This window comes from Manis pentadactyla, chromosome 14 (genome assembly GCF_030020395.1).
Source record: "Manis pentadactyla isolate mManPen7 chromosome 14, mManPen7.hap1, whole genome shotgun sequence".
NCBI lineage: Eukaryota > Metazoa > Chordata > Mammalia > Pholidota > Manidae > Manis > Manis pentadactyla.
The window spans coordinates 33,544,077-33,832,434 of NC_080032.1; the positions used below are offsets into that span (position 1 = coordinate 33,544,077).

The window sequence follows — 288,358 nt, forward strand, 5'->3', positions numbered from 1 at the left end:
TGTTGTACCATCCTTGCATCCCTGGGATGAATCCCACTTGGTCATGGTGTATGATCCTTTTGATGTATTTTTGAATTCGGTTTGCTAATATTTTGTTGAGTATTTTTGCATCTACGTTCATTAGGGATATTGGTCTGTAGTTTTCTTTTTTGGTGGGGTCTTTGCCTGGTTTTGGTATTAGGGTGATGTTAGCTTCATAGAATGAGTTTGGGAGTATCCCCTTCTCTTCTATTTCTTGGAAAACTTTAAGGAGAATGGGTATTATGTCTTCCCTGTATGTCTGATAGAATTCCGACATAAATCCATCTGGCCCGGGGGCTTTGTTCTTTGGTAGTTTTTTGATTACCGCTTCAATTTCGTTGTGGTAATTGGTCTGTTTAGATTTTCTGTTTCTTTCTGGGTCAGTCTTGGAAGGTTGTATTTTTCTAGGAAGTTGTCCATTTCTCCTAGGTTTCCCAGCTTATTAGCATATAGGTTTTCATAGTATTCTCTAATAATTCTTTGTATTTCTGTGGGGTCCGTCAGGATTTTTCCTTTCTCGTTTCTGATACTGTTGATTTGTGTTGATTCTCTTTTCCTCTTAATAAGTCTGGCTAGAGGCTTATCTATTTTGTTTATTTTCTCGAAGAACCAGCTCTTGGTTTCATTGATTTTTGCTATTGTTTTATTCTTCTCAATTTTATTTATTTCTTCTCTGATCTTTATTATGTCCCTCCTTCTGCTGACCTTAGGCCTCATCTGTTCTTCTTTTTCCAATTTCGATAATTGTGACATTAGACCATTCATTTGGGATTGCTCTTCCTTTTTTAAATATGCTTGGATTGCTATATACTTTCCTCTTAAGACTGCTTTTGCTGTGTCCCACAGAAGTTGGGGCTTAGTGTTGTTGTTGTCATTTGTTTCCATATATTGCTGGACCTCCATTTTGATTTGGTCATTGATCCATTGATTATTTAGGAGCGTGTTGTTAAGCCTCCATGTGTTTGTGAGCCTCTTTGCTTTCTTTGTACAGTTTATTTCTAGTTTTATGCCTTTGTGGTCTGAAAAGTTGGTTGGTAGGATTTCAATCTTTTGGAATTTTCTGAGGCTCTTTTTGTGGCCTAGTATGTGGTCTATTCTGGAGAATGTTTCATGTGCAATTGAGAAGAATGTATATCCTGTTGCTTTTGGATGAAGAGTTCTATAGATGTCTATTAGGTCCATCTGCTCTACTGTGTTGTTCAGTGCTTCCGTGTCCTTACTTATTTTCTGCCCGGTGGATCTATCCTTTTGAGTGAGTGGTGTGTTGAAGTCTCCTAGAATGAATGCATTGCAGTCTATTTCCCCCTTTAGTTCTGTTAGTATTTGTTTCACATATTCTGGTGCTCCTGTGTTGGGTGCATATATATTTAGAATGATTATATCCTCTTGTTGAACTGATCCCTTTATCATTATGTAGTGTCCTTCTTTATCTCTTGTTACTTTTTTGTTTTGAAGTCTACTTTGTCTGATATTAGTACTGCAACCCCTGCTTTCTTCTCGCTGTTGTTTGCCTGAAATATGTTTTTCCATCCCTTGACTTTTAGTCTGTACCTGTCTTTGGGTTTGAGGTGAGTTTCTTGTAAGCAGCATATAGATGGGTCTTGGTTTTTTATCCATTCTATTACTCTGTGTCTTTTGATTTGTGCATTCAGTCCATTAACATTTAGGGTGACCATTGAAAGATAAATACTTATTGCCATTGCAGCCTTTAAATTCGTGGTTACCAAAGGTTCAAGGTTAGCCTCTTTAGTATCTTACTGCCTAACTTAGCTCGCTTATTGAGCTTTTATATACACTGTCTAGAGATTCTTTTCTTCCCTCCCTTCTTATTCCTCCTCCTCAATTCTTCATACGTTGGGTGTTTTATGCTGTGCTCTTTCTAGGAGTGCTCCCATCTAGTGCAGTCCCTGTAAGATGTTCTGTAGAGGTGGTTTGTGGGAAGCAAATTCCCTCAGCTTTTGCTTGTCTGGGAATTGTTTAATCCCACCATCATATTTGAATGATAGTCATGCTGGATACAGTATCCTTGGTTCAAGGCCCTTCTGTTTCATTGCATTTAATATATCATGCCATTCTCTTCTGGTCTGTAGGGTTTCTGTCAAGAAGTCTGATGTTAGCCTGATGGGTTTTCCTTTATAGGTGACCTTTTTCTCTCTAGCTGCCTTTAAAACTCTTTCCTTGTCTTTGATCTTTGCCATTTTAATTATTATGTGTCTTGGTGTTGTCCTCCTTGGATCCTTTCTGTTGGGGTTTCTGTGTATTTCCGTGGCCTGTTCCATTATTTCCTCCTTCAGTTTGGGGAAGTTTTCAGCAATTATTTCTTCCAAGATACTTTCCATCCCTTTTCCTCTCTCTTATTCTTCTGGTACCCCTATAATACAGACATTATTCCTTTTGTATTGGTCACACAGTTCTCTTAATATTGTTTCATTCCTGGAGATCCTTTTATCTCTCTCTATGTCAGCTTCTATGCGTTCCTGTTCTCTGGTTTCTATTCTATCAATGGCCTCTTGCATCCTATCCATTCTTCTTATAAACTCTTCCAGATTTTGTTTCATTTCTGCGATCTCCTTTCTGGCATCTGTGATCTCCCTCCGTACTTCATCCCATATCTCTTGCGTATTTGTCTGCATCTCTGTCAGCATGTTTATGATTCTTATTTTGAATTCTTTTTCAGGAAGACTGGTTAGGTCTGTCTTCTTCTCTGGTGTTGTCTCTGTGATCTTTGTCTGCCTGTAGTTTTGCCTTTTCATGGTGATAGGAATAGTTTGCAGAGCTGGGACGAGTGACAGCTGGAAGGTCTTCCTTTCTTGTTGGTTTGTGGCCCTCCTCTCCTGGGAGAACAGCGACCTCTAGTAGCTTGTGCTGGGCAGGTGCGCGCAGACAGGGCTTCTGCTTCCTGCCCGGCTGCTATGGAGTTAATCTCCGCTGTTGCTGTGGGCGTGGCCTGGCTCGGGCAGCTACTCCAAAATGGTGGAGTCGCGTTGGAGCAGGAGCTGCTGGGAGGCTATTTATCTCTGTAAGGGGCCTCCCTGCTCCCTGCAGCCCAGGGTATTAGGGTGCCCAGAGATCCCCGGATTCTCTACCTCTGGATTAAGTGTCTTGCCCTGCCGTTTTAAGACTTCCAAAGAGCACCCGCCGAAACAAAAAAAAAAATAAAAATAAATTTTTAAATTAAAAAAAAAAAAAAATTTCCTCTCGTTTTTCTTTATTCTCTGGTGCCAGCCTCAGGCATCTGCTCACCGGTCTTTCTTCCCTGTTTCCCTAGTATTGGGGTCCCTATCCCTTTAAGACTTCCAAAAAGCGCTTGCCAAAACAAAACAGAAAAAAAAAAATGGCCGCTCACTTTTCTTATGTCCTCCGGTGCCAGGCCTCCAGTACCTGCTCACTGTTCTTGCTGCCCTGTTTCCCTAGTATCCAGGGCCCCCCGCACACGCACTGTGTCTGCGCTCTGGCCCGGATGGCTGGGGCTGGGTGTTCGGCAGTCCTGGGCTCCGTCTCCCTCCCGCTCTGCCTACTCTTCTCCTGCAGTGAGGTGGGGGGAGGGTCGCTCGGGTCCCGCCGGGCCGGGGTTTGTATCTTACCCCCTTTATGAGGCACTGGGTTCTCACACGTGTGGATTTGGTCTGGATGTTGTCCTGTGTCCTCTGGTCTTTATTCTAGGAAGATTTGTCTTTGTTATATTTTCATAGATATATGTGGTTTTGGGAGGAGATTTCCGCTGCTCTACTCAAGCTGCCATCTTGGCTCCACCTCTGTCCATTTGATTTTTCTACTAGATATGCCATCTGGGTATTGTTAACCTTTTTAGCAAAAGGGAATGGTATAGGAAAGTATAGTAATACTATAAGAATGTGAACAGACTAGAAATCCCACTAAATTTTGTCTATGGATTTCACATGAAAAGTGTGTGAGAAGTGGATGAGGAGCCCTTATTGTTTGTAACTCTGTGAATTGCTACCATTTTGTATCTAAGAACACTCCTTCCTCAAGGTAAACAAATTTACTGTAGTTTAGGATAAATAAAAGAGAAGAGATAAAGAGCTTACATGATTCTCAATGATTAAGATTGCAAAGTTGTTCTACTTAGGTTTACCCCAAACGTTGAATGTTAGCTTATTGACCAAAGGAGAAAAACAAAAAAATATGATTTAGTTTCATCATCCATTCAAGAGGAAAGGCCACAAATATGAAAAAAAATGCATGTAATTTTTTTTCATTATTTGGGGAAGCCTTTTCTAACTAAACTCTGATTTTAAGTGTTTCAAGTTATATTGTTCTTTAATATCATCTGTACAAATATCACCTACAAAAAACTTTTCTAGGCTGCAGAGAGGGAAGATTAAGCAAGGCCTGAAATTCTTTGATTGCTTTTCAAAATGAAAACAGTCTCATGTTGTGGCAAGATCCTCACTTGGCTAGCAGAGTTGGGGACAGGAGAGTAGCCAGTTTCTGTAAAAACCTAAAATTTCTAGGAAAGTTAACTTAGAAATTTAAAGAATGAACAATCCCGAGGAGAGAGGGAGTGATGATCAGGGGAGATTGAGTGGCAGCAGCAATGAGAAGGCCCAGGGAACGGTGACAACTGGGGGCTTCTGTGCTATCCTTCATCAGTTCTAAAAGATCTAGATGAAGAGGAAGTTTGCATTTTGGCTTTACTGAAGCTTTTTTTCCATCTTCTTGGGAAATGAAGGTTCCTTGTTTTAATGTCTTGGCAAAGCTGGATGATGGGCCCCTGCTCCAAATCCTGTAAGGGGAGATCACAACCTTCCCTCCAAAAGAGCCTTTGTTACTTTGCTTCTCTGGATCAGCTCAGTTCCAGGGGGAAATTTCATGAAGGAGTTAGTCCCTACATGATTCCACAGGTGGCTTCCCCAAATCTCCACTGCAATCATGAGAACTTTACTGACTTCATATAAGCCAGTCCCAGGGCACAGAGAGGAAGTAACTGCCCTCCCCAGAACTTGACTTCTCTTTGGTCTACTCTTGGCTTATGATTCCAATCTGGGAGGATGTTTGAGGGTGAGGGACAGATGGTGTAGAAAGATTCTCAGGTTGACAAGGTAAAGGACACAAATGCATTGACCTTACTTTCCCCTGAAACTCCACTAACATGAAAGTAAGGGAATAAACATGTGGACAAGGTAGAGGGATGCAGGTGTGCAATATGAGCATAGTGAGCAGACAGCAGCCCATTTAAGATGTTAGTTCAATTAATTTTGGAAGCTGAAAGGAATATGGACAAGTGACAACCTGACAGAACTTGAAATGTGCAAGGGGATAGCTTTTAGGAAGCAAGTTGATTCATGTCACAGGACCATGGAAAGGCTCAGAAATTGGAGGTCCCAGCTACCTCGGAAGGTGGAGTACAAGGCTGGTGTGTTGGGTGCAGGGGCATAGAGAAGGGTGGAAAGCTTGTTCAAGGAGCAGTTAGACTCATCATATTATTCTCCAAATCCATACCCCCGGGTAACAGCTCCTCCATAACTCAGGACTACGAGGTTTACTTTCTGTGAGCTGCAGTTGTGGATCATGTGGTCATTAGGCTTAGTTCATATGTGATCACAGTGCCCAGCTGAAAGCAAGTAGATGAGAACCTCCACCCACTTTCTGTGCTGAGGCCACCAGGCTAACCTCCTCAGGCAGGAGGGTAGGTGATTCCTCAGCCCAAGGGCCACAGCTATGGGGAATGACATTAGGGCATCTTAATAAAAAATTGAATTAACTTCTTACCACTCTACCTTCAAAACCACCTGTCAATTTTCCTTAATCATAGACTGTCTTCATTTTTAGTAACTCACTTGCAAAGTTGGGCAGCCATGCATCAAGGGGAAGTTTAAGGTAGACGATTCATGAATTAGTGGTAGGTGCATAAAAAATGAAGCAAAACAAACAAACAAAAATCTGTAAAGGTTAGTTTCAAAAATGAAAAATACAGATTGGTCCAGCCACTGTGGAAGGCAGTATGCAGGTTCCTCAAAAGACTAAAAATGACCATATGACCCAGCAACCTTACTTCTGGGAATTCACCCAAAGAAAATAAAATAATTGATTTGAAATGATATATGCACCCCATATTTATTGCCTCATTATTTACAGTAGCCAAGACATGGAAGCAATCTAAGTGTCTACCAATCAAAGAATGGACAAAGAAGATGTGGTACATATACACAATGGAATATGACTCAGCTATGAAAAAAAGAAAGAAATCTTGCCATGTGCAATAACATGGATGGACCTAGGGGGTTTTATACTAAATGAAATAAACCAGGCATAGAAAGACAAATACCATATGATTTCGCTTATATGGGGAATCTATAAAACTGAAACAAATGAACAAAACAGAAGTGAACTCATAGAAAAGAGACTGGTGGTTGCCATGGAGGAGGGGGTCGCATAGGTGAAGTGGATAAAGAGGCACAAAATACCTGTTAGGGTATAAATTAGCCACAGGGATGAAAGCACAGCAGAGAGAATATAGTCAATAGTTCTGTAACATCTTTCTATGTCGACAGATAGTAACTACACTAGTTGGGGTGAGTATTTAATAATGTAGATAACTGTGAAATTACTATGTTGAATATTTGAAACCAATATAATACTGTATATCAACTGTACTTTAATAAAAAATAAAAACAGTGCAGGTCAAAGTAATGAAAAAAGAACACAGTTGTTCAGACACAAAAATATCAAATAGTTATAACTAAATAAATATTAATAGTCATGACAATAACTACTAAATACTAATCAAGCTAAAATTTGTGACATTACCCCAGGGGGTTGCTGGAGAAGGGAAAGACTTTGTAATCACTATAAGAGAGGTAAGGGGTCATTTTCTTTAGCACAAAGTTTACAGGTAATAGACACTGTTTTAAAACTCAAGAAATAACTATATGAGTGTTTAGATGGACTGACTTAACTGTGCTTGACACAGAATTCTGTTTTCAAGGTCAAGCCAATTTAAAATCTAAGTTGACTTTGACTATGTGTATTCCTGATAGGGGTCTCCACAGTCCTGATTATTTTATGTGGATTTGAAAAATGTTATTTTTTCTGATTATAAAAATCATAGCTTTATTTACTAATTACTATGTGCCATTTTCTGTAGTATGTGTCTAAGTTTATTGTGTCAGATAACCCTTAGAAGAGCCAGTGACCGAGCTATTATTGCTGCTTCATTTTACAGACGATAACACTGAGTCTCAGAGAGTGAGCATAACTCCCTCCAGTTGGTATTGAGATGATACTACCTAGAGAGGTATGGAAGCAATTTCCAAAAGAAATAGGAAACCAAATTTAAAATGTCTGCCTCTAAGAGAGGGAATTAGGAATGGAGAGGGGGAGTGTATCTGTAATCATTGCTGTACAATTCACCCTATAACTTAGAGGCTTAAGCAAACAAACATTTTTGTCTTGATTCTTCAGTTTGGGCAGGATGATGGGAATAACTGCTCTTTGTACCATCAGCAGGGATGGCTTTACTGGGGGGGTCAGAGGATTTACTGTTGTGACACATTTTGGAAAATGTTGGAAAGTGGAAATATTAGAAAGAAGGGAAAATTCCGGAAAGGGCATTTATGTTTGTGCTGTTTGTTGTATGTATTTATTTGCATGTAAATAGCAATATTTCAGTCAATAGCTGACTTTTCGAAGTGGGACTGCAATGGCAAGCTTTGACCACCACATTCCAGGGCTTATGCTAGCCTAGCCTGTCCTAGACAACCCCACCCTTGAATTCCTGTGATGTTAGAACTCACAACTATAAAAGGTTTGCAACTGTTGTAGATAAATAAAGAACGCATGTGAAATTGAAGATCAGAGCCAAATGCAGCCAGGTTCCTTGTTCACCTTTTGATGATACATCCAGACAGGTGCTAGCAGAGCTGAGACTATGAACATCAATCAGTGGACTCATAGCTGAGCCCCCAGGATCCCTGACACCAGCATGTCATATACATGAGATGCTGCAGCTGTCAGAATATCTGGTGCTTGAAGTGGCTTTCCGTGATTTCTCACTGATTGACAGGGCTCTTCGAGCTGCCTTGGGGTTTTGTTACCATCTGGTGTTGTTCCATATCCCTTATCTTCTGAGTGTTTTACGATTAACTAGTTAAACTTCAGAGAAGCAGCGCAGACAGGAGCAAGTAGCAATACTTCCTTTGAACTAGAGATTGAGATGTACTGAGGCACTGGGAAGCCAGATGACTCATACCAGATCATAATGTCAGAGTCTCATACCGGGTCATGTGTTCATTTATGAGTTCACATTACTGTACGATTTTATGTGCTGCGTATTAAGTTAAATATTGAACTTAGAGGAAGATATAAGGCAAAAGCCTGCCCTTGTGGAGCTCTGTAGGGAAGCCCCCCTGCCACCGACTTGCCCTACTGTTCTATGAGGACAGCTGTCTGCCGCTTCACCCCAGATGTGTCTGGCCTTGAGAAACCTGAAAATACAGCGTGTTGTACCCATGAGTAAGGAGCTAGATAAGGGCCTTGAGGGCCAGACACCCGGCCATGAAGGCCACACGCATGCGCATTTTCAATACTTACGTAACCATGACTTAGCACTATAGCAGTATAAAAAGTACAGCTTTATGTAGAATCAAGTAGCCTCTTTTGAGCATCCTCCATGATGACTACTGCCGCCTTCTTTGCTCTTTGCATCACCCCAAAACCTCAACAGCAACCCTCAGACCCCGACAAACTCCCAGGATTATACAGGACACACATAAACACTCAAAACACTGGAGGAGGGAGGCATGTAAAAAGCACAGTGAAAATCCGTGGGAGCTTGCAACACAGGATCTGAGCAGGTGACGTCTGCCTTCAGTTTTCAAACGTGAGTGTGAATTTGCCCTGATGGAGGCTGTGCATGTTTGCATGGGATGGAAAGGGGAGAAGGAGAAGCAGCTTCTGGTATCCAGAATATTTAGAAAGCATTGTCCAAAACAGCACAGGGACATGACACAACACTTATTCATGTTGTACATTGCTTGGACCAAAATGTACATTCCTGTTCTGTGTTGCTGGGCAATATATCAATTCGAATTTACATTTTTTGAATGACATGGGTTAGACCAGAGTCTTCTCAAAGCATTTAGAGAATGAAAGCACTAAATAAAAAGGACTATTAAGAATGCTTATGTCACCTTTAAGAGACATGATAAACTATTTGCTGAAAAATTCATCCTGAGCAACAATGAGCTGAGAAAGCTCAGTGCTAAGAGGGACAGAGCTAAAGGATCTAGTGATGGACTATACTAGGCTTCTGCTCTTCAGGCAGGACTGTGTTGGGGGAGCCTCTGAACAGCTGAAAGTTAAAAGGAAAGTGGAGATGACCGAGTACTCCTCAATCATTGGCCCCTTGCTGAAAGGGCAGCTGGCTTGCTCTGGCCTACAAACAATCGAACATACAATCAATCTGTTCCTCATATGAGCAGATCAATGCCTGCGGGCCCACTGCTGAATCCCTAATCTCAGTAGCCCTTGCCTGCTCCCTCCACTCACGTTCCTCTTGGTCCACTGGAGTCCAGACAGGTGCCACCTCTCCATCACTGCCCTCAGCTTCCCCAGCTTACCTGCTCACTGATCCACTGTATCTGTGATCCACTGTCACGTAAGAAACTGTCCTGAACTTGGTGAACTAAAACCAAAGGTAATACCTGTCACTGTTCTGCAGGTCAGGAATTGAGCAGGGCTCAGCCTGGGAGTTGTTTTGTTCCCTGCCACGCCGATTGCCTCGCTCAGGTGGCTGCAATCAGCTAACGTTGGATGGATCTGGAAGGCCCCGTCTCGTCATTCGGTCCCCCTCAGGCATCTCTAATCATCCTGGGGTGGCCCTACTGCATGGAGGCTAGACTCCAAAAGAGAAGCAGAAGCTGCCTGTCCTCTGAAGGCCACTTGGCATTCCTTTCATTCTAGATTCTATGGATCCAAGAAAGGCAACTGTAGCCTCTACCCCTCAATGAAAGGACTGGCATTTGCCTACAAGGATGGGAGGATGTGTTGGCAATGCTCTGGAGACTCTCTACTACACACATGCGCGCCGAGCATTCTGCTCTCCGGGATCGCACAAGGTGTGCTTCCAAACAAATTATAAACCTTTTTTCTCAGACTGTATCCAGGGCTAATTTTTTCACACTGTATTAGTTTCCTGGGGATACCATGCAATGGGTGGCTTAAATACAATGTGCATTTATTCTCTCATAGGTCTGGAAGCTGTCAGTTAGTCCTCAATGAGTGTTAGTAGGAGTGGTTCCTTCTGAGGAAGAACGTGGTGAGACCCTCTGAGCTTGGGAGGTCACTGGCCATCCTCGGCTCTGCTTTGGTGGCACAGCGTCACTGCTCTGTCTTCACGTGGCTTTTGCCCCGTGGCTCTGTGTTCAAATATCCTTCTTGTAAGACACCAGTCATATTGGATTAGGGCCCTCCCCAATGAGCTCATCTTAACTTGATTACATTTTCAAAGACTCTGTTTTCAAATAAGGTCCTATTTGGAGGTATCAGGAGTTGGGATTTCAACATATCTTTAGGGGACCTGATTCGACCCCTCACACACATCATGAGGGGTCAAACATCCACAACGACTGAGGTTAAACACTGTCTGCTACCACCATGTCCAACATTCTGAAACTCTTAACTTACTCTTGAGGGTCTTCATAGTGGTGTCTCAATTTACGTTTCACAGCTTCTAGCATGGTGCTGAGCAAGTGACAAACACCCATTGAATCTAGTCAATTTTGGTAAAGTGACTGCCTGTCTATGTGTAACAAGACAAATGGAATCACCCCCCCATCAATCGTCCTGTACAAATACACACAGATATGCTTACAATTGTCTGACAAAGATCACAGAGGTCCAGGTTCAAAAGTATATGATAAATTTTACATGTTTTAATTTATCTCAAGTTAGAGATTTTTATTTTAATCTGAAATTAGTCTCTTTCATATTCTGAGGGCTCAGATTGAATTATATGTGACTGTTTTATTTTCTGTACATTTTGTATGTTACAGAATTTCTCAAATGAGCATACACTACCTCCACAATAAAGAGGAAAAAAAAGAACTTTTGAGAACGTTTATACATTTCCCCTTCATTGTGGAGGTAGAGTATATTCATTTGAGAAAGTTTGTAATGTAAAAAATATATAGAAAAAAGAACAATCACACATAATTTATTTCAAATACCTAAGTGCCACCTAATTTAACCATTGGGACATTTCCTTCCAGTCTAAGATCACATACACAGTGTTTTCATTTTTGTTTTCTGTACAGCTATAATAGATTGGACCAGGGGCCGACAAACGACAGACTGCAGACCAAATCTGGCCCACCACCTACTTTTGTAAATAAAATTTTATTGGAACACAGCAGCACCACTTGTTTATATATTGCCTATGTCTGTTTTCGTGCTAAAATGGCGGAGTTGAATATTGTGACAAAAATTATCCCACAGAGCTTAAAATATTTATGAACTAGTCCTTTCAGGAAACATTTGCTGACACCGGAACTAAAATGTAAGTTCCATCAGAAGAGAGTCCAGAAGTCTGTTTCATTCATCACTGTTTCCTGAAGTCTTTACATGTGTCTGACATGTCATAGGTGATGATACATAATTGCCAACTGCTTCCTGCTGCACTGAAAATCTTGACCCCATTTCTCACTTAGCTGGGTGTGCTAGAGTGAACCTTCTTTCCACCCCCAATGCCCCAGGCCCACAGAAAGGGGGTACTTTATCTGGGGCATTTTCCCCAGCCTGCCTTACATGAAATTCACCTGTCTCTTCTATCCTGGTATCTCACCCAGATGTCTTGTCCAGATCTTGCCATGTTTCCCACCGCCGACACAAATTGTATTGCATTATTAGTAATTAGAATTGTAATCACCCTTGGGATCCCAAAAGTCATCGACAAGGCCAGGGTTAGGCCACTGGTATTTGAGGGAGTAAACATAAGCATCGTTGGCCCTTGAGCAACACTGGTTTGAACTAACTGACTGTACAGGCCCACTTACATATGGTTTGTTTTCAGTAAATACTGTCAGTACTGTAAATGTATTTTCATTATGATTTTCTTAATGTTTTCTTTTCTCTAGCTCACTTTGTTGTAAGAATACAGTAGAGAACATATATACATGATATGTGTTAACCTGCAGTTTATTTATTGGTAAGGCTTCTGACCAACAGTAGGTTCCTAGTAATTAACTTTAAGGGGGAATTAAACATTATATATGGATTTTGACCGGGCAGGGGGCTGGCACCCCTAACCCCCGCATTGTTCGAAAGTTGCTGAGTTGCCTATATTGCCTTTATTTTGAGCCTCTTTCAGACACTGGCCTGTCCCCCTGAGCCCCTCAGCATCCCCTTGCCTCCCTGTGCTCACTTCCTCGTCCCTCAAGGCTGCATGCTGGTCCCCCCTGAGATTCTCTGCCTGAGGGCGATTTCCCAGCCAGCAGAGTGCACTCCACTTTTGGGAGTGAGTGCTGGCAAAAGCAGGACCATCATTAAGGGCTCTGGGAAATACCCGCAGCTCCTTGCTCTGGGGGGATGCATGCAGTGTCCGGCCTGCCCTCCCTCAGAGTCCCGGGCAGAAATGAGGTCTGGCTCCCATAGGAGTTGGTAACCCCACTTAACAACATACCCGCTGTGGCTTCCCTCTCTTCCCTGCCCTCTGCCCTGCTCTCTTACCTGTTTCCCAGCTCACATCCAACTCTTAACTATTCGCCCCCGAGTCCTCGTTCTCCTGTCTGATTTGGGAAGAATCCAAATCAAGCAGCAGTTGTCAGCACAGCCGGACAACAGACCCTCGCTTCTCAGAAGACCCGCTCCCTCCCATTCTCATCAGCCTTGGTTGTGCTGTCTTTCTTCTCTCTTGAGGCTGTGGTTCCCTGATATGGGACTGACACCCACTTGTTACTTATTGATTTAATACTAATGTCAACAGAAATATTTGTGGTAGATGTCATTTGTGAAAAGTTTTCCTGTGCCAGATAATGTGTGAGTACTTTATTCATATTAATGTCCTAATCATTCTGTAAGCTCTGAAAAGCATCCCATTATTATCCTTGCTTTAGAGAAAAGGAGGAGAAAGCTGTGGTTTGGTGGAGGTAAGTGATGGAATGGGCTGCCTCAGCCACCCCTCTGTGCTCACCAGGCGTTCCCCCTGCCTTGCACAGTAAATGGGAGTTGTGGATGGAGAGGGAGAGATGTGGCAGTGACAAGCCCTTCAACCAAATTTTTCTGTCTTGTCAGTAGCGGGTGTTTGGGACTCTTTGTAGCCAAGAGAATGTAGTGGGTTTGGGAGCACTTTTCTGTACACTGGCATCTGATCATCTCCCTGTGCGGTTGCCCCCAGGGATAGTGGGGAAGGTGCCTCTCCCTATGCCTCCCCTCTTGTGGAAGTTCACAGGCTGTACAACGACCCCATGTGGCAGGGACTCAAGAAAGCACCTCTCGCCTAGAGAAGACCAGAAAGAGTAGCCAGGGCACTTGGGGTCCAGTTCTGGCATCACCTTCAAGCAGCTTTTTGATAGTGAGTAAATTACATGATCTTTCTGGGGTTTCCTGTCGTTGTCAGTCAAGGGAGCTGGGGGAGCTGGTCCTCCACCACTTCATGACTGTGAGGCCACACCCCTCCTCACCCCCACCCATGGGGAGAAGCACTGCTTTTCCGCCTTTCTATAGGCAATTAGACACACCTGTGTGACTTTTTCTTCCTTCTGGACTTTTCTGCATTCCTTGACATAGTTTCATATAAGCTGCAACCTATGACTTCCTAGAATATTATTGTTTAAAATACAGTGTTCCAATTATTGCAAATTATCTGTGGCTCCCTGATCAAGGCTTTCACTTCTATGTATCTTTGTTACAACATTTTTTTAAAACAATGACCTTAATTGTTACATGTATGAGCCTCTTCCCTTGACTGTGCTTGAAATCAAAGGTTGGGTCCAGTCATCACCCTTTGTTCAGAGCTTATACATACCTTGTGTCTAGTATAAATCAGTACATGCTCATTGAATTCCATTTAGGAACTTCACTGTGTCCTTTTCACACCATATTATAAGTCGTCAAGCTCCTTTTCCTGAAGTGCAGAAAATGCCACCGCTGTGGCCACCTCCTAAAGCAAGCCCCCATCCTCACTATTGTATTGACTGCAAAAAAAAAAAAGATTAATGCATCCTAGTTTAAGAGGTAAGAGCTTCTTCTGTTAAAGGTTCTGAGTGGCAAAACGTCAGAGGATTAAGATGACAATTCCAATAGACCTGGGATTGAATCCAGGCTCTAAATTGCTTGTCCGATATACTCTCTGAACCTGAACTTCCTCATGGCCAAATGGGAATAATGATTGCTACTGCAGAGGATGACTGGAAGGATTAAGTTCAATGCTTTCTAGCAGTGCTTAGCACCATGGCTGGTGCATAATAATTGCCCAATAGGTGGCACTTACTATATGGCCACTGTTATTACCACTGAATACAATTCCAAAGGGCGCATCGCCACCTGCAGTGGCTGTCTCAGTAACTAAACGGAGGCTAGAGCACTGTCTGGCTCACAACAAGGGCTCTGCGCCCTTAGAGCCATAAAGACAGTGTGCATTTCAGATTCGTTCTGATTGAGAGACGGGAAGAAGGAATCAAATTTAAAAAAAACATCAGGATAGAAAGTTGGTTTGTTCAAGTTCCCAAAGAGCCTCCGTGTTATCTTGTTGGTTCAGGAAATGCAATTAGTTTGCCCAAGCAGATTTCATTATCTTTGTTTGTTTTGATTGACATGGAGAAATGGGAAGGAAAAAGAGAGAGAGAGAGAGAGAGGGAGAGAGCTAGGTAACCGTCCTGCAGCCTGTGCTGCGCAGGATGAACATTTACAAATGCAGCAACAGCTACATTGCCATGAATCTTGCTCTGTGCCAAATATAGCAGAATCAACAGTAGGCACTGGTGCACACACACGCAGGGTACTTCTTACTACATCTTATTTGACAGGGAGGATAAAAAGAAAGAACTCCAGAGCATCAAAGACATGAACAGCTTCATCTAAGAACTCAGGGATAAAATGGAAATTTCAATTTTTAGTGAAAGACTTGTTTGTTCAGCCTCACAAAGTTCATTTTTCTCCCTGACTGATCCCATTTTCAGATAGAATCATCACATGTCCAAATGCAATTGCCTAAATTGAATACATGTGACTCACAGCCATGTTTACATAGTATTCTTTCAGCTCTGGAGACCAAGCTAGTGATTTTGTCATCATCACAGGGACCCAGCCAGTTTCCCTCACACATCCAGGGCTCATTTGTTTCCATTAAGAAATAAAACGATGACCCCCCGAGCCACTGCTGCACAGCAAGGAGAAGGCACAAAGCTGTAAAGACCTGGGGAAAATGGCTCATAGGCTTTTCAGAACTAAGGGTTTTTCTGAGTCTCATCGACCTGAACTATCCCTGTTTCTTCTTTCTCTCACAGTTATTTTGCACACTGATGTCAGAGTAATTTCCCTAAAGCACAGTTCAGAGCTGGCACTGCCCGGGCGAGAATTACTCCCACAGCATTTTGATTCTCAAGAAGTGATTTGTAGAGAAGGTAGCATCTGAACTGGTTCCCACAGGATTGGTGGGGTTTCTATCTCCTGGTGGAGATAATTCAGGGGAAGGGAAGCAGCATGAACAGACACAGAAGGCAGGGAGCAGCAAATGACTCTGTATGGTTGAAGTATAACATCTCTCTGGTAAACCCAATGCAGCAATGCAACAGATTTACCTCTGGAGGTCCTCGGATTAGATCAGATTAGAGACAGATAGATGATAGATATAGATAGATGATAGATAGATAGGTAGATAGATAGATAGATTGATAGATGATAGATGATAGATAGATAGATAGATTGATAGATAGATGATAGATAGATAGATGATAGTAGATTTAAAGAGGGGGTCATCAAGAGAAGGAGGAAGGGAGAGAGAGAGATAGAATAAAAGAATAATAATACATTTAAAAAGAGGACCGTGCACACAAGTCCAAGATCATGAAGAACATCTCAGATTACTGGGATACTCACTGCATTTTAATCTGTCTTCTACAAGGAAGACAGGTATTTATGGTTATTGGAAACTTTGACTCTTAATGGAAAGTACAACATTCCCTGCATGATTTCCTTCCATGTTTTCTAGCCTACCTTTATAACTGCTACAAAGGTGACAAAGAGCGGGAAAAGTTTTGAACACAATGTAAGATATTATTTGTTGTATATGAATCTCAACCATGTATTAGGGTGCCTGTCCAGGTTCTGTCAAACAGTTTTCTGCTGTCACTCTGAACCTACTCCTCTCTAAAACTCTGTCCGTAATCGCCCCTCAGCACCCACCTGCTCTAACCCCTGCCCGATGCTTCAACTCCATTCATCTCTTACACATCTCCCTCAGCCAGCTTAGCCACCTCCATGTGGCCTTCCCCAAGCTGCTGAAACAAAGTCCTGAGTCAGAGTCCTTCCCGCTTTAGCCTCTTCCCTGGAGATGGATTTTCCGAGACTTGACACCCTTGCTCTCTCCCTTCATTCAGCTGTCTCAGTGAGGTCTCCCGAGGTGGTCTTCCCCGATCACACTGGCAAAGGCAGCCCCCATCGCTCTCTGCCACATGGCTATCAATTATCAATATAACTTTATCTCTGCATCTCTTGTTGACTCTTTTGTCTACATGTTTATTATCGATTTTGTAGATAATGGTAACTGATTGCAAAGCTTAATAGAACAGCAAAACTTTAACTTAGCATCCAAACATGGAAGAGCCGAGGTGGAAGACAGCGCTGACACCAAGACGTCCTCTAAGACGGCATCAGTCAGGATAGCATGATAATGTTGGTAGACCAGATGTACAGACCACTGAATCAGAGCATCATGCCTGATGACAGACACACATACATAGTCAAGTGTGGATACTCTGGGAGAGCACAGCTCCTCCCTCCTGAAGAGTGAGCTGAGCACAGCAACTTCCTCCAAAAGGTGCAGAAACAGGAAAACAAGCAAAAAACAAGTAACTACAAACCTTCCTCAGTATCAGCAGGGATAAGCTGTACTGATAAGTCGTATGCTTGGAGGATGTGATTAAAATGGTGCTCAGCTTTGTGGTCTCCTCCTCAGACCCATAACCTTAGTCCAGTTATTAGGAAGGCATCAAACCATCAGGTACCATTTGAGGGACATTTTACAAAAATGTGGGAGTATCAATCTTCAAAAGTGTGAAGGTCCCCAAAAGCAAGGCAAGTCTGAGAGACTCCCACCACCCCAAGGAGTCTCAGGAGACAGAGTGGCTAAATTTAACGTGGCCTCCCTGATGGGGTCCTGGAGCAGAAATGGGCAGGCAAAACCTGAGGAAACATGAATAAAATATGGGCTTTAGAATATATCAATACTACTTCATTATGTGACAAATGTCCCATATTGATATAAGATATTAACAATGGGGGAAACTGTGTGATGTTTATAAGAACTCTGTATTATTTTTGTGTAATTTTCTGTAAATCTAAAATTGTTCCTAAATAAAATTCCATTTAAAAAAGAGCAAACTCTTCAGTGTCTCCCTTTGGGGAATCAATAGGAACATAAGAATAATAAGAGCTTTAAAAAATCCTCCAAAAATCAACCAGCCAACCAACGACTGAGGGCATTAGCACCACCCAGGGGATTAGGATTTTCTCTGATGTTCAGTCCTTGGCTCCACGATGTGTTTCTGAACCACATGCTCCAGCACATCAGGTTGCTGGTTTTCCCAGAAGGTTTTCATGCATGCCACTCTTTACTACCTCCAGGTCTTTATGCAGGTTATGTCTTATACCTAGAATGGCCTCCCCACTGCCAGTGAAAAGTCAAACTCTACCCATATCTTCAGACCCTCTAACAAGGCTGCATCATCTTCCATCATCGTGTCCTTGATCCCCCCACACAATCTTCCTGAGTAGGAATAAAGCTCTTACCCTCACAGTAACTACAAACCTTTCTCATAGTACCTCCCACATCTCATGACTTGTTGTCTTATTTCTTCCAGTGCCTTTTCTATCACCACAAAGTGTGATCTTGATTGCAGGACCCGTGACTGTTTCACTTGTGTGTTCTCTTACATCCCCTGCACAAAGCAGAGGGCTGCTCATGGGGTAGATAGTCAATAGATCACCTGCTTGATTTATAAAGGAAAAAGCATGCTTCCATATTAGATTATACAGACATTGTCAACGGTATCTTAATTTCTAACCATGCAGGATAGATGGACCCCATGAGATTAATTTTACACGAGCAAGGAGATTGATGTCAAAGGAGAAAAAAAAATCAACCTGGGCTTCCCCTCTGTTTCTGACACATGTATTTTCTTGGGCCTCTGGGCCTCAGAGTCTCCCCTGCAAGCTTTGATGCATCACTTCATCACTAATGAAGACCTTCAAACTCTTCTTGTTCACGTATCCGGCTTCCCTTGAAAGATCTGAACAAATGTCAATTGCTTCCTGTTCCAGTTCATCACTCAAGAGGCCTGACAGCATCCGATTACAATAAATGCCACCACGGCACCCAGCCTCTTAACGCCCGTGCTCTCTCCTTCTTGGCTCACAGCCCACGCTAACCCCGCTTTGATGATGTGCATACGACAGAGTCTGTTGAACAGATGCAATCACAAGCCACCCTCCATTTAACAGGCAATCAATTTAACTGATATGGTGTCCTTTTGGCAAGGTGTTTATGTACTTATAACTGCTCTTGACTGCATGTAAAATTCTTTATTGAATTGATCTGTTTTTCTACATGTGCTGTGGTAATGTTTCTTGTCCCACAAATCAAGTTTTAAAACAATGCCTCATTATTTATCTAAATCAAATTAAGCTTAATTCTGAGCCTGTACTGCCCTGGGTGATAAGCAATTCAAACTCAATCATGTTTGAGGACCCCCTTTTCTGGGAATGCAAAAAATCTTATGTTGCACTGCAATGAGATGGGGTCGGGAATAGGTGTTCTCAGAGATATTCATTATGATTGTCACTTAAATGCTCCTAATTTGAAATCAGGAGTTACCTCAAAGATGGGGGGATTTCCCCTGCTTCTTGTCAAATGGTCATCTTTTGAAGCAATTCTCATGGCTTCTTAGAAACAGGTGCATAATATGTGGGGCTCAGTGCAGAGAAGAAAATTCAGGGCTTGTTCAAATTTAATAAGAATTTTGGGGGGATGAGAGCAGAGCTTTAAACTAAGTTTAGGCCCTTTGAAGTGGGTGGCTCGGAGAAGATGCGCAGATGACATGCCTACGAAGCCTGCCCTGCTCTTTATGTTGGAAGCCTGGGTCATCCTTTCTGGCCACCTTCTCAGAGTTCCCATGAGGCTGGCTCTCTAGAGAAACAGGTCCTTGTTAATTACAGGCTCCACAAAACCCAGCTTTCCTAGGCCTAGGAATTTCCCTTCATTCCGGTTAATCCCACAGCCCGCCCACTCTTTAAACCTCGGTCTGCTTTCCCCCTGGACCATCCAGGGCTTTGTCTTCTTGAACACAAATCCTCTTATACCTTGCCTGGGAGCTGAGGGAGTTGTGCTCCTCTGGGACGCAGCTGCTCAGAGTGAGGTCTGGCAGGCAAGCACCACCTGGGAGCTCGTGAGAAATGCAGTCTTGCACCCCACTAGACCTGCTGAATCAGAGTCAGCATTTTTCCAGGTCTCCAACTCTAGGACTCAAGGCATTACTAATTCTTGGGATAGAGAGCAGGGAGTCAGGAAAGAGAACTGGTTCTTGTTTTCACTCGAACACTAAAAAAACATACTGAGGAAATATCCTGTCTCATACTGGTAGCTAATGCGTTAATTAACCACAGAACTGAGCCCTTGCTGTAGGGCAGGAGGTAGCAACTCAAAAGCTTCTGGAAGCCAGGCAGGTAACCTAAATGAGGGACTCTGGGTCGGGTGAGGTGGTGGGGATGGTGGGCTGGAGCAGGTGGGGGAAATGTGGTCTGCTGCAGTTGCTGTGGTGAAGTGCATGGGTCCAGGGTGCTGTCCACACGCTCATGAGAAGGTGGGCATTTGGATGACTTGAAACCTTCAGCAACTGATGCAAATTTTGAAAACACCTTAATGACCAAACAAAGCACATTTTAAGACACATTTAGGTGGCAGTGTGATCATTCATGTAGAGCTTTGTAATAGATGGTTTGGGATAGACATTTGGAAGGCAGGCTATTATAGAAGAGTGATGTCTCTACCACTCATGGTAATCTTAAGTAGACTACATGACATTGTTTTTCTTTGTTTTTTTTTCTCATTCATAAAACCTCACCCAAACTATGGTCACAAATTAGAAGAGATGGCGTGTGAATGCAGTAGAGCTCTGGGTTTCCTAGATAAGCGTCTGTGGATTGTTACAGAGTCGTCTGCAATCACCCCTTCCTGTATCCGTACTCCATGCAGTGTGACTGCAGTTCATCCCATCAGGAAGTGAGAACTGTTTCTCCTTTCCTTGGGTCAGGTCTGGCCTTATACTTTGCCTGGGATCATGGAATGTGGTGGAAGTGGTGTTGCCAGTTCTGAGCCTTGCTTCTTTCTCTCTTGGAAGCCCCTGGCCATGAGAATAAGCAGCAGAGCCTGTTGAAGGCTGAGAGAACACATGGAGCCATTAGCCAAGGCTGTCCTGCCCCATCCAGCCCCAGTCAACCTATAGCATGTGTTTATATGCATGTTAGACCATCAGCAGCCTACAGAGTTCCTGCGTTGTTCTGCCTTTCCCATCTTTGTGTGTGTGTGTGTGTGTGTGTGTGAGCACGTGCACCTTTATGTTTTAACCCATTCTCTTATCTGTCTTTGAGTTCACCAATTCTGTTTTCTTCTAAACATCCCTTTCTATCCATCCTATAGTTCTGTTATAGGTATTATATATTTTTCAAAATGTCTACTTGATTATTTTTTTGTAGATTCCAAATCTCAATTGAAATTCTTCATCTTTTCAGCTGTTTAAAAAAATCTATTTTCTCAAACTTATTTTTGATAGTCACTTTAAACTTCCCCCGTTACTCCTAAACCTTATTTATCTTTGTGTTTGCTTCTATTACCTGATAATTCTTTTTTTTTTTCATTCTCCTTGCATGTCTTTTAATTTTTCATTTAAGTTGGGCATTGTGAATAAAAAATAATGTAGAGGCTTATGATCATGTTACTTTTTTCCACAGAAGGAAAAACAATGAACTAAATTCCTTTTAGAATGAATAAATGCTAAGACAGAAACTAAAACATATGAATTCTAATCTGGACACTCTATGAGCTTTCAAAATTGCCTTCAGGGGCCTCTGCTAACACTAAATGCTCTCTACAGTCCTGTTAGGTGCAAGAATTTACAATTCAATGACTTCTTACTGATATAATGGTGTACAAAAATCTTGTGTTTAAGTTTAATAATATGTTCCTGAGATAATAAGGAAGCTGGAGCCCAAAACATCTACTGACTTGCCTGGAGCCATAGAAATTACTGAGGGCTTTCAAATCTGCTTTTGTAGTGGACATGTGGGTGTATCAATAAAATTACTCAGGATGCTGAAGAAGCATCTTTACTTTAGACTATTTTAAACATGGTTAATTCACTTCTTCAGTTAGCCCACAGTGTCGGTGTCCACAGAGCAAACATTATTTGCAGCAGTAATAAAAATAGAGATGAAATGTTAATTGAATTCAACCAAACACAAAGGTACCAACAGTACCCAAACGCCCAAAATGTTCTGAGAAATACAATTTTACTCATCTTAGCAAATAGTAAATAGCAACACACACACACACACACACACACACACACACACACACACACACACAATTTTTTTCTATGAACATAGCTCTAGTTCAGCTCTTTTGCTGAGAAAGTCATACACTCAAATGGCAGCCAGTATCCATGTGACTGTGTGAAGAAACACTTCTTCTAAGACAGGAGAAAAATAAAGCACTGCCGGTACTCACAGATGAAGTGACTATCAAATCTCCAAATTACATCTTTTATACACTATAATATTTACAGGAAGAATGAAGGGTATCTTTTCAGTTACAAAGACTCACCAAACTCTGAGTTAAAACAGCGAAATGAAAACAAAGAACAACAAAACACCATTTCCTATGTGTCTTAAAATAATGCTTACTTTCAAATGTCAAGCTTTCAGGTAGATACACAATATGTTTTGTGAATAATCAGGTATTTAGCCATCTCTTGGTTGTGAAAGCATTGTTTTTATCTTTATTTCATATTTGATATTGCAAGCTCCTATGTAAATATGCCCTTTCCATTTTTCGCTCTCTTCTTCCTAGAATTAACCATGAGCTTGAATTTAATATTACTCACAGGCATATTTTTTTGCCATTTTAAATTATACCTTATCCACATTCCTAAACCCTACATAGCATTATTTTGAATGTTTTAAAATTTATATAACTATCATATTATAAATATTTCTCTATTATTTATCATAAATTTATGATTTTGAGATTTTTCCACTTGGATATATGCCACTCTAGTTCATTTGCTTTTACTCTCGATTAAAAAATCTTATTTTATTCTATGAATGTATTAACTTATCCATTCTTCTTGTTGTAGGCATTTAGGTTGACTTCAATTTGTCTCTTTTAAAATGCTGCCATTTATCATTCTTGTAAGCGTGTTCTTGTTTTCCTGCACCAAGTGTACTCTTGGGTATTTTTCTACAAGTGGAATTGTTGATGCTGGATATGCTTCTTTTCAATTTTACTAGATAGAATGTTGCTTTCTTTTCCAAAGTGTTTGTACCAATTTATTACCTGTCCCCACCCCCCAGTTGTGGATAAGAGCTCCAGTTGCTTCATGTTCTCACCTAATATTTATTGTTGCCAGACTTGTTAATTTTTGCTTATGTGATTGGGAGAAAAATTGTATGTGGAATTTTAAATCTGTCATTTCCCTGATCACTAGTGATACCGAGTCTTTATTTAAATATGTTTATTGACCATTAAGTTTACTCTCCTGGGAACTGTTGATTGTTCTATTATGTTCTCTATTTTTCTATCTGGCTGTGTGTATTTTTTATTCATTTGTAACTATTCTTTGTGTACTTTAAATAATTATAATATCTTCTTGTCAATAGCTTTTCTTTTCACCTTGCCATGGTGACATTTCTTTAGAGGAGTTTTAAATTTCATGGTAACCAAAATTTATCAATAACTGCTTTTCCTTGTGATTTTTGTGTCTTCTCTAAAACAAATCAATACATGCCCTGAGGACATGAAAATGTTCTTCTGTAGTTTCTCCCGACACATTATACCTTTGTATTTCATATTTAGGATCTTTTTCAGCTTTACTGAGGTATAATTGACAAGCAGTAAGCTCTTTTAAGTGTACTGCATGATGATTTGATATATGTATATATTGCAAAAGGATTCCTCTCAACATTTCCACCACCTGACTTATTAAGGATTTTCATACACTTCAGTGTTGTTTCTGGGTACTTTATAAGATAAAAATCTCATTTTATTTTTTTTCACAGGGATTACATATTATCTCATTCCAATTATTGGATAAAGTGTTTTCCTACAGTGTACATTGCATTGTTTTCATTTGTGGATGTGTCTATTTCCAGGCTCTTTGTTTTATTCATGTGGATATATGAGTTTATTGGTGTGTTCACACCACGCAACCTTAACTGTATAGCTTCATAAGATGTCTTGATACTTGATAGGACAACATCCTCACCTTGTTCATTAATATTCACTTGATGTTCTTGGTGTTTGCTATTCCATATGAACTTTAAGGGTACCCTTTTAAATTCCTTAAAATTGTGTTGAAATTTTAGGTAGAATTGGTTTCAACTCATAGTTTAACATGTGAAGAACTGATATATTAGACCAGCTGTAACAAAATACCACATACTGGGTAGTGAAAACAACAGTTTCTGGAGGTGGCTTAAAGTCTAAGTTCAAGATGTTGATAGGTTTTATATCTTCTGCTACGATCACACACACACACAGACATTGTTGTGTTGCATTTGCTAATATTTTATTCTGTATTTTTGCATCTGTTTTCATGAATGAGTTGGACCTATGATTTAACTGTCTTATTCTGTCCTTGCTTTGTTCAGATTTCATGTTTAACAGGTGCATACACTGTTTTGAGGATGGCCTTTAAAACAAAATCCCTGGAAGAATGTCTATAAGATTGCTTAGTGGGACTCACCTGTAAACATCTCTGGGCTGAGTGTGTGGGATTTGGAATATCTTTAACTAAACTATAAATTATTTCATGTTGGTTATTATCCAGGTTTTGTTTTCATTTTTCAGTCTTTTTGGTAATCAGTATATTGCAGGTATTTTAGCTATTCCTCAAATTTGTTGGCATCCAGTTGTTCTGAGTGCTGACACTTTATTTTTGATTTATACCATGCCTGGAGTAATATGCCCCATTTTTCCTTTCTAATGTTACTTTTTCACTCTTTTTTAAATCATTAACCCCATCAGAATAATGACACTTTTATTAGTCTTTTCCCTCACTTTTCTTTATTCTAAGTGTCAGGAGGGACCCACTGTCCACCAAAGACTGTATTTCTTCTCCCATATTTTAGACATCTGCCTGCCAAGTGGCCTCCTCACCAGAGGTGCATTTCCAGGTGCTCCTCTCAGTGAAGTGCCCCCCACGGGATGCGTCCATCCCAGCATGAACAGAGGGGTGTGTCCTTCTCACCCTCCCTACCCACTGGTTGCATGCAGACAGAAGGGTGAGTCCGCCAGCTGGAAGGGCTCTCGCTCCTGTGGTGTGATGGCGGTGGGCATGTGCCTCTTAGATATCTCCTTGGGCAATGAGACTGACCAAAGACCCCAGCCGAGGGGCTCTGAAAACTGCCACTGTCCTCATACCAAACCTGCTGTCACTCGTGCCGCTCAAAGACAGTCACTGAGCTCAGCACAGATGCTAAGGTGGGCCATTCCTGAGAGATGTGGGTCTCCTCCGACAATGACTTTGGCTTGAGGCCTCCCATGGACCTTGAACTGTGCTGAATTCTAGGACTTCTGCCCCCAGGAATTCCTCCCCACCTAACCTCCCTCGTCCGCAGGGGCAGACTTGCATCATGGCCCAGTGACTCTGCCGGCCTCCTCCAGCTCCCTCCACATTTCTCCTCACCAAAATTTTCTCCTAAGTCTCTAAAAAGCCTAATCCCATCTTGGCATCTACTTTTTGGAGGAACTGGACAAGTGGCACCGAGTGGTAATTGATAACGGGCAGCAAGATGGGGTTCAGGACCGGCAAAGAAGTGGCCCTCCTGAGCTCCTTGGTGCAGAGTTCGGCTGCTAAATACTGCACTGGAGGCAATGGGAAAAGTGTTCTTGTGCAGGCATGTCCTTGCAGGTGTGAAGATCAAGCAGGTGTGGAAGATATGAGAACAATGCCCACAACCATTAGGGTTATGCTAAGTCATATCAACACTCCACAGAGGGCCAGTGAAAACTAAAGGCCATTAACAAACAGTTAGATGTCCAGGGTGAGAGCCAGAGGGCCCCTTTGGGAGCTTACAAGAGGCTTCTAACTTCTGCAGTGGAAGCAAAGAGCACAGCTAAGATCTAATGGGATGTCAGAGCCCCAGACACTTGAAAGGCTCAGCTGGGAAGGTCTGCAATGCTGAAATCAGGGCCTTGGTTGAGAAAACATGGACTCCAAGACATGGAATGGGGACATCTTGAAAACTGTCCCAGGGGATGTGGGCTGTGCAGGTTCCTCCGAAAGTTCCAAGTCTGCAGAGGAGGCTCTGCCACAGTGTTGGGCTGGAAGACGCTGGAAGCCCCTCTGCCCCTCAGCAGAGGCCTTCTCTTCCTCTCCCTGCCCGCAGGCTGGTATTAGGGTTCCTCCCTTATGAACTGAATGGACAATTGCAGGGCCTGATAAGGGAGGCTGAGATTAATAAAGGAAGAACAGTGAGAATTAGAGAACATGGACCAGCAGGTCCCAGGGGAGAACCCCTGAGATTAGATTTTGAGGATACTTGATCCTAGGAGCTAGAATATCGTACTTTCTCAGGACGTGGGGTTGAATGTTCTGGCAAGGAGCCTGGAGTTAGGGGCACACTCCATTAGAATGGCTCTTAGGGTCCTAAAGAAAGCAATGGTAGGTCTGAGAGTGGAACAGCCCAAGCCTTCCTGACAGATGGGCAAGGACTGACAAGGGCGAGGGAACTGGGCTCACTGTCCGAAGGTCCACCAGAAGTGTCTCTTTCATAGGAGGGCCCAGAGGACACATTCATCAAGATCATCAGAGATATGGTGAGGAGGATGCCAGCATCTCTAAGATCAGTGGTGGCCCCCTCTGAAAGCCAGGCAGATGGTAGGAGAGGTGGTCACAAAGCTGGCACCCTAATATTCATGAAATTATGGCACCCCAAAGTGAGGGTGTTAGGGGGTCATGCTTTGCCACCATAAGCTCGGTGCCAGTTCCTGCAGGTAAACTCATAGAAGCATCCAAAACGTTTGGCCTGCAGGGAGTTGTAGAGATGACCAAAGGAGCACAGTGTCCTTTGGAGCAAAGCAGACAGGCAGACAGCGCCTACCACCCAAAAGGCAAGAATGGAGGAGCAGAAGGCTGAGGTGGATGTCCCAATAAAGAGCTCTATCAGTAATGCTGCTTTTTATGAACTCTAAAGAAGGAAGACTAGGTTTTTGCAAATCTCCCATATTCTATCTGTCCTTGAAAGTGGTGTACCTTCTAAAAGAGAGCAAACCCCAAGGCCTTGAGTAGTCCCTTTTTTAACACTCAGAGAATTATCCCCAGCACTCTCTGAGTCTTGAATTACCCAGATGGATTTGTTTCTTAACATCATGACCTAACACATTCTACATAGGCCTTGATGTCTCTTAATATTTCAGGGATCCCAGTGCGCATCCAGTCCAAATTTCACTGGTTGGTCTTTCTAAACATAAGAAATCCTGAAAACCTATTCCCTACCCCTCACCCCACTTATTGAATGTTCCCAAATATCACAAGCGATCAGACTCAAGCACACAGCACCGAGGTGGAAACTGCACTGCTAGATGCTTAGACAGGGCTTCCTACCTGAAGTCCCACCCTGGTCTTAAAGCTCTCAGGTGAAGGAGGGGTCCTTGTCTCTGCTTGGAGATGATCAGGTAGCGAGTCAATGATTAAGCAGTTTGTCTGAGGGGAGCAGACAGGCTGTGGTCTGGAAGAGGGGCCCAGTGTAGTCGTGAGAAAGGCACAGGCATGGAGAGAGGAAACTGTCTATTAGGAGACTGAGAAAGCAAAGAAAAAGTTTTCAGAAGAAATACTCTAGCGTCACCTCCATATTATACACAGGACTTGAAATTTTGCCTTGATCCAAAGCCTGAATGTGTTTTATGAAACCCAGCCACCCACCACAGGCCTGACAGCAGGCAGCAGGCGGCACGGCCAGAGGGGCGGCAGTCTGAGACCCACAGGCTCTGGGCGCTGTGTGGGCTGAATCCCCCCCTAAGTATGTTGAAGTCCTCACCCTAGTACCTGTGAATGTGACCCTATTTGGAAATGGGGTCTTTGAGATGTAACCAAGGTAAGATGAGGCCATCAGAATGGACCCTAACCCATGATGGCAGGTGTCCTCGTAAGAAGAGGAAAAAGATGCAGACACAGAGGCAAAGACATGAATAGCTGTCATGGGAAGAAGACAGAGACAGAGACTGGAGTCATGCTGCCACAGGTAAAGGACACCTGGGCCTGTCAGAACCTGAAAAAAATGAGGAAGGAGCCTTCCCAAGAGGCTTTGGAGTGAACATGATCCTACTAACACCTTGATTTTGGGCTCCTAGCTTCTCACCTGGTGCAAGAATATATTTTTGTTATTTTAAGCCACCTGGTTTGTGATAATTCGTTGTAGAAGCCATAGGAAACAAACACAGGAGGAGGAGGGAAAAAAAGAGACCTGTGCATGTTCTGAATGCCTGGAGCATCTGGGTCCTCTGCTTTGTGACTGATCACCCCATAAGAAATGACGCCCACACGCTTGCTGGCCTCGCCGTGGTGTGTCCACTGCTGCTGGGGGTGTGGCGCAGGCACACACATATGTTGAGTAGGCTGAGACAAATCCTGCATTCTTGAATTTTCCAGGGTGGATATGCCTGTGCAATCAAGAACAAGGCATGCTGAAGCCCTAGTGGAGACTAATGGAGGCTGAGGGAGGAGGTGGCAAGCCCCTTTCCTGAATGAATTAGGGGACAGCAAGGTCAGAAGAGGAGAGTCGGTGATGGATTCCTCCGGGAAGGCACTCTTTGGTGGCATACGAGAACACTGAAAATATCCACTAAACATGCAAAGGGTTCCAGGAAGTACCTTCATAATGAGAATTTAGGGGGATTTTTCAGGCCAATGTGGCAGCCTCTTGTTCCCTCAGAATCATATGCAAGGGTGCACTAAAAAATGGCTTATGCTCTATAAATGAACCCAGGGAGCCAATATGGCATTTTATGTTCTATTTCCAAATGCAGAATGTGGACTGTGGGCAGTTGAGGGACACACATGAATCAGTGTGTGTCTGTGTGTGTGTGTGTGTGTGTGAGGTGTGCATGTGCTAGGATTCAACCTCTAGACTGTCAGCGGGTAAAGGATGCTTTCTCTACGCTGCACAGCCGGCATAGCAGTACGTGGCTATGAAGGAGTAATAGATGGCTATTGATGGATAATACAGATTGTATGTACATGTGTGTATAAAAATATCCTAAGACAGTGTCCGATCACAGTAAGAGTTTGAACAACTAGAGGCCCCTGTGTTCTCTTTGCCTCTTCTACCAGCCTTCCGTTTTGAGCTTTACATTTTTGCATAAAGAAAGGAAATAGATACATCATAGTCCTCTGCTACAGTGTGGGTCCCACCCCCAGGTAAAGTGAGCCCCCTGAGCCTGGGAAACCTGTAGTGAGGATGACCTATAGGCACAGTAAAGCCATAAATCATAAAACGATCGTCCAGCATATTCAGCTGCAAGTGTTTTCATCTACTCCCTTTTAAACAACTCTCTTAATGGCACCTCCCTCTTTCTTCCTTCAGAAATCATTTCATTGTATAATTGCACTTGCATCAAGTGAAATTTTCTTAATGTCCAATTGCAATTGCTTCTTTTTCTAGTCTCAGGCCATTGCTCTCTATTACATTACTATTAAGCACCTTAAGAAGCTCCTTTCTCTTTTGAAAAGGATGAAATTGGCTTGCGCATTTCATTTGAAAATGTGGCCTTATTCTTATAGACCAAAAATTTAAAGCACTTGAAAAAGACAGGTGTTCACCCTCTTTCTTGACAACAGAGGTGATATTCCTGCTACTGAGTTTTTCATTGGCTCAGAAACAATTTATATGACTGATGCAAATGACCCAGGCTGTACTATGTGCATGGTGTTTCTTCAAGCACCCCTGAAGTGGAAAGGTAAGTCCATTTATGTTCCTTCAAGGAGATGTGAGCCCTGCATTAGCAGAGGCATTTTATGCAAAAGTGTGGAGTTCAGCACAGAGAGGTGCTTCTGACTTAGTTGCTCAAGAACCCAGAATGAGCTGCAAATTCTATACAGAAGAGAAATGGAGCTGGAGATAGGGAGTCTTATGATAGCATTATGGCAATGCAAATAGTGGTGGTTTCAAAGCTATTCATAGTCAAAGCTTTTGGGGTGCAGAGGGAACAATATGGCCCTACATTCCCCCCACATTTAATGAGATCTATCATTTTGGGACATTCTTATGGGGGAGCTGGATCTTTTAGCAAGAAACATGATTCAGAAATTCACAATAAGCTGCCCTCTTGAATTCCAGGACCTCCAAATCTGTGCCTTCTCCCTCCCCACCCTTGCATGCCGTGCCCCTTACCCTGTATATACCAGTCACAGAGAGAGGGAGGCCAGTGAGCATTCAAAACACAACTCTTCCCCAACAGAATGGTCTGGGCCTGTGCATGTCTGCACAGCCATCATCCTGAAAGCTTGCTGGGTTTGTTTCTTGACTGCAAGTCAAATCCAGTTTCAGGGTTCACCCCTCTACAGATTTACATCTTCTCTTGTTTGCTCAATATCTGACCTCTTCCATATCCTTCTGGGCTGATGTTGAGAGTAAAATGGAATAAAGCAGTAATGCAAAACAGATAAAATAACAAATAGAAACATCAAAGCATTTCCTGAGCTTCTGCAGTCAGGAGTTGGTTAATATTATCTTAGAGAATGCAGCCTCATGCCCAGGAGAAGTAGGTCTTTGTGAGGACATCAGTCAGGAAATGATTTTCCTCTACAGAAGAGTAGTGATGCCTCTCCCCCACCATGTGTGCGATGCCGAGAGAAGCAGAGAACCCAACTCAGAGTGAGAAGCTGTTGCCACTGATGACACTTAATAGTGGCAAATATTTCGGTCAAAAAGACTAGAGGTTGCAAAACCGCACAATATTGAACTTGAAACAAACACTAAAGCGTCAAACTATTGGAAAATAATCTCCAAGCCCTAAAAAGAAAACAACTCTCTTAGTAAAGAGGGTTTGGGACAAAATAACATGGCAAGAAGCAAAGATTGCTGGTCTTGTTTAGAAGATGTAGCATCTATAGGGTACAGAAAACAAAAAAAATTTTCTGAGCCATAGTAGATAAGTGTTCTTACCATTTTTTTAAAACAGAGTAAAATGAAGACTGAGCTGAAGTTGGGGACTGCATAAGGGGGGCTGCCAGTTATCCAGCACAATATATTTAATATTGATACACAGTGAAATCTCTGTCAACTTAAGGTTGGAGTAACTATGCCTTGGGATATAGCTTAAGACAGGACACTTACATGCAGAAGTTTCTGTCCAAGAGGGAAAAGTAAGATATATATACACCCCTAAAACTCTGCTATGCTTGCAATAGAGTTGCTAAGTGGTAAGAGCTAGAACTCATTCCTGACTTAGCCCAACAATGCTAATGGGAGATTTACCTCAGCACCAAATCTTACCTATTCTGTGTTCTTCCATTTCTGAATGAAAAGCCTTTTCAAGCCTAACCCATCTTACTTTTTGAGACCCATGACTCTTAATGAACCATGGCTGAGATCACATTACCTTTCATTTAAAAATCTTCAGAACCTCCTGGCTGTCTGCTCACTCTTTCCCAGGCTTTCAGAGTCATGCAGACCAGGTCCACGGTGGATTCCAAACACATCCCCTGTTCCTCTCTTTCATCTGGTCACCTCCTACTCCAAACAACCCGAATAGTAATCTTCATGTTTTCCTGTGTTTCTTTTTCATTTTTCCAGACATTTCTCTTGGCTGCAGTTGTGACTCACCACCCACTCCCATGTCTGCATGCCAACTCCCATCCTGCCAACACGGCCCAGCCAGAAGCCACTGGCTCTTCTTGAAAAATCCCACTTTATGAGTATTTTTCACATGAGATCCATTGAATAATTTCCTATATTTTTAGTTATTAATATGCAGGTATAATTTATTCTAAAGACTCCTAAGCTTGCTAAAAGCAGGGACTCCACAGACTGTGGCACAATGTCTTGAAATTAGGAACTATGCAATGAAGGCTCATTGAGTAAATGAGAGCTACCATCACTCTTGCCCTCTTTCATGCTCACATAGAAGTGTGCCAGATCATGAGAGATACCTGTACCTATACATCTATATGACTAGTACTATAATCTTAGATATACCAAGTCCTTCAACATTAAGAATTTAAAAAAACAAAGCCAGGAATATTGGCACTATGGCATTGCCTCGTTTGTGGAGGATATAGTGCACACTCGAGTGGTTACTGAAGGAGATCATAATTAGAAGTAGGGTTTTGATATTACATCTTGTTATATAGTATGATTTCTATGGAAATAAGAGAACTCTATTTGCACTCTTTTTTTAGGACTCCCTGATATAACTTTTTAAAAGAATATGCAGAACTCTAGCATTAATCTTTTGCTATAGTCTGTGACAAAAGGAATTATGTTCAAATAAGTTGGAGAAACTATGCACAGTAGGCCTCCTTCTTGGAAATTCATAATATAAAATGATATATTAAAGGTTTCCAGAAATCAGAAAGTTTTTAAAAAGATTGCTTAGCCTTCATTAACCTTGTCTCCCAATTACAACTGTCCTTGGAACCATCCTTTTCACATAACGACTCTGAGTATCCCCAGGAAAGAGAGTTCCAGAGGTAATATTTCAGAAACGCCTATCCTCAGATATTACTTGGATGCCAAACCGAAACAATTTGTTTTAACCCTGCCTTTAGGGTGAGGTATTTACAATGATTTCATTTTGGTTTGTAAATGATGAAGATGCCCGTTGTGATACGTGCCAGGGCACAGGTGGGAAGGGCCTGAAGCTCTGTGCATGCATGTACCTGTGCTTACAGGATGCAGGTGACGGGAGGATGGGAAGGGGAAAGCATCCCATCACACTCTGGCTGCTGGTAGAAGTGGAAGAGAGTCTAAACATGTGCCTGTTAGATCTCGTAGCCTCTCTGCGGCAGCATTCTTTCTTACCTGGCTTTCACGTTCCTGTCAGAAGCTGCTGTGGCTCATGGGTACCCCACTTATTTTGTTATGATGATTTACAACTTTATTCTAAATCCTCCAACCACACTTAAAATTGATTACATAATCCCATTTCCATAATGTTATATAACACACTCTCCTAACACACCCCACATCCTGTGGAACTATATTAAAACAATAATTATGGCTGAAACTCATTGGTATATTAGTTAGAACAATCAATTCCAACTATCAAAGAATAACCAGATGTATGATAAAGCTTACTAGAATGAATCTAAGTGCTTGAAATTTATTTGTACTGACTGTGCCTGGTGCCACATAATTGGGATGTAATCAAGGATGCAATAAACGTTTGCTGAATAAGTGAGTGTATTAGTTACTCTTGTTCCCTTTCACACTCACACAGAGGTAGGGAAGATCATTAGGGATGACTATATGTACGTATGTATGTACAGAAGTATGTGTCCATATATCTCAGCTTATTAACTGAGTACTATGTAGTTACAAAATGTGATTGTGATAAAATTATCAGCCAACATGAAAAAAATGGAATGTTCTGGCAATATAAATCCTATATTCACTAATCTCTCTATATACCCATCTCAAATACTCTAATGTAAAAGACAGTAAACAAAACATAGGATTTGGAATAACATAATGTTGGATATCAATATTTAGTGAAGGTAGAGAACAAGGTTCAGCCTGAAGTGCTATGCACAAGGATTTATGCAATCAAGTCAAATGTCTACATGGGAAAGAATGTGACACACATTTGCACAAGTGTGGCCAAGGAAGACCTGTCTTTACCACTAGCATGAAGCATGTTTCAGACCCATGAGGAAGAAGACTCAGCACTAGGAATCCTTAAAGAAAAGGGAAAAGTTTCTCGGAATTCTCTGAAAAGGAGATAAAAATTCAAACTCCTGTTTGGGACCACCGCCAAGCTCAGAGGGCTAAGTGGAGACTGTATTTCAAAAATGAATCTGTGTTGGTCAGCCCCTCCTTCCATTAGGAGAAGGTATTCATTAGGCAAACACATGGCTCCTCCTCAGCTGTTGGTTTAGAAGCTACTTAACCCATTGGTTTAATGGCTCCATAATGAAAAAAAGCAACATCCTATTTTTCTCTAAGATTTTTAATGTTAGGGCTTATCTACAATGAAGCAATCAGTAGACTTGGGAAAACGGGACAGACTTCACAAGGAATGAAACTACTGTGCGTATGTGTAAAAGTTCCTGGTTAAGGGAGAAAGAAAATGATAGTATAAAATTAAGAAATGGAGGTGGAGCCAAGATGGCGGCATGAGTAGAACAGCGGAAATCTCCTCCCAAAACCACATATACTTATGAAAATATAACAAAGACAACTCTTCCTAGAATAAAGACCAGAGGACACAGGACAATATCCAGACCACATCTGCACCTGAGAGAACCCAGCGCCTCGCGAAGGGGGTAAGATACAAGCCCCGGACCGGCGGGAGCCGAGCGCCCCTCCCCCCAGCTCCCGGCGGGAGAAGAGCAGGCAGAGCGGGAGGGAGACGGAGCCCAGGGCTGCCGAACACCCAGCCCCAGCCATCCGGGCCAGAGTGCAGGGCCCTGGATACTAGGAAAACAGGGCAGCAAGAACAGTGAGCAGTTACCAGAGGCCTGGCGCCGGAGGACATAAGAAAAGAAAGTGGCCATTTTTTTGTTGTTGTTTTGTTGAGGTGAGTGCTTTTTGGAAGTCTTAAAGGGACAGGGACACCAATACTAGGGAAACAGGGCAGCAAGACCGGCGAGTGGGTATCGGAGGCTGGCGCCGGAGAATAAAGAAAAACGAGCGGCCATTTTTTATTTTTTTAATTAAAAAAAAATTTTTTTTATTTAATTTTTTTTTTTTTGTGGTTGTTGTTTTGTTCTGGCAGGTGCTTTTTGGAAGTCTTAAAGGGGCAGGGCGGGACACTTAGTCCAGAGGTAGGGAATCCGGGGATCTCTGGGCACCCTAATACCCTGGGCTGCAGGGAGCACGGAGGCCCCTTACTGAGATAAATAGCCTCCCTGCCGCTCCCCCTCCAAAGTGACTCCACCACTTTGGAGCAGAGGCCCGAGCCAGGCCACGCCCACAGCAACAGCGGAGATAAACTCCATAGCAGCCGGGCAGAAAGCAGAAGCCCTGTCTGCGCGCAGCTACCCAGCACAAGCCACTAGAGGCCGCTGTTCTCCCAGGAGAGGAGGGCCACAAACCAACAAGAAGGGAAGTTCTTCCAGCCGTCACTCGTCCCAGCTCTGCAAACTATTCCTATCACCATGAAAAGACAAAAATACAGGCAAACCAAGATAACAGAGACACCAGAGAAGGAGACAGACCTAACCAGTCTTCCTGACAAATAATTCAAAATAAAAATCATAAACATGCTGACAGAGATGCAGAGAAATATGCAAGAGAAATGGGATGAAGTCTGGAGGGAGATCACAGATGCCAGAAAGGAGATTACAGAAATGAAACAAACTCTGGAAAGATTTATAAGCAGAATGGATAAGATGCAAGAGGCCATTGAAGGAATAGAAACCAGAGAACAGGAACGCATAGAAGCTGACATAGAGAGAGATAAAAGGATCTCCAGGAATGAAACAATATTAAGAGAACTGTGTGACCAATCCAAAAGGAACAATATCTGTATTATAGGGGTACCAGAAGAAGAAGAGAGAGGAAAAGGGATGGAAAGTATCTTGGAAGAAATAATTGCTGAAAACTTCCCCAAACTGGGGGAGGAAATAATCGAACAGACCACGGAAATACACAGAACCCCCAATAGAAAGGATCCAAGGAGGACAACACCAAGACACATAATAATTAAAATGGCAAAGATCAAGGACAAGGAAAGAGTTTTAAAGGCAGCTAGAGAGAAAAAAGTCACCTATAAAGGAAAACCCATCAGGCTATCATCAGACTTCTCGACAGAAACCCTACAGGCCAGAAGAGAATGGCATGATATATTGAATGCAATGAAACAGAAGGGCCTTGAACCAAGGATGCTGTATGCAGCATGAATATCATTTAAATATGATGGTGGGATTAAACAATTCCCAGACAAACAAAAGCTGAGGGAATTTGCTTCCCACAAACCACCTCTACAGGACATCTTACAGGGACTGCTCTAGATGGGAGCACTCCTAGAAAGAACACAGAGCCAAACAACCAACATATGAAGAATGGAGGAGGAGGAATAAGAAGGGAGAGAAGAAAAGAATCTCCAGACAGTGTATATAACAGCTCAATAAGTGAGCTAAGTTAAGCAGTAAGATACTAAAGAAGCTAACCTTGAACCTTTGGTAACCACGAATTTAAAGGCTGCAGTGGCAATAAGTGCATATCTTTCAATAGTCACCCTAAATGTAAATGGACTGAATGCACCAATCAAAAGACACAGAGTAATAGGATGGATAAAAAAGCAAGACCCATTTATATGCTGCTTACAAGAAACTCACCTCAAACCCAAAGACATGTACAGACTAAAAGTCAAGGGATGGAAAAACATATTTCAGGCAAACAACAGCGAGAAGAAAGCAGGGGTTGCAGTACTAATATCAGACAAAATAGACTTCAAAACAAAGAAAGTAACAAGAGATAAAGAAGGACACTACATAATGATAAAGGGCTCAGTCCAACAAGAGGATATAACCATTCTAAATATATATGCACCCAACACAGGAGCACCAGCATATGTGAAACAAATACTAACAGAACAAAAGGGGGAAATAGACTGCAATGCATTCATTTTAGGAGACTTCAACACACCACTCACCCCAAAGGATAGATCCACTGGGCAGAAAATAAGTAAGGACATGGAAGCACTGAACAACACAGTAGAGCAGATGGACCTAAGAGACATCTATAGAACTCTACATCCAAAAGTAACAGGATATACATTCTTCTCAAGTGCACATGGAACATTCTCCAGAATAGACCACATACTAGCCCACAAAAAGAGCCTCAGCAATATCCAAAATATTAAATTCTACCAACCAATTTTTCAGACCACAAAGGTATAAAAGTAGAAATAAATTCTACAAAGAAAACAAAAAGGCTCACAAACACTTGGAGGCTTAACAACATGCTCCTAAATAATCAATGGATCAACGAACAAATTAAAATAGAGATCAAGGAATATATAGAAACAAATGACAACAACAACACAAAGCCCCAACTTTTGTGGGACGCAGCGAAAGCAGTCTTAGGAGGAAAGTATATAGCGATCCAGGCACACTTGAAGAAGCAAGAACAATCCCAAATGAATAGTTTAACATCACAATTTTTGAAATTGGAAAAAGAAGAACAAATGAGGCCTAAAGTCAGCAGAAGGAGGGACAAAATAAAGATCAAAGAAGAAATAAACAAAATTGAGAAGAATAAAACAATAGCAAAAATCAAGGAAACCAAGAGCTGGTTCTTTGAGAAAATAAACAAAATAGATATGCCTCTAGCCAAACTTATTAAGAGAAAAAGAGAATCAACACAAATCAACAGAATCAGAAATGAGAAAGGAAAAATCACGACAGACTCCAGAGAAATACAAAGAATTATTAAAGACTACTATGAAAACCTATATGCCAACAAACTGGAAAACCTAGAAGAAATGGACAACTTCCTAGAAAAATACAACCTTCCAAGAGTGACCAAGGAAGAAACACAAAAGTTAAACCAATTACGAGCAAAGAAATTGAAATGGTAATCAAAAAACTACCCAAGAACAAAACCCCCGGGCCAGATGGATTTACCTCAGAATTTTATCAGACACACAGAGAAGACATAATACCCATTCTCCTTAGAGTTTTCCAAAAAACAGAAGAGGAAGGAATACTCCCAAACTCATTCTATGAAGCCAATATCACCCTAATACCAAAACCAGGCAAAGACCCCGCCAAAAAAGAAAATTACAGACCAATATCCCTGATGAATGTAGATGCAAAAATACTTAATAAAATATTAGCAAACCGAATTCAAAAGTATATCAAAAGTATCATACACCATGACCAAGTGAGATTCATCCCAGGGATGCAAGGATGGTACAACATTCTAAAATCCATCAACATCATCCACCACATCAACAAAAAGAAAGACAAAAACCATATGATCAACTCCATAGATGCTGAAAAAGCATTTGACAAAGTTCAACATCCATTCATGATAAAAACTCTCAGCAAAATGGGAATAGAGGGCAAGTACCTCAACATAATAAAGGCCATATAACATAAACCCACAGCCAACATTATACTGAACAGTGAGAAGCTGAAAGCTTTTCCTCTGAGATCAGGAACTAGACGGGGATGCCCACTCTCCTCACTGCTATTTAACATAGTACTGGAGGTCCTAGCCATGGCAATCAGACAAAACAAAAAAATACAAAGAATCCAGATTGGTAAAGAAGAAGTTAAACTGTCACTATTTGCAGATGACATGATACTGTACATAAAAAACCCTAAAGACTCCACCCCAAAACTACTAGAACTGATATTGTAATACAGCAAAGTTGCAGGATACAAAATTAACACACAGAAATCTGTAGCTTTCCAATATACTAACAATGAACCAATAGGAAGAGAAACCAGGAAAACAATTCCATTCACAATTGCATGAAAAATAAAAAATACCTAGGAATAAATCTAACCAAAGAAGTGAATGACCTATACTCTGAAAACTACAAGTCACTCAAGAGAAATTAAAGGGAACACTAACAAATGGAAACTCATCCCATGCTCGTGGCTAGGAAGAATTAATATCATCAAAATGGCCATCCTGCCCAAAGCAATATACAGATTTGATGCAATCCCTATCAAATTACCAGCAACATTGTTCAATGAACTGGAACAAATAATTCAAAAATTCATATGGAAACACCAAAGACCCCAAATAGCCAAAGCAATCCTGAGAAAGAAGAATAAAGCAGCGGTGATCTCACTCCCCAATTTCAAGCTCTACTATAAAGCCATAGTAATCAAGACAATTTGGTACTGGCACAAGAACAGAGCCACAGAGCAGTGGAACAGATTAGAGACTCCAGACATTAACCCAGACATATATGGTCAATTAATATTTGATAAAGGAGCCATGGACATACAATGGCGAAATGACAGTCTCTTCAACAGATGGTGCTGGCAAAACTGGACAGCTACATGTAGGAGAATGAAACTGGACCATTGTCTAACCCCATACACAAAAGTAAATTCAAAATGGATCAAAGACCTGAATGTAAGTCATGAAACCATAAAACTCTTAGAAAAAAACAAAGGCAAAAACCTCTTAGACATAAACATGAGTGACCTCTTCTTGAACATATTCCCCCGGGCAAGGAAAACAACAGCAAAAATGAACAAGTGGGACTATATTAAGCTGAAAAGCTTCTGTACAGCAAAAGACACCATCAATAGAACAAAAAGGAACCCTACAGTATGGGAGAATATATTTGAAAATGACAGATCCGATAAAGGCTTGACGTCCAAAATATATAAAGAGCTCACATGCCTCAACAAACAAAAAATCAAATAATCCAATTAAAAAATGGGCAGAGGAACTGAAGAGACAGTTCTCCAAAAAAGAAATACAGATGGCCAACAGACACATGAAAAGATGCTCCACATCGCTAATTATCAGAGAAATGCAAATTAAAACTACAATGAGGTATCACCTCACACCAGTAAGGATGGCTGTCATCCAAAAGACAAACAACAACAAATGTTGGCGAGGCTGTGGAGAAAGGGGAGCCCTCCTACACTGCTGGTGGGAATGTAAATTAGTTCAACCATTGTGGAAAGCAGTATGGAGGTTCATCAAAATGCTCAAAACAGACTTACCATTTGACCCAGGAATTGCACTCCTAGGAATTTACCCTAAGAATGCAGCAATCAAGTTTGAGAAAGACAGATGCACCCCTATGTTTATCGCAGCACTATTTACAATAGCCAAGAATTGGAAACAACCTAAATGTCCATCGGTAGATGAATGGATAAAGAAGATGTGGTACATATACACAATGGAATACTACTCAGCCATAAGAAGAGGGCAAATCCTACCATTTGCAGCAACATGGATGGAGCTGGAGGGTATTATGTTCAGTGAAACAAGCCAAGCAGAGAAAGAGAAATACCAAATGATTTCACTCATCTGTGGAATATAAGAACAAAGGAAAAACTGAAGGAACAAAACAGCAGCGGAATCACAGAACTCAAGAATGGACTAACAGGTACCAAAGGGAAAGGGACTGGGGAGGATGGGTGGGTAGGGAGGGATAAGAGGGGGGAGGAAGACGGGGGGTATTAAGATCAGCATGCATGGGGGGGTGGGAGAAAGGGGAGGACTGTACAACACAGAGAAGACAAGTAGTGAGTCTACAACATTTAGCTATGCTGATAGTGAGTGTAAAGGGGTTTATAGTGGTGACCTGGTATAGGGGAGAGCCTAGTCAACATAATATTCTTTATTTAAGTGTAGATTAAAGATAACAACAACAAAAAAGAAACAAAGAAAAGGGGATTACTCCATGATAGGATAAAACTAACTGTAAATCAACGATTAGTGCATGCTTTAAATTTCCTTAATTTTGATCACTTAAAGGGTGTCAGATGATCGGCTATGGAGGTACACTTTTCTGATAATATTCCTTTCTCTTAAAAAAAAAAAAAAGCAATTCCTGTGTGGTGACCTCCAATGAGTCCAATGAGTTCTACACAATGGTATAATGGTATAAAGGGCATATCAAAGTGTGGGCAAAGGTTCTGTTTGTGTTTATACAGAGGATCAAAGCTTAATTTGGCTACCCAGAAAATGAACTAAGATACGATATGAAGAAGAACTTCCAACATCAGCACTCTCTGGAAGACTCATGCCAGAAGATGATCATCAAAAAACCCCAACAAAGATCCACGCACTGCTACAGCTGTAGATGCACTCATCCCACCAGCTCCTGGACTTGCCATGGGAATGAGGAAGGAGATATCTAAGCTGGCCTGTGCATACAGTAAAACAACAGATTTGACTGGATCTACATTGTTGGAACTCAACCAAGAATTAGGAGAAGTGCAAGTTGTAGCGCTCCAAAATCTTACAACTACAGACTATCTACTGCTAAAAGAACATATGGGATGTGAACAGTTCCCAGGAATGGGCTGTTTTGTCTGATTTCTCTCAGACTGTTCAGCTACAGTTGGACAATATCCATCATATCATAGACAAATTTTCACAAATGCCTAGGGTGCCTAACTGGTTTTCTTGGCTTCACTGGAGATGGCTGGTAATTACAGATCTGCTTTGGTTATGTAACTGTATTCCTATTATGTTAATGTGTGTGTGCAATTTAATTAGTAATTTAAAACCTATACATGCTTAAGTTACTCTACAAGAAGAAATGTCAAAGAAATAATCAATCTTCCCATGTTTTCTTCTGTCTGGTACCTGTATAGCTTTTCTTCTTCCTTTCTAATTACAACCCTTAAATAGAATTTGTGTCTCATATCGAATTTACCGAGTATCATAATTCCTCCAAGTTGTAAAGATACCTCAAGACAAATGCTGGGCATAGAAGCCACAGGGCATAAATCTGCAAAGAAGTAAAAAGCTAACCTTTTCAAACAATATTGCTTCTCTCTCACTTACCAACTCTACATTTCCCTGTATGGCCCTGGAAGATGACTGGTTAGCCAGAGACGGGTAAAATTCCTCAAGGGAGGAACAACCTAAGACAGGCACATTCGCAGGGGGGCCATCAGGTGAGAAATTGGGGATCAACAGAGGTGAGGCTTAGAACCTCACCCCCCCTGTTCTGAGAGAAATCTTCTGCATACGTGGATGTCTTATTGCCCTTGTGTAGTTTGGATTAACACGTAGTCTACAGGCACACACCTGATCATCTACATTTGCTCTCTTACAACACTAAACTATGTTTTCTACCGTTATCTTACATCTACCTACCACTTCAGCATTTTATTAAAAATAAAAATAATAATAAAGGGAGAAATGTGGGATCCATATATAAATCAAGTATAAAAATCAAAGGAATATTCATATTTGACCTGATTGTTTATAGTTCATAATGTGTGATCAAAACTGAAAGTTTCTGTGATGACTGCCCTTGTACTGTTCACCATGTAAGAACTTATTCACTATGTAAGAATTTGTTCACCATGTAAGAACTTGTTCGTTATGCTTCAGAAGATTGGAGACTGATGAGAATTAGGCTTGGGGTGGATTAATGATTGTGCATTGAGCATTGACTCCCCTATACAGAATTTTATTGTTGTTAACAAACATTTGATCAATAAATATGAGAAATGCCCTCTCAAAAAAATAAATAAATAAAGATCAATGAAACAAATCTAAAAAAAAATTAAGAAATGGTAATCTGTTAGGTCATATTTTTAACCAGTTGCTTAACTCTCTATCTCAATAACATGAAAATGGAAAAATCTAATGTAGATACTGTGATAATGTGGAAAACAATGGGAATCATCTAGGCATGCTTCCCATATTCCTCATTGGTAATAATGGTTTTTAGGCAGAAAGTATAAAGTACAAAACTGTAAGTCCCTGTAGTGTGAGAGCAAAATGTTAGCTGTGGGGTTTTATTCCTTCATTAAGTACCTCCCAGTAGGGCCAAAGCTGATATTCAGAATTCTGTTATTATTTTTCAAAGGTTGTCATAAATCTGTCTCAACTGCAGAATCTACAGGGCATTAAACATTTTGGGGATAGATAGGAATAGGCCTCTTGCAAATGTTTTGCCAACATTCAGAGATTTTGTGACTAAATTATTGCCATATTTCACCCTCTTTTAAATGACTAAGACAAACATTAGCACCTTTGAGCTACTGACTCACTGTCAATACTAGTGGCATTTTACATTGTACAACCTGGGATCTAACCAGTGGAATTAGACCATGCCTCTTCTGATTTCTTTTTCAACAGACAAATCTTGTTTTCCAGGTAGACAATGGAAGTGGAATGAAGGTGGAGGAGGTTTTGGCACAGGGCTGCTGGGGAAGGAGAGCTGCATGCATTCCACAGCTCTGCAATTAAAACCAAGGGATCCATTCAAAAAATGCAAAGTCAATGAATGGGTTAAATGGATGCCGCATTACTTCTAGGACCCCTGCAGCATTAGGACTAGAAGCTTGAGTTCATAGTGTTTGCCTACCACCTCTCCCAGTGTGGTGCCCATTCACTTATGAACAGCTGGAACACCTTTTCCATGCATTACCCAGGAAACTTGGCCAAAAGGGGGTAACAATGCCACACACCCCAACACGATTTGGAAGAGAGAGTGAACCAAACTGGTCGTACAAACATGACCTTCCTCCTTAAGGTCAAATAGTTTTATTTGGATTAAACACTACAATACGGTATATATCCATTAAAAAAAGAAAACTCTATATAATGTGTATAAATTATTCCTTCCATTCATCAACTCTTTCCTTTTCCATGGTGGCTTTGGTACAATGTGATTTCAGTATATAATTTTTAAATACTTTTAGCATCACAAACTCAACACAAAGTACAAAACTAATCATCCAGATTAGGGATATTATCATCTACACAGTGGTATTCAGTGGTAGGAGAAAATCTTACCTTGATGAATTCATGTCACTAGCTAAGCTATAAAGGCATACCTAGCCGACATGACAGAAATATGCACCATTAACCAGCTAATGTGTGTATTAGTCTTTGTTGTGTTTGTTTTTGTTTTTTACAGAATACCAGCAGCAATTATTTGGGTGTTGAGTGAATACGACAGTCCTCAGCCGGTGTTCCGACCTTGAGCCTCCGCCTTTAAGGGCCATGAGTAGTATCGAAGAAACGAGCTCTCAGAACTTGACCTGCCACCCGGTGGTGCTCACACTGGCACAGTTTGTCCTGCAGCTGGCCGGCATCACGGGGACGGTGCTGGAGGGGCAGTGGGGGCCAATCAGCCTCAGGTTCTGAGGGGCCTGGGGGGTGACGTCACAGTAAACAGGCATTCCAGTGGCGGGGAGCGACCCTTGACCTGCCTGGTCAGGCAGCATGAGGGGCTGTGGGTACGACCTCTGGGGCAGTCCTTGAGAGCCCTGGGTCATTGGCACCTGCAGGAAGATGCAAGAGAGAGCCCTGCATGAGCAGGTTGGTTTGGGCTTCCAAGGAGCTGCTGTGGTCTCAAGCTTTTGGGGTAGATCGAACAGGTCGCCAATCCCAGCTCTACTTCTGATCAGTCACTGAAGGTCTCTGATACCCTAGACCATTTGCATAATGACACCTACTTGAAAGAAGGGATGCTGAAAGGACTGTAGGCATGGTGTACAGGGCTGGGTACCTGCCTGTCAGGCAGTGAATGCTCAGGACCTTCCTTTCTTTCTCTCTCTAGTTACCTTCCAGGCACTGCAGGCTCAATCTCCTACTGCGGATTCTCTCAGTTTGGAAAGCTGAGCTCCCATTTAGGTTCTGTGCAAACCAAGTGGCCTGGCACCATCTATAACAAAGGGGGCTTTTGCTCTAGGCACCTCCTGTACTCTGAACCTGCAGCTAAAGAGAACACCTAACATGGAGCTTGAGGTAAAAACTGATGCAATGCAAACAAAGGTTGTCTGAGTAGGAGGGCTGATGATAGGTTCGTTGGGCCAGAAGTACCTGGTGCAGCTAAATTTAATGATTAAAGCATTTCATTAGCCCTTCATTCCTCTTCCCATGTATTTCAGAAAATAAATCACCCAGACGTGCGTAACACTTTTAAATACCTGGTATGGATTTAGTCTGTGAAATGCACTTGTTAGGTCCCTTAAATGCCCTTTGAATAACTCTGAGGTGCTATTTTTAAATCTCTTATAACTTAAAGTTGTATAAAATGCACTTTTTGGGGTATGTGTCAAAAAACAAATGGTAATGTGTCCCAATAGGCAAACTTTTAATAGGATTCCCAAAGATATTCATGCATAGAACTTAAACTAAAGAATATTCTTCCACGTATAGCAGTTTATATGGAACCATGTTTAGCATGGCATTTGAAAGCCATAGTAGCTATAGGAACATGCATTTTCCATTTTCTATTATAATCTTGATTTGAAGTCAGCCATCACCAGTCATTCACTATGACTACACCTTCCACCCGGCTGCCCATCTGATGTGGGGACACAGCTGCAGCCTCTGAGTTGGCCAGTGTGACCAAAGAGCCCACAACTTTCCAAGCTGCAGATGCACACCTGGTAAGAGGACATGGTTGGGTAGGAGACCATCACGCTCGGCACCGGGGTTCCTGCTTGGCTGCTCAGCACGCTCTGACTCTGGGGTGGCTGCTGCACTCCCAGTAAGCTCTGGAACCCCTGTTGACTGGACAAGACTGGCTGGTAACCTGCAAAGAAAAACCGCCTTTTGAACTGGTTGTGCCAGGAAGACAGAAGGGATGCCTCTGGCCTCAGGCACCTCCGTCTCCCTACCGGTGCTGTGTTATCCAGATGCCTACTTCCTAAGAGGGCAGTTTTTGCCTCTGAGAGTGGACAAGAGGGTGGCCCCAGAGTGTTCACTGATATTTCCATCTTCCATGGAATGGTCCAACAAGCACGTTGTGACAATGGTAAATTCTTCATGACACAAAGGCAGGAACCTCTATTGACAGCAGTTGACAGCTGTAAATTATACTTTATATTTTTGTCTTTTTCTTTGGTTTCAGTGACATTTGGAGAAGTCGCAGATTACTGAGTGTTTTTTCCCCTAATTATACTGACTCATTCTCTTATTGTCTCATCTTCGTGCACACACTCACGTCACCCAGAGACCACCCAACAGCCTATTAACCTTTGGACGCCCTCTATTTCTCATGTTCTAGTGAACAAGATCTTGTACTACTCCAACTCAATGACCACTGCCTTTGACAAAAGGCAGCAGCTAGTGGATGGTGTGGCATGCTTTATTCTGTTTCCCCAGCTCCCAAGAGAATGCACTGGTAAAACACTGCAATAAGCAACCATGTCCTTACAGTACAGAATACAACATTTAAAGGATGTATCTCTTTGAAGGAACCAAGCAGCAGTAGACTCACAGACACTGAGAAGTGATAAGTGGTTACCAAGGAGGAGGGGCTGGGATGGTTGGGAGGGAAGGTGATGTGGATAAAGGGGAAAAATAATTTGCAATCGCAAAATAAGTTTGTCACAGGGATGGTAGTACAGCATGGAGAATATAGTCAATGATCCTGTAACATCTTTCTATGTAATTGTAGCAGGTGAGGATTTAATTGTATGAGTAACTGTTGAACCACTGTGTCGTATATTTGAAACCAACATAAGATTGTATATCAGTGATACTTCAATAAAAAATAGTTTATATACCCTAAAAAAAGAAAAATAACAAAGGATGTATCTGTTTGTACCCTTCTAGGTGGGTAAGTTGGTTGTGTTTCTTTCTTTTCTTTTTTAAGTGGGTCAGAATTCCTTTGTTCTGATTATTTTAATCCCCACCTCAAGTGGTTAAAGTGCAGGAAGGTTGTACACTGTTCTTATAAATGTTGGGAAGAAAGTTGTGATTTGGGTGGAAGTGATATGGCAGTAGAGAAATGAAATGATGGTGAAATGGTCCCTCCAGAGCTTGTCTTACTACCAGACAGATAGCTTGGGAGTCAACGCAACTGGTGTCTTGATATAATTCCACGAGAGACAAGCTTTAAAATCCCAGATTTTCTTAACAGAAACACTAAACCAAGTTTTAGAACCGGATTATATATACTGAAAGAAAGATTAAAACAAATGGCTGATAAACTCCATTGTTAATAAATGACCTGTATTTTGAGTGCATGTGACAGCTCTAACTTTATATGGAGAAAGAAAAATTAATCATAGTCCTTAAGAGGACAGTTTTTTGCTATCATTTGCCATACACAGGATACCCTCACTCATTTTAGGAATATTATAGAGATGTGCTTTGAACTAGTCACTGAGTTAGGAGGTCAGCCTGATTGATCAAACAAGGTGGAAATGAGGTGTTGTCAGCCCAAGACACCTGAGAGAGCTCGCTGAGGAGACGCCCGCTGGGAGCCTGGGAGCCGGGCCTGTGTCTGCGATCGGTGGGTGGAGGGGCAGCATGAATATAAAAGTCACCCTTTGACTTTCTTGTATGTGTCCCATTATTTTACGCTCATGTTATTCACCCCACTTCCTTTTCATAGTGGTTTTAACTTACTGAGTTATTTTAAATTCTTGTACAGACATCACATATTCAGAATACAATTAAGAGTAAGGACCTTCTTCTCTGCAGCTACACTGTACCCACGTACACAGTCACCCCTTCCTCCAACATGCTCTGTGGGTCTGTTTAACGATGTCAGCTCAGAGGGCTGCACACCTGAAGTGTCTACAGCTTATCCAAGAAGGAAAGCACATCAGATTTGGGAATAAGAAATCCAACAAGACCATGTTGAGGTCCTCCCTCCTCCCAGACCACCCCACATGCAGAGGCACTGGAGAGAAATTTCTGTTAACATTAATTACAAAGCGTTGTTTTCTATGATTTCCCATCATCATGAACTTCTCTTGTCACTCATATATCCATGGGGTTTCACTATTTTAGTGTGACCTATTCCTAGTCTCATCAACTTCACCGTAGCAGGAACTGTCACAAACATAGGAAAATAACTTAGAAAATGTATGACCCATAGTCTTCCTTACCACTGGGCTCTACAGCAAAGAGCTGGCCACGTTAAAGCACTGTCAGGTCCATGTAATGGTACATGTGACTGGCAGAAAGATAGAAATGAGCGGGATGAAGAGAGAGAAAAGGCTCCCCAAAAAATGACTTAAGAGACTTAATCAGATGAAGCCACAGAGTCCAAGAGGGACTCAGGAAATGTCCAGCATCTCCCCAGATAAGAAACATCGGAAGCACAGGCACAGCCCAGCCCCTGTCCTCATTTCACCAATCAGAACCAGCCTAGAGAGCTGACAGCTGTCAATCAAGGACCTCTCTGCCCTGCCAAAACCTCATAAAAGAAGCCTCAGAATGAGCATCTGGGCCTGTCTCACCTTAGGAAGGCCCGCTCTGTTACTCTCTGCAGAGTGCATTAAAACTTACTTTGCTTTCTTGACTCTGCTTTCTTGTCTCACTGTATCTGACTTCCTGTGACACAAGCAGACTTCCTTCCTTCCTAACACATGTGACAGAGCCTGATTTCTGGCTGAAGGTTCAAAGCATAGGTTGATAATGAGAGGAACATCTTTTCAAAGTCAGACTTGTACTGGGTCGTATGGTGAAATGGCCTCCAAGGGCCTTTGGCAGAGTACACACGGCCACTGTGTAAACACAAACAGGAGAGGAGAGGTTTGGTGGCCTTGCTTCTGAACATGATTTATGTATTTGCCTATTGAATCCTTTCATCCTTTCACAGTCATTTCCAAAATGTCTGTTTCAGAGAAGTTGTTCAAAAATAAATTGAGGTGGCCTAGGAGAGCTTCATTTATCATACCAGCACTAAACCAAAACTGGGGGGAATAATACATCTTTCGGTAAACAGAGCTGTTTAGACACACAGAAAACTGAATGTCTTGCTAGGAAGACGAAGCACATCTCCATATTCAGGGGCAGGAAAGACTGAGGAGGTGCTGTGGCTTTATCCCAGCGCAGGTGCACAGCCGGTGAGAGTGGGAATCATCTCTGCTGAGGGCACTGGTGCAGTGCCACTGCAGCATCTCCCTCCCTGGCCTCCTCTGCCTGATGATTTGTGAACTTTAATATTCAGCTGTGCAGAGCGATGGGCAACCAGCTCTGCACTGGGCTTCCCGCAGTAAACCCACTTAAGGCAAATAAAGATTTATGTGGGGAGCAAATAACGCTCTGTGATTTCAAAATGAAAGCCTAAGTGTAGGGAAAGCCCAATTTATATTCATGAATCCTGTTCGTTTCTCAATTCCCTCTCCAGGCAAGAAATTCACACCTGGGATGGTTTAATTGGAGGTGCCCATTTCTTTAAATTATGTGACAGAAGGTAGGTAGCTGAATGGTCCTTAAGTCAGGAGGTTGTTTGGAATGTGAATCTGAGCTCTGGTCCAAGAATAGAGAAATAGAAATATGACTGCAGTGACCAAGGAATGAACTAATAGCTTCTGCCTGGGACACAACTCACCCTAGGGCAGAGATGGCTGTTCTGGGGGCAGCCTGCTTATCTCATCTATTCAAATGAGGGATGTGTTCCAGTTTGTCAATTCTTAGCTGTGAAACGATCAGTTTTTCCTATTTATTGAGGATTAGCAAGATATAAAGCATCTTACAAAACAGAAACAGCAACTGTATGCACCCTGTAGGCTTGCTAGGGAGATCATAAAGACATCAGCTATTTTTATTTCTTTTTCAGTCGAGATTAATTCAGTTTTCAAGTCACATGCATCATTCACTTTCTGAAGGTAAAAAGGTTAGGAATGGACAAACGCCTCCTAGCACATAAAAGAATCCACTCTGCTAAGATTGAGGTGCTGTAAGATTTAACATGTCTGCATCTTATAGATCTGAAAATTTAATAGTGCTGCTACAAAAATACAAGAGCTACTGAATACTATTTATAGTTTGAGGGTAATCCATTAACATTCTGTCAAGGAAACACGCCTCTTGATGTGGCACAACTAGGAAAAATCAGAATGTGAACTGATCAGGGATTATAAATGGGCATGGTTGGGACTGACAAGATTTTAACTCTTATTTGAATACTTGGTTACAGAACCAAAATTTTGGGAATGACATGACAAAGGCTTTTGTGCCATTTCAGGGTTTTGTGCTTCTGCTGTTAGTATTGATTATTGAGGTTGAAGAAATAGACAGGAATAGTTTAGAGGGCAAATATCTACAGAGCAAAGAATCAAGAAGTCAGCCAGTCCCTCCTGCCACCCCCAACCCCCCCAACCAGGCCAGATCGCATGTTCTGCTTATTAAGTGAAGTATTCTTAACATGGCAGGCTGTCTTTTCAATTGTTAAAGCTAATTCTCTGTTTAATAGAAAAATCACTTTGCTTGAATGAACCAAGATAAAAATACTTGTCCACATTCCTAGGGAACAAACTAGCTGTTTAATTATGTATCAAAACTACCCCTTGTACATAGTTTTGAGATGGAATTACAGTGGCTTAGCTGTGCCATGGCTGGTGAAGAATATGGGAAAAAAAGTACTTCTCTCTCCCTTTGCTCAATTTTTATAGTTTGTGCATTACCCCACTTCCCAGTAACCTCCTACTTAAGTTTCTTTGCTTCCTGTCAATTCCTCTACACGTTCATCTTCTTGGAAGATTTTCCATCATAAACTGGCTAACTAGCTGTATTTATTGATCACTTATTCTCATCCAGGCAGTGACTTAAACTTTGTACCTTATTGTCACACCAATCCTGGGAGGCAGCAGTGTTACTGAACTCCTTTTACAAAAGGGAAAACAGTGACCTAGAGAGGTGTAGGACCTTGTCAAGGTCACATAGCTGCTAGGAGGGAAACTTAAGTTGTGCTGAAATTCTGCTAGAATTGATGTTGTGGTTTTCTGACTTCGATACCCTCTTTGCTTAGACTCACCAAGCTGCAGCACTATTTATTATGCATTCTTCCAACTCTTATACCCTAACATAATCCTTTAAGTGTGGCAGATACTCAATGGCCTTTTATTGCATTGATTGTTTTCTCAATAGTTAAAACAATTAAGAGGACAGGAGTTATGATCCACAGTTTGTTGAACAAGATCTGGTTAGTATCAAAGCAAGCAAACAAGAAAATCAGAGCGAAAGTGTAAACTGCCTGCCCAATCAGCTCACGTCACTCGGTAACAGTTTGGAGCCTTGTTACTCAGATAACGGGACACAAGATAGACAGTGCTGGGGAGTGGGTGTGGGGTCTAGCCACTCGGACTCTAGTCTCTGCCTTTACTTAACTAGCTTCTAATTAGTTGCTGCTTTAGTTTTCAATCACTAGCACCATTTCAAATAATGGCTCTCCTCATAATCTTTGAAGACAGTATATTTACTCTGGAGTGTTTTTTCAAAATCATAAGATAAATCAATTTATTTCTACATTAAATGTTAAGACTGACTTAGGCATTTGTTCTGGGCAATTAGTTGCTCCTGGAAAGGTCACTTGGCCTTTGGAAACAGGAACTGTATTAACACATTTTGGGAAATAAAAATAGACGAGAAAGAGGACATACAGGGATTGTGCAAAACAACCTAGGAGGTGGGCATCAGGAACCCCCAGGCCACTTGGAGACGCTGTATGTCTGGAACGTAGAACTGCCATCACTGTGCTTTCTAAATCTGTGAATACTGTGGGTTTGTTCTCAAGTTTTTCTTTGTGATGAGGGCGCTGTCTCTTAAGACAGGGAGTCCTTTCTAGCATCAGTTACCTACAGCACCATGGTGGTAGAGAACAGATAGGCAGCATGAGATCATGGTATCTGCACGGTGTCCTGCAGGAGGAGCCACCACCTCCCACGGCAGAGCTGTGGTCTGGGTAATGGATGCCGCAGGCCTCTTGCCCCATCCTCACGTAAAGCGGATGCCGGCCTCAACAATTCCACTTCCGTTAGGGCCTCCCCGGACCAGGCGGTCCTCAGGCACTAGGGAAGGCATCTGATTTCACTGGCCTTTACTGACACTGTCTTACTTTATTGCAAAAGTTAGGTGATAAATTCCAGATGTGATCGTGGAGGCCAGATGGGATAAATTTGAAAAGCAAGGTCTGACTCTTTCAAACCATTTGCCTCTATGCCAAATCCCAATGTATGCGCCTAAAACCCTCAGTAGGACTTTTAAAATAAGAAAGTAATACAGATATGATTGGAAGACATTTTCTTAATCTTCAAACCCGTTAGAAAGCTAATATGTAGGCTAATGACACCTAGCCTAGAAATCATAATGAGATACTGTTCTGTTCTTGCGCAATAAAGTAGCATAAAATGGTCCGAGGAATATAAAAAGGAGAGTGCAAGAAACGCTTTCTTTTTTTTCTGTTGAAGTCCATTATTTCTTTCATCTCTGTGTAAAGGTCTGCCCTCACCTTATTTATATGCAGTCTTTGCACCTATCTTTGCTCTTCTCCTCCCTGTTTATTATTCCCTGGTCTAGTTTCTTTGGACCATGAGGTAGAATGACCTGCAGGGAGCCCTCGTGGGAGCAGAAGTAACGCAATGCACGTGCCATAGAAGACCTGTCCACTCCAAAGAATTGGAGCAAAGCTGCAACGGATGCTAAGTGGAGGTGTGCTTCTAGAAGCCGCAGTGTTTCTTCAACTTGCTCTTTTGCTCATTAGCTTTCATACCACACAGAGCATGATTCTTAAAAGCCTCTTTTCTGTCCCCCGAGAACATCCACGCATGGGTCACTTTCTAATGGCTGTGCACATCAGATGAACTGTCCTATTACTGCAGGCTCTGGGGCCTCTTCACTGCAGTTATGCCATCCTGATCCACGTTATCACAACTACAAAGCTGGTTTCCTTTCTCTTGCTCTTTTTTTTTTAAAAAAATCAGGGCAAACATGAGAGACATTGTTGAATGACTAGAGGAATAGATCATGCACAGAATTTCAATGAATGCCTCTGAGAGGGGCCATGCTGAATCCCGTTTTAAATGGAAGAGGCTGTCATATTATTGAAGTAATTCTCTGAACCTTCCTGGCCCGTGGTGCTGTGCTGACAGCCGAGAGCTTCCACAACCCAGAGGGAGAAAAGCCACATGAAAGACTCACATTTTACTCGCTTAACAAGGCTGCGTGGTTAGAAGCAAATGTGGCATTCTTGCATTCTTGAGCCTCTACCCATGTTAATTAAGGGCACATTTTAAGGCGGGGTGGCAGCAAATGGCTGCTGAGGCAACCGAACAACCTCTTTCCCCAGACAAGGCTTGAAGCAAAGTCAATATGGAGGCGCTGGCAACTGTGCCCATAGTAACATCCCTCCGGGAGGTGCCTTCATGAAGGACTGGCTGTTGATCTACTGGCTAGGATGGGAAAATCAGGAGGCCCAAAGTCAGGGGGTTATGATTACAGTGGTCAGATCACTTGCTGCCACCCCACTGCAGGCCAATTGGCTCCGGCCAACTATTTTGAAAATAAGTGTTATGGTCACAGATTCAATCTGTGGAAATCTACCTATTAATCCACCTGGAGAAACTATTTCATAGGCAGCTCATGGTGAATTGAAAGCACCCTCTTTATATAAGAAATTTTTTAAGATATAAGAATCATTTTTCCCAAGTAGTCAAGGATAACTATCTTCCTTTCCTCAATTCCAGACTGGCAGGGTTCTTATTCAAATATTATTCTAATGGTAGACTTGACACTAATATTGTTCTAGTACTAGGGTCTCCTGGAAGGCATCAGCACAAATCTGGGGCTGAGACGATGAAGACCTGGGCTAACACGGGGCTGGTAGGAATGGAGAGATGGGCCGTGATGGAGAGATACTCTACTTAGGATGTGGACTGTCAGAAACTAGCATCTATGAGTTTAAGAGTTCACGTGTTTAATGGACGTGAGCGTGGATTAATTGAGTGTATTATAATGATGACTGACAGTCATGATTATGGAAAACCGACTCCCTGAAAAACAAAAGCCCTGATTGGTAGTTTTTGCTGATTTCCCTGGTGCAACTATTCCCACCATGACCAATTTCGAGCTACAAACAGCTTAACGACCAGCTGGCAAAACTCCCAACTTTTTAGCAGTTACTCTCCTGAGCCAGGCGCTCCCATGAGCTCTTGGGAGGCAGCTCACCACAGGGGCACACCACTGATCTAAGTGCAAAGCCAAGCAATCAGATTTTTAGTTCAGTTAAATTCATCTCTTGATCTCTTGTATCCCCTCCTTTTCAAACCTTAGTTGCTATTTATTCTTTAGCATTTGGTGTGACAATGACTTAGGAGCCACTCACAGACCAAGCGCTGGAGGCATACCATAAGCAGAAATGTGTAGTGTCCTGGGATGGCACCCCCTGGCAGGAGCATGTCTGAGACTCTGGATCACCGAGGAGGGAGGTGTACCTCACTGTGGGTGTGGAAATGGGAAGCAGGTAATAGAAGGCTCCAGGAGGTCCCTTTGAATCTCATATTAGGAGATGAGTATGCATTTGCCAGTGGGGTGGGGGTATGTGGGGATATGCAGGATGAAGGTAGTGCAAATGTATGGATCTGCATGTGACAAACCCAGAGACATGAGCAATATGGTCAAGGACTGCACATATTTAGAGGTGGAAGCAGGTTAGAAGTGGGGCAAGGTAGTACAGGGGTGTGGAGTGGGAGCTAGGCTCAAATGTGCAGGCCTTGAAAACTTCCTGTGAAACTGGAACTCACTGTTGACAGATTTAGGGTGTCATGTGAGGTCATAGCAGAACAATTAAATGAATGCACAGCCATTTGATGAAGAGTCTGCAGGAGTCACTGGGGGTTGCATAACTACAGGGAGGGGAATCTACTGGAAGGCATGGCAATGGTCTGGGGCAGAAACAGCGAAGACATGGGCAAAGGCAGCTGGAGTAAGAGGGAGAGAAAAGACCTGACAAAGACACACTTTGGATATGAATGGTCAGAAACTGGCATCTATGAGCTGCGGGGAGGCAATGACAGAAAAGAAAAAAACTCAAGAGTAAATGCCATTCTGGTCTGGGTGAAGTTGTTGACTGTAGTGCCTCGGCTGTGAATACAGGAGGGACGGGCGAATGGAGCTGTCAACGCTCAGAGGAGCAAAGTTCTGATGCTCAGGTGAAAGGCGGGTCCTGGACGTCATCGGGATGTAGCTGTTTGTGAGTGACAATATGCTTATGAGTGGGCAGACATTGAGAAGCCGATCCTGATGGAGCCCTAAGGCACACTATTATTCAAATATCGATTGGAGAAAATAAAATCTGAACAGGAGAATGAGGAGAAGATCCAAAAGAGAATAGTATCAGTGGAGAAAAGGGAGGGGAGAGGGTCATGAAAGAGAGACGGGGAGATGACTAGAGCTGTAGAATTGTTGAGAGAGAGAAGAAAGTAGACCTTCAGCTCACAAATACCCTGGTGACAGTGCAGAAGCAAAGGCAGTGATGGGTAAAGCAGCCAAATAGGAAGGGAAAGGAAAAGGGATTCCTTTGAGACGGTCAAGGGAGTGTCTGAACTGTGGGTGGAGAACTCTGCAGACAGTTGGAGGGAGGCCTAGGGTTGACAGGATTTTGTGGATTTTGTTGCTGTTTCAATATGGGATAAATGTAAGGGTTTTTTATATTTCAGAAAAGGAAATAAAGACAAAGACGTTAAAAATCTGGAAGAGAATAAGAAAATCTATGAAACTGTCATGATTCATAGTACATTAAACATCAAGGGATGCATACAGCCAAGAAGACTGGGATCTGAGGGACAGACACTGCATTTTCCCTTCGGTAGCTTTTATTGTCACCTTCTGGCTATTCTATACCCCACTGGATCTGGCAGTAAAGTACTCTGAGTTCTTCCTGTCTGCCAGCTTGGTTAAGACAAGACAACTTAGGGAGCTCACGAAGGGGCACACAGAATGCTATATAACATATTTCTGAGATGGCAACAGAACATATCCAAGATAACTTCTGACAAGAATCTGAAGGAAAGAGTCTCTTGTTTATTTTACAAATCTGATTAGTGGTCTTTAATCCACATGGAATTACAACAGCCCAGGAAGTCTTGATTAGAGGTGAATGAGAAGCCCATGGTCCCGCAGACCCTCCCTTCAAAATCGATCAACAAGATCTGCTGATACAAGGACATGCTCTATGTTACCTAAGATAATCAAGTGAAATGTCCATGAAGAAACTGAAACAAGTGTCTCAGTAAGGTGTTTATGTTGTTGAGACACCATCAGAACTCCGGAGGATTGTCTACACAAGTACAAGTATGTTCATTGTGCACACATGCTCTTTGAATATATATGTCCCTATACATATGAATATATATATATATACACATACATATATGTATACACACACACACACACACACACACACACACACACACACAAAGTGCCAAGAACTAATGTTTTCAGTATCTACTTCCTTCTGATTTTCCCTGAAAGTCCACGTAGATACAATCAGTCACTTATAAATTTCAGGATGCCAAAGAAGTTAAAAAGTCAATTTGCTTACATTTCATTACAACCCAAGAGTGATTGGTTCTAGGCTGTACAATGTATAGCTAAAACAAAACAAAACAAAACCCACGACTGAGCTTGGTGTAAATGCATATAACCAATGTTTTCCATGGACAATTTGGGTGTAAACATTTTACTGGTTTCATTATAGATTGGGGGACACAACTTTTGATTCCCTGTTATTCTGTATCTTTATCAGTTTTCCAAGAGATGACCACCTAATAATCAATTATTATTATTACACAGACCAACCTCCAGGCACTAGACACCTTCATACCTCCATGCAATAATTAGGAGATCCTTTCTGCTCATCTACATCATTCACTCATCATTATCCTTGGTAACAGCAATGAAGAACATCTTTAATTTCAACATGTGTGGAGCTATTCCTTAGAAGAGTTTTTTCCTCTGGATTGAGACAACAGTCAGAATTTTTGAGGCCTGTCCACACAAACACAAATGTGCTTATCTGTTCAACTGCCTGGAATTGGAGGGTATGGTCAACACTTAAATACGATTTCACAATAATTAAAGTGAAAATGCAATTAAAGGATAAATGGTCTATCCTGAAGACTTTCATCACCCCTTTGAGGTGGGCTGTCTCCACCAGGGCAGAGCAGTTCCATTTTTTAATGGTTTGTTGCAGGATAGGAAGAGAAATGATTGAGATCATTCACCTATCGGCTTGTCCCTTCAACCCAAGGCATGCAGAGGCATTCAAGGGTAGTGTGCACATTTCAGGATGGTTGAATGTTTTGTAGGCACCCAAATGGAGCATGAACATTTTAAGATAGTCATACCTCTGTTGCCCCAGGCTCCCTTCCAGGCCTCAGAGGAGCTCCTCTGTGTGGTACAGCCAGGTTGTCAAACCTCAGGCATAGGGAGCCCTCTGGGCCAAATGCACCACTACTGCCTTCTGTGTAGCAGATGATGCAAACCCACTGTGTCTGAGACAGCCCCGAGGCCTCACGTTCTGTCCTGGGCAGGACACCAAGCTACTCTCAGAAACACCTCCAAGAGAGTGCTACGTCGGGCTCAGCCTTACCCGGCAAGGTCTGTGTGCTGGCATCTCAGGCCTCTTGATTGTCACTGTTGGCCACCCAGTCCTGCCTCATTATCTTGTCTCCACCTCTGGATGCCTGCTTCCTCACCCCACTGGAACTCTCCACGGGTTCTCAGCATTAGCCTATCTCTGAATAATGTGGAGAGCCAGTTAAAACATAGATCGCTGGGCTTCAGAGGGTTCTGATTCAACAGGCTTAGGTGGGGGCCTGAGAATCTGCATTTCTGACAAGTTCCCAGGTGGTACTGAGGTTGCTGCCTGGGGACCACACTTTGAGAACCACTGCTGGGCCATGGCTCTTGGTCAGTATTTCTACTTTGAATTCCTACTGTTTAACACACTCACTATTTTGCCCTCAGAGAGAGGGTGATGGGATCCACACATCTCACTCTGTGGAAGGTCATCTCTCCTCTTTGACTTCATTTTCCTTATCTGTAAAATGGGGACAGTCCTTTTCTCAATGGGTGGCAGGGCAGATTAAGGTTTCTCTTATAAGGCACAGTAGGGACAGAACACCTGGGAAGGCCAATGGGACCGTCCTTCCCTGGCTCTTTGTGCTTTCCACCTTGGGGGAGTGTAAATTATATTTTATTACTTACTTAGGTCCTGCTTCCCAAGTAGATTGCAGTTCCCTGGAAAAGGAAGCCTGTCTTATTCATTTCTGCCTAGCCCTATATTCTACATTCAATGCCTCAAAGACATTCATTGATGATGTTGAGAAAGAGGCCACTCTTACTATACCCACCCTGCAAGAATCCTGTGATGCCACGGAATAGAAAATAAGCCAACAGAAAAGAACTTGGGGGACAAGAATGCTGAAGACTGTGGTAAAAATGGCAAGCTGAGAGTGCCACCCATGCACAAGGGGTGGCAGAGGAAAAGGACCTTCCACCCACACAGCAGGAAGAAGGAAAAGCTGGCCTGATGTCAGCCACTCTCTCTTGTTCTCTCTTACCCCCTTTGTCTCTGGAAAAAAGAAGTTCCTTCCATCAGACAATCAGGAGGGCAGAGTACAGTTTTTTAATTCCATCTCTTGCTTTTAGGACAGGAGGAGAGACAGGTCCAAGTAAGGGATGGAGGGAGAAACTTAGGATGAAAAAGGGAGAGAAGAGATTAGGAAAATGCATCTGGAGCAGATTATGTTTGGCATACTCAGGTCTATCTGTTAGCAGTTGGTGGGGCATCTAGGAACAAAACTGGATTTTTGTAGCCTCGTATTTCTTACGACATAGCTGTCCATTTGCCAACCACAGGCTACACTCCATTATGACTTACCTCGACCTTCACTTGGCCTAAAAGAAAAGCAAATGAGAATCTGGAGCTCTCCTACTTTCCCTGATGGAGCAGACAGCTGATACTGCTTGCTTTTCTAACATCTCCTTCTGGCCCCCACCAAGCCTGCAGTCCTTCAGCTTGGCTGGGAACAATGGATCTGTAGACTTCCTGGTTCAACAAGCTCTGGGTGGTGATGATCAGGTTTAGAGGGCCAAGAAAGCCCTCCCATGGGATCACACATGGAATTTCTCATAAACTGGGGACTAAATCCCATTTTCCTGTGAGTTACCTCTCTGACATATGCGCTACAGTGCTACCTCCAAATACGACAGGCTGGCCTGCTAGGCATGTTTTTGTTTCCTAAAGGTTCACACAAAGTAATCACATTGCGTCACGTTTGTAACAGTCCACATGGGATTCAGAAGTGAACAATAATGTGGTTCCCTTCCACCCATGTGTCTTCTGGGCTGCTGTTATCATGTTCTTACCAAGAGCTTGGAAAAAACATGTTATCTACGTGACCCAGAGCATACTTAGCTTGTCTCTAATAGCTAACAGCAGACTATTCTAAGGTAACACAAAGTAGGGCATTAAGGAGGAAGGAAAAAAATATATTTGAGATTCAAGGTTTATAATGAATAGCAAAAAAACCCAGAATCAAACCATATCTTTTCAAACTGCACAGCCCATCTATATCTCCATGTTTCGACATAGATATCAGCACCAACAGGCAAGGTTCCAGAAGGTCATAGAGAGAGTCAAATCAGATTTTGCACTGATTCAAACCAGGAAGAGCAAACATGCTCCTTTCTTTGCGCAAGGTAACAGTAACATCTACTGCAAGTGCCTTACTGTGCTCACCAAGTCCCTTAGAAGTGGGTACAACTATTACTCTCGTTTCACAGAGGGTGAGGATGGAGTGCAAGGAACTGAGTACATTGTTTAGGGCCACACCGCAGAGCAGTGCCAGAATTAAGACAGGGGTGTTGTACTGATTCTTCCTCCCCCAACTCAGGGCCACGGCAGGCAACAATTCTACTCAAGCGCTTCCCCTGAAGATATTAATAAAGAGGACATAGCCAAATGGGGAGGCCAGTCGGGGACCGTTCCTCTAGCGGGCAGCCCTTCCCAGGCATTGCGCCAACCTGCTCCAAGGAAGATTTTAAAGAGCGTTGGATAATAACGGTGGCAGAGTTCTGTCTCTTGGTTTTATAGATCTTTCTTACCCTCAGAGATTATCCTTTTAAACACCTGATAATATGTCAGACTGTGCACTTAGCATGACTGCTTCGGCAATTAAGTAAATGTTAACTTTCTCAGTGGGTGTGTCATTAGTTCACAGGTCAGCATATTAGCCTCTCCGCCCTAGTGCTCGCCTTTCCATTTTGAGGAAATGGCAGTTTGCAGGGAGTTCATAATAACGTACAAAGTACTATTAAGTAATGCTACAGTTTATGTATCCTGTAGGGCAAAGAAAAGAAAGATAAATTATGATTCAGCTCAAGCAGTTGCTGCTCATTTTGTTGAGTTTGACATTTTCTTTCGCTGGCTGCAGAACCAGAGGGCTGAGATCAAATGGAGAACAATGGGCAAAGGATATTTCAGGGGAAGCGGAGAAGGGAAAAGGATCCAGTTTATTTCTACACGAACCCTACCTGACCCGTGCATCCCCCACACACATTTGGTTTAGAGCATTCTCTGCTATAAATTCATCTCAGGCTTAGAGTATTCAGCCATAATTTTTTTCAAATATTTAAAGTAACTCTCAGGAAGATGAAATGGTGTGAAGGAATATTTCAGTGAGGCTTTAAATAAGCATTTTGTTGTTCAATCTAAGGAGTGCCACTTCCTAATGTAAAACTCATATTCTCCATAATCACACAGATAAGGGGCTGAAAGCTAGCTCTTCTACCCACTGACTTTCTGACAGGGGAAGTTATCTAGCATCTTTGAGCTTTGTTTTGCTTGCCTATTAATGGAGAGCTAATAATTCCCAACTTCCTAGGACTTTTGTGAAGGGCAAATAGATACCAGGTAATGGGACTAACACGTTCTTCAGCACATGGCATTTACTGCCCGGCAGTCTGCATTTGTTTCTGCCAACCATTCTACGTAAAGGAAGATATTTTCACTCCCTCTAGAACTGGACTGGGAAAGAAGAACAAACTGGGTATTGATACTCTCAGGATGGACTCTACCTGCAAAAAATAAAAAAAAAGTCCCCAAACTGCTCCTTCCATGACAGGGCTGGGGTTTCAGTTCTGTGGATCCCCTCACGAGCCAAGGCACAGACCTCAAGGGCAAACCTCGGATGCAGACATGTGGGGCCGTGAGCAGCTCTGAATATGAGGGGGTTAGGCACTTGGTCCAGCAGGGAGTGGGAAAGGCGAAGGGCCCGGGCTCCAAGCGCTGGTGGGACGCCGCGTTCTAGGCTGTAACTTCGGGACAACAGGGCTCTCACCAAAGGCAGAGACATGCGGGGCCTCCTTTGGTTCCCATATGACATGAACCCTGTTCCCCTCTGTCTCAGGCCTCCTAATCAAAGCTATTACCTGCACCTCCCATCGGCTCCACTCGCTTCCCTGATCAGAGTCCAGGGAGAGGAGAGTCCCCTTCATCAGAGCTGCCACAGAGCACAGGGGAGCTGGGGGCATCCACCTTCAAGCAGGCGCCGTTTGGTCCCTTCCTAGTGATTTATTAAAGGGGCCCTGTCATCCCGTCAAAGACAAGATGCTAAGTCTGATTCCTCTGGCCCGCGGCTCTCACTAGGGGCCCACCGCCTCACCTGTTAGACTATTGCAATGCTTCCCCGCACCTAAGACCCCCAAGGTCCTCACACAGGGACAGAGAACCTCCACTTTACCGGTATTTCTAACCTAACCATTTTGTGCTATTTTTCTGCTCGATGATTGACTCAAGAAAACCATCAGAATATTTTCAATTCATCTATTACTGATTACATGACAGTACTCTTTCACCTGCAGCATTTAATATTCATAACACATAGACCAATTTTACTTTTTCCTATTAAATAAACAACACAAAGTTTCATTTGCTTTCTATTCAACTGTGTAAGAAAAAAATCATGATTTGTGAGCTGATTATCTTTTTGAAATGTTGGTCTTGGGAACCAAAATGAATAATTAAATGGACATTTAAGTTAAAGACATGTTAAAGGACCAAAACAGATTTTAAAAATGCTTTTTAGCTTGATGTTTGAAAATGTTACATTTTATGCAATGAAAATTAACTGGCTGGTTTTGTTGATTTTTGTGTTTTTCTATTGATGAGGGGATACAAAGAGTTCACGTTCCTCAGTGCAGGCGCTTACCCATAAAGACACATTGCAGATTACAGAGAGCCTTTATCCTTTCTACACAGAATGCCAAACTGGATGTTAATGCCACTATTTTCCTCTTCTGCACTTTGGGATACATTTCTTTCTTTACTTTTTAGTCACTAGTGTTTTTTATTTAATATACATTGTCTAAAGGACCACAAGTGAAAGGTTAAAATTTACTTTCCTCACTTCTAATTGTTTTTCTTAAATAATGGGGGCAAATTTTGTGGTTATATATTGGTTGACCATATGTATCTATTAAAGCCTTTTGCTCTAGTGTAATTATTAACACTTTTCACTCCCAAATGTGTTATGAGTTCAGATGGTAAACTGTATAGTCACTGTATACAGGTACATGCATAGTGACTGTGCAACATATATGTATGCATGTCTAGGCTGTAACTTCGGGACAATAGGGCTCTCACCAAAGGCAGAGACATGCGGGGCCTCCTTTGGTTCCCATATGACATGAACCCTGTTCCCCTCTGTCTCAGGCCTCCTAATCAAAACTATTACCTGCTCCTCCCATCGGCTCCACTCGCTTCCCTGATCAGAGTCCAGGGAGAGGAGAGTCCCCTTCATCAGAGCTGCCACAGAGCACAGGGGAGCTGGGGACATCCACCTTCAAGCAGGCGCCTTTTGGTCCCTTCCTAGTGATTTATTAAAGGGGCCCTGTCATCCCGTCATGTGTACACTTACACACCCATGTGCTTTTGCATGTGTCTGCATAGGTATACGTGTATTTATGTATACATAAATATGCTTTTGATGAATACACGTGACTCTTGAACAACATGGGATTAGGGAGCCGCCCCCCCTGCATGGTCAAAATCCATGTATAACTTCTGACTCTGCAAAACTGAACTACCAATAGCCTACTATTGACTGGAAGCCTTACCTATAACACAAACAATTAACACATATTTTGTATGTTGTATATATCATATACTATATCTTACAATAAAGTAAACTAAAGAGAAGAAAATGTTTTTTTTCAAATTGTCACAAATCTCCAAAAAGTTTTCCAATATATTTATTGAAAAAGATCCACGTACAACTGGACCTGCACAGCTCAAACCCATGTTGTTCAAGGGTGAAGTGTAGTGAAGATTTTATTGAAATTAATTCAGAAACTTGCTACTTTTTGTGTTCCTCATCAATTGCTTTGTGGCCTTTGTTATCTTTTCTCTTCTTGTCTTTAACCAATGGTCCCTTATGCATGTTAGTTAAACAATGTATGGCTTATAATTAAAACTCTTTATAACAGTTGAGCAGATAATGGGTTCAAAGCAAAGTACTGAGAGGCTGGGGCCTGGCCTGCCTTATCTGTTCTCCCCTAGCAGCTGCACACTCAGGGCAAATCTTTGGAATTCTTTTTTGGGGCGGGGAAAGGTGGAGTGGTTATATTAATTGGATGTATTTATCTCCTTTAAATTGACATATTCACTGTTTTTAACAGGAGAAACTTTCAGACACCCTTCAGTCCATGACTTGGAAATTGCTGCTCAATTCCCTCACTAACCTTTGAAAGGGGGACAACAGGGCACTAAAAGCATAGGCGCTCCTGAGAAATCCCCTGGCCATTTGGCAACTGTAGAGGGGTATGGATCACACTGAAAGTCTGAGGTAAGACATGAACCCTTTTTCTAATCAACCGTACCTAGAAACACACAAAATACATTATAAAATTTCCCTGGTTTCAGGAACTCCAGAAACCCGGTCACGAAATCCAGAATTTAAAACTTTGATCTGGCAGGAGGCAAGAGCAATTGTCATTCTTTATCATGCAAAAGCAATAAAATTCAAGTGGAATCCAGGTCTCAACACAGTCTTACAGCAAGATTCAAAGTTCTAAGTACCGGAAAGGAGGGGAGTGGAGTTAGGGAGGGCTTGAGAATTCACTCAGGATGCATTTGCATCGATGAAGAGCAATTTAATGTCACTTAGACGAGCCCAGGCAATCCAGGACATATCCAAGACAGACTGACCACAGAAGCAAGATGTTCCTTTGAGAGGTCTTTGTGAATTGAATACAGAAGAGAAGTGTCCCGAGATGGACTTGCCAAAGTATAAAGAATATCATTTACAATGCTTCCCGGTTAGTAATATTTCCAGCCACATTTTGTCAAATCTTGCTTGTCGTATGGTCAAGCGATCCTGTTTAATTTGTTGTTAAATTGGTATGAGTGTGTGTGGGGGGATGTTCTACATCTTTTCTCAGTGACATTCACAAGGAACACTTCGCTTGAGCTGTCAGCCTTTTCTGAACCTGCCCAGCCATAGCACACTCTCTTACCGCAGCGTTTGATTACTGTGGAGTCGGCAAAAGCTCCAGATAAAAACATCAGATCGGCTGACACAGTGCCTTCATAAGGCTGCCAGGGAACACAAAGGTCCCAGTGCCCATATTTAAGGAGATGTAGCCAAAGAGGCAATGTAGTACAATAATTAGTTTTGTTATTAACTTACTAAAAAACACATAGAGCTGTTTCTTTGGAGAATAAAATTTTAATTAAGGAAAGTTGGTATTTCAGAAGGTGAGGGCTCTGAGAAAGCTTATTTGATGAAATTTCATGATGGAAAACTCCTAAGCGGCCTGGCGTTATTAACAAGACCGTGATAAAGGACATTGCTGAGCAGTTTAAAAACAGATGATTACAATGGCTTTGCCTCAGTGTGGAAGAGCTGCTATCTGATATCTAATGCCCATGGCTACACATCTGATGATGTCTCAGCAGATGCAAACATCTTAGCCTAAAACTGGTAAATCCATTTCTTTGGGAGAGAACAAGGATGATCACTGTTTTATTTTGTAGGCACAGACTGTCAAGGCATGAGAAGCAGTGTATTCTAGTAAAGACCCAGCCTTGGGAGATAGACTCTGTGTGTGTCCCAGAGCAGTTACTTCTCACCAAACCTCTATTTCCATCATCTGTAACATGGGGAAGGTGATGCAATAGATGATATCATCTCAAAGAACTGGAGTGAAGGCTAAGTGCCGTAACACCTCTAAGCACACTGTCTTGCATATAGAAAGCATCCAAGTTGCTTTTATTTATAACTTAAAACAAAAGATTTGAAGTTAGAAAATCACATGCTGCCAAGGGTACACTATCCCCAGGGTTTGCCCCCAAACCAACACACACTAATAGTATGCTTTGTCCTCTAGATGACATATTTTCACTCATTTTTCAAGACACAGTTTTGAGTTCTATGAATTATGAGAAATTCAGTGCTGAGGCTGAAGACGGGGTTAAGGAAGCCATTTTTTAAACACAAAAACCTTTGGAGCTCAGTTTAGTAAAAAGTAAAATAGCTTTGAGAATCAACCCACTCTAGGTAAAAATAACTGCAGCCTAATAATGCCAGGCTCCATTACAGAAATGCAATTCCGGCAGAGCAGCTGAGCTGATCCAGGCCCAGGCTCACACCCGGCCCTGGGAGACAGACACCAATGCATCGGCCCAGCAAAGCCTGGGCAGCTGTGCTCAGGCATCCTCAGCTTTAACTGATCTGCAACCAACAAATCTGTGGTCACCACACAGATGATTGGCAAAATAAAGCAGGGTAAAAACTGGAGGAGATTATATCTTGTAGAGATAAATTCACTGGATCAGAAAGAAAAACAAGCTGGCTTTGCAAAAAGCATAGTGGAGATGGGATAGAGAACCTGAGGCTTGGGGAGCCCCCAGGAGGTCCTGCCTCACCTCCGAATGCAGAAGACACCCCAATTTCTGAAACAAGGGTTGCTCTATGGGTCACTGACTGTTTGGCAATCTGAACATCAGCTCACAACTTTCATTCAGCTGTATGGCTGTGAGCAGGTGACTTAACCACCTTGGGTCCTCGTGTCCTTGCCATCAATGTGACCGTAAAGCCAGGGAGGGTCCTAAGAGAAGTTGGGTCAAAGATCTCTTCTGAGTGCAGCATTCTAAAAGGTGAGCAGGATTGTTTTGTTGTGGGAAATTAAATAAATACTCATTCTGACACAAACCTTTTAAGCTCTGGAACATGTTTCTGTCCTTTCTTTTTATCCTACTTCCAAGAACAGCTGACACTGATACTGGACACTTCACAGATGCCCCCAAATGCTTCATATTAAACTTGTCAAATTCATCAAAGGTCACATTTCTGACTGGGTGCAATCACCAGCTGGAATCAAAATGAGAACTTCACAGGCTTCAAAGACTAGCCTCATTAAAAAGATAACATTAAGCCTGAACAAAATGTGTTATTAAGGTAGTTAAACAATAAATAACCTTGCCTGATGTGACCTGGTTTTTTATGGAGACTGTTAAGGTCTGTCTGTGTCAACTCTTTTTTTGAAAAAAAAAAAAAAAAAACCACAACCAAATAAAAAAAAAGTATCCTTTTGAGCTGAGCAGAGCACATTTTGTCAATGTATATGACTATGCAATGATTTTAAAAGTCACCTTTCTTCTGCTTCTTGGCTGTAACCCCCATAAGAAACTGCCTCTGTGTTATTTATTTGTCACATTGTTCCCACTCTCCTTACCCCATACCCTCCAGGGGTGACACCTGCACACAGAGGATGCTTAAGAAATGGATTATTATTGTTGATGGATACAACAGTATTACTTCCTGATGTGATGTAATATTTCACTGACATGCCTTGTTTCTAAGGAGTAGAACCCAGAGGCCGACAGCTAAAATAGGCAAGGATGCCAGTGTGCATATGGGCCTGGGAAACTGGTTCAAAATCCAGCTGAACAGGACAGTGATTCTCAACTCATGAGACTCCCATCTGACCAAGGGAGATACAATTCCCGTCTGGCCTAGAAAGAGACGATTCCCAGCAAAAGTAAGAGAAAGGACATTCTTTCCCACTGGAGCCTCAGGTCACACACAAGGAAAGCTGTGGCTTTGGGCAAAGCACATCCCTCACTATACCTGCTTCTTTGGACAATGAGATCACTGATGTTTCCTGCATGATCCGTGACCTTAATGTTTTGCCAGTATGGATAGGCATTCTCCTGCTCTCCTTTGAGAATCCTGGGTCTTTACTGACGATTAATTAGTACCATGTGTCATACCAAATATCCACCAATCAGAAAACATATTGCAGCAGTGACCCACACATCTCCTCCCCACCACCACGCAAAAGACACAGGCTGCCTTTGAGGACATACGGAACTGTGGCATGTGGATACAGTCAGCAGGCTACTGTTTATGACTTTAACATTGCATGTTTAATTCTGTGGGGTATCTGCCCTGCTTAAAATTGATGCTCAACAATTGTGGCATCAGTAAAAGTTGGCAGAGTCAGTGCCCACCAATAAAAGCTCACAACTGAGTACGTTCACACTTCTGAGACTGGGTGTTGCCTAGGCCATTCTTCAAGAGTTTTCTAAGCACATGGGAACAAATGTTACCCTCAAACAGTAAATGCGATTGTGGTAAAAAGAACCACCCACTATTTCAGAATGCTCTGCTCTGAAATCAAGATAAAAGGCTAAATTCCAAGAACAGAGGCAGTCTGATCTACAAAAGCACTGAATGGTCCTCCAGACTGAGAATGGTTACTAATCTTACGAATATACACCCTTAAAGAAACTACCATCACTAAAGCCAGGCTACCCTTCCCTAGACCAAGCTGGTGAAAAGAAAAGAAATGCATAAATAGAGTAATTTTAGATCCAATAGATTAAAGGTGTTCCTTCTTTAAGAGAATTTGAAAACCTAGTTTGGGGCTATGCTGGAAATAAGCGCACCACGTGAAACAGATTTGGTTTTAATCCCAGAGACAACAAAAGGGAAGCATATTTTAGATGAGAATTTTGCTGTCAGTAAACACTGTGGTTGGAAATTTTCCAGCTGCCTTTAGATTTTCATTGATGTAATGGGTGTTATTAACTGTGACAACATAGAATGTTTAAGTCATGAGTCACCCGGTTCATGAAACCTCTTCCTCGTATGTTGCATACCCCACACTCCTACCGAGTTTTACACTTTTTATTTTTGCAGCCAGGGGCAAGCTTGTGGGACTTTTCAAGCCAAACCACTATATGTCCTTCTAAGCAATGCCTCCAATCCTACACTGTTACCATACCAACTGCCTTTTCTGTTTCCTGGGGAGGTAGTAGAGCTGTGCAGAGATTTGTGCTTTTCTAGCTAAGTAGCAGAGAAAATTTGCCCTGAATTATCATCACAGGGGCCTGAATGGATGGACAGAGCTCATCCTAGCATAATCGGCTGAAGACTACCGAGAATAAAAGTGTAATTGACAAATTATTACTCACTGCAATGAGGAAGGCCATTCAGTGGAGGAACTGTGTGGTCTCTCACCAACAAAGGTTCAAAGAAAATACGGAGCTCTTGTAGAGACTTTAGATGATATTTAAGTGAAGCAGTTTTAACAGGTTTAAAGCTAAGTGGGGCTGTCAAAGCCGTCAACACCCCATCTGGAAAGCGCAGTGGATCCAGGGTCCTGTCTCCTTTAGAACCACAGAGTCAGGATGGATGTGGAATGCAGGGCCCAGAAACGCCCACCGGAAAGGCCACCTGTGGGACGGACACCGGTGCTGCGTCTCTGTGTCACAGCAACCTAGGTGCTCCAGGCAGGGGAGTTTATTTTTAACTGACATAACAGCAAGCAACAGAGTTTGACAGTCTATTATTTTAGAGGGTGAGATTTCTCAGTGAATAAGAAGGCAGAAGTCACTGAAATAAAGGAGTGACTGTGACTCTAGATCCCATCGGTTCTTAGGGGACACGCTTCCCAGTAACATTGCTTCTGCTGTCATTGGTGTCTGAGGTACCAGCCTGATGAGTGGGCACACAAATTTTTACTTTCTCAGTATGAGCTAGTGTTTTCTTTCTCAAGATGTAGATATATATTCATATAGAAAAAGAGAAAAAGAAGGTATACTTTTTTTGAATGGGCAGTTATAAAATAGTGATAGTACCATAAATATTTGGTTTTTCTAGAAAAGGAATCATTAATATCTCAGTGTTAGGCAATGTCCCACATTTGGGGAAAATGAATAAATCTTCCCCCCAAATGGTATTTCTCTTTCCACTTGTTTAGAGATCCCGGTAATCTGGTACAAAAAAGGGGTTTATGCAGTTCTTAATATTAGCGAGTAGATAGTTGGAGGTAAAGATACACAGCATTGCAAACTGCAAGATATGCGTGGAAAATCTAAAATTCCAAGACAGGACATTTATGTCCCCTCTTGATAATAAAGAGAAAAAATTAAAGCTAATTCAAATATTGCAGTGTGCATGGGAAAACACTTGGCTTTAAAAGTAGCAAATTAGTTTCTGATTATAAAACCTGGCTTCTTTATAGATACTGTTTTCTCTGCTTAGAATGAACTGTTGAGGCAATTACAAACAAAAGTATTTTATTATCATTTGAGAAGTGATGGCAAATTAGTTTATAAATATTTAGCAGATTTTTAGTCAAGCCAATTAAAAAAAAGAGCACGCTTTATTGTTCATCATGCTGAACAGAGTACTAAAATAGCATTAAAATTAGATCATGTATTTCTCATTAGGACCTTCAGATATAATATTGTTATGTAATAGATTTTCCCTCTTCAGGAGTCTAAAGGGTTCAAATCAGGTTTGAAATCGGGTTTAGTCACGGTGAAATAAAGGGCAAGTTGGAAGTCAGTCTCAGAGACCACTGTGGGCAAATCTCTGAATCTGCAGTCTGATTTAGGGAACAGTTACCTACACAATTGTCAACAGAGACAGGTGTTTCTTAAATATCCATTAGGTTTCTCTACCTCATGCATGGTGGACCCAAGAAGAACCATCTGTGCTTAGTCCTATTCCTTTGTGGACCAGTTTTACTGAGAGGCTAGAGCAGTAAAGAGCTAAATGACATTTAGCCCCAATTGCAAGCATTTAATGCCCACATCATCAAGTAATAATAAAGAAATAAATTGCTCCTATAAAAGAAGTTGAGTAAAAATTGCTCATTTCTTGGTGAGCTTACATGATTTCTTTGGAATACTTCCTTGCATCTTAAAAAATACATATATTATGAGCTTCCTAATTTCATTTTAGGAAATGGGTTATGATGCATTACAATTTACACAAATAAAAGTCGTGGAGAGCATTGTGTCTATAAAGCATGAAGATAACTTATTATTCTGGCAAATGATAAAACTGCTTACAGTGGCAGCTGTGATTTATTGAAGCAATTCAGACACACTTGGAAAGTATATTAGTTTGCCTCTGCCCACAAAGGGCGCATTTGAGTAGGGGAGGACACTCCAATGATAAATTACAGACCAGATCCAAGTGAAGGAATTGGCACATCAAATGCCTAAAGGCTCCAAATTATAGCAAGAATGTGTTTTCCATGATAATTTCCTCACAAACAGTGGCATCTAGGGTAGGCAAAGAAACAAATTAGTGCCTGATGGTTTTACTTTGTGATAGTGCTTTTAAAAAAAAAATAATAACAAAACTCTTGTCATCAATAAAGAGATTGGCACCTCCAGACTGCATTGCACATCACCATAAGCATGGATGCCATTCAAGCCACAATTGGTGGAGATTTACAAATCGGTTCCAAAATGGAACTTGGCAGAGCTATGTGCCTGTATTTTACCAAAGAAGGCAAATGCCCAGTGTCCTCTGTAAATAATAAAAATATGACTGTAGCTGTGTGATGAGCATTTAAAACCAGAAGATCTAATTTATAATGGAAGATCATGGAATGGAGCATTTCACTGCATTGGCTATTAGATATTCCCTGTAAGTAGAAAAGAGGTGCCTCAGGATAGGAAGTCTACAGGATCAGTGCCCACTTTGCAGTTTCTGAGGATACCCAGAACTACATTACTCATGAACCATTGCTGTCTATGTATCAAGCCCTTACTAAGTGCCCACAACTTAAGCAATCTCCTCTCATTATTGCATTAATCAGCGATGAGCTAGTCCTAGGATTATCTTCATTTTACAGGTGAGGCAGACTGATAGATTTGTCCCAGGTCACCCAGCTATAAATGGCAGAGATTTGAAGCCAGCTTAGTTCTTACTTCTAAACATTCTGTCATGTAGGACAAAGGATTTATGCCTAAATACTATTGAGGCTGATCTACCTTTTAAGTTCTTTTAAGACTACCTTTTGTTTTTCCATCTTTTTCATTTTTGATCTCAGTAGGAGGAAACAAGTTACACTGAATTAATTTCATAAGCATTGGAAGCACTCTACTTTCATTTACATTTTCATGTCACCTCTTTGTTTCTTAGAAAGGCTGAGCTTTGTTCCTTGGCAAGAGAACATTCGAGATTGTATCCCAGTTCTGCCCAGTTGACAAGGATTGCTGATTGATTTTCAGTACATTGATGGCCTCACTTATGCAATAAACTGAAGGACCCAGGGCAAAGGAGACGATCCAGTTAGCTATACGTTGCAGCATTTCATTCTTAGCTAAGCTGCTTAGCTATCACTCAGAATCAATCTCAGGCATGTTTCTAACAAGCTTTGTTATCACATTCTCAACCCAAATCAGAGTAAAATAAAAAGAAAATGAGGCCAAGGCAGTGCTGATTAGGATTTGACATTTTGACAGACATAAACCAGGAGAACAAAGTATAGACTGGATATATTTAGAGTCAGAACAAACAACACTATATGCAGTGTGTATGGTCTGTTCAGTAAGGCGGGACAGTGAAAACACTTCTGTGAAATTTCTATACAAGATTTAACTTAAATTACTTAAAAGGATATTGTTTTGCTCTTTTTAAAATATTCCCCCAAGTGGAATTTTCCTTGTCTTTCAACAACAGGATATACATGAAACAAAGGTATATCTCATAATTTTAATTCTGATGTTTTGATTTTGTATTTAATCAACATAACATAATTACTTCACAAGTACAGAAGTTTTGGAAATAATGGATGTTAAACTCTTTGCCATAACTCAAGAGGTAGTTAAAAATCCTCTGTTGACTATATTTTTGTGTATGTATATATGACTTCTACCTCTCATCTGCAAACAACAGAACTGTAATTTTTTAATTAAAAGTGGTAGACTTACAACATTTATCTCCCCACAACCACTTAGAAAAAATGCATGTATATGCAAAAAGAAGAAAATCAATACCCCCCACAAAACATTACCTAGGGCCCCATTTTTGCTCAGTAATTCTGAGTTCTTACTGACCTCTTTTGTGATGAGAGAAAACTATGCTTGAGAGGGTCTCCTGGAATTAGGGATGTAGGTGTGACACTTTCTGAGGTCACTTTCCTGACTGGCACCTACTGTGTCCGAAGTTGCTATCTCCCCACAGGGCTGCATGGAGAAAGCACATAATGATCCACATTTAACCTAAAAGACTAGGGCACACTTCAGCCTTTGGAGAGAAAAAGAAAAAAACCTGCTGAAATCCACCGCTACACCACTTAGGTTGATCTGTTATATTTCCAGTGCAGGTTGTCAGCTTTACAAACCAAAGCCACGATATTAAAAGTAAACATTTCTAAAAATGCTGTTATTTATCATACAAAAGTATGCAGGTAATACAGCTATAATTTTTCTTGACAAGTAGGTCTCTCTAAGAGATTTCACAGGGACTAAAACTGTTACTTTTCATCAGCCTTATGTATTTTTAGCTTACCAACACAAGTTAAAACTTTCACAGTATTCTTCTCCAAGACAAGAACAGATGTTGTCATGCAATTTCCTAAAACAAGTAGAATTTTTAAAATGTATCTTTTATTTTAGTTATCTCTAACAACTCATCCTCTTCTGAAAATCATATTTGGACTAGAAAAGAATCATTAGCAAAGTTTTTTCTGTTCATGAACAAGTTCCAAATATTTCTAATATGAATATTGAGAAGGTGATGGAAAATTTAGAAATGATACCACTCAACACATGATTTTTATACTGGTACTAGGGTTATACCCCTACCCAGGCCTCTAAATTGCTCTGGAGTCAGTTGTGACTTCAAACTCAAGATTAATGCACTCTATTCACTTCTGTAAAATTTATTTGATTTTACAGCAATCCCTAAAGGACTTAGGATTGCCAAAAATAGAACAGCTGTGTTACTATTTTAGTGACTGTCCAAGCTCCCTGTGGTTCCATGGGATTAGGTGACAGCTCTTCTCCTCAATAGTGACAAGCAGGTGGAGGAGGCAGCCGCTGCCTGACCCCATCCTGCATGAGGCAGCTCAGTGAGACAGGTAGATGTTATGCACCATCAAGACTCTGAAGCCACTTTATCAGATGCACAAACTGCAGTTCTAGGTCACCTTCCCCATGATTTCAAGCCGCAATATGGTGTTGGCCCTCTTCTGAGCTGTGCTGAGGCTGTGTAAGAATCTCAGCTTCCACCAACAGCCTGGTAGGAAGGGAACTGACTTCGCAGAAGGGGCAGAATGATGCCGGCCAAACTATTTATTCAGAAGTCTCGGGGTCTTAAAGCAAACAAAGTATGCCCTTTGATTTTATCAGGATAGGTTTCCTCAACCCTAGCTGTGTGGTCATATTCTTAAAAAAGACCCGTAGAACCACTAATCTTAATTCCCAGGGGAATTAAGATTTAAAAAATCACTAATTACTAATTCCAGGGGGTCTTTCTCTCTCATGTCTAATTGTTTGGTCCTAAATGTGTGTCCCACACTGAGGCCTCTGATCAGTTCTCCAGCAGTTACTTCAAAAGTCTGAAGTATTTCAGAGAGTCTGGTCCGTCCGAGCACTTAATGAATAACATTTAGTGAAAGAAGTCACTTAGGGACAGTGGGGAAATGACTCCTCCCCTCCAGAGCTGCGTCACCCTGTCAATGTTTCTTTGGCTCCAGAAGCCAAACCTGGCTCTAACTGTCTAGCTGTCCATACAATGCTGTATCAGGATTTAACAAACCTTCAGCATAGGCAAGTCTTTAAAGGATGGTGAAATTTATATTCTTAGAAGCACCCTCTCTAACAGTTTTAGGAAACTATGCCATTTGCCATTTGTTCATTCAAGAAATACTGACTGTGCCTGCCCTGTGAGGTTTACATTAACACACTTGGTTTCAACTTAGGTAGTAAGGGATCAAGGATGTTTTCCTTTTCCAGACCTTTAGTCCCCAGGAATCAGGTATTTATCAGAAATAGTTAGACATTATAATGAGAGAAAAATATGAGAGCCTGAAAGTTTCAGACTGAAGGTTCAGTAAACTAATGACCTCAACAATATCACACTTGTGTACATGTGTTCCAACATTATTGCACTGCCAACATTATTGATTGAATGTAGAGGAGCAAATAAGTAAAAACAGAAAAATAATACCATTTCCCTAATCACATCACAAATATCCTTTTACAGTGTTCATAGTATACTCTTGATTCCAACACAAATGTTTTCCGTAAGAGTCTATCTCTGCAATTTTAGTTTAAAAACATGCAAAGAAATAACAACTAACTTATGGGAAAAAATTTCATGCGTAAGAATAATGATATATATTCCATATGCACGTGTGTGTGCATATATAGATACATAGATGTCACAAAAGTTTTTTGACTTTGGTATGGGGGGGATCTGTGTTTTGAAAAAGCTCTTTGTTATTTAAACATGTTATAAAGTCAAGACAGATTTGAGTGGCTTCATGGTTGTGTGGCACAAATGACTCAGTGTGTGGATGGTACGAGGTCTGTGTCTCCAGATATCACTGGATTTCTTCCTGGTCCTGTCAAGGGCTCAATAAACACTTGCTGAATAAATAAATGCCTGGCTACAAAATCTGTGTGCTGCCTTCACTTGGAAATTAAGCCTATAGAAACAGAACTCATGATACACCCTGAAGAAAGGTTTTTGCTCACCGCATTAAAATACCAGTGGCTATAGTGCTAATCTTTTCTATCTCCGCATACAGGAAGTCCATGACATCTTAGCTTCTGCTTTCTATCATTTAATAACAAAGAATCCCATTGATCCTTAATCCCTCTCAGGTTATTTTTCCCTTGGAGAAGATGAAAATATTCCCTTTAAAAACAGGGTAGAACACCAATTTTGCTCATAGCTTCAGTGGGACACCTCCATGGGCATTAAAGCTCAGAGTGGGGGTGGGGGTGGACAGTGCTGGACGGTGATCCTCCAGTAGAAATCCCTACCTTCATGTGTGCAGTTACTGCATAACTGAATCATGATATTGTAGAAGCAAGAAATACCCAGGAAGGCACAGAGGTCATATGAATAGTTTCTGAGTAGCTTTGACTTATAAGTAGCCAAAAGTGCTGGCCAGATGCCAGTTTTTTCATGTGCCTTACTTGCAGTTAACCACTGAGCCACCTCCTAGTCTTAATCAACTCTGAGAACATCCATACATACAGAGAAAGCAAATGTTTGCTGCATCAGACAGTATTCCTGACAACACAGACACTTTTGAAAGTGCGGAAGGAAATTTGCACCCTATTGAACCTGAGAGTACGTCACCCACATGGATTCTTTAGAACATAAGGAAGGAAATAAAAAGCAGAAGAATTCTCCAAGTAGACTAGCTTTAGGTCAGTGGTTCTTAAATATTAATGGCATATTAATTACTTGGGAATGCATTTTGGAAAAGCTGATCTGTCTGAACATTACTATCAGTTACACTTAATTAAAAAAAAATAAGAAAGCTTTTAAATAGACTGGAGAAATTCAACCATCCCACAGAAAATGAGTAATCCTCGGGGAGAGGTGGTGCCCAGCCCTCAGCAATTCAGGAAAATTCAGTTTCCTGAATTTTTTTATAGGCTCCCCTTCCCATTCTAATGAAGGTGGCATGTCTCTTGAGAAACAGTGATTTAGGAACCAGGAATGTGCATTTTTCCCATGGCTAATTTATATACTATCACCGCTTTTCCTGAACAAGTCTAGTATCCACAGTTCGAGATGGGATCTTTAATTTTAAAGTCTTTACAGTTTCAGCATGCCTTCACAATGATCTCAAATTCTTCTAGTACATAATATAATCCTAATGATTCAGTGGAAGTCATTGCAAGTCCCTTGAAGACCAGCAGACATCAAACTCCCAGCTGATTTTCCTACTTCCTACTTCTACTTGTACTCCTGTTAGCACCCCAAATAAAGCCATCTGTGATGATTTCTCAGCGGTTCTGACTTCACCGGACACTCTCACATCCCCCACACCCAGAAGAGACTCCTGCTGCAAATCTAGCAGAAATAAGCAGATGGCAGTCATCGTGTGCAAGTGGCTGTCACCACCAGACAAACATATAGATTTCAAGTAGCTGGTCTTCATGACAATACCAGAGACCCGGAGGGCTGCCAGCATGAGCTGGGACAGGAAGAGAGCCCCCAGGAAGCCCAAATGAGAGCTGGCATTACCGAGTCACATCATTTACAGTCACCAGCCAACACTAAGCACGACAACCACAAAGGGAGAAAAAAAAAAGCTAGCTTTTGGAGTCTCTTTACTCTGTTTTTCACAGCCTCTTGAGTAAGCTATGGCATGCCCTTTCTAGGTTTTTAGTCTCCATTTATAAACACACACACAGATACAGTGTGATGTTAATATATGCCATCTAGTTCCTGATGATACAATGTAATTCCTGCAACATTAGAGTGGCTCAAAAGGGGAAGGGACACAGGATGTCATTTCTGTTCTGGTTCCTTCTAGTTGGCCATAGACAATCCAACGAGCTAGCGTTTGTTGAAAACATCCTAAAAATGCTTTGGCAAAGAACCTTGGTTTTCTGCACTTACTATCTTCCTTCAGTTCTTCAGTTTAAAAAGAATGGACAGATTTCCACAGAGAGAGAGGCCTCAGAAGAAACCAAGCCTGCCGGTGACCTGATCTTGGACTTCTCGCCTCCAGAAATGTAAGAAAATAAGTTTCACCTGTTTATACCACACACACACACACACACACACACACACACACATGCAGGCAGATACCAATTGTCTTATCTTTGCTACTTTGCTGAAAACTTGTTCCTGAACAAGTGACGACTCTATTGGAGAACTCTTAAATTCCTAAAATTGCAGGCTGAACAGGTAGTTTATTAACTGGAAAAGGAAGAGGAAGCCCCTGGCACTAACATCCTTCAATAGCTGACAAGTGCAAATGGCAGGATAATTGAGAAATCAACAGCGATACATGCACATTCTCTAGATTGTTCTGAGGAAGGAAAAATGATAGATAAGAGCCATAAAGTGGATTGGGAAGAGGCTGAGCTTCAGATCCCAGCAGACATGGGTTTACTGATTTGTGGGGCCCGGAGAGAGCTTAGGACTGAAATCACTCCAGCAGACCCCCAACCCCTCGCACTGAAAGGTGGCCCTGAAGTGAGACGTCACAGATTTACCTGTCCAGCACTTCGCATGTCTATGTTCATCTTGGTATTTTTCATAGCAGGGAGAAAAGCATTCTGAGCTCATGGGAGCTTATTTAGAAGCAAACTTAATAAGCATGTCATAGAGCTGCCAAATTAATCATTAATTTTCTCAGCAGTCACAAGCATGGCATTATGTCCTGCCAGAGTTTAAAAAAATACCGTTATGCAAATGTCAGAGGCTTAAAATACATTTAAAAATAAGTGCTACCAGTCATTGATATTCAGTTCATCTAGACAAACATTCACATACACACACACACACACACAGAGAGACACGGACTTTTTAACCCCATTTCCCTTTCTCTATTTAAATGTCTAGAAAAGACCAGCTAAAGGCAATAATGAGAAAAATGCCCATTTCACAGATGAAACTACTTTCATTAGTGGGAAAACAGAGCATGTGACTGGTAATGGGAAGCCTGCAGTCAGTGGCTGAACCGTTCAAGAGCAGCAACGTAACTCTCGTCTCTAGTTCCTGGGCTTGGCAAACAGCAGCACCATGGAGCCCTAGAGGAGCAGCAGGATGTAACTGCTCCATGCGTTTTATTTTATTTTTGCCATATTCCTGGTGCCAAGGAAACAGTCTCCTTTATGTGACATATTCATAGAGGCACTTGAGGTAGACTCCAACTCAAAGAGTGGAGCTCCTTTAATTATGTCATTTTTAACAATGGGAACTCAAAGAGACAAAAGCACCTGACAGAAGGTGGAAAAAAAACCCTGAAACTTCGGTGGAGTTGTCCCTGTTTGGGGAAAGAGCAACAAAACCAGTAACAACAGTTTACTATGAAGTATTTCTTGGGTATGAAAGTTAAAATAAGATAGACAAATTGAGAGCTCTAAAAACTTTAGTTCACGCCCCCACAATGTATGTGTTTCTGTTGGAGAGGAAACCAGGAATGCAGACTGCACTGGGACACCTTTCATGGTGCAACTGCTGTTGCTCTGTAATGTGTAGTGGGGTGTGTGGGCTCTCCTGGACTGGCCTGCATGAGTGAGGCCAAGCCCAAGGCTTCCCTGGAGATATAAGGTTGGGAGCTGGGTGAACAGTTATTACTCTTAAGATTATGTGTTACACGATTACAAACTGAATTTTTTAAGTTCTCCATTTGTTTGCTGCCAGTCTATAAAGATACTGTATATTGCATGCTGATTCCTGCATCTTGTCCTTATACTCTGCAATATTGTCATATTCACTTACTAGCTACTAGTTGTTCTGTAGACTGTTCTGAATTTTTTATGTCAACATTCACGCCATGTACAATCCTGTTTTCTTCTTTAAAAGACAGCCTCACAAAAACGTCAGTGTAAGCAGTTTACATGCAAGTGTAAAATAATGAGTTTTGAATAAATAAAAATGCTGTGTACCAGGATGGTAGTACGGCATGGGGAATACAGCCAATGTAACATCTTCCTATGTTGACAGATAGTAAGTGTACTAATGGGGGTGAGGATTTAATAATTAGGTAACTATAGAACCACTGTGTTGTATATTTGAAACCAATGTAAGATCATATATCAATGATACTTCAAATAATGCTATATTAATAACAAAGTGGCATGATCCATAATTACAATGCATGCTGTGTCTGTAACATGCATACACATAAACTCAAACGCAGGAAAACAAGAGGCAAAAATAAAAAGTCATTGTGCTGATGTGGAGTTTCTATGTCTTTTTTATGAATAAATTCCCTTTACTATAAATACTGTATTATTTTCACGATTTATGAAAGTTACATATGCAAAATAAAACAACAAAAATTACCACAAGGACTGTCTTCTCTGTCTCCTCAATCTTGCCACAATTTTTCAAGTGGGCAGGAGCGTATGACCTCCACGATGTAACACCACACAGTGCAGTTGCACAATCGTCCCCACATAGGCAAGTAATCAGAGGGATATTTGTTTACAGATTGTTTTCCTTGGGGGCAAAATGCATGCAGCTTGACAGGTTCTACTGCATATTCTTACAGTACCTCAAAACGTGCAGTCTACTTACAGGGTCCTGCTTTCAGAAAAGTTTATTTTGGGCTCTCTTCTGGCCCCTTTTCCTGCCGTTTATTTCTTAAAACAGTTATGACCCACATGGCTCATAAAAAGTGCAATGGTGCTGGACCTACTGCAAAAAGAAAGGGAAAAAACCAGCATACCACATCTGGGGGAACATTAAAAATGCAATTTTAATGAGTCTCCAGGGGCCTTCAAGGATATGGAGTGGGCACTGGGGAGTAGATGTCAGCAGGAAATTAGGGATGGGTAGGAGTCCTTGAAGGGCATCAAAATCATCGCGGTAGCCAGGGAGGATCAGCTGATAACTGTGAGGAGCACCTGGATGAAACCACAGAGGGAGGCCTGTCGTGGCCACAGGGATTTGGGCCAGAGCCTAAGTGTGGAAGCCTTTGCACACTGGTAACATGCTCTTCCAGTGAACAGATGTGTGGCAATGCCTCTGCTGTGGACTTGTGCCATCCCAACTGAATCGATTAGTGATACTACTTGTAAGCATGTGACCCCCATCAGCTCTAAAGAGGGTATGTGAGCCACTGTGTTTCTTGCAGAATCACATAAACTCTACTAGGCACATACAATTCTGTGCCTTCCTTGGTGACAGTGACTTGGCTTTGGAATTCTAACATTCACGTGCCACTCATTTCAGAGCTATTAAGGGTGATTCGAATTTTGTTCTCATGCTGATGGTCTGGGGAAGGGGTAAACCAGGTGCAGTGTGGAAAGCCTGTCTGTGCAGATTGGTTTTGCTGAACTTGTATTTGTGTCCCTGCAGAAGGTGGTCACTCTGAAGATAGTGGAAAGAAGAATCAAGAGCAGCATATTCAGGGCTACATAGTTCTGAGGTAGCATCCTTTAAAATTAGTGGTTTGCCCCCTGCCTTCTATTCAGAGCTGAAACCTGGGAATTTTTAAACAATAGTGAAGCCCTTGGAAATGTCAACTTTAAACACCATCCAGACACCTAACAATTGTCCTATGCATCTTTGAACTTGGGAAGCAAGGTAAAAATAGCATGTTCAAGATGCTCTTCAACTTTTTTAGCACTGCAAATGTCGAAGTGAAGTAACAAACCCTGGGGGCTAACTTATACTGGCTCTAGGGATAGCAAGATGAACAAAAGAAAAGTGTGGTACTCTTCATGCGCTATGTGCAGGAGGCGGGGAAAATCCAGCCCAATTTTATGAATCATTGGAATGCTAGATTGTGAATGCCTTGGGAAGAATAAAGTGTCCTATATTATAATGGAGAGGAGTGAATGGAATGGCAAGAAATGAGACTGAAAAGTTAAAATAAAGGGAAAGATGCAGACAGTTGAAACCTATATGAAAAACACCCAGAGTTTGGAGGGGAAAGAGTGTTTACTATAAGGTGGAAGAAACCACTAAAAAATGAGAGGGCCAAGAACTTGGGCAGAGTCAAGAATTAAAGCAGAAAATAAATAAAATAAGAAAACAGATTTGGGGATGAGGATCGAAGGGAGACTATGGAGAATTAAAACAAACAAAAAGAGTGCTTCCAAAGGAAGGTGGCACTGAAAAGGAGGATAATTCATAGCCTGGGTGCAGTGGAGGGCAGAAATTGTTGGCAATAAATTAACTAGAAATACAAGGAGGAAAAAAACAAAAAGTGAGGATCTAGGCTGAGTATGGCACAAAGTGTTCTAACTTCTCTTGTTCAGTTAAATCATCAGGTAAACCTGACAGGTCAGAACAAGGAGCTAGGGTTCTTCAGATTTTTCTAGAGGGTTCAGATTCTGTTAGGAAAACTGCACAGAAATGTCAGAGTTTTCAAAAATACATAATTCATATGCTTTTCTTGCCACCTTTCTTTCTATACTATCTTTAATCCAACTCTTTCTTTAACAAGCTACTGCTTTCTACTTTTTGTTGCATGACACAAAGAAAACAGCTAATGCTGTGATCTGCCTTACTTCCCATCTTTACAGAAAATCAGAAATCCTAACCACACACTAATGCCGAATTGCATAACACATGAGCACATAAACACCAGAAGATACATAAAATGCAAAGTGCTACAGCAACTATTACAGACATGTTGAATAAATCCTTTTTCCTAACACCTCCTAGGGGACAGAGGGAACCTGGCCATTTCTATTGTTTTGGCAACCTGGGAGATTTTCAGGCCTAAAAATGGCATGGTTCCTCTTACTGCTTTTAATAATGTTAACCTTTCTCATAATCCCAGCTTACTACTTCTCATTCCCATTTCTCTAAGTGGAATAATTAGACCGATTAGTAACAGAAACACATGAACATTTCCATAGAAACCTTTTCTAGACTGATATTTTTCAGAGCAGCATGTTCCACAAGGATTTATCCATGTGACTTCCACTGATGTTAATAGAAATCAGACAATAAAATTCTCATGGAACTCTTGGATAATTTATCCCCTCTTTTTTTAGTAACATAGTGATGTAGACATTGAAAGTATAAATCCCTTCCTCAGACCTGCCAAGTGTCAGTTATGCATTGTTCCTGTGAATGATTATTGGTTACACATTTTTCTCGAATTAAAAAAATACATAGATTAATGGGGTTTTAAATAGTAAAAATGCATAGAAAGTATCTGTAGGAAAATTAGACAAGTCTTTTTTAAAATAAATGGGGGAAGGCAATTTAAGAGAAAAAGAGAAGAAAATCTCGCTGTCTATAAATTAATATATATCACTGGTCACACTGGTATTTCAAATTTTCTTTAGCTCTGATGCCCCCTCTCTCCATCTCCAGTCAACCCCAAGACCCCAAGGTTGAGGGGAAGCCAAGGTGAGGAACATCATTAAGAACAAAGAGAACAGGTTTGTAAAGATAAAACCCTGTCAATTATGTTGACGCTGAGTGTTTAATAAGTCAACCTAAAAATATAGGATTCACTGTTGACTTTATTCAACTGCTCTGGTTAAATACATTTAGAGACTCCTGGAAGGTGCATTTTGTCCCAACCCAAATGTATTTCTGAAAAACATTAAAGAGGCAATAACATTCTTTCTTACAAGGAGATGTTGAAATGAATAGCATGTTATTACAACAGAAATAATACTCCTAAAGGAATAAAAAACAGCTAAACATACTGCTGTTTGTTAAAGTTCTATGCAAACCTATTAGGAGAGGAACCATGGCTTTGGTCTATTTGCAAATACAGGTCTCACAAATAATCACACCCTCCTGCCACAGATGCCACCAGGTCCATCCCATTGTTACACGCTCAGAGGGAAACTAAAATGATCAAAGGAAGCTGCCACGAACAAAGGATGACAAGCGCAGGTTTTCAGGCCCAGTTGTTCCCAGCCATCTGAACACTCTCAAAGCTACTCAGTTAAAATGGGTTTTGATAAGAGCATTACTACTTTAAATTTTTAGAAATTCCCAAATTGCTAAGTGTACAAAACTTAGAGCATACTATACCCCTGAAAGCGACCCAAAGGGCATACGACACATTCCTTAGGCAGATGTTTGAATTTGGAAAAATTTGTACATTCATTTGTTGATGTGGACTGGTTAGGCTAGCTTTCTATTTGATTTCATAACATGTAACTACAGCTTAGCTCTTACTGGTCTTTGAATTGGATGAATGAAGGGTTTCCATTTAGCCTCTTCTATCTTTGTACATCTTTTTCTTTTTTTCTCTCTCTCACTCAGATATATAGACACACACACACACACACACACACACACACCCTCTCTCTCTCTCTCTGAAAACAGGTACACATTTTATTCATTCTTTCAAAATTTATGAGTGCCTGCTATGTAGTAGAATCATGCTATATTTATTTTCTCTAGAAATTTGGATTTGTAAACAAAACCCATCAGTTCTAATTACTAGCTCTGATTCACAAGATTCATATGCTGATTATGAAATATTAGATTTCTCCTAAAATAATGTCAAATAAAGAGTGAATTTGAGTAGGTCCTGTCCCCTTGTAATAGCCAAAGTACAGGCTGACCATGATTAAGGAGGTATTATCTATTATGTTGTGCTTACGATGGTAGACCAGTAGCATCTGGGAGTAGGCTAGAAATGCGGAAAGTCAAGACTCACTCCAGAGCTGTGCATTTGACATATGCATTTGAACAAGATCCTGGTGGCACAGATACCTTCCCTCAAATACCTACAATGAGTGAGTGGGTGGGAATGGCATTTGCAAGCTCTCTGGGAAATTTGCAGATGCCTAGAGCTGATATAACTTAGTGGGGGTTGATTTGCTCTATCTAAAAAGACAGAAGGTATTTGGGATTTTTGTTCCAGAGGAACAGAACAATCTAATGGCCTATCATCTAGTTTATATCTCTGGCAAACTGATCCTGTTCAACTTCATAGTTCTTCATTGAAGAACTCCCTGCACACATGGTGTTTTGTACATGTAGAACGGAAATTTGAATCAATGCATCCTATATTCTAAAGGTCAGAGTCCCTACAGAGTCCTGGGTTATATTGTTTTCCTTTCATCAGTCAACAAAATAAAACAAGATCTATAGCCCCTGACTTGTTTTCCTCTTCCCTCACTTTTCTTCTGTGTGTCTTTTATTCACACAATTTAAATTCATTGCAACCTCTTTTATCTGCAACCATCACCTTTCTCTCTGATTAATGGGACACCAGGAAGCCATTGCAAAGCTAATTTCTACCTTCTTTCTCAGGACAGCGAAAGATGACATTCTAAGAGGTGGAGTGAAGACTTCTCTGGACTTCTGGGTACTATTTTACTCTTGTTTGCATGTTCTTACACCTGCATGTTATAGATGGCACTAAGTTCCCATATTCAAGGGCAGAAAACACACAGAATCTCACTGTCAGATGGAACAAGCCTGCTGAATTTCTGAAACCTATGTTCATTACTAAATCTTCAAATGCTAAAGTAATAGAAGCCCCCTTTCTGGCTCAGATGAGAGATCTCATTCATTCAGCCCTCCTCATTCAGCAAAACTGAGTATGAAGCCCCATTGCCATTTGGAGAGAGCTCAGGGTGGCTACTGAGCAGAGGGCAAGAGAACATCCTAATGAGGTTTGTCTTAAATATGGGTGAAAAGATGGAAAGAGGCTCCAAAGACCTCCACCATTGTCTTCTGCCAAAGATTCCAAGTCTGCTGTTGCAAAGGAGGTTGGCTCATCATTTGCTCACTACAGAGATCAGAGAGGGTCAGAGCAGCAGTGAACGGCACAGGCCTAAGGAAGTCCTGCCAAAGCCGCGTGGGGTTTTGTAATCTGATACGTTCTTAAGATTTCCTTTTCATGGTCTCCTTCTGAAGCATGATTTGAAAAGTAAAACATTTTCATGAAAAATACTCTGCAAGATTGGTTTTCTCCCAGAATGAATCATGCAGCAGATGGGTGGGAGTAGGGAAGAGCGAGAGAGGAGAGGGATTTTTAAAAGCTGAGGTGAGAGGCACCTCCAGAGTTTTCAGAATCCACACCAGTTTCCAGATTCACTGCAGTTGTAAACTAATCTCAGGTAGGGTTCTCTCAAGTCTTGTGTTTGTCACCCTTCCTGCTCTGTTCTGTAGCTGTCTGTCTTCTTACTGTTCTATTTCCATGACTTCAAGAATACAGAACCTCCTGGTCAACTAGAAAAGCAGAACTGTGGCACTGTCAATTGTGAGCATTTGTTTACACTATTCTTCTGTCTGAGCCTAAAGTAATGTGGCTCACATTAGGCTGCAGTGCTGAAAGCCTGGCAAGTGAGAGATGCAGCTTACAGGAGCAGCTTACCTGAGCCCCACCACTCAGAGGGTCTTACCTTCCAGACTATTCTATGGAATGTTTCTAACTTCTCTTAGGGAAGGAAACATTTCTTATTTATTTGGGAAAATAACCAAATGGCAGTGCTCTGAATAACTTCAAAATTTCCCCTTCATCCTTGGATTTCAGGAATACTGGGGGCAACCCTTGCCTTGAGAGTCATTTAGGACTGTAGGGTATCTTACAGCTAGAGTTGTGAATATCCACCTCTCTGCAACTGATGGAACTAATAAATAGAAAATCAGCAAGAACATAGAAGATCTGAACAACAGCACAAATTAACAAGATTAATTGAGATGACTAGGATATTCTATCAAACAACAGCAGAATACCCATTTTTTTTAAATTGCTTACAAAACATTCACTTAGATAGACCATATCCTGGCCATAAAACCAACCTCAGGGATTTCATAAGAATTGAAACATACAGAGTATGTCCTCTGACTGTAATGGAATCAGTCTAGAATCAATAACAGAAGTACAATAGGAAAATCTTCAAACACTTGGGCACTAAACAATGCACCCAAATAATCCATACATCAAAGAGGAAATCTCAAAGAACACTTGAGAAAAAAAACATACAAATGAATGAAAAATGAAAATGTAGCATATAAAAACATGTGGGACACAGCCAAGGCGGGACTGAGAAAGAAATTTACAGCACTAAATGCTTTCATTAGAAAAGCAAAAAGGTCTTAAATCAATAATCAAGTGTCATACCTCAATGATAAAAAGTAGAGCAACATTAAAATGAGCAGGAGGAATAAAATAATAAAGAGCAGAAATTCATGAAAGGGAAACACTACAATAGAGAAATCAATGAAACAAAAATCTGGCACAGCTTACAAAATAAAAAGAGAATTTAAACTTCACCAATATTAAGAATGAAGCAAGATATAACTATGTATCATGCAGCCATTTAAACGATTGGAATACTAACAACTTTACACACATACTTCCAACAACTTAGAAGAAATGAGTCTTTCCTCAATGGCCACAAGCTACTAAAACTCAGCAAAGACCAAACAGATAATCTGAATAGTCCTATAATCATAACTAATTCATAACTAAAAGCTCCAGAAATTATCTTCAAATGGAAAGTAAAAACAATGCTTCTGAAACTCTCTAGGCCCAGTTTCACTGTTGAATTCCACCAAACATTCAGAGAAGACTGAACACCAATTTTGCACAATTTCTTTCAGAACAACAGAAGAGGAAGGAACATTTCCTCCAATTCATTTGATGAGGTCACTATTATTCTGAGACCAAACCCGAATGTGTTCATCCCCACAGGTCCACTTACTGAAAGTGTACAGGACTTTCCAGGCCCACTTTTGTTGCTTTTAGGACATGTGCTAAAAATGAAGATACATGTACCTATTTTTAGGTCAGACTGAAAAGGGAATTTAGAATGGAGGCACCATCTAAGAGGAGTTGTTTTTTTCTCTTTCCAATACCAGAGTTGCACATAGAAGCCAGCTCTGCAAAATAATAAGGAACCCCAGGGTGGGTAGGGAGGCAAAGTGTAGGATTCCTGATTTGTTCTGTTATTAGCCAACCTGGATAATTGGATAATCAATGAGATGTTACCTGCCCCGGTGACAAAGGCATACTGTTTTGCTTCCAACATGCTCTCTCCTATATGGTCATCCATGCTGGGAAATCAAGGCTAAAGTAGTGACTGTCTATGTGGTTGCAGTAAAGAGGTTGACATGCAGGCTTAAAGCCAGTCAGGCCTGGGGGCTTCTTCCAGCTCCATCCACCTCGGAACCCTAAGTAACTTACTTTACCTCTCTGAGCAACAGTTTCCCCATCTGCACACAGGCATGGTAACAGCTAATAGTTGCCCTTGTAAATTTGTAGTGGGGATTAAACAATGCCGTGTTGTTAAGGAGCACAGCAATTAGCCCTCAAGAGACCTGCACTGATGGCAGATGTGATCATTGCTAACATTTTTGTGGCCCGAAAAATAATGCTAGAATAAAATCTTAGTGACACAGGTATTGAATTAATTCAGGGGGATGTATTATCTGAAGACAGAAACATTAAGGAATGAAATGTTTGCTCATTGCCATTCTCTGAGAGGAATCTGTTCCTGGCTAAGACACTCTCTCTTCCAAGTCTTTCAAACCCAGGATGATTTGAAAACTCCAGTCTTTTTAGCTATGACTATGTAACTGCTTTTCTGTACAGCCTTGAGTTATCAATGACAGCCTCATAAAGAAAATTATCTCCCCCCACTGTTAGAGGTACTTAATAATGTCAAATTGACCACAGGTTTATTTTTTCCATTAGAGACGTTTCTATATTAAAGGTTTTTATTTTCCTTATGTATGGAGCTACAAAATCCAAATATCACTGTGCAAATCTACATTTAACTTCTTCAAATTTCTGAACATAAATGGCCTTTATTTACAATCACCACCAGCTCCTTTCACATGCTTGGCTCCTTTATCACCCATTGGTATCGTGAACGGTACATCACCAGGAGGAAGAACTTATGTCTGCCGACAGGCCTCCAGTATAACTTGAGTGTCCTATTTAATCAATCATAGAATACCCAATTCACTTTATAAAGATTCACTGTGTATACCTTTAGGGCTTAGGAAAGATGTAGTAACTTACAGAGATTTCAATTCAGCCAAGAATGTAGGACAAGACACTTTTCATTGCGATTAAATGAAGATCAAGAACAGTGCCAAGAAGCAAATTGGGATTAGAATCTCATTCGGTTATAACTGACATAATTTTGCTCCACTCTAACACTTAACCATGTGATGGCCACATTGGCTGTGATACAATCTGGTGTCAGTACCAGATGAAGATGGTAGAGGGTCAGATGCAGGACACAAGACTGTCCTGGAGAAAGGAGAAAGGAGGCAGAGAAAGCCAGGGTGTCACTGAGGATGCCAAGCCAGCTCTGGTGCCGAGGCCGACCTGGAGGGACTGTCTTCAAGCTCCTCCAGGAAATGAGGCTTTTACAGTCACACAGAGTGGCTCTTCCCTCTGTGAGACAGGTGGTCCCCCAGATGATGCCACCATGTCCTTTTAGAAAGTCTCTGTTTGTATCACTAAACTCAGCAAAGGCCTCCTGGCTGTAGGGCCCGGAGCCTCCGGACTTCACACAGCCCTGGTGTGAGCTGGATCACCTGGATTTTACCAGCAGAGGTGACACTCCGTGAGGTCGGAGGACACCACCTGCTTTTCCAAACATTTGGGAAATTCAGCTCTGTCGGGGAATGGAACTGGGATGCTTGGCCTGATACTGGGTGTGATGGCCACACATACTAGGAGCTCCAAGGCCCCAGGCCACCCGTGTGTCCTGATGTTGGCACTTCTGGGGAAGATTCTGTTCAGGGGTCATTTTCCTGTCCTCACCTTCCCACCCCCACAGGCCACATCAGTCACCAGCCACTTCCTTGTGGTGCCTGAAACACTTGCTTCTATTCTGAGCTTCAGGATGCATCTCCTAAATATCGTGTCCTTACCTCACCTTAGGGTGGCACTTCTGTGGTGATGTGGCTGTGGGACAAGTTAAAGCCATCAGGCCCACAGGATGTGGTCGGGGCCAGCTCAGGCTCCCTCAGATGAGGGGAGGGCTCCATCCCTAAATCCTCCCACAATGCTTTCAGAAAGAGAAAGAAATGTCACAGTGGAGTCCCTGGTATTGTCCCGAGTCAAGGAAGTTGTTGGAGAACTCAGTGGGGAGCCTGGGGCTTGATCCTAATCTAATTCTGTTACTCAGTTAACATATTCACCCAAATTTCTCAGTCCCTCACATAGACCCAGCACCTTCGTCACCGCTTTCCCTAGTAGTAACTATACTTTAACCCAAGACTGAAATCCTGCTTTAGAAAACTGTCAAATAATGGCACTAAATTTTTAAAAATCATTATCATTAGATAACCGCATCTTTCTTCTTCCAAAGGCATTGGTCACCCAAAGGAAAACTTTGCTTTAGCCTCTGGGTCAGTAGCTAGGAAATGAACTCCTTGATAAACATCAGCAGAAAAATATAAGGCAGTTCAGAATGCAAACAGCACCTTCCTATAGTTTATACCTGCACTGATAAAGTTCCTAGAGTTTCTATCTACATGGGTAGGTACCGCCAAATAATAGTAACATTTCCAACTAGCAGAGAAAATAGTACCAAAAGCTTTTCCTAAAATAACTTAGTTTTAAGCCCTTTTGTGCTCTTTTTGCTATAAAAGTGTAAAGCAATGCAGAAGTCAAAATGTATTTTTTTTTTTTTTTTTGGCTAGTGTTGAAATGAGACAGTCTGGTTGACTGCTGGACATTTTCCTCATCCTTCTCCCACCGACTTTAGATAGGCAGAGATGAGCTAAGGAACACATAGCTGTCCACATGGCGGAAGGATGGAATTGTTTCTCCACTCTGACAGCTAGCCGTGCCAGCATTAGTATTCGCAGGGTGTCTGTTACCAGGATTAATCCTTGGCAAGGATTGCACTTTCTGTCAGCTTGTAACAACTGCATGTCTCCTGAATATATCACACACACATACATATGTACAATGATATATGCATACACGTATACTTGGTGCAGAAATCCCATGACAGAGCAGGATTGGGGAGCAGCGGTGGGGAGCATGAGCTCTACATGACCTACTTACGGAAGGCAGAGTCCCCCAGTCAGGCGGTCTTCACATGACAATTAGCAGCTTTCCCTGCAGTGTGGAGAGCCGGAAGGACACAAGCCTCTCCCTAGCACACATCACTCTGCCCTGCTGGGTTCCTGCTGCTCTCCAGGAGTGTGACACAGTAGGGAAAGAGACCGGTTCACTGTGAGACCTGCTACTCACTCTCGTACAGTGCCTCGGCCCCCCTTCCCACTGCACAGCGGCCGCCGAGCTCTGAGACGTGAGCCATGGAGTCAGAGGTCCACCAGGACACAGGCTGCAAGGCCAGTGGCCTTCTTCCAAAGACAGCATTCTTTAGGATGGGATGGAAGCAACCTAACATGGTTCCCTAGTCTCAGGAACAGGGGAAGAATGTTCTTAGAGTTGAAAAGGGAAAAAAAAAGAGTATGCACTAAGAAGATAGGGATGAGGTTGGCTTTCTGCTTTGCAAGGCACTAAGGTGATCCCAAAATAATTTCTGGAGACCGTTCAGCATGCATGCCTGGGACACCAGATGATGTGGCTTTGCCTCCAGTGCCCTTTACTTTTGCACACATCATCACGTGCTCCATTATCTTCTCTGGGTGAAAAATGAGCTGATTTAAATTACCAAGCTCAGATACTCATCTAAGAGGACAGCTGAGAGACTTACAGACAGAAGTAAAAGGGTGAGAGGAGAAAACGGGAGATGAATTCCAGGTACCTGGTTGCTGCGCTGCCTGTGGCATCTGCTGGCCCCTCTGAGCACTGTACTGAACGGAGGCCATGGGCCGGTACTGCTGTGTGGCTGAGGTAGGGTACTGACCGGATGGGTAATAGTACACGGGCATCTGTGGGAAAGAGGGGAAGTCCACAGCAGGTGAGAACTGTGTATAGAGTAGCACTTTTCAATGTAAAACATGCCCCCATCTTATCACATCGCATGATGGACACCAAGAGCTTCTTTGCTGCCAATATGTGGGTGCTGTTGTGCCCATGAAGATGGGAAATCTATTCCCAAGTCCTTTAGTCTCACTTGCTTTGACTGATGCCATGAGACAGAGTGTTGACCTGTAAGGCTTGCAAGCCTGGTGCTTAAGAAGACCTGCAGCTTTCACTCCTGTGGGAGGGAAGCCTGGCTTCTAGGAAGACTAACCTAGCCTGCTGGAGAGAGAGGCCATGCAGAGAGCAGAGGTGCCCCAGCCGTCAGGCTCTATGACGTTCTAGGCACGTGGGTGAGGACATCCTGGATGATCCAGGTTCAGTCAGGCCATGCCAGCCAGTACCACCTGGAGCCATCCCTGCCCAGTCCTGCTCAAATTACTGACTTAGTCATGAGCAATACAATGGCTCTTGGTGTAAAACACTGAATTCTGTGTTTTTAGAATGAAATAAGAGCAAATGAAACGGTCACCTATGACACACACACAAAATGTATGGTAATTAAAAATATATCTAGCATGAATCTTTTTCTAATGGAAACAGGTGACACATGAAAATTGCTGCTCTCCAGTCTAAGAGAAGCAGAGAAAGAAATTATGAAATATGGTAGTCAATCAAAGCCCTTGGCAGAGTGACTGACACATAGCCAGCCTCCAATAAAATTATGTTCCATCTAAAAAAAAGACATACACTTAAAATATTGTTTCTGTCACCTTCTGTCACTTTCTAATGACTGAGAATGGCTAAAAATATTCTAATTACTTCCAATAAGATTCAAATAAATGTCTCTGATCTGGAAAGCCTTCCTTGCCTACCTCAGGTCATTTATATGAAGGCTATTTTCTCACTAATCATAATTATTTTTCATCTCCAGGCCTCTGTCATCTTTAAAGTGCAAACAGAGGCACACCAGTACAGAGCTGGCAAACATTATATACACAGAATAAAATTACCTGTTTGAAAACTGTGGTTCTATGACTTATTTTATTGTCTGATTTGCTCATGTCAAATAGGAAGCACTTTTCTATTTCAGTCTTGCTACTGACATACATGTGTAATGTTTTCCTGCCTTAGGATAAAGTCAGAATAAAAGATAACTTAGTTTGTGTGGATCTGGGGTTCTGCAATTCCAGGGAATCATTACAAGTCCTCATTCTGACTAACACTATGGATATCCAAGGCAGAGTGAATCTGAAGCAAGCACAGGTCAGTGTCAGCAATGAACTCATTGATCAGGTGCTTTGTTTATAGAGATATGATTTTCCTATTTCTTTATAAGGCAATTTATGATAACAAAACCTGAGACAATCCTGGAGTAATAATATGTTTTAGTTATTCTCTGGCAAGTTGGGGTGCTATTAAAGATTATGACCATTATACATCAGATGCTTCCTAACACTATAAATAAGAACAATTATTATCAAGTTTATTCATGAGCATTATACTGATATAGTCTTTCAGGAAGAAGGGCATGCTGTTCCTTTAGGAAAGATGGGTTCTTGGGTCAGTGTCAGCTCACAAATGTGTCATCCACTCCTTGGGCTTTCCTCTTACATTCAATCTGAAACATGAAAATACCTTCAGGAATGAGAAGGGATAGCTTTTTTTCACACACTTGAAAATTTCCTGAAGAAGGCTAAAGGTTTGGATAAAATTATCACTCCTCCAAAAAACAGAACAAAACAAAACAGCCTCACTCTAGGTTACTCAGGATTTTTGCTGTGTTCTTCTGTTTTCCCTCAATGCTGTCTTCTTTGGTACCCTGATGGCTGCTCTAGCACTGGGGGCACCTTTGTCCAAGGCAGGGCACTGGCTGCCCCACAGAGCCCACAGCTCCAAGCAGGTGCAGCCAGTGGGCCATGGCACAAAGCTCATCCCTACCCTCCTCCACCCTAGAGGAGGGAAGCCGAGGTGGGCTAAGAGGAATCCTCATAGGAACAGCATGGGAGTTTGGAGTAAAGGAGGGGCAGGGAGAAAGGAGTAAAGCTAGCCCCAAATGGAGCAAATGTGTACTTGCAAACAACTGTGTTAAAATATGGAGAATCACAGAAATGGGTGGTTAGTGGAGGAAAGAAATAATGGAGAGAAAGAAGAGACTATAAGAAGTGAGCCTTTCTCCCATCCCCTCCTCAAATCCCTCTTTGCCTGGCCAAGTGCTTCCTGATTCACCTTGAGGTGGGCGGTCAGAAAGTCAGACAAAACTGCCCTTCCAGGTCAGTAAATAGGTTTGTTCGTTGCGTAAATAAATTCAACGTATTTCCACATGCCCATGGACTGTATCTCAAGAGTTCTTGTTGAGCAATCAAATTTTAAAATGTTCACCAAGTTGAAAATCACTAGGGCTTCCATCCTATGCCTTTATCTGTGGTTCTTTTAAAAAGAAGTTCATGGGTGTCCAGACTGATCATGAACCGTGAACATCTACTCTTTTTAAAGAAATTCCCTCCCTTTTTCTATTTTTACATCTATTGAAGAGGGAATGAAAGCAATTCTTTTGCAGACACACCAGGGGTCCTAAGTTGTCATTGCTCCTGCTGTGCACTGATACTGAAATTCCTTCATTAAGGAAGGACTTTTTTTTCAAAAAAATCTTCAGTTAAATATTCTGCTAACTCTTCTCTTTGGCAGCAGAAATGGGTAAGAACAATTTGATGCTATTTAGGCTAACCGAGCTAAACTCTTCTTTCCCCAATAATCAAACTTAAACTATTGGTAAAATATTAGTGTATTAATGAGGCCCTTTCTCCTGTAATGTAAAATTACTTTTCACATGTCCCTAAATCCTACTATCAAAGAGACGTTACAGAGAAGGCCACTGAAGATGAACTATTAATTTAATCATTCAAAGTAACATGAACATCTGAGTGAAAATCTTTTCATGGTGGAGGACTCTGCATGGCTTGAAAAGAAAATAATTTATTCAAGGTGTTAAGCCAGTGAAACAAGTCCTGCAAAAGGTGACACTACTTTAAACAGCTCATCCAGGGCAATATTTCATAATTAGGATGGAATTTGCTTGGGTTATGTGTGCCTTGAAAATGGAGCAGAAATTGTCTGTACATTTTACATCTTGACAGTAATCACTTGCGATATTCTGCGGGGGATACCCCAGAGAGCACTGGGAATGTTTGGTGGTGAGCTGTAACCCATAATCAGTCTTTGTGAAGACAGTAAAAATCAGTGATCTGTGGTGTCTTACACGCTCAAGTCAATTAAATATGATTAATGGCTACCTGTGAGAGTGTGCGAGCTCTGCGTGCCCCCGGGGAGGAGGGACAGTGGATGTCTGCCTAGCCTCCTCCTTTATATTCAGAGAGGAGCTCCTGCCTGCAGCATCGGTGAGCTCCAGAAAATGCTTATGAATGGGAGAAAAAGAGTGCTTTCCCAGGGCAGTGGCAGGAGAGAGGTGATGGCCTCCCCGGAGCAGGGTTTTCTGTTCCCCGAGGCTTTCCCATCCCTGGCCGCCTGGCGCGGAGGATGTCACATGGGAGGGGATGCTGTTCTGCGGCTCCTACCAGCAGCCTGGAGAGTGGGTGCTCCCACTGTGTGCCTTGGACAGTCGGGTCAGTTTCATTGACCTTGCTTTCTGGTTCCCAAGGCTTTACAGCTGATGACGAGGATGCACCAGGTCTGTGAGGGATATTAGTGTGGACCAGAAAGGACGAGGCGGGTGGACCTGACTGTATTCTGTATGAAAATACAAAGGTCCAAACGCAGACCGAACCCATTTATGGTCACAGGTGTGAGAAAAACCACACTCACCTGGGCAGGTGGAGGCTGTTGCACAAACCCCCGGGGAGAGGGAGGGGCCTGCAGGACTTGCTGGGAGATGGGGGGCCCGGAGCCTGAGAAGCTCCCCGTGGGGAGCTGCTGGCTTGGAGAGGCGATGACATAGCTTGGCTGTTGGGCTGGCTGAGACATGAGCGGTGGGTAGACAGGACCCGGAGGAGGCTCGGGGGTCTCTCCTGATGACTGCCGGCTCAGGTTCATCTGGCCGAACTGTGTGGCCACATCGTCTCTCTGCGAGCCGCAGAAACAAACGAGGACGTCAGCAAGACGGGCTTAGCGATGGGAGAGGCACAGGGAGGCACACATGGGACGCACGCTTGCCATCATTGGAGGAGGAAGGAGTATAATTTGGAAGCAATGGAGGAAAGCAATTCTCCATCCAGAACAAGAGAACATGACCAGAGGAAACAGATTCTAATCATCCCAAGGATCAGGCATGCTGCATGATTTGACCCAGATCTCCCTCTTTCAATGGAAACTGAGTATTATTGTTTCACTAAGGGCCTAGCCTCCTTGGGAGGCGGAGACAGGAAGGCTGGGTGGTCTGTCCTAAATGGCCCACTGGTATTCCCAGCAGCAAACACAGGCCCTGCCTTCATGAGAGAGCAGGAAGGACTTGGGTCCTTCATCACCCATGGTGCTGGCAGGACTGGGGTCAGCAGACTGAGTAGGGTTTCATTTGTCTATTGGGGAGCACTTTTCACTGGCCCCACCTGAAGTTCAGGGGCGATGCTTACTGATCTTGTCCAAAGGACCTAGTACATTAAGGGGCCAGTGAGGGGGGGATTTGGGGATCAGAGACCTGGGGGAGCTCCTGTACTAGGACCATGGCGTGATGATGACTCTGTCTGAACACTGACTTTGCAGTATTTCCCAGATGCCCGCACCCAGTTTGCGGCTCTCTGTTTCTGACTGCCGACTGTGAGGGCATTCAGTTCCTGCTCAGCCTGTCAATTCTGAGAAGGCACCAGATCGTAGTGGTTTGCAGAAGCACTAACATGGGACAGGCGACAGAAAGGACACCCTGCTTTTGGAGATGGTTGTGATGTTCTGGACTGAGACATTCACACCCACACCCTTGCAGCCAGCCCCGGGTACCCCCAGATCAGCCAGCCTGCTGAGAAGGGAGCAGCGCCAGAGCCACACACAGAGGGTACATTACCGTGGGGAACTGTTGGGCTGGAGACACAGGCAGGAGGTGCTGAGGAGGAAAAGAGACAGCCGGATATTGCACGGGCTGGGAGGAAGCCTGCAGCCCCTGCACAGAGGGAGAAACAGCTGGTCAGGATAGAGGGAAGCGTGGGGGGTTGAATCCCAAGGGAGGGCCATCTTCCCTGAGGCCCACCATCAGCCCTTCCAGGTCTCTGTGCCCAGTGTGCTGCAGAGATGGGGGGCCAGGTGCTCCCCAGGAAGTCAAAGCTACACAGACACTGCCAGCCAGCCTGGGGAGAGGCTGGCTTACCCAGAGGGAACACTCTTTTAAAAAGTTACTGTGACACTTTCATGTTTTTGGCGGTTACATCCTCAGGGTCTAAAAATGTCCCATAAGGACTAAGGAGTAAGGAAGAAATAAAAAAATGAGGTTCACTCTGGAAAACCTCTGGTTTCTGTGGCTCTTTCCCTGTGTTGCCCCAGGAAAGGAGGGCAGCTTTCCATCCTCCAAGGGGATATGAACAGCCAGGCCACTGCGGAATGACCTGATCTGTGGTCCTCCGCTGATAAGGTGGTCCACCTTCTGTGGATGCGAGCCCTTGGTCTGAGCTGGGAACGGGTGAGAAATATGCCACAAGGCCTGGGGGAGCTTGAGTTCAGTGCCGAAACAGTCTTCTTGATACATAAAAAGAGTATCTAGACCTGAGAGAAAGCGTGTCATTCATCTCCCTTCCCTAGCACTGTGCCCTCATCACGAGGTCACTGGGTGGTACACCCACCTCCATCCAAACTTCAGGATCCAGAGGACGTCCTGTCAACCAGCAACTAAGGATGCCAGGTGGCCAGGCTTCATCTGTGTGTGGATGGAGGTGGCGCCAGGGGAAAATATGCCCTGCCTGCTGCTCTGGGACTGCGGAGTGCTCACCTGGGGCCCTGCCCTTCCCCATGCTCCCGCCTCTGCTCACCTGGGTGACCAGCGGGCCTGCCATCGGTGGCTGTGGTGGCTGTCCCCGCTGCTGGGGCTGAGGAGAGGGCTGCTGGGCCGGCCCCACCACGGGGCCCTGCAGGGGCTGCTGGCCAGTGGGGGGGTTGTACACGGCCGGGCTTCCATCGGGATTCACAAAGGGCTGGCCTGCAATGGAACCAGAGCTTGGTCCAGGGCAGCTCCTCCTTGGCCAGACGGGCCACTCTGATCGGTACTCATTGTGTGCCTATAGATACTCAACATGCAGGGACAGTGGGAGTCCAGGACAGTGTGAACACTTTACTGCCTATCTGTTCAGGCTAGATCACAGTGGGAGCATTTTAAGTGGCAGCAGATGAACCCGCCTCCTTCAGAGAGATTTGCCGAAGCCAAGGGCAGATGTGTACAGTGGCACCTGGCAGAGAAGGCCTGTGGAGACACAGTCCCCAGGAAGCCATGTTTCGTTGCTCTGCCCCAATAGCCAGGGGCCAGGTGGCATCCACCGAGAGACAGTGCTTCCCATGCACACAACTCCAGCTGTCTGGTTACACACTATTTACCAACACACTTGTTTTGCTTCCACAAGGTCGTCACCAACTCAGAGTCACAAAAATCAGTCTACAAACATATATACAACAGGACATACCAGATCCACTCACTCCCTTCTCTAAACAGATACAACCAGGAGCTCATGGGAGTTAAGATTTTCAAGGTGGTGCACAATGAACACATCACAGAGTCCTCTTGTAATGGTGAAGCAAATATACATTATTTTGCCTTTGAAATAACAGTGACGTTCACTATTGTTGTTACCACTATTTGAAGAATACTTTGTGGTTTACAAAATAGTATCCCTGGAAGCTCAGTATGAGTGTGTGAGGGAGGAAAGCATCCTCTCCCCACGTTTTGGAAGAAGTGAAGGCCCACCGGAACGATTATGGGAACAAGATGCTGCAAGGAGGAGAGTGGACATGGAGGGAAGGAGGGGAGAGAGAACAAATCGATTCTAGGTGGCAGGCACAGGGACAGGCGGCTGACACATGGGGTCATGGTTCCTTTACGGACCTCAGCTATGCGGTCTCATTCCTCTTTCTAGACAAGATCATGGCCCAGAGAGACAAAGCAATTGATTCAAAAATACAAAAAAAAAAAAAAAAAAAAGAAAGATTAAGAGAACCAAGGAACAGCCCTGCTCAGTATGAGTCTGAGGTCCATTCACTTTCCATCCCTCCAAAAACTTCCCATGATTTACCCAAGTTTATATGAGGAGAACATGGTACAAGGGGGAGTGCTGAGACAAATCCAGTCACAGCTGGAGATCATCGATCAACGTGTAGGAAGGCAGGAGAGGTGGGGGCCACGCTTCAAGGTGGATCGGCAGGGAAAGGATGAGAAGAACCAGAATATAGGAGAATGGGTGGGCCAGGCGTTGGTGGGACCTTTTGTCTGTCCTCTCTGCCTTTTCCGTGATTCCCACAGCCTTACAGGAAAGGGAGCAGTGGGAATGTCTGTCCCTAAACTGAGGCCACAACAGTATTCTCTAAGAACCTGAGCAAAATGCCTGGAGGAGTGGGACTCCCAGCACAGGGCTGGTGTCTCAGAGGAAGATCTTCCTCCCCCTGGCAGCACGGAGACAGCAGAAGCTGCTGAGTCCTTCCCCAGCACATGCACTGAAGCCTCCCCCTCCCTACGCTGTCCTGGTAGGCAAGGTGCAGGCAAAGTTTATGTGAGCACTCTTGCGAGGCCAAGTGGCAAGTGGTGGTTGAGGAAAGGAGGCTTTTTCTTTAATAATTTATAAGAATAACCAGAGACCAGCAGTAATGTGAGGAAAAGTAGCAACAAAAAGGAACATAGCAGAGAGGCAATTATCAAAACTGACCTAAAGGGAACAATATTCTAGTGAAAAGAAAAAAAAGGTATGGTATTCAACAAGAACAGACTGTTATAAAATGAGAGCTGAGCTAATTAGCTAATGTATGCCAAGTGACAGAGACCAGTCCCCAAAGGGCAGCTACTGCGGAATCCATTTCCACTACATTCAAGATCAGGCTACAGGTACCAACAGTGAGAGAAGTCAGAACAGTGGCTCCTCTGTGGGGCACCAAGGAGCCCACCAGGAGACCAGGCATGTCTACACCTCATTCTGGATGGTGTTTACCCAGGTGCCTCCATGTGCAAATGTTTCCCAAGGCTATATATACCTCAGATGTGTGCAGATCATGCACCTCACCTATGTATTTTATAATTATATGAAGAAAAGTCATTGAATAGGTAGGGGAACGGATGTGGACAGTGTAGTGAAGCCAAACAGAATGCTCACCTCACTGGTGCAGACAAAGGATGTGATTTTGGCTCAGTTAGGAACCGTAATGGGAGCTTAGCATTCTCTATCATTACCACAAATCTCCAGTCCGTATTTATTTGTGTGCATGCAACAAGAAACCTTAAATGCTGCGTATTCATGAACTCCCTGCCAGAACTAAGTTCTGATGACAAGTTCATAACCATTGACAACATGCGGTGATGGAAAAGCCAGTGGGCCAGAATTCTGTTCACAGAACAATGACTAAGTTTAGAGGTGCTTTTAGAAATGTTTTTCCCAGGTACTTGTTTTCCTATCACTGTCATTTAATTTTAGCTACATTTTATTGTTCTCAATTTTTTTAAAACAAGTTTCTTCTGGATTTCACATCTGCCACCTATTTTTTTTTCCCCAAAAAACCGAGCAACTTAGGAAAGGATGAAAAAAAAAATAGATTCAATTTTCAAAAAGCTGTCATCTCATTTCATGTTCTAATCCTTAGTTTCCTCCCTTTTTGTTTCTTAAAATGATGTAAAGAAAATTGTAGGTCCCTGGCTTTTAAAAAATTCTTCACAGCAGCTCCATATGAAGTCATTTCAAAATCAGTCTCACTCTGTGCTTACACAACACACACACACAAGGATGGGAAATGAGAAGGAAAAGACCTTTCCTATATTCTACATGGCTTTCTATTTACCCCTGCAAGAGCTAAGGAAGTGTGAAAAACAGGCTATAATTAGGGTGAAAAGCGAAATATTCAGATGTCCTTTTTGATAAGGTTGAGATCATCTGTTCAAAATGGCTTTAGTGTGCTGTGGCCCAGAAGACAGAAATGTCTCTAAATAATTGCATGTGAAAAGTACTAAGAATTCACTTGGGTGGAGAGAGATGGCAGGTTCTTCTGGAAAGAGAAGAGAGAATAGATGAATTTTCTGCTCACTAGGGAGAAATGGACAGAACAGAGGAAAATGGAAGAGGTAAGAAGGATGCCAGGGAAGAGAACAAAAACCTTTCCTAAGCAAGCTGGGCTCGGCAGCTATTGGTTTTCAAGTCAGGCACTGATTGCCTCTCTCTATTCTACCATTTCTTCTAATTCAGATACAATTACAATGGAACACAGGCAATTAGTTTGAATGACAGCTGCTGAAGACCAAAGGGGAAAGAAAGGCTAGCTGGCTTGAGGACGACTCAGCTCGGAAGAGGTTTCATGTCAGAAACTGCACAAGCGTGCCCAGCAGGCCCTGGCATGTGTGCGGGCAGAGATAAGAGAGTGCAAGGTCAGAGGTAACCTAGGGTGCTGAGCTAAGCCAGGGCAAAGGATTAAATGCAGAGAGCCCATTCCTCTCAAATACATGACATTAGGTGAGCAGCTTCTCCATTATCCACAGCGACATGTGTAATGTGTAGTAGATATTATTTTACTAGTATATAGTTATTGAGCACCTGCACAGTGACTGTAAGACTCTGCTACCCATTCCAGGGATGCAAAACATAAACAAAAACTGGGTAAGACACCTCCCCACAAAGAGCTTATAAATGTGCTGGTAAAAAGGAAATTAACCCACGGGCATACCACACTAGAAGCAAAGGAGTCATATGCTTCTCGTTTCCAACCCCATAGCATTTCTACCATGTATTTGACAGTAGAGTATTTAGAAAGTGAGAGAAGTGTGGATTTCAGTTCATCGCAATGACATAATAAGATGAGTTACAGGCGAAAAGATGCAAATGTCTGTTTTTAAGAGCAGAGTCATATGAGAGATTAGATGGATCAATGCATAGATATGTGCACACACATATGTATGCATTTTATATGACATGTATGAATACATACAAGCATGTGCATGTTTTCAATTTACAAAAATGAGCACATTTTGGAAATGAAAAAAACATCATCATTCACCTTACATCCCACCACTCAACGGCGGTACACAGTGTATTAATATATTTTCCTTCTGGAAATGTCCAGCATTTGTCAGATCTAAGAAGTGTGTATGAAGCCATTCAATGGTATTATTAGGTCCTTTTTCTTAGTTAGGATACTTTTTCAAAGGAGGTATTTTGATAGCAGCTCTAAATGACTCCATCCAATGAATAAGAATTGGCACTTGGTGCCAGAGAGCACTTTATTTCTTTTTCTATAAACAAGGTTATGGAAGATAATATACACATATATAGCTGTGCTATCATTATGTATAATATTCCTGCATTTACCCTAAAACTACTCTGTTGAGTGTTTTGAAACACTGCAATTTTGCTTAAAACAAACCACTCAAAACTCATTCTTAGTGTACGCTCTTGTCTACAAGCCCTCCATCTCAATTAAAAGTGAAGGAATTTAAGCCATTGGCGTCAGATCACACTTTGATCAGTGCCCAGAGTAAAGAATATGATCTTGGTTTTCTTTTCATTTTCTTTATAGTGCTTACAATGATCCAAATAAAATAAAAGCAATCTAATATTCTCCATGGAAGTATCTAATCTGAAAGCTTTCAAATCGTTTTCAATAAAATGATTATGTCTTCTTTTCCCTCAAGCTTATGGCTTTTTCAAAATGTCTCCATCAAACACTGTGCCTTGAGAATGTGCCATATGTTTTCGTGAAAGTGTGGCAATTATTCAAGTAATGATTTGACTATCATTCTCATGGTTCTCTGAATTTCCTAATTACCAGAGCACTTCCTATGTGAGAAGACTGAGTCAGGTCACTGTAATGAGATTCTCACCTAGTTTTGCGTGTTCAAGTTTAGCTAATCAAGGAAATACCCCAGAATAATCTAAGCCACACCTCAGATATATTTTGAGACAATTCAGGGTTTTTTTTCTAATCACTTATCAAGGCTTCTAAAGAAGTGACTAGTCAATGACAAGTTTTCGAATCAGGGTTTCTCAACTATGGAACTACTGACTATTTAGGCTGAATGGCCCTCTGTTGTGAGGGGCAGTCCTGGGCATTACAGAATACTTGGGAGCATCTGTGGCTTGCATCTTCTTAGATGACAGTAGCAGCTCCAACCACCCTAAACTCTGATAATCAAACTGTCTGCAGATATTGCCAAATGGTCTTGGAGGTGTGGAACAATTGTCCCTGATTGAGAAGTTTACCCCTTGAAGCAGATGTTTGTAGGTCTATTTGCTCAATGCTCTGGGTACTTTGGGATCAGTGTGGAAGCCAACTGACCAAGAGAGAAATTTGAAAATAAAGAACCAATGGCCATTCATGGAAGAAACCATAATCATGAGGTTACCAATTCTCGAAACCCCACCAAACAAGTCTGGTCTTAAAATCCCTAAAATAATGTAAGAATGTACTCTCTGTATCCTCTTTGACACCTGCTATTCCTTCCTCCCCAGTAGGAGCTGAGTGCAGTTCTGAAGTGAGAAAGCAACTGCTACAGTTAAGAATCTGCTATGTGCCCAACTGGTATTGCAAGTTCCTGCAATATCTTGGATGCAAGAACATTTCTGACATAATAAAAGGCTAACACACATTTAGTCTTGAAAAACACCAACTCTTAATTATATATCCCGGTTCATCCCTTGGAGGACTCTAATCTAAACTCCTGGGGATACATACACCATGGTCAGGGGAGAGAGCACAGACAGAAAAGTGGTTGTTTCTGGGAATTTTCCATATTTATGACTGGAAATCCATATTATGTCAATATAAAGATACAGTTTATAGCTATACATTGTCTCTTCCTCAATTGAGACCCTACATGGCAGTTCATACACCAAGCAATCCAGCTCAGTCATTTTCAGAAAAATTGCTAGCAAATTTGTAAGTCTGATCACAAGAACACACCACTGATCTTGTGTCCCTGCCAAAGCAGCGGTCACTCACTCACCTGTGTGTGGATTAAGAAGGATGCTTCCGGGCAGGATGCCTGTGGCAGCTTCCAGGGGAAGAAGGATATAGCTGGTGCTGCTGGGAGCCACCTGGCCCCCCATCCCGTTCTCCGGATAGGTCACGCAGCCCGGAGAACTGGCTGCCACACCCGAGACCAGGGCTGTGCTCTGCAGGGGCTGGTGGGTGCGGGACAGCGAGCCCGAGGAGCCCGTGCTGCTGGAAGACTCCGAACCTGCCACAGAGATACAAATCAGCAAACCATTCAGGCCAGGTAGGAGGAGAGAAACCTTTGCAGCTCCGGGCCTAATGCTTAGTTTTAGTACATTACAGAGTCTGTTAAGACAAGATTAACGAATCCCCCTTCTACCTCTTGGACTCACATTTTAATGAAATATTTGCTACATATTTTTCAGATGTGTCAATTTCCAAGGAAAAGAGAGATTAAGAATGAGCTCTCTTTTTTGGCCTTCTTACCCTGCCACTGGGGTGACAAATGGATAAATGGTACCCTAAAGCTCTGAGCTTAATGCCTGAAAACTCCCAATGAATGCCATGGGAAAGTCTTGCTGAGACAGAGTTAGAACAGAACGTCCGGACGAATGTTAAAGAGCCTGCAGTTGAAGGAGTCCCATGATGTGCTGATCATATGGATGGTCCTTAAGTACTGGTTCTCCAACATCCATAGGCTAAATTTTGAAGGAGCATGGTCAGCAATAATCTTTCCCCACAAGATGTGAGTAGAAGACCTGGACCACTCCTATTGGGAGCATTTAAGATTTGCATTTTCTCTCATATTCACAGAAGTTTTGTTAATATGGCCAAGAGGTGGACCAAGGAGAGCTTGACCTTCATGATAATGATCGAGCATCCTTCAAATGACACAGAAAAGCAAATCATGGGGATGTTTGTGGACTGTGGATTTTTCAAACACAAAGGTAACTGTATCAGCATGCAGAAACCTCCAAGGTGGAATCTAATCCTAAACATCTTCCTCTCCTTCCACTGTGGACATAGAAACCCCTTCTATATCCCTTGTTCATTAGGCCCTAGCCATCCTTTACCACAGCCAGAGCCAAGCAGTTCCCATACCCTTGACCGTAGTTTTCTGGGCACTGAATATTGACCAGAGAATGACAGAGGCAACACAACCATGCAAAATTTCTGTATATGTGAACTCAAACTAATAGCTGATATCACAGCTTGCAAGAATGGACTGCAAGAGATTTTTAGCATTATTAGCCCATAACTATTGATTTATGTCATTAAAAATGCATGAATGATAACATGTAAAAGGAAGAGTTAACATTTTTTTCAAGTTTCTAAAATGTGCTCAAATTTAACCGGAGAACTTGTAAAGAAGTGACAGAAATATAACAGGCAGTTGCAGGAAAGAGGGGCTGTTGAAGAATGTGGTAATTTTTGAGAAGAAGGGTAGTGATATTTATTGAACACTTAGTCTGTGTAAATATCTGGATAAACACTTTAATAATAAGTACTACTGCTGCCTATATAGATGGGGAAATGGAAGCACAGGGAAGATGGAGAACTTATGCCAGCTCATCTGGCTGGATAATGACAGAACTGGGATGTGATCTAGGCAGACTGGTCTAGATTTAATCAGGACTCACACTGCCTCCTGAAAGCGTGCATATGCGTACACCATGGCCAGCGGCTGCCAGTGTGTTCCTCGGAAATCTTCTCTGCTTTTTCCACAATTTGATTATTCATAGTTTCTGGCTAATTCAGGATGCTCCATCTAACTGGCTTAGAAAGCTGACAGAGCTCTGAATAACATATGGGGAGGAAAATAAAGGCTCTAAAAGTTGATTTGAAAGCACTCAGCAAAGTTTTGAGACCACATTGCTGACATCATAGCCCCAATGCAAACTGTAGTGTGTATTTGTGGTCATGCTGATGCTCCATGAGTGCAGAACTAACACCGACAATGGCCACAACAGTGATGACACACACAACCACACAGCCTCCTGCCCCCAGACATTTAAGGCTGCACAAGATTGATTCAGCACATCTCCTGGCTGAGGGGTCAGGCAGCAAGTTGGGGCTACAGAGGCATATCCCGACTCCTGTTTGAGGGCTAAGCTGGCACTGCACATAGACTGATGTGCCACAGTAAGATCCAAAGAGGGACTTCACCTTGGCTTTCAAAAATAGGCATTGGTCATTAATTTGCAGCACCATTTCCTTATGCCAAGGGTGAAGCGCAGCTTCAGCAGGAGCAATGAAGAGACAATGTAAAGACAATGCAATTGATTTGATTCCACAGGTTAAAAGAATGAACAAAGGCAAACTGAATTTGGCTTGAACTCTAGAATCTGGTAAGAATCAGGTAGAATCAGGTAAGCAATATCCTACCCAGAGACAGCACTACTGAAATTCCTTATGAAAAATGGATGCTAGCAAAGGTGATAAAAGGCACAGGATGAAGGGGTTCAAAGATCTTAAAACAATGAGACTGATACTTGAGAACTTTCTTGTTTGGGGTGCTGAGAGCTAATGTGTGTCTGGTTTTCATTTTTCCGGGATTTAATGATAACAATGGCAAATATTTAAACAGTATGTCTATGTGACAAGCATGCACTTAATCACTCTATATGAATTATGTAATCTAATCTTCACAACAACCCATTTTGGAGTTGAGAACTGATCCTCAGAAGAACTGAATAAATTTCCCAAGCACAGGTTGTGTGTGGTGCAGTCTGAGTTCAAACCCAGGTGAAGTGACTCCATGGGCCACAGTGTAAGTCTGTAGGGAGTAAGTTTTCCCCTGGAGTCACTCAAGGGAGAACCAGGTGGGGCCAGGGCCCTGCTATGCCTTAGCCAAGCTCTAGGAGGCACTACGCAGAGACCCGAGGCTCTCACAGTGGGGTGTGCAGAAGCTGGATCTGGATGCCAAGGGACCTCTAGTAGGAGGAGCAAGCAGATATCTGGGTGAGCATCTCAGGTGAACACTAAGAGAGGCCCAGAAAAGCAAAAGGGAAGGATGAAAAAGGCTGGAGAAAAGATCCTAAGGCAAAGCACAGTGGAAAACAGCAAGATGGGCAGAAGGGGAAGGGAGGGCAGATTCCCTGGGAGTGGGCAGAGAATTTCCTTCCCAAGGCGTGGTTTCTAGATTGGCCACTTACTAGCTGAGTTTTCTTCAGCAGTGATTACTTCTTTAGACCTCAATATCTTATTTTGTAACATGCAAGTCACCAGCCTAACTGGTGGACAGTGATGGCTTCACATTCCCTTAGTTTGACTGAACTTTGGACTGTGTCCTCCCAGATGGTGCGCCTTTACTCCCTTTTCTTAAGGATTTCTGCCCCCTCAAGATGTAAATCTCCCAGCCTCTTACTAGTTTTACAACTGAGGAATGTCTTTTTCAAGGTTTCGGGAGCCATGCTTTCGAAAAAGTGCCCTTATCTACCAGGTTCTGCAGGACAGATAGGAGCCTAACATTGATAAGTACCAGTTGGCAAACACAGATGGCTTAATCACGTGGACTGGTCACCTCTCCACTTCGTCCAGTGCCTTTCTACTAGTTCAGCCCAGCTCCAGCTTTGTTTTAGCAGGTTTCAGGTCCATCTCTCTCCCCTATCGCAGTAGTTGTGAATAAAGTCTTCCTTGCCTGTTTAACACACCTGCTGGAATTTTTCTTTTATAGGGACTGCGAACCCTAAGTATTTTTTCCCTACATTAATAATTCAAGAAAATGTTTCTAGACTCAAGGATCAGAACTCCATGGAATAACCCAAAGCTTCTGAAATTACAAGAGGGCAGGACTACCAGGATGCACTGGGGTGGTGATGAAAATGAACAGGAAGAAGAGGACACGGTGGAAAGGTGAGACATCTTGCCTTGGCTCCAAAAATACTCCGGGGTGTAGACAAGGAAGGTGACGACAAGAGAACCTTTGCATCCAGAAAACAAAATACCAGGTTATGTAAAATGATTAAAATAAAACAGAAGGGCTTCTTATTTCTCCAGGGCAGTTCTCAAAGCATGGTTTGAGAACAGGTAATCTGTGCCTGCACAAGTTCTTCGCATGATGCTGATGTAGCTGATGCTGAGAACCCCTGCTCTGGGAGATGCAGAGGGAGGATGAGAGTAAAACGATGCGGAGAGAGACAGACGTCACACTATTATTTCTCAATCACAGCCACAAACAAGAAACAGCTGAGGCTGCCCTGGAAGCATTATCCGGGTCCTCTTCACAAGGAAGACATAATAACGACATAAGGACATCTCTGCCTCCAGATGCTGGACATGGCGAGGTGACCATTTCTGTGCTCAGTGTGGGATACAAGAGGGGAATGATGGCCTGGGCCTCAAGACAGTGGCTCGAACGTTCAGACTTCAGTATTATGCTTTCTCCATAATGCAGGAAAACATGTTTCCCACCTAGGAAAAGTCTCATTATTATCTATTTAAAGCACAAACCCATGTAATTAGAGGAGGAGAAGAGTAACTTAAATGTTACAACTCCAGACTTGGTTTCTGAAAGGTCGAAAAATGTTGGCAAATTCTACTGGAATAACGAGGTAAGAAACTGGAAAGTTGTGCTGTTCTGAAGATCCATGACAGCAAAACTGACAGCTTTGCTTCATAAAATCATCTTGGGAAATTGTAAGTTTGTTTTGACATCCTATCTTGATCTTTAAATTTTTTTTTCCTTTTTACTCCTGCACCTTGACAAGCTTTCAAATGGAGACACTTAGATTAAAAAAAAAAAAAAAAGTCTGAAGCACTTACAATTTCTAATCATTCTTCAAAGAACATGGCATTTTAGCATTCTTGAAGTGTTTTAAATGTTTCCAAAGAGCTTTGCTTTGGAAGTGATTGGGGGTTGGTGCATGGAGAACAACGATTAATTTAAAAATCTTAAGAGCTCTTTTGGTGTGCTGGAATTTTTAAGTGCACCATTTAAGGTACTTGGTTTCTGCATTTTAAGGAGATTTAAAACTATTTAACCTTTCTTAGTTTACAAGAGCTCAAGTGTACCACAGTGGATTTTCTTGACTTCAGTTGTTGCAATAGTGGGATAGAAGAGCAATTAATTAGAGTAGGAAATCAAGAATTTGCCATTTGATGAATAAAAATGACAGAAGGCAGTGTGAGTCTTACCAAGAAGCAGGAGATACATATATATGTATATATAGTAGTGACTGTGACTGAATGCTATTAATTTTCTGCCTGTGTAGGGAAACACAAGATAATTTCTTAGGAGGCATTTGTCAACAACATAATTATGTTAAATCATTAGCATAATGAGCCTGGATTTCACAAAGGTTCCCCCTAGCGTGAGAATGAAGCTTGGTTAGCAAAGTAATTCCAGGTCAGAACAGCCCAGTCTCTGTGTGGGTCATTCACCACCTCCATCCCTGCTCTGGCTTCCCACCGACCTGCAACCCCAGGTCTGTGAATGCACCACCAGGGGGTCCTGGCACCCCTGGATATACACTTCAGTGAATCAGCTCAACCCCCACCTTAGCTGGCAGTTCGGGCCTCTGCACTTCAGCAGCAAAACCAAAACCAGACAGAAACAATTACATATACAGCCACAAACCTAAGTTCACGTAGTGTTACGACATGGCCGTCTGTCACCTTCCTGGGATTTCATGTGGTATTTTAATCGTGTACATTTGAAAATAATTTGGAAACAATGGCAAGGAATTCACAGGAGACAGAAGAGCTGGGCATGGCAAACTATGAAGCGCATTTTGCAGACTCATGTGCACCCTATGGTATTAATGTTCCCATAAGTTTAAAGTTGTTTCAAGTCCATGGTTTTCCTAGATTTCTCATCATTGCTCATCTCCCAAGAACGGTCTGTGAAACCTTAAACTACATACCGCAAGAGATCACTGTCCATTTAGAAGAAAATAAACAGGAGAAAATAAAAGATGTATGTACCTAAACCTTTCTGAGGCTCACTTTCCTTATCTGCAAAGCAGGAAAACATCAATTATCAATTAAAAAAACACAAAAACCAGTGCTGATTCAGGGCTTGCTTATAATTGGCCAGGCATTATTCAAATTGCTTTGTGTATATAAAATCTTTTAGTCATCAGAATAACCTGGAAGATTGGTACTATTACTATTCCCTCTCCTCAGCTAAGGAAACTGAGGCACAAACAGGTTAAATAACTTGCCCCAGATCATACTCACAGTATGCCAAAGCAGGAGCCAAAATTATTCCTATTATAATAACCTTGCAATGTGGTTTTAAGAAATGAATTGTAACAATCAAATAAAAAAAAATAATAGCTAGCCTTTGTTAAATAGTTGCCACATGTGGTAACCATTTTTATATAAATGATTGAATTTAAACTTAGAGTCGTCTACCCAGGGAATAACAGTAATATTCTATATACCATATGTTTTGTAGATAAGAGAACTAGACATTAGGGAGGTTAATGTGACCTAGGCACACAGCTAGCAAGAGGCAGCATTGGCATTTAAATCGCATCTTCTGATTTCCCAGAAAGCTCAAAAATAAATGCCTTTATCATGCTCAATGGCAGTCAGAGGGAATGGCTGGCAATACAGCTCAGGTAGAGTCCCAGAAACACCGCACGACACAAACCCATTCAGTACTAACTACCTGCTTTGGACAGCTTCCCGGTACTCCTGGTACTGGACGTGCTGTCCCCCCTGGTCAGCACCGTGATGCCCCCAAAGCTCGCTGTCTTGGTCACGGCAGGCTTGAGATTGCGGTTGGAGCTGTCAGAGTCTGTGCTGCTCCAGGCCCGCTGGTGGTCCAGCCACCTGAGTTCGTTCTCCGAGCTGCTCTGCCGACTCCCGGATGCTCTCCCCGAGCCATCTCTGTTGCCCCTGTAGCACGGCCATCAGAAAGATGCACAGGGACAGCGTCACTGTCCGTGAGCAGTATGGACACAGAGAGCGACTTTTCTTGGAAGAGTCATCTACGTGAGACCCTTCCTGTCTGCTCTCTCCATTAGACCTGTCGCCTCATAGGCCGCAAATGCCTTGATGTACGGACAGATCACACGTCACACACAACACGCACGTTTACAGACTGAAACACCAAGCCTGGAAATGTCACATGATCCCTCTGCCAGGGAAGGAAAAAAACTAGAAAAACTGAGTCTAAAGAGTGATGTTAACTACTCTTGGGGAGAAGAGAGGGGGCTATTCTCCTGGCCTAAATCAACAAAGAATCAATATTTGAAAACAATTATGATTTTGTGGGAGTCTGAAAGCCACACCCACTTAAGAGAAGTTTTCTCTCTCCCTTTGGCATTAAATCATTGGACTATGGAAAAATGGCACACAGATTCAGAGAAACCATTTGCCCATTTATTTTCTAACCCTATCTGATGCATATCTGAATTCATTACGTTGTTGATAGCACAAAAATTCCTCCATTAACCTATGGTGGGGATTTTGCCCAGTGATTTAACCTTCTCAGGCAGAGGAAAGAGCCCTTGAGTGCTTGTCACATAGAAAAACTTGTAATAATAACAAGTGTCAGCACTACACTGACATGAAAATTTTCAAGAGGATCAATGGAAATAACAAAAAAAGCTCCATAGGTGAAAGAACACATTTCATCAAAATTCAAATAGGTGAAGCGCGAATGTATTGGAAAAGAACCTTAGTAGCCAGAAGTGAATTTTGAAGACTCCAGAACATCTTGAAGCAGTGTGCAAAACTGCATGTGTTTAGAAAGTTGATGAAATTTACATTTTCATTGGTTTCCACTCTGCTCAAAGAGTAACAGGTAATATTTCCAAAACGTTTTCTGCAGTTCGAAATAATACATCATTAAAATACTCTTAAGATTTTCATGGATTATAAATAAGTAAAGGGGACATAAATCATGGGCAAAAGATATAACCTGTTTTCACATCACTATGCCATGGGACCTACTGAGATCTCAAACTCAGATCTCCTAGGTGTGACCAGTAGCTTTGTTAATACATGTTCTTGTAAAGACAATAATGGACTGTTGAGATGTTAAAGGTGCATCTGGTTGAAACCCTCACCAACTAAACTATTACAGCAGGTATCCAGAAAATTGTAGGTTTTAGTTCAACTTTACTTACTCAACATTTTCTTTTGTTTCATGAAAACTAAAGAAGGTAAATGGAGCCAAGAGATAATAAAAATCAAATTGCTAATATGTGATAGGAACTGTGTAAAGTGATGGGAGGAGTAAGAACAGAAACTCACAAAACAAAAACACTCAGTACCCTGCTGTCCTCTTGTCCCTGTTTCCTTACAAACACTCTCTGTGTTCCCAGTACCTCAGGGATGGCTGGTTTTAGGAACAAGGACCATCTAATAAAAGACCAGGTTACGAGTAGGATGTATCAGACACTCACCAACGGCCAGGTGGCTTTAGTTCTTAAACTACTCTGAAATTCAAGGAAGCCAGAGGAAGACGGGTAGAGAAAAACCAGCCCTCTCAAGAGGTCGGTGCTCCATTCCTGATCAGGCCCCTTTCCATCTCCAAATTCTAAGCTTCATCATTTTTACATAGAATTCTGTTTCATGTGACAAACACTCTTTGACAAAACCTGGCTAAGTTATTGTTTAGCAGCTGTGAATGCAGGAGAGATGTGACAATGATCTCATTTGAAGCTAATGTGGAATACTTATTACAGGAAAAGATGTGGGGTGGTCCTTAGCCTCAGCACACAGGATGCATCAGAAGCTCTCCTTGTGGGTGGTCGTCACTAATTCTGCTTCATTAAGTATCCCCTCCCCATGAACTCTGCATTCAGACTTGCTCTAAATGCCGGGGTGTCCTCCACTATGCCTAGGTGCAAATAGTGTGCTGTATTAGCACCTTCCCCTGGCAGAGCTGTTTCTAGAGCATTGTGCCACATCCCTGGCCAACGAGGTAACCTATGATTCCCTAGCTTCTTCTGCCTCTATTCTACCTGCTCAAATCATCATGCCAAGTCAAGTACATTTAGAAAGCAGGAAATTAAATTGCTGCTTTAGAATTAGCATTAATGAAATTCAAAATAATGTATCTAATTCTAACTTATAATCTCTAGATACTTATACATTGAAATGATATTTTATACAGTTCTACTGATTATCCACCTTAACACTGGTAAGGTGATGTCTAGACTTGAATTTCATATCTATTTGGGTGTGGAATCATAAACATCAGAGAAAACCATATCCATAAGTGCCTTCCCACTCTCCTCATCTCAGTCTTGGTCCCCTCCTAGTGGAAACCAAGAGGTTGATGGTAGTGAGATGCCTGGTCATCAGGAGGAGTTGTCCCTTTTGTGCATAACTAGCATATGATCCCAAAGTAGTCAGAAAGCACAAACTGTAAGTTTTGCTTCTGTGCTGATTAAAACAACAGATAACCTTTATTTTCCTTTATGTCTGAATGTGGTATGTTTTTGTCCAAGTAAGATATGACACATACCTTACTTGCTTTTTCCATTGGATGGCTTTGTGCTAAGTGGTCTTCCTGAGTCTCTGTGTCTGGCGATTGTGGTGGGTGATGGCATCTGCATTTGGGGTGGCTGATCTAAGTAGATGGTAGCTCTGGCTAGGGACCAGATCTGGGGCTCTGTAAAATTAATTTGCCTATACGGGTCAAGAACCCACATTTTATACATATTGGCCTAAACAAACCGGATCAAGGTGTGAGTGCAGGAGCACCAGTGTATTCTAGTCCTTTTCTGGGCTTTCAAGGGAGAGATGCAAGCTTGTTTCCTTAATCTTCACATGTGAAAATAAATTGTCTAATGATACAAGAGGAAGGCATTAGACTATGTAGTTCAACCTAGAAAAGTCAAGGAAATTGGAAAAGAAAAAAAGAGGATCCTGTTTTTTGTTTCTGACAAAGTGTAGAGGGAACAACTGACTCTAGCTTTTCAAATGATCAGGTCCTAAATTCAGATTTACTGCAAAAATATACTTTGTAAACACACAATCCATTTACATTTCTTGGTATCTTCTTTCTTCCAAGTGAGAAAGAGGTTTCGCTTGTTTGTTTTGTCTTTGCTACAACAGATGAATCTTAACATTCATAAAAACGCTAACTTATAACTTATTAAGTATATGTGTGAGATAGTGAGCATATCTACAGCACTGTGTATCCTTTGCCCTATTATGGATGCCAGAGATACACTTAATAGAGTACTGACAAAATGGGTATGGCTCTCTTTTTTCATGGTGCTTCCAACCAGCATAGAATTTACATTTATATGTATTTCCCTTTATCCTGTACATATCTTGATTTAAGTCATTCGTTAAAATTGAAAGCGATCCCCCATCTTCCTTTAGAAATAAAATCTGTACTTGAAAAAACTACTGATGGAAATATTATGATGGATAGTAGCAGCTAAAAATCAACTATGTAAATAAAGTTACCATTGATCTGGTTTCCAATGTCAAGAATGTATATACAGTTGCAATGCGTCGGAAAAATTTTAACTCAGTATAATTCACCACAGTTGATTTGGGAATGTCAAATCAGTGTGCTGCCAAAGTTTGCCCTTGAGAAAAAAGCAGAAAATCAGAGGACAAGCCCTAAAGGATTATATACAAAGCAACGGTTCCCTGGCCCCTTAGCTCACATTATCCAGGATGGCTTCAACACTAGTTCTACAACAAGCTTTATAAAGAGAGAGCTGAACATACTTTGTTTCGTGGACATAGATATTTTACACTAATACACTTATATTTAACACGGATTCTGCCACAGAGTCTGAAAGCACGGTTTGAGAAAAATAAACCATACCAACCGAAAGAGCTGTCTTTTCCTATAGGTCTCATTGCATAAGTTACTGTCTTCCAAGAGCCTACTGGAAATGAAAAACATGATTTTTATGATAGAAAACCTAAGCATACTAAATGTGCTATATTAAATGGGTGTGAATTCTATTACAGCACACCTGTCTTGCAAATCAACCCCAAACATCATGCATTCTTTGCATGATATTGCGTTTTGCCATAATAAATTGATGACAACATGGGTTTCCCTACCCTAGGACTAAGGCCCTGGTGCCAGAAAAGGGGAAAGGAAGGAACACAAAAGGAAATGTAGGTAACAGAAGAGGAGAGAAGAATATAAGAAATTGATACAGATATAACAGACATTTCGTATATTATTAGTATATAATGCACATATAATTCATATAATATATTATAAAGGTATTAGATGAGATTTTTTTCTTTGAACAATATTAAGGTTATTCTTTATTTCTTAGGCATAGTAAAATATTGACATTCCATAGGTAAGTATCACAGAAATATATTTATTATTGTAGGGAATCCACTCAGATTTTTGCTTTTGTAAACAAGACTTGTTCATATAAGCAATGCATGCCTATGGGATCAACTATTTTATTGGTGACTATAATCCAATTTGATCATAAGGAACACTGAAAGTGCATTAGAAGTCTTTTTGTACAAAACCCAAGTAGATGAATAAAATTAGGAAGTAAGGTAGGAAAAATTATTGGCTCAACAACTAGAATAATGTTTCCCACCAAACTGAATCATAAACACTCAATCTTTTCGGTAAGGATATAGAATGCTGGAATGCTTCAGAATCATCCCTAAAATGTGAATGCTCTTGGATTTATGATTTTATTGTAACTAGGGAGTATCTGTCTAAATTTATATGGATTCTTGAGTTTGTTTATGAAAGTCTTATGTGGATTTGTTTTCTATGTTCACCCCTTTTTTTAAAAGAAGTTATTCAATTGAGGGACTTAGTTACTCGATTTCTAATGGCTAATATCAATGATGAATGATTTATTTTAACTAATCATCTCTAATGCCAAGCTTAAATTTCCTCTAAGTACTGGAATTTAATCAAACAGCCTCCACTTTAATCAACTTTATGGGGGCACCCATTAAGCTGACACCTGAATAAAATTAACCACCACTTTTTTCAAGGAACACCATATTTCCTTCCAAGTTGCCCATTTTGATGCATTTAAATGTGATTAGTACAGCTAGCATGGAATTCTTTAACTCCCCCTGAAAATCTGCAATTAAATCAGTGGAGACTTCTCATATCTGTGTCAGTTTTGAACTATTTTTAAAAGGTATGTATTAAATTTGAAAAAGTTCTGCACTTATGCTCAAGACTTGGTATAAATTTTATAACCCATTCATTTCATAGTAGCCATCTCCCCCTACTAACCCCCAAGTTTGTAAATTTAGACCAGTCTAGATAAGATTTACAAGTTAGCCTTTTCATGAAGACTAATAGGTTAATTACGAGAAACTCAAAATAATGTTATTCAAATTATTATTCATACAGCCTATATAACTATGGGACATAGGAAGTGGCTAATAATACCAACTATACAAGTACTTTCAGCAGCCTATTCAATAAGCCAATGAAATTGCAAGTTCCTGTGTGGAACATCTGTACTTTTTAGAGGCTGGGGAAGGCAACAGAAATGACACTTTTGGAAGGATGCAAAATTGAAATTTTAATCAAGGAAAATGTTTCAGCTTACATTTGGAAGTAACTATGAGAAGTCTGACCCCAAATTAAGAAGTATTTAGACATGTTAAATAACATATATGTGTGTGCATATAAGTGTGTACACACAGATACATGTATTTACTTATACATATATCCAAGTGCATACTTATATCTATGAATATACAAGACGCACATAACAGACTTTTTTCCTCTAAAGACATGAAAAAACAAATTTAGTTTTACCTGTTTTCCACAAAAAGGCTTTCCTGGGAGCAAACTGACTGGAAAAAAAAAAAAAGAGCATCGTATCAGACGTCCTGGATGTCCTGTGGGATCCCAAATCCTTGCCTGATTTTAAAACTACTTTTCCCCTCCAAGAGGAAAAGAATTAGGAAAAACATATACTATTGTTTAGAAAAAAAAAAGAAATAAAAAAGGAAGAATATAAGTTAGAGTCCGAAGTGTGCACCATTCTCATGCAGCAGACAGTACTTTTCCGTCAGAGCACCTCCAGGTTCAGACAGATTTAGCCCGTTCAGCGTCAGGGTCAGAAGGAGAGATGTTGTGAATGAGACAGCTGGCGACACAAGGGATGGTGGGGTCCTGAGCTAGCGGTTTCCCCTGGGGCCGTGGGGATGGAGCCGCCAGCAAGAGCTGAAGGATGGTTTCTGGGAAAGGCTGGTTTCTGGAAAAGGCAGAGCATGCAGACTTGGCACAAGCGCCTGAGGACCGGAGACCCATAAAGCGACAATCCTGCAATCATTACCTGGCAATGAAAACCTCATGAAATAAACAGATTGACTGCCAGACTCTCAAAATTGAAGAGAAGCGATCAATCAGTCAATCTTAAGGTGGGCGGTGGGGGTGGGGGTGGGGAGGCAGAGACAAGTGAACAAAATGAAGCTAATCAGAAAAACAAATGTCAAGTTTCAGCTAATATTTCTTAGTTTTTCACACAGAAAAACAATGACTTTCTTCTTAGCTTCCGTTCCCCTACCATTCATCTCTCTACCATCTTGTGTTTGATCCACAATATAGGGAAGATAAAAATCCACTATCCTTACGTGCTGGGGAAAGGCTGATCTAATTAAATTTTAACAAAGAGAGAAAAAGAGGGCTAAAGAAAATATGGTGCAATGGCCCTATAATTTAGTGATTGGGCTTAGGAATTAAAGCAAAACCATTTTCAAAGTACTGAGTTTCTAAACCTAAGTATATAAACAGTATTATATCTGCAGATTTTCTAAATGATGAATATGTGACCTGGTAAAGGGATAGAGACTTAACAGGTCCATTTTAAAATAAAATAAAACTCAAGAAATAATAATGACCTTTCAATATTGAATTCTTGAGTGGAAAGACACAGCTAAGGTAGCCGCTGCTCAGAGAGGCAAGCAGGATATTGGATTCTCTATACATTTTGCTGCAGAGGTCATTTTCTCCACTAAACCAAAGGCCTAGATTTGGGCATAATGTCAGTGGACTGAGCAGTTCAGGGAGATCATCTTAGAACCATTTTTGTTTTAACCTTTGTGCATTTAACGTGCATCCTTAACATCCAGTGTGCAAAAACCTTATTAACCAAAAGCAGGAACAACCAATTAAGCAAAAAGGTAAAGAACCTTTTTAAATTTCACATTCATGTTTATAAGGGAAACAAATATAAATTATGTGACACTGACATTATTCCCATGAAGTTCTCTTTATAGTAAGCTAAGTGTCCTGGTTTGAACCAAATCATGGTATGTGAAAGAAAATGAGATTGTTTCAGACATACATCATGAATTCAATACTTTGCTGCTACTGAGCTCTTGTAGCTGGAAAGAGTTCAATTACACGTACAATGTTCTGGCTGAGTATTGGAATTGCTGAAACTCTACTTCTTTGAAGGAGTTGATCAAAGACATACTGACCTCTTCAGACTCATTAATCTAATAGCATTTGGGGGAAAGTTAAGTAACCCAAACTCTATGAATTAAAAAAGAAGGCACCTGCAAGTCAAAGATAACTTCCCAGAAGCCACTCTAGAATGCTTTTCCAATTTTTGTGGAAAGGTCCTAAAAAATCATCTCCTCATCCCTCCACCACATTTTTATAAATAAGACAGAGATTGGCTGTGAGCTGTGATTCAGTTACCTGATGAAAGTAAACTTAAAAAAAAAGTAGTATTCATAACTTGCAAATTTTAATAGCAGAGAAAGATAAAATTACCATGATAATTAAGTGCAGCATTCAAAGCTGTCACTTATATGCATTCTTAGATATAAAGGGCTCACTTTTTAAAATGATTTTGCCTAATGGGTTACAGATTTCTCTCCCACGTCTTACCCTGATCCAGGTGGCATCCCAGGCCCTTAACATCAGTTCTCACTAAAGATGGACCCCAGTACATGCTGGGGAGAGCCCAGGTGAGATCATCTGGAATCCCTATTTATACATAAATATCCTCCAGAGAAAATGTGCCTTTCTTAAATATATTGCCTTATCAAGTTAACCTTCCCTAAGTTAGCAACTGCATAGAATTAATCATAAAATAAAATAAGCTCAAATTCTTGTCAAAGGTGATGAGAATTGTATTTCAATTATTTCTGACTACAGAAAAGCACTTATTTTTTGTTTGAGAACAAAATTGTCGTGTGCTGACTTACATCCTCATTCTCAAAGAACAAATAGATTTGTCTCATCTCAACATACCAAAATTTTCAAACTATATCTGAAAACTTTTTCTAGAAAATCTGCAAATAACCTTCATGTTTTGCACACACACACACACACACACACACACACACACACACCTTAGACACCAAGATACATTTGTAAAATATTCAAGAACACTCCTAATTTTAAAATAAATTTGTTTTTTTTCCTTAAATGTAAACCAGAGAGTATTTATCTATAACTCCCTATTGTAATTTCAAGCAAAAAAAAAAATTGTACTTAATTCTATATCATTACTGCACCTGTTTGAATGACCCCACTACTTAAATAATAATTGGCAAGGAAAGCTGCTTTTATTACCTCAGTTTTTAAATTATGAAGACACTAAAGGTCAGCTAAGAAAAGGATGAGATGTCCAGAATCTAAATTTCCTTATGCTGGATTCTTTGCATCTGTTTTATAATTGATCCATTATGCTTTAATTATTATCTTGTGTACCTGAACAATTTGGAAAGTAGTAATGATTTAGGAATCTGACATTGCATAGTTGAAGTGTCCCTAAAATGTCTAATGTTTATGTAAGTGGTAAGGAAGCTTTGTTACTATATGTATTCAAGAGAGTTCATATTGCTGTTATATCCTTGGTACTCACAGCCTATGTGGTGCCTCCCACATTAACCAGGCTTGGTCTATGTGTCCACCAGAATACAGCAGAAGGGAAGGTATGTCACTTCTAAGATGGTTCTAAAAGGCTGTGGCTTCCATCTTGGGCCCTCTGTCTCTTTAGAATTACTTGTTCTGGGGAAACTGTGCCACATCACAAAGACACTCACCAGCCCTTGGAGAGGCCCATAGACTGGCAACTGAGATCTCTAGCCTAAAGCCAGCAAGGAGTGAGGCCTGCCAATAAGCATCGGGATTTGGAAGCAGATGACCATCCATCAGGCCTTTGGGCACGGCATCTCCAGCTGACAGCTTGGCTGTGACCTCATGAAAGCCAGCGGCCAGAGCCAGCCAGCCGAGCCACTCCCAATTCCTGACCCACAGAGACTGAGAGATAAACAGAACTTTTTGTTTCAAGCTGTCAAATTTGGGGATAACTGACACTGGGGACAGTGGTACAGCTGCCTTGTTTCTCTGGAGCTTTGGGGCCAGGGAAAGATGCTGTACACTTTTTCTGTCCCATGGGAGAGGCCCTCAGCCTTTTAAGAGTCATGACAACTTGTAAGAATATGATAAACAATAGAGATATTGTCCTTAGAAAAGCGTGCCAATGCTTAGGGACACTGTTTTACAGATGTTGGCCGGGAGTCTGCTTACCCTCTGGAGGCTTTCTGAGAGTACGCCCCTCTGGGTACAGGCTGCCAGCTGAGACCCCTGCCCTAGGTCCTGCGGGAAGCAGTGCCTCAGGTGACCTGGGAGGCCCGGGGTGCTGCCCATCAGGGTCTACCTAAAAGCCCACGCCCCTCTGCACCGCTGCAAAGGGAGGAAGTCACCCCGTTTTAAAGAAGGTTGTCTCGTGGTTTCGTGGATTGGAAAGGCTAAGTCAATAGCTTGACATTTAAGGTTTCTCACATTTACATCTGCTTTTACTTCTTAAAAAAAGTAAATTCAGCCTTTGGCCATTGGGGCTGTGAACAGCAACACTTGCATCCAATGTTTAACCTGGGACCCTTGCTGTCAGTGTCCTTGGTAGGGATGTAGGGAAATGGGGCATGTAAAGGAACTCCTGCTGCCCCCCTCTCCTGTGATGACCTCCCCGTGGATGGGAGAATCTGCAGGTGAAGCAGAGCGGCACAGGTGTCCTCTCCTCACAGGGGCACCAGCGACACTGCTTTCTGTCCCTTAGCTCTTAAGTGTCTGACAATGTGGCACAACTTTGAAAAATAAGCACAGTGTCTGAACGCTACCTGAGTGATGAGCATTTGCTTTTGAACAAGGATTTCGAACTTGTTCATAAATTATATGACTTGCCAGAATCAGAGTCAGAGGAGGTGGGCGTGTGTGTGTGTGTGTGAGGGGTGGCGAGGGAGAGAGACAGAGAGAGAGAGAGAGAGAATATAAAAATGAAGTACTTTTTAGAAAAACTTCTCTCCATGAAGGTCATCAGATAGGAGCATGCTACCTCCCATCCCCTGCAGATGTCCTTGTGCTCCCATGCCTAGGACAGGCCCTCTCCTTACTTTGTGCCTGCACCCAGGAGGCACAGTCCACCGTGTGTCCGGCTATGCTTTGCGCCATCACTAACTCCGACCATAATGAAAGTCTAAGTCGCCCACACACATGCAGAATCTTCCACAATTGCACCCGACAGCACCCAGCTACGGCTACCTCCTCCCTCTCTCACACTCTGCTAATTCCAGGGCTGGGGGGGTGTAGTATTACAATTCAATTCCAGCATTCTCTTTTACTACATCCAAGGGCAGAGAAGACCTTGAAGCAACTGTGGAAACCTGCAGGAATGTGAAAGACACGCAGAGCCGGAGGAGTCTGAGCTCCCTCTGCAGCTTTACACTAAGGCAGCCAGAAGCTCCAGCAGCGGGAGGATCAGGGACACTGGTGGGGGCTTGACCCCGGCAAGGATGGTGGTCTTCCTCCACGCTAAGCAGCGAAGCCCAGGGCTCTGGCCTGGCTTTGTAATGACCTCCAGGAGCAAGTCATCAGGAGGTCGGATAGGCCACCTGACTTAGTGAGGCTGGAGGCGTCCGCCCCGGAAAATCCACAAAGCTCGCACCCCCAGTTCTGCAGAGAGAAGAGCCCACCACATTTTTGTAGGCTGCCAAACGATTTCATGGAATGGAAAAGCTATAGCTATAGTTTGCTCTCTTTATTTTCTTGTATATAAATCCAGCTTTTTTTTTCCCCCACTGTTTAATTTCCATTTAATATAATTGTATTTTATTTTGGCCATTGTGGGTAAATGGATAAGAAAAAACCCCAACCACATCTTCTTTCTTGGGATTCAAACAAAACAAATCTTTTTATGATTACTCCCTTGACAGATTGCTCACCTACCTCATTTGATCTGAAATTGGGAGGAGGGGGAAGTATCATTACTTAACTTTGATATAATAAAGTGTCCACACTTGCTAAGAATGCAGACAATTCTGAGTCTGTGAACGTGATTAACAGAATCGTCATTCTTTTTTCATGACTTTGCACAGTCAACACTGTTGCATTTTTGGCTAATGTGGATGTGAAAACATTTCTTCAAATCTGGTAACTTCTCAGATTAGACCTCTACCACCCCACAGGTCATGTGCTAGGAACACACAGAAACCCTTGGCTACCTTTCCATTACTTCCCTGAACCAGGTCCTCTTCCAGAGACACCTCCAGTTCTCTGTGCTTCCATTAGCTCCCTGGCTCCAGCTTTCTCAGTCCTGCCAGCTCCCCGCCTGGGGATGAGGCTGCCTGACTGCTGATGGGAGGACCACACTAAAGAGGCAATTAAAACAACTACTCACATCGTGTGCAAATATTCTCTCCCTCACTCTCTGATACTCCTCTTCTCTCTCTTCAATTGATTTACTTCGTCTGTCATCTCTAAATGGATGCATTCTGTTTTGCTGAACAGAGAAAAGAAATCAGGAGGGTTATCCAAGTTGAGCTGTTAGAAATCTGCTGTTAAGCAACTGTCAGCTGAGAATTATAAATGTTCACTTAACCAAATGGAGCATGGAGAGTCTCTCTCCCTCTGTCCCTAAGGAGGCTGGGGTGAGATGTATGTCTACTGTATGTGCAGGAGAGGCTCGCTGCTCCTGGTTGCCCTTTCCCCCCTGTATGCAAGTAGAGCAGTGTTTCCAGAAGGAAAGCACCCAGATGTGCCCCAGGTGTTCAAATAGGTCAGCTATGTGGTGGGTCACCAGTGAGGACTCTATCTCCTTTGCCCAACTGTGATTTTTGACTCCTCAGAAGGAGGTAGAATGCCAGTGAAAAACAGGAAGTGGTTAGTTCAAAGCGACTAAGGGAAGAAATGGGTTTGAAAATTTGGGTACTGGAGAAACACAGCATAGTGGTAAAGAAAGCAATGGGCAGAGAGGAACATGTGGACACGATTTCTCTGTATCCCAATTTGTGCTTCTTACTCACTCAGTGGCTGATCCTGGGATCTGCATCTGGCAGAGAAAGTAGACACCAAATTTGAAAAGGCTGTTTGTTGCTTTGGATCAGTATCAAGAAACCTCATAACTCAAGAACCCATCATGAGGACTGGCCTCCTTTAGCCTTTGGTCAGAACCATGCCCTGCAGCTCAGCTACCGCCCATCTTATCCCTGCTGCTCCTCACAAAGTGCTCTGCACCCAGGGTGCTCATTCATCCATTCAGCAAACACCCACTCAGTACATGACACTGCCACATGTTCCAGAGTCAACGGGGCCATGGGGTAGCTTGGTGGTGGTGGGAGGAAACCAGATACAAGTGAGGAAAAGGTTTAAAAAAAAACGCATCAGAGATGCACATCCTGGCTTAGAATGACTCACTGAGGGTGATTAAAAAGTAACTTGAGTGAGACGCATATTGTCTTACCTTTAAGAATTCTAGACCGAAGTTATTTTCCAAAAATCTATTTTGTTGTCAGAGACACCAAGAGTAACTGTAATAGCACTTACATAACTTTCGGTTGTTCTTATTATCATTTAAAATGAGTTTTCTTTTGCCATTTACTTAGTTTTCTTCCTCATCACCCTGGATCCCACCCCCATGAGTAGAAGAGATTTAGTAAAGACTCTGCCCTTGTTCAAGCACCATGAATGAGGCTTCTCTAGAACAACATAATGTTTTGTCACAATCAAAATACGCACAAGGAGAAAGTTCTGCTACATTTCATGCAGGAAAAAAAAAGCAGATGATTTACGTAGACAATGAAACATGGGCAGGAGAAGGGGTGGGAGACTGAGATGTGAACTCGATTCTTTTCTGCGAAGACGTATTTTAGGAGAGTTGCAAAATCCACCTGTCCTCACCATAACAAGGTTTGTTCTTTACAGCTACACCCGTTGATCATCTGTCCGCATTGATAATCCAGCTCAATTTGTGCGCAACTGAAGGACAAAGCTGTGGGGAGTGAACGACTGCCAGAGTTACACAGACATCCGGAAAGGCGACTGACACAGCGTTTCCCGGCAGCTCAGAGCCTGCGGCACCCCAACCCTGCAGCCATGCAGCAGGAGCTGTGCGAAGCCCCACCATGCAGCCCCACACAGAGCATCGCCGAAGCAGTCAGGACAGGTTTGCTCTGCTACCCACTGAACGCCAAGGAGGGCCGAGGGGGCAGGGAGCTGGAGAGGGGACAGTAGTATCAGAAGCAGGACCACGTGGAGGGAGGGAGAAGGGGACAACGGAAGATCGACAGAAACATCAGTCAGCCCACCTTCAAAAACAACAACGTCAGCCACTCTCAAACTTGAGAACCAACCTGATTGTCTTCTTTATCAATACTAGAGTTATCTCGCTTCAAGATAAACCGCTTCTGGGATTCTTCACCTTTTTCATCTTTTAAATGTTCACAAAACCTTTGCTCTGGTCTGCCAGCAAAGTAAAACATATCAATAAAAAAGCTTTTCCCCTGTTTTAAGTCATTTCTTAGCGTTGTTCTTGCCCCCCACAGTGGCATTCAACTTCAAAAAAAAAAAAAAAAAAGTTTACATGTGGTCCAGATTCTAGAATCTCTGGCAATACACAGGTAGGTAGTAGTATGTCACTGCCCCGTGCAGTTAGAATACCTTTTGTTTTGAATTCAGAGTCCTGTTTGCTGCACGCTTCTCTCCATGGCTGATGTTAAAAGATATTTTAAAGGTCTGAACATGTATAGTGCATAGCTGTTTTGTTTACTTATTTTGACCTCCATTACTCCTGAATTCCATCAACTTGCTCCCGGACCACTGCCGATTTTATGAATCAAACACCCATGTTCAGAACGTGGGACTACCACATTAATTCACGAATGTCTGGAGACTAGGATGCCTGCCACCACATCCTCCCTTTCAAGAACCTTCAGAATCATCTATAAATTATTTTCATCTTTCTCCAATGACAAACACTCTGGAATCTGGCTCCAGTAGACTCTGACATCCTTGACCGTGTCTTGTAAATCAGTTCAGTAATTGGGGAAACTAGAGATATTTAGTTTAAACAACTTAATGGCTGATTAGCATGGGGAAATGCTCCAAGCAGTTACACACCATTGATTAGTCAATCGATTTTTTTAGGTCCTCTTAATCATTTTGTGTTACTACAGGAAAGGGCTCCACTTCCTTGTTAATTTCCCACGGTCGTGGCTGCATACTGCGGAACTCAGTGTGTGGCTTGGGCTGGGTTCATCCCTGGAGGAAGGGCTAAAATGTTTGTCCAGGGTTTAGAGGCAGTTGTAATTGATGACTCTCATTAAAGTGTCGCTGTCATGTCTGATGTATTACTTCTGAAGCCTAGGGGGTTTTCTGTCCCTACTGGGTTCATTACACATTCAATGGCTGGGAAGCCACTTCACAGCATCTTGTTGTTTAATATGGGTGACCAGTAATTAAGGGAATCTCATCGTTCATTTCCTTATAGCTCCCAAATAAGCAAATAGCACTTTGGAAACAAAGGAGTAGTTTAAGTATGTCATTCAAATCTTGATGAGATGCATCCTTTCCTTAAATACATGTACATAAATTGTCATGATACTGATAAGCACAGAAACAGAAAAACTGGGAATAATACCTATTATAACTTGTAGAACTATGTCTAATTTTTGCAAAGTGATGTTCCTACCTTATTCAATCCTTACAACAAAACTTTGAAGTAGGAGGGACAAATTTTTTTGCCCCTCTTTCAGATAAGGAAACTGCCCCTTGAGAACCTTTCGACTTGAAGTTTCTCCATGTGCCACCAAGCCACAGACATCAACTGTCCCCACCTTTGCAGAGACGTGAGTCAGTCTATCTACGTGTGCAGAACACAGTGGGCTAGAATCCCCCAAACCTCCTAGGAAAGTACCCGAAACCTGTGTCACAGCCTCCTAAAGAGCAGCGTAAACATTTTCCACAAAATGAAAACGTAATAAAACACAACAACCTGGAAGGGCAAATGTGACATTTTAAAATCGGGACACCAAGGGAACAAAATGAAGATGCATTTTACAATGAAAAGGCCACTGAAAGTAAGGAAATCAGATGCATTTCGGAGAAGCAAGGTCACAGTTCACTTTAATCACTTACACCACAAAGGCTTATAATGTTGGCAGGAGTAGATGTACATCGCTCTAAATAACAATTCTGAGGGAATTTGTTTAAGCATCCCGACATTTTCAACCAATACTTGGATGTTATATTGTTTTGGCATAGCAAATGAAATTAAGACATTCATTTAAATACAAATATTGATTGTGTCAATGTTAATTGTCTCTCCAGTATCCCCAAGCTCGGCAGTCTGATAAACCCTAGTAAAAGAAATTATTTGCTTGCTGCTAAATTTACAGACAGACTTCTCATATGTGTTTCTAATAGTTTGTAACTACTCATTCAAAAATAAAATGGTCTGAGAATGTGAACTTTCTGAGTTGCAAATATAAAGTGAATTTGCTTTGGGCGAAATTTTTCTTTAAGGAAACCCTTTAGAACGAGCTTTCAGCATATTAGCCAGAGCTAGAATGTAAGTTCCATGTTGGTGGGCACCTTGCTTTTTAAATACTTAATCCTTAGTGCCTAGAATCGTGCCTGCCATGTGGGAGGCATTTGGTTGAATGAATAAATGAGTCAACATAAGAATGAATGAAAATTTAGGACAGCTGTATATATAGATCACCGTAATTCCAGGGCAGATCAAAGGGTCACTGAGTAAGTATGCAGTCCCAAGTTTTTTAACTTACAAAACAGAGCAGGAGAGAGTTTGTCCAGTAAAAGCATACATTCCAATTTAGACCTTAGGAAGATCTTCCTTAAAAATAAAATTTATGTTTCAGTTTAAGTAGACTGAAAATAATCCTGTTAGTAAAGAAAAATGTTTAAACTTTGAGGGTATCTTGGGAGGAGAGGTAGGTCTTAGCTTTTCAAGTTTCAGAACTTCTTACTTTAAAGTATTATTATGAAATGATTTCACTTATATATGGACTCTAAAAACAAAACAGCAACAGACTCATAGATACTGAGAAGGGACTGGTGGTTACCATGAGGAGGGGTTGCGGTGGGTGGGTGAAAAAGGTAAAGGAGATAAACAGGCACAAAACCTCAATCATAACATAAATTAGTCACGGAGATGAAAGTATAGCATAGAGAATATAGTCAACAGTTCTGTAACATCTTTCTATGTTGACAGATAGTAACTGCAATAGTTGGGGTGAGCATCTAATAATGTAGATGACTGTTGAATCACTATGTTTTAGGCTTGCAACCAATCTAATATTGTATATCAACTATCCTTGAATAAAAAAATGCGGTGTTATTGTAGCTATAAGAAAGCTATTCAAACAGAATTTTTGGAATTTCATTTGCATTTCTTCATAGTGCCAGGTTGTTTTTCATAGTAGGACACATTTAGGAAAAATGCATCCATCACATAAGCAAAGAGTGGTCAAAGATCAATACTGTGGATATTATTTACAGCAAAGAATATTACATATCTGATAGACATTATGCAAAGTGTATTCTCTACTGCTTTTCAAACATCTTGTTTAAATTTTTTCAGACATTAGAAACTAATAATCTAAATCATTAATCTCATCTTGGTTTTCCAAAAATATTTTGAGTGATTATTAAGTAACCATTTGAAGTTTGTGTAAAAAGAAAAAAATAAGCCTAATAAGATTTTTCTAGGTTGGTTTTATAGAGAATTATGTCTGACTCCAGAATTAAGAAGCACTGTATAGTTTAAACTCATGCAACTAAAGTATACACCTGAAATACTGCATGCGATTGAACTAAAAAGTATCAGTAATGCACCACCATATCGTAGCTTTTAAAAATCCTTTTTTTAACTAATTTAGCATCATAGCAATATTATTTCTTGGCCATAAAATGAGTTGAGCAAAAGTAACATATTATAGACCTTTATTTAAAATGGGAATGAATTTCTTATAGTGTATCAGTATGAGGATGTAACTATAAGAAAAACTCAAAGCTGCAAATCGTCTGGTATTTATTAAATTAATGATAACTAGAGTTCACTACATATCTCATGGGCAGGCAGCAGACATGCTTTAATTTTTTCTCCTGGTGGATTTAGTAGATTTATTTAGTAACTTTTTTTTATATCATCATCAAAAGCAGAGAAAATGAATTTATTGTTTTTTCTTGATGAAAAACCAGTTTTCTCTTCTTAAAGTGAGAAAATGTTTTCCCACCATTTGTAGCAGGCATCTACTGTGAAACTCATTGTTCTGAATGATGAACAGTAGTGATGTTTTCGATCAGTGTCCTGGCATCCCTCGCCAAACCCTCAAAAAGGTAGAATTAAGTCTCATTGTTCCCCTTTAGCCATAGTACAGGACTTGAGAGGCAGTGTGGCTGAGTGGAATACTGTCTAAGACAAATTCTGCCTTCTGGTCAATCTTGGAAGATTTTTTTTTTTTTTTGTCTCTTGAGGCTTAAAATGGATAAGCACTCATTATTATGTTGAAAATCTTTTTGATCCAGAAGTATTTTCATTGCCAGCTTCTTGAGACCAAATTTATTACTTTTCTTCCAAATTGTTAAGCTTATTCTCTCCCTGTCCTCCTTCCCCACATGTACAAACATGGAGAACTTAGTTGTGCCATGTATGGAGGGCACAAAGGAAAGTCTTAGCATTTCATATTGAATGACTGAAAGGTGGTCATCATCACATGCATGAGTATCTTAAGAAGGGAAGGCTGCTGTGCACAACAGGATAAAACATTTTGATGGTGGAAGACATCTAGCAAACATATTTTAATCATCAAATGCATCAGAGGAGTCTAAGTGGTAACATTTCCTAATACTTAAAAAATTTTCAATTAAAATAGTTACAGCTGATATTTTTATTTAAAAAATTAAGTCCTGTGTTTTCTTCTTTAAGATTTTAACAACCCCCTCTCTGATTTTTGTCATAGCATTTCATTTGGTCATTTATACCATTTCTATTCTTTTATGAATGAGACCATGCCTTACAAATCCAACACCAGCAGTGCTAAGCATCAGCTTCCTTTATTAGCATATTTCAAACTATGTTCCCAATTTTCTGCCTTTGAAAAATACATTTTATTCTTCTCTGTTTTGTTTGTGTGCTGTATGCATAAACAGAGACATGGCAAACACCTTGACCTTCCTTCCACATACGACAATTCATGAGTAACAGCAAAACTAAGCAGACAGACTTTTTCCTTAAAGACAACAAGGGTCTTTCAGATGTCTCTTAAATTGGTACCACCACTCTTGCAAACTGGATTTGTGCATTAAGAGCCTTAAAAGTGTCAATCTACTTTGGCAAAGTAATTCCATTTCTAAGAATGAATCCAAAGAAAATAGTAAAAAATGCATTTGTTGTTCAAGACAACAAAACAGTGGAAATCCATGGCAGACTGGTTAAATAACTTCATGTATCTCCATATGTAATGTGCAACTTTATAAACTGATAGGCAATACTACTGACTAACATAGAAAAACCATGTATAAAAGAATAGATATACTACAGTCATATTAATGTTGAAACTGTAATATATAATAATGTTAGCAGCTGTTGTCTCTGGATGGTGGGATAAAATGTCACATTTTACTTCTAACCTTTACATGTATTTGTGATTCTTATAATAAACATGCAGTGTTTTATAATAACAAAATAATAAAAGCTACTTGTTTAGAAAGATCGGAAACTACTTCAACAACTTAACAGTACTTTGTATTTAATCACTGGTGTATGGGCAATTAAAATATCCTTGCATTTGAATACTTTCTAAATTTTCTTTCATGGCATGTATTATTTTATAGTCAGCTAAAATGTACACTTAGTTGTTTTATCTCATCAAAAATAAATTACCCTCTTTATTTCTATGTTCTTCTTGGTCTGTCTGCACGGAAACATGCATTTACTAATGATGGCATGTGTAGTGATACTAAGTGACCGTGTCCAGTTGCAGGGCTTTTTTCTCTCTTAAGGGGAAATCCAGACAATGAGAAGGATAGGACAAAAAGGAAAAAATCTGAAATTTGAAATAGAGAAAGAAATTAGGTGCACTAAAGACCCAGAATATTAAATTCTGTTTGTGAAGTTGGTTATTTCTGAACTGTATTGAAACAGTATTACAACAATACCAATCATACATCAGATGGATCTACTCAGTTTAAAAAAACACACATGTTTCTGCAAAGTTACCTGTAAATTGAGAATTCCTGGAAATGAAAAATAAAAAAAGGAGGGCTACACTATCAGTCCACTTTTCTTTCTTTAAGTTCTCCATCTTTCCATTTTCAATTTTACATGAACATTCAAAAGCGGTAGCTAGTATACCAAATGTTTCAAAGCTCCACACCCCCCAAAACACAAGGCATTTTAGCACATCACAACTTTACAAAAATGGAAATGAACTAGCATGCTAAATTTAACATCCCAATAGTTGCAATAATTAAACTGTGTTAAACAATTCATGGCTAAATGCTGATAAGCAAGCCCAACCAAAGTTTGTCTTTTCAAAACATGTGTTGTGTCTTTTCAACTCTGCAGCTTACTGACTGTGTGGCTTTTGTGATTACTTAACATCCCTAAGAGAGAGGTGCTCATTTTGTTGTAAAAAACGGTAAGTAGTAATACTTACCTAAAAGTCCTTGGGAGGATTAAAGGAGAATATGACTGTTTCTTGGCATGAAAGTCTTTTTGCTTATACTGCATATAAAAGTATTCCTTTTAAGCCTGTGTGCAAATATGGTGTTTTACTTGTTGACAAGATCCAGAGGGATCAGTGTGCTTTCACTGATACAGAATTATCAGATATTTTCTGTACATATAAAGAAATGTTAATTTTTTTTTCTTTCCTATTTTGAAGGCCAGGAGGGTGAGAAGTAAGAGATTAGGAAATTGGGGGCTGTGCTCCCCTAGGAATCCTGTGGAATCTTAGAAAGACTGAGAGGTTGGAAGGATTCTGATGATGGGATAAAATGTGTTAGGTAAGTGTCCATTTCTCTAGGCAGATTCCAATTTACTGTTTTAAGATTCATACCAATAACTATAATCTAGCATTTAAGCATATAATTCCATGGAAACCAAGCACCTTCAACCAGTAAACTACAACTTCTCTTTCCACTCTAAACCTAATTCTATCTATCCTAAAGCCATGCTAATATGTTAATAACCTCACCACTGTCAGAAACCTTAAGATTAACAAGACCCAAGAATTACACCAAGAAGACCAGCTATTCACTAGACACAGCCAGGCTCTCACCTTCGAGTAAGCCCTAAAAGTTTTCCCAAGGTTCAAATGCTAAAACGACTGCCAAACCTAAAGATAGGTCTACAAGCAACAAAGGGAGCCTTCAGGCTGGGCCGAATTCTGCTGCTGACAGCAAAGGAAGCTGTGGATGGAAGGAGCCAGACCACATTATGTCATGCCCTTTAAAGCTACCGTGGGTTTAGAGCAATGCTGTGTGTGGTAAGTAGATGCACAGTGAACCTTTTTCTAAACTGTCCCAAACTGTGTGACTCAATGTATTCACACACTTACACATACAGTCTTGTACTTACACCCACACATGCACACACTCAGGCACACACAGAGTCCTGATCAAAATGATCTTGGCTTCTCAACTACACTATGAACAGAAGATGGGTGTGTTCTAAAGCCCATCGTTCTTCTGCTCAAAGCATGACACTGAACACCTGACAAATCGTTTTTGCTGGACACAGTTGAAGAATGTGCAACTGGCCTTTGTCTTCTCACGTGGAGGCCAGGATGGTTTTCAGTCCAGTGTGTTCTGTGGTGCTGAAAGGAACTGACATCAGAGTTTTAACATCCACCACAGTATTAACATTGTTTAATTGAGTCCTCTGTTCAACCTTCAAAATAGCTACATGCAAATTTAAACTTTGTAAGGAAAGCAATGGGTACTAGTGAAAGAATAGTGTTTGGTTTTCTTTGTGCTTTTATCATTATATCAGAACATTGAATCTGTTGACGTTGGTTCTTGTTTCCCTGATTTTGGAAGAAAAGTCATGGTTGGTGGGCAGGAGTGGTGGATTTCGGTCTTAGTCATCTGGGAATTGGCAAGGTAAGATCAAGACAGGAATCTCAGTTTCTGCTCCTATAAAAAGATCTAACTTCCTCTACATACAGTGCTGTGAGCTAAATAAACACATGAATGTGAGTTTTAAAAGTATCATTACTCTGTGGAACAGCTCTTTTTTAAAAAAGCTGGTATTAGAGATTCTCATGTTATAGAAGGTACATGCATGCTTTGTCTCAAAAAATTAAGTAGTAAATTACACATTCAATGCTCAAAGACCCATCAATTTTGAACTGGGAAAGGAACACAGCCAACCTGTTTGTGTTCTCACAATGTATGTCTGTGATTTATCTATTTTGTCTACAGAATATGTTCTCTGAGGTGCTTGGAATAATAATATGAGAAGGTGTAATATTTGAGAGAAATGGTAGGGAGTCTTCCCAGTGTTAGCAAATAAGTCTTACTTTGAGTCTGAGTACTAATTAAAGAACTAGGTTATCTGACCAGTAAGTAAAACTTCATGGTTTTCCTGAGAGTAATGTAATTCTTCATGAGGTTTTTGATCCTTGGCTTCAAGTCAGATGACTTTCATGCTGTTCCTATAATAATTGCAGAGAAAATTTACCATTCTGAGAAATGACAGGATGCCAGCCTCACAGATTTTCAAGAGCACTTAGATAAATTGCTGCCTGGTCTTCTTCAGAAGAAGCCCCTATATCAGTGTGATGCTCACAGTGCCCCTCATATGCCCATCAAAAGGGAAAGAAAGAGAACACATGTGGGAGGACAAGCATGGAATTTTTTGTTTGGTTGATTTTATTTGGATGTAACTGCACTTAAATCCCCTGCAGGGAGTGAAATGCCCCAGGGTCAGAAACCAAGGATTCCCATTTAAACCTTAGCTTCTTCAGGACACTAAGCAGGACTCTGATGGGCGGCTGCCCCTCCTCTCTGGGTCTGCCCACTGAGAAGGTAGGCTGTCCCTCCATCCTGCCTCTTAGCACAGTAATTATCTATCACTTCAGGGATTCTTAACCAAGTCAGACGGGCTCAACTGCTTCACCCAGAGAGACACTTTATTTAGCACTAGAACAAGTTTCATGGTTCTTGCGGTTTAGCAAAGAACCAGCTCAGTCAATCGTCCTTTCTGGAACAGACAAATAAACTACTGTCGCTGCGGCATACCACGCATCACTCCAGCCAAATACCCAGCACCTTGGGAATCAGGGCATTCTGTTCTTGAGCACTGGACTCCTAAGGTGTCACCCCAAACCTCTGCCTTTGGACCTCTACTGTGGTTCTGTGGTTTCTGGGACCTGTAATTACCCTCCTTCGGTGGATCTGGCGTTGCCTTTCTTTCCTCTGCACTCAGGAGAGCAGGGGATTTGAGGCAATGACAGTGGGTGGATGTGAAAGACAATGGAAAAAATATTCACGAGATGACAACCTTTTAACATGAAAATTATCCGAGCCTAGTTAGTTACTCTGACACATGCACAGACATGCAGATACACATGGGGCTCTCTTTGCCTGTGACTGATCTGGGCCTTTAGAGAACCCTAGTGCAAGTGTGTCAAATGATGCACACTGAGCATAGGCCCTTTCTCCAGAATGGAGAAAAGGATAGGGAGGTGAAAAAAATCATCTAATAAAAGAACAATATGCTGCTTTGAGCTAAACACATAGAAAAATAAGCAGAAGAGAAAAGTGAAGATTGGAAAAGGAGACAAAGAGAAGGGCAAAGCATCTCATGTGAAAATAGACTTATGTATTTGTAGCATCTAGTTTTTTTTTGCAAGTTCACTTCAAATTTTGCTTCAATCCTAAATATCAAAATAGCAACATTACAGAGAGTAAATATCTTATATATATCATTTGCAGACCCAAATTAGCACAGACCCTAATACCTCTGCCTCAAATTTCCAAGGGGCCCATTTGGTGTCACCACCCAATCTGACAGTTAGCAAAGAATTCCAAAAGAAAAAAATTTGAAGTGCTAGAGAGGGAAACATGTTTCTATCAATAGATGGTGGCAGGGTGGGGGAGGTGGGAGGAAAAGCTCACTGGAAAGGGACAAACCATGACACGGCTGGAGACGTCCTTTCATTATTTCTACAAAGAGGCGGTGAGTTCTCATGAGAAGTGAGTCCTGCCTCTGAGACCCAATCTGTGCACCAGTAAGTGTGCCTTGAGGCTGCAGGTCACATGTGCCCCGTCCTTACCCTGCTGAGCTCAGCCAGCCTCAAGGTGCAGGACTGTGAGGATAAGGTGAGTTCCTTCATTAATTCTCTAGTGTGCATCAGTTTGCTCAGATGAAGGCACCTTCCTGGAATGTCTGCCACATGAACATAAGTGTTGTTTCCTACTTTGTCTGGGCTCCCATGTCCCTAAACCCCACTCCATGCTTTGTGGCTACAACATGAAAATGTGGGTTTGGACAATTGGGTTGCCTGTGGCAGTTTTGTAATAACACAATGCATATCCTCCATCCAGATTTTTTCTGCATTTCTCCCAAGCTGACATTATCCATAAAGGTAGCTTCTTAATTCTTAGAAAAAATTTATTGAAATGGAATAAAGCAAGGTTTAAACTGAATGGATAACTGCTCCTCCCAAGTGTCAAGTCTTGCAGCTGTGATAAACACAGAAAATCTAGCAAAAGCTGTCAAATTATAGGAAGTACCTGTTATTTAGGGATACCTCTGAGGTAAGTTTCAAACAGCACTCTCCACCACCACCACCACTGTTTCTTCTCAGACAACAAAAGACTTAAAAGAGTTGGAATTCCCAGCCACACAAGGGGATCTTCTCAGGGATTTTGCTCAAGATATTCTGAATATTTCATTTAGGAGAGTTAGATTATTTAAGAAAATTGTTCTTGGCATTTGACACACCAGTTTACATCCCAGCCATGGTAATCCTTGCTTCTTTTCAAGCCCAAATTTGAACTTGAATTTCCATCTCATTTTCCTCTGTAAATGTGTCTTTAGGATACATGAACTAAGAGGTAAGGTGCCCAGTGCAGTGAATAAATAGTAGGCAATGCTATGATAAGTAAGAGATTCTATCACTTAACAAACTGAGAAGTCTGTTCTCAAACAAAATTTTTCCATCATAGAAGGACAGATAATTTATATCTGAGGATATTAGAGGAAATCCTAGAAGTGACTGAAGTACATACATGCAGGTATATTTAGTCCTGACAGGGCACTGTCATGACTTCAATATTTTGAAATTCATGTGAAACTATTTTCTCTCCATGCAAAACCCAGTATGCTCAAGCCACATTCTATAATTACTTGAACTACCTATGATCTAGAAAAGCAAAGATCCTGGGAAATAAGTCCCAGCTGATTTGTAGCTGAAATACACCCATGTCAGAGGATCACCTTTTATGCCAATGCAGTGTCATTGAAAAAGAAAAATTAAAAGTCATATAAAAAAGTGCTTTCTCTCTTCCAGCCCTTTAGTTCATCTTTGTATTCTCCATCCAGATTTTTTCTGCATTTCTCCCAAGCTACAGTGTCATTTAAATGTGCATTTGCATATATTTGCATTGGAGTAGCATAAAATTGAACACTTTGAAAAAGTATTCACCAAACACATACCCAACAATAAGCCATCTTGCCCATCTCAGCCTCTCTCCTTTATATAAATGAAAACATTTGCATCCAATAACATACCTAAATTAATATGGTCCCCATGACCATCACATGCCAACTGTCCTTAAGAGCACAGCTCTTGAAATCTTCAGAGAAACAAAGAAAACCAAGACACTTTGGACTTGAATAGAATGTTCTTGATAAAATGTTCCACTCTGAACTTCAACTCCAAAAGAACATGGCAACAGACCGTTAAAATCAAATGTGTGACTTTCCACAGAATGACAGGTCTCCTTTCCTAAGACTGCCAATAGTGATTCAGGCTTACTACTATTTGAAGTGTGGACATTTAATTCATCCGGTTCTCTTGTCCTAAAAGATATCAGCACTCCCCACCCCCGCGCCCTCCCAAAAGAGTCTGAAGAGAGGGTGGTCAGAAAGGTGACTGGAACAGAGGCGCAGCTGACAGCTGTGGACTGAACTTTATTAGCTCAACTCTTCAGGAAATACTCGGGATGTTCATGACATACAGTCATTTGTCTTTCTGTGTAGGCACGATTTGACTCCAGAGTGGGGTTAAAGGCTGGTATGCAAGAGCAGGAATCAGGCAGAGGCCGAGCCAGGGCGGGCATTCGGCCGTAGCAACTGCACCGCTTGAAAGTGCTGTCCGTGCTAGCTCTTTCCACTACTTCTGAAGGCAGAAACATGTGGGTCTATTTTCAATTAGCCAATAAAAAAAAAAAGAATGTCACTGCTCTCCTGGAAGTGAAGAAATCTAATAATACGATAATATGACACCTGTTAGCCAGACAATAACAGTTTTAAGGAAAAAATTATATCCTTTAGTGGTATTGGGAAACTTGCAAGAATCACAAGAATTGTGAGAAGAGCTGACTAAAAGAACTTTCTGGAATAATGGAAATGTTCTCTATATGCTGTGTAATAGGACGTGGCTAGTCTGTCTGAGGAACTGAATTGTAAATTTCAAATTTGTTTTAAATAGAATTAATTTAAATTAAAATATGGACAGCCATATATAGCTAGTGGCTACCATATTGGACAGGCAAGTTTAGAGCCATCTTTCAAAGCTTACCAAGAGTGTTTATGTAGAACTTAATTTTCTCAAAAATGGTTCTACAAGGAAAGAGGTATCAAACATGTATGTTAATGTTCATGACTATGGGATTGAAAAGTCAGCGTGGATTAAAAATCAAGCACTATCTCCACTAGTTGAAAGAGTATCAGACAATCTACTTGATGTGTGGGCTTTTCCATGTCTGTGATGGTCTGATAAAGAAAGAGGAGAAAGATTCAAAAGAGATAGTCAACTGCTTGTCTGTTTTGCATGCAGTGTGTCCCTGCATTAGGATATCTGAAAGTCCTAAGAAAAATCAGAATGGCAATGAGAAAAACAACAACAGGGGTGACAAAGTAGGAGCATTGGATGGTGAGGGAGGATGTAAGGGATGAAAGGGCAATGACCTTTCATTCCTATGACCGTTCAAAATAGGAGGCACATGTGCCAGCCATCAGATAAAGTGGAGAGCTGATAAATTTTTCGATGTATTTTACCAGCACAGTAGAAAGCAGCCATGGGACCCAACGATTCTGAAGCTTCAAGGGCCCTTAAACATTATCCACTTCAAACTCTCTTGCAGATTAATAAGTAATTTGAAGCCCAGAGAAGTACAGTGCTCAGTGTCACTGAGATAATAGCCATGCTCAGACCCAGATCTCCCCAGTTGCATCCTCTCCACTGTGACCTTCACCCTAGTTCTCTTTCTCTGAACACAGACCAGGCCTGGAGTGAGGAAAAGGTCTCATCTCCATCTCTACTTGTCCCAACCTCTGGTGAGCAGAGAACAAAGAGTGTTACAAACATCCTACATTCTTGACCTGAAAGTTCACCTCACCAACACAGCATTCCTAAAATCCACGCAATTTATGCGGTTTACCAAGGGCACTGTGAAAGAGGAAATTGTAATACACAAATGTTTCATGAGAATGCTTTACGTAGGGATAGTTTTTCAGTTTAACAAGTATTTTATTACAAAAGTGGCTTGTGCTATACTCAAAAGATACATGGGTTCATGAGGGACAACTCCAGGTTTCCAGAGCAAATGATGAGGCATCTTACATTTTTGGTGACTCAATGGCCCCGTGAAAAGATAATAAGATAAAAGCAAACAACTATTCTAAGGAACAAAAACTAATAACCATCCTAATAGGCACTGAGAAGTGACTAGTGGTTCCTAAGGGGGGAGGAGTGGATGGGGGTGCTGAGGAGGGAAGAGGGACTGTTGAACCACTGGGATGTACATTTGATAAATAAAAAACTAATAACCATCCTCCTTTTTGAGCTAGAACTCTGATATCTAGCTCAAAGCTCTCATTTTACAGATGAAAAAAACTGAGATGGCAGATTTTAAGTGACTTGCTTCAAGTCGCACAACTAGTCAATCACAGAATTGGGTTTTAGAGGGCAGGACAGAAGTTTCCATGTTCAGATCTTTTGTTCCTCTAGAAACCACAGTAAATAGATGTTTACAAACCAGGAAAAGAAAGAGACAATTATCCTGAATATGTCATTGTTGCTTTAAAATGTTATTTTTCATTTGAGCTAAATCTTAACATAAAATGGCCCAGGCTTTTTTATGCAAGAAGGAAAATTATGTTTCAGGAGCTATATAAAAGATCAGGGAATAAATCCACTTTATTGGCTAAATTTTATCCACTCTCCTGGTCTTCAGATAATCTTCTACAGATAAATGCCACCTACCGCTGATAAGAGCAAGGGATAAATAACACTGCAGATTTTAAATGTCATGTACTTTGAATTTTACACTGTGCTCTCATAAATGAACCCATAAGAGAAGAAGAAAATGCTCAATAAACAGAGTGGTGGGGCTTACATTCTTGTGTTGCTGGTCTTGTTGATGATAACGGATTTTCCTGTTTGATCCACATTGTGATCCAACCCAAAGTAAGCTGCCACTCGATGGACAAGCATCCTCTGATAGGATGACATCTGAGGGAACTTTTTATAGTGATTACTGGAAAGGAGTATAAGACAAAGTGGGATCAGCATTTTTTGCTCCTGGCCCATAGTACGTTTTATAGGTATACATGCAAAGCCATTTCTTTTTCATCCCAACCCCTAAGCTTCTATCATCTCTGGCATCACTTAATGTCCTCATTTCCAGACAAATTTCCCACTTCTTATAGATTTATTGATTAAGCTACAATGAGCATCCTTGTTTTGTGGTTGTGCATTTTTCTCACCAAAAAGACCTTAATGTCTGTTGGAAAGTATTCTATTTTAGGCCATGATACCTTATCAACAGAGCCAGGACAGGACAAATGATACAACATAATATGCAACCACAGATGTCTATCTGGAGATGTGGCATTACATGGTTTACACTGAAAGCCGTACAATTATTACCAGGCATAACTGACTGCAGCCAGCTGGAGCCCATTAGAAAACTATAATAAAAATGAAAAGGGTCGCTCTTGTTACAGCTACTCTATGCTAATCAGCGGCCCCTGTTTATAGGCATTTTGTCAGGAATTTAACAAGCAGAAGCACACGTGGGCTAAGCAACCATTCCCATCGGCATACAGCTCCTAACTCTAACAGCATCTCCGTTTAACAAATCAGCAAATATATTAGATAATGTTTTAGCTATCCCTAAATCTTTCCAGAATGGATAATTATACCCGAATACCAAAGTAAGACACAGCGTAGAAATTAGCTGGCTTTGCGATTTAACGTACTTGTTGTCCCCAATGAAATCGATGATTTCCTGCTCCATTTTCAAGAGTATCATCCTGTCCCTGTAAGACAAATGTTCAAATGAAAAGGTTTTATGCACTTTCCATTCCAAAAGACCCAAAAAGTTCATTTGGATATATGGAAAATACTGCTTAAATGTGTGTGACTACAAATCCGGATCAACTCTTCTCTGGAATATGCCGTCCATATACATATGGTTTCCTCCTACTTCAGATGACTTCTCATCTCAGTTGTTTAGTATTTTGTACTTTGGGAACTTTTGTAGTTTTAATGCTAATTAGTACATGCAAGATATTAGGCCCATAAAACACACCAAATAAATTGTATATTTTAAATTGTTTGGAAACTGGCACAAAGCAAAGCCCTAGTAGATGGCTGTATAACTGCATTGAAGCATAACTGGTTCATCTCACATTGCTTTTCATTCTGTATTGTTCCCCATGACATCAGGACCTCTTTGTGACCAGGAAAGCAGAACTCGTATGCTATAGTTTATTCACCGGATAACTACCCAGCAATTAAGGCTATTTGAACAGTAAACATGCAAACTATTACCAGCAGAGATACAGGAGACAATTTAAGACATCAGAGAAGGTGTCTGAATTTTACAACCCGGTTCTTAGTAGTGTTTGGATTAATCACTTTGATTCTCATATTTTACTTGACTCTTAAAAATCAGAAGTTTATTTAATAATTTACCTGGAATTATTCTTTAATGTATTAATCAGAAACTCGTGTAAGTCTATGCCTGTAGAATCCGTATATTCTTGGCTGCAATCTGAAACAAATAGCAGGATGGAGCTGTCAGGAATGATAGTGGGGAGGTGGGATAGAAAAGGTTTTCCCACCCTTTCCCGGTTCCCTCCTGCTCAGGTAAATTTAAGGTGATGCTATTGGGATGAAGGATACATTTCAAAACTAGCAACCTGGCAGTGTGACATCAGAATGAAAATTAGATTTGGGAATGGAGATCACCCAGCATATGCTGAGTGTAGAAAGACCTGCTGCCATAGGAGAGGAAGTGGGCACAGGCTGGGTGGTGGGGGTGGGTGGAGTGAAATGTGATGTATTCATTCTGTGCTGAAATCAGCCAGGGCACGACCTCCGTGTGACAGGTACTTCCAACCCACAGAGAGAGCTCTTAAGATTTGAGTCCTTTGGCACCCTCTTTGTCTTAACACAGAGAAGCAGAAAAAGGAAATCTGTTACAAGACTATCTAAATACCAGTTGGTACAAAACACAGGAGGGCACTAAATATTTCTAAGTCTTTCAAATCTTCCGAGGCTGGCTCAAGCTGAATTTCTAAAACCATTTTAAGAACCTGTACTTCTTTACTCTTGTTACACCTTGTGTTTTAGATATGCAGCAGCAGAGACAATCATCCCGAGCAGCTCCGTGGTTATACAGCATAATATTAGAATTAGTTGTCATTCCTCAGCTGATGCTCCATTCTTTCTCAGTTATTAAAAAAAAGTCTACTGCAGAGCTATTTATTCATGACATTTTCATTTCAACTTAACTTAGTTTTAGTTTTTCCTCTCCTTTCCTTTATTTGGTTTTGTTTTAGTTTTGTACAACTGCATGTATGGCGACCATTTGAAAATTCTGGATTGTAGATTTGAGGTTTTACGAGGAATTACTTTATTTGGAAAACATTATGGACATAGAAGTATGTATGCTTTCAGTGAGGAATTAAATGGTGGTTTATGAGTTGCAGAGGCCCAATCCATCTGTACCAGATAAAATGTTAACCACATATTCTATGGACACCAACATACACACCTGTGCTTCAGGGACCACGTGACTGATCAACTGAGAATGGCTAATCCACTATCTGTTTTTCAAGACAAACTTGAAAGTTAAGATACAAAACTGGATTGTCATTACTGCTTATCAATCCAAGTTAACTGGACTAATAAACCTGAATTAAGAGCAGATTTATATTCACTCCTTTGTACAAACTTACATTGAAAATAGGAGACCCAAATGAAAATCCAAAGAAACATGTGATTGTAAAAATAACCTTCCTAGAAACACAAAATAATGACACCATGAATGGAAGGAAAATTGAGTTCACATCTTTTACACACACACACATACGCACATGCACATATGTACACCTATAAAATTATATGCAGAGTTTGGCAGGAGGTGAATATGTGTGTAAAATTTAGAAGGTATTCTGTGACTACTTATGTGTCCAAATTGAGTAAGTTAAGGAAACATTTTTACATTCACCTTTTGATAACATTCTGATCTTGGGTTTTTCAGAGGTTTTATCTTTGTTTTTATCCTTTTCTTTTTCTCTGTCAGAGTCATCTTTCCTAGATTTATCATCCTCTTGCAGGCTGGGGAAACTGGAAAGCTGTAAATGAATTGATTCCTGTTGGGGAAAAAATATAATAATTTAGGGCCAGATTGAAGAATCTCTGTCTGGTTTCCATTTTGCATAGAGGTTATGAAATACAGGAAAATGAAAGCCAGGTGCAGATTTTTTTTTCTTAAATGGTAAAAAATTAAACCTGTCAGAAAAATAATTGCCCTTTAAGGTGAATTAAACTTCAGAAGTCAATGGAAGGTCATGAGAAACATCTAGTACTAAAACTTTGCCTCATGGATATTAGCTTGAAGCATATTACTTTCCTGTAGATCACAACTCTTATTTTCTCTACAGGTTTATTTTTTAAGCACCTAGGAAACATTTCTTTATGAGTAAGCTTGCATCACAGTCACTGCCATGTCTCCAAAAGGAAAGAAGAAAAAGCCTTCTGCAGTCTTTTTCTATAATTCCTTATAAGGAAAAATTGGCACCAACACGGACAGACGGATAATCATCATTACAGATAGAACAGACATTAAAAAACGGCCCTCACAGTCAATTTGCAATAAAAAGTCGATATTAGAACCACATCAGCAATGATTTCTACTACTAAGGAAAACCAAGCTATCCAACTGCAGGGACCCTAGGCATGGACCATTACACTGTCTGCAAATTCCATTAATGATTCATCACACTCTATGGTTACAATAGATGTTGCCTTTTAGAAGAGGTACAAAGTTGAACTGTAGTTTCCATTGATTGTAAATACTTAATATTCTTTTACTTTTAGTATCAGTTAGTCCTTTCCCAAGTGTAAGATTCTCTCAAACTGATGCTTGGTCTAAGATGAACCATTTGCAGTATTGGGCCTGGGTCCGCTTTTACGTTCACTTCTTTTGCACTGACAACAGATCATTTTGTGTTAACTCACATACCAGCCATTTGGTTGATAGTATGTTCACTGTTTTGAAGAAGAAGAATGAGTCAAATTATGTTGTTTTTTTGCGTTATGAAAAACCTCTGCTATGAGTAAAGCTATGACAAATCAGCCAACATTAGGCCCACTTGGTCTTATGTAAGAGATCATTTGAATTTGATGAGAAAGCTTTTCCACCAGTGACATTAAAATCTATGATGTAGGGGAAAGAAATATTCCCAATGACTAATAACATTTATCACTGAAAACTAAATTAATGCTCCTCTCCATGTGACTAACTTGATGCTTGCACATCCTCAAATTAGGGCCGATCTGGGATTCCTAATGGCTCTTGGTAAACGTGGCTAATCTAACAAGAATAAAACAAAAATCCTCCAGGGCCAAGTTTCTTTCTTGGGAGGGGCTCCCCTGGGAAGTCCTGACTGGAATAAGAAGTCAACCTGGTTGGAAGGACAAAGGATATAGAGGATGAAATGAAATGCATTCTTATGATAAATATTTATCTTATCTAGATGTTCTGAGTTCACATGTTTATCTTGGGGATGGACATATGCAAAATACATAAAAACAGAGTGTAACTTGATTGTAGGTTCTTTTATCATATGATCTGGGAGAGAAATGTCTTAGTCTGCAAAGGTTCAGGCAGATTTTAGGGTTACAATTTGCTTCTATTGCTAAGGAAACAGCTGGAATATTTCTGGCCGAGAAGAAATGGTTGGGGGTGGGGAGGAATCAATTGGATTGTTGAACAAGAGGGGAAACTGAGGGTCCAGGCCATGGGAGTGGTCTCATCACTTCTCCAAAGCCGAATAAGCCACACAGCCTCTGTTAATTTGAATCTAAAATCAAAGACATTTGGGTAATGGATGCAAGAACAGAAGCTAAGGGGCATCATCTACAAAAAAAATGTACAAATTCATGCCATGTGTGAACAAACACTATACTCAGAAAATTACCTATCTTTTCTACGCATACATATACATTATGATGTTGAAAGAATACACAAAAGTGCTATAGAGTTGGTAAAAAACAATCTGTTATTTTTTAATATTTTTATTGATATGCTCAATAATAAAATACAAGTGTTAATAAATACATTGGTACAGGATAAGTTTATATCCAATAACAGTAAAAGAATGAGTCAAGTTGCAGTAACACACTGATAGGTAAATAGTATAACATTAGAAAAGCAAAACTCCTTCAACTTAAGGACAGACTAAACCATCAGCTATGGGTCTGAGATCAAGTAATACAGGTAGCGAGAGTTTTTCCCACACAGGAAAATGAAGGCAGTTTTCCAAATACTGTGAATATACAAACATTGGGGAAGCAATGTTATCCATATACTGTGTACTTCTGCCACTGTTCTCTGGGATTCAGCTCCCACATTTTGTAAGTGCCTGTGTTACCTAACGAAGGCATTGCAATATCAACTCAGAGGTCTGCTTCTTTATTTGCTAAAAATGTGACATGGCCACTTGCTAACATGTGTGTCCGGGTGTCTTCTCTCAGCCCCTGCTCCCAGCACCCCTCAGCCAGTTCAAAGAGAATCTTGCAAGCTCTAATTCTCTCCTACAAAGCTAGTCTTGATTTCTGAGCTCAGAACCAGCAGGAACAAAGCACTGTTTGCATCTCAGTTCTCTGCACCAAGTACCTGGAGAAACTAGACTTAGGTCCAGGACGGGCACTATGACACAGGTGATCTCTTAACAGATTTCCTCCTGGTACCTTGTCAAGTGGGATAAAAAGCAGATTAAGTCTGTAAAGGCTGCCCTTCTCTGCCTGGCACTTGGAGTGGGGAACAACGGCGGCTTTACTTCGCACAGACTTTGTCATTCTGCAGAGTTAACATATATCATGTGCAATACTTTACAAGCCATCCATCAACATTTAATAATACAGGCCATGATATTCACATTATTCCCCCTTTTCAATTTCCATTAAAAATAGAAGCACAGATAAAATGCTGAAGAAAAGCCACACATTTCTCAGAGCCCAAGAAAAATAAAGCTTGCATATGAAACAGTGATGGCTATAGAAAGATAGCCTGTCTATGCCTTACAACACAAGTGGCATGGTAAGAAAATGAGGCTAGAAAAAGAATACTCTTAGGACAAAAATCTATAAGGAATTTGTTTTTGGTCCCTTTAAAGAAAGAAAGTGCTCTCGATCAATGCTCTCTGCATCCATGAGGAGAATTTAGAGTATTTCAATTAAAGTAAAAAGAGAAAAACAAAACAAGACCAAACAAAAATAATGCTATCTTAAACAATTTTCCCTCCCTTGGGCTCAGATAAGTCATCTTACTCTTTTCTTGACTGCTCTCAGCCTCTGATAAAACAAAGGAAATTTCAGCAGCAAGACTATTTTTATAAAAGTTAATATGGTGCCCAAACAGCAAACAGAAATACATAGATGTGAAGTTTCCCATTTTGCCATGGGAGGGTTTTGTTGGAATTTGAATTTGTTAGAGCCTAACAGTTTCGCTGTCAAGAACAAAAATATGTGTAAGGATATGCAGTGATGTTATTAATAATATTAACTGAAATTCATCAGCAGCTCAGATTCATTTCTGGACAACTTTTTCCAGTATTGAGAAAACCTCCACCAAGGTCATAAAAGTATGTCTCCAAAGCTCAAGGCACCTTATTCACTATTTCTAAAGTTTCCTAAGAGCCAAGAGCTGTGTTTCTTATAGGCAGGTGCACGGTGGGGGCAGTAAGAGGTAACAATCTCCTCTAAGGAAGGAGATGGGGTACTTAGGACTGTATTTGGTTCAGTCTTATCAAAAGAGAGCCTTTGAGGAAGTTCAGCACTACCGTGCTTACTTTTTAAGTTTTAATCTAAATTCTTTTGGATTCCTTTCCATTTGCAGTTTTCAGAGGGTCTGGAAAAAAAACAAACGTAATACTCTGTGATAAACTGTTCAACTAGTTTAGAATGTCTCATAAACAGGGGACAAAGCCAGAAAACTACCTCTTTCTTCAATTATTTTTTCTCCCCCGAAACACTACTTAATGCCAAATTAATACTCATGCACACAAAGGTAGATCCCGTTCATGCAACTGATGAAAATGACAGGGGGGGTCTACCTGATCTTGAAGATTGTCACCTCCTGGTCTGCCTGAGGACTCTTCACAGACAGCAAGGCTGCGAGTCAGTTTACCTTTTCCGGCTCCTGACTGAGAAGGGGAAAAGAAAAGGGACAGGAAGGGAAATAAAGGACACAAACAGAGGACATCTGCAACCTGTCAATCATCTCCACCTTCACAGGACATTCCCAAATCTGATTTTTAAAACCAAGCTTCAAATAGGCCCCTCAGTGCTGTCTACACTGGCTCACAGCATCAGACTGTGTGGGCAGGGATGCAGGCTAATGAGAATGTGAGCACGGACTTGAGGACCACTTTTAGCAAATCATGCCCATCACATCAGAGACTTATGAAGAATGGATGCCTGCCATTTCATGAGAATGTAAGGGGAAAAAGATGACAAAAACAATTGTGTTCTAAGACTGATTTTGGAAGGGATTTGACTGAAATGATGCTTCAACCAGATGAAGAATGTATCTAACCACCAGAGCCTGTTCACTTCAAGGCAGAAATCAACTGGGAAAGCTAAAAACATGCACCCCAGATTTTATTTAAAATGAAAACAGAACAAGTGGTTATTTGTTTCATTAAACACTGTCAAATCTGCCAGTATGAAAATGGGATCAAATTTATATATACATCTGCCGCTATGGGAAACCTAACTGCTGTAATTAAAAAGAATATACAGGGTGAGAAAAAGAAAGAGGCCATCAAAAAGCACAATGCCAAACAACGCAAGCCCAAAACAGAAATGCTGGCAAACCCTTTAATCACAGCGGGAACTACGTAATTGACATCCATGCTATCAGGTCAATGCAGCCTCTCCAGATCCCTACCTTGGATTTTCTCCTCTCTTGATTCTGAGCCGCCAGCCGCCTCTATATGTTAGAAACAAATCAAACAAACAAACAAACAGTAAACCCAACAGCCAGGAGAAAGAGAGAGAAAAAAGGTGTCAAGTCACTCTAGTCAAGGAATCAATTGTAACAGAGAAAAGGTACTCGAAGCACTGGGGAGGGCTCCCCTTTCCTAGTCCCCCCAAAACTTCTGCCCTTTTAACTTGTAGCTTTCTCTTCACAGCAGCTGCTGGAAAGGAAAAAAAAAAACTGACCTTGAAGACTTTTGGCCTTTATGATTTTCTGCCTTTGCTCACTATACATGAAAAGAGTTACTACATTTGCAGTTTAGCTGGGGGAAAATTGGCTCAGGCTGTTTGCAAGGACAGTTCGTTTTCCCTCCATCAAATCGCTTGGTGTATTTCCTCGTATCACTTTTTCAGTACTGCCAATCCCTGTCAACCCCCTTCCCCTGACCCCCCGCCAGTTCCTGGGCTCCCTTTTTCTCTTGGACTGGGAATTCTAGGGCCCAGGATTGCAGGCTAACAAGAACGGAACCTTAGCCTGCCCACAAAGGTCAATAGAGCTCACCTCTGTGATTTTTCTTAGCCTATCGGGAGCTGGGTATTCATCTTTCATGGCACAGCAATTCCATTTTTAAAACTCAGCTAGCCTAATGCTGCCTCCCCAAACTCCTTGAGGTGCTCTAGAACTTAGTATGGAGTTGCTGTGTGCAAATTCAGTCATTAAATAGACCATATGGATTTTTTTTTTCATTTTGAAGCACATTTGAGAGCATTTTTTGGTCAGGAAAAACTGTGACTACTAATTTGGAAAGGAGAGGATTAGCTGCATGGGTTTCCTATTTATTTCACCAAACTCTGAAAAAAAAGAAAGCAAACAAACCTGAAAAGTATTCTAAAAATGAATGAAAGAACCGTGCCCAGTGGTGGGACAGTGGTTTTTTCCCAGGCTCACCTGCAGCTCCAGCTTCTCCTCTTCATCCAGACTTTCAGACTTAACAATGCCATTCTCTGGCGTGCTGGGTTCCCGCTCCGTCCCGCCTTCCTCCACTATGGCCTGATTCAGGTCCCCTTGCTCTGACATCCTCCCGATGCAAATTAAAATGACAAGGTTTGATGCCCTACAAGGTTAAGATGTCACAAAATAAACCCAGTGCAGGGCGAAGTATTTACTATTGTTCTTGAGATAGTTCTGTCCTCCCTTTGTATCCAAATTTCAATGAGCAATTCAGGCGTCCCTGTCAACTTTATACAAAAGGAATACAAAATCAGATCAAATCAAGTACCCTAGACAGGCACAGAGACAGGTCTCGTAGCCCTATCTATTGCCCTCCACACACACACACACACACACACACACAAACACTGGTGAACACACTTCGCTATCCAAATGGACCAACAAATCTTAAATGGAGATGCATAACTCCCACACATCTACCCATCTCTGTGCCCAAGACAAAACATAAGAAAAAAGAAACAGCGTGTCTCCAACTTTGACCAGATGACCCTCCACTTTTGAGTCAAGAGGTAGTCTTGGTGTTCTGCACCACCACTAGGATGAACCCCCAGATTATTTGCAAGTTTCACCCACAGACATACTTTCTTAAGTATGAGGGAGACAGTACACTCTACAAGGGGCAGAAATCAATTTAAGAGGTAATAAAGCAGTACAAATACAAGATCTAAATTTGGCAATAAACCTTTCAGGGCCAACATTTTCAGGCTTCAAACCGACAGCGACATTATTAAAAAGCATGAGTCCTCTCCCAGGTCACTGTCAGTGGCCCGTGCGGCCCGGGTGGGAAGGCTCTGGCAGGCAGCTCTGATGAAGCCATCCCCATCAAACTGCCCTACTACAGGCTCACAGCAGACTACTACACAGATGCTGGAAATGGCTTTTCAAAGCTAAAGCCTGTTATTATTATTTTTTTCTCCCTACCTCCACAAAACCCCTGACACTTCTCCTTCTGATGCACTGTCAAATGAGGCTCATGAATGATTTAGCTTTTACTTCCTCCTCAGGTTTTCTTAAGACGTGATGGAAAAGAAAGAAATAAGGGGAGGAAAGAATGAGAGAGGAGAGAGAGAAAGAGGAGAGGAAGGAGAAAGGAAAGAAAGGAGAAAAGATGGGAGAAAGAAGGAAAAAGAAATACACAGAGAAAGACATTAGAGTCTGGAAAATCAGTCCTTACACAAAAACTCAAACAAAAACTGTCCTGGTCCCAGTCGTTACAGTGGTAATTATGATTAGGCAAACTAGTGTTGTGATATGTTTCTTTGGGAGTGTTTCATTACCATTTACTAATTCAGTGACTTTATTTCCAACTGGAGATAGGAAGCATGAGAAAAATCGAAAACACAGCAATTTCTGTTGCAAATTTGCTAAGATCGACCATGACAGAACAGATGGTATCTAATGAAATCTTTAAAAAAACACAGGCTTACTTGGCAAAGGATTGTGGGAATGTAAAAGGACAAGTTTTCCTAAAGGATGGTGGTTGGAGTCAGTGAGTGACTACTGAACAATGGTTTTAGGTCTGGGGAGGTCTTAGGATATTTCATCCAGTGTATTCTGACAGAGTTCTCCTATTCCAGTGCCACTGGGCTTGTGTGCAGTTCACAAAATAAAAAAAAGTTCTGTTTCCCAATGCCAAAGAGCTTGCTTCTCAACTTATTAGGTGGGGGGAGGACATGGGCTGTCTGCTGCCCTAACTCTTTTTTTCAGAGCATTTCAATAAAAAAAAAAGATCGTGACCACATTTACAATGGAACAAACAAACTGAGCTCTAATTTTATAAATAAGCCCACTGAGTCCCTGATCCAGACCCTGTCTGTTTGGGTTAGACTTAGTAAACTCCTTTATGTAACCAGGCACATTTATATGATCATAAAGAACTACAGACGAGATGACAGCCAGACAACAAGACCTTTACCTTTCAGGCAGAATTCCTGCTGTCGGGCTTGGCGATGTGCTAGCGGCGGCTGTCGTTGTGCACCAGCAAAATCCACACAAGTGAGCACAGACAACTGGGGTCCCATGTCCCCACTAACAGTTCAGAGTGCTCATCTCCATGCGGTTTCCTTACACAGTGTGACACATCATCAACCTGAAAAAAGACGAAAGTCAATAGTGATAATTGCAATAATCATGGTAAGGTGAAACACGCAAAAAAAGACCAGGTTTCTAACACTCTGACCAGCTTCCAGCAAATCACGTTCACAGCTTGATCCAGCTCCACCTGTCTCAAGCTGCCTGCTTCTCTTCTAATGAAGGCTACAGCCCGGCTGTTCAAGTCAGAACGGCACCCACGCAAGGAGCTAAAATTAACAATTGCATTATGCACCGAAGATTACTCACTTCAATTTTAACCTTTTTTAGTGAAATCTCGCACTTCATATTAAAAAAAAAATAACAAGCTTGTGTGTTTGCCTCAATGAGAATCAAGATCACCTATGAGCAAAGTCCTGCCTCCTTTTTTTTAAACTGAAGACTTTGTCTTAATTATAGATTAATATAATACATTTTAATGCTGTTTCTGCAACTCCTTTCTTTTGGAAAGTTATCCTAATGAAATGTCAAGATTTTGATTTACTGAGGCATTTAACTATACAAGTAAAAAATAAACTTTCGCCATGGCACAGCTGCGCTTAAAGTTTGGGAAGATGCATTCCTAATATTCTTGTTGCACAGTGAACACAGTCAATCTGCACCCCGCCCTCCCCATTAGGATTGCCACCGCAAGCCAGGCATTCTGTCTGACAGTAAAGAGGCAGTCAGAGGGATTCAGCAGACTGCAAACTTTGAGGCTGTTGAAAACAATTCATGCTATAAAGTGCACTTTCTTTTTCTCACAACTCCTACAGAAGCAGTGGCAAAGACAGCCTGAATGCAAACACAGAGATGGCTTCCTAATATCATTTGCCAAAACCAGGCAGCTTCTTTCTCCTTTCGCACTGCAACTCTACTCTGGTGCACACCTGCTAAATCCAACCACACACGCTCCTCTTCCATCACGTACCCATCTTTGAAACACTAAATGCATCTCAGTTATTTAGTCTGAAGTTTAGAAATCCTCTCTGCCTCCCCTCCTTGGCTGCCCCCCTCCCAAGTATAAACAGGCACAGCTGGTTCCTCCCCGGATTTTACTGTGGCTATATTAACAGCATATTGGGTTACAATGCCATTTGTTGTGCAAGAGGAAAACAACTGTTGAAAATGCGATCACTTACACAGTCACTAATTTCTAGCTTTATTCGTTTTTAAGCTAAGAAAGCATTTTATTAAAATGGATAATTTGGCTTTAAAGTATGTTCCTTTTGTTGTTAGAAATTACATAGTTATTGAGAGATAAACAGGCATGCATTTAGAGCAAAAATGGATCGCTAATCAACATTAATTTTCATTTTTCAATTTTGGCCGGTGTCTCCATGACCATTAGGACTAACACTTGATGTCAAATAGAACTCAGTATGTCTTAAAATTAGGATCTATTTAAGTAACCGGCCCATTACAAATACGTCAGAATAGGCACCAGGAATGGACGGAATTACCAAATGCTCTTTGGATTCTGTTTTCCTTATCCAAAAGAAAATGAAGTTATCCATGATCACCACACCCTTTTTGTCTCCTTTTCTTGATCCTCATATTTGTACAGTGGCATTTAATCCAGCAGGTGAATGGCAAAATACAGTTTTCAAATGTAAGCCTTAGCTGCATTATTCCGGCCACAGTAGGTGGATGCAAGATATAATTCTTCCCATGAAGAAAGAGAAAGAACAAACTGATATTCCTGTAACCAGCTCGAAGCGCGAACAGCCTGGATATATATGTGTGCGTAATTACCAGGACACGTTTTGAAATAGCACTAAGCTCTGAAGTCAGCGAGGTATTATTCTTGCACGCCTGAATCATAAACTCATCATCTACCAGGATAAAAGAGAATATGGGCATATGGGAATGAGCAGAGAGGAGCATATGGATCACAAATATTTTTGTAACTGATTAAAATTGTTCTCTTTGCTAAGAAAGCAGTGCCAGGAAACCAACCCTACTCCGGCTTTCTGTTCCCTGAACTAACCTGACTCTTCCACTGCCATTTAATCTTAGTGTGTCCCAATGTCTCCCATTTTCATAAAAAAGCAAAACTATGTTTAAACAGATATCTTTTATCCAAATTGGTTACCAGATATTCTGGCTGGGTTTCAATTGTTACAGCTGGGAGGGTGGAGGGAGGAAAGAGGAGACTCTACACCAAATGCACAAAATGAAAGTTACATAGTTCTTTCAGTGGTCTAGTATTTTAATAGTTTACCCCCACGATTTAGGGAGTTGTATTTAGCAAAGGCAGTCAATCACTTGCAAACCATTATGTAGGAAATGGATCATCAGTACTGTCAGCTATTTACAATGAAAAAAGTGAAGAAAAGAATTACCATTTCATATTACATTTACTCTTTAGCTTTAGAGTTGAAAATAGTAGCAATTGTGTAACAATGGAGATGAGAGAGGGAGCAGGAAGAAAGGCACAATGCAAAACACCAAGTATTCTGTCCCGCATCACCACCAAACACCACAATAGGTGTGTCCTAATGGTGTGTGTTTGTGTTACATATATTGATCACTGGGCTGTCATGTAGATACAGAGAAATCAGCACTTAATTCAAATTCCAGCAGAGAGATATTCTCAGAGGATATCTAAAATGGGAAATTAAAGTCGAAGTCTATAAGCAGGTTGGGAGGGTCACTTTAGTAGTCACTTGCCTCGCAATGCTTTCACTAAAAATTAACACAGGATGATTGATCTTATCCCAAAGCTGTACAGGTACTTTATGATGAAACAACGTGATCAAGATTCACTTATCTGAACAACTGCAATGTTTCTCCCATAGGCACTGTTCCTTCTCTTTTTGGCTGGTAACAATTCTGCAAATGTCAGCCACTGGCAAAGGGGGGCGATGTTACCATTTTGTCAGTTTGCTGCATAAAGTATTTAAATACTGCAACACCTTATAAACCAAAGACACATCCTATTCTCAAAGCAGTTATTTTGTCATCCTTTAAAAAAAATTTTGAACACTTGAGATTTTGTTTAAAGAGTAAAAAAAGTTATTGGGATGTAACTGTTTAGAAATTAGAGCAACCATGGCATGAATAGTGTACAAACTAGTTAGTATCTTTAGCAAGTTTGAAATTTGCTCGCATGACAAAAATAAGTAAATAAGGCAATGAGAAATTTTCACCTAAGTTAAATTTCCCCCCCAAAATTTTCCTTTTCCATACATGCACAAAAAACATTCAACCAAGAGCACTACCCTTTAATTAAACTCTCTGTGGTCAACCCTCATGCACAGGCCTTCTGTAAGGTTCTTGAGCCACCCATACACATACCAAAATAAGCAGACAACTGTTTTAGAAGAAGACCAGGATGATATTTGAGAAAATAAATTTTCATTCTAGGATTTTAGGGATAAAAATATTTTACATGAATATTCTTATCTGAGCTTTAAGTTGATAGGCAGTTTATAAATATTTGGTAGATAATAATGTGGAATATCACTTTTTCTTCAATAACCATCGCAAACTGGAGACACATAACCTAGATCAACACCTAGCAGAATCCCAGTAGTGGAAATAATTGATGTCAAAGCATAAAACAGCCCCACAATAATCATGAGTATTTTAAAACTAAGAGAGGAAGAGAGGTCTGATCTCAATCAAAATATCCAAAGGAGAAAGTCCAGTGTTTCAATTCTTCATTCTTATAACAGTCTTTATGGAACCTCTACTATATGCAAGGCTGTTCTATATTATGACATGATACTCAGGTCAACTGACAGAACTAACACAAAAGAAAACTTACCCAAAAATATAAAACAGAAAAAAAATAAATTCTCCTAATGGGTCCACATGAGAAGTTTTAAAGATGGATTAAATAATTTTATCTTCCCAATCCTCTTTTTGATTATTCATGAACTGAAAAATAAAGCCTTCTGCTTTTATAATTCTTAAATTTCTCAGTGTATTCTAAAGGAAGGAAGACATAAACTTGGGAGAAGTGTCTAATGGATTGGCTCCCAGGATATTTGAATATCCCCTAGAGAGTGACCAAACTGATGAAAGAAGAAAGTGAAATGTAGCAAGGACTGATATAAGATCTTACATTTGAGTGCTAAGAAAGAAAAGTTGCATCACTTGGAATTTTTAGCTTAGACAAGAGAAGACTTAAGGAGGACAAGATAGCTATTTTCAAATGCTTAACACATATTCAGAGAAAGCTAAATTGGCCTTGCTGGTGTTGGTCCAAAAGTTAGAGCTAGGAGAATAAAGAGAAGAATCTACCTTTTTAAACATAGAACCACCATATGACTCAATAATTCTACTCCTAGATATATATCCAAAATGAAAACAGGTACTTTTTGCACACCAATGTTTATAGCAGCATTATTCATAATGGCCTTAAGGTGAACACAACAGAATGAAAATGTGGTATAGAAACAACACAAAATATTATTCCTCCTTAGAAAGGAAAGGGATTCTGATGCATGGTAAAACATGGATGGACTTTGAAAACATTAGGAGTAGTAAAATAAGCCAGACACACAAGAACACATAAGGTATGCTTCCATTTATATGAAGTGCTTAGAACAGGCAAGGTCATAAAGACAGAAAGTGGAATGGAGGTCACTGGGGGCTGAAGATAAGGAAGAAAGAAGTTATTATTTGATTGGTACAGAGCTTTTTTGGGGAGATGATGAAAAAGTCATGAGTATAGATGTGGTGCTGATGATACAATATTGTGAATGGATTTAATGCCACTGAATTATACATTTAGGAATGGCTCAAATGATAAATAGTATTTTATGTATATTTTATCACAATAAAAATGAACATAAATAACCTTTTGCTTTTTTTTCCTGAGTATTAAATGAATCAAAAGTAAAAACTCCCATACACATACAAACAGATCAAGGGCAGAAAAATAATAGTGCAGCAGGAGGAATTATTGTCACACGACTTTACACCCTTTCCTTTGATATATTGGTAACACATGCAGGTAAAGACAAGTTCTGTGGATGTAAGCAGCCCAGGTTTATACTTGACGTGCATAGGTGTCCATCCTCTCCCTCATCACCTTAGCAGTCTTGTCTTTGGAAAGATAAACTTTGCTATTTAAGCATCCAATGTGGACATTGTCAGAAAAGAAAGGTTAGGATGCAGTGTTCAGAAAACCTTCCACTGCCCCTCTTCAGAGTCAGTGCATGTGTGACAGTGGTTCTCACCCATAAAATGTAACAGACACTGTTTCCAACAGAAAAAGACCACTCTGGGCAGTCTTTGTGCAAGATGAACACCAGGCTGCTGATAATATGGCTGAGAGGGCTGGATGTAATGAAGCAGCTGATTAGTAGCTTTGTCACATCACTGACTACCTTTTCTGCATATTTTTTATTGTAGATAAGGAGAATTTTCAGACCAAAATCAATGCCACAGAGAACAGAGCCAATGTCCCTGCTGACATGTTGGAAAACAGATCAAGACACTGAGAAAACATTCAGGTAGGTTTGGGTTTGACTGTGTGACCTTTAGGACTATTCCCAGGGTTTTTAATTAGTTTCAACTTTCATAATTCATGCAGGCTGATCTCTACCTTGTATTTCCTACCTCTTTCTATTAACAGTCCAGGCATGATTTATCCATTTGCAGGGCAGTGCCATCAATATCCAGCCAGGGGCAAACAAACAAAAACCGGGCAAGGGCCCAGAGAACCACATCACTGTGGGGAGCCTTGGAATCACTAGCTGGCCTTACATCCAGTGAGTTGGACAAGAATCACAACCATAAAGTGACACGACTGGGTCAAAAACATTGTCATTTTGATTGGGGTTCAGAACTCTTTATATATACAAGGGCTCTTTTTTAATACTCTGTGCTTCTCTAGTGACAGCATGTGTTAGAAATCAAGACCAGGCTCACCTAATCTATGCAATTAAGTCTCAGGATATTGCAAAAGAGACCCACATATTGTTTTTCACCAGATCACTGTCTTCCTTTCTCTTGCGTAAGCAAGCAAGTACTGCAGAGAAGCTGCACAAACAGATCGCCTGATGATGGCATGTGTTTCTTCCTTGATTTTATCCCTCATACTGCCTGGATACATCTGGGTTTCTAGGCATTATTCTTGGTCTTTCTCTTTGAAAGTCCTGAAAGCCTGTATGCCATAATTATCAGAATGGCCTCAAATTGCCGGCTAACTTTCTGCCTAATTCCCTCCTTCCACTTCTAGAACTTACAGTACCCATATTTCCAGAGGCCATACAGGAAGTCACATGGCTGCATGATTCTCAGACAAAGTATGCCCAGGGTATGCATGAAGGCATTATAATTTTTTTTATGTGGAACAAGTCATTAGAATCTATAAAGTTACCAGAACCCATGTAACATTTAGAAATGAGTATCTCCCTAATTTTCAAGTAAAGAACTTGGATCTCAGACTTGGGGGTTGTCTTGTTATTCCAAGGGTAAATAAAACCAATTTTCCAGGACCCTAAATAACACTGCTGGGTCTTGTTGATAAAGATACCATATAACTTGGCAAAACAAAAATATTCCTAAATAGTTAGGTCTTCCAGGAGTCCCACCAAATTACACACTGACCCTACATATTTCCCTCAGTGTCACTATACTATGACATCCTACAGTAGTCAACACTATTTCGGGGATGGGGGTGATGACCAATTGAAATGACACTTTTGTTTGGGTACTATTAACCACAGATGCTAGAATTTCTTTACTGTTAATTCAGTTCACTTCAATATTTTTAAATGTCCTCTTTTGGAGAATCCAGATGCCAAGAAAACAATTTACATAACAAAAAAATTTATTCTGTTATTTATATCAGAGACACCTTGTAGTGAAAAAAAGATTTATCTCAAAATGCATATTTGCAACTCCAGCTTAAAGGATTCAAAATAATAAAAATTCATCATGAAGAGAAAAGGCACTTCAGAAAAAAGGGGGGAGGGAGAAATATTAATTTATATTCGGCATATCTGACATGAACTCTTTTCTCCTTCATTCCTACAGAAAGCGAAAGAAGCGTCTGTCATCTCCAAAACAATGAAACCTAACAAATGTGATGCAGTTAATAAGTGGCAGAGTGGGAGCTAGATATGTGAGTTATTAAAACCTTTCTTGCAGAAAGGAAGAAAGAGACATTAAGATAAAATGAATAAAAGCAAAGATAAATCGATAAATTGTTATTCTGTCAGATTTTTGAAATGGCAATAAAATTCGTGGGTTTTTATTCCATACGTAAGTTAGGAAAAATAAGAGGTTTTGATTGCTATGTCGTGTGTGTTTTCCTTATGTCAGTGTGTCATTGTTTTTGGTGCCATAGCATATGAATATTCACACCTTAATTTTGCCTCTTCATAATTATTATTAACTAACATCATCCCTAGACTTAATCAAGAGGAAGCAACATGGAAGTTTAAATTAGCTATCCATGACCTCAACTCTGCCTCCCCCTACCTCTACAACAGCTAAAGAATGAAGTTTTCTTGGGGAACAAAGGAGCCAAGGGTGCTTCCTCAAAATAAAAGGCCAAAGTGTAGGGCTTTAGGGGTTAGAGCTGCAGGAGAAGTGTTCTGCTCCCAAAAGGGAAGGAGAGAGAGATGCAGCGGAAATGGATGTGCGCCGCCATCCCAAGTACGGCACGTGGAGTTTCAGGAGACACAGGGGCAGAGGGAGCTCCTGGTTATGTCGGAAGCTCTGGGCTACAACACGCATTGACATATCGACAGCAAGCTCTTTCAGCAGGATTCAACAACCATATCAATAAATGCTTTCACTGAGTATTTACTTTGACATGGGGAATTTTGGACTGAATGTTTTCCAGACATTATTAGATTTTCTCCGTACATCCACTACACTATTCATTGCTAGTCTATAGTGGGGGAGACAGCAAGCTGCCTACTTGTCCTGTCTCTTTAGTCCTTAGTCAGCTGGCTGTAGATTCCTTCAATCACTGAATCCCCAGGTCTTAGAAATGCAGATGAGTTATTCTTTAACAAAGCCCAAGACATGAACCAAGTAGTCAAAATCACTGTGTCCCCATTATTACAAAAACTACACAATGTTGGAGATTTTTGCCTATTTAGTTTACCTGTGTATTAACTGCAGTGTTGAGAACAGTGCCTAACACTTAGGAGGACTTGACTCAGTGAAGGAAAGGAGGCTCCAAACTCTACCTTGATTCTCATCAGCGATGGCTGGGTGGCTTTACTATGTTTCTGCTTCCTCTGCCTAGAAGCCAAGGTATCTGATCACTCAGAGACCTCTGAACAGATGTGACAAGGGTTAAGGGAAGACACTCAATAGCCACTAGGAGGTGAAGTTGCAGGATGTATGCATCTTAAGACGATTTTGGACTGGCTGACCTCTGCAATCGTGGGCCTACCCATTCAGAGTAAGAACCAAAACTTACGTACAGAGCACCTGCTGTGTGGAACATGTTGTGGCCTCTGGACAAAGGGAGAGATGGCGCTTGCCTTGAAGGAGCTACCAGCCTAACCAGAGATTTCCACAGATGAAGGGACGGGAGAGCAAAGAAATCCAGAGGACTACAGCCCTTAACACAAGCAATACTCATCACTGCTGACCACAGACTGAGGTTTCCTTAAAGCCTTCTGTTCTCTAAAAGCTAATTTCAAAAAGGAAAATTAAGGGAAATGGTAGGTATAGTGAACAGAAAATGGACAATGGAAAGACCTTTTCATTAGAGATAAAAGGGAAGTGTTAACCTGAGCTGAAGAAATACATGTGTGTGAGCTCCTTCAAGCTGCTGGTAGTTTCTGAGTTTTCCTGAGAAAGTGATGGCATCAATCAAATGCATGACTTATAATGAAACCAGCTGACATCTGTGCCTTGCTCATATTTCCAGGCTAAATGCAAAAAAAGCAGTGCCTCTCATTCCTTCCAAAATCTACTCCTGTCAGTCATCATGTGAAGTTTCTTTGCAATGCTCACTCTATCAAGGCGTCACCCAGGCGTCATTCTCTACAGGTGAAGGTCCACCTGCCTCAGCTGCAGGGATGTTCAGACCCTACAGAGGTAATGTCTTCATCATACGGGCCAGTTCTGCCCCTTCTTTGATGCAGGAGCCTTTATTTTCCTGTTTTTCCTTCTTCTTTCTCTACACTGCCTAACGTGAGCTACACACAATTCCATACCCACATCCTGCAAACGCAGTCAAGAAAACCAGAAAAACCGCTGTGCTGACATCAGCACATTCACTAGAGAACCAAAGTGCTCAAAAACAGCCCCTACTACCCTCCGACTTCCCGCAAGAAGATGCACTTGAAATGAAGGATAAATGACATCGGGATGTGTTTTGTCCTAATGGGTAGCAACATGGGTAGGAATTTTTCCTCACCACAATTAAATCCCTGTAAAGCCTATTGAAATGGTTGCTGCTGAATGCTTGTGAATTCACTCATGAAAAGGATTTGCGTTCAGGATCTCAAGTGCTAAAGAAAGGGTAGTAGAAACCCTTCAGATGATGTCTCTTTTCCTAGAGGGAGGGGGAGGCAGCCAAGGGAGTCACGGGAGCTCTGAGCGTTCAGAGAGCACACGGACAGTGACGCGGGATGGTGAGAACGACAGTGGGCATGAAAACAAGGTTTCCAGCCTTACCTTTCTAAGCCACCAAAGGCATGGCATGTGTTTGGGTCCTGCTTTAAATATAAGCATCCTAAAGAAATGTTCTAGGGGACAACTGTGGGCACTGAATTCTGAATTCCCTGGCCAGAGGGCCCTCGGGCCGGTGTATCTTGGTGTTGGTAATGCTTAACACAAGGCAGGAACATAGCCCCTGTTATTTCTCTTAAAGGAGAAATGCATATATTCCTGGGAGGGAAACACTTTCAGGAACCTTACATCACATCAGTGGGGCAGAATCTGTGTTTTTGCACAGAACAGGGCTCAGCCAGAAGATCATTTCCTACGTGAGACATGAGCTGGTGTGTGGCTGTCTGTGATGGGCAGTGTGCCAGCTCTGGAGCCATCTGTGGCAATGCTGACTGGCCCCAGGTGCCCCACTTGATAGTAACTTAAAGGAAGCATGTGGTTGGCCATTTGAAAGAGAGGGTCTGCAATTTCAAGCTGGCCTGCCTGCCACATTCAATGTCAGATCTGCTACCAGGTGATGGCTCTCAACCTCAGAAGTCCAAGGGCCTAATGATGTCTCCCCTCCCAATCTGCCCCTGCCCCAAATATTTCATCAATTTTGTTTTTGTGTTTTTTGTTTGTTTGTTTTTGTTGTTGTTTTTAAACAAAGCATTCCTGCTTGAAGGCACAATTGAAGGTTACAGAGGTAGTTACATTCAAGGCCATTGGCATTTTGCTGGTGAATACTTCCTGTTTCTGCTTTGATGGGCTCTTCTGGTTGAGTGTTCTCCCTATAAACCTGCCAATACCACTTCAATCCTGAGAAACCCAGGACCAGGAAAACTGGTGTTTACTTTTTGTAATCTCTATATTTTTAAGTATCGAATACATTTTGATAATCTTATAAAAAGCATGAGCTGGTGTCAATTGCAAGAGCCTGCCAGAGTTACTTACCTCTTGCTAAAGAAAGGGAAAAAGCAGGTTCAAACCATTCTATGTGAAAGAACTGGCAGAATTATTGATGAAATTCAGGAGATACATGGACAGTCTCGACTTAGGTGGTGACAGCTGCTGATGTATTGTCCCTGGCTGAACAGTCCTGTGACCCTCAGGAAGCATGACGTCACGTGTAGGAATTCCCTGGGATTCCTATGGTGAAGTTGAAGATTCAGGGTTGTTTTACTCATGGATTCTATAAGGCTCAAGCTAAGGGCCTGGAAGGGACTATTAGCTTTAAGCATGTGTGGTATGATTAGAATAAAATTGTCTTGACATGCACTTGCTTTTCAGAGATTTCAATAAGAAGACTGCTGGCAGTCCCAGCACAAACGGACATTTCAGTAAGAACGATGTGAGGTTAAGCCACCCACTTTGGTGTCTCTGATATGCAGCCTTGTACCTACAAATCACATGGGATATAACATCCCAACAGCAAAGTAGGACAACCTGATTGCCAGAAGGGGGTCGGACACTAGGCGTTGTACTAGAGAATGGAAACAGAAGTGAATGCAGCTGTTCAAAGTCTGCCAGAGTGGACACCCAGGCTACCATGCAGCCAGGCTGAAATCATCTGGGAAAGAGTCAAATATATGACATGATATATCTCAGAAATGAAATACCTGTCATTCTTGTGGAATATGCAACACTCAGCTTTTAAGCTGCAGGCTTATTCGTGAAACCTTTGATATTTTAAACATACACAAGAGAGGAAAAGTCAGTAGTTGTGTTTATATATGTAGCAATGCACATTAAGAAGTAGAATCTTTTTTGTTGGATGTGGTCTCCTTAATAAAAAGTCTAAAGCCTAGCATGAGGAAACTACATAGTGGGAGAAAAATCACAACCTTCCTTGACTCATAATGATAAAATAGAAATGGAGAAGAGAAGAGAGACAGGGAGGAAGGGAGGCAGGGACAGCCCAACTATCAGAATAAAGCCTGTGCAATTAATACGTGAAAGTGGACCATATAACAGTTGGGGGAATTCATGATGAAGCTGCAACAGAATTTAGTTTGCACAAATATATTTAAAACTAGGAAGACAGTCATTCACTCCTTATTACTAGCATTGGAGCAGAGACAGGATAGTTCACTAAGATAATATAGATAAATAGAATGCTAGGGATAGCATTTCCCTGTGTGTTTGTTAGAGTATGGCAGATAGGAAAATGTGTTCTGCACTTCACACAATAACATATTGCAGCTAAAAACAAAACAAAAAGGAGATACAAGGAAAGTAAAGAACACCTTGGGATCCTGTTACCTCTCGAAAGTTACCTACAGGGTGGCAAGCAAAGTAGTTTTAGTCTCTTAAGTACAAATGGATTCTAAGCATATTAACATAAATGACCACTTTTAGCCTCACAACGCTAGTTTAAATACAAAGGACTAAGGCATACAACATGTGTGTGTGTGTGTGTGTGTGTGTGTGTGTGTTTGCACGCACGCCTGAATGCAGGTATAGTTTAGACGATCTCAGGTCTTTGAAACCTGCTGTGGTCCCGAATTATCCTTACGACCTGGCAGGTTCTGATTCAATGCTGGGAGTGTCCATTCCATGGGCCTTGGGCACACACACACACAGATGCCAATCCCAGATCAGGCCACAATTACACTAAAGTTCAGAGACTCCAGCAGGACCAAGGGGGGGAGTAACAACCCCACACACTGGCCACTGTCTCACCTCCAGCGATTGCACTGGGCTCACCAAGATGCCAGACTTCAGGTGACTCAGCAAAATGGAAAGGACAGGCTGCTGGTCTAAACGTTCCCTGCCTGTTGTAGCCTCTACGCAAGAATTCAGACAGCCAATTCTGGAAGGTTTTCCTTAAGAAAAATGCTCTTGTTAGAAGCAAAACCTACATTGTCACCTGGCTTTCTCTAGACACCACCTGAGTGGCCTGGGCCTTGTAGCTGATTTTCTCTACTGGCAACATTGTTCAAAACTGGTTAGAAAATTTAGGAAGCTTTCTCTTAAAAGGTATTATGATGCAGCATTTGCACCTATTTTATTTTTCAAAAGTTACATATGCACATCAGGGGTGAATGCATTCTACTTATGGTTTTCTTTCTCTTAGTGAATATTGAGAGATAATTGCAGCATTCTCTTGAAATAAACACTGGATCAGAAGTTGGTTTTCTGACTGCTGATAATAAGCTACTGACATTATATGCACCACAGCCTATGTGAAGTGTAGTCTCTAACTCCTTTATTCTAACCTCTTCTTTATAGATATGCACACATGCACACACTACCACTCTACATCTGGGATTTATATGAAGGACACAATACAATCAATATGATTGGAAGTAACATACAGCTTCCCCCCAAAAAAAATGTTTCTAGGGTCCCTTTTTTGTCTTTTCTCTTTTAAAGTTGAGATACGCTCCCACAAAAATAAATGCTTCTAAATTTAGGACTACTCCTCCCCTCAAATGGATAAAAACAGTCAGAATTGATACGGGGAAGTTCCATCACCATTAGTAGTACCCAGCCGCCACAATCCCGGCACACTCAGGTCTGTCTTTTAAAAAATCACTGTCTGTTCAAAATGCCTGGTCCAGTCTAGCTTCCAGACAGCGTCAATTTGGAGTGCTGCTGTATCAATACCATTCATAATGTCATTATAAATTAAGTTTTTGCGCATTACAATTTCCCGTTTCAGCCTAGATTATGTGTCTCTTCGACTATAAAGAGTCTTATGTTGCTTTTTTCTCTACTTCTAATACAAAGCCTCTCCAAAATGCATTAAGTAAGCCAAACTACAGATGGAGCCCCGCTTCCAACAGACATTACCAAAAAAAAAAAAGGCTGTTATATCTTCAGGAAGACTCTGTAAATTACTTATTTCTCTCTTGTACATTCTTTGAAAATGGGGACCATCCTTATTTTTATTGGAAACACCTAGCATTCAGTAACGCACTGACGAAGCACTTACTGATTGAATCAGTGCATGTATTTAACAAGACATGAGATTATGGTGCCTCGTCCTAATGTAAAACCATTGAGGTCTCACTTCCAAACCTGCAACTACTTCCCCATATCATTATCGTGACCACTGCCGTAAATCACTTGAGTAAATAAAACCATGTTTACTCTGATGCAATTCGAGAGTTTACATAAAAATAAAGGTGAATGCTCATGTAAACAGAATCAATTTAAAACAAGTTCATTCAGTTCATTGGAGAATCTGTGCCTGACATTACTTGGATTTAAAAATATAAGATAAAAGGATTAGCCCTTAAATGTCCCATCTGGGACTATCGGAGAGTGAGTCAGAGACATTAAATATAGTAGCCAAGATTCTACTCTAGAAAAGGGTAGCATCAGAGTTCCAATTCTGACAGACAGCTCCTTGAGGCTTCAACATTAACCACAACACTTTGCAATGAGCATGGGTAGCAGTTACCACATGCCTGACAATAAATAATACAGGCGTGTCCAAGTGATGCCAATGATTCATGGGATGGAATCACAGGGGATGTTTGTGTGTGCATGCTTACTCCAGTTTTTATAAGCCACAAATGAACCTATTTTACTTTCATAGTCAGCAAAAATAAACAGAAAGATTGAGAAGAGACCAAAAAAAAAGAGCAAATTCAACTGGCTATTTGCGGTGTTAATTGCACTGTGAAGCACGTTTCCAATAGCAATATAATTACTTGTTTCATCAGAAAACATTAAGGAAAGACAGTGCAAGGAATTGCTAATAAATAAAAAAGTAAAGGCTAAATACACCTAGTCCAATTTCAATAAAAGGAATTAAGTCTATGAAAAGACATGTTTTAAATGTCAAAGGTAAAACTAAAGACACCCTACCTACAAACCAAATAAGTTTACTGTATTTTAATATGTATTTTTATAATGACAAAAGAATCTCAAAACTTGTGATAGGAACATTTAAATTATCATAAAATGTGTTTTGTTCTTGGAATAAATATCAAAATCAAAAGAATTCAAATGCATTTAAAAAAAACAAATAAATAATTGTAAACTAGACAGGGCTAAAATTTCTTAAGAGTTCAAGGACATTTCTATATGGAATGACCAGCATGAATATTGTGTTCTAAGTTTACTTCCCTCCAGAAGGAATCAGCCAGATCTTTCAGGGAGAAGTAACAGTTTGAGGCAAGACCCTGTAACTTCATTAAAAGAAATGTGATTACCTTCTACTTTATAGGTTGCATTAGGGAGAGTGAATGGGTGACATCTGTACTCATTTTCAGCATTCTCCTTACATGATACCTACTAATCCCTTTTCTTGAGCAGCCCCCACATAGGCGGGTTATCATTTTTAAATAGCTCCTGCCTGAAGCCACTGTTCTTTGGGGAAAAAGGTTTGAACCAAGAGTCTGAGAAGATGGGCAAAGGCCAGTTGAATGTCACATGATGGGTGATGATTTGGATATTTTCACATACCACCATCATTTTTCCTTTCAAAAACAGGATACACTAGATGCCTTTTCATTTCATCTACACACCCTTACTAAGTACCTTGGTGGGAGTAGAGGGCACAGAGATGACGAGACTACAGCTCCACGCCCTTCAGGGGGACCCAGACTTGAGGGGGAAGTTGTATTAATTGTTTAAAAAAGTAGATTGAGTTCACTAAGTGGCTCTCCATCAGCAGAAGTGTTTTTATATAGAGGATAGTTTCATGAGCTCATGTGCTTTTACCCAGAACATTTTTTTTCATGATTCTAGAATATAATGAATTAGCTAATCCTGAACACTTGATATGATCTCTTACATCCAAATGGATAAGCTTACACTACCTAAAACACCTCTGTGGCAAGCCATCTGAAAAGACTTATCAACTATTGCTATGTAGAAATAGATGCACAGATGTTTGTATGTCTTAGCAGAGTACACATCTCGATTCTGTAGATTTTTATGGAGTATCTTTGTATAGCATTTTGCCCAGAACTTTCCACTTACTTTAACTTCCTTACTTCTCCAAAAAACAAGCTCTCACAAACTGATCTGAGAGAGTTACTGTCCTTAGTTAGCATATTAACCAACCAAACAAAATCTAGGCCAAGGACAATGGTGATATCCACAATCTCATATCTATCTTTGTAGATGCCACACAACAACTAGGACCCTGTTCTTCTAGCTCCGAGTCCAATATCCTCCCCAAGCTGCTGTTGTGCACATGTACAGAGACATACATATAAAAGAAAACATGCTTTTTATTACATTCATATGTTGAGTTAGGATGGCTCTCAGCTTTGTCTTTTAAAATAATTCCCTAAGATCTACACATCTATTGACCTCAGAAAAGTGAAAGCCTTTTGCTTTCTTCACTGACCTAATACTTTTCAAGTACTCTGAACGTCAGAGAAGTGTCACTTAAATTAGTCCACACACACAAACATGCACGCACACACACAAATAGCAGGTGGGTTAAGTCACTTAGAATGTGCAAGTGACACTCGTCCCAGGCCCCTCCCCAAATGCCAGCTCAGGCCACACGGCAGCCGGGAGTTGGTTCCAGCTCAGAGAACAGAGTAGCAGCTGCTGGGAGTTGGCTGCAGCTCAAGTCTCAGCTGTATTCTTGGCCTCCTGCCTCCTCCGAGCACTTCCTAGGGGCGCGTGACCAAGGAAACAGCTGAGCCCCCACCTCCAAGAGGAAGTGCAACCGCCAACCCCCGCTGCCACCTGCTCTGGGGCCAAACAGCCCGCAGTTCCTGCTTGCTGCCTTCGCAGGGCAGAGTGACTGCTGATTCGCCCCCCTGGGCACGCCAGGGCTGCTCTATTCAGGACACAGTCAGCAAAGGCACGGCCTGGCAGGGCCAGCACACCAGCCTGAACAGGGTGGCAGACCCACATGGGGACGCAAACTTGAAGGGAATCAGAAATTGACTGGACATTCAGGTCCCCGGGTTCTAATCAGATCCCAACCCAACATTGCTGTCTCTAGAATCCCCTAAGCTACTCCTCGCCTAAATTGAAAATTTGATTCTGGCTTCCTATTGGGCTGAAACTGCTGAGAACACAGCAGGCTGCCAGGTTACTTCCGTGTTCACCACATTCCAGGAGGCTGCTCATCACCACATAAAGACCACAGAGAAGCAAATACATTACATGTCCTGCACCTTTGTTGGCCGGTGCCTCACAGCATGGCCCTGGGACCTTGAGACAGGACCAAGGAAATGTGAGCGGGTGGCCGGCTCAGCTCTGAAGGTCCATGGCGGGTGGGCGTGCTGTTTCCCAGAACTGAGCTGATGGCTTCAAGCGCACTCACGTCAGCACTATTAAGGGACATACGTGACTTCAGACATTGTGAAATCTCACCCTGTCCTGAGGACATGTCTGTTCAGATCTGTCTCAGATCAACACCAGAGGCTATGCCTTTACACCACTACAAATTCTTCCGGAATGAGAAGGGCAAGATGTCAAATCTCCATGAGTGGCATTACTTACTCAATGATCTCCATTTTGTGCATGTTTTGAAATTTTCCACAATAGAAAGTTTAATGGATAACATTTTCTCTGGAATTAAGTAATCTTCAGACACAAACCCTATGCATCAAAATTGGGCTTTGGTCCAGATTGGACAGGCTCTGATTTGTAGATGATTGATTATTATTTCCAGCAACAATGAGAGAGGTTTGAAAACCTCTTACAGACCACAGCTTCTGTAAAAAACTGGCCCACAGCTGGTTAAGGCTTTGAAGCAACACAATTTTTATCCAACACTGGGGTAGGCACGAAGAAACACTTGTCCTAGGGAATGATGGTGTTAACTTTTTATCTTTCTGGTCAGCCTCTTGCTGGCTTAAAACCCTGTCAGCTCCTCTAGATCACCTTGTCTAATCTCTGACACCCCATTGCCGATCCTAGTTTTGCAGTATTTATGAAAGCTAGAACTTGTACATATAATATCCATTTCTATGCTAATCCATACTTCTGAATTCTTGATGTTTATGTGACCACATACTAATTCTGGTCAATTAAAAAAATGTATGACTCTCTCCAAAGCAGTGAATTCTCACCTGTACATGAAATCTGATCCTATTCTTTACCTCAGATTCTCAGACGCCACTATTAGGCTCATCATCCTGGAATCTAAGGAATGACTACTTGCTGGCACCTCGGAAAGTTAAATCTCCAAATTTAAGTTCAAAACCACCAGCAGCTGACATCATGCCTGATACACAGTAGACGCTAGAGATATTGTGATGACATATTAGTTAATGCCTATAAAATGTTAAGCAGTTTATACGAATTATCTTGCTTACTCCCTCACAATTGCTAATAACTAGCCATCACTGTTCCCATTATACAGATGAGATAAATGAGACTCAGTGGGGCCAAGAAACCTGCCCAATACTACACAGCAGGTTCAAAGACACTACCCATGCCTCACTTTCTTCCCAGGAAGTATTTATTATTGTTGTCTGCTTAAAGTAATCCTGTGGAGAATTGGCAGGACATAATGAGGTCAGTTAGAATTGAACACTGTTGATTTTTTAAATTTTATAGCTGGCCATAAGAAATTTGCTACTCCAAGCAGAACATGTACATTAGCACTTCAAAGATTCTAATAATAAGTAAACAATTATAATAGCAGTTAGCACTTGTATTGTGGCCCTCCCTATATGCTGAAGAGTAGTTCATGGATTTGCTAGGAGGGACTCACAGAATCACTCACTTTATCTCTTCCATCTTTATGGCTCAATGTTCACCACTTCTCATTGTGGATAGACCTGGAGGGAGGTGAAGTCTTACTGGCATGAACCATTACTCTCAGAAGCACAGCCCAGTAACTGGTTTTCATACTATGACAATGAATCAATAAGAGAGTATTAAGCAGTGCTCAGTATTTGATGTTTTACAAGGCCATAGAAGATTTGTATTTAAATTGGTCAAAGTAAAACATTTGGTCTCTTGGAGGATCCCATGTTAATGGCTCAGACAACTGCTGTGTGTGTGATCATGTGTGTAACCAAGCCTGTTAATGCTAGTGGAGTGGACCAACAATTATTTACTCAGCTCCTACTAGGTGCAAGGCATTCTGTTAGGAATTGTGAGAGATGCAAAGATGGACATGGCCCTGTACCTGCCTGCAAGAACTTTATAACCTGCTAACAGTGAGGAGTTTCTCGACTTAGCTTTCCGAGGACTCATCTCTGTTTTTCAGTAAGCATGATAAACAGTGAATTCTGCAAGGATCCAGATTGGGCAGTTCACTCATTTTCAAGGGAGAACCTTAGGTTAGACTAATTCATGATTCACAGGAAACTCCCTCTCATCCAGGTTGATGAAGAGAGTACCCTGTAAGTAAGAAAGGAAATATTCACTCAAAGTCCTCAGTCAAGAGTTAATAATTCTCCTTTTGAGTCTGAAAATTACTCATCAGGAGGTGAACTTTAAGGAAGAAGTTTGTCATTATCTTAACCTGTTACTACACACCCTGAGGATATGGCAGCAAAGCCCCTCATACTCCTTGGGAGCCCAGGTACCGCTGCCTCTTTCCAGACCTTTCTCCAGGGATGGGGAGCAGAGATCAGACAGGCAGGTATAAGGTACAGCCAGTGGCAAGGATGGTTTGAAGAGGCAAAGCAGCGAGGATCCACTGTGGATGTGCGCGCAGCGGGAGGGGGCAGAGGCGGTGCGCTCACATCCAGAGGGACTGGACCAGATAAGAAGCTGAAGTCAAGCCCAAACACAGATGTGGGGGAGCATGTGGTCTTCTGGTGGCTGGCCCACTCTTTACAGATGGCATCTTGCTCACCACGTGACTAGACCAGCCTCCAGACCTCACCCCAGGCCCCAAGGGAGAAATTAAAAAACAAACATTTGAAAGAATCATCAGCCTTTTAGAAAGGATACCATGCAATGATTTCTCAAACTACCTCTTGCATTGAATCTGGTCAAAAAGGAAAAAATAAAGTCAAGGTCCATAACCTGAGAATGCCGGTGGAGGGGGCCAGGCAGGCTTGTCAGGGCTAGACCACGGATCTTGCCCATGGCAATGTGACTCACACTCTCCTGTGCCAGCTGATGGGGCAGGGCACACCTGTGACACTTGTCATAAAACAGCTCTCTGATGTTTTTATAAAGAACGCACGTGACTCTTTATACATTCAGTTGTCATCATGTGCCTATATGCCTCTTGACTGAGCTGCTCCTCAATAGTATAGCCCTTCTGGTATAAGGCAGGAAGCTCCTCTACCAGCTGGGGCCACACTCCAGCCACCTCCAAGCTCCAAAGGTTTTCTCCTTTGGAGAAACTCATTTTACAGTACGTGAGGGATCACTGCTTTAAGCCTATCTATTGACCAACCAGATGGTCTACAGAAGCCACCTCTCTCCTGCCAAGTCCCTGGCTGTTTCCCTGCTCACCATATGGACCTTCACCAGGGCACAGTCTCCATGTGAGCACTGATCAGAGACTCCTGAGGTTATCTGTGAGTCAGACTATAAATTCTCCAAGGACAGGGACTATCTCTGGGTCTCTAGAAACCACCAAGGTATCAGAACATAACATGGAATTAACAAATAAGTGTTTCTGAAAAGATAAATGTCTTCTGTGAATGACTTCTAATCTTCTTAACCAAGAAAGGTATATTAATTTTTTGACTGCTTAATTATTAACTGTCCATATTATATTAATTGTATTTTAAAACACATGTTTAATGCATGTGCCTTTAAAAGAAAACTGACCTTGTGTGCTGTGGCTCTATGAAAAACAACTCAGGTTAGCAAACATTTTCTAGAAGTACACCTTATTCAAGAAGTCCCTCTACTGGGAAAACTGGATATAGTTTCATAGTGACTCACACCCATGTTTTCCAAAATAACTGATCTGACTCGTCAATAAGGACTTGTTGAATGACTAGATATCATTATTATCTTCTAAAATACTAATGGGGGCAATTACATAGCAAAGTGATATATTCTGATTGTTGTATTGAGATCACACATAGTTGAAGATTAAAAAGGTACAGTATTGCCAGACATGCTTCTTTCTACAATCACTGGGAAAGAAGATAGAGTCACAAGCAAATTTATAGGTAGATAAGAGCTTTTCAAACTAAAGATTGCAACCTGTTAATAAATCACGAAGTCAAATCGTTGATTGTTTGAATGTTAAAAATTAAATAAATACAACACAGAATGGAGTGCATGAAATGGATGGGAAGAGAGTAGGTAATCATGAGAGTACATTACTTTGTAAGGCTATGACATATTTTGTACAAAAATTTATTTCCCATGTGTGTGAATTTTTGTATTTTTTGGGTGTGTGTCTCTGCACATTTATATATGTATGTGTGCTGAGATTTCATACAAGTGGTATTTTTAAAAATAGGTCTGTGTCAAGAAATGTTGCTGGGATGGGTCACAGAATGTTTTCATAACTGTTCAAAGCATAATTTGAAATGTACATGTAACTCATGCCTTAATTACCAAAGTCAGTGAGAGAAAATACGTGCTGTGACAGGGTTCCCGCTGTGAAATCCAAACATTATTTGTGAGATTCAAAGACCTTATCATTTAAATATGAGGATTGATGCCTGTGATGAAGATAAAGCATCTTAGTTAAAACAAACAAATGATTATCTTGGACAACAGTGTAAACAAGTCCCTAATTCATGGAGCTGCTAATTGCTCTTCCCAGCTGCAGAAGATTGGCCTGCCTGCCATCTCACCACCCACACTGGGATATCTCTTGTACACTCGTTCCTGAAATTCAGCCCAGCACAAGTCTAGCCATCTACTCTGGAGTCTGGGGCCAAAGAGGGGTCAGGTCAGAAAGAACCTGTCTAAAACGCAGCTGCCTAAAGTTATCCAGTGCTTCCTTTCATAGATGGGCATTTACCTCTATGACTGTGCTGGAATCAAACTCATACTTAAATTACTTTATTTCCTCATAGGACTGACTAAAATGTCACTAGCAGAAGAACCTTGGGAGCCAGAGGAAGTTGAGACGCCACATCACTTTAAGTAAATCACAGAAGTGGTATCTGATCATGACACAGATTCCCATGGACATTCATATTTAATACAACTTCAACACAGATTGTAAAAACTGAGAGCTACCGTGTTTTCATATATCATAGCCGACGGCAAATGCTACAAGGAACACTTTACAAATAGTGTTTTAATCCAACACCGATCTCCTTCATGACTTTAGAAAGAAAGGAAGACAGAAGGAGGACAGAAGCAAGGGACCTGAGGCCCAAAGAGGAGAAATCTCCTGTGCAAGGTCAGCACTGATATCATTCAAATGTCGGTCTCAAAAACCGTGCCCTGCCCACTGCCTTCTACCACAGAGTTCAGTCTATGCATTCTGTATGCACTCGCCAAAAATGAATGCAACACTCACACACAGTCCTGCATACTTATTCCAGAAAGACGCCACACCACATAATAACTACATCTTTTATCGGAAGAGAGTATCATTTCGGCTATCCTTAGCCATAAACATGAAATTATTCTTCATTAGTAAAGTTGACTTGGATGTCCCAGTAAAATACAAAAGCACACGCAGTCTTTGATGCTTTGATAATCCCCAAACTGAGAAGTAAATGAGCCCCAGAAGAGCCTGCAGCTGTCAAGTGGCTGCATGTCTGGTGCATGCTGGAATGTTAATCCCTAGGGGAGGGACTGTTTCTGGGGTTCGTGGGGTCTCATCTTGACCACCTGCCAGGGTCCTGGGTTGGAGATCTCTGAGGAATGGGGCAGACCCTAAAGTGGTGCGACCTCAATCCACAGCTGTCTTTGAGACTGGGTTGACAGTCTCTGGTAAGAAGAATTTCTGTGGGAACTTCACCAGAGTCCAGTGCAAGAAGGAGCTGGTTAGCACAGAACCTAAGGAAAGCCTGATTTGGATTGGATTCTTGTTTCCCACTGCGTGTTCCACAGGCTGAATCAGAGAGCATAAGGAGAGGGGGTCTTCTCTACATGCCTCAATCAAGTTGACTCAGGTGGTTGGAGAAAAACCCTCCTCAGGCCAGCAGCAGGTTTCTCGCATAGGCAGCTCTCAGGCCCGACCCTCTGGAGCAGCTCCCAAGCCCTGTGAGGTCTAAGTGTCCATTAGATAGAATGCACCATGTCGTGGAGCTTACCAAGGTACATGCAGCCTCCAGAGCACCAAGGTGCTGCAGGTATGGCCAGGCACCCCCCAATGCCCTCACCTTTGCCCAGACTGCCACTCTGTACACCTGTGCCCACCTCAGAACTCCAGGTCCCATGGCACCCTGCATGAGTGCACAGAACCTGTATATGGCCTGCTTTGTTGGGGCAACAAGGCCAGTTCTATACAAGAGTTTGTGAATAACCTCAGGGTTGATAGGCCACAGGCAAACTGAAGGGCACCATTAACAAAAATATCAGCCTGCCCTAAAAGTAGAAAGCACAGGCAAAACCAAAACACACAGAAAACACAGTCTTGTCTGCTTGTGAACTGCCTGGACTCAACCTGGAAGTCCAGGGCTTGATGCCTGATTCCACTACTGATTCTGAACAAGGTACTAAGTGTCCCCATGTCTCAGCTTCCCCATCTGAAAATGGAAATCATAAGAGCCCCTTCTCCTCACAGACAGTTGTGAGAATTAAACAAGCAAATAGAGGTAGCACACTCAGAAGGGCACCTCGCCTGGAGTTAGCCGTGTGTACTAGCCATTAGCTATCCTTTGCTGAGACCCACAAACGTTATCTGTTCAGCAGGTATGTACTGAAATTACCTGGTTAGAGCTTGGCTAGAAGTAAACTGCCAATGCTTCTGGAGACCCAGACTTTCTAGACTCTTCTACAGACCTCAGTGTCTTGGAAGATTATAGCTACTTCAAAATGGTATTTGCTTCTTTCCAGGGCTCTGAGGGAGCCCTCTCTGGGCTCCTTGGCTGTGGGTGAGTGGCACTTTCTGAGGGGTAATTCCTATATGTGGGGGGGGGGCTCTGACGACAGCTGTAGGGTTGTTAGTCTTTTCAGCTAGCATCAATGAGAAGGGTGACCTGCCCAGATACTCATTTCAAAAGCAGTAAAGCTCACAGAGAAGGATTCTAGAAGAGGGACAGATGAGAAAACAAGACAGAAACATGAGAGGTCGTGCAGGCAAGGACTATGCCAGGCAGATTTTTCCAACTTCCCATATTTTCCTATAGGATCCCTGCGTGCAGCCCATGTGGCCCTAGGAACATTTATGAACCTTCTCATGGTGATCTTTTCACTTTGCTTTAGCTTGAAATAAATATTTTTTTATTTATTTAAAGACACTGATACGTTTACTTTATAGAGTTGTGCAAATCTATTCCTTGGGAGAACTATAAGATGGTAGCATTCTGGTTTTTATTTTTTTTAAATGTTCAATGATCATGAAGTGATCATATAGTAGATTTTGGGTTGTTGGGGGAAGGAGGTTGTATGGTTCTGTGGATTCTGACACATGTACAAGTTGGGGTAAACACCACCACAAATGAGACTACAGAACAGTTCTTCTGTGCCCAGAACTTCCTCATGCCATTGCTCTGCAGTCATGCCTTCTCTATGTCATAGCTCTTGGCAGCCACTAATATGTCCTGTGTCACTGTAGTTTTATCATTTTGAGATGTCACATAAATAGGATTATGGAGTCTATGATGCTTTGAGATGGGTTGCTTTCACTCAGCATAATGCCCTTAAGACTCAGATTATTTCATGAGTTAGTAGCTTATTCTTTTATGTTGCTGAGTAATATTCCATTTTATAGAGGTGGTCACCTTTTGAAGGACATTTGGGTTGTTTCCAGTTTGGGGCAATTATGAATAAAGCTGTTATCAACCATTGTTGACACATCTTTGTGTTCATAGTTATAACCTCTAGTGCTCACCAATTATTATTTAAAATTTTTTCTTGACCCCTAGGATATCCTCATGGATTAAGTATTATTCTATCTACATAGATTTTGAATCCTATACAGGAGACTTCTAGAACAGAAGCTCAGGGTAAACAGGCATCCTCCTGTAATCATCCAGAACAGAGCACCTAAATCCTTCCAGCTAGTGAGATTTGCAATCCTCATCTCTTCTTTTAAGATGCTGTGTTTTAAATGTAATTTTTAATTCAAGGTAAATGGAAATTTATTTATTAAAATGCGACATCTTACAGTATTCCTTTAATATTTCAGAGTATGCAACATCAATCATGCAAGCTCTATATTCCAACAAGAAGTGTGATGTTTTGATCAGTGGTTCTCAAGCTGTGATCCACGGACCAGCATCATCATCATCACCTGGATTATTAGAAACTGCAATACCTGGGCACCAGCCCAGATCTCCTGAATCAGGGGGGTCTAGCGATCTGTGTTTGAATAAATCCTCCAGGTGACTCTGACATATGTGCATGTTTGAGATGCACTCTACAGGGATGATCCCCCACGTGGTACAGAAGAAACACTGTCACAGTCTGTGATTCCCCTTGTGATGACACGTTCCTCACTCACTCTTCCTGCTGTAATAGGACTCACTGAAGGAATCACATGGCTCGTCTGTGTTAACATAAGGGCCCTAGCTCACCAAATGGCATTTACAGGCAGATGGTACAGTTCATGGTCACTGAGGATAGAGCTATGGAATTGAAATCTAAAGCATACAGAAATCCCTGAGTCATCATTTGCAACAATATACTCATCATGCTGCCTTTTCTTGCCATCTTGCCATTTTATCAGTGCTGACTGGTGGAGAAAAGAAGTAAATACCACGTTCCCTCTCTTCATTGACTCTGTTCAATAACCCTGTTTCTAGTGGGATATTGTCCATTAACAGGGAAATAAGTGAGTCCAAAAGGAGCATGAAGTAGCAGAGCAGCTATCTCAGGCTACCCCATCATTGACATGATGTCCTCATAATAGGGATAACTCTTTCTACACTATAGCCAGATCCCAAATATATATATATGTATATAACACATGTGTATATGTACACTGTATATATGTATTATATATATGCACATATATATAACATATATACATGTGTTATATACATATGTATGTAACACGTGTATATGTACACTGTATATATGTATTATATATATGCACATATATATAATATATATACATACATATTTATCAAAGAATATGCATTTATATTTATTTTGTTATCCTGTTCTCACTCTTGCTTCAGAAAAAATATTCCCCCCGATAAAATTACACATAATTCCCTGGTTCTGGGCCAGTGTTTATCTACTTAAACCTAGCTAATGTCTACATCGAATTACAGGGGTTAAAAATTTTAGAGCAATATGCTCTGTTGTAATGTACAATACATTCATATCAAATAAATCCTTAAATTTACCTACAGATAGTATCTCTAAGATTTTTCCTTTTTTTTCAGTCTAAATGGGAGAATAAATAAGATTATTTTGGTTATTAACTTGCTGCAGTTCACAAAATACAATTTATAAATATTTAATTAATTAAAAGCACAGTCCCTAAATTTCTTTGTCTAGTAATTTTCACAAAGCCACTCCCTTTGACAAACAGGTTTCCTATACCTCCTAACTTTTATTTCAGGGTAGGGCTGAAGTTTCTGTTAACCTCACTACTTCCTTTATCTGAGGAACTGACTCCCTAAGCGTCTGGGGATAAAAAGGCCTCTTTGATCCTGTACAGCTGCCGAAAGCAACCGTCACCCTCGGTGCCAAACACACAGAAGACACCGGCAGACTGGGCGTGTGTGAGGTCCAGGTGTCTGGGGTTTGTTTGGTAGAAAATAAACGAAGGATACACAGTTTATGAAGAAAGCTCACACTGGCTAATTCTAATTCAAGTTTTCCAGAAGGTAATTTCAGGGGAAACATATTAGTAAAAACTGATTTTTTCTTCCTCAATATCAGTAGATTGCTTCAATAAATGTTGGAAGGGAGGCTGAAAACAGGTTCATCCACTTGACATCAGTTCTTCCCCAAGGAACAGAAGACAGAGTATAAATAAGTGGTGCAGTGCTTTTCCCCAACCCGGCAGAGGGATAGCTCAGAGTACGTATTTGAAGAGTAAGGCAGTATGTCTTAACTGTAAAGAATCACAAAAGTGTACTGTCAAATATGCATCTAAAAGCCCAAACCTTGTGAACTCATGAGGAAGAAGTAAAGACAACAATCTTTCTTTATACTCCATTCATCACTTAATAGGTATCTTTCAAACTATTTTCTCATTTATTTACTCAAAACATTTGTAATAAACATTTTCCCTTAATCACTTATCCCTGGATATCTATCTGTACTAAGAGTGAACCACTGTGTCTCTTATTCAATAGTATTGCTTCAGACTAAGTCGGGCAGTGAGTAAAATATGGGCTTAGATGTGCTGTAGCTTTTTTGTTTTCATTGTTTTCCCTTAATCATGTGGTATATATCGGTAACACCTTATAAAAGCCAATGCAAAAGAATCCTAACCAACCCTCAAATCATTTTATTTATCTTTTGCATTTTTCAGTAATCTGTGCACAGAAAATGTACCTGTGACTCAAACTACAACTTTCCAGCATTTTCAAAGGAAGTATTGATATATAATTTCATTACATATATACTTACAGGTTTCAGTGTTTTAATGGATCAATAGTCCCTTTAGGAGAAAGCAAGGAGATAACATTTCTATTATATGGCCAGTATTTTATATATGGCAATTCATGAGGGGAGTATCATTGCCCAAATATTGTGATAAGAAAATCAAGGCTCTCAATGGTTAATTAACTAGACCAGGCCAGTGAGACTCAGAGATGGAATTCAAACTTAGGTCACCTTGACCTTAAACCTATTGCTTTTCTATGACTCCAGGAGAATGTGTGTCCCAAGGACGGGTGAAATCAAGAGCTGAGAACCTATCCTTGTCCCAAATGGCAGCCCAAGTGTAGATTTCAGATTCATGAAGACAGATTTCTACCCACTCTGTACAGTTTCACAAGTCAATGTAAGGCCCCGCTACATACCTTCCTACTACTTCCTACTATCCCCTGGTTCTCAGCTCCAGATCTCTAGATTAGATACAATTCTCTGTGTTTCATATGGCTATTACCTATCACAGTGTTTATCAAATTACCAAAAAATATGAATAAATTAATACATAAATAAAAGAAGGATGAAATACACATCTCTCTTTTGCCTTAGACAAGATCCTAAGTGTGCTTATGGCAGAAATGTTGCTACAGCTTTGACCACAACCCAAAGCAAACCCATGTGGACATCACACGGCACATGAGTCCTTTGCACACAAGAGGCCATTCCTATCAGTTAACATCTACACTGCTAACCAATAAGACAAACGATTTTTCCAAAATAATAGCCCCACAAGTAGCTTTTGATAAAAAATGATCCAGTGGTAAACTAAGAATCCATAGAAGAATATTGATTTTTTTCCTTATCATTGTGGCTTTAGCAAATGATATAGGCAGGGCTATGGAAATCTTGGATCTCTATATTGATAAGAATTTTTGCCTGGAGGAACAAGGTAACTCACGGTGCAGAAAGAGCAAACCAAATAAAGTTAATTCCCACAGAGCGGAACAAATGGCACTAATGATCTAATCAATATGCAAATAAGTACAGATTTCCTCCACAAATGACCACTTAGTAGCTTTCCTAAAAAGTTCAGAGAAATGTCATCCTTCCTTTCATTTAGATTTTCTTTACCGTTTATCTGCATACTTCATCAGGGATATCTAAAACTTGGCCTATCAATTCAATACCTTATGTAAGTTCACCAAGACTTGGGGTAAAATACGGCTGTTCTTTCAAGTTTGCAGGTCTGAGGCTGTGTTACTGCCACAAATTTCTTGACTAACAGTGCCGACCATCTGATCCATAAGCCTGAGGAACTAATCTGTAAATGATGAAATAAGTGATATCTCCTTTTCTTTTCTTAAAATATCAAAACTTACCCATTTTCACAACCAGGTCAAAACAATGTTGTAGTATTTCCTAGTGATTATAGAATTGATTTCAGGGCTCTGTTCTCTTGCTGGATCTGTTGCATGCATCTGATTACTCAAATTGTCTTCTTCTGGATAAAGCTATTGGTTTTATCTGCAAAGTTTACATACCACGAGTCTACCACAATTTTATTTGAAATCATTTCTAGTTCTTAGATAAAGTCCCAAGTTGCTCCTGGGAGGGTGTAAGGACTAAACCCTCTACAGTATTTGTAGACTAATCTAGAAGAAGGCCTAGTTAAGTTTCTATGAAAATAAGCAGGAGAGCCATATCATCCTAGGTGAGTCGTCAGCATTAGTAGAAATACTGCATAAGATTTTGCATACACGTGGAATTCTCAATCATCCATTCCCAAAACTCTTTTTTAAGGTCCCTACTGCCCATGCAAGCTCATAAAAGGTCAAACCCTGCTATCTGCACAAAGGAGCACCTTCTAGAAAATCGTCTGGACTGTAGGTGTTCACACAGGGCCTTTCCCCACTGAACTATTGGCTTGGAAGTGCTTTCCATGTAGAGGACGGCTGTGCTGGAAATACACTCCAATTATGCATGAGCAGAATGCTCAATGTAACTGCCATCCTAGGAAAACCTCACGACTGGGAGGGACCCCAGGGATATGCTCTATTTGTGAGGCCTAGGGGATCAAGTAAAAGTAGTGGTAAGGACTATACAGAGGGTAAGCAGACAACAGCATAAGCTCCAGTTAAAATAAGTTAATAATGCTAAGCACTGGGCCTAAAATACTTCATCTTCAATTTTTATAATAATGCCATTTTAGAAATCCTCCAGGAAGCTGAAGGTTAGAAAGCTTAAGTAACTTATTACAAGTTGTACAGTGGACCCAGGTCTGAGACCCCATATCCTCTTTTCTTAACCAATTCTGCTTGATACAATTCCCTTCCAATCATTTCACTTTCATTGTATTGCACCAGTGCTATTGTCAAGGCTAGAGAAGTGTAACCAAAATGTACAGACAATGCAATATGAAACTGATCCATGAATATTATGCCCAAAAAGTCATTGGACCATAGAAATTGTAAACTGGAGAGATTTTAGAAATCAGCTGGTGTAATCTTTTTGCTTTATGGGTAACTTCTGAAAGTACATTTGTTTTAGATACTTTGTATCTAAAAGGCAGGATATGTGAAGATAAACCAGGTCTGGGGCAGTTTATTCAAATGCCTCTATGCTTTCAAGCTTCCAAATATCTAAATCTTTACTTCTGCCAAAGGAAAAAACTGCACCCTCTTTAAAAAAAGAAAAGAAAAGTCCTTCAGGTGACCTGTAGATCAACTCTTTTACTCCTCTGAAGTTTTCCCTACAAAACCACATGTAATCCTATCTTCCTCTTCTGGCTGGCACTATTTTTTAATCTGTTGAGGACTATTTCAGTTTCCATTCTCAAACACACAAATGCGGAACCTCACAATAAACTAAAAAAATAATTTGCCTTTAGGAAAACCTACTTTTTAATTTTCAACAGATATTTTGGTATGACCTCGTATGAACTTGAACCCTATTTGCAGTTCATAATTCCAATTCAGTTTGAATTATTGGCTTGCAGCTCTCGTAAGTCATATTGTAAGTGTACGATTTTTTAAAATCAAAAAAGAATATGAGTGACTCATCCCAATTCCATGTATACCTTTATCTTAATCAACTGAACTCTCTTCTCCTGTTAGCTCCCTAGCTAACAGTTTGTGGTCTATTACCATCCACAGAAGTTTTTCCTACCTACTTACTGGGGGTGCTTAATTTTTTTGTGTTTGTCTTCTGGAAACAGGATGATTTGCACCTTTGATGTTATTCTTTATTAGTTTTCCTAATTAACTTTCCTGGTAAAAAAATATTTTCCATATTTGTCAAAATTAATTCACACTTTATTGTCCAAGATGTTGTCCATCTATCACCTTAGAGTGCCTTATATTCGCAACCATTCAAGTCATTGTTCATATTGTTAAAATGCATTTACCTCTCCCCAATGCCTGTAAAGTCCTGCACAGCAAATTTCCCAAATATTTAGCATAAGAGCTGACAGAAAAACCCTCAATAAGTATTTGAAAAACAAGAATGAATAAATGAATGAAGAATCCTGATATCTGAAAGACAAGACTTGCTGACCCCACACAAACACTCAGCTCTCCTCAATTCTGCTCCCTTGGAAGTTCTCCTACTTTGATATAATGTGGGGCAGAAGGTATTTTTGTGGCTTGTGAATGAGAATACCAGCTGTGTCAGAATCTATTGCTTTTTACTTATTCCTAAAGTCTGCCCCAATCTCAGAAGGAAGAGAATTTGTTCCTCCTCTCTGTAAATTAAAACACAATTTTGGTTTTCTTTGGGAAATGGGTGAGTAGAAGTTCATTCAATCAGAACTACACTTAGCACATCTTAAAATGCAGGAGGTAAACTAAAAAAGCAAATGTACTCTACCTTGCATCAGCTGGATCCCTTCCTTGGGCACTAGATTATTTTTACAGATAGAAAAAAAGCATCCAGTTCTCAATGGTCCTGAGTGGATTAAATGGTTTGCCATTTGCCCCTGGCTAATCCTATCATTGCTCTCCTATAGCTTGGTTAGAGCTGTTCTTCTTTATGTGGGAAGGGGAATGTGGAAGCCCCAGTATGTCAGTATTCTCCTTGCTCTCACTCACTGCTGCCTTCTATCCAGCACTGTCTCCGCCCAGTCCTTTAGAGGAATGGATTCTTTCCCCACCCACTGGATCACCTTTACCATGGTTAACCTCTCCAAAGGCACACATCCAGCAAACATGGGTTGTCTCTAGTTCTGTGTAATGATGATTTGGAAATTGTTTGTGAACTTGCCTTTGCACCACCCTTCTCCCCAAGAGTGTATTAACTGAGTGTTAACTATAATTCCCTTCTGCATAGATGGAAAACTGATCTATGCATTCATGTTAAGCAGACTGAAGTTTAAGGGACCTTAATAGTCCTGTAGGAGCCCTAGTCATTGCCTGGGATCTGAAGAAACTTCTTTGTAAGAGCTGAAGCAATCTCCAGTGTAGTTACAATTCTGCATAGAAGGGCATCTCTTGGTTCTGTTTTTCAGAAAGATGAATGTCAAATCCACTTAAACTGATGCTTTGGAAAAAAATACAATCAAAACTTAGAGCTGATTTTAAATCCTGACTATTAGATGCCATCAACAACAGAAAGGTCAATTTTCAATTCAACACACTTGGATGAAATATCTGCCACATGCAAGTGAGAACTGCTGAGGACAGTGAAAATACATATGCTTTTGGGCTGAAGTTCTTTTTTGTTTAATGTCAACTAAGTGACTATTGAATTTAAGCATGTGTAATTATGCTGATTCTCAAGATACAGAGATTAGATAAAGATATAGATTGTCTGTCCTTTACCTGTTTTTCTTTGTCTTCCAGCAAATGTTAGAATACCAAAGCATTGAAAATTATGCTCAGATACCTTCTGAGAAGCTCCACTGGATAAGTTTCTGATTGTGCTGTCTGAAGAATGGCTAATACATTACAATAACGAATAAAGTGTTATTCTCTGATGCATTTGCTGCTTTACCTGGCTCACCTTCCTCTGTACTGTACACTACTTGGGCTTCTCCATATCTCAATAAGGGAACCAACTGATTAACCCCCAATTATGAGAGTAGTCTCCCCACCTCCTCTGGCCATTTTCACCCAGGTGCAGAAATGATTAATTTTGGCAAAATGAGGAGCAGACACTAGGATCAGAGGCCAGACCAGCTGCCCTGTCCAAACAGCTCACTCTGTGCTTGGTGACCCCAAAGTCTCATCTGGGGTTTTAAAGTCTTGGAAGTAGTTGAAAAAGGTACCCATCTCCCTTGCCAATCTGCTGCTTAGGACAGGACTGAAGGTTATTCCCTCACAGGTCCATCCTTATTCCTTCCTATGAAATGTTTTGGTTCTTCAGCCACTCCTTTTAGGTGGCAGAATCACACAGTTAAAATGGTTTGGAAGAATAGTACCTATATTTTCATGTTTCAGACAAATCTGAATTGGGTCATTCTTTCCCTTAGAGACCGATGGAGGATAACAGCCTGATTAAACATCATGATTCTCACTAGGAAGCATAGAAAGATCTAGAAATTGGCCATAATTACAATATTAGTTATTTACTCAGACCCAGAAGCCAAATACCAGGACTGGTTGTGCAGGTGGTAAGTTGCATATTAATAGAGGTAAGTTTTGGAGTAGTGAGATTTGGATATGCCAACATATTTAGGCCTTGCTTCCCCAGACCTTTCATTTCAATCCATATCTTGCACATTACTCTAACCTGCAAAACCCCATGGAGGTCCATGTATCTCTGCTGCAACGCCTTCCTCCACCCATTGCACAGCTACCTGCTCCTGCGCATATAAGCTCTAAGCGTAACTGATGTACATTCCCTCTGTTAGGGTTAAGCTGACTTTCTATTAGAAGCACCATTGCATTTAAAGCATCTTGCTGTCGATAGCTTCCCACATCATATCTGACAAAAAAATTGCAGACATTGCAATCATTTGTGTAATAAAATAATATCCCTCTTTGAGGGATATTTACATCCTTTCCTAGAAGATGTGTAAATTTTTGTAATCTATAAATTCTCTCACATTCAACTATGTGTCCTCTCTTGCCTTGTGATGCTGAAAGCAGCCACTAAAAACTAAGTCACCCATAGTTCCACATGACGACAGTAATTACAGTAATTATAGATGAAGACATCCAGTCAGAGTGCTGAGCCATGCTTAAGAAGATAGCAACAGCATGTACACGCGACGTGATCGCGTACTATATATTTTCTCTCTACAGAATTCTGTTAGTGATTTTGTGGAAACTTTAGACTTGGAGGTAGATTTCCAACTTCACAAAGGAAATCTGTCCCATGACCAAAAACCAGCGTTGGAGTGATTAAAGAAATGATGATCATTAATACCAGCTAATCCATTGCAGTGGGATTTTTGAATTCCTCTTTAGTGTTACACCAGTTGTTTGATAATTTCCTAAAATTCTTACAATACCAACATAACTAAGTAAATTAAAAACATAAAATAAATATAAAATGTAAAACCAATATTTAAAAGAAGTAGGACTGCAAAGTTCTGGCTTTTAGTTAATTTGGCAGAATTCAATAGCAATTTTAACACAACTATGTGCTATACTGGCTTAAAGAGTCCTCACTTGACTCTAAACCTTAATCTTCTTCCTCTAAAAAAGGAAAATAAAGTGCCATATTTCCAACCTCTCATTTTTTCTAACACTTTCATTTTTAAAAAACTAGTATTTTAAAGCAGTGAATATTTGATGCTTGTAAAAGCTACTGAATCTTGATCTGTCACACACTTAGATGGAATTTACTTATTTTCTATCCAACAGCTCTGATGATTAAATTATGTCAGATGCCAGCAATGCTGAGATTTCCACCAAAAGTTACATCCATATTAACAAGCAAAATGCTAAGAAAAACAAGTCAGTGCAAAGTATAGACATATTTTTATCAATAAATATTAGGACTACATATGAGGATTTTAGATTGGGTTTTAGGAATGTTTTTATATAACTTTTTACAAAAGCTGCATGAACAATAAGAAAATTTTAAATTTCCCTATTGAGTTAGTGAGCAAATACAGGTTAAACAATTATGTGGTGTCCCTGAATTTCAGTGAGTTTCCAGGCCCTTCTTTCACTTTTGTTGACCCACGACTGGATTTTTCTGGATCTCTACAATAGTGATGAGATCACCCAAAAGCGATTCAAATTACTGAACAATTAGATGACTGCCAGACCCTTGGATTTACATGTCAAGGGATATGATATTTGGACTTGTAGGACCGTGACACTTGCAGAATGAGTATGAGATCTTGGCACTTAGAGGAAAATCTGCTAAGTATATCTGAGCACCATTCCTCTGAGTTCTGTTTCCCTAGAAATGGTCTTCTCTCAGGTATTTAGTGTGTGATAAAGAAGCTACCAAGGATAATACTAATGTACAAAAATGCGCATTATTCTTAAGAGTTTCTGCACCAAACCTTGTAGAGAAATAACCGAGTTTCTAACACATGTGTGTCTCTATCACAAACTTACTCCCTAGCTTGTATGGTTATCAGGAAGAGATTACTGGGTTTATCTTGGTAGATAAGCTTTGTGAATATGTCCCAATGAAAAAAAAAGTGCAGAAAAAAGATTGTATGTTGCGTTATGTGATTCTGGGTAGAAAAATTAGCCATAATGTGGCAAATAGACTTCAACAAAATTTGGCAGAATACCTTAAATAAAAAGTGATTTAATTGTTTTCCTGCTAAAAATCTTAAAACTTCCCTTTTAGCTGAAACTATAGTTTGTTTTTATTTATCTTAAAACCAATGTTATTATTTACAGAAGTGATTTTGTGAACAAATCTCAGTATTTTGTTTGGCATGAATGATGGATTTCTAATTTAGTAATACATTATTCTGAAGTATTGTGAAATGTGAGAATCTGGTAAAAGACCTGTTTTTAAAAGAGGTAATTATTCATGGGTCCTCTCTCCCCTTTGCCTGGAGAAAATGAAATCATTTTCTGTCATTAGATAAAAGAAATGATTGTAAAGTATATTACTTTAAAACTGTTGTATGAATTTATGATTGAGGAATAATTATGCATACATGCCTTGAATGAGACAATTCCAGACTACAGAATTTTAATAAGTTACAATTGTAATTTTATCTATTAAGATTATACTTGATTATAAAACATAAAAAATGTTACATAACCTGTGGCGTTGGCAAGTATATTAAACAGGGGTTATAAAAGAATCTTGCAAAAGAAATTTCTTTGGGAAAATTACATAAAGGAATTTGAAATATTGATCTACTGCAGCCATAGATAGTGATTAACACTCTTTCTACCTGCAATACTAAAATCTATGCTGGCAGCTAGAAAAGAAGAGAATCATGGAATGCAAAGGATTCAGTTTGAAAGTAGAGAGCCAATTTAATGTGTTCGAGTCAACCCTTCTGTTTTTTCAATATCCCCTCAACTGCCCTTATATAATTATTTCAATTCACTTATTGGTATACCTGCATAGCTATTTCCAGGGCACAGATATTCTATGAAGAAGTGCATTCAAAATGTTATATGGGCATTTTATGCCTTAAAAAAATATTACCAGACTATAGAGAGTTTTGAGACCATAAGATAACAATATTATCAAACATTAAAAACTGCTGAATGAACTTGATACTCTATGTCAAGCATTATTCTTAATCAAGCATATTATACTTATGTGTACAATTTAAATACTTTGTATCTCAGCTCATATCTAATCCTTACAGAATTGAAAAGGTTGTGACTACTTGTGTAAACTACTTGTATAAAGACAACTAATAAATACTTTGAACATCTCGGGCCAAGTTTTATCCAATATGAACAATATTAATTTAAATTATAAGGCTCTGAGGCACTGAAAAAAATCAGTTTATTAGAAGTTGGCATAAATGCTCCTAAAGAAAACTACCACTTTGAAGCAAAGACAGATGCAGAAAAACACATCTAGTCAGAGATCCATCTTGCTAGTATTCATTTTTACCTTCAATAGTCCTTCAGTATTTACTTATATCACTGTTTGCAATCATTTATCATATTTGACTTTAAATGTTAGAATGAAAAATAAAAGCAAGTAAAGTCGGCAAAAACGTAGAGCCTCTGGAATCACAGATTTCCTAAAAAATACTGATCCTTTGTCTAAAGCGAGGAAGTATATATTTTACAAGTTCATCATCACTGACTTAACATATGTTCAGAACTTTCCAGCTGACATAACGCATTCTTAAGGAAGCCAATTCTTTTACTAATGAGAGATTCACCAATTTCTAAACACGCTACCACCGTGTGGTACTAGTTAAAATGACGCCAGTACTTACCATGAGGAGAAAAGACTTTCAGTGCCGACATCACTTTTAAGCCCCATATTCCTTCCTAACCTTGTCACAAAGCAGATCTGAATTTAACTTATATACAAATGGTTCATTTGCGATTTTCAACCTTATGGACTTCAAACTGTCTCCCCATACTAATGAGAATTCTTAATGGTGTTCACTTCTGGCTACGCATTGTATATTGTGCCTTCCGTGGCTGACTCATTTCACAATCTACTTATGCAGTTTATCAGTATCTTGTCCACAGACAAAGTACACAGGGCATTCAGATTCGAGTGGCCACTGATTTGAGTATCTTGGGGAAGATATCAGCATCATGGCCCAAATGGCATGATTGCTAAGGTAAACATAACAGCCAGTGTGGTCTACCTGTCCCCCTCTAGAAGTACAAAGTGGAAAACACCTACAAAGACAACAGCAAATTGCAGTAACTCCTTGCAATGTGTTTCCCTGAGTAGTTTATTTTGTGGTGTTTTGGGCAGGGAACATTATTTTTCATACATTTGGGAAAATCCCGAACAACTCTATCCATTGATTGAACAGTTTCATTGAACAATAAAAAATAATATGACTCACTTCCCCACTTAATAAAAACTTCTCACTTTCTTATGTTTATTAATTTTGAAACTACTTAGGCATTTAAATAGCTTCACTCTGAACAAAGAAATAACCTGATTAGAGTATGTTGTTAATATGAAAATGAACAAAAGAGACCTTTCTGATTGAACATTCTCACTTTCTACCTAAAGACAGGTGTTCTGCATATATGCAAATGTTGCAGACAGATGGCTTCATATGTTTTATGTACTGTATTAAGATATTTTCCCCCCTTATTATAACATTCCAAAAGTTATCAGTGCTACCTTTGTGATCTACATTTTAGAAGTACTTAACCTTCAGTAAAATAATCTTATCTCAGAGTAAGGAGAAAAACAACTCAAATATTCCATCAAGTTCAAACCAGAACTTCCTGCTTCACTTAGTTACCACGATTCTGAACCTAGACTCCAAGTTTATAAAAGAAAATGAAATAAAAAAATATTCACAAGGCAGAGTTTCAAGTTATCATAGCATCTTAGGAGGATTTTACTTTTATGCCCAGATCATTTTACAAGCTCCAAACCCTTCACTAGAGCAATATTTTAGGATTCTGAAATCATTCCTGTACTTCTCACCACCCAAGAATCTGACAGCCTGTATTAAAAATAGTATGGATATAGCAACTCCCTGGTTAGCATCTCCTTTAAGTTTTAAGGTGCTCAAATTATTGAGTCTTCTTTCTAAGAATTACTAAACGGTTTATGAATACACAAATCAAGCTAATCATGTGTAATTCTCCCACTAAAATCAATTGATTTCTGTTAGTACAATATATTAGGATTAATTAAAATTACCATATCCAGCAGCCAGTTTGTACATTTCCAAATATCCTTCTGCAGTATCCATAACCATGCACTGCTCTGTCTTCGATCATGCTTCTTTTATTGCTGAGTGAGGCGCTTGCTCCTTCATTAAATAGCATTAAAAATAGACTGCCCAGAACTCCCCAGTGGAGCATGCTCTAACAGGGCTAATGCCACAGTTCTCAAGGTAACCATACTCAGCTGGGATCTAAGGGGGAAAGTCACTGGGAGATCAGCAATTTGCAAATCTGATAGCGCACACAAACCTGTCTAGGTTTGAAGTGAATATTATAAAACAGAAATCAGTGTGTAGCGAAATTAAGTCACTGAGAAGCTGAAAGTCAATTTCTGTAGCTGTAGAAGTTCCTTTAAATATGCCTCACTTGAACACAGTATTCTGTTAAATAGGCACTCATTGACAGCAACTTAGTTATATTATTTATCAAATAACATAAGTCATGTCCACAGAGGTTAAATTTAGACAAATATGCATAGCAGTCTAGATGTCTTAAAAATTGCATTTAAGCCAAATTACGTTAACACAAATAATAGTATTGATAAGCAAGGATAGTTAACAGGTCAGCCTTTTTTATAGTTTGTGATAAGAAAGCATATTTCTTAGAGAACAAACCAAACTCACCCTCCAGAAATTTTGAAATTATTCTGTTAGTTGAAGTGATAAGAAGTAAAAGAATGTGATAAGACAGCAAGTAAAGGATCAAACATAAACACATACCTTAAAAATTCATAAAATCTGAGAAGAGTGCATACCTAATTTCCCACATGCGATCTACATTAGGAGTGCGGCAGAAGCAATTACTGCCCAGAGAGTAGATTACTCGGCTATTTGAACAAAACATAGCTAAAGCTCTTGGCTTCCAAATGACTTGCCTTTTGCGAAAATGACATTAACTAAAATCCTATTAAGACCTGCAAGCCCTGTGGTTACACAAATACAGAGGATCAAAGGAGTAGGAGCTCTAAAGCTGTGTGTAAGAGGTTTTCTAACTTTTACCAAATGAAAAATGATTTCCTGTCATCTCCATTTTTCTGTTTTCTTAAAACAATCATAGCAAATTTGATCTCCCAAGTGGATGAAGAGGAGGTGGGAATCCCTTGGATTTACCCAGCATTTGAGTGAAATCTTGTACACATTCATTTCAACTTTAGGGAATGCCATTCTTGTCTGGAGAGGCTTTAGTGTCATACCCACAAACTAAAAAAAATAAGAAATCAAAATGGGTATCTGAACTCTAAACACATTCTCATGAAAGTGATTTCCATCAGCCATGCATTATACTAACTAAGCTTCCCATCCTTGAAACTTTCAATTCCCTTACTGTTTTTCCTTTAGTCTTGGACTCTGTCTTTAGCCTCTATCTTCAGAAGGTGATCAAGTACTGAACCTGAGCAGCTTTCAGCAACCACATCTCCTTCAGCTTTTATTTCTATGCATAAACATTGAGTCAATTTCTCTTCCTAAGGAACTTTCTGAACACCTGTGTAATTCCACTCACTTCTACCACCATATATAGAACCTGAGACAGAAGATAATTAAATTTGAGGTTTGCAATTAAATACAGATTTCAGACACGTAGAAATAAAATTGAACATATTTTCCCCCCTGTGCCCCTTGGTAGTCAGGACCCCAAGTCCTGCAAGACCAACAGATTGATTGCAACTTTGTGCCTCTCGCACTGATCTCCTTCAAACCAGCATTCCAAACTTTCTACTATGAAATCTACATAAGCACTATATACTTCTCTGATGAAAAGAACTGACCTTTTCAATCCTCTTCCAGCTTTCCATTTCTGCTTCATTTGGGGGAGGGGGCGTTTATCCCCCCCTCTGATGAAACATGAAAACACAATACACACATAACAACAGCTTTCTACAAATACGAGGGAGAAATACAGACTAGAAACAATTGAAAAGAAAAGCACAGGCATACAGCAGAAAGGAGGAGAGAGAAAAAAATCACAGAAGGCGTGCAACACTCACGTCGGAAGACCTTGTTATTACCTTGACCGAACAGTGGATATCCCCCCAGCGTCTTGGTGCCCGGAGTGATTTGATTTAGTTTTTGGCTTTTATTAATATTACTGTTTCTCAATGATTGATTTGGCTGGATTGGTTGGTTTGGTTTGGCTCTTTTTTGTTTTTGTTTTTGTTTTTGTTTTTTTGGTTGATTTATTTAACTGCTCGTGAAGGCTTTTTCTGCGTCGGCTGGGATGCTCACGGCCGCGGAGGGTGGAGGCTTCAGCCGGCGACCCCGCGGTCCCCGCGGTCCCCGCGGTCCCCGCTGCTCGTTGCGCTCCGGACGCCCCGGGGGCGCGGCGCCCGCCCGGCCTGAGGCTGCGAGGAGCAGCGAGCCCCGCCTCTGCCTGCCGGTCGGTCCCTCGGCTTGTCTGCCTGGGGGCCTGGCGTTAGGTCTCACGGTGGCTGCTGGAGCCGGATGCCCGAGGTCCCGGCTCTGCTCTCGTTGCCAGTCCGCGCGTGAGTGGTCTGCGCGTCCCTCCGCGCGTCTCCGGGTCCCACTAGCAGCGCAGGGTCCCTCTTCCCGTCTTGAGTGCCCGCATCTCTCTCCCTCCGCACTCGGCGCCCCGGGACGGAGGAGGGCGACTGCAGAGGAGGGGGCACGCGGGCGTCCCCGCTCTGTCCCTCTGTCTGTCCCTCTCTGTCTCGTCTGTTCCTCTCGCTGTCTGTCCCTCTCTGTTCTTCTGTCCCTCTCTCTGTCACTGTCTGTCCCTCTCTCCGTACCTTTCTCCGTCCCACTCTCTGCCTGCCCCTCTCTCTCTGCCCCTCTCTCTGGCTCCCTCCCTCTCTCGCTCGCTGCCTCTCCCTCTCTAGGCGTGCGGTCTCCTGTCGCCAGCTAACTGCTCCCACTTGTCCGCCGCTCTGTCACTGCCGCTCCCACCCTCGTCCAGCCAGCCTCGGCCTGTCCCGAGGGCCCGCTCCCCTGCTCCCGCCCCCGCGCCCGGCTCCTCCCCCCAGCCGCGGCAGGTCCCGCCCCGGCTGGAGGCACCGCGCTTGGGGAGTGCTGCCCGCGGCTCCCCGGGCTGCGGACCCCATGCCTCAGCCGCCGCGCCGGGGCGCCCGCGGGCGGAGCGGAGGGGCCTGTCCGGGTGCTGGCACCCGCCCCGGTGCGCCCCGCCGGGGCCCTCACCCCCGGCCGCCCCCCGCCGGCGCCGGGAGAGACAAAGCGCCCGGGCCGCGGAGGGGCACCGGCCCCTCAGGGGGCAGGGCTGCCCAGCCCTGCCCGTGCCCCCGCCCCGCGCCCCGACCTCGAGCCCCCGCCTACCTCTCCGTGCCCCAACCCCGCACTCCAGCCCTCCGCCCCGGCCCTGCGCCCCCGCCTACCTCTCCGCGCCCCCCGGCGCCCGCTCTCCGGGCCAACTCCACAGATGCCCACAGTAAGGACAGCGCCCTCCCCCGGAGTCCCGGTCTCGGAGCCCACAGATTCGCGGCTTGAACGGAGGTCCCCACGCGCTGCGCCCCGCACGCCCGGGGCGGGTGTCCAGCGCTGCCGGCCGGGCGGGTTCGGAGCCAGTGCGGGGCCGCAGAGACCCGGGCGGGGCGCGCGGGGCAGAGAGCAGGGCTGACAGCCCAAGACGTACAAGCGCTGCATTTCCCGTCTGCTCTGGAGATGTGCTATTTTTATTATCTGTAATTCTTTTTTTTTTCTTTCATTGTCTCAGGGCACACACTACTAAAAGGAAAAAAAAAAGAAAGAAAGAAAAGAAAAAAAGACTCGTGGAGGAATGGGAATACATTTCCGGAACACCGCCCACCCTCCTGAGTGCAGACTTTCCCAGCGTTGGAGGTCACCAGCCAAGATAGATCACTTGGGCTTTCTGTCCCCCGCTGAGAGCAAGGCATTTGATTCTAGGCTTCTTTGCTAGGTTGTTATTAATGTGAAGCAAAATTATAGTTGTACACGCCTGCATGGAATTGCCAAAGCTCATTTTGACAGTATCCAGCAATTCAGCTTCTGAAATGTAGACGCTGAATAACTATGGATCTGGTGTAACGAACGCCCCCATCCCGCAATAAATGAAGAGGAGAAAATCAACTTTTACCAGCTGCAATTAGGAACCCCATGAATAAACAACAAATAAATAACTAGGTATAAACCATAGCACTACAATGTCCACATCCTTTTTGTTTCATTTATTGACATCCATTTCTAATGACAGAGGTTATAAACCGATTTATTAGGGGATGTGACTTCCAGTTTTGATAGAAATGTAATTCCAACAGCTGTAGCCATCCATGTTCACATATGCTAAGATACTGATTATAAACATCAAACAGTTGATATATGTAGTTCCAGAAAATGCTATAAAAATGGGATAAGGTTGTACTGGTCTTGATGAATAAATCATAATTTCCCAAATATTAGAGATTGTCTCCCTTGGGGTTCAGCTCTTGTAATAAGGATGACTTTCCTGTATGAGGTTTTAGCAAATGAAGCCTAAAGAATTCAAGACCCTTATGTTGATCTATTTTTTGAGCATTTCCATTCAGTCTTCTTCAAAAGTATTTTAATAGGCACTTCCTCTCTCCTTCCAACCATATGGAATTCAAGGGAAAATTAATAAAAAGCATCTCTAATTCTCCCTTTCCTTCATCCCAAGTCATGTTCGAAAAACTACTTGTCTTTGGGGGAAATTGTCATACCAAGGTGTGCTGTGTCATAAAATCCACACAACTGGGACTGCATGGGAAGAGGGTGAATGTACTTGATTTTCCTTTTAGACAAGACTATATCTAAGTATCTTCTGAATGGATGGATGGGTAGTCAGTCTATGGACAGGAAACCTTAACAGCTTGCCCTTAACATAGTCCTCCTAGAATGAATTAGAATTCACTTTGAGAGTTCACTAAAAAAAAAAAAGGAACTCCATCCTATAAACTGGATTAGAAATTAAAGTCATGAGTTGGGGAGAAGGACCCAATTCAGACTCAGTACAAACGCCAGCAATTAGGAAAAAGAACAAGACAGAATGTTTCAATATCTTGAGTATATAGAGAAACTAAATGACAAAATTTATTGTAATTTCTCACAGATTTTGACCTTTATGTAGAAAAGAAAGCACCCCAAAGACAAATAACATCAGTTTACTTGAACTACATTTTTCTACCTTTTCTTATAATATTTTGCCAACAAATTAGGAGCTGGAGAAAGCTCAAGTTTATTTGAAGCCATGTAGATAATTAGCATTCAGCTATCCAGTTTTAAATTTTGTGTCCCAGTGTGGGACTGGAATATACTTCTGGGAATATTAGGCAGGCAGTGAGCAATAAGCATCTTCCAGGCATTTGGAAAATGTTTGTATTTCCTTAAACAACTAGAAAGTCACCATTCCTTTAAGGTCCTTGGCCATCACATATTAACTACCACCAAACCCACTAAAACCTTCGTTTACCTTATCAGACCTCTGCATAACAGATTCATGTGGCCAGTTCAGAGGTGTTTGGGCCCTGAAAACATCCTTTCATGGATGGAGAGTGGTTGCAGCAGGGGAAGAGGAAAGTGCCTCTTACTCTCTTGGTCTGGATGCTTTTGAGTTTATTTAGTATTATGTTTGAAATGCAAGAGCATATATGTAACCAGGTAAACCCAGCTTGGGGAGTTGAGCTCACCTACACACTGGCAAACAGCTAAGATTGTCGACAAGCTCCTTTAAACACATACTCCCCTAAGACACTAAATTAGTGCCCTTTAATGAAGCTTCCAAATTGGATTTTCAAAATAAGGCAAATTGCTAAAATAGCCTGGCTACCTTTCTAAGCACCTTTTCAGCTGAAGCGAGAAGTAGAATTTCCATGCTGTTGAACTTCCATCATTCCTCAACAATTAGGCTTTGAGGAACTCCCCTTCAGGGCATTGTCCCCCACCACCATAAAAGCCCACAGATCCCCCAGAGAGACTTCTCATTTGCCCTGTTTCCAACAAAACAGTCTAGGGTCTATTAAATACCAGTCTTGGGTTTAAAGCCATACAAAATACGCATGGTACAGAAAGGCAGGGGAATGAGAAGGGGGAAAAAAACATTAGCATTTCAACTAGAAAAGTTTAGTTCCCCATTCTTATTTTGTGCTAAGCCAAAATAACTCTAAAACACATTTCAGAACATCAACAAAGAATGTTACATCACGTATGCATCTGAGCATGAAGAAATGTCACGATCAAAAACAAAGAGGACTTGGGAGACTAGAAACCAAATGTTCTGATGGCACCGTTCCCTGGACTGGCAGCCATGTTTCCTCTGTAGTCTGCTGGGCGCAGGATGAGAAAATTATCTCCCTGAACCCTTGGTATTCTCACGGGCAGACCATAAGTGAATGCTGGCATGTGCGCTCACACACACACACACACACACACACACACACACACACACACACACACACGCACAATGATGCTCTGCTGAGAATGTAAACCAAGAGATTTCCTCAAAAATAAATGTGTGTAGTATTTTCAGGGAGATGCATCTAAATCAGAGGAGAGACAATAAGAAGGAGGAGGGAACAGCTAAAGAGAGGTTTGGGAAACCTGTCAAAGGATCTGAGCATCAAAAACCAAGAAAGGCTATTGACTCAGTTTCATGTTTCTTTTCAGCACCTCCTGGAATAGAAGTGCCAGCTTGCAGACATATCCTGAGTACTTGGGGGTTTTGTCCCTCTAGCCCTCAGAGCACTATGTGTCTTCCTTCTCTGTACTGGCTGCTCTGAGGGCCCCATGGCTTTGGCATAGCTGAGGCGTGTGCGGCAGGCAGCAGCCTGCAGGTGCAGGAACTTGTCCTGACTGCAGAGCAGGTGTGCGTGGGCGAGGCCTCTCTACCTGGCCTGCTTTTGCACCTTGTTAGCTGGGGCTGATGCTCCTCCAGGATTGTTCCAGTGTGATGTGCTCTCAGCTTCCTATGGCACCCATACAAAATGTTGGTGATTTTTAAAGCTGAACCCAGACTTGGAAGCAGAAAAGCCCAGACTTCCTAAGCAAAAGCATTAGGAGCCTACATGAGGAGAACAGAAGAAATGTCACCCACTGAAGTGCAAGCACCGATGCAGAGCACAACCCAATATTTGCCAAAGCCGTGTGTGATCCTGCCTCTGCTTCTACATTCCTCTTTCTGAGACACAGCATTTTCCCCCTAATGGACACAGTTTCCTTTTTCACACAAAGGAAAACAAGGGTTACCAAGTTATTCAGACCTTCGAATAATGTATTTGGCTTCTTGACAGTAAATAATATTAAAAGGTCGATGAATTAGCCACTAGAATAAAATAGCTATAATCCATCTCTAATGAAATAGAGGGCATTTGCATTTTTAAACTGTTCTTCATATGAATGGGGTGTGTGTGCGTGGATATGTGTGGTTAAAAAGTAAAGCATATCCACAGTGTTAATATTTCAAAAGAGTACTAAGGTCTTACTGGAAACTCAGGTGTAGGTCAATGTCCAGCATCTGAAGAACAATATGCAGATTTGCAATTCTGGATGAACGTATAGCTTGCTCTCCAAAGCTACTCTTTAAAGAAAATTTCTTTTTTGTCTTTCGAAAATAAATGTACATTTGCAAAATCTATAAGGATTTATTGTAGAAAAAGAGGGGAATAAAAATTAAAAAGAAACAGCATACAAATATCCCCAAATGCCACTACCCAAATGGCTGTCATTCTTGTGCTTAGCCAATCTCTGCATATATATCCATAAATATATGGCTGTATTTTGCATAAAGAGATTGAAAAACTCATATTACTTTATAATCTGCTCCTCTCAACATTAGAAATATAAGTCATGGGGAGGCTTCTTTTTATGACATTAACTATATCAATATACTAATGATAGCACAGTAGTCTATTAAATAAAAAACGTGTGCGTTATACATAAGTGAAAGCTATTGGTGGGCAAGATTTACATTTGGAGGATTATCCATTTATGGAAAATGCTTAAAATTTGAATTGTTCATCAAAAGTACCTATATTTTACATTTTGGCATAATACTAGATTTAAAGAGGTATCATTTTCAGAGTATCTTTTGTTTTGATCACTAATATGGATTAAAAGAGTTGACTGACCTTATCTTCCTAGTATAAATTATATAAATGTGTCTCCATCAGCCTGGGTTCCTGAGTGACTGCATGGAGTGGATTTCAACACTGACCCATATCAGACATATAAACTAAGCAAGAAAAAAATGTGTGTTTTGAGCCACTGAGTTTTGGGGATTGCTTGTTACCATCTAGATTCCCTGATTTACAAACTTCCCAGTAGTTTAACAGCATGTGAGAGAGGAACATGTATTGTTGCAAACAGAGATCAGATCTGGGATTCAGGACACCAGAATTTTGGTGCTGAATCAGCCACCAACTCACTATGAGACTCGACTAAGTCATTTCCACCTTAAAGCCTCAGTGTTTATTTGTAAATTTCTAAAATGAGGCAATAGCATTAAGTGTTCATGTAACCAATACTAGGCTGTACTAATTACTGATGTGTTACATTAAGACTTGATATCTTCTGGACATGACTGCATTCTTTTCTTTTTTTCAACCTTACTGAGTTATAATTGACAAATGAAAACTATAAGATATTTAAAGTGTACATTGTGATGATTTGATACACACTGTGAAAGGATTCCCTCATCTAGTTAAATAACTCATCAATTACCTTGTATTTACCTTTTTAGTGTAAGAATTTGTCTTCTTAATAATTATTCTAGCCATATTTATTAACTTTACTTTTGCTTTCCATTTGAGTCCTAGAAATAGCCTAGAAAACTTCATAAAATATTTTATTAGTATCTTCATTGACATTACATTGAATTTATAGATTATTAGAGGAGAGCTTGCATCTTTACTTTGTCTTCCCAACTGCAGATATGATAAATAGTTTCTACTTTTTCAGTTGTTTTTTTAATGTCCTTCACTATATATCTACATTATTTCTAGTTATGGCCTCATTAATTTTAAAAGCTGTTTAATTGTACCATCTTTTATCTAATTCATATAAATAGTACTAGCATTTATTTGTATTAGTTCTTCCTAAAATCCAGCTTTAAAAAAATATTCTATTTCATTAAGTTTTACTTGTATCTTTATTTGCAATATTTGAGGGTTTGTTCAATTTTTATTAACTTAGAGCCTCTTAAGGAGAAAGCTTAGTTCATTAAATTTTAATATTTCTTATTTCCTATTATACACCCTTAAGAATATATATTTTCATTTTAGTACATCCAAGCTGCATAAGAAAAGTTTTACCATTAGTGTTTTCTTATTATTTGATTCTATATTGTGATTCCCATTATAAATCATGTTCATCCCATGGAGTATTTAAATGATTTTTTTTCTCTTTAATTTTAGTTTATTAAGATACTATTTTTTAGGGAGTACTCACTATTTATTATTGGGTTTTAATTTTATTTCATTTTGTCAATGATTTTGAATTTTCTAAGATCTTATTAAGGATCTGGGGTATAAACAACTTTTGTTAATAGCCCATGTGTTCTCTGTTGAGTATAGGGCCTTATATAAATTCATTAGTTTGGATTTCTAAAATTAAACTGTTTATATATTTAAAAAATCCTTGTCTTTCTCAATTCTATCTCTTTGATCCATCTACTTCTGAGAGAATAGTGTTAACACATTCAACTATTTTTATAGCTTTGTGGATTTTTTTCAGTCATTTCAATTTTGCTTTATGCATTTTTTTCATTGCATTTTGTTAGAGGTAATTCTACAGATAGCATGACTTCTTGATAGATTGTCTTTTTAAAATAATTAACTATGCTTCTTATATCAATCATTGCTTTTACATTAGATTCTATTTTTTTCCTATTAATATAGACACTAGGACTTTCAGCTAGAATGTGCTAATATATATATATATTCATTTCAAATTTTTTTATTATACATGTATATTTCCTGAACTCTAGTTATGCTTCATTTAAAGCCTCACAACTTGATGTCTTTTAAAATTATAATCTCAGGGTTTATTTTAGAGTTTGTTTTCATTTATTAGGGGGTTTCATTGTTTGTTTGTTTTTTCCTTTTTTATCTGAAGACTCCTCCCTTTTAGTTCTGAAAAATTTCCCAGATTATTACCTTTTCTTTACTCTGACTTTTTCTGGGGTTCATGTGACCTGTTGCTTTTCTCTCTACAATATTTCCCTATCTCTCTGCATAGATTTTTGCATGATTTCCTCATATTTACCTTTGCCATTTTTCTTTACAATATATTCAGTGTTCTTAAAGCATCCATTGATTTTAAATATTATTTTTACATGTATAAAAATGAATACACACACACACACACATATGCAACTTCTATTTTGTTCATAGTCCAACACTTCATTGCATGTTCCTAAATTTGATTGACCTACAGTTTTCCCTTCTTGAATTGTCCTTATCTATTTCAGGTATTAGAGGAATAATTAGAATTATATAGTTTGTAGTATACTAACTGACTGCCAATGATTTCCCATCTTCCAGAAGCATATAAATAAAAATAAAAATTATCTATAATTTGAATGTCTGAGTTTGATGGCTTAGTAAAAAAATTAAAAGATCCATTTAAATTTCAACTATGGTTTCTTGCATACTCTGGTTTTCTAGTTCTTTTTGTTCTAATTTTTTAATATTATATTTCCCAAGAAAAACTTCACTTTTCTTCCATGTTTTCAGATTATTGGTATCCATCTGTACATTTTATTATTCTAAATATTAAGAAAAAAATCCTCCTGGGCTGCTCTAGTCATATACCTTTTGTTTTCTCATACAGCCTGACCAAAGTAAAGGGGAATGGAAGAATGGATATGTCAATATCAAACCAGGGGCACTAATTTTGGTTCTGCAAACTGCTATCTTTTCAATTTCAACTGAGCTTCTAGTACTTTTAGAAAGAAAGCTACCACCTTCGGGATTGAAATGCTTTTGAAGCTCCTCCATGCTTCTGCAGTAAAGGGCACAGATTACTTCCTCAGCCTAATTTCCTCTATTATCTATGTTACTTTTTTCATAATTACTAACTGATTAATAATACCTTTCCAAATTTCCATTTGTGGTTTTGTCATTTTTATGCACTTAGGCCAAAAGAAAGAGGCTTCAGAAGATACCTAGTATATGCAATAGTAAAATTACCTGCATATCCATTTTTTAAAAAGTTTCTATTAGCAAAGAGCAAGAAGCTCATAAATCACTCCTCCCCCAAAAGATCTATAACACTATAACCTGTGTTTATATAATAAAACACAATACTTTTTTTGATAATTTACCCTTCGTAAGCATTATTTGCTTGGTTGGCCTATGGTAGGCAGGTTAAAGGCAAAAATGTATATATGTGTTTACACATATATACCCAAATCTAGGAGCATATTTAATATACTATCTATTCATGAGAGAATACTATGAAAAATTATATGCTCACAAACCAGATAACCTAGGAGAAATGGACAACTTTCCAGAAAAATACAACCTTCCAAGACTGACTCAGGAAGAAACAGAAAATCTGAACAGACCAATTACCAGGAATGAAATTGAACTGGTAATCAAAAAACTACCTAAGAACAAAATCCCTGGACCCGAATGGTTTCACTGTGGATTTGATCAAATATTTAGTGAAGACCTAATATCCATCCTCCTTAAAGTTTTCCAAAAACTAGAAGAGGGAATACTCCCAAACTCATTCTATGAGGCCAGCATCACTCTAATACCAAAGTCAGACAAAGACACCACAAAAAAAGAAAATTACAGACCAATATCCCTGATGAACATAGATGCAAAAATACTCAACAAAATATTAGCAAACCAAATTAAAAAATACATCAAAAGGATCATACACCATGACCCAGGGATGCAAGGATGGTACAACATTAAAAAATCCATCAACATCATCCACCACATCAACAAAAAGAAGGACAAAAACCACATGATCATCTCCATAGATGCTAGAAAAGCATTTGACAAAATTCAACATCCATTCATGATAAAAACTCTCAACAAAATGGGTATAGAGAGCAAATACCTCAACATAATAAAGGCCAGATATGACAAACCCACAGCCAACATTATACTTAACAGTGAGAAGCTGAAAGCTTTTCCTTTAAGATAAGGAACAAGACAAGAATGCCCACTGTCCCACTTTTATCCAACATAGTTGGATCATTGGGTCTTAGCTACAGCAATCAGACAACACAAAGAAATAAAAGGCATCCAGATTGGCAAGGAAGAAGTTGAATGGTCCCTGTTTGCAGATGACATGATATTGTACATAAAAAACCCTAAAGAATCCACTCCCAAACTACTAGGTCTAATATCTGAATTCAGCAAAGTTGCAGGATACAAAATTAATACACAGAAATCTGTTGCATTCCTATATACTAACAATGAACTAGCAGAAAGAGAAATCAGGAAAACAATTCCATTCACAATTGCATCAAAAGGAATAAAATACCTAGGAATAAACCCAACCAAGGAAGTGAAAGACCAATCCCTGAAAACTACAAGACACTCATGAGAGAAATTAAAGAAGATACCAATAAATGGAAACACATTCCATGCTCATGGATAGGAAGAATTAATATTGTCAAAATGGCCATTCTGCCTAAAGCAATTGACAGATTCAATGCAATCCCTATCAAAATACCAACAGAAGGATTTCTTTTCTTCAATGAACTACAGCAAATAGTTCTAAAATTCATATGGAACCACATAAGACCCTGAATAGCCAAAGCTATCCTGAGAAGGAAGAATAAAGCTGGGGGGATTATGTTCCCCAACTTCAAGCTCTACTACAAGGCCACAGTAGTCAAGACAATTTGGCACCTGCATAAGAACAGACCTATAGATGAATGGAGCAGACTAGAGAGCCCAGATATAAACCAACCATATATGGTCAACTAATATATGATAAAGGAGTCATGGACATACAATGGGGAAACGACAGCCTCTTCAATAGCTGGTATTGGCAAAACTGGACAGCTATATGCAAGAGAATGAAACTGGATTATTGTCTAACCCCCTACACAAAAGTAAACTCAAAATGGATCAAAGACCTGAATGTAAGAAATGAAACCATGAAACTCTTAGAAGAACACACAGGCAAAATTCTTTTGAATATAAACATGAGCAACTTTTTCCTGAACGCATCTCCTCGGGCAAAGGAAACAAAAGAAAAAATGAATAAATGAGACTACATCATGCTAAAAATCTTCTGTACAGCAAAGGACACCATCAGAGAACAAAAAGGCATCCTACAGTATGGGAGAATATATTTGTAAATGACATATCTGACAAGAGGTGAACATCCAAAATATATAAAGAACTCACGCGCCTCAACAACCAAAAAGCAAATAACCTTATTTAAAAATGGGCAGAGGATATGGACAGAGACTTCTCCAAAGAAGAAATTCAGATGGCCAACAGGCACATGAAAAGATGCTCCACATCGCTAATTATCAGGGAAATGCAAATTAAAACCATAATGAGATATCACCTCACACCAGTTAGGATGGCCAACATATTAAAGATTAGGAAGAACAAATGCTGTTGAGGATGCAGAGAAAGGGGAACCCTCTTACACTGCTGGTGGGAATGTAAAATAGCTTAACCATTGTGGAAAGCAGTATGGAGGTTCCTCAAAAAACTCAAAATAGAAATACCATTTGACCCAGGAATTCCACTCCTAGGAATTTACCCTAAGAATGTAGGATCCCAGTCTTAAAAAGACATGCACCCCTATGTTTATTGAATCGCTATTTACAATAGCCAAGAAATGGAAGCAACCTGTCTCTCAGTAGATGAATGGATAAAGAAGAGGTGGTACATATACACAATGGACTATTATTCACCCATAAAAAGAAAACAAATCCTACCATTTGCAACAACATGGATGTAGCTAGAGGGTATTATGCTCAGTGAAATAAGCCAGGCAGAGAAAGACAAGTACTAGATGATTTCACTCATCTGTGGAGCATAAGAAGAAACCAAAAACTGAAGGAACAAAACAGCAGCAGATTCACAGAACCCAAGAATGGACTAACAGTTACCAAAAGGAAAGGGACTGTGGAGGGTGGATGGGAAGGGAGGGAGAAAGGGAATAAGGGGTATTATGGTTAGCACACATAACATAGGAGGGGGCACAGGGAAGGCAATATAGCACAGAGAAGACAAGTAGTGACTCTATAGCATCTTACTACATTGATGTTGATGGACAGTGACTGGTGGGGACTTGATAATGGTGGAATCTAGTAACCACAATTTTGCTCATGTGATTTTATAATATATGTATGATATAGTATACATATGTCCTATATATCTTTTATATAATATATACTATATGTTATATATGTGTAAATGTCTCATACATCAATGAATATTTTAATAAGCATAACATACACAATATATGTAATATGTATTATATAATAAAAATATTAATGCTATATATTATATATTAGCACACACATGCACACACACACACAGAAAACTTTTTAAGTTTCTTTGATAGCTATATAGCTTATTTTATATATCTGATTTTTAGAGTACTGCTGTAAACATGTCTTATATAATTTTAAATCCACCCAGAAATAACCATATTCTCTTCAGCCTATTAAAAGCAACTTTTGCCCAATTATTTTTAAATTTTAGATATTATAATTTTTCTGAAATTCCAATTTTACTCATTTAGTTTCTATTTCTTTACTGATGTTTCATATCTTTTTGTTCATTACAAGTATATTTTCCTTTAGCTCATTTATCTTAGTTATGCTAGCTGCTTTTTTATTTACTAATTCCAAAACCAAGGATATTTAGAGGTTGTCCTTCACTGATTATTTTTTATCTTGAGAATGAGTAACATTTTTCTGCACCTTTGTATATCAGTTGATTTTGGATTGTATCATGGATCCTATTTATGTTAAATTATGCAGATTCTATGTTATGGTATAATCCCATGGAGTGTTGGTATTTTTTGTTTTAGAAGATAGTTAACTTGATTTGGCCCAAACTGCACATTCAGTATTTAAATCAGCAGTTGAAATGTCAGATCTTTTTTCTTCTCTTTAACTCAATTTTGTGCAGTCTGTTAAGTGCATGTGTAGTTCAGAGATCAGCTAGAGATTTTAGAAGAGTTTATAGACAGAACTTGGGGCTCCTTCTCTCTGGATCTGTTCTTTCCAGAAATTTCCCCTTACTTTCCAGTGCTTCTTTGAATTGTTAAACTTGTAGGCTTTCTTTTATTATTTTATTTTTTTAATCAGTTTTAGTTGCCATACAGGGCTGACTTTTGATTATGCTCAGCCTGTAAGTCATAAAAAATGTTTAACTGAACTTTTATGTAAATACTTCAATTTGAGGATCAATTTCCTTCTTAAACCTGCTTTTATTCCTGCATTCATTGTTGTCATCTCAGGGAGATTTGGGCTGTTAAGAGTTTATTCAGCCATGCAGGAAGCTGGCCTCAATATTCTTCTCAAGTTTCATGAAGGAAAAGGAGGAAAATTGGAAGACAAAAATACTATTTATAAAACTGTTTTGAGGATAGGGGATAGAATCCCATTCTATTGCTTACATCCCATTGTCAAAAACTGTCTCATTATCATGCCTTAATGTAAGAGACTAGACATTCACATAGTTTTCACCTTCTATAGTAAAGGAAGACTAGGAAAAGGGAGCTAAAATTTGTATTAATTAGACTGAATGACATTATCTGTCACTGTCTCCACTTTGGTTTCTAAACATATTACATGCCACATCTTCCTTAGGAACCTTGAGGGCTGGATCTTTCTTTCTGAAATACAAGTATATTTATTTTGATCAATCTGGCTTGGCTAGATTTTAGAGAATACAGTTTGTCAAGAGTAGAATCAAAGTATCTTATCTCAGTAGCTCTCAAGCTTAGATTGACTGTAGACCCTTAAACACTCTCACTAGATTAATATAAACAGAAGAACTATTTCTCAGGGCATTGTGAAGTGTTCTGTACACCTTCCTGTAGGGATATATTCACCAGTATAGGATGGATAAAATCTAAGTTGGTTTCTCTAATTAAGATAAAAATGTTTAAGAATGTTTCATTTTGTTCAATGGTTATTATCCATGGTGCAATACAATGGAATATTACAATCAGTTGTGAAGTGTGTCTCAATTTGTTAACTAATAATATTAAAATATTAAGTTTTACCTATTACTTTAAAATAAATTCAATGCTATTTCTCTAATAATGTCATTCAAACTTCTTGCATTCTAATGAGCTTACTGAAATAGAAACTAAAGAAGTAAATATAAATATGTTTAACTTTTACTCAGGGACGTTCCATCCTTATGAAAAAAGTTCTGGCTTACGTTATAGAAAATAAAAATGTTTCAGAACAATACAAGGAGTTCCTAACCTAAATAGAGGAGTTCTTAAATATAATGAAGCCAGGAACAAGGAGTTCTGAGTGGATGGAAGATATTATCACCAATATTAATGAGAACATAAATGGACAAACATTAGCAATAAACAAGAACACCGAGTAAGTAAATGTGATTACCTGTGTAACATTTAGTTATGAAAAGAAAAGGTAATTTAGGAAAAAAGCAATGAGAGAGTATAACTTGTCCAGAATCTACCAGTCTATTAGGGGAAGGAGAATAGAGCTATGAGTCAAAAAGATGTACACACCTGCTGAGTGATTTTTGAACCAGACTAAAGAGCATTTAGGTGGAAATAGAGAGGGTAGCACTTCAGTGAGGAAGGACACTAAGGGATGACTATTCAGCTGCCTGGATGTTGAGTTCCTGGTTGATCATAAAACTGACACCAGAGGAAGATACAGCAGTCAGAGGGATCTCAAACACATTTTCCAATGCTGAAAGTCTCATTTGCCTAAAAGCAATATCCCTGATAAATTCCTGATGTGAGTTGCTCACAAATTAATCCTGTACAAAGTATAAAAAGCCTACTTGAAGCCCAGTTCTGTGCATAGAAGTGAATTAGTTGACAAAGAGAATGTTATAGCAACCATGGTATGTGGTGTAGTGGACACAGTCAAGAAGTATTCTCAAGATGTCAAAGAGGCAGACTTGTATAAATTCAGAAATGCAATGGGTACAATCTCCATGACTTGGTTCTCTTAAAGGAAAAATCATTAAAGAAGATTGAACTAATCCAAAGAATGAAAATCTAAATTATTCTACTGACATATAAAAGTTGGTAGAGATTAGGTGGCCATACAGGCAGCTCCTAAACAGGCCATGAATTAAAAATGAGCAGGACATGACCTGAGGCTCATGCAAAATAGTAGTAAGCACAAGGGTTTCTCAAGCAGCATATTCCAAGGACATCATGCCGCTGTGTGTGATTCTCTGCACGGTTCATAGCTTCTGCTGTGATGAGTCCTGGATCCGGCTTCTCTGGGGTTGGTTGTGATGTTTCAACAGAATAATATTCAACATTGGTTGTTCCTGCCCTCATTGCTGTTACCTTTTTGAATGCTCAATGCTCATTTCAGGAACTCAGTCTTCAGTAATTCATTGCTTTGGAAGTTTGCTCCCTTAGATATACAGCAAACTTTCAATAATTTTTATTTCTGCATTCCACATTTTAACTGATGGCTCGGGAACTGTGGCCTCTCTCACAGACTATGTTCTCTGTATGTGGTCAAACAAAAGGGTCTTGCAACACTCATTTTCAATTAAGAAACTGAAAAGGCTGCATTAAAAAAAATGGATGGCTTTAATTTTTTGTGTAACATCATTTTATGCATCCTTCCTTATTGACCTTAGCAGCTCCATCATGTTTCTTGTGCAGTTATTAAGTCCAATATTCCCCATGATATTAGCACAAAGGCATGCTGTTGTTCCATTACATCAGGCCCAGTGTGGTATTGGCAAAATTAAATTATCTTGATTTATTTTTTTGAGCATTAAGAGTTTATTTGGAGAAGGAAGTTTAAAGAAAGGAGAGAGTATACACCTGACAGTTGAGGTGAGGGCAGACTCTAAATGGAGTTTTTTCTTCCCTTCTTTAGTACTTATATGTTTTTGTGTTTATTCTTTTAGTGTATTATTTATTTTTTATATAACATTCAGGCATAATCACTTGTCAGAAAACCAAGAAGTATGATTTTTCTCAAAGGACAAAAAAGTTGATGTGTGGAAAAAAGTGTTTAATTATGTTCTAATTTTAGAAATCAAAAATTTTATATATACAAATGAAATTTTAAAGCAAAATAATTAAACCATTCCAAATTCACTAACTGGACATTGTAATATTTTCAAAATATTGCTGAAATCTACCTATAACCTCTCCAAAGTCCCATTCTATCGCTTCACTGCTACATTTCACTACTACTGTGGTTTTTATTTCATCATGCCCCCTTTTTAATGGCTTGACCCCATATATGTATGTATTTCAAATCAATCTACTGTTCAGATTCATTTATCTCTTCGGTTTTTATGAAGATGCAAAAAATACATAATACCTCATGTAACTTCTTGAATATGCTCTTTTGGACTCAATATTATATTTCTAAAATTTGTCCATGTTTTTATATACAGCTGTAGTTCATTCCATCTCACTGCTTTATAAGATTCCACTGTGCCTAACCATTTTTTCCATGATTAGACAGACATTTGTGCTATTTCTGGTTTTCAGCTATTTTCAGCAATGATGCTATGAACATGCTAGGGCATACCTCATTATACTACTTGGGCAGGGGTTTCTCAAGGTTATATACCTCAGAGTTGATCTCTCAGATCACAGAATATGTTCTTGTTTAACTTTTGAACACTATGTCTGCTATACAGCCAAAAACAGAAATATATTATCTTTTAATAAATATTACCTGTATTTCTACTGGTTATTAAGTGAATATATTTACTTAAACATTTGAACCCCATATCCAGACACCATGCTATAAATTTGTATTTTATTTGAAATACCTAACACCATTAATGTTTCTATAGAGACTCCCAGACATTTATTTGTAATCTGGTTTTGTTCAGGGTGGCCAGGTTTCAGATGATAGATCATATTTATAAGTTGATCATAAAAGGCATCTTCTAAGTCTGTCTTACAGCCAAGGTGTTTGGGATCAAATTGCTCAGTTATAAACAAGACAAAAGGGAAAGTTAGTTAGAGGAACATCTGAAAATTTTTTTCCTTTTGGATAAACATAGAGAAGAAATAGTGAAGAAAGAAAAATTACCAGGCATGTGAAATTTAAATAATTGTAAAGAAACATACAAATAAGAAATGACTTAAACTATCAGAGCAAAAGTAATATGTCACCAGATTCTTTAATTACACATTAATTTTTTATTTTGTTCTATGATTTGTAAAAGTCTTAGATGTACAACTTCAGGGAAGTACATAATTAATGTGATCTAGTCTATTAATGATGAAATGATTTCAAAATAATTCAAATTATTTATTTGCATAGCTTTATTAACAGACTGCATAATCCATAGGAATTTAAATTCTTACCTCTCTAACCCACTTCTATCATTTCTAAACAGATATCCATTAAGTCTTCTCTCTCAGATTTTATTGTGTAGATGCACATCCTCAAGTTATCATAGCTACATACAAGTGATATCATACCCCTTCATGTACAGATAAAGAAACTCACAACACTATAATCTCTTTCCTTGATTTCTATTCTTAATTCTTCACTTTTATCAAGTATTTAAATATATAAGTAGTTAGCTAGCTGGAAGTCTAAACTGATGCTTTTTGCAGCATTATTTAAGAAGAGTAAAAAGCAAGAGAAAATTTCATTTCTAACACTTTAGCAGTATGTATCCTATGTACAGAGTTGTTATTCATAATGAGATATAACAATATAAATTGGTATGCAATTAACACACACCCAAAATATGATCAGATAAAAACATATTAAATATTAAGATGTATATATGATTCTTTTTTGCAATTTTTATAAAAAATAACAGAAACATTCAAACATATGATTATATCCACATAATTCTATATGAGAAATAAGTTCATAAATTCAGAGGAAGACAAATTGCAGGTCATTAAAATGCAATGAGAAACTTTAATGAAAGTCAACATAAATACCTTCCTGAAAAATGTATAGGATGACTAAAAAATAAAAGGCATAAAGAATAAATCTATATTCCTTCTTGTATGAGCAAACTAAGGGATAGACCAAAATTCTCTTTCTAAGTACAACTACGATCACTATTATTTTTAACATTTTCTGGAGTTTTACCCATTGCAATAAAATGAACAAACTAAATGTGGTAGGCTAAAATGTCTCCCCCTCTGAAAGGAAAAAGCCATTTTCTAATCCCTGGAACCTACAAATGCTACCTTATTTGAAAAAAGAGTGTCTGCAGATGTGATTAAACTTAGGATTTTAGGATGAAGAAATCATTCTGGATGATCTGGGAGAGTTCTAAACCCAATGACAAGAGTCCTTATGAGAGAAAGGCGCAGGGAGTGACAGACAGATGAGAAGGCTATGTAAAGACGGAGGCAGAGACGGGAGTTACATGGCCCAAAACAAGGAATGCTGGCAGCCACCAGACTGGAAAACATAGGAGCAGATTCCCCCCTAGTGCCTCCAGAGGGAGCAAAGCCCCACTGACACCAGGAATTCAGCCCATTTTTGATTCCAGTAATGTGAGAGAATACATTTCTGTTTTTTTTTTAAGTCACCAAATTTGTGATAATTTGTCATGGTAGCCATAGGAGACTAGTACCCTGGAAAAATAGGTATGAATATTGGAAAAGAAAAGAATGAAATTAAAATTATTTGCACATGATTTTTACATACATATATATATATATATATCCTCCTAATACAACTAACAAAAACAGTTCACTAAAATAGTTCATTTACAAACAAAAAAAAGACAAAATTAAATTACTTCCACCCATAAAAGTGATTATTTTAAAATATAATAAAAAAACAAACACAAAAATGCAATGAAAAAAGCAAATAAATCAGCTGCAACTGAAACAATACCTTAGGGATAAAACCTAATAAATACAAAAGAGTTATGTGATTCTAATTATAAAATTTTTGAGGAAAAGTAAGAAGATTTTAATGACAACATAGATAATATAACCAATAATATTGTGATATCTTAGTATCATAATAGTGGGTAACTATACTTAGCATGGTAAATGTTTAGTAATGTGTAATTATCGAGTCACCATGCTGTACATCTGAAACCAATATAATATTGTATGTCAACTATATTCTAATAAAAAAAAGTAAATGATAATATTCTCCCAATCAGTCTTTATGTATGTGAAATTCCAGGTACTCTTTCACCCAGATTCCTTTGATTAAAAAAAAGAAGGTTCTAATTTTTTATTGAGAAAAAAAATGAAGATTTTTTCCAAGCAATTTAATAAATGGACTATGTTGATGTAATAACTGTTCATATAATAATAAAATCTTTTCGATTTTAAATCTTTGTATCAACATCACACTGTGACAAAAAGCAATGGAAGAAACTAAGAAGTCTAGACACAGTCTGTTTTAATCATGTTTTGTTCACTCCATTGCTGATGGATGGATTCTTATCCTGGGGTTACAGGCATGTCTGAGCACAGGACGTTTATCGCTAGGCAGATAAGCAGTTTATTGGTCTCATGTGCTCACATATTCCGTCAGGAGAGGAAAACACTGCACCACGCAGGGCCATGTGGGCACTACACTCAGGGAAGGAGTGAACAGCCAAGGCTGTGGGAGGTAGACTGTGGAGTAGCCAGTGGGTAAGGTACCCCCTCGTTCATGCAGAGGACGTGACAGGCATATGTGAATAATTCCATGGGCTGGCAGGGAACTGCAACACATTACTTGGGTATAAGGAGGAACTGCGCTCTGCACTCTGGGTACGGATGGTTGTTTGGCTGGAGGTCCTTAGTGGAGTGAGTACAGCGCTAAGGCGAACTCATAGTTTGGCCACTTGAGGCCCTCCTGTTTGCACCAAATATTAAGGAAGCAAACAATACTGTTTCTTGATTTTAGACCTTACACCGCACAGAGACAAGAAATTAGTGCAAAGGTTGGCAAACTTCTTCTTTAAAGGTCCAGTGAGTAAAGATTTAAGGTTTTTGGGCAAGTTTGGTCTAGTACAACTACTCAGTTTAGTCATGGGATGAGAGCAGCCATAGATGATGTATAAATGAGTGAGCAATACTATGTTCTAATAAAACTTTATTTATTACAAAAAAGAAACAGGCAGTAGGCTGGATTTGGCTTGCAGAGCACAGTTTAAGACCCCTGATTTAGTGGATGATTAAAGTGTTACAGGAAATTATTGGGGACATGAGCTGATTATGATATAAATTTTGTCTGGACAGAATGTTTGAAATAAAACCTTAAATATCTATGCTATGTGCTACACTTAAAGTAAAATTCCAGTCTGATTAAATGTTTAAATGTAAATAAAGAAATCACAAACTATTATTGAAAAAGAAAAACAACTTAGAGATGGATACATAATCCTGGAATGTGGAAAGCTCTTTTAAAAGTATAGCACTGATATTATTCAGGTTATGCCAGGCTATGCTTTAGCAGGGGGAAAAAAACTCCAAAATCCTTCTGTTTTTTTCTTAAAAATATGTTTATTTGTTTATTTATTTGTTTAGCCTTTGTTGATTGTCTAATGTAAGTCGGTACAGAGCTCTTCTCCACTCAGTCAAAAGAATAGTGTTGATCTGCCATGTCATCACAGTCACAGAGATTAGAGATAGCTGAAGGCTGTCATACCAGTTCTGAAATGGCACAGATATGACACTTGGCTCTGTTCCAGTCCATTGTTCCAGAACTAGTCACATGTACTAAGGGGGGGGCTACAAACTGGGAAATTGTTGGAGCATGGATATTTGGGAAGACTTATACCTGAAGTCTAATTCATTCTCCCTTACACATGGGTAATGAGGGGTGTCTACTCTGGGTCCTAGGCTTTCAAAAGCCTGGGATTGCACAAAAATGCACACAATGCACACGCACACACACAAACACACACATGTTGAATATACGTGCCCTAGTATCATTGGGGATGAAGGACTTTGCACTGTAGAGCACAGTCTTAATTCTTAACCTTCATTCTCATGACAAACAACATCACAGCTCCAGGTCTTGGGGGGAAAACCCTTTTCCAGGACTTCTGTGCAACAGTCTAGAGACAGAAGACAACTGTGTTCGACTACTGTGAAAATGTTTTGCATTGCTAAATATGAAGATGGGTACTACTTCGGAACACAGGCGGAATTTGAGCAGTGGAAGCACTTTGTAAGAGAAAAGACAAATTAATTAACATGTCAGATCTTTCCTCTGGGTGGGAATTTAATGCTTTTTTATATATTGAAATAGGTTCCCAATATTGCCAAGTGTCTGTTTTGTTGCTACTTGTAGCTTTCAATTAATCCCTCTTCAGTTATTTACTTAGTATCCTCATTCTATTTGCAGCAGTTGTACCTACTGGCACTGGAACATGTTGTTATATTAAGCAAATATATTACTCTTAAATTTATGTTTATTAGTGTTGCAATAAAATATAAGACAGCCACTTTAGTTTGAATTTTAGATTTAAAAAGCAGGGTAACTTCTTTAAAGGAAGTATCTCATATGAAATATTTGGAACTTACTTGTACTAAAAATTATTGCTGTTTGTCTGAAATACAAGTTCAATGGGGTGTCATGTATTTTCATTTGATAAAATAGGTAATATACATGCAAGACAATATTGATTATTCACATGGGCAATGAGAAGGCTAGAATTATAAATAGTTTTATGTCTAAAAAGTACTAGGTATGATTTAAATCAATTTCAAAATGTAAATGCTAATTCATTTTACTAAACTTTTGTTCAAATTTGTCATTTTAATTGTTTACATTTTTACTTTTACTAGAAAATGCTGAATAGAAAAAATATAACTTTTCTGAAAATATTTACATATTTTGATTGTTTATATTTGTTTCATATTCAAATTGTCTCCACTTTGGATATATTTCTACTTTATATTTTTAGGTTTTATATTGCCATTGTCATGAACACAAATTAGGGGACAAACTTTGTATGACAACATAATTATTGATTTTACCTGATGTGAAGAAAAGCAAATTTTATAGAAAAAGTGTACATTGATTTATATAGTATGTATATCTTCATATTATTACTCAAACATTAGTGAGCCACCATTGGACATCTCGACTTGAACAATAATTATTAAATTCCATTTCCCTTTATATTTTTTATTTTCCATCATATAAGTATATAAATACCACAGCTTTCCATACTAATGGCCACCATATATCTCTTTGTTACCTTCCTCCCACACATAAACAAATACCCATTTGTCACCAGAGACAATCCCAAATACCAATGAATCAACACACTTATTTCAAAGTCTAGGACTGCTTGGTGATATGTAGTCATTACTATACAGGTCCAGGAGGACCACTTAATGTTCCAGAAATTTGTGAATTTAAAGGAGTCAGTTACCTGCCATCCCCCTTCCCCAGCTTTCCCTGATATTCAGACACGGGGGTAGAATCAGTCTACTTTTCCAACATTAGAGCCTGTGCTTTCTTTCCTGTCTATTTGCAAACCAGCCAGTTCTATCTGGAGTTTCTCTCTTTCTTTTAGCACTTTGCCAAAGCATCCAATAGTGTTCTGCACACAGCATCAATGTATGTATTTATTCCCTACAGCCTCATGAATATAAGGAATGCCGTTGACCTCCTAGGTCACTGCAGGTAACAATTTTACCAAACACTTTGCTTTTTTCAAACTCTGATATCAGTCTGCTCACACCTGCTGTCTGGTTGCTAAGCCAGTGCCGCTTCCTCCGTTAGGTTTTGGTTACAGTTGTCTCTCTCTTCTGGTATAAGTTTATTATTAGTCATGGTAACATCAGACTATGCTTCAGATTCCTGTGTCTAAAAAGTACCTGGTAATGTAATTTAACACCACTTCCTATTTGATGAAGAAAATGAAACCCAGAGGGTGCTTGTCACCTCACAAATTCACATCACTTACAATGTTAATTGTAAAGGTTACAGTGTTGGGGTCAGGGTTAGGATCCACATCTCCCTAGCTGTCACCTACCTAGTGTTCCTTGAATTTTATTATGTAACTGCCTAGGAAACTGTAGTTTTCTTTCATGAGTATATCAGTTAGGTATGAAGTATTTTGCATTCCAATTCAAGGTGTTATTTTGAATAATGGAATGTTGAGGACTTGAAACTTCCCTATATATGATGAATTAGATGTCCCTGGTTCACCCACCAGCGTCCTCTTCATGGAAGCCTTTCTTAGCGGCTCCAGGCAGAGTTATGCCTCCATCTCCCAAGTCTCCTTAGCACTTTCCACAGAGCTTGTTACGTTTAACCATACACCACACTTTTATAAGCCCCTTGAGGGAAGATTCTATAGCTTCTTTCCTTTTATTAGTACTTAAAATAGTGCTTGGGACATAGCAAGTACCTAATACATAGAGAAAAAAGTAAGGAATGTAAACACTCAGACAATTGTATCAAGTATCTGACTGGAGATAAAAAGTTAGAATTAAGAGTGTTGGGTACTGCATTTGATTTCTTTCCCTCCCTCATCCTCTAAGTATTTCCAAAGGATCTTATGCTTATTAAATCAGTCCCTACTAAGGATCTGGCTAGTCATTTTTAAATACAAAATAAACCTTTTATCACTTAAAAATTATTAATGCCTATTAGAAAGAATTCAAGGTTAAATAATCTTTCTAACCTGTCTGGTTTCCTTGAAAAAATATAGGTAGGTAGGTAGGTAGAAACAGAAATTTTTAGAGGAATTTTATGGTACATGTTACTTTTAATAACAATAATAATAAATTACTGAGATATAGAATGAGAAGAACTAGAAGCAAAAAAAATGATTTGTCAAATAATAGATAAAAATTTTCACATTTGAAGAGATGGAATTTCATAAAAATCCCTATGAGTATATAACAATATATGGTAGGCATTAAAAAGAAGAGATTAAAACATTTTATTAGCCCTGTGTTTCAATTTTGAACAGTATTTCCAGACTCCATGCTAAGAAAGAAGAAACAGGTGCTTTGCACTCTGCCTATGCATCTCCCTAATTCTGTTACTCAGCAAACAGAAAAAAACTGGTGGTCAAATATTAGTCACACAACTCAATGGTCTTACCTATTATCGACCTTTACTAATAATTTCATTATGCAAGAAATGAGAAGCACAGCAGAGCAAGGAGAGGCCCTAGGGACTCTGCAAGTTTCCTCGGGTTCTTGTTTCCCTAATGTCACATGAAGTCACTGAACCAGAGTAATAGTGAGACATCCAATAGAAAACTGCCAAAGCCTTAACACAGTGGAGAACACTTTAGTCATGAAACATTTCTCTTTGATACTCCAGATAGACATATAGCTTATATGATATTGTTTAGGAATCATGATTCATAAATCCATTTATACTAGTCTCATGCATTATAAGCAACTGTAACCCAGGGATAATCAGTGAAGGGTGTTCCATAGATAAGAACTTTCCCTCCTAGCAAATACTATTAGTCTATTTCCAAGAGGTTTAGTTATTAATACAGTTACAAGAAGATTAGATGGGACAATAACCTTTATCCTTCCCCAACATCATCCTCCCAGTAATCATGGATTAGCTATTTTAACTTAGTTCCACCCAGGAACATTCTTCATTTCCATGCACAGAGTATAAATTACATATATTCTGTTCTTGTAACTATAATTGGTTAATCTTATTTTTGATGGATTCCATTTACCATAGTTTAATGCAGGCTTGTTTATTTTGATTCATCTCTTGGTTGTCTGGATTTTGTCAAGTAGTTGTTTCAAGAAAGTCACATAGATACTTCTCCCCTTGAGATTTCTCATGTTTAACAGTGTTGGCCAATTACCTTGAATATTAGCTTGACAGATAAAGTATTAATTTGATGTTTCCTTCCAAACCTAGTAGACCTTGGTCAACATTACTTTCTACTTTGATTAGTAATGTTTTAAGCAGGGAGGGCAAATAGGTTTTAACGGAAGGGCAAACTGGGATCAGTTGGTGGCAGCTGATTCAAGCAGCATATTCCAAGGTAGCATCTGGACTCTGCAGGAAGGAAGACCTTCACTGATTCGCCAAGTCTGGCAATGGCCCAGGAGGAAAGAGAGATGGCATAAATACCTTGAGGTTGCCAGACCAGCTGGAAGTATCACCTTTTCCAAGGCTGATGGCGTTTTACTAGAAAAATTTCTAAAATGAAAATCCATTTGGATACAAAGGAATCCATTTCTAATGATGGAATTTTGAAAACTCAGAGAGAGATTTTGCAATAGCTTCAGGGATATATAAAGCTGGAATGGTAGAATTCATAGGAGAAACTGATAAATCTAAGAAAAAGAAAAAACACTGAAGCTATCAGAGTTAAATGACACAATTAGTAAATATGATCAAATTGCTCTCTAGGGTAGCTCATACCTTCCAAAGAAAAAATATGCATTCTGTGCAAACATAAGAAACATTATAAATACAGGTAATATGCTAGGCAATGAGGAATTATCTGTAACTGAAAAGAGAATGAGATTATATATTTTCTGACCCTGATGAGATCAAATTAGAAATCAATAATATATTAATGTCCAATGTCCTCCAAACAGGTCTGGAAATTAAATTTCACTTTTAAATAACAAATTGGTTAAAAATGCAAAAACAGGATAGAAGAACTGTTTGAAACAAATGACTTATTTTCAAGCTAAAGCTGTGCTCAGGGGGGTTTCATAGCCCTACAAATAATAGAAATAAAATAACTGAATAATGATTATCTAAATATTTAGAGGAAAAAGATAGGCAAATACAGTTAAACCAAAAATTTAAATAATATGAAAGGTTAACGACTGACTTACTATGATTTTATTATAAGATCATTTTTTTCCCCAAAAACAGTTTACTCTTTGGAAGTGAGATAACTCTTGAAGAAAATAAGAAAGAATATACAGATAATCACTCAAGAAGTAAAAGGAAGTTGCTACACATGCAAGGTCACTTTAGCTTAATTCTAAAATAAGCTACAAGTAAAAAAAAAAAGGTCTGAAGAAATAGATATCTTAAAGAAAAGTGTAAGTTAAAAAAAGTGTAACTTAAAGAAAAGTGTAAGTTAAAAACACAAAAATTGAAAATTCTAAAAAAAAGAAAAGGCAAATAACTTATCCACTAATAGAAAAGAATCTCTTGCCCAACAATTTTCCTATTCCTAAAAGGAAACCTATAGTGTGAGTAGAATGAATTCAGCATTATACCTTTAAAGTACTAACATATTTACTTTTATATATGAGATTATATTCATGTATTACTCATAATACTCATTTAATTTAAAATGGATAAAAATGTTACTTAGAAACAAGTAAACAAGTAAGCACACAGACAAATTAAGCCAGGCCCTCCATTCGGCCTGCTCCTCCTCAGTACCCCTCTGAAGTTGGTCTCCATCTTGCTCTTTATTTAGACTCAGAAGTCAGGCTCTCCAAATCCAGACAGTCTGTTCTCTACACATCTTCTTTTGTTACTCAGACGACAACTTTTGTATCTTGGCTGAATCCCTGGGGATGGCATGTCCCCGGCATGGGGTGGACGTTAACTGAAATCCAGCCCCTGAGTGGTGTGCTCACTGCTCATCATATTTTTTCAATTGATTCAGCCTTAGATCTAGTAGCACTTTCTGAAACACCTTTACATGCTCAGAACTGTGTTCCTGACTGCCTAGATGGAATAGCTCCCCTCTGATCCTCACAGAAATTTCTCAGGCAACAACCATACCACCTGCCTTTGCAAAGCAAAACCGTCTTCATGTGGGTTCCCCAGGAAGCAGTCTGAGCAAGTGTTCAGTCTTCAAAGTGTTTATCAAAAAGAGCCCTTGGGCTCCATTCCCGTGGAAGGGGCAAAAAGGGCAGGGGATTGGAGGGGAGCAGTCCGGCTGCCACGCAGAGCTGATGACAGCTTTGGCCAACATTCCGCCACACCTGGGAGGAGCTCTAAATCCAAGGGTCCCTCTGATTCTGCCTACTGAGTTGGAGTATCTATGTTTTTATACTCCCACCACCATCAGTCATCAAATTTGGACAACCTCAGGAAGGGCCATATGAGGTGATTCCTGACAACTGAAGCAACCCCTAAAGAGCTAAGAAGAGTTCCTACTAACAGCCTTCCCAGCAACTGGACCACCAGTCCTTCCCAGAAAGGAACTCTGGGCACCAAACCTATGTGTGCACCACACAAGCCATGTATCTAAGGGACGATAGCAGGGACTTCAACCCAAGTTTCTGGCTCCAGGTTTCAAGGACTTTCCAGCTGTCTCCATGCCTTTTTCCCTATAGAACTTCATCTGTGAAGGTGTAGACTGTTATAGGTGAGTCGGTGGGAGGCAGCTTGGTGCAAATGGAACTGAAGAGAGAAGAATTTAAATCTCGACTCTCCCAATGGTTAGTTGTGTGACTCTGAACATGGCAACTGCAAGAGCTTACATTTATTGAGACTTTATTATGTACCAGTGACTGTTTTAACTGCTTTACATTCATTAAACCATCTGATCCTTTGTCTCCTCAATTATAGGCAATAATACCTGCTGAGGAGCTTCCCAGTGTGGATTAAATGAGCTACCATATTATCTAAATCTCTTTGTATACAGTGGGCTTGACACAGATGTCAATTTTCCCCTCCCTCTGCCCCCTCACACATGAATAACCCCCATGCCCCCATGGACGGACTGCTCTACCAGCCTTGACTTGCACTTACAATGATAGCTCTCATAGCTTCCATTTATTGAGGGTTTACCATTTTCCAGTCACTGTGCTAAACCTTTTACATATATAGACTCATTGAGTCCTCATGATAACCCTGCCTGGCAAGTACTTGAGTCTGTCCTGCCCTGAAAAGAAACCCCACAGAACATTCTTGCTCTCCATTTACATGCTCAGAACTGTGTTCCTGACCGCCTAAATGGAATAGCCCCCCTCTGATCCTCACAGAAATTTCTCAGGCAACACCCATACCACCTGCCATCCTTTATCATTCCCTCCCTTGAACACACACACACACATCATCTTAATTCTTTCTTTTTCCTTCTTTCTTTATTTCTTTGTCTCCATCTCTAGACATATTTAAATTTGTTCTTTTGTTTTATGTTCTGAATTATTTCATGCTCAAAAATTACAGTCGCAGAGGGAAAAAAAAAATCCACCCCTTTGCAAAGCTCAGCACGAGTGGGAATCCTGCCACTGAAGTCTGCCCGTGTTCAATTTTAGCATCATATAATTTCCTGCATAATTGTTTAAATGTCCTCATTCTCATCCCTGTCGCTCTCCCCACAGTTTGCTATTTTTTAAAGTAAGCATCTGAACTGCATGTCTGGTTCAACAGGGGATTTCACAGAGGAGAAATGCCAGCGTGCCTCATATGCCTTGAGTTATCGCAACACCTAACAAAACACTCTGTGCCCTGAGATGGAAGTCCTCCAGTCCACCACTGCCTCCGGTGACCTCTCTTCTCTGCCAGCCGCTTCAAGGCCAGGCATGTGAAAATTCCTCATGTGTTTGTGTCATTTGATTCCCAAATATCACATAACCAGAAATATTAAAATAAAACTGCTCATAACATTTTCCTGAATGCCATCTGGGCCCCACTGGTAGCTGACACTATCTGTCAAACTCAAGATAACCACATTTTCCCCTCCTTTGTATGTGTTAATGTTTGTCATAATGGATTTCACTTTAATGCCCCAATTACATTTATGACATTCTTTCAACCGAGTGGCACTAATGACTTTCATTATTATTTATGCTCCTCCTTAATTATAAGACTCTCACCTCACTCATTACACACACAGTCCTTCCCAGTCCCTCACCTGCATACACGCTCTCTGGGATGAGGCTAATGTGCCTTGGCTTCCAATTTCAGGAAACACAATGATTAATTACTCCTGTTAAATTACCCTACCCTTGGGTGATCAGATTGGCTGAATGAGAGGAAGGGCCAGATTGCTACTCCACAAGGATTTCCCAGGACACCTGTCAGAAAGGAAAAAAAAAAGAGGAAGAGTTCCCCCCATCCCACAAATAAACAAATGCATGGCATCCATGCTTATCTTTGCTCTGCGATGAATCACAAGGAGATGCAACTTTAAATTTAAATAACAGAGCTTTGGTACAAATGCCCTCCTTTGAGGATGAGGATAGTAGGCTCAGGGATGTGACTAGGAACTAAGCATGCCATCGTGACATCCAGCCCTCCTTCCAACAAGTTAAGATGGTCTCCACAAAGAGCTCCCCTGCTGGGGTAGACTGCAAACAGTGCACCAGATCTTTCAGCATCTCCATCAAGAAAAGGAATTTCATTTATGTCCCTTAATTCTGGGATAGGCCAGAATGTGATTTAGCCAAAACAATGTGGCAGAAGCAACATTATGTTTGCTCCAAGCCTGGGTCTTGAGAGGTCTTAGAGCTTCTACTCTGCCCTCTTGATTCCTCACTATCTCCATGGGAACAAGCCCAGGCTCTCCAAATGGAGAAAGGCCCGTTTCTGGTTGGCTTCCAACCGAAGTGCAGATGCATGAGCAAGCCCAGCCAAGATCAGCCAGATCCATCCAGCCAAGTCCCGCCTGAACTGCCGAGCTGCAGGGCTCTGAGCTCAGGAAATGGTTGCTGTTTCAAATGTTTTGGGGCAGTTCATGATTCAACACAGTTAACTGGCATCTGTCAAAAGAAAGACATCTGGGCACCAAATCTATGATGAAGGTTGAGGAGAAAACCCATGATTAAGGAGAACTTTTCTTGTTCTACATAAAAATTAAATTAAATTAAATTTAAAAAATGAACTCAGTAAATCTGAGTCAGAGCTGGGATTCTTACCTTTCTCACTTTATAAATGCAAAAAAAGGCCCAGAGGTGGTACAAGATCAGACTGATGAAATAACTTGCTCGAGATCTCGGAGGACAAAACCAGATTCAAACCTCGGACTATTTAGCCCCATAGATGATACATGTCCAAGCAACACCCTTGCTGGACACACACTGAGACCCCCTCACACTTTGGAAGCAGCCTTTGTGGTGATCCATGCCTTCCGCACTGCTCCAGCCAGGGCTGGCCGACAGAGGTGGCAGGGGACAAGGAGGACCACATGGCCTCTCTGGTTTCTCTCATCAGAAGGCAGAGTTGGGCCCTTTACATCTTTTTTATAAGCTACTGGACTTGGGAAGAGTCAGAGACAGCTGCTGAAGCCACAGCCAAAGGCACATCGAGGCAGAGCCATGAATTTAGTCAAATGCATTTCAGGACACAAAATGCATTTGCTGGGAACTATGAGTTATAGTTCGCATGGCCACTTAAAGGACTAAACATTTCTTAGGACAGCCTCTAGAACCGCTCTTATTAGTATGCTGGCCCTTTGCTCTTTCTTTGTAGAAAATTTTCCATCTAAAATCATGGTGCTTTAAAAAAACAAGTTCAGTCTCACTGCTGCTTTTCTCCCTTTGCTGAGAAACTCAAGAAGATGAATCTCTTATTTTCAAACCACTCTGTGCCCAAATCTGATTTCAAATAAATACAAGTTGAAAAATAACAGTGATGATTTCCAAAGTTCCTAAGTAATCTGATATAATTTGAATTAAATTTCCTCTTCATCCCATATTATTTATTCTTACCTATTTCAAATTTCATGCATATAGAATTCTGAGGGAAACTTTATTTTCTATACCTTTAATGACTTTAAAAAAATATTTACCCACTGTCCTGGTCTTTGAATCAAGGTCTAGCCCTGCAGCTACCTAGGAAGGGCCCTTGGCCCTAATCAGTCTCTGCAAAACTAGAGTGAAAAACTGTATTTTTGTAATATAGAGATATATTACAGATAGTAAAACCTTTTATTTTATAAAGCAAGGAATTACTTCCTCACAATAAACGAATCAGATGACTTTGGGTTTCCAATTTAAATATTATAAAAGTTGAATACATTTGTATGTTGATTGCTTTTCCGAGTTCTTCAGCCAGTTTAATTTTGGAGGCTAAAATTAGTTGAGTGGATTCTTATCATCAGATGGTGACATAAAGAGCAACAACTGAAAGGGGTATTAATAAGGTTTCTGTAGCCCTTCTCATTGGACTTTGTGGTCATGTGATAATGTACAGGCAGAAATCCGCAAAATAAATCTGCTGGGAAGGCTCCGTGCTCACCCAGACTACAGTTGTAATGAACTTTCTATGCAGTTCTTCTGTGGCCAAAGCTCTCCCCACCCTCCTGTCCTTATCATAAGCTAGTATCACTCACACATTCTTCTTCACATAAGCTTCTAAGTCCCAGAATTGTGTATTTCCTACAGTTTTAAATCCAGTAGTAAATCCTATGCCTATTGCCTGGGGGGCTATCTCAGATTTACCAGGATGGTCTTTTAAAATATCTGATCTCTGGTTCTAACCTAGGAAATTCGAATTTAATAATTCTGGAATAGGGTCAAAGATTCTGTGTTGAAAACAAGTTCCTGAGGTTTTGAGATTCTTTGTGCTGCAAATTGTTTCATGTAAGGAGATAAAGGGATTAAATGAGTTTTATTCTAAATGGCTTTGTTCCCCATTTGATATTGGTTACTAAAGAGACCTGGGAGATGAACGATGGTAAAGTAGAAAACGACATGAATTTCGGAGCTATGACAGCTCTTTCTAGTGTGGCCTCTAGTAATCACTTAATTTTTCTGGGTATCAGTTTCCTCGCCCATAAGAACAAGGGTTTCGAAAGGATGATGATCACTATGGTGAATGTTAGTCTGGGTTGTCAGACAAGGTCATACAAGCATTCTTCAGTCTGGTACTCCTATTTGATTTGTTTACGATGCTACCTAGGATTGGGTCTAGGAAAGGGCCCTAATGATAGAAACCTGGACGAGCTGTCTCCAAGGGCCATTCTGGCTCTGCTCTTGTGTACAAATACCCATTAAAAGGAGAATTACATGAGAACAGGATCTCTTGAGAAGTGAGCTTGATAACACAGTCAGACTCAGTTACAAAGCAATTAGTAGCAACTCTGTCCAAAAGACTTACAGCAAAACATGGTTTTTTATTGATTTCAGCAGCTATTAGAACAAACTCCCTAAGCTAAGGGAACAAGCCTGGCAATCACAATCAGAACTCAATAATTATGACCCTATGTTTGTTAGGCTGCGTCTCTGCTGTTACGCAAGGCAGAGCACTGGCCGTGGCCGTTATGTAAGAACATCTCAGGGCACATCTGCATCAGAGGAGGTAGCTTAGAGTATCTGGCACACTCCTGCTCACTCAAGATTGTGCTCACATGTCCCCTTGTCAGCAAAACCACTTCTAAGCCTGCACATCTCTGCTCAGGGAAGAATTCATTCACAAACCTGAGTTTTCTCACCGTTTAATGTGAATAGTCAACAAAAATGACAATAATGTATATAACTTCTCGAGGATAGGCTTTCTTCCTTCTCTTGGTAATTGCCTGTGTTTTACCCAAATAATAGCCTGCTGCATAATCCTTTTCCCTTTAATCTGTCTTTCTCCACCATCAGACTGGGGGCTGCCTGGAGCTGAGCAATGGTTTGGTTGATGAATGAATGAAGGAACCAACGCTTCCTCCATTACCTTCTATGCTCTCATTCTCCCAAACCTCAGGAACTCTCTCAGGTCCTGATAAAGGCTGCTAGTCCTGATCCAGTTATTCAGCTAGGCTGTGATCTAATGCAAACAAAAGACTCACTCTGCTGGCCAGTGTACTAACTGCCAGGTGTTCCCTTCCCCCAAAGCTGGCTTCCCTTCTCTCCAGCTGGTGTGAATACAGGTGCAATGTTTTGGAGCTGAACTTTCTTGCTTCTTGGATGCACTGTAGGAGCTTCTCTCCTCTAAAACACAAAACACAAAGTACCAGTTTCACACTTGCCCTTTTGGTTCCCAAGGAGTTTAAGGCTCCAAAGGCTGTCAGCTCTGTGATGGCATGGATGCACTCTTGTTCCAGAGAGCCTTGTAAAGTGGGCCTTAATAGCCTTCACTGGAAAACCTGATTTATTTCTTGAAGATTGTAAACTGAGTGGGCAAAGAGATCAGGAAATACAGAGAAGTCATTTTTCTGGACTAGTGCCCATCACCACTGAGGGTTTTTTATTTCCAGGTTAAAAGTGATTTTAACTCCTAAGCAGTGTTTTAGTCCCTGTTCTGTTTAATTACTATCTGACTCTGGACAAATTCCTTATAACATCTAACAGTTTCTATATCTATAAACTATGAGTAATAATAGCATTTGCCTGCTAGTATCTTTGTTACAATTTGAAGGAGTTAATGGATATAAAGTTGTATAAACATTATATCAGGGATGAAATAATAAATGTTCTGAGGATAGAAAATTTTAATTAGATTGTAAAAGGTATTTTTTGTCTGTTAATGCACTGAAGTCTAAAAATAGGTTTTTAATGTTAAAGCATCATTTTATTTCTGGGGTAGATCCTGATATTCAAAAGTGTGATATGTCTTGGATTTGACACATAATTACGAAGGACCCCAAAGGAAATACCACAGGACAATAAAGAAGTTAAGGCAGATTATTTGTAAAAGTGTCTGCAATTACTTGACTCCTTGTATCAAACATGTTTTATGATAATGGTTTTGGCCTTCCTCCCATCTAAAGGTGGGGTTCTTGAATCTGGGCTGGGCTCATGGCATTCTTTGGACAGTGAAGGTGGCACATGTTAAGTGAGTGTCAGTTTCAAGCTGAGGCCTCAATGCTTTCTATGCGGATGTTGGTTCTCTGCTGAACTGTAGCTAACAGCACATTCAAGAGGAAGCCCAGCGGATGCCAGAAGGGTCTCTCAGCTCAGGCCACACTAAATAGCCAACACAGACTTGTGAGCTGCATAAATGGCTGTTGTTTCACACCACTTGGTTTGAGGGTGGTTTGTTATGCAGCACTAGCTAACTAGTACAAAGGGCATGGGGCTTTGAGAACTGCCACTCAGATATTTAGAAGAGGTTTCTACGTGGCATAAATGTAACTGATCGCATATTGCCTGACACTGTCACATGTATATTAAACTGGGTTTTCCCCAATGGTGAAACAGTCACACTTCTCCTGTGACTAGGAAAAGGCCAATAAGTAGAGGAGCCCAATAAATTTGGCTTGACTACATAGCTCAAATGTAGTCTAATTTAAAACAATGACCTTAAACTTACTGTAAAAAGCCAGAAGATCCTCACAAACACCACACATACACCGGCATACTTTCACATTTGATTTTTCCATAAAGTCCTAGAGACTCTCCTTGCTAGATCTGTGGGGTTGCAAGGTGATAGTTTTTAATTATAATGTGTAATAGCAGAACAAAAGCTAGGGAGTAAGGAAAATAGATTGAAGCCTTGATGTCATTTTATGAACCGCAATTCTACGCTATCACAAAATTCCTCACGGTCCTCAGTTCGTTGAATGCCATAGAATTTAATCAGATAATGTCCACAAAACATAGTTTGTTCCCCAGAGAAAGGCTCGGTTTTTAGCGGATGTTTTATACAAGAAGCATTGCATTCATATTTTCCCATGCCCACTGTCTCTCTGTCTCTCCCTTCCTTCCTCTTTTCATTCTCCTCTTCAATGTGAATCGCCTGCTGTGGTTGTAAATGGGCAGCTTTGTTGATCTCCCACATTCCTCTGTTTTGAGTAAGGCTGCACTTTTCATGAAGCCTAATTTTCTTAATTAGTCAGAAAGGTAGAACATGAAAGGCATGGGTAGTATCTTCCAGTCAGCATTCTCGTGTAATCAAAGAAACACCAAGTGGGAGGAAGGTCGAGAGAAAAAAACAAAATGAGGAAATCCTGAAACCTCAAAAGACAAAAAAAAATTAGAGGAAGAGATAAGAAAATCAAGCTTACTCTCTGGTACCACCTAGGACACAATGAAAACCCAAAGGATATCAAACTTCTATTAAAGATAAGCTTAAAAGTGTAAATGAGAAGAAAATGAGGAAGACAGAAAACTTTGTAACTTTAACACAAATTTGATATTTGGTATCGAAGAGAGTTGTGTTTCTGAACCTCGTCTATTTTGGGAATCACGAGAAGTTATACAAGCGTAACATGCTAATTCAGTCTGTGCTGATACAGTTAAATGAGAATTAGAAGCTGGCCTCCCATCCCTGCCCTCCCAGTTTCCTCCCTGAGTACAGTGATTTCAGGCCATCAGCCTGACCTGGGGCTGCTCTTCATGGCCCTCTTGAGTCGGCCTATGAGATCCTGGAGTTGAATCCATCATATTCCCTCCTCCCTCTCCTTCTTCTTCATTTTGTTTTGGTTTGTTTTATTTTGTTGGAGTTCACTTTTTTTTTTTCAAGAGAGGTAATGGAAATTAAATATCTGAACCTGTGTCTGAGTAAGTATTTTGTCTTCACACTTTGTTCAGGGCGTGCAGACTGGGGCTTGCCTGTGCGGGATGGTACCTCTGGGAAGTCTGTCCCCAGGCTGTGGAGCATCTCAGGGAAGACCACTGAATAATGACAGGTGAGAGAGAGACATCTGCAGAGGGGCACTAGGCACCTTGGGTGTGGGCACAGCCTTCCAGCCCAGTTGAGCTGCCAGTTGAATGCCATCCTGGCTAATGCCATGTGCTAGGAACTCTCATTTGAGCCTTGCCCTAATTCTGGATGCACAAACTCCAGGGAAATCATACAGAATCAATCACCATCTCAAGTCACTACAATTTTGGGGGTATTTGCTCCAGAGCCAGTTGTCCTACTTACACTGGGAGCTCTAATATTCCTCAGGAAGATGGTCCTACTTCTTCAGAAAAGACCACTGCAACTCATTCTGGAGGTGAAATGAATGGTATCAGTGGCTTTTCATGCAGAAGGACAAGGAAGGGAAGAGACATGGTGATCGACACAACTTCCCTAAGTAGTTTTCAAATGAACCATTCTGGCTTTTGCCCCTGTCGTTCTCACTAGAACCTCCCTTCTCCAAGTCTGAATCTCTGTTTGGAGAAGGGCATTTCTCATCTTCTTCAGCCATGTCCCAAGGGCACCAATGGCTGTTCCTCTCTGTTCCAGCTGGTCTGTCCGTTCACCTCCATTCACTTGTTATCTCCTGAAAATCTGTCTAAATTCTCACCACTGACAAGGACACAGCCTTTCTCTCTCATCTCAGTGTTGTTTTCATTCTTCCATTTTAAGAAGACATAGTTGCATTGACTATAAATATGTAATCATTGCTATTTATCACATCTGTAGCATTGAAATTATATAGATAAATCAAAAAGAGTGCCTGGTCCTGGCACATTTTAATGTCGTAACCAGGCAGTGACACCCAGAATAACAAGTGTATAGTTGTGCCATCTTTTCAAACCTCGTCCATGGCTCATGACTGCATAACCGTGCTGAGGGATTCAAAATTCCTACCACGGTTATCTTTTGTCACTGCCTACTGTGGTTTTTTAGATATACTTTAGGATGATTCATGATCCAGTGCTTTTCTCAGTTATTTTATTTTACAGAGAAACTTGGGTTTTGCTTTTTTCTTGCTTCTAGAAGTTTACCCCCTCCCTCACTCCCTGGACCACTTCTCATCACCTGCAGTAATTCAGTTAAGTGTCCTTTGGATGTTAAGTGGTATTCAGTTTTAGATCACAGAGATGGCTAAGATTAGGGGTAGGGAAAGTAGTAATAATAGTAATTCCATTCAATCTTCATAGAGTCTAACATTTAAGCTCCATCGCCAACCTTATCTCCAGCTCCTCTTACAGAGTCTGGTCCCCAAACTGGGTTAGCCTTCACTTTTAAAATATGCCAAATGCTTTCGGGTTTCCATGGCTCTACTGAGGAAACTTTTCCCATCTGAAAGGCACTTTCAATTCTATCTTTGCCTGGAAAAAGTCAGCCTAGGTCAATTTAAATGCTGCCACACTGAGAAAAGCCCAAGTCATTCCCTCAGCTGAATTGTCTTCATTTCTTTTCTGAATAATCAATCATAACATATAGCATCTGTCACTTTTTATATTTTTTTTTGTTATTTGAAAATATTTTTAACTTATCTTCTATTTATTAAAATGTGGGTGACAGCTCCCATATCTGAATTCTTTTGTGGTCTGTTCCTATTGCCTCCATCCTAGCTCACGGAATAATTTTTTTTGCTTGGTTACCTTCACAGTGGGACACTCATTATAATTGTAAAATTATTTTTAGGAATAATATCCAGTCATAGATGAAGGCATGCTCCTTTATAGAGAATATACACTTGTTTCCCCAAGCATCTGGAGGTAATACTTGTCTTGAACTGCTTTAAATCAAATTTAAGTCATGAAGCTCCTTATAACTACCTGGTCCATATGAAAACTAGGCTACAAAAATGCCCAAAATAATCTGACTCAATTTTATCCCAAGGAGGTAGTGTTTTAGGGAATGAGATAATTATGAGTTATATCCCCCACCTTGTGTGAGTCCTGGTTATTATTTTCTTTTCTGTTGCTCAGGGGAGCATAAAAAGGAAAGTTCAAATTTCCAGGATTAGTAAATGCCCTGAAGGAAAAGCTGTATTTTTTACCTCTGAGTTCCCATTCTCCCTTCAAGTTTGATGTGGGCAATAGATTATCATTTTGTTAGCTTTTGGATGCTGCCATACTTAGAAATATTTGTATTTAGCATTTTCTGCCTTGCTTCAGTTGGTCTGGAAGAAGTTTATAAGAAATCAGAAGTGCTGAAAGTACAGTAGCCACATGGCTCCCATTCACTGTTATATTCTACCTCTTATAGATCAGTGTGTTTGTCAGTCAGTCTACTAGATTGCAGGCTCCTTCAAACCAGACAATTTTTATTTATTTTTTTGTCCTCCCTTGACTTCTTTATTTCATAAACATTAGGAAAAAATTCAGATTTAAAACTTTTTGTGTGTCAGTTTTTATTTTTCTATTATTTGTTTATTTCCTACAATTTTTCATATATTATTGACATAAAGTTTCTCACAATATTATTATTTTCTTATGAATGTAGGATCTGTAGTGATGTTCCCTTGTTTTAGATTTGTTATTGAGCCTTCTCTCTTATTGATCTTTGATTGTTCTTGCTAAAGTTTGACAATTTTAATAGTCTTTTCAAAGAACTGATATTCTGACTTTGTTGATACCCTCTGCTGTGTGTTTTTCTATTTCATTATGTTCTAAGCTTATATGTTATTTTCTTTCTCTATTTTCCTGAAACTAAATCTATTCTTTTTCTAAATTCTTAGTTATAAATGTTAAGCTTATTGATTTATGCCTGAGCATTCTTCTTTTCTAATATAACTAACTCTTGAATAACAGAGGTTAGGGGTGCTGACCCCCCACACAGTTGAAAATCTATGTATAACATTGATTCCCCCAAAACTTAACTATTAATAGCCTACTGTTGACCAGAAGCCTTACTGGTAATATAAACCATCAATTAACATGTATTTTATATATGTATTGCTGTATTCTTACTGTAAAGTAGGCTAGAGAAAAAAAGTTTTTTCCAAGCTGATGCAAATCTCCAAAAAATTTTCCAATATGTTTACTGAAAAACAATTCATATATGAGGGGAACCACACAGTTCAAAATTGTATCATTCAAGCATCACTGTATACACATCTTAGGCTGCACCTTTTACCCTAAGCGTGACTTTAATGATAGCTGATCTTCATTGTGATATTGTCTCTTCCTATGGGTTATTTGTGAGTGTATTTTTCAATTCCCAGATACAAGAGATAACCCAGATTTCCAACAATGCTAGAATGGACAGACTGGAAGAGTCACAGAATGAAATGCTACTAGCAATTATAATGAAGGAATTTCCGCTACGTGGAGTGACATGCAATAATAGTGACCATAATATCAGAAAACAAAGAGAAGACTCTTATCTAGGCATATGTATTATACACAGATAGATTTACATGCTTAAACACAGACAAAACTAAATAGTGTAGGGTATTAAATGTGAATGTAGTGCTTATCAGGGTGAGAGGTGGTAGCTGTGATTGGCAGGGTTCAAGAGGTGGCTTCCAGGGTACTGGTGTTATGCTAATAAAATCTGTTGTTTTACCTCAGTGGTGTTTTACATAAGATTATATTCATTGTGCATCTTCTTATCATCCTGTACAATTATAATTGGTTCAAATTAATGTTTGTAAGTAAAATGCTTGAAAGAGTGTTATTTGAATTTATTCAATAAATGTTTTTAAGTGATTACTACCAACAAGATACTACACTGGACATTAATGGGTATAAATGGTGAATTAGATATGTCTTCTTCCTTTACAATATTAGAATTTTAAGTAGAAAAAATAAGAAATTACCTAACTATTTCTACGACACCTTTTGGAATAGGTGAGGTAGAAAGGACAGACATGGCACTCATAGACAAGTGCAAGAAACAAAGAAAACTTCTGTCTGTTGAGATCATTTAAGATTTGATGAGAGAAATAAGAGTCGGGTGTCTAGGATTGGGCAGGTTGAAAGGTGGCGCTAATCATAGCAAGAGCTATTTACTTAACAGGTGCATTGCACCAGGCAGGCATTAATACACTTAACCTTTCAGAAACCTTGAACAGGCACTACCGTCTTCATTTTACAGCTAAGAAAATGAAATTTCTCATAAATGGAATAACTTGCACATAAGTATAGCCTTTTAAAAAGAAGAGTCAGGAATCAAACCCAGGTTTGTTTGGCTGTAATGCTTGGGCTTATAGATAGTCCTCTTTACTGTCTCTGATGAGTTGAAGGACGAGTCAGCACAGAGTTGCATGAGAAAGAAACTACAAGGCTTACTTTGAGAAACCAGAATGTTTCAGATGATTATTTTTGCACTTATGAGGAAACAGCAATCCCTCTGGCTCCTCTCCCCCTGTCTATTTTCTTTCATGCAGTGAGGCTTGATTAAGGACATGCTGCTTCAGAGGCTTGGGGTAAGCAAAAAAGGGGAGGTAGGTAGGTTCATCTCCATGCTTTTGAATATTCCTGCCCTAACTCTTAGGGTTAGAGGACTGACATCCCACCAATTAAAGTGGGTCCCTGAATTCTGTTGTTCTGCTTTTTGTAGGATGCATCGAGAAATGATAAGTGTGAGGAGAAGACAGAGAGAAAGGGCAAACCCTGTGGGTAATATCACCCATTTCTTTTTTCATAAAGAGGTGCAGGTGTTAATTGGAAATGATCCACTTATTTCTCAAAAGAAAAACTAAAAAAGACTGATTTTCTGAGTCTGCAAGCCCTGGAACTTTCTCCCCTTGGGAGGCCACCAACTGGCAAACTGTACCCTGAACTTTCTTTGGCTGGTAAGTGTTTTTAAAAAGAACAAAGCAAAGCAGATGAAAATAAAACCTCCATAAGGAGCACACGTGAGGTTGTCTCTTTTCCACAGGCACCACCACTCCTGGTGTTTCACACTCAGCTTACATCACTCACTCACCTCATATTCTGGCCCCAGGGAGCATTTGAGGCTCCCTTTTATGAATGAAGGGCAGCACACCCACTTCCTGTCTGGAGTCAGAATACATGCATATGTTATCTGTGACCTCAGGCAAGTTGCTTGTGCTACTTAATCTGCTTTCCCACCAGTAGAATGCAATAATGTATCTTTTTGGGTTATTGTGTATAAAGTTCTTAGCACAGTCCCTGGTATAAACTAAGCTCCCAATAACTATGACCACAAGTTGCTTTGGTTACTCTGATAATTACAAGTAGTCTGGGGCCCAGAGTATCAGTTTTCTCTCCTTTCATGATACTGCAATTCATCCTTTCCACCCTGCTTCCTTCCTCCTATTTATTGGGCTCAAAGATCCAAACAAAGGGAACTTTCTCTAACGTTTGAGGTCTTGCCCTTGAGAATTTTCAGTCTGTTAAATTTGCTATTCTAATAAACTTACCCTTGCTGACTAGGGAAAGATAGAAGTCTTGTCATGGACCAACCACTACCATTATCCCAGGCAGTTTTCTCACACCAGTTTATTGTTATTATTATCATTATTATTATTATTATCATCATCATCATTATCTTACCCAAAGCAGAGATTGATGTTTCAACATCCTACCTGTAATAATACTAATCCTTTAGTTGAAATATAATTACATGGCTTTTAGCTTATTGTCTACTTTTTATTTTGGCTATTTAGGTAGCATACTAGCATAAACCAATTCTGAGTTTTCTATCAGTGTTTCTGAGGGATGCATAATAAAATGACAACTTCTATATTAAAATGCAGTAGAGGAGGAGGCTCAAGATGGCAGTGGAAATGCCTCCCCAAACCATATATATTTTTGAAAATACAGCAAATGCAACTATTCCTAAAAGAGAGACCAGAAGATACAGTACAACAGCCAGGGTACATCTACATCTGTGAGATCTCAGCATCTCATGAAGGGGCTAAGATACAAAGCTGTGACTGGTGGGACCTGAACACTACCCCCACCCCAGATAACCGGCAGAAGGAGAAGAATCAGAGTGGGGAGGGAGTGGAAGCACAGGACTGCTAAATAACCAGCCCTAGTAATCTGCACTGGGAGCACAGACACACATTCCATGGTGTACTAGATATTAGAGAAACGGAAAAGTAAAATCAGAGATGGAGACTGCGAACAGGTCCCCACAGCTGGCTGCCCTGGGAAAAAAGGAAAGCCAGTGCTTTAAAAGTCTTAAAGGGACAAGGGTTTAACAGGTGGACAAAATCGTTTTGGCACACTCAGCCCAGCAGGCTGGGAATCTTGGGGAACTTCAGGCACCCTAACGCCCTGGGAGGCAATGCAGCTCTGAAGCCCCTCATGGTGATAATCAGCCTGCCATTCATTCGCCCCAGCCAGCACTGCAAGGAAACCGGCTGACTCGCCATTGCTGCGGAGCAGTCAGGGAGCAGCCTCACCCACAGCAACCACATAGTCTCCTCCCATTGCACAGCTAACCGGGACAGACCCAGAGGCTGCTGCCAGCACGCAATTGCCTAGCACAGGCAGAGGAAGCTGGCACAAGGTCCTGAAGGCATAAAGGGGCACCATTCTCACAGGAGAACACAATTGGTGCATCTGTGAACCCCTGCAGAGCCCTAGGCTATCCCGAGGGCTGCCTGGCCCATGGAAGCTCAAAGGATTAACCCAGAGACTGCTCCCTGTGTGCAGGTAACTGGCACAGGCAGTGGAGAAGGGCAAGGTGAGCTGCAAGCAGGAAGGGACTTTGTTCTCCTAGCTGACACATGTGACACCTGCTGGCAATCACTTCTGTTGCCACCAAAAGGCAGAAGAAAATGGTTCAGTGAAAAATCACTCAAACAACCCCAGAGAGAGGGCCTGGTGAGAGAGATATAACCAGTCTTCCTGAAAAAGAATTCAAAATAAAAGTTATAACCATGCTGATGGACCTGCAGAGAAATATGCAAGGGCTAAGGGATGAAGTCTGGAGGGAGATTATAGAAATGAAACAATCAATAGAAACACTTAAGAGCAGACTGGATGAGGTGCAAGAGACTGTTAATGGAATAGAAATCAGAGAACAGGAATACAGAGAAGCTGAGGCAGAGAGAGAAAAAAAGATCTCTAGGAATGAAAGACTATAAAGAGAACTGTGTGATCAATTAAAATGGAACAATATTCTCATTATAGGGGTACCAGAAGAAGAGAGATAAAAAGGGACAGAAACTGTCTTTGAAGAAATAATTGCTGAAAACATCCCCAAGCTGGGAAGGGAAATAGTCTCTCAGACCATGGAAGTCCACAGATCTCCAAACCCAAGGGACCCCAGGAGGACAACACCAAGAAATATAATAATTATAATGGCAAAGATCAAAGACAAGGACAGAGTATTAAAAGCAGCCAGAGAGAGAAAAAAGTTCACCTACAAAGGAAAACCCATCAGGCTATTATCAGACTTCTCAACAGAAACCTTACAGGCCAGAGGCGGAGCCAACATGGCAGCATGAGTAGGAAAGTGGGAATCTCCTCCCAAAAACATTTATACATTTGAAAATACAACAAACAAAACTAGTCCTAAAAGAGAGATCAGAAGACGCAGGGCAGTGGCCAGACTGCAGCTACACCAGCGAGAACCCAGCGACTCGTGAAAGGGGTAAGATACAAGCCCCGGCCCGGCGGGACCCGAGCGCCCCACCCCCAGCTCCTGGCGGGAGAAGAATAGGCAGAGCGGGAGGGAGACGGAGCCCAGGACTGCTGAACACCCAGCCCCAGCCATCCGGGCCAGAGCGCAGACACAGTGTGTGGGCGGGGGGCCCTGGATACTGGGGGAACAGGGCAACAAGACCTCTGAGCGGGTGCCGAAGCTGATGCCCCTGTGACAAAGAAAAGCAGGGCTTTTTGAAACTCTTAAAGGGATAGGGACTTAACAGCTTGATGGAAACAACACAGGTCATAGTCCAGCAGCTGGAAATTACAGGGAAAACGGGGCACACTAACCCCCTGGGCAACAGCTCTGAGACCCCTCACGGAGGTAAACAGCCAAACAGCCCCCCACGTCCATTACCCCTCTGGTCGCTGTGAAAGCAGAGAAGCAGGCTAAGGCAAACCACGCCCACTAAAAGGGAAATTCCTCCCTTCCGGCCAGGCAAGACACAAAGACCCAGGCTACACGCAATTACCCAACACAAGCCACTAGGGGTCGCAGTTGTCCCAGTAAAGAAAGGCCAGTAGCAAGTGAAAATTTTGGCATCCCAGCTGACAGTCAATAGCACCTGTCAACATGAAAAGGCAAAAAAATATGATCCAGACAAGACTAACCCAGACAGCTTCAGCATCTGCTACATCTTCCCCTGAGAAGGAACCTGGGGAGATAGATTCAGCCAGTCTTCCTGAAAAAGAATTCAAAACAAAAGTCATAACCATGCTGATGGACTTGCAGAGAAATATGCAAGAACTAAGGAAGGAGAATACAGAAATAAAACAAGCTCTGGAAGGACTTCAAAACAGAATGGACGAGATGCAAGAGACCATTAATGGACTAGAAAACAGAGAACAGGAACACAGAGAAGCTGATGCAGAGAGAGATAAAAGGATCTCCAGGAATGAAAGAATTTTAAGAGAGCTGAGTGACCAATCAAAACGGAACAATATCCGCATTATAGGGGTACCAGAAGAAGAAGAAGAGAGAAAAAGGGATAGAAAGTGTCTTTGAAGAAATAATTGCCAAAAACTTCCCCAAACTAGGGGAAGAAATGGTCTCTCAGACCACAGAGGTACACAGAACTCCCATGACGAGGGATCCAAGGAGGGAAACACCAAGAGACATAATAATTAAAGTGGCAAAGATCAAAGACAAGGACAAAGTATTAAAGGCAGCCAGAGAGAAAAAAAGGTTACCTACAAAGGAAAACCCATCAGGCTATCATCAGACTTCTCAACAGAAACCCTACAGGCCAGAAGACAATGGCATGATATACGTAATGCAATGAAACAGAAAGGCCACGAACCAAGACTACGGTATCCAGCACGAATATCATTTAAATATGAAAGAGGGATTAAACAAATCCCAGACAAGCAAAAGTTGAGGAAATTTGCCTAACACAAACCACCTCTACAGGGCATCCTACAGGGACTGCTCTAGATGGGAGCACTCCTAAAAAGAGCACAGAAAAAAACACCCAACATATGAAGAAGGGAGGAGGAGGAATAAGAAGGGAGAGAAATAAAGAATCATCAGACAGCGTTTATAATAGCTAAACAAGTGAGTTAAGTAAGACAGTAAGATAGTAAAGAAGCTAACCCAGAACCTTTGGTAACTACAAACTTATAGCCTGCAATGGCAATAAATTTATACCTTTCAATAATCATCCTAAATGTAAATGGACTGAATGCACCAATCAAAAGACACAGAGTAACAGAATGGATAAAAAAGCAAGATCCATCCATATGCTGCTTACAAGAGACTCAACTCAAACCCAAAGACACGTACAGACTTAAAGTCAAGGGATGGAAAAAGATATTTCAAGCAAACAACAGAGAGAAGAAAGCAGGTGTTGCTATTCTGGTATCAGACAAAACAGACTTCAAAATAAAGAAAGTAACAAAAGAGAAAGAAGGACATTACATAATGATAAAGGGCTCAGTCCATCAAGAGGATATAACCATTATAAATATATATGCACCCAATACAGGAGCACCAACATATGTGAAACAAATACTAACAGAAATAAAGGAGGAAATAGAATGCAATGCATTCATTCTAGGAGACTTCAACACACCACTCACTCCAAAGGACAGATCCACCAGACAGAAAATAAGTAAGGACACAGAGGCACTGAACAACACACTAGAACAGATGGACCTAATAGACATCTATAGAACTCTACATCCAAAAGCAACAGGATACACATTCTTCTCAAGTGCACATGGAACATTCTCCAGAATAGACCACATACTAGGCCACAAAACGAGCCTCAGTAAATTCCAAAAGACTGAAATCCTATTAACCAACTTTTCAGACCACAAAGGCATTAAACTAGAAATAAACTGTTCAAAGAAAGCAAAAAGACTCACAAACACATGGAGGCTAAACAACATGCTCCTAAATAATCAATGGATCAATGACCAAATCAAAATGGAGATCCAGCAATATATGGAAACAAATGACAACAAAAACACTAAGCCCCAACTTCTGTGGGACACAGCAAAAGCAGTCTTGAGAGGAAAGTATATAGCAATCCAAGCATATTTAAAAAAGGAAGAACAATCCCAAATGAATGGTCTAATGTCACAATTATCGAAATTGGAAAAAGAAGAACAGATGAGGCCTAAGGTCAGCAGAAGGAGGGACATAATAAAGATCAGAGAAGAAATAAATAAAATTGTGAAGAATAAAACAATAGCAAAAATCAATGAAACCAAGAGCTGGTTCTTTGAGAAAATAAACAAAATAGATGAACCTCTAGCCAGACTTATTAAGAGGAAAAGAGAGTCAACACAAATCAACAGTATCAGAAACGAGAAAGGAAAAATCATGACAGACCCCACAGAAATACAAAGAACTATTAGAGAATACTCTGAAAACCTATATGCTAACAAGCTGGGAAACCTAGGAGAAATGGACAACTTCCTAGAAAAATACAACCTTCCAAGACTGACCCAAAAAGAAACAGAAAATCTAAACAGACCAATTACCAGCAACGAAATTGAAGCGGTAATCAAAAAACTACCAAAGGAAAAAACCCCCGGGCCAGATGGATTTACCTCGGAATTCTATCAGACATACAGGGAAGACATAATACCCATTCTCCTTAAAGTTTTCCAAAAAATAGAAGAGGAGGGGATACTCCCAAACTCATTCTATGAAGCTAACATCACCCTAATACCAAAACAAGGCAAAGACACCACCAAAAAAGAAAACTACAGACCAATATCCCTGATGAACGTAGATGCAAAAATAATCAACAAAATTTTAGCAAACCGAATTCAAAAATGCATCAAAAGGATCGTACACCATGACCAACTGGGAATCATCCCAGGGATGCAAGGATGGTACAACATTCGAAAGTCCATCAACATCATCCACCACATCAACAAAAAGAAAGACAAAAACCACATGATCATCTCCATAGATGCTGAAAAAGCATTTGACAAAGTTCAACATCCATTCATGATAAAAACTCTCATCAAAATGGGAGTAGAGGGCAAGTACCTCAACATAATAAAGGCCATCTATGTAAAACCCACAGCCAGCATTATATTGAACAGCGAGAAGCCGAAAGCATTTCCTCTGAGATCGGGAAGTAGACAGGGATGCACACTCTCCCCACTGTTATTTAACATAGTACTGGAGGTCCTAGCCACGGCAATCAGACAAAACAAACAAATACAAGGAATCCAGATTGGTAAAGAAGAAGTTAAACTGTCACTATTTGCAGATGACATGATACTTTACATAAAAAACCCTAAAGACTCCACCCCAAAACTACTAGAACTGATATCAGAATACAGCAAAGTTGCAGGATACAAAATCAACACACAGAAATCTGTGGCTTTCCTATACACTAACAATGAACCAACAGAAAGAGAAATCAGGAAAACAACTCCATTCACAATTGCATAAAAAAAAAAAATACCTAGGAATAAACCTAACCAAAGAAGTGAAAGACTTATACTCTGAAAACTACAAGTCACTCTTAAAAGAAATTAAAGGGGACACTAACAGATGGAAACACATCCCATACTCATGGCTAGGAAGAATTAATATCGTCAAAATGGCCATCCTGCCCAAAGCAATATACAGATTTGATGCAATCCCTATCAAATTACCAGCAACATTCTTCAATGAACTGGAACAAATAAATCAAAAATTCATATGGAACCACCAAAGACCCCGAATAGCCAAAGCAATCCTGAGAAAGAAGAATAAAGTAGGGGGGATCTCACCCCCCAACTTTCAAGCTCTACTATAAAGCCATAGTGATCAAAACAATTTGGTACAAGAACAGAGCCACAAACCAATGGAACAGACTAGACAATCCAGACATTAACCCAGACATATATGGTCAATTAATATTTGATAAAGGAGCCATGGACATACAATGGCGAAATGACAGTCTCTTCAACAGATGGTGCTGGCAAAATTGGACAGCTACATGTAGGAGAATGAAACTGGACCATTGTCTAACCCCATATACAAAAGTAAACTCAAAATGGATCAAAGACCAGAATGTAAGTCACGAAACCATTAAACTCTTGGAAAAAAATATAGGCAAAAACCTCTTAGACATAAACATGAGTGACCTGTTCTTGAACATATCTCCCCGGGCAAGGAAAACAACAGCAAAAATGAACAAGTGGGACTATATTAAGCTGAAAAGCTTCTGTACAGCAAAAGACACCATCAATAGAACAAAAAGGAACGCTACAGTATGGGAGAATATATTTGAAAATGACACATCCGATAAAGGCTTGACATCCAGAATATATAAAGAGCTCACACACCTCAACAAACAAAAAACAAATAACCCATTTAAAAAATGGGCAGAGGAACTGAACAGACAGTTCTCCAAAAAGAAATACAGATGGCCAACAGACACATGAAAAGATGCTCCACATCGCTAATTATAAGAGAAATGCAAATTAAAACTACAGTGAGGTATCACCTTACACCAGTAAGGATGGCTGCCATCCAAAAGACAAACAACAACTAATGTTGGTGACGATGCGGAGAAAGGGGAACCCTCCTACACTGTTGGTGGGAACGTAAGTTAGTTCAACCATTGTGGAAAGTAGTATGGAGGTACAGCAAAATGCTCAAAACAGACCTACCATTTGACCCAGGAATTGCACTCCTAGGAATTTTCCCTAAGAATGCAGCAATCAAGTTTGAGAAAGACCAATGCACCCCTATGTTTATTGCAGCACTATTTACAATAGCCAAGAATTGGAAGCAACCTAAATGTCTATCGATAGATGAATGGATAAAGAAGATGTGGTACATATATACAATGGAATACTACTTAGCCATAAGAAAAGGGCAAATCCAACCATTTGCAGCAACATGGATGGAGCTGGAGGGTATTATGCTCAGTGAAACAAGCCAAGCGGAGAAAGAGAAATACCAAATGATTTCACTCATCTGTGGAGTATAAGAACAAAGGAAAAACTGAAGGAACAAAACAGCAGCAGAATCACAGAACCCAAAAATGGACTAACAAGTACCAAAGGGAAAGGGACTGGGGAGGATGGGTAGGTACGGAGGGATAAGGGGGGGGGGAAAGGGGGGTATTAAGATTAGCATCCATAGGGGGGCAGGAGAAAGGGAGGGCTGTACAACACAGAGAAGACAAGTAGTGATTCTACAACATTTTGCTACACTGATGGACAGTGACTGTAAAGGAGTATATAGGGAGGACCTGGTATAGGGGAGAGCCTAGTAAACAAAGTATTCGTCATGTAAGTGTAGATTAATGATAAAAAAAAAAAAAAAGCAGTTCCTGTGTGGTGACCTCCGATGAGTTCTACACAATGATATAAAGGGCATATGAAAGTGTAGGCAAAGGGTCTGTTTGTGTTTATACAGAGGATCAAAGCCTAATTTGGCTACCCCAAAAATGAACTAAGATACGATATGAAAAAGAACTTCCAACATCAGCACTCTCGGGAAGACTCATGCCAGAAGATGATCAGCAAAAAAACCCCAACAAAGATCCACGCACTGCTACAGCTGTAGATGCACTCATCCCACCAATTCCTGGACTTGCCATGGGAATGATGAAGGAGATATCTAAGCTGGCCTGTGCATACAGTAAAACAACAAACTTGACTGGATCTATACTGTTGGAACTCAACCAAGAATTAGGAGAAGTGCAAATTGTAGCATTCCAAAATCTTACAACCACAGACTATTTACTGTTAAAAGAACATATGGGATGTGAACAGTCCCCAGGAATGGGTTGTTTTAATTTATCTGAATTCTCTCAGACTGTTCAAGTTCAGTTGGACAATGTCCACCATATCATAGATAAGTTTTCACAAATGCCTAAGGTGCCTAACTGGTTTTCTTGGTTTCACTGGAGATGGCTGGTAATTACAGGTATGCTGTGGTTACATAACTGTACTCCTATTATGTTAATGTGTGCACACAATTAAATTAGTAGTTTAAAACCTATCCATGCTGAAGTTATTCTACAAGAAGATATGTCAAAGAAATAATCAATCTTCCCAGGTTTTCTTCCGCCTGCTACTTCTATAGCTTTTCTTCTTCCTACCTAATTACAGCCCTTAAATAGAATTCGTGCCACATGTCGAATTTACCGAGTATCATAATTCTTCCAAGTGGTAAAGACACCTCAAGACAAATGCTGGGCATAGAAGCCACAGGGCATAAATATGCAAAGAAGTAAAAAGCTAACTTTTTCAAACAATAAGGCTTCCCTCTCACTTACCAACTTCACATTTCCCTGTATGGCCCCGGAAGATGACTGGTTAGCCAGAGACAGGTAAGATTCCTCAAGGGAGGAACAACCTAAGACAGGCACAGTTGCAGGGGGGCCATCAGGTTTGAAAATGGGGATCAGCAGAGGTGAGGCTTAGAACCTCCCCCCTCCTGTTCTGAGAGAAATCTTCTGCATCCGTGGATGTTTTTTTGCCCTTGTCTAGCTTGGATTAACACATAGTCTACAGGCACACACCTGATCATCTACATTTGCTCTCTTACAACACTAAACTATCTTTTCTACCTTTATCTCGTATCTACCTACCACTTCACCATTTTATTAAAAATAATAATAATAAAGAGAGAAATGTGGTATCCACATATAAATCAAGTATAAAAATCAAATGAATATTCATATTTGAACTGACTGTTTATAGTTCATAATGCGTGAACAAAACTGAAAGCTTCTGTGATGACTGCCCTTGTACTGTTCACCATGTAACTTATTCACTATGTAAGAATTTGTACTCCATGTAAGAACTTGTTTGTTATGCCTCAGAAGATTGGAGACTGATGAAAACTAGGTTTGGGGTGGATTAATGATTGTGCATTGAGCACTGACCCCCCTATACAGAATTTTATTGTTGTTAACAACCATTTGATCAATAAATATGAGAGATGCCCTCACAAAAATATATATATAAATAAATATATATATATATATATATATATAAATATATATATATTTATATATATAAACACACTTCCAATTGTAAAATAAATAAGTAACCGGGATGTAATGTATAACATAAGGAATATAGTCAAAATATTGTAACAACTTGGTATGGTGATAGCTGGTACCTAGAATTATCATGTATATAAATGTTGAATCACTGTGTTGTACACCTGAAACTAATGTAATACTGTGTGTCAACTACCCTTCAATAAAATATAATTACCCAGGAAAAAAAGAAACCTTACAGGCCAGAAGAGAATGGTACGATAAATTTAATGCAATGAAACAGATGGGCCTTGAACCAAGAATACTGTATCCAGCAAGATTATCATTTAAATTTGAAGGAAGGATTAAACAATTTGCAGATAAGCAAAAGTTGAGGGAGTTTGCCTCCCACAAACCACCTCTACAGGGTATTTTAGAGGGACTACTGTAGATAGGAGCACTCCTAAGGCTAAATAGATGTCACCAGAGAAAATAAAATCACAGAGAAGAAAGCAGACTAACCAAATACAAACTAAAGGCAAAAATAAAAACTATTCACAAAAGCAGTCAAAGTAAATACAAAAGAGTACAGAATAAAACAGCTAACTTATAAAGAGTGGAGGAGGAAGAATAAAAAGGGAGGGAAATAAAGTATCATCAGACTGTATTTATAGTAGCATAATAAGTGAGTTAAGTTAGATGCTTAGATAGTAAAGAAGCTGCCCTTGAGCTTTTGGTAACCATGAAACCAAAGCCTGCAATGGCAATAAAGACATGTCTATCAATAATCACCCTAAATGTAAATAGACTGAATGCAACAATCAAAAGACACAGAGTAACAGAATGGTTAAAAAAGAAAGACCCATCTATATGCTGTTTACAAGAAACTCATCTCAAACCCAAAGACATAGACAGACTAAAAGGGAAGGTATGGAAAAAGATATTTCACGCAAATAATAGGGAGAAAAAAGCAGGTGTTGCAGTAAATTGTATCAGACAAAATAGACTTTAGAAGAAAAAAGTAACAATAAAGAAGGACATTACATAAAGATAAAGGGGTCAGTCCAACAAGAGGATATAACCATTATAAATACATATGCAACCAACACAGGAGCACCGACATATGTGAAACAAATACTAACAGAATTAAAGGAAGAAATAGAATGCAATGCATTCATTTTAGGAGTCTTCAACACACTGCTCACTCCAAAGGACAGATCAACCAGACAGAAAATAAGTAAGGACACAGAGGCACTGAACAACACATTAGAACAGGTGGACCTCACAGACATCTACAGAACTGCACACCCAAAAGCAGCAGGATACACATTCTTCTCAAATACACACAGAATATTTTCCAGAATAGATTATATACTAGGCCACAAAAAGAGCCTCAGTAAATACAAAAAGATTGAAATTATACCAACCAGCTTCTCAGATCACAAAGGTATAAAACTAGAAATAAATTGTACAAAGAAAACAAAAAGGCTCACAAACACATGGAGGCTTAACACCATGCTCCTAAACAATCAATTGATAAATAACCAAATTAAAACAAAGATCAAGCAATATATGGAGACAAATGACAATGACAGCACAAAGCCCCAACTTCTGTGAGACAGAGTGAAGGCAGTTATAAGTGGAAAATATGTAGAAATCCAGGCCTATTTAAAGAAGGAAGAACAATCCAAAATGAACAGTCTAAAGTCACAATTATTTAAACTGGAAAAAGAAGAACAAACAAGGCCCAAAGTCAGCAGAAGGAGGGACATCATAAAGATCAGAGAAGAAATAAATAAAATTGAGAAGAATAAAACAATAGAAAAAAATCAATGAAACCAAGAGCTGGTTCTTCAAGAAAATAAATCAAATAGATAAACCCCTAGCCAGACTTATTAAGAGAAAGAGAGAATCTACACACATAAAAATAATCATAAATGAGAAAGGAAAAATCATGATGGACACCACAGAAATAAAAAGAATTATTAGAGAATACTATGAAAATCTATATGCTAACAAGCTGGATAAACTCTAAGAAATGGACAATTTTCTAGAAAAATACAACCTTCCAAGACTGACCAAGGAAGAAACACAAAATCTAAACAGACCAATTACCAGCAAGAAAATTGAATTGGTAATCAAAAAGCTGTGCAAGAACAAAACCTCAAGGCAAGATGTATTCACTGCTGAATTTTATCAGACATTTAGAGAAGACATAATATCCATTCTCCTTAAAGTTTTCCAAAAAATAGAAGAGGAGGTAATACTTCCAAACTCATTCTATGAAGCTAGCATCACTCTCATACCAAAACCAGGCAAAGACCCCACAAAAAAAGAAAATTAGAGACCAATATCCAATGAACATAGATGCAAAAATACTCAACAAAATATTAGGAAACCGAGTTCAAAAATACATCAAGATGATCATACACCATGATCAAGTGGGATTCATCTCAGGAATGCAAGAATGGTACAACATTCGAAAATCCATCAACATTATCCACCACATCAAGAAAAAAATACATGATCATCTCCATAGATGCTGAAAAAGCATTCAACAAAATTTAACATCCATTCATGATAAAAACTCTCAACAAAGTGGGTATAGAGGGCAAGTACCTCAACATAATAAAGCCCATACATGACAAACCCACAGTCAACATCATACTTAACAGCGAGAAGCTGAAAACTTTTCACCTATGACTGCGAAAAGACTAGGATGCCCACTCTCCCCACTTTTATTCAACATAGTACTGGAGGTCCTAGCCATGGTAATCAGACAACACAAAGAAATAAAAGGCATCCAGATTGGTAAAGAAGAAGTCAAACTGTCATTATTTGCAGATGACATGATATTGCACATAAAAAACCTTAAAGAATTCACTCCAAAACTACTAGAACTAATATCTGAATTCAGCAAAGTTGCAGGAAAGAAAAGTAATACACAGAAATCTGTTGTATTCCTATACACTAATGATGAACTAGCAGAAAGAGAAATCAGGAAAACAATTCCATTCATAATTACATAAAAAAGAATAAAATACCTAGGAATAAACCTGACCAAGGAAGTGAAAGACCTATACTCTGAAAACTGCAAGACACTCCTTTGAGAAATTAAAGAGGACACTAACAAACGGAAATTCATCCCATGCTCTTGGGTAGGAAGAATTAATATCATCAAAATGGCCATCCTGCATTCTACAAGATGACTAAAGCAATCTACAGATTCAATGCAATGCCTATCAAAATACCAAAAGCATTCTTCAATGAACTGGAACAAACAGTTCTAAAATTCATATGAAACCACAAAAGACCCCAAAGAGCCAAAAGCAATCCTGAGAAAGAAGAGTAAAGCATGGGTGATCTTGCTTCCCATCTTCAAGCTCTACTACAAAGCTACAGTAATCAAGACAATTTGGTACTGGTACAAGGACAGACCCACAGACCAGTGGAACAGAATAGAGAGTACAGGTATTAACCCAAGCACATATGGTCAATTAATATATGATGAAGGAGCCATGGCTATACAATGGGGAAATGACAGCTTCTTCAGCAGCTGGAGTTTTGGCAAAACTGGACAGCTACATGTAAGAGAATGAAACTGGATCATTGTCTAACCCCATGCACAAAAGTAAATTCAAAATGGATCAAAGACCTGAATGTAATTCATGAAACCATAAAACTATTAGAAAAAAACATAGGCAAAAATCTCTTGGACATAAATATGAGCAACTTTTTTATCAACATATCTCTCCGGCAAAGGAAACAAAAGCAAAAATGAACAGGTGAGACTATATCAAGTTGAAAAGCTTATGTACAGCAAAGGACACCATCAATATAACAAAAATTCATCCTAGAGTATGGGAGAATATATTCATAAATGACATATCCCATAAAAGGTTGACATCCAAAATATAAAAAGAGTTCATGCACCTGAACAAACAAAAAGCAAATAATCCAATTAAAAAATGGGCAGACGATCTGAACAGACACTTCCCCAATGAAGAAATTCAGAAAGCCAACAGGCACATGAAAAGATGCTCCACATCGCTAATCATCAGAGAAATGCAAATTAAAATCACAGTGAGATATCACCTCACACCAGTTAGGATGGACACCATCCAAAAGACAAACAACAACTAATGTTGGTGACGATGCGGAGAAAGGGGAACCCTCCTACACTGCTGGTGGGAGTGTAAATTAGTTCAACCATTGTGGAAAGCAGTATGGAGGTTCCTCAAAAAGCTCAAAATAGGAATACCATTTGGCCCAGGAATTCCACTCCTAGGAATTTACCCTAAGAATGCAGCAGCCCAGTTTTAAAAAGACATATGCATCCCTATGTTTATCATAGCCCTATTTACAATAGCCAAGACATGGAAACAACCTAAGTTTCCATCAGTAGAGGAATGGATAAAGATGTGGCACATATACACAATGGAATATTATTCAGCCAAAAGAGGAAAACAAATCCTCCCATTTGCAACAACATGGATGGAGCTAGAGGCTATTATGCTCAGTGAAATAAGTCAGGTGGAGACAGACAAGTTTCAAATTATTTCACTCATCGGTGGAGTATAAGAACAAAGAGAAAACTGAAGGGACAAGACAGCAGCAGACTCACAGATCCCAAGAATGGACTAATAGTTACCAAAGGGAAAGGGACTAGGGAGGATGGGTGAGAAGGGAGGGATAAGGGGGAGAAAGGGCCATTATGATTAGCATACATAATGTAGGTTGGGGCATGGGGAAGGCTGTACAACACAGAGAAGACAAGTAGTGATTCTATAGCATCTTACTATGCTGACGGACAGTGACTGTAATGGGGTATGTGGTGCATACTTGATAATGGGGGGAGTCTAGTAACCTAATGTTGCTCTTATAATTGTATATTAATGATACCAAGGTAAAAATAAAAACAAAATGCAGTAGAGAATTCTGAGGTCTTAAAAATTATGAGGTTTTAAGTTGAATATTGTTCTTGGTGAAAAAAGAGATGTGAGTCTGGAAGTCTTTCAGCTCCTTTATGCATACCTTAAAGTGTATTGTCTTACTAAAGACATATAATAATAAGCCTTACAAGTAGGTCACTAGGTGTATAGTATTTAATTTGGCTTTTGTGTTGGTGACTTTCAAAAGGCATTCTGGCTTGTCATATTGTGCATCAAATCAAATGTGATATGCATACAACTTTTCATTTTATTCAAAAGAGGGTAAAGCACAGTGAATTAACTTGCTATTGAATATCTGCCCAGTTATGCTATATTGTTAGCTAAAGTGAAAATAATTGAATCTCACCTATAAATGACAAAATAATTAATAATTTCACCAGATCATTATTCACAATAGCTAGGATATGGAAATAATTTATGTATCCATTGATAGATGAATAAAGAAAATATGATAGGGGTGTGTGTGTGTGTGTGTGTGTGTGTGTGTGTGTGTGTGTGTACGGAATATTATTTCAGCATAAAAAAGATGAAATTCCTGCCATTTTCAAAATCATGGATAGATTGGAGAGCATGATGTCAAGTGAAATAAGCTAAGCAGAGAGTGACAAATACTGCATGGTATCACTTACATGTGGAATCCAAAAAAATACAAACCTCATAGAGTAGAGTTATTGCCAGGGGTTGGGGGATGTGAGCAATGGAGAAAGGTTGGTAAAAAGGTACCAACTTTCACTTATAAGGAGAATAAATCTGAGGCCATTATGTATAAAATGTGACTAATTGATAATTCTATATTGTATAATTGAATTTTGCTCAGAGATTAGACTTAAGTGCTCTCACCAACACACACAAAAGGTAAATATGTGAAACAATGGATGTATTAATTAACATGACTGTGGGGATCCTTTCACAATTTATACATATATCAAATCATCATGCTGTATGCTTTAAATATATCAAAATTTTATCAATTACAACTAATTATATCTATTTAATATATAGATTATATAGAAGTCATACTCTGATACATTTTATATATTCTTTTATATTTTATATTTTAAGAAAACATATATTATTTTATATATACATAACATATGCATTCTTGTATGTTTTATAGAATTTATGACTAAAGATATCTTGCCCTTGATTTTTCTGTATGGGAATCTTTTTGATCACTAATTACATCTCTTCACTTGTAGGTCTATTGAGATTTCTTTTTAGAATCACTTTGTAGTTTGTGTCTTTCTAGAAGTGTGTACATTTTATCCATCCTATCTAATATGTTGGCATACAACTGTGCATAGTCTTTTCATCTGATCCTTTTTATTTCTGTACGGTCAGTATTAATGCTCCCTCTTTATTTCTTGATTGCAATAATTTGAGTCTCTTCTTTTTTCCTTGACCAGAATAGTTAAAGTTTCAACAAATTTGTTGACTTTTTTTGAAGAATCAAGTTTTGGTTGTTCTTTTCTTTATTATTGATTCTAATAATTCATACTTTTTCTTTTTTTTTTCTTCTGCTTTTGTTAAGTGTACCTCTTTTTACTCAGTGTGTAAAGATGGAAAGTTAGGTTACTGATTTGTGATTTTTCCTCTTTAATATAGGTGCTTAAAGCTATGCGTTTTCCTGTAAACATTTCTGCATTTTATAATTTTTGTTAGGACATGTTTTTATTGTCATTCATCTCAAAACATTTTATAATTCCCGTATGATTCTTCTTTGAGTCATTCGTTATTTAGAGTGTATTATTTTATTTCCAATTTATAACTTGGTTTCTGTTATTTATTTGTAATTTCATCCCATTGTTGTTGAACAAGATACTTTGCATGTTTTCAGTCTTTTAAAATTTATGAGGATTATTTTATAGCATGACATATTCTGGAGAATGTTCAATGTACACTTGAGAAGAATGTGTATTCTGATGTTGAGGGGTGGAGTGTTCTGAAGATGTGTTTTAGGTCAAATTGGTTTCTAGTGTTGTTCAAGTTTTCTATTTCCTTATTGATCTTCTGTCAAGTTGCTCTACTCATTATTGAAAGTGGGATATTCAAAAATCCAACTATAATTGTAGAGCTGCATATTTTCATTTCATTTCTGTCAGGTTTTCTTTTATGTTTTTTTGTGAGCTCTGTTATTAGGTGCATATATATTTGTAATTGTTATATCTTCCTGATATTGAAACTTTTATCATAAAATACTCCTTTTTATGTCTAGCAATATTTTTTATTTTGTTTTAAACTCTTTCTCTTACATTACTTTAGTTACTTTCTTATAGCTTTTATTTGCATTATGTATCTTTGCTATTCATTTACTTTCAACCTATTTGTGTCCTTGAATCTAAACTGGGTGTTCTGCACACATCAACTAGTTGGATCTTTTTTTTAAATCCATTCAGACAATCTCTGCCTTTTTGGTTGGATTTTTTAAATGTGGCCTCATTTAATATTGTTATTGGTATAACTGGACTTATGTCTGCCATTTACTTTTTGATTTGTCTCCTAGTTTAGTTTCTGTATTCTTCCTTTACTACTGTCTTTTGCATTAAGTGAATTAACTCTTGCACAATATTTTAATTGCTTTAATAATTTTTTGGAGTCATTCTCTTAGTTATTTTCCAGGACTTACCCTTGTAAATTCTTGAGAAATTTCTCAGCTTTTGTTCCATGATTCCTTAACTGCATCTCTGTGTTAACTTTTTCCATAGACTTGACTTGGTGACTAACTGGGTGCTGATGCTGGAAGGCAGTGGAATATAGATGTTTGCAAGGCAGCAGTGTTCATATATCTGTGTCCATGAACCCAAGTACCCAGAAGCAAACATGCTAAACTGGTGGAACCAGGTTGGTGTTATAATAAGGAAGTATGTGTGCAAAAGTCTTTTAATTAATCCCTTCCTCCACTCACAATTGACAGAGACCTAGTCTAAGCCTGCTATTATTTCCATTCATGTACAATTAATTCTCCTATAGTTGGTGAAAATTACCAGTTGCAGTTAGCAGTCTGTGAACAGCAAACTACCAGCAAACTATCACTGCTTTCTCTTGCTCTCCCTGAAAAGCATGGGCAAGTTAATGAAAGCTTTATCTTTATCATAAAACAACAGTGTCCATAGCTCTGAGAATGCAAACAGAAACATAACAGAAGCGTTCTGCACAGATTAGTAGTGGAGAGGAGTAATGAATAATGTAGCAAGATCTTAAACTAGATTATCACACCAAGGTAGCTTGTCAGAGCACTGGGTAGCTTATTTGACAATCCATCTTCTTCAGCAGTCAAGGCCCTGAGTATGTGTTGGCCAGACTCATTAGGCAACTCCATGCAGCTCCTGTCCAGCATTTTATATTCAGTCCATGCCAAAAGACAAAGTGGTGATGAGCCAATGCTCAAAGCCACAAATCACATGTCACACTGTACCCATAACCACATAAGCCAAAAGACATTGCCTTGAGTGCTGTCAAAGCAAACCAAAAATTTTCCATTATAAGCATTTATTTCACCAGACAAAGAAAGCATCTTAAGTACTCATAGAAATTTCCACTAAATATTCAAACAGCAAAAAACTGTTCTGGAGTAATTAAGACAGCATCTGTCTAGGCCCATGCTAAATTAGTTGAAACAAATAAACAAAACTATACAGTTAAACTAGCTCATTATATTAACTGAGTCTAAAACTTAGGGTGTCACTATCATGGCATGCAAATGTTTTCTGAAATATTTATATACCCTGTAATATTTTTTCAGAATAAACATCACCTAGCTATGCCAAAGCCCTCCGCAAGGCATGCTAAGTACTATGCAGGAAGAAGAGCGGAGGGTAATAAAATATACATAAAAGCATGATCTGAACAGAATTCAGTCCAAGGTTAAGGAGCCCAAATTGCATTTTCTTGATTCTATCCCAACAATATTTAAGTATAATTCATAAAGAAAAAACTCATTCTAGTTGAGCATGGCTAGGTCATCTTGAACTTGGTGTGATTCCTGGAGTGTCCAGACGACAGGGGTGCAAGACAAGGATTCATCCAAGCTTTGGCACACGTTTCCAGTGAACTATGTGAATTATGTGTGGGGGCTAATAGGGCAGTTCTTTGTATTTTTGCTTAAAAAAAATTCTCCAGAGTACAGAAATATAAAGGACATTGTGTGTCTCTAGGTAGGCCTTAAGACCTATTGCCCAGGTTGAGTCTCAAGGGTGGATTTGGCATGATCGACTAAGAAGGACTACAGAAGTACAAAAATCTACCAGCAACTAGACAGAATAGTTTATCTTCTGTGGGTCAGTGCCTGACTTGGTTTTTAGGGAATCCAGAGCACTCACTATCCTGAATCTGTTAACATCATTCATTATAATGGTTTCTCATGAATTAGTTAAAATTGAAAATTCCTCCAGAACTTATATTCTTATAAGACCATTTGCTAACACATTTCTTGTAATGACCATTTGAGATGGACTCTAGTGAATTTTACCTCAGAACTTTTACCAAATTAGAGATACCTTAGTTGACTGAATCTCCATTTGAAATTTGAACTCAACTGTTAAGGACTGGAGTCTTCAGTTTTTAAGCAATGTAACAATTAGGACTTGACCAGAAAAGTAGAACTAGCAGGAGCTATATCTGTATCATCTATCTCATCTCCAAAATAGGGGATTTGGTACAGGGATGTGGCCTTACACAATTGGCTTCTGTCCCTGGTGCTGTGTCTAACAAGGCAGGTAATACCACTTGTTGGATATTCAGGAATTTTGTTAAACCATTGTTCAATGGATGCCAACACTTCACTGGGAAGATAGACATGAAGTGGGTGAAAGCAACAAAAAGCTGGAAGCAGCAAGAATGTGCCCAAACCTGTGAGGGCAAGCTGGAGGCTGTCAGTCTTTTGCAGCCTTGAAGTGTACAACCTTGATGATACAGGTGGACTGTGCTGTGGAATTAGACACATGGTTGGTACAGGTGCAGAGATGCTGAAGAAGAAGAATGGTGGTGGTTGGAGGAAGGGAAACCCCATCATTGCCTCAGTTGGCCAAAAAGATGAGCCAGTATCTCTAAAGTCAACCTCCAGTAGCCACAGTGCTATATCCTATGCTGACTTTCCTAGTGTAAATGTGGCGGTTGCTTCCTTTCCACTTCCAAATCTTGAATTTCTCTTATGGCCAGTCCTTGCCCATAACCATACAGGTGGAGGAATTCTGGAAAACATTGCTCTGGATTAGCTGAACCAGTACAGCAGGAAGCTACTACAATGAGAAGGCAAGCTGAACTCAAACATTCCATTAGTGAATTAGTCCCATTTATGTGTCACAATTTAGTTTCTTTTTACAAAATATGTGGGCCAGATATTTATCCTCCTGTCAAAATCTTGAAGTTTAGTCATGCTACTTACAGCAGATAATGTGGTTTCTATCACAAAGAGCAAAGAGTCTTTGAAAGCAGCTGCCGAGAGCAGGGTAAACTGGGATACATCTTTTGGAAGTCAAATATCTCTTTTCAGTTAAGGATCTTATAATTTTTAAGTTTAGGTATTCTATCCTAAGGAAACATTTAAAAATGAAAATTAAAAAAATAATCATACATATCGCATGTTCACTGTACTGCTTTCAATAGTATTAAAAAAATAACTACCTATATATCCAATAGCAGGGAAATGGCAAGATAGAGTACATAGCCATAACATACTATTTCTATAGAATGTAGACCAAAGAAATGTTTATATAAAATATTTTGAAAAAAAATTTTATAAAAGGATCAAATATAATGCCAATTGTGTTAAAATAACAAAGGAAGCCTACAGATAGAAAAAAATTAGACTAGCTAATATTAACAGACCTCTTTCGAGAAGGTTCATTTTTCTTCTTTCTACTTTTCTATAGTTTCCTATTAGACAAATTCTTATCATTTCCTATATTTTTTAGTGCCCCAAACTGTTTCCTAAATTAACATAGCAACAGATGCATTTAGGATTAAGACAGGGAACACAGTATGGACTGGGCATTTCCTATAGATTATATATTTTACTGTAGGGTTTAAAAGGCAGTGCACCCTGGCGGGTAAGACAGTAGATGCTCAAGTCATATAACTCTCCTGTGCCCAACTGTTAAAATGGTGGTAATAACAGAAACCTCACAGGCTTCTGTGTGGGCTCAGTGAGTGGCTGTACATAAAACATTTATATGGAGGCTTGACTTACAGTAAGCACCATACAAATGCTGTTATTTAGTGCTATTATTATCATATGGAATAAAAATATACTAATTCATGCCTTCTCTCCCTTCAAATTGGATTAATGAGATAGTTTTGAAGCATTTTTCCGCTATGTTTAGTATGACTTGGCAAGTTCCAACAGCTCCTTTCAAAAAGTATACAAAATGATGCATTCAATTATTCAACAGTCTTAACTCACAAATATCACAAAACATTTTAAGAAATAGAGAATATGACAAATCAGAATTGTGCTCCGGCTGTACATGAACAACCAAACTATGCCAACAATTGGCAGAAGTAGCTCTCTCTCGCTCTCTCTCGCTCTCTCTCGCGCTCTCTCGCTCTCTCTCGCTCTCTCTCGCTCTCTCTCGCTCTCTCTCGCTCTCTCTCGCTCTCTCTCCTGCTCAGGTGTATTGTCATTAAGAGCAACTCCAGGCATTTTTACCAAGAAAGAGAATGAGAAATTCATGAGGCTATTTGTTTAACAGCTTACTTTTAGCCCAATTGACACATGGAGCCTTTAGGAACAAGTTGTGTGGTCATATTCCTCAAACGTCTTCATTTGATGGCTGAAATGTCTGTAGCTTGCTAAAACTAACAAGCAAAGAGACCTACTTAGTGAAATGAATGTAAGCTTAAGGTAGAAGGGGGGAAAAAAAAAAAAAAGACCCACAATAGGTGAGGGAGCGGGCCCAGGCTCCCCAGTGTGGAATGTTCTCGGAGTCGTCATTATCTATTTACCTTCAAACCTCTGCCTGCAGGACTTGTCCCTCAGGAGCCCACACCTCCTTTGCAGATGATTCTAGGAAAGGGGGATAAACAGTTGTCTGCCTACCTATTTCATAATGAAAACCAAAAGAAAAACTCAAGGCAGGCTCTTTGTGGCCCACTCTGAGGTTTCTGATATGCTTTTCTGCAGATTCTGGTTTCCAAAACCATGAGGGGATGATACATTTTTCTTTTTACGTGGAACATTTAAAACTATGGACTGTTCTCAGTAAAAATTTGGGAGAGTTTAGGAGTTTGAATGCAATGGTAGAGAGGCTTAAGTTTTAATTCAGGCTTTATCATTTACTAGAAATTACCAAATTGCTTGAACTTGCTGAACCTAAATCTACTCAGATGTACATTGAGGGCAACAGAACCTATCCAATGCATTTGTTTTCAAAACGAAGTTAAATTACCTTTGTAAATACCTGGCATATTTAGTGGTCACCCAACTGATGCTAGTTCTCTTCCTTTAGCTTAAATATAGTGTTATTAACAGTTGAGTATTATCATTTTTTCTTCTCTAGTCCTCCATGAGGATTCATTTCAGAGAATTTTGAAGTATTTGCCTATCTTTTTGCTCCTATTTCATCTTTGTTTTATTTTTCTGGATTACTCTGTTGCTTACTAGACCTCATGCATAGATCCTCTAATTTTCTCTTATTTTCTGACTTTGCGTTTTTATATAATCTTTTGGGAGATTTCTTTGAGTTGAACTTCTAACTCTTAATGACTATTAGAAAATTTGCTGTTGGGTATATTTTTCATTCCCATGAACTCTTTCTTGTATTCTGATTGCTTTCTTTATTTTTGTATCCTTGCTTCCTATTCTTGTTTCACAGATGTAATACTTTCTCTTATCTTTCTGAAAACATTAACAGTGAAGTCTTACTTTTGACATTTTATTATGCTTCCTGGATATTTTTCTCTTTTCTCTGGTGACTTTTCATTTCCTTTGTGGTCTTTGGTTATATTTTATCCCATTCTCAATCTCCCATATTTGAAATATTCACCAAATGTCTCTGATTATTGTTTGTCTATTCATATTACAGATCCAGGCACTAAGCAGCCAACTGGAGGCTCTGTGTACATAGTACAAGGAGGTAGGATTGAGTTTAGGCTTCCACAGGTAGTGGTGAGGTAGGATGAATCATGTTGTTTTGCCTCTAACTGTGGAGGAATAAGCCCACCTGCCTAATTTCAGACAGCCACCCTTTGCAGTTCAGCATCCCATTTGCCCTCCTGGATTCCCTCTTGCTCAGTTTATTCATAAAATTGACTTCTTTTCCTGAGTTAGACCTGGTTATGTGAGATTTGGAGGGCAGCTAGGCATCACATCTAACTGCTCTTCATACCAACTTAAACAGTCTTCCAGGTTTATAGCTTTATCAATCCTACTAAGTCATTAATCCTCATTCAAGCATTCTTTACCTTCCTGCGTCACTCTGTGTTCTCTGTTTCTCTTTATCTTATAATCATTTTAGTGGGGAAAAGATAAATGTGTGCTGTTTGATCTGTAATATTTACCTAGAAGTATCCTGCTGGGACTTTTCACCACTGCATATTTCAAGAGGAAGATCTAGGCAAATCATGGTTATAGAGTTTAAACAAATGTCTTATGTTTGTGGAAGTCCAGGTTCAGGAGAATCAAGTGACACTTCCTCCTCTCTCTCCCCTCATCACAGATGGCAAGATTGAGATGATTAGTTCATTCTCATAGTATAGGATATATGTTACCTGTGATAGTTATATTTTACTTGGGCATAGAGCCTCCAGAGGAGAGAATCTGATAATTCCTCAAACATCCTGAAGCAAGTGGGTGAGACAGACAAAAAAGAAAACAAGTAAACCAAGACTAAGGTTTGATATAGTTAGTAAGAGGCCATAGAACCATGGTGAAGTTCCATCTAGTACACATGGGGGCAACCACTGTAGCTAAAGGAAGGATACTGTATTATTTATCTAATGCCACATAACAAATAGCTTTAAAGCTTATGCTTAAAAGAATAATAAACATGTATTGTCTTACAGTTTCTATGGATCAGGAATTCAGGAGTGGCTTGGGGAGGGCTGGTGCAGGGTTTAATGTGAGAAGCAGTTGGATGTTGAGCAGGGCTTCTGTCATCTGAGGGCTTGTCTGTGGCTGGAGGGGTGGCTTTCAAGGAAGTTCCCTCCCATGGAGGGGCCAGGCTGGTGCTGTTTCTGAGAAAGAGGCCTCTGTTCTTCTCTGTGTGGGGCTCTTGAGTGTCCTGAGCACCTGGTATCTATTATTCCCCAGGGCAAGAGGTCCTGGAGAACAAGGAGAAGACTCAGTGGGCTTCAGGACTAGTCTCAGCAGTTACACACCATCAGCCTTGTCCAGCTCTGACTCAGCATGGGAGTTGACTAACAAAGGTGTAATAGCAGGAGATGAGGACAATTAGGAGTTAGAAACAGCAGATGTGAACCCTTCTGTGGATATAAGGAGGTGGTACAGAGCTCAGGGGAAGATGGAGGGGGCTAGGGACTGTCCATAAGTGCTGGCAAGTGAGGAAGAGGAACAGTGTATGTAGAAGCTTAGACATAAAGCAAAGGGGATGCTGGACCTTTGCTGTGGCTGAAGCTCATCATGGGTAAGGACTGTGGCAGGAAGTGGATCTAGAAAGGTTGACAAGGACCAAGTTTTGAACTTTTCAGCTTCTGCCAAGAAATCAAGCATGAGTGAACTACGATGGCCCAAACAAGCAAGGCACGTTAAAGGCAGGAGGATGGTAGGGAGTTGGGGAAACATCAGAAAACAGCACATTTTTATATATGGTATCTTCATTTTTACTTTCTTTTGTTATTGCCAAAAGTTGTTGATGGGGTTTCTGAGTCTTTGAGGAAATGTTATATGAAATATTTCAGAATCACTTTAACCTGAAGAAATAAGCCTGTAGGATGTCAGGAAGCTATTTAACAGGTGTGAACACATTTTATTAAAGGTGAATTAGGAAACCTCTGCTTCTCCAGCACAGGCAGCTTTTTATGATTATGATTATGATTATGATTATTGTTATTATTATTATTATTAATATTTATCTCGGCTACTGCTCTGCAAAATGAAAGGGCCATCTGGTTTGAAACAGAGAGTGGAATGGGGCAGCTCTGAAGTTCACAGGATCAGCTTTTAGTGTTTTAATAAGGTTTAGGATGCTGAGGACATCTGCAGAGAGAGATGCGGGACCAGGACATCCTTGGTGGTGTCAGAGCCTCCGTCTCAGTCTTTCCCTCCTCTGTCTCTCTCTTACCTCTGCCTGTCTGCCTCTGCCTCTATTGCTGGTTCTCTCTCTCTTACAAGGTACCTGTAAGAATCAGCTTAAAAGATATCCTCCAAGTTGATGTATCTCTGAATGCCAAGTGATTTCAGAAAGGCCTGACACATCCCGGTCAGTTCTGTGAGCCAGGCCCCCAACCCCTGCTATCCCACCCCTGTCTGGCAAACCCAGCTTTTGGCAAATAGAGTGGAGGGGTGAAAAAACAGTCCGGGAAGGGCTGCAGCCACAACCCGGCCACTCTCTATTAAACGATGTCATGTAACCTCTCCCAGTGGCTGTTTTCTCATCTTTTAAATTCCTTTTCAGCTGCTCTATCAGTCTGGGTCCGCATAATTCAAGGACTTTCTCAGGCATGTGAGGGTGGAGCAGTAATGATTTCCTGGGTGAGAACATACATGTATAAAGGCATTCAACAGAGACTGTCATTATCTATTTGATGATCTGTCTGATCATCATCAAATGCTCATTATCAACTCATTTTTTTCTGGGGAATAATTTCCAGATTTACTTTTACAACTTTTACTACTGGATTAATTTTTATCCCACGGACAGTTGTTTGTTTTCCATGTTTATTTTGGTCAAATTTTATCCCACGTACAATTGATTGTTATCCATGTATATTTGCTGACATTAAACTATCTGCTATAAATTTTAAAAATGACTGGATTATGCAGTTAGCAGGGAATGCAGGGAGCAAGGTTCCCTGGAGATTATAAAGCAGGACATTTTCTGACAGCAGTTGAGTTGGAAGAAGATCCAGTTTTTGAGAGACCTCCCAAGGAACAAAGTGAAGAATGGTGACTTGACTAGAGGAGTACTGAGCCTCTGGACACACAGTGACATTACTGAGTGGCAAAGCAGAGGGCCACTGAGTATCAGGTCTAATTATTTTACAGGCCAACAGTATGACCGCATATCGCTGGCTGAAGCACATCACTGACAGTCCACCTGCTTTCTGTGTTGCGCCTGAAATTGTTTCGGCAGCTGCACTGTCAAGGTGTAAAATTTTCTGATGAATGTGATATTCAGAGATGTCAGTTATGACAGAATGACCAGGTTAATGAATCAACAACAAAATGTAAAATAAACTAAAAGCATTTTCAAACAATCATATGCAGGATTACGGATTATGTTTAATTGAAGAAGGTGACTCAACCTTGCTATGAAGAGGGATTTCCAGATTCGTGGCAATCTATTTATACCATTGAGTCAACAAAGGAATCTACCTAAGGCTTCAGAAAGAAGATTCTAAAGAACCAGCCTTATCAAACTATTAACTGTACAAGTCAGGAATGTATCTCTGAGTGTTAAAAATAAGTATCTCTTTGTTATGGCATCAACCTAAAGACAGCTAGTCATCTGAAATAATTTAAAGCAGAGTCACAAAGAAGATCCCAGGAAAAAGAGGTACCTTTCAAGAAATCTAGCCAATGAAAAACTGAATGGCTTTTTTTCTAATTATATCAGACATTAATACAGATTGGTAATAACTTTGAAATGTAGAGAAGAAAATAAAAATCACTACCTTCTACTATCAACAGTATGTATTTCCTTTTTTCCCCACAAAACAGTACACTTCACTATAATAAGCAGTAGAGGCTAAACCATTTGTATTTTGTGAATTAGCCATTTTTCACATCTTTTCATGAATATACATTCACTTTTTCCTTAAAATGTTTGAAACTGCAGTTTACTAGGACAAATGGTGATTCCTCTCTAATGTTAATCTATACAGTAATAGCAAACTTTTCTTAATTTTATTGATATTATTTTATCTTAAGTATAAATTATATGTATTGATGTATGTTATATGATGATGTAACATACATGTCCATACTGAAATGACTGCTACAGTCAGGCTACTTAACAGTCCATCTCCTCATAGTTACTATTTTTGTGTGCATGGTGAGAGCCCTTGAAATCCACTCTTTAGCTCATTTCCAGTATCCAGTACAGTATTATTAAGTACAGTCATCACGCTGCACCTAGATCTCTACATCCACCTTGTTTGCCATGCAAATTCTTGTTTAAAGTACTCCAGACCTTATCATTAAGGCCTCCCATAAACAACATAATTAATATCACCTAAAAGGTTTCTGATATTTAAGGTGTATTTCTCAGTAAGAGCTGTGTGATAACATGTTTATATGCATATAAAGGCCCTGTAAGTTAAGAAGTTTGATATGAATGTGATGACCTGATTTCAAGGTTCTCAATTGAGTTTTCCCAGCATCACGATTTTCTCAGTTCTGTCAGGTCAAAGCATAAGCAGCCCTAGAATCCTAGCAAAGGAGGAATCTGAGTGCAGCCTGGAAGTGTGAGCAGGGAATTTCAAGTATCTGATTGCTTTCCTTCCAATCTGGGCACACTCCTGGTAGCTAATCTGCCGTCTTCTAGTTCCAGAGACTTTGGCCTAGGGTTTTCCCTTTTGACTTGAAGTCTTACCATCTTCCTGTCCTTCAGATTGACTCTTGGGAACATGTGTTCCTAAAGGAATGATCACTTTGACAGCAACTGGGTGGAATAAATATTTCAGTTTTAACAAACATACTTCGTTTTCAGTTACTCTTTAGTACACAGCTATGTGAGATGATCTCAAAATAAGGCCCCACTGTCATCATGCAGACGCTGGGTGGGGAGATGGGCCCACACACAGAATGGCACTATGGTGTGGTAATAGAAAATGCATGGAGGAAAGGTCTTTAACTCACAGTAAGAATAAGGGGAGAAGAGACCCATCGAATCACCTATACTTCTCTGATTATATTAGTTTGGGATCTTTGTTCTAAAGATGACTACCAAGAACAGTCTTTTCATTTTTTGCTTTTTTCTCCAGGGAAACATGCACAGAAAGGCTACTGGTTAGTGTTCTAAAAAACAAGTGTTTTCCCAGTTGTGGCTAGTTAAAAATAAAGTCTATGCAGTTCTCAGTTTATTGCCTATTTGTGACTTGATTTTGCTGAACTAATGAAAAAGTGGTACTTTGGCAAGACAGCAAATCTTTCACCTAGAAAACTCTCTGACATTAGCAATAGGAAGTCAAATAGTGACTGTTCTCCTCCTGATTCACTGGAGGAAAACAAAGGTGAGTCTTCTAGACTGCTTTGAGTTTTCTTGTACCTCACTATTTTGTCCCATCAGCAGCTGTGGCACAAGACTTCAGAGCTCAGGACTTATTTCTGGCATGTTCAGTGAAACTTTATAGGCCCATACAGCTCATAATAAATAATAAAACAGAAGTTCCTGGAAGCCCAATGAAACACATCCATGTGGACAGAGCTATGTCATTATCACATTTGTGCAAACAATGAAAATCTTACAAAGCCACACCTAATTCATATTCACTGGCAGGCAGCAACCTCACTCAACACATCAAATAATTAATGTGAAACTACACATACAGGTTTCAGGAGAATGTTGAATGACCTCTGTATTTTTACACCATACTATGTAACAGTTTTCATAATGCATCACTAAAAAATGTCATACTCAATGAAGTCACTCAAAATTGCTTTCAGGGCCATCAGCTGCCTTGGATTTCCCACATCTATGCTGGCATTATGTCCTCTATCCTTTCAACACAGCAAAAATCTAAGGCAATGGGAATAGTGAAGGTGAGGAGATTCAAACATTCACAGACTATTCAGGGCAGAGGAAGTGAGGAAATTTATTAGTATTCTACTTACATTTTAAAAAATCCACCATTAATAGAATGCAAACATAAATCTCAAATTGGTTCTCCAGGTAAATATAAAACCCAGGGTTGCTGTTACATCCGTACTCACTATGGCGCTAAATATTTAGAATCCTGCAATAACTATAGTGGATAAAGAATAAGATCTGTCTGACTCCAAATCACCTTGTACTTTACAGCACATTCTGTACTTTTTGAGCCCTGCATTTTCAAAAAGCCATTCATCTGGAACTTAAATATAAAGCTCCTTCCCTATGGGTAATAGGACAACCTTGAAAACTATGCCTGGAATTTAATCCCGGGCACTGTTATAAGGGATATATGTCATAATAGGGGACATAGCCATGAGCCTGTCCCCACTAATCTCTTCCCTTAAAAGGAAGGATTTGATTCAAAGAGGTATCAGAAAGTTGGTTGGCCCTGAAGATTGACCTAGCCATAAACCATCAATCCTTCATGTCTGTAGAGTACCAGGATTGCTTCGTATTAGTCCAATGTCTTACGTGGTTTATTTGAGGAGCTTTTGCATCCACGACTTCAGCCAACCTTGCTGCATCCACATAAAAGAGATAGGATAGGTATGACCTTTAAATTATGAGAAAAATGGGTCCAAGAAATAAATGACTTGCTCAGGGTCCCCAGCAGGACTACAGTGCAGATCTCTCATCTCCTAGTCCAGGCACCTCCCCCAGGTTGCAATGGTAGCATGAACAAATGGTTCTCATAAGTTTAGTAACTGGACAGCATCCTTGTCGTCACATCCAGAGCATAATATGTCCCTTAGTGAAAATAAGGTTCCACCATTTCTCAAAAATAAATAAAGAATATGTGTTTATTAACATGTGATATGTGCTAAGCACTATTCAAGGTATTTTCCATGGGTAAGTCTGGGCTCAAATGTTGATGTGTTTATAAGAAAGAGTTAAGATTAGGAGTCTATTGACGATCCTTCCTGCTTTAAGATGGTACAATTCAATGACTTTAGATTCCAGCTGGAAACATAAGACCGAGCTGAAGACTCACATCCTCTCTGAAAGCAGGCATTTAAATCTGTCACATATTTCCCACTCTATAGACACCTACCCTTGATGAGGTCATGCCAACTTTCATGTCACAGTCAAACTCCCTAATTGGGCAGAGCTGGTGCTCACATATTTGGATTAAATGTCACCCCATAACAGAAATTTCAGCCTTGGACCAGTGATTTATTATATGCTGCTTCTTCTCTTGAAGTCATCTGAGTCTAACTAATGCCTGGTATCTTCAATTATTAATGGTCCCCCTACAACATAAGCACCGAGAGGGTAAAACTTTTACCTATGTTGTTTATTGTTGAATCACCAGCACTTCAAATTGTGCCTGGAAATAAAAACAGCTCCATAAATATTTGTTGAATGAATAATTGCTTTATTAACTGATTCTAAATCAGAGGTAGTAAGATCAGCTGAAGCTCTGGATTATTTATTAATTCTATTTTCAATTTACTACCTGAGTTGATGTGGGTTGGAAAATGTAACGGAACACCAACAATTTACCAAGCACTTATAAGAGATACAGCCCAATCTCAAATGCCCAAATTTAGGTGTACCTCAGATTTCCCACAGGCCTCACACCCATGGCAGTAGGTAGCAGGTCCATCCATGCCAATCTTCACTCTTGCAGCCTTCACACATACTATGAAGGCCGTATTATGCCCACAATCTGCATCCACAATATGGCAACAGCTGAGTCACAAGTAGTCCCTCTTTTCTTTATATATCATCTACAGTTTCCTTATCTTCAAAATTGTGCTGAATGGGTATTCCTGCCTAATTTATAAGGTACATGGTTAGTGAGGATCTTATTAGATACTTGACAGAATGTCCTTTGAGAAACAAACTGAGAGACATTTAATCCTTTGCTTCTCCATAGGTATGTTATATCTTTTTATCCACAGCAAAGTATGGCTTTAAGCATTTCCTACTCACTGGGCAGGACACTGAAATGTTTTCTAGAGCTAGGCAGTAACTCTGCTCACCTCCCAAATGCCCATTAATGACCAAGTGCCTTCTCCATTACCCATGATGCACAGTCTGAGGTTTTCACCTGGGATCACTCGTTAGGGTTTAGAAGTTATGGTCTGAGACCCACACTGCGTCCTTCTGTAGTCAGCCAGGGACACTGCTTAATCAATGGTGACACAAATGCCAACTAGTGTCTCACTAGGAACTGGGGAAACACAATCTCAGAAAGAAAAGATTTCTTGGAGGAGGAAGAAGAGGATGTGCCGGTGAAGTTCAGGATTGAAAGGTGTTCCTGTAGAGGGTGGCAGGGAGGGGTGGAGAGTTACTGAGCAGCTGTAACATGATCATGAGGCCTCAGGGATCTGAGTGGATAGAAATACAAAAGTCTCCAAGCTTCCTTTTATTAAAGATGGGCGTGAGGCCTGTGGAAGTTTAACCGGCAAGCCAAACGTTCCTTCGGATTAAGCTTCTAGCACAGTCTGTGTGCTGTTAAGCATGTGGAAAGTCTGAAGATGTTTTCACCCTCTCTCATTGAGAGAGAAGTTAAGAAATCCTGTTATCCAAAGAGAAATGAGGCACTAAATACATAATAGACTTTTTGAAGGCCCCTCATTGACTGAACTGATATCAGAACTTTGGTCCAAAATGCCATTTTATGCCCATGGAACAATGTGATTGATTTCTTTGGGAAAAAAAAATTATTATCTGACAGTCTATGCATGGGCTCTGCCCTTCCCAGATTTCACCTGTTTAAATTGTGCTCCTCATCCCCTCCCCGTGTCAGCCGGTGTACATCCAACACCGAGGAGAGGGAAATGAACTTGTAATGAAGCTCATGAACCCCAGCGAGCACCAGCTGTCTCTAGAGAGTATTTGAGAGAAAACTATGCAAGCTTTAAATTGTTCCTTAGAATTTAATTATTGAAAAGCACTTGAAAATCTTGGTTTGGGGATGTTATCTACTCATCAATGCATTTTTATGACTTCACACAAAAGCTATTCTCAGAAATGGCACAAAAACATTAAGATGAGTCTATATAGTGAATTTCTATGGTGTTCTATTTAACAAGCAGTTATGGAGTAGTCAATCGCTCCAGGAACTGGGGACTACACATATAAAGACAGATACAAATTTTTATGTCCTCATGGATTTTAGAGTCAGAAACAAAATAATTATGATCCAGTGAGGTATGTGCTGTATTGATTATTTAACGGAGTATGTTATTAAGGGGAAAAAAGGCTAACCAGTGTTAGATTTCCTCTCTCCACCTCCGCATGCAAGAAAGAAGTCACTATTGTGGTTGTGTAGGACAGCAGAAGGAGATTATATTTGGTTTGGATTCTCCATGGTGGAGGGAGGGAAGGGAGCAAAATTTTTGAGTGGGGGAAGTTGAAGTGGCTGGACATACAATGTGAGCTTCTTGCAAGAACTGGACACTAAGGAGGGGACTGCAGACAAGGGTGCTTCTGGCACCTAATGTTCTAGAGTCTTGGGTGACAGAAGGATAGCAGTGGTGAAGACCACACCAGACCCGGAGCAAGCCTCTTCCTTCCTCTTCTGCCAACATTTAAGTTCCATCTCTTTACATACCTCATGGTAGGAAGGGGCAGGCTCTGCAGTAACTAAGATGAAATAATCTGTCATTCAGATGAGAAGGGGGCTCAGAATAGATTAAAATAAACGAAACAAGGAGGTATTTCTTGCACTTGAGGTTGGATGAATAAAGTTGCTTCCTGTCACTCCCCCTTGTGCATCCTCACCATCCTCATGGTTTACATTCCCCCTCTACCTGCTCTCATCTCCCTTTTGAGCAATAGTGTCCACTGAACCAGTCAGGGCTCCTTGATGGTCAGCACAGACACTCGACCCTCACGCGTGTAAGCGCAACGAGATCCCCCAGATGGACGTCAGAGCTCAGGGAGTTGATGAGAGGTTAGAGAAATGAGGCAGGGAGTGGGGTGGCTGCTGGAGTCAGATGCAGAATGGCGGCCCCTGCTGTTCAGGACACATTCGTGGGAACAACGAGGATACCACACATTTCAGTCTTCTTATTCCTCTTAAGTTTCAGATTCCAGGGAAGAAAACCCCTAGTGGACCAACTTTGGGTTAAATGTGTACCTTTTGGTTACAACAAGGCCCCTAACATGACAAACTTTCAGACTTACTCTCCTGCATAAGAACTACGTCTTCATAACAAAGTCAAGGTGTGGCTGGAAAGAGAAATCGGTGGGAACTGTAAAGAGAACATGATGCAGCCCCTCTTGATGGTTTGGTTCACCCCCCAGGCTGCCGTCCCCCATCACCTGCTCAACCTGTTGACCTTCCTATTCTTTAGACCTGATGTAATCTGAATTTCCGACACTTCTCACTGTGCCTGACATTCTATATCACAGGACTGTTCCAGTAACAAAAGAAGAAAATGCAGGCAGAAAAACAATATAGTGTGCTTTGAACTCTGAAATAAACAAATATTAGAAGTTACCTGAAGTCAACTAGCTTGAATGTAATCTTTTCTGGGAGCCCTCTAAGTTCTGAATGGTGCTAGAAAGACATGTAGGCTCTAGTGGAAGCAGCCCACTGGTGCCAAGGAAATCTTTACTTTCTCCAGGCTCCGTGGTTATCTTCCACCTCTCAGATCCTTTTCACTAGATACCAGCCATGAGGTCTTTCCTTGGAACAAGAGCCTTGTGTCTGAATCAAGGAGAAAGGTAAGCTGTCCGTGGGGTCTGGGAGTCTGTGCCAAAGCCAGAATATACAGGAACGAAGGAGTTTAGAAAGAATCTTGATGCATAGCTCAGGTCTTGGAAGGACTGGTTAATGGTTTGAGGTCATTACCACACACTTCGCTATTTTCGGAGTCTGTCTCCTTCGGAGTTAGCACAAGGCACCACTCTTGGCTGCAGGCTTGGTTCTTCCCCTTCAGCTACACTGTGCTGCTAACCCCGCCCCTCCCACATTCCTAACCTGCGCCACACCGTACGACGCACTTCTACCTGGACTGCCCTCATATTACCCTTAGTGTCTGGCTTCAGATGAAGGGTGACTCATAGCCCCAGAGGGGGCTTCTCTAAACCTACTGTGGTCTAGCATTCCCACCAGCTCCAACTAAACTGACATCGTGCAAGGCTAGGAATGCTGGGTCCAGAGCCCACCAGTACTAGTTCATTTTAGTCAGACACTATGTTAGTATTAGGATGAGACCGAGCAGTAAGCAGAAAACACTCAAGAGATTTTTAATTAAGTCAATTGATCAAGCTCCCCTCCATATTTCTGGTCTTCTTAAAGACAAATATTTGCAAAACAATTTACTTCTAGTGTTGCTCCCTTTCAGTCAGTCCTCCAGTTCATTTTTGAAAAACTTCAATATTGTAGTGTTTGCTCCCAAGACACCACCAAAAATGCTTTTATAAGATCAACAATAACTTCCATGTTCAAAATCTGAAAGATTCTTCTCTAGGCCAACTTGTCTTCTCAGCTGCAATTCACAGAGATGAACTCCCCAGCCTTCTCAATGTGGTCCCCCACCTTTGTAGCCACTCTTTATTGCTCACCTTCATAGGTTCCTTCTCTTTCCCCTTCCGGGTTCTGCTTCCCTGGCTTTAATACCAGGTCCTCCTATCTTTAGTGATTTTGTCCATTCCCAGTGCTCATGTCAGGCATCAGTGGAACTATTCTACCACAAACCTGCCCTTGTATGCCAGTTATTTGTCAGACTGCTATTTGGCTTCTCTGTTTGGAAGTCACACCTGCACCTCAAATTAACTGATCTAAAATGGAAATCCTAATTTTCCTATCTGCTTCCCGATGCTTATTATTTTCCTCCTCATCTTTCCCACCTAAGTAAGGGACACAACCAATACTCAGTTGCTTTAGCCAGAATTTATCTATCATCCTTGTCCCTCTTCTTTTTCCTAAGCCCACAGTTTACTCTAGCAGTAAATCCTACTGATTTTACTTGTAAAGATATCTCAAATATATCAATTTACCTCTATTTCTACTGCCAATACTTTAGCTTAAGACTTTTCCATCTCTTGCTTTGTACATTAAGTGTGAAGACAACCTTTCTTCTTGCCTTCAAGTCGCCTTCCTACTGGCTAGTCCCAGGCAAATCTCAGAATTTGAATTCGGGCCTGTTGCTTTCTGTTACTACCTGCTTCCCATCAAGACCTTCCCTCCACTCAAACACCCAGGAGCCTCTGGCTTCCTCTCCAAAGACCATGACTTCTCACTGCGGCAACCCTCAAAGCCAAGCTCCCTGTACCACTGACTTCCTCTTGCCTCGTTCTTCGAGCTGTACTGACTCCCCGAATGCTGAGTCAAAGTCCCAGTTGGGAAGGCCTACCCCATTCTTCTGAACCAACTTTTCATTGTTATACCTCAACACCCCAAGACTCACAAAGACCAAGGCATGTCCATAAAAAATATGTGGCTTGGATAAAAAGCCATTTTTTCCTTTTATAAACCTTTAGAGAATTCTGCCAAGGGGATGGAAAACAAGCTTACCTGTCCTTGTATTAAGATATTTCAATAAAATGTATGTGAATGCTAGTAATGGATGCATTTATATAGAATTAGAGGTTCAAAATGTAATAGTAAGAATGGAAATATGCCTTTGGAATCGTCTGGCTCAAAGCCTGTGGTTTATAGATGAAGCAATTTCACCTTGGGGATCACCGGGCTCAGAGTGGTGCGTTGAGTAAATGGTACTGTGGGGCTGGGCTTCCCATCTCCTGGGGCCACTGCTCTTTCCAAAATGTCTTGCTGCCTTCATTGCAACTAAATGCTATGAGATTACTTTGCAGTACAATAGGTAGAAGAAATATATATTTAATAAAGATGATACTTATTATTTACTTCAATACTCAAGGCATTGTTCTAAGCATTATATGTATGTTAACTTATTTAATTCTTGCAGAACTAGAAATATGTAAGTTAAAGTTAGCATTCAGAGTTTACAGGTAAGGAAAATGAGGCCCAGGAAGTAGTACACTGCTCAGTGGACATCATACAGCATTGATGATGCCGGGTTTCTTGTTTGTGGAGTCAAAGAATGAACTTTGTGAATGAGCAAGGTAGATTTAGAGAAAGTTTTATTCGGGATAAGAGAAAGTATGGAACTCCCCACAGGTGCAGGGAGGGGCGAGGCTGCCGCTTGGGGTCCCTGGTGTCTAGGGTTTTATTCCTGTTGCTGGGGGAGCTGTTAGTTTCTTATAGGTTCAGCCAGAATGCTAGTTATGTTTTAGCCTATCTCACTAAAGGTTACCTGGTTATCTTATTGTAAACTAATGTGCCTATCACTGGGTCCCTGTGGAAGGTACATTGTTGCATTGTTTCAACCTCAAGCACCCTGTTATTCCTCTACATTCCTGACGCCTCGGTAAGACTTTGTCCTTTTGCAGGGCCCACATCGTACTCTAACTGGCACATATTAGTCCCTGCTGCTTCCCTATCTCACTGGCATGGCTGGCTAAACTAGAATTATGAACCTAACTGGTCTCAAACACACTTGTTCTATTCCTGGCATTGGGAACCACTCTTTACCTGTATGATTTTAACTACTTCGTGCAACCCAGATATCACGTGGAGGCATACCATTAGTAGCACATTGTATTGCACCTGTGATTGGAAAACCATAATTCTTCTGGAGTTTCTTCTGGGATCTTACATATTGTTTACTATTTAATCTCCTCAGATGCCTTCTGACATTCATGCACCAGAGTCCCAAGAATAAAGGCTTTTTTCTGGAGCAGTCTTTTACTGATATTTGTGGATAATAGCTGTGAGGGTGTCCACGGCCAGGCGATCAGCCAACAGATGAAAACTGGTATTACTCGGTAGCCTCTTTCTTAAGAAGTCCTGAGCTGCTTTCCCTGGCAGGATGTCCACAGGGGCCCCAGCTTCCTCATCCTAGTAGCTTCTCTCCAGTCCTAGAAACTTCAAACTCTTCTTTATGATGTAGAACAATTTTAATTCTCTTTGTTTCACAGACTTTCTTATCATGCCTTGATATTGTCACAGCCAAATGTCCCTTCAGTTTTGTTTTGCTAAACAAAAGGTTACCTGCTCCCGGAGAGAGAAGACACCTTTCCCTTAGGGACTGGAAGCTGCTACAGTCATTTGCTGTTTTAAATAACTAACTTCTCAATCTCTCTCTCTGTCTCTGTCTCTCTCCCTCCTGCTATTCACACGATTCATTGTCAGGTAGAAACGGTTAGTCATGATTTAGCAGAGAGGAGGAGACATCAAGTTCCTTGCCCTGTATCCCCTTAGAAAATGAAAGGGCAGGATTTCCATGTCAAGATTGTCCTCTTTCCAAACCCTGTGCGCCTAGGGCTAGCTTTTCCTCTCTGCTTATTCTCCATCAATGGTTCTACATCAGACTTATCAGACTTTCTGGATGAACTGTCGTAAGTCTGCACATGTTCCCATACCTTCCTCGACACTTCCGCATCGTCCATGTAGAAGTATCTCTTTTCCAAAATGAACTTTGTAGTAAAATAATGTGACAGCATAGGGGCGAAAAAAATTCCCCTTCTTCCCTTCTAGGTTCTTTGGCTTTCCTAATAATTAAATTGATAGAAGACAGATGAAGAGGAAAAAAAAAATTTAATTTCCTGTGTACAGAAGCCCCTAATGTATGAGACCGCAGGGCAGGTTGGGCAGTTGAGGCTGATGGGCCCTCCTCCTAAGCTAAGGACAGGAAGAGGAGCCTGGGGCTTCAAAGGGGGGAGGGCAATGTCCACGGCAATAAGCAGAGCAGATGTCTAGTAGATGTTTGCCCAGCCCCACACAGAGGTTTTTCAGGTAAAATGTTATCTCTGCTAATAGATCTCTTTCTGGATCAGCCCTTATATCTAAATTCTTTTAGGTATTAAAGGTGAGGTCAAAGTTTTTCTTGGGTCTGCTGGGACTTTAGCTCAAAATAATCCATGTGACAAAAGGGCACAGTTTGGGATGACATAGTCTACTACAGAATCATTGGATTTAGTTCATGCCTCCAGAATCACTTATTCTTTGAAATATTTATCTTTTTTAAGGTGGCAGTTAAAAATCTTAGTAATTTTTATTTTAACAACAACCCAACCAGCTTGATTCAGCTTTGTAATTCTTATAATTTGTATTTGAGATACGCAAACAGTGAATGAATCCAATACTTTTGCAAGTGTGGAAATAAAAATGAATCATTTAAAAGGGGCTCAACCTCACCCACAGCCAAAATCACTCTGTTCCTGGTTATTTCTCCTGCCTGTGTGGTGTACTGCCTTCCCTGTCTCTGCCGGGAGCTTTTCAAATGAGCATTCACACACACTCACACATTTGTACATTCTTCACACACACTCACACATAGCAGATTTATACTGATGTGAACTGAACGTACTAATTTTGCTATTTTCGTCCTGTAACTGAAATCACACATGAGAAATCGCCTTTGTGCCTTTTTTTTACCCCCTTCAATCAACCGATCTTGAGACCTTTCAATATCATCCCCTGCAGGACTTCCTTCTACCTTCATCCATCTCCAAACTTACAGCAGAGAGCCCCTAAGTATTACTCCTCTTCCCCTCTTCCAACATGGTCTTTAACAACATAAATATGATGGTTAATGATGGTTACTTCCTTGTAAAACCCTCCAGTCATTCCCCAGTGCAATTAAAATAAAATGTACACTCCTGACAGTGGCTTCTGAGCCTGCCTTAGGATCTCCCTCTCTTTCCCCAGGGTGTATCTCCTGGCCTTCTCCTGTCCTCGACTTACTCTTTCTCAGAGATTTCATTTACCTTGCTATTTCTTCTGACTGGGATCCTCTCCCCTGCCCCACTTTCCTCTCTGCTCAGATGCTCCTGGCTCCAGAAGTCGGTCCTCCTTTGGACAGCACCCTTCTCTCCCTATCTCCTCCATCTCTTGTTTTCAAAGGACTACCCATTCACTACAACTGTACTGTGTATTCATGTGTTTGCCTGTTTGTCTTCTGTAGCATGTCACCTATAAAAGGACATGAAGATTGTTCATTTTCACCCTCACATCCCCAGCAGCTAGTGCTATGTCTGCACAGTCACAAATAAAGGATTTATGGAACAATCCAGTCTCAGTCTTTATAACTGTGCTGCATCCCACTGAATGTCTATGCCTTATTTTATTAGCTCCCTTTTTAACATGTTAACTCTTTTCTTTCTACTATTACAGGCAAGGCTGTGTTGGGAGGAAGAAATTCCCTGCACCCCTCGATGTTCTCACTGGTCTAAGAGTCAAACTGACACAAAACAGATGAACAGAATTAAAAAAAATAAAAACAAATGTAATTACATACATAAAGGGAAGCCACAGACATAGATCCCAAAGAGAGTCATGGACAATGAGATGTATGCATCATTCTGAACCAAAAAGAAGCGGGTAGGGGTCTGTGACTTCAAAAGAAAAGTGAAGTAATTCACAGGAATATGAAAATGCTTAGGAAATCTTTAGGAAACACATGCTTGCTGGGCCACACAGAAACAATGGGGCACAAAGAGGAATTTTAACATCTCCCTCCCTGTCTACCATACCTAGTTCGCATTATAGTTTAGTTATGTATGGTGATGGTTTAGTTATCTATGGTGATGGCTCTCCTCCAGGAGCAGGTGTTCTATCTAAATTCTTTTTATGCAGTTTGTGTGTGTGTGTGTGTGTGTGTGTGTGTGTGTGTGGCAGGAGGAAGTCAAAATGTCTTTTTGAGTCCTGGACCTTCCCTGTTTTCAGCTCACATGTCACAATGGCACATCTTGGGGTGTCCTGCCCCTGGTGTCTACAGCTGCAGTGAACATGGAGAGAATGGCTGCATTTGGAGGGAGGGGAAGACCTTCTGCATTAGCCTGCAAAGTTCAATTGTTTGATCTGAGTATTTATAGTAATTTAACAAGTCTGGTTTTCTATATCTGAGTTTTATTCTATAGTCAAAAGGCAAGAGAATGAGAGAGAGTTAGTTTTCAAGGCACATACCCAGTTTCAGCCCAAACCTCAGTGCCATGCGGGATTGAAAAAGACATAAGCATAGGGTACCTTGATCCTCACTTTACCTCTCTGCCATCATCTGTTTATAGCTCCTTAAAAGGATCATTTCTCCAGCAAACATCCATTTAGAATTTTCTGTACTTGATAAATAAGCCTAGAGATTCTAGATCTGTTGCTTGTATGGCTCAGAAAAGTAGTTCACGAGATAAAGGAGATTGAGTCAGAGAGGATTAGCAGCACTGGATATCCTAGCTCCATAAACACAAGCCCTGGCAGCCAGGCAAGGTATTCCCCATCCTATCAGCCCGACGTAATCTTCAGTAATTTAAACAAAGTTTTCATCAGTCACTGATGCAATTCTACCTATATTTATTCACTATTCCAACCTCTGCCTTTTCACCTGCTGATGAACCCTCCTTCCTCCTGTGTCCATATGATCCTTAGAGCATCAGGATTTGTACTAATCTAAAACCCAGATACTAAGAGAATAAACAATTTCTTCTAAAAAGAAGGAAACAAATATTGATGAACTCAGAGCATAAATCCATTGAATATTTTTCTATTTGAATATTTAGACAAATGATTTTACATCTAAAATTGAACAGTATGATGGTACCTGTTCCATGAAAGCAAACCTCACTAAATTTTTAATCCAACCAATCAGGGAAAAGGACCCAACAACTCTAAATTAAGGAAGTGAAGTACCTTTGGTATAGGGGGAACTGCTTAAAAACAAAAAGAAAAAAAAAAGACTAATATTGGACTAAATTCACTTAAATTCTAAGTAGAAATATTTTTTGGCACTTAGGTTAGAATTTCAATGTGATGATGATACCAAAAGTAGCTATATTGCTTTGGGTAAGTCACTTTTTTCTCATTTGTAATAAATCACTTGCATTCTAGTATTCCTACTATCTCTATAATTCTTTGAATAAATATTCACTTTTTGGAGCTATTTAAGATGTAGCTTTCCAGATGTAGATGTTTCTAATTTGAGAAGGTTTGAGAAAAAAGTGTCCCTTGACATAGACATATTTTTCAATATTCTTAGAATATTTCTAGCCCAGTGAAAGGACTCTAACACAGACCCAGAATCACACCCTAGTTCCAGAAGCAGAGATGTAGTCTGTTATTACTTTTAAAAGAAGAAACTGTTGGAACCAACTGCTTCTTCCCAGTGTTTAAAGTGGATAGAAAATGTAACTGCACCTCTTGATGCTATTGTTGTTTATTGATTTATATCCCATCCTTCACAAGATTAAAAGAACTGCTGAATTTCAAGCGACTCTTTTCTCCTCCTAAGACCTGCTTATTATTTTTCCAGTAGTCGCTGGTTACAAAGGTTAAGTACATTATCACTTTGCGCTTTTTGATGTGAGGATCAATCCACTACCATCCCCTGGACTGGGCTTAAGGGGAGTTGAAATTCAAAATCCAGGCTCAAACTCCAAAGTGAACTGCTTCCCTGAGTTGTCATTTCTGTGATGGGTATTCTGCTGAGGCTTTAAATTAAGACAGGACTTCACCGCTCATGCAAGTGACTCTTGTAGTAGAAAATCATTTTCTTCTTGAAGGCAATCCACTATCCACAATGAGCAAGGACATTATTGACCCGTTATCTTTTCTTAGACTGTGAGCTCCTCAAGGGCAAGGCAATGACTCATCCGTGTCTGTGTCCTCACACAGTTTCTTCCCTGATGTACAGTATTTACATCACAAAGGATTATGAACTGATTGCTCATGAGTTCTTTCTCCAGATGGAACCGTGTGGTTGAGGTACAATAAGGAAATGGCCTGGTGAATATGCCCATTTAATTTCTTCATGCATTCAACATATTTTTACATTCTTGATATGTATTAGATACGGTGTAAAGTAAAACATATCTCTGAATATATGTGTATATATACATACACACACACACACATATATATATATATATATACACACATGTTGCATACAGAAATAAGATAAAACTGTAACTTGCACTTAGGAGGTGTAGGAAATTGTGAGGAATTTATACTTATTCTTGAACTTACTAGGTCAAATATCATATTCTAGTGTCTAGGACAGATACAACTTAACACTTACTTTCTGATTAATGTTTGTCTCCTACACCGAGTCTATACTTGGGGAGGGCGGGCCCACGCCTGTTTGCTCACCACTGTCTCCTGACACAGCAGCCCCTGCCCAGGAAAGTGGCACTTAAAATGTGCCAATCAGCTGATCATTTTATGTGTTTGTTTTAGATCAGCACAAAGAATGAGTTCTTAATACTTATCTACTCTAAGATCTCCATTCTTGAGTTTTTTATTCTTATGTTTTTATTTATTTCATAGACTCTGGTTTATGACTTCAAGAAAGTTTTCACAGTATACAGACACTGAATTTTCAGAACACTGGTACCTCTGAGAATGTCTTTTTTTGGCCTTCTTTGGGTCAGAGCTCTGCAATGGGAACCGTTTTCCTTCAAACCTCATTAGGCATCATGCCATGAGGAGTATTCGAATCATAGAGAAAGTTGATGCAGAAGTGCAATTTTATTTTAAAACGAACATATACTCTATTACATAAAAGTAAGAAAGGAAAGTAAATGAATGCATTCCCTTCTCAGATCAAGTGCTTGAGATCTGTGCGCACATGACTTGTTAAGGAAGTGCTCCCAGGAGAAGCAGGTAAGAAAGCTGGGGAGCAGGGCTGGGGAACACAGCCAGGCAGGAAGGGGCAGCTTCAGCTAGAGCTCCGGGAGGGCCCACTGCAGCCTGATGGCGCAGAGGAACTCGGCAGCTAAGTCACAGCTCCACCTCCGAGGGATCCTCAGCCCAGGCGAGGAAACTGGGCTTCCATATTCTGCACAGTACTTGGCTGAGGAGGGACATGAACCCCATGCACGGCTGGCTCTCCATACACTTAGGCAAAAGGGGCTCTAGTGGCCTGATGGCAGTCCTCCGACAAGGAGTCATCAGGGCTGGCTTTGGGGAGTGAGAGCACTACCTAGCTGGGCTGTGTAAAGTGATAAAAAGGGGTCCCATCTGAAGGAACAGGCGGAGCATTAGCAATGTCGTTTACACACCCCAATTCATACATCTACCACCATCTTGCATAACATGCCTCGAAGATATTGCCAAGCCACCTGCCTATGTCTTTTATTTTTAAATATAGAATCACACAATTTTAATACGGTTCAAATTGTTAAAGGGAGTACCCTTCAAAGCAGGTGGTGTTCTCTGATTGACAGGTCCAATGGCTCCCTACTTGGAATAGCATGAACCCAAGGAGTTCTTTGAAGCCGGTGTGAAGCCGTGGACTGTCAGAGGAGACTGGTTCAACCAGTGAGCACCTTAACATTTTGCTTATGAATTTTTGACACCATCTCTCCTATTTTTACTACAGAATAATAATTTGGCTATGTGGGTATGCAAGTCTAGATTAATGTTCTTTCTCAGATTTTGAAATTTTTACACCATTTTTTTCAAGCACCCAATGCTTATCATAAGAAATACGGTGGAATGATGATTCTCACTCCTTTGTACGTGGCCTATTTTTTTTTTTCTTTCCTGAATGTTTAAACTTTGTCTTTAATCCAAGTGTTTGAAATTTTTCAATAGCGTGTATTGCTACTGGCTGTTTTTATTTCTTGTTCTGTAACCTAACGGGAGTTTTCATGGGAAATTCATGTCTCACAGTTATTTAGTTTGTCTTACTATGTTTATCAGTTCCTCTTATATTCTTTCTTTGTGTTTTTCTTTTGTGGAAAAAACTGATTTGTATATTGTACTTTCTGAATGGTTTCTCCACTTATCTCTATTTTTTTTATTGTGAGGGAGTTCTTATTTGTTGAGGTTTCCACAAATTTATCATGGCATCATTTTATGAAAATTTTGGCCTATAAGCAATAAAATTTTTCTAGAGATCTTTCATGTTCCTAGATTGTTTTCTCTAACATCCTCATCTTTTTCAAGGATGCAACATCCCATCATTCAGAGGGTATGAAATACAGTATTTTTCACTCTTTTTCTCTGCATTGTGTTGGCTTTTTCTACTGTTAAGCTTTGTCTTGTTTTCTGCAGTTTATAGACTTTGCTCGAAGGTCTGGTTATCCTTGTCTGACTGTTTACCCATAAATATAAAGAGCTGATTGGAAGCAAAGTGTACATGTAGAGTTTATCAATGGATGAACCTCATAATCAAGTAGCTTTCTGATTCTTTTATTGGGGTCTTATCTATTGGGTCATCAATGTCACTTATATAGAAAACTACATTTTTCTTCTGATCAAAATTTTCAATATATTCATTTGCAATTTCTGCTCTTTTCATGCTTAGAAAATCCAAGATTTCTCCAATTTAAAATTTGTTTACTTTCCTTTATGTTCAAAGCTTAACTTTATTAGGAGTATGTTTTTATGAAATGTGGAATATCAAATTATACAGTTAGCCCAGTATTGTTGTATCATTTACAATGATTACTTTGTATCCCACTGATATGTGATCCAGCCTTGACTCTAATATGCATTTAAAGGCTGTATAATGTAACAGAGGAGTAGATGATGGAGCAACACAGATTATTACTTATATCCATTTTTTTCATTTGACAATGGGAATGATAATAATTGGCCTATTTCAAATGTATAAATGATTGTAGTGTAGAATACATATTTACAGTTTAAAAGATGCTTAGAAAAGTGCCTTGCACCTATTTACTGCTTAGTGTTAACTATTATTAGATTTTTTTTCTAGACTTTCAGTTATGTCAAAGTGAATCATCCATCTATTTGACACGCTCTTTGACTATTGTAACTTTATAACTGTATTATTAACGTTTTTCATCACTCCCATTTCTCATGTAGGTTCAAAATTGTCTTAAATACTCCAGAAAATATTTTTCTAAAAAATATTTGTTTTGCAAGTGCTCAACATTGCAACCAAAATTGAGTAAAATCCAAAATGAATTAAAAACAAAACATAACAGTAGCATGAAAATGTTGATTATAAATTATGATGTGTGTATAATAAGTTCCCAGAGAAAATATATCTTTACAAAATTAATTCTTACCATCTAGGGATGTTGTACAGTTTTCCACCAATTCAAGTATTATTTGATATCCAAATTTAAAGTTTTGAAATGTTTGTATCACTTTTGCAAACTTTCCTTATTTTTACTTCTTTACATTAGATAGCTTTTTAGCTATTGTGGGAATAATATTTTTTCATTATGCCTTGTAAATAGCACTGGTCACTGACTTTTATATACTTAACTATTTCCTTTATTCTCATAATTTTTCTGGTTAAGGTAATTTTATGTTATTCTTTTGGATGTCAAAATGTCTATAAATTCTCCCTCTTTCCTTCCAACATTCTCACCTTTTATTTCTTTTTTCTTTACTCTGGCAACAACTAGAACATTTAAAAGTGTCCATTAATGGTATGGCAGTGACCATTCTATTCTTGATGCATTGCTTTGAGTATTTCATGGTTTAGTAATATAATTTAGTTATGTAATGATGTAAGTTTATCATATAGAAAGCATTTTTTTCCATCATGGTTCACTGACAGTTTTCTCTCAGGAATGTGTATCAAATGTCCTTTAAAAAAAAACAAATTCCTTTAAGCAAATTCATTAATATAATGAATTATATTGTATTTTCTTATGTCAAAAAACTTTTGACTTCTTTCAAAATACTATTTATTCATTAAATGCAATACAAATTTGAGTTGCAACTGTTTTCAGTTAAAATTTATTTATATAATTATTCTAGTGTGTTTGGTCTTCACATTTCCTGCCGCTTTTTAAATCTAACTTTATATTTAGGGTTATGCAAGCTGTATAATATTGACAGAGAAGCTGGCATTTTTCTATGTTCTGGAACCTAATATTGCATTTGGTATTATCATTCTTTGAAGGTTTGATAGACTTCATCCATAAAACTGTGAGCTGAGGACCTCATTTATAAGTATTCATCATTACAAATTTATTTTTGCAAAAAATTATATGGATTATACCAAAAAATATTCTAGAGACATGCATAGCATGAATCCAAGATCTCCTGTAGTTTTCAATAGATCCTTCTTACTTATTTCAACTGTGTATACTTCTTGAGTAAATAAATAGAATCCATTGGAACTCTTACTACTCATGGCCAGGAGAAAAACTTGACTTTTAAATTTCTAAACAAGACTCATAATTTCAGCAATGATCTTTTCTTTTTTTTTTAATAATAACATATTACCTATTTCAGAAAGGATATTTTAAGCTAACATATTTTTATTTTTTTACTCATTTTAAGAAAAAAATTACCCAGGAAATAGATGTCCATGAAACATTTCTTTGGCTACTTTAGAAAATGTCTACAACTTCCTTACACAATTATTAATCTCTTCTGAAATCTGTTCTAGTATTTTATAATCTCAAAAAAGAAAAGCACCATATCAGCCTGATTTTCAAAAGTAATAGTATAGAACATAGAGTATGTTCTTAGATTTAATTTTTTATATGTGTATGATTATAGCTTCATTATAATTTTCAAATTTTTGTAATTGTTAGTTTTTATAAACTTTGCAAAATATTTGTTTTAATGACCTTTGTAAAGAACAAGCAATTTAAAAATGTATACTTGTTCTTTTTAATTGCATAAATATCAATTATAAATTAGGAATGATTCCTTACTGGTTTTCTCCTGCTCTTGAAGTTTCATCCTATTATTTTTTAACATTTTAATTTGGATACTTAGTTCAATAATTTCTTCTTATTTTATAAGAAAAGGTAAGTCACTCATAAAAATTACAAGCATATAAACTAACAATTTGTTTAAAGGAGAAGCACAAGTCACCCATAAACATGAATAATTTCTCAGCTGCACAGTAAGAAACTTACATTAGAATGAAGTAGATGTTTCCCATTATTGGTTTGGCAAAGATTAAAAATAATAAGAGTACCCAATGTTATTGTAGTTTCAGGGAAAAAAGTAATATACTGTTGGTGGGATTAAACCTCGGCAGAAGATTTCAGAGAGCATATGTCAATCAGTATCAAATGTCAATATTCCTGGGTCTCTTAACCAGTTTCTATTTCCAAGAATTTATTTTTAATACTGGAACAATTGTGAAAAATTAATTTCCTTACAGCCTTATTTTGAATAAAGAAAAATCATAAACCTATCAATGCCTATCAGAAGAATGGCTTCAGTAATTGTATGATATTCATTATATTATATGAAATATCATCCAACATTTCAAATATTCAGTTAATAGTTCTTTTTAAAATAACTATTTTTTAAAGCAATTTTCGTTTCACAGCAAAATTAAGCAGAAGATACAGAGATCTATACACCTCTGCTCCCACGTATGCACAGCCTCACCCCACTACCAACATCCCTCACCAGATGGGGACATTTGTTATACTTGAATAATCTACATTGACACTTCGTTATCATTCAAAGTTCATAGTTTACATAGGGGTTAATCCTGGTGTACATTCTACAGGTTTTTTCAACTGCATAATGACATGTATTCATCATTACAGAATCCCACCAGTAGTTTTTCTGCCATAAAAATCCTCTGGGCTTTACTTATTCATCCCTTCCCCCTCCCTAACCACTGGTCTTTACACTGTCTCCGTAATTCTGTCTTTTCCAGAATGTCATATAATTGGGATCATAGAGTATGAAGCCTTTTCAGATTGGCTTCTTTCACTTAGGGTTATGCATGTAAGGCTCCTTCATGTCTTTTCATGACTTGAGAGCTCATTCCTTTTTTAGCACTGAATAATATTCTGCCATGGATGGACTACAGTTTATCCATTCACCTTGGTTGCTTCCAACTTTTGGTAATTATGGATAAAGATGTTTACACCCATCTGTGGATGTAAGTTTTCAAGTATTCTGGGCAAATACTAAGGAGTCCAACCACTGGAATGTAGTAGTAAAAGGTATGTTTAGTTTTGTAAGAAACTGTCGAGTCTTTGAAAGAGTCTGTCCAATTTTGCATTCTCAACAACAATGAAACAGCTCCTTCGGCTCCACATCCTCGTCAGCATTTGGTGGTGCCAGTGTCCTGGATTCTGGCCATTCTAAAACGTATGTAGTGGTAACTCATTGTTGTTTTAACTTGCATTTCCTTAATGACATATAATGTGAGGCATTTTTTTCATATGCTTACTTGTCAGTTGCAAATACTCTTTAGGGAGGTGTTTATTTAGGTCTTTTTAAATTGGGTTGCACATTTTCTTCTTGTTGAGTTTTAGGAGGTTTTGCTATGATTTGGATAACAGTTCTGTATCATATCTTTTGCGCATATTTCCTCACAGGATGTGTCTTATCATCTCATTCTCTGATGTTGCCTTTCCCAGAACATAATTCTTAATTTTAATGAAGTCCAGCTTATCGATTATGTCTTACATGGTTGTTGTCTTCTGCATTGTTTCTAAAAAGTCATTGCCAGGTTTAATGTTCTCTAGGTTATTTTCTAGGTTATCTTCTGGGAGTTTTATTGTTTTGTGCCTGACCTTTAGGCTTGTGGTCAGTTTTGATTTGATTGTTGCAAAGGGGATAAAGGCTGTGTCTACATTCACTTTTTTGCCTGTGGATGTCTGGTTTGCCAGCACCATTTATTGGAGAGACTATCTTTGTTCAGTTGTACTGTCTTTTCTCTTATCAAAGATTGGTTGACTCTATTGATGTGGATCTTTCTCTGAACTCTTTATTCTGTTACCTTGATCTATTTGTCTTTTTTTTTTTTCATTCCTACACTGTCTTGATTATTATAGCTCTATAGCATACCTTGAAGTGGGGAAGTTTCAGTCCTCCAACTTTGTGCTTCTTCAGTATTGTGTTGGCTCTCCTGGGTCTTCTGTATAAACTTTAGCATCTGTTTTACAATATCCACAAAATAACTTGCAAGGATTTTGATTGGGATTCTATTGAATCTATAAACTTGGGAAGCATTAACATCTTGACAACCTTGAGTCTTTCTTTCCATAAATGTGAACTATCTCTCCATTTATTTAGTTTTGGTTTCATTCATCAGAATTTCATAGTTTTCCTCACAGAGAAATCACATATATTTTGTCAGACCTATACCTAAGTATTTCATTTTTGGAAGACCTAATTAAAATAGTATTGTGTTTTTAATTTTAAATTTCGCTTGTTCATTGGCAAAGTAACTGACTTATGTATATTAACCTGGTGTTCTGCTACCTAGCCATCATCATTTATCCTAATTTTTTCTTGATCATTTCAGATTTTCAACATAAATGATGTTATGTGTAATTTTATTTCTTCCTTCCCAATCTCTATCCATTTTATTTCCTTTGGATTAGTTACAGTGATTTGATGCTTGAACAAGTCTTGCATACCTGGGATAAACTTCACTTGGTGATGATACATTATTCTTGTACATTGTTGGATTTGCTTTGTTAATATTTTCTTGGGGATTTTTGCATTCATGTTCAGGAGAGGTATTGATCAGCAGTTCTCATAATGTCTGTCTGGTTTTAGTATTAGGGTAATGCTGGCCTCATAGAACAAGTTAGAAGAATTCCCTCTGTGTCTATCTTTTGAAAAATACTGTAGAGAATTGGTTTAATTTCTTTTAAAGTACTTGGTACATTTCACCAGTGAACCCATCTGTGCCTGATGTTTTCTGTTTTGGGAAGGTTACTATTATTGATTCAATTTCTCAATAGACATAGGTCTATTCAGTTTGTATGTTTCTTCTTGTGTGAATTGTGGTTGATTGCATCTTTCAAGAAATCAGTCTGTTTCATCTAAGGTAACAAACATGTGGGCACAGCATTGTTCAAAGTCCTTTATTATCTTTTTATTGTCCATGAGTTCTCTAGTTGATGCCCCAAGTTTTATTTCTGATATTCTTAGTGTTTGCTCTTTTAATTTTTTCTTAGCCTGGCCAGAAGCTTTCTAATTTATTGACCTCAAAGAAGCACTTTTTGGTTTTGTTGATTTCCCTTATTTCCTGTTTGCCATGTCCTTGATTCTGCTTTAATTATTTATTATTTATTTTATTCTACTTACTTTGAATTTAATTTGCTCTTCTTTTTTTTAGTTTCCTAAGGTGGAGTTTAGATGACTGACTTTGGTCTTTCTTCTTTTCTAACATATGCATTCAATGCTATACATTTCCCTCCATGCAATTCTTTCCCTGCCTCCTACACACTTTGATAAGTTGTATTTTCATTTTAGTTTAGTTCAAACTATTTTAAAATTTCTCTTGAGATTTGTTTTTCCTTGACCCATGTGTTATTTAGTGTGTTTAATTTAATCTTCAAGATTTTTCAAATTATTCAGGTATCTTTCTTACTGATTTCTAGTTTAATTCCATTGTGGTTTTGAGAGCAGACATTGTGTAATTTCTACTTTTAAAAACTGTAAAGGTATATTTTATGGCCCAGAATGTGGTCTATTTTGGTGTATGTTTTATGTGATCATGAGAAGAATTTGTAATAATGCAGTCTATAGGTGTCAACTATATCCAGTTGACTGATGGTGTGGTTGAGTTCAACTACATCCTTAACAATTTTCTGCCCACCGGATACGTCATTTCTAATAGAGTGGTAATTATAGTCTTTAATTTATTATAGTGGATTCACCTCTCTCCCCTTGGAGTTTGGTCAGTTTTTCCTCAAATATTTGGATGCTTTGTTGTTAGGCACATATAAGGAATGTGATGACTTCTTGGAGAATTACCCCCCTTTATCATTATATAATGCACCTTTTTAATCCCTTATAACTTTCCTTGCTCTGAAGTCTACTCTGTCTGAAATTAATATAGTTATTACTGACATATTTTTAGTATCAGCATGGATTTCTTTCTCCATCCCTTTATTTTTAATCTACATAAGTCTTTATATTTGAAGTAGGTTTCTTGTAGACAACATATAATAGGGTTATGTTTTTTTATCCACTCTGACAATTATTGTCTTTAAATTTGTATATTTAGAGCATTGACATTTAAATGATTATTGATATAGTTGGATTAATATCTGCTTAACATATTTGTTACATATTTATTACTGTTTTCTATTTGCTGTCCTTGTTTTTGGTTTCAACTTTTGTCATCCACTCTTTTTCTGTCTTTTGTGGTTTTAACTGTGCATTTTATATGACTCCATTGTCCCTCCTTTCTTAGCATATTTCCACTTTTGAAGAACACTTTTATAGGACACAGAATTCTAAGTGGGTGTTCTTTTTTTTTTCAACACTTTAACTATTTCACTTTGCAGTCTTCTTGCTTGTATGGTTTCTGAAAAGGGCAGGTATTTTTTTGGCTGAGGTGAAAAATAAAATATAACCTGTGCCAAATTAGAAAACAAAAAATGTAGGTCGGTATATATTGGCATATAAAAATTAGAATTTAAATGAGAGGTAGTTAGAGTTAAACTGATGAAGACATTTTCAGAAGAATATGCCTGTATATGTTTCTACACGATTAAACTTTTAAACATGTTAATATATATACATACCGTACAATACATACATATGTTCCTCTATATATCTGCACACACACATTTAAATGTCTGGGAGTACATCAATCAATCCGTTAACAATAGTTAGTTCTAAATAATCGTCTACAGAGGATAGTGAAGTTGGGAAGACATATTTTTACTTTACAGTTCATATACTCCTTTACTTTATTTAAGAACATGCATTATTTGGATGATGATGATGTAAAACATGATCCACACTAAAAAATAAATAGAGTCCTGAAGGTGGAATTCCTAAACTGACAACTCATTCCCAAAGCTGCGGCTGCCATAGAAGAGCAGTACCCAGTGATCATATCACAAGGAACAGTCTTGGATAACAGCCAGCACACCATGGACAGGTGGATTCCAGCTTAAAACACAGAACTCTCAGTTGAGCCACAGTTGACCCTTCCAGGCACAGAGAACAAGCTGACCTTGGGCAGAGTGAGTGCATCACACAGAGCCACCTTGGCAGGACCACCTTCCCAGGAGAGAGCTCTCTGAGCGGACCACACAGTAGAAGGCCGTGACGCACACTCTATGACATGACTCATGAAACAGTTTGTGAACTTTGCTCCCTAAGGACTGAAGGTAACATAGTACATGATCTTTAGGGGATCCAGATAAACTACAGGATTCTGTGGGATTACACGTACCTAGAATTCAACCATTATTAATTAACAGTATTTTCTGATTTTTCTCTAAGACAAACTAAAATAAAAATAAAAATCCTAGTATCCCTAGTTTATATTTTTCCCTTTGCTCATGCACTCCTTACAACCCACCCCACCCAGGCTTGTGGTGAAGAGCTGACTAAAATAACCAGAACTTCTGGTGCCACAGCTGTCGTTTATACAGGGAATGAATAGGTACAGACACTGCCAGATTTATTTCTTAACCTCATGCATTTTGTAGAGCTGTGTATACTTTCTTGCCCCAGTACATTTTCCTGCTGAGTGAACTCTTCAAAGAATTTTTGTATTGTGGAAATGGACATGTGTGGTGTTTATTTGTGCTGCAAATAAGTATTTTCTTTCAAGTAGGAAAAGGACTGGGAACCCATTTACTTGTTCAAAAGCAATTCAATTTCCTTGTTGACTGTCAAACAAGCCAGGGATGAAATTGATCAATTTCAGAAAAGTAATGAAAAGAATTGTCTGGGGATCCTAAAGGGCCAATTTTGGGAGAAAATCAGTATGCAGATATACTTCAAGCTAATGAAATTATGGCCAAACTGAGTTTCTACAATCTTTTTATATCAACATCATTACCAGAAAAATATTACTGGGTCTTTCACTATGGATGGTATAGATTTGTGCCAACATTCTTTGTGGCTCCTCCTATGTGGAGGACCTCATGTAATGCTTTATTTTTCTGGTTATTTCAGCTGACCCCTCTATACCAATGAGATTTCTGCTGGGTAAAAGTAATCTGTGCCTCTGTGCGTGTGGATGTTTGTGTTGTGAGGGAGGGTAAGCTGCAGGAAAGAGATGGAGAAGCAGGTGCCAACAACTAGGTAGAGGAAACAGGTGAAAGGTTTTGTTAGGTAGGAATTATGATGCCATACTCAGGTATATTACAAAGATGAAATACCTGGTGAATACGTTAGATATTGGATCATAGTAGGAGACACATTTTTCCAACTGATCATTTCACCTCATGGAAGTGCTTAAAATATAACTGAAAGAATGAATTTGACCATGGAAATATTTACAGTGTTGAGTGTTTTAAAAGCTGGAGATTAAGATTATGGTAAGAGTGCATTAGGGAGACTTACCTAGTGTTGAGAACAGGACTGATTGTAGCAGTAATCAGGGAGACCAAAAAAAAAAAACACCACCAGGGGCTCCACATGAGGTTTCTGTGAGAAGGAAAGAACTATAGGTAGGAGCTGGAAAGTTAAAAATGAAGGAAAGGTTGAAGGAATTGTGAGTGTGATTCACTAGAACAAGGGAGAGGTAAAGATGATGTGGCCCTTGGAATTAGATTTCCTCAGATACCTTAACACTGGGTTCCTAGGACTCAGAAAACCTGGTTTCTTTGTCCAGAAGTGACATCGACTAGCTCTGTGTTAGAAAACCAGCTTTTCAAACTCTAAGAAAGTTCAGGCCTTCAAGTGATAAAAAGAGGGAGGGTGGACCAGACCAGCAGTGCCATTTCCAGTACAAGTGACCTTACTCTAGCCTGGTGGCTGAACCAGACATCATTAATCAACCATGGAACTTTCCCATTGTCCTTATCAATTAGGTTCTCAAGACAACCAGTTCCAAATGAAGAAATTTTACATTCACAATAAAATGTTTCCAACATAGAATGCAGGTGTTTTCCAAAGTCTTTTCTTATTCTACTGTTTTTATTTCTCTGATTCTACCATTTTCAGTTTATGCAAGCAGAGAAGACTGATCGATGGAAACACGAGAGTTGAAAAGGGAGTGGAGCAGAAGAGGCTGGAGAAAGGATGCGTGGAGCAAGCTTCTATCAGTGGGTATGTGTGTTCAAAAGCAAACCTGAATGCCCTTGGTTAGGTGTGCTGCAAACTTTCCAGTCAGTAATAAGAATGTTTGACATGAATACTAGGTAAGGGGCAGAGAAATACAGGTCAGCGCACTGGGATACTAATAAGAAATAAATGTCGCAAGAGCAGGTAGCAAAATGAAAACCCTTTTCTCTTGTGGGGTAGAGGAGGTGAATTTTATTTTTCCCATTTTAAAGAACAGTTGAGGAATCAGGCAGCCTGTTGTGAAGAGTAAGTGTAACAGGAGACTCAGTGGTCCATCTAGATCCAGAATCCTTGACTCTCAACCCCACTTCCCGGAGGGGAAGGACGATCCTTCTCCATTAATGTCTGGTTAGTTTATTACCTCTAGTCTGAGTTAGTTTATTATTTGAATGCCTGGTGTAGAAACCACAGTTTGTGCACCTCCCAGGTGTATTCATTCCCTACGTGCTGCAAGGGATTTGGCTAATGGACACACACACAACACACATTCACAATTCTATTTTAATTGTCTGCTTTTCCCAGTGAAGAAAACTCAAGCCAATAAGATTCCAATTTTGTAGTAGTCAGGCTAATGTCTATGATATAGTATATGATTATTGTGATAAGCTGTTTCCACAGAGAGCTTTACAACCTGTCCTGAATATAAATGAAGGTTATGTGCAAGTGGAATTAACTGAAGGTTTCTGATCTTAGGGAGATTTTGGATCTGTGTAAGCAAATCCCATCTCACTTTTGTCTTCATTAGTAAATTCCTTCCCTATTTTCACTTTCTATAAAGGAAGAACTTTAATAAAGAAGTTTCATTAAATTCTATATTAAATGTTAATTGAATGGACTAATAATCCAGATGTTACAGGTTTATTTAAAATATATCACATCTCTTAATTACCAGCAAATTAGTCATGTAACAATATGACTATTAAGCTTATTTTCTGGTTATGATGCCAAATGATCTTAACTTTCAAACTGTGATACCTGAATTTATTCCTCTGTAGGCATGGAAGACATTTGACTCTTCTCATATGACTGAATCCTCTAGTTAGGTCTGTGTTATTTCGTCAGATTCTTGTACCTTCCTATCTTCTTTGGTCTTGCCTAGAACTGTTGGTTTTTCAGTTTTGTTTAGAGACAAGTATATACTTACCAGACACTTGCTTTTTCTCTCACTTTTGTTCTTTCTCTTCTCTCCTACTTTAGTACATCCCCACAGTCCTAACTCATGACCTCTTATCAGCATCTTCCTTGTTTCAGCAAAACAACTCCTCTATCCCTAGAGTGCATGTAATTTCCTAACTCATTTCATACTCATTTCCTATTGTTACCCTGCCCTTCTGTTTCTTCTTATTTTTATAGACAAGTTTTCACCAGAATGAGAGGCCAAACCTACCAGTCCTTCTAATAGTGAATGCCTTCCTTACCCCGACATTCAGTCTCTCTCTCTCTCTCTATGTATGTATTTTTCTATTTTATCTCGATTAAGGATGCTATGGGTTCTGGCTTTCTTACTAGTCTCTCAATGCTATTTTCTTTAAATAAATTCCTTTGGTGATCAAATGCATATAAATGTCATCTTCTTCCACTTGGTCCCCAATATATCATTTACGCACCCACCTTTGAGACATTCTTTCTGATTTTACTATCCTCACATTAAAAAGATGTGAGAAAATCAGACAATGAAGCATCTAAGTGAAAAGCTCCTGAAGACCTAGGATAGACATAGAAACAGGGTAGAATATGGTAAGTGTGGTGACAGAGGTATTCAGAGGGCATTGTAAGGTTAGTGAAAGGACCTTGTCAGTGGCCTCTGAGCTTGGGAAAGGACAAGGGCTGATGGTTATCAGTGTGACGTAACTGACAGTTTCATATCCAATGGTGAGGCGTACCAGTCGACGCAGGGTTCTAATTTGGCCACCTGTATCCACACCCTTAAAGTGGCCCTTACCCTTTGGAAGTCTAGGAAAAATCTGCCCCAGGACTATAATGTGATAGTTGCTCAGAGATTCTTGGATTAAGATGATATCAGTGTAATCCACTTACTGTCTTCTCCTAAAGCTGCCATACTATCTGTATGCTTATATTTTTTGCATTCCAGTTACTCCTGGCTTTATTCTGTCCATAGGGTCAGGATGATTGTCCTGAAACATTAACTTTTAAGATTCACTTTCCTGTTCAACAACCTGCCAGTGCTGCTGATGGAATAAAGCATCCAACTGCTAACATACCTGGTTTTTGGCTCTACTCGCCCTCACTCCCCAGAGAGATCATCCAGGCAGAAGTCTCATTTCTTTCTGGAATGAACTCTCTAACTTCCGGTCACATCTTTTGTTCTCTGGGCCACCTCTCTCCTGTTTGTCTCTCATAATGCCTCTCCACCCATTTCTACCTTGCTCTTTCCTGGGGCTAAGCAGTAGGGCTCCTATGCCTACTGGCTTTCAGTGGGACTTGACCAAAAGGGGACCTGGTAGGAGGTCAGGGGACTGGGGGTCAGTGAGGTTGAGGGCAGATATTCCCCATCATTAATTGATGAGTTTGCTTCAGGCTGGTTATCTGCCTTGAGAGAGGCCTCCACTTTTTCCAAGGAGGTCTGCTCAATATAAAAATTTCCTCCTGGGTCTGATAACCTCTCTCCCTCTTCATCCCTTCCCACCTGGGAGGCAGTAACACTGTTGCTTATGATTTGTCTCAGCTCACATGATCCCTGCTGTCAAAACCTTTGTAAATGAGCCCTCCTCAAATTGTCCTTGTTTGAGTATGTCCTCTGTTTCTTTGGGCTCCTGACTGATATGCAATCTTTCTTAGGATGTTTCTTTCTTTTTTCCTTTTTCCTTTTTTGAAGATCTTTGGTAGATTCTGATACGTAATGATAATGACCTTGTGGATAATGAAATGAGGATGTGCATTGTATCCTAAGAAAAATAAGCAGCAAGAAACCCATACAGGGTTTATGGAGGAGCAAGATGCTCTATAAGATTTGTTTCTAAAGTATAACTTTGGTTGGTAGAAACTTGATTTATAAAGAGACACAGGGAGTTAGGGAGATGTGTTAGTAGTCATTGTAACTATCAGACTAAATGTTTTCAGACTGGGCAGAAGTGGTGACAAGGAAAGTGTTTGTGGAGGGGTTGCATTATCAGAAATAAAGAGCCAGAGAGGGATTCCTGGCAGACTACTGGATCCCCACAGGTGTCTGCATCCTGAGTTCCAGAAGCTGTGAGCATGTTGCCTTACATACAAGAGGGAATTAAGGTTGCAGCTGGAATTAAGTTTGCTAATCGGCTGCCTTTAAAATAGGGACATTATCCTAATTTATCAGGGTGGGCTTAATGCAATCACAAGGGCCTTATAAGTACAGAGAAGGAAGACAGAAGAGTCATAGAGTAAGATCTGAAGATGCTACAGCTGGTTTTGAAGATGCAGGAAAGGGCCAGGAGCCAAGGAAAGGAAGCAGCCTGAAGGAGCATGAAAAGGAAAGGAAACATTCTCCTCTGGAGTCTCTGGAGGAGCAGCCCTGCCCCTACTTTTACCCGATGAGACCCATTTCAGATTTCTGATCTTTGGGTCTGTAAGAGAATACATATGCGTTCTTTGTGGCAATTTGCTACAGCAACTGTAGAAAACTAACACACTATATTTCTCCTTCATGCAAAGAGCCACATAGTGGCATTATCTTTTGACATAAAGAACATCAAAAAAGGACCAGGTTCTGGTGCAAGATGAAAAGTGAAGTTTGGATATACATAAAGATACCTTTGGAGGTATCAAGCAGACACTGTATTACATGAAAATAAGGCTTAGAGGTGTAGGTTTGGAAACAATATTCGCTTTCATTAACTGGACTCCTATTAGATTCTTGGCACTGTTGTAAGCACTTTATTTGTATATATATATAGCAGTAGTAACAATATGAAGTTGTTCAGAGGATTGATTATATATATTCCACTAGCCATAGGATTGGAGGGCTTCTAGGCTTCTTTTTCCTCATCTGTAAATCAGGAAGAGCAGTAGTAACTTTACAAAGTTGTTCAGAGATGTAACCCTTCACACCCTCACCTGGTTATCTATGCCAAGGCTTGTAAGCACGACAGAGATGATTACTTGGGTGCGTTCAAGAAGGGGAAGGATGGACCTGTGCTCTCTACCGGTGTTAGAGGGAGAGGGAAGGAGGGCCCAGGACTGTGTCCTGAGGAATTATGGAAGTTAACGTTGGGTAGGGAAGGATGTGTCTGCAGAGGGGACTGAGATGATGTATTCAGAGGGGCCAAGAGGAACCCTGAACAGAGAGCTGAGGAAAGCAGAGCTTTCGGAAGGAAGATGCACAGCCAGCAGAATCAAGGCCTGCTGAAATGCCAGCTCTGGATGAGGATTAAAAACAAGCATCCAATTTCAATTTGACTCCCAGGGACAAGAGACTGCCCGCTTCTTCACATGTCAGCCCATGTTTTAAGTTAGCAAGTAATTTCATTAAACTTTCTCTTACGAACAGTGTCAGACACGCAAGTGGAGAGAATAGTATAATGAGCTTCTGTATGTTCACGTTCATCACCAAGACAGGAAGTTAATATTGTGACATTTTGCTTCAACTCTTCTTTCTGAAGTAGCTAATAAAACTATGACATCATGATATGTTCATCCCTCATTATTTCAGTTTGTGTTTATAACATATACAGACCCTTCTTCAGGCAACCACGATATCATTGTTAAAACCAATAAAATGAGCAATTCCTTATTATAATCTAATACCAAGTCTACAATCAAATTTCTCTGTTGTCTCAAAAATATGCCTTTTCAATTGGCTTACTCAAATATGAACAAACTTTCACTATTTGCAATTATTAAAACATTTGCATATGAAAAATTTGTTTTATTTGCATATAGTTAGTTGCTAATGAAATTTAGTATATTTTATCATCACTTGCCATTTATATTTTTTTCAGTGTGCATTGTTTGACTTTTTTCTGTATAGTGCCTGTGTTATTTGAAATATATTTTATCTGTAATTATGTAAATATAAAATATGTGTAAACTGTATCTTTACTTTGTCACCTGCAGGTTTAAAGATTCTATCTTAAGTATAAACACTTCTAATATTTAATTCATTTAACTTTTCTTTTCAGGAATTCATGTTATAATTAGAAATGTCTTCCCCTCTCAAGTAAGATACAAATAAAACACTCATGCTTTGAGTTCTTTTAAATCATTACTGTATTTAAAATTTTAATTGAACTACTATTTTAGCATAAAAAGAGAAAAGGATTCTTCATTTTTTCCATTTTCCAAAGAGAGCTACATCACTTGTTTGAAATACTGTCTTTATCACATATTTATTCTAATATTTGTTTGAGGCTATGTCTGAAATCTTAAAGCTATTTCATTCATTTTTATCTCTTTGAATACCAGAATCAAATAATTAAGCTCTATGTGGTCTATTACCTGGTAAGCCTCTCCCTCTCTTGAACATTTACTGTTTTTGTATTTTTTCATATCAGTTTTACTATATTATTTTCCAAGTCTGTTTCCTTTGCTCTCTTTCCTTTTTCCCAGCCCTGTCCTACACACATACATACATCCCATGTCATACATGCACTAATTAACTAATCAACTTCTTATAAACTCATTTGAAATTAAAATGCAAAGATCATGGCAAGAAGTCCTGAGTTTTCTTATCCAAGACGAGTAAGCTAAGTGTTCTGCTTTATTCAAACCTCCTTTGATATTGTTAAGTAGTTTTAAGTTCTCCATATACTAAGTTACTTACTAACTTCATTCTGAGGCATGTCACCTTTTATGTTATTAATGTGAAAGGAATCTCTCTCTTCTCTCAGTATATTTCTTAACTTGTTATTGTTTGTATAAATGAAATATATTGACTTTGTAATGAGACACTCTACTGGGTTTCTATTTTATTCTTTTATTTTTTTCCTCATGAGATTCCCAGGCATGCATTCATAACATCTTCAAATAATAATAATTTTTTCTCTTCCCACCTAATATTTCATCTCTTATTTCATACCCTTAACTAATTGCTTAGACTCCTATCATACAACTACTGTTAAATCACAGTGATATGCTATGCCTGGGTATTTTTTAAATGTTTCAAGGCATTATCTGTGTGTGTGTGTGTGTGTGTGTGTGTGAATGACAGAGAGGTGTCATATCAAAACTACTCATGTATTTCCTCATT

At 40.0% G+C, this 288,358-nt stretch overlaps 2 protein-coding genes across 28 annotated transcripts; one reads left to right on the forward strand and one right to left on the reverse strand.

Annotated features, from left to right (window-relative positions):
- Positions 1 to 42,813: 42,813 nt before the first annotated feature.
- On the reverse strand, positions 42,814 to 189,273 carry ARPP21 (cAMP regulated phosphoprotein 21). 27 transcript variants are annotated; one of them, XM_036921545.2, is made up of 21 exons: positions 189,083 to 189,273; positions 147,762 to 147,935; positions 145,784 to 145,949; positions 144,806 to 144,847; positions 143,970 to 144,059; positions 139,859 to 140,003; positions 138,319 to 138,397; positions 137,601 to 137,660; positions 136,736 to 136,876; positions 122,494 to 122,602; positions 120,543 to 120,644; positions 114,662 to 114,699; positions 112,719 to 112,778; positions 108,578 to 108,810; positions 101,975 to 102,208; positions 95,826 to 95,992; positions 94,871 to 94,966; positions 93,682 to 93,939; positions 89,702 to 89,828; positions 44,703 to 44,851; positions 42,814 to 43,592 (listed from the first exon to the last, which is right to left on the reverse strand). In XM_036921545.2, the coding sequence occupies exons 3-21, from the start codon at positions 145,910 to 145,912 to the stop codon at positions 43,338 to 43,340; spliced, it is 2,514 nt and encodes an 837-aa protein (XP_036777440.2). In that variant the 5' UTR covers positions 145,913 to 145,949; positions 147,762 to 147,935; positions 189,083 to 189,273; the 3' UTR covers positions 42,814 to 43,337. The 27 variants fall into 27 exon arrangements, 24 of the variants coding, with proteins under 24 accessions (XP_036777440.2, XP_036777447.2, XP_036777446.2 ...); XM_036921552.2 differs by lacking the exon at positions 189,083 to 189,273 and adding an exon at positions 187,745 to 187,879 and having other exon boundaries at positions 108,581 to 108,810; positions 112,719 to 112,775; XM_036921551.2 differs by lacking the exon at positions 189,083 to 189,273 and adding an exon at positions 187,745 to 187,879 and having other exon boundaries at positions 112,719 to 112,775.
- On the forward strand, positions 188,664 to 190,304 carry LOC130680851 (basic proline-rich protein-like). The gene is made up of 2 exons (XM_057492415.1): positions 188,664 to 189,135; positions 189,421 to 190,304. The coding sequence occupies exons 1-2, from the start codon at positions 188,793 to 188,795 to the stop codon at positions 189,519 to 189,521; spliced, it is 444 nt and encodes a 147-aa protein (XP_057348398.1). The 5' UTR covers positions 188,664 to 188,792; the 3' UTR covers positions 189,522 to 190,304.
- Positions 190,305 to 288,358: the final 98,054 nt, after the last annotated feature.

Excerpts from the sequence above, each read along its gene's own strand:
- ARPP21 (XM_036921545.2), bottom strand. The coding sequence starts at position 145,912 with ATGTCAGAGCAAGGGGACCTGAATCAGGCCATAGTGGAGGAAGGCGGG. Across the intron at positions 138,398-139,858 it reads GATCAGAATGTTATCAAAAG|ATTGCAGCCAAGAATATACG; the intron begins GTGAATGTAAAA and ends TATTTGTTTCAG. Across the intron at positions 120,645-122,493 it reads TTGATAAAGAAGACAATCAG|CAAAACAGAATGCATCCATT; the intron begins GTTGGTTCTCAA and ends TTCTCTGTTCAG.
- LOC130680851 (XM_057492415.1), top strand. The coding sequence starts at position 188,793 with ATGCCTCAGCCGCCGCGCCGGGGCGCCCGCGGGCGGAGCGGAGGGGCC. Across the intron at positions 189,136-189,420 it reads CAACTCCACAGATGCCCACA|GGCACACACTACTAAAAGGA; the intron begins GTAAGGACAGCG and ends TCATTGTCTCAG.